Genomic DNA, 266,779 nt, shown 5'->3' on the forward strand with positions numbered 1-266,779 from the left:
AAAGGCGAAAAGTGTAGAAATCCAAATAAGTAAATTCCAAAATAGGATGATGCAAAAGGTATAAGTGTCATATAATGTTGTGGCCTTGGTGGTATCATACAATTGTAGTTCGTAACATGTTGAAATCGGTTTTTGGCAATTATCTTAAAAACCATTGACTTTTGGATATGAAAATGTATTACTGACCCCCCATAATGTGGCCATTGCGCAAATTTTGAGTGGTCGGGCAACCTCCTAGGTCCAACGGTTCTGTAGATACAGTCACGGCAAAAAAGGGGGCGAGGCCCAAAAAGGGGTATGGCCATTTCAGCTATTTCGCCGTCAGTGGCAAATGTGTTACCAACCAAATATTGTTCCTGGACCTTCAATTAGTGGATTCCTGAAGAGTTTAGGTCTGTACAATAAAGTGCATACTCAACCACCATGAGCTACTAGAGTAAAGCAACCTGTATGGAGAGATCAGACAAGTTTGAGCGAAGGCCCCGGATGTTTGAGGTTAAGGAAGACCTTAACCTGTTAAGGAAGTTAAGGAAGAGGAAGGGGGAGCATCGGATACAGAACAGGGAGGGGGGGGGGGGGCGGGAGCGGTAGGGTAAGATGTGGAAGAGGAGGAAGAGGTAGGGAGAGCTGTTGAAGGTGTGTCAGAGATTACAGAATAGCTTGGAGAAAGGGAAGAATGGGGCGGACAAAAGGTTTGATGGTGATTGGGAGAGGCGCAGTGAGGTGTTATTTGACGAGGGGGAAGAGCGAGGCAGAAGGTTGAGGGAGATGAAGGTGAAAGTTGGAAGGGGGAAGAAGTGGGGAGGACGCTTTGAGGAAGAGGGGTGAGAGGGGAATCTAGGAGGGGAGGAGCGAGGGAGAGTCTCGGAGGGGAGGGGTGTGGGGGGAGATTTGAAAGGAATGGGTGATTGGGAAGATTTGGAGAGGAGGGGCAAGGGGGAAGATTTGAAAGAGATGGGTGATGGGGATGATTTGGAGGGGAGGGGCAAGGGGGTAGATTTAGAGGCGAGGGGTGATGGGGAAGTTTTGGAGGGGAGGGGTGATGGGGAAGTTTTGGAGGGAAGGGGTGATGGGGAAGATTTGGATTTGGATGGGGAAGATTTGAATTTGAGGGTTTTCTTCATAAAACTCAATAATGCGGAAACGGACGTTGCTGAAATTTGGAACATATTACCTTGACGTACAAAGTATTTACTTCTGAAATTTGGAACATATTACCTCGACGTACAAAGTATTTACTTCTGAAATTTGGAACATATTACCTCGACGTACAAAGTATTTACTTCTGAAATTTGGAACATATTACCTCGACGTACAAAGTATTTACTTCTGAAATTTGGAACATATTACCTCGACGTACAAAGTATTTACTTCTGAAATTTGGAACATATTACCTCGACGTACAAAGTATTTACTTCTGAAATTTGGAACATATTACCTCGACGTACAAAGTATTTACTTCTGAAATTTGGAACATATTACCTCGACGTACAAAGTATTTACTTCTGAAATTTGGAACATATTACCTCGACGTACAAAGTAGTTACTTCTGAAATTTGGAACATATTACCTCAACGTACAAAGTAGTTACTTCTGAAATTTGTAACATATTACCTCGACGTACAAAGTAGTTACTTCTGAAATTTGTAACATATTACCTCGACGTACAAAGTAGTTACTTCTGAAATTTGGAACATATTACCTCGACATACAAAGTAGTTACTTTTGAAATTTGTAACATATTACCTCGACGTACAAAGAAGTTACATCTGAAATTTGGAACATATTACCTCGACGTACAAAGTATTTACTTCTGAAATTTGCAGCCGATTTCGTCCAGTAAAAGACGAGAAAGGAATTTTCATTCCCTATGTTAAAGTTGCATACAGAGAAACTATCCCATATATTAATGGGAGGGGTGCTTTGCGCCTCCCTTGATTTGCAAATTTCCCTCCAATAAGTTTGGGCTGCATATAGGCCCAAAGATTCTCTATGGGGTTCAAATCGGGACTCTGACCAGGCCAGAACATAAGTTTCAGGGACTTTTTTCTCCAACCACTTTTTGATGGTTTTTGCAGTATGGGCAGGGGCCATTTCGTTGAAAAATGATTTATTTGCTTTTCTCTTCAGGAAATAACTTTTGGAGGCTGGGAAGTAATCCTTTCTCTAATATTTCTGGTATTCCTTGGCAGCAATTGACTGTTCACACCTTATCAGCTCACCAACACAAGGAGATGAAAAAGTAATCCCAGACATGCTTCCACCTCCTCCATGCTTCACAGGTGTTTAAATGCACTCTGGGTTGAATCTTTCACCAGATCTGTGAAGGTAACGTTCTGGAGCGTCACTGCAAATCTGACATCTTGATTTATCACCCCACAGAACTCTCTGAAACCAGTCTGAATCACAATTCCCATATTCAGCCAAAAAATGCAATCTGTCCTGAATGTTTTTCTTAGATAATGAAATCTTCTTAGCACATCTTCTTGAGGCAAATCCAGCATCATTCAACCTTCTTGTGATGGTTCTTCTTGAAACGGTCTTGTTTTCACCAGTTCTGAACTCCTCTGACAGTTTCCGCAGGCTTTTCTTTCTTTTCTGGAGAACTAAGAATTTCAGTCGCCTGTCATCTTTACTAGTAGTGGCTCTAGGCCTGCCAGATCCCTTCTTCCTCGCAGTAGAACCAGTTTTCTGGAACTGTCGACCTATTCTCTTTATGGTAGGCAGAGAAATATGGATGTTCTTCTTCAGGAGCTTGTGGATTTCAGCTTATGTCTTACCCACTTGACGAAGACAAACAATTCGATTTTTAATATCCCCATCAGCATGCAACTTCTCTTTTTTTGCAGGCATTTCTAAATTAAAATACAAAAAACATGACCTACACTAACTGTACAAGTCACAAATTAGAGAAATTTAGGCACTACATGTAATGAAATTGTGTCTAAGTTGAACCCAGGTGTTATGCTGTCTCCAACCACTGAGAGGCTTCTATAAGAACGCGGACGAACATCGCTCCGATACATTCCTGTGACATTTATTCTGTGTGATAGTGTATACTCGAATGGTGCGTATATCTAGATGTTCCAGGCTTGCTTGCACTAATTGCTAATTGATTGCTACTTCCATGATTACGGAATGCTGATACAAAGCTTGATGATTTCTTACAGGTGTTGCCCAGAGATAGAAACTGAATTAAACCTACTATTGAGACAATGTTGTAGATCTTGATTTCTTACAACAATTAATTCAGTTTCCTCTCTTCGTCCCGAACGAGTACGACATGGCTCATAAGCTGATCCAAGTTCCAGTCTTCGGCGCGGACCCCCAGGTGACGGACGCGGCCGCGCAACTGACACATTGGCTGAAGATCTTGGCTAATCAATTCAATTCCCAGGAGGAAATCACCACTGACACGAAGCTCGCAGTGCTGCAATCCAAGGTGCACCATACTGTATATATGTCCATTGAACAGTGCGCGACGTACGATGCTGCTGTGGCCAAGCTGAAACGTATCTACATTAAGAAACGAAGCGTGGTCTACTCCAGACATTTGCTTGCGTCTCGTCGACAACAGCCCACAGAGACCTTAGACCAATTCGCTCAAGACCTCCGACGACTACTGAAGGACAGTACCCCGCGGTACGCACCCATGAACAAGTCTGTGATGACTTTGTCCGCGATGCTTTTGTCTCAGGTATAAGATCGCCGGTCGTCAGACAAAGACTACTTGAAGAACCCGACTTGACCCAAGAAGAAGCCCTTCCGTTATCTCACGTGTACACCGAAGCGCGGGAACAATCCGACGCGTATGAACGCCCATACGTCACTGCGGGGATATCCCGACAGACACGACCGGAGAGAGCTACTGCCGAGCTCGAGGATGCAGCACCTGCACCACCGCCGGAATCGGGGACAACGGACACTCTCAAGGATCCCGATCCGGGTTTGACGGCGGCTGCTGCTGCTGGACCCAAGGGCCTGAAGTAACGCTAAGTGCTATTTCTGCGGGAACCGGAACCATCTCAGGTCAGTTTGTCCAGCTAAGGAAGCGAAGTGTCATTTGTGTGCAAAGACGGGTCACTTTGCAAAAGTTTGTCGAGCGTCGCGAGGCCGGCGAGCTCGCTCGACGCTGTATGTGCTTATCTCCGTGCCCGCGGTAAGAATGGCGCCCGGCGCGCCTCGCCCGACCTTGATTGGGATCGCCCCTCTCCGTGGGCCCTGAGCTGAGAGCTCGACCTTGATGAGACTCGCCGCGCCGACTAAACAATTCGCTCAATCACTTCAGTACGTGGCACGACCGTCCTTGACAGGAATTCTTCTGACGCCGAGCCAACTTCCGGGATCGGCTGCCCGATTGGCGAACGCTGGCTTCGAAATTCCACGCGTGGCACGAGCGCCCTCCGGAGGCGGCACGATCGACCTACGATCTACTTTGACTACACGAAAGCTGGGATCTTCGCGCGTGGCACGAGCACCCTCTGGAGGCGGCACGATTGACCTACGATCTAGTTTGACTACACGAAAGCTGGGATCTTCGCGCGTGGCACGAGCGCCCTCTGGAGGCGGCAGGACTGACCGACAAGCAATTTCAATGGCACGAAAGACATTAGCTGGCGTCGGATCCACACACGAGGCTCGAGTGCCTCAACATCTACAGGGCCACCTGGCCTGTCCCGCGCAATTATCCCACTCATGATTGAAGGAATTTTTGCAAATGCTTTAATTGACACGGGATCCACTGATAGTTATGTTGATTTTCGACTTGTACAGAAACATGGATGGCCGATTCTTGGGACAAGACGCAGAATCTTCATGGCTTCTCAAGGGCTATGGCTTAGCACAAAGGGGGAATGTCGACTGAAGCTTGTAATTAAGGGTCGAATGTTTCCGGATGTGCATTTAATGGTCTTACCAGCATTATGTGCAGAAGTTTTGTTAGGACATGATTTTCTCCAGCGACATGGGCACTTGGAAATGGAATTTGGAGGTACTGATACTCTTGCTGTGTGTGCTCTTGCAGGGATGGAAATTGAGCCACTGTCGCTGTTTCACAATATGACCACAGACTGTACACCTGTTGCGGTTAAATCGCGACGCTACTCATGGGCTGACACGCAATTCACTGCGGAAGAGACTGCGCAGCTACTAAAGGAAGGTATCATAGAACCTAGTCGGTCGCCTTGGCGGGCCCAAGTTCTGGTGGTACGAACCGAATCACATCGCAAACGCATGGTAATCGACTATTCGCAGACAATTAATCGGTTTACCCAATTGGATGCCTACCCACTCCCGGGAATGGACTCCCTGGTTCGACAGGTGGCACAGTACTCGGTCTATAGCACTCTCGATCTACGTAGTGCGTATCATCAGATCCCCATCTCCGCGGCAGATCACATCTATACTGCGTTTGAATCAGGCCAGAGGTTGTACCAGTTCACCCGGCTACCTTTCTGGGTCACGAATGGGGGTGCATGTTTTCAAAGGGATATGGACGACCTCATCGCTAAGGAGAACTTAACCGATGTCTTTGTTTATCTGGATAATCTCACGGTTTGCGGGTATGACCAAGGCACATCATGATGCTAATCTGAAGCGCTTCCTCGAGGTCGCGCACAGGTATCGCTTGACTATGAATGAGGCTAAATGTCGCTACTCTGCTCGCACGATAGATCTCCTGGGGTACACCGTGACCCATGGCTCTGTCGCTCCGGATAAGGAGCATCTGCGACCCTTGCTTGACATGGCCCCGCACTGCGATCGTGCTTCATTGAAGCGTGCTCTCGGGCTGTTTGCTCATTATTCCAAGTGGGTTCAAAATTTTTCCGCGAAGCTCCGACCACTTGTGGATTGCGATGCGTTCCCCATGAGTCTCGCTGCGAAGGCCGCTTTTCATGGCCTTAAGTCCGACATCGCTGGCACTGCTGTGTCGACGATTGACGAAAATAAATCCTTTGTTTTGGAAAGCGATGCGTCGGATCATGCGATAGATGCGACACTCTCTCGGGGGCGGGGGGGGGGGGGCGGGTGGGCGCCCTGTGGCCTTCTTTTCAAGGACTCTCTCCTCCGTCCAACGGAGACATTCGTCTGTCGAAAAGGAGGCGTATGCCATCGTCGAGTCGATGAGGCGTTGGCGTCCCTATTTGCTCGGACGATGTTTCCAAATTATCACAGATCAGCAGAGCGTTGCATTTATGTACAACACGCAGCATGCTCAACGCATTAAGAATGAGAAAATCACTCGCTGGTGGATCGAGCTCGCCGATTTCTGCTACACAATCAAATATCGCCCAGGGCGGGATAACCTTGTTGCCGATGCTTTATCGCGGCTGTCGATGTGTGCGAGCCTCACCTCTTTTGAGGACCTGCGCGTTCTTCATGACACCTTGTGCCATCCCGGCGTGACGTGTTTCGCTCATTACGTGCGCAGTCGTAACTTGCCCTATTCCGTTGAGGATATTCGTCAGCTCTGTCGCACTTGTTCCGTATGCGCTGAACTCAAACCTCGCTTCTACAACCCTCCTATGGGTATGCTGGTCCAGGTCCAAGCCACTAGGCTGTGGGAGAGATTGGCGATGGATTTCAAAGGACCACTGCCGGCGTCATCGAGTAATTCTCGTTATCTACTCACGATCGTTGATGAGTTCTCTAGATTCCCTTTTGCTTTCCCGTGCGGAGATATGTCTGCTGCTACAGTTATCCAGTGCCTGCAGAACTTGTTTTCTATGTTTGGGAATCCGGCCTATGTGCATACTGATCAAGACGCGGTGCTCTTGTCCCAGGATGTGAGGAATTTCTTGCTCCAGCATAATGTAGTTTCTAGCTATACTACTCCGTATAGCTAGAAGCCACAGGCCACAGGCGAATGGACAGGTCGAACGCTTTAATGGCATTATATGGAGGGCCGTTACTCTGAGTCTTAAGTCCCGCGACCGAGGACTAGACAAATGGGCTTGGTCACTATCCGGGGCATTAAACTCGATCAGGACTTTATTGTGTACTGCTACCAATCAAACTCCCCACAAACGGATGTTTCGTTACCCGAAGTGTTCGGGTAGTACCCGACCTTTACCGGGTCGGCTTGCTGAGCCGGGACCGGCTTTTCTCAAACGTGCAGTTCGCATGAGTAAATATGACCCGCTGGTGGATAAGGTGCAAGTTCTCCAAGCTAACCCCGAGCACGCTCGTGTTGTTGCCCAATGGACGCGAGTCGACGGTCTCAGTACACCACCTGGCCCCATGCGGGGAACTTGACGAACCAGCTTACGATTCCATTGATCCGCCCGTTGATACGCCTATGGAGTATCTGCCGGCATCCTCACCGCTAAAGGCACCCGATTCTGCTGGCCCTGTTGGGCCACCGCCGTCACCCGATTTAGGCGGCTACTCTGACGCGGGGGACTCCGGTCTTGGGGATGTAGTACCCGGTAGTTACCGGACCCGTGCCGGGAGAGAGATTCGCCGCCCCGACCGCTCTGGTTGGGACTGACTGACATGGACTGGAAACTGCTGCTCACTGATATTACTCTGCTACTATGTGCTGCTAGCTTGATTTCTGCCTTAGCGGAAGTGTAGTTTTAACGGTGGGGAGAATGTAATGAAATTGTGTCTAAGTTGAACCCAGGTGTTATGCTGTCTCCAACCACTGAGAGGCTTCTATAAGAACGCGGACGAACATCGCTCCGATAAATTCCTGTGACATTTATTCGGTGTGATAGTGTATACTTGAATGGTGCGTATATGTAGATGTTCCAGGCTTACTTGCACTAATTGCTAATTGATTGCTACTTCCATGATTACGGAATGCTGATACAAAGCTTGATGATTTCTTACAGGTGTTGCCAGAGATCGAAACTGAATTAAACCCACTATTGGGACAATGTTGTAGATCTTGATTTCTTACAACACTGCATATGCACTAAACAGTCAAAAAACATGACAACACCCTAAATATGCATTGCAAATGTTTAAAAATATACTAACAGTAAAATGTATTTTTTTTTACGGCGTATTCCATAGGGCAAAGCCGTGAAGAACACTATTTGTCCGTCTGTATGTATGTATGTCCCCTCAAACGTATACAAATCAGAGCTGAGGATCTGGTCACATGACAGGGTGATTTGATTACGTCTGATGTCATTACGGAGTACAACGGCTGACTCCACACTCCGGCATTTTGATTCCAATGTCGTTCAGGCCGAACATATCGTCGAACCTGTTATACTGTATATCACAATCGCCATGCTCTACCTTTACGTTTTTCATTCAGTGTGAAACACAATCAAACCGATTGTTAAAATGATCATCAAATATCGAAAGCATAGTCATTTTCAATATATTAAAGAAGCAGCAGTTTTGTGTCCGCCGTCACGCTACGTCATTACGTCTATGATGTCATTACGACGGCTGACTCCACCAATCGACATTTTAATTTACTAGTACACCCGCTCACTACGGGAGCAACAGGAAGGGTCATTCGTCTTTGGGGTATATAGATTACAGTCGATCTATGCTCGGGTCTCAAGAACATTGGGTGCGTGTTCATTTACCAAGTTTATTGCTGAGATCGCCATTTGGTTGAAGCATTCGAGCAAGCACTCCATTCAAAACCGTTAAGGAACAGCTGGTTTGGCAAGTGCTAGCTGCTTGGTAAATGAGCACACACTGGTCTTCCTCCCTTTTAGTTTTGCGTTAAACAGCAGGAAAAGTGGGTTTCATTGGTGGTTTTCAAAACAAAACCTTAATTGATGGGTTTCAAAAGGCTGCTACGAAAAACGCCACTTTTGTGGCAGGAAGGGTCATGCTATTTACCCAACCCTTGTGGGGTATATAGATTACAGTCAATCTTCGCTCAGTTCTGTAAGTAAAGCTTACCTCAGGGATGTCGGGATTCCTCCAAATTTCTTTGTTCAATGTTATAAACAGCATTAGCGACTGTTTAAAAAGCTAATCATGTGTGTTTGTGGTTTATAATATTCTGCAAGCCCATATACGCCGCTGTTAGACTTCCGGTCTTGTTTATTCATAATCATGATGTCATAGGTCACATGGTACGGACACTATCTTGGAAAACCGTTACACCTCTATATCTCCCAAACCGCTCAATGGAAAAAATTGAAACAAGGCTCATTGTCAATTGCTCCCCTCATTATCCACATGACCCATGACAGTCAAGAATAAGATATGTTGATGATGTCATTTATGCCTTCATTCTGACATCATAATTCGACAAGTACATCGCTTGATCTGATCAGTGCGAAAAAAAATTCTCTGCAACAGTTAGTCCGATAGACACTAAATTTTGACCATGGGAGCACCTCCTCCTGCAGAATTTTTAATGATAATTATGATGTTATAGGTCATGTGGTACAGGCGCCATCTTGGAAAAACCGAAAAACGTTGCATATGTCCGAAACCGCCCCATGAAAAAAAGTGGAACATGGCTCATTGTAAAGAACTCCGCATGGGGAATAAATGTTATTAACGATGACATCATTGGTGCCTTAATTATGATGTCATAATCCGACAGAGACAACACTTAGTCTGATCAGTTTGAAATTCCTTGAGCGTGATCTACGCAACAATTATATTAGAGAATATGAATTTATGATGTCATCGCTCACGTGGTCTGGCAGCCATATTGGATCAAAGAAAAACACCCTTCAAAACACCTAATTGACTGCGCAGGGTAAGTATTCTATGAAAACCATCAAGTTTGTTCAGGTTGCCAGCAATAGCTCGCCTACTCTCTGCGAAGAACACCGTGGGATATTTAATGTCCACCAACAAATGCTGCCTGCACCATTGATATTGTTACGTTTGTGGGGGGTAGGCAATACCTTAGTCCAGGTAGAATTGCATAGGTCGTGAGCTCTGAATGTCATGAAGAAGAAGAAACCCCATATATCATAAGTAAGGATCTAGTAGATCGTATGTCGTGGAAGAGCGTATGGGATATGGCACGAGGGGGATGGGATATGCTAATTATCTGGGGATTAAGGGTAATTAATCCCCTGTATGTAATGGCCTCTGTTATTTTTCCTCTGTTCCTTATGACACACGCAGCATACACACCTAGCCAGGAAATCACGCATTAAGCACCCTAAATAAAAACCAACGGGAAGCAGGACATCTTGGTGAGCTACCGCTGATAACACGGACTTGGTGAGCACACAGGCACAGGCAGGGCCATGAGGCCACGGCCCAAAGAGCTGTGATTGGTCCAGGATTGATTGGCGCAAAGACTGCTAAGATGGGACTATGGGATTGGTGGAGTCGGCACAGATGACGTGAGAGCCTCGAGTACAAAGGAGTGAGAGGGCGAACATTTTGTCTCTCTCCGCTTCTGGATTTGATCACGGGCAGTTGGCATTTTATACTCTCTTGGCTTCCTCTCATTCACTTGATTTCCTCTCTCTTCTTCATCTTCTCGTGGCTGGCTCTGATCTTCTGGCTTTGGCAGTGAACAGTCACGATTTACCTATCTCGCTCTGCTTCGGGAGTTCACGGCAAGTGGTCTGAGTTCATAGCGCTCTTGTGCTGGGAGATGTGTGTGCTAGTGTGGAACAGAAGGCGAGTGGACGAGCGCGGCCTTCTCACTTTGGGCTCAGCGGCTGTAAGAGCGAGCTGCACGCCAAAGTCGTTCCCGTGCACAGTCTTCGCGCCAAGGAGCGCAAGGACGCGGGAACTGGGACGATTCCTGACGAGGTTCAAGAGCCGATTAGAGCTAAGTGCCACACAAACACATTTATTTTCACAGTTATATTTCCCTTTGTCTGTATTCGGGTCTGTATTTTTGTTGTACATTTTACTTTCGTGTCGGTTGAATTAATTTATCCAGGTGCGAAGAAGTCGGGTGGAAGCCATCCAGGTAAGTTCGTCATCCTCCTTTCCCTCGCAACTAAAGAACACAGTCATTTTTGGATTGAACACCTTGGAGTAAAGCTCGTTTTGGTCATCCGGGTCGCCCTGCGGGTGTTCACTACAGGGTAATCACACGATAAATGTGTCTCTAAATACATGTGGTAAATGTGATAAATGTGGATGAAGGAGTGGAGCTATAGCTCGCCTAATCTCTGCGAACACCACCATGGGATCTTTAATGTCCACCAACAAATGCTGCCTGCACCATTGATATTAACACCCTGCCCCATTGATATGAACACTCCCGTCGATATTAACAACCACCCCATTGATATTGACCTCCTGTCAAAATTAACCCCCCACCACAATAATATAAAGACTCCCACCTCCATTGATATTAACACTCCCATCCCCATTGATATTAACAAACACCCATATTGATATTAACACCTCCACTTTATCTTGAAAAGCCACGAATGGTCTGAATGGTCTGTTTGCACTGTTTGTTCGACAGGCTTCGGACACAGTTTTGGTTTGTGCTTCTAAGTCAGCGTTTCCCAACTTTTTTCGCCATGTGGCCCAACAGGCTTTTGACCTGACATGTCATGGCCCAGTGGGGGATCATAGCAATTTTTTGAAACCAAAGAAATGTCAATAAGAACCACAACTTAATTCAATTTAGACTTAAAGTATTTAATGGAACAATATTTCTCATTTGAACAATTTATTTGTGAAATGAATTAATGCGAGTGAAGTAAAGCAAATTTATTTGACAAAGGGTCTTGCGAGAAAATTTTAGAACAGAACATCAAGAAAATCAATTGAAAAGGCAAATGAACACTTCAGACTTCAAGGCTTTTCCATAAAAAACAAATATTTATTTTAAATTAAGAAATGAAGCTCTATTAACACATTGCAATAATAATCAGGAAAATAAAAAATATTTGAAAACTCATCTCTAGGGTGCTTTGCTTGTGGGCTGTAACACAAAACATTGCAGTATCTGCCAATTGAAAAAAAAACTCAAACCAGTTTAACCTAAAGCTACTTTAATGAGATGTTCTCCTGAATTTTCTGCACCAATTTCCAAATCCTAGGTTCTGTTGTAGAAAGCGCACATCTAAGATCTGCCTCACATTCAAGGCGGTTCCGAGCCTTTGGCTTCAGCTGCACCAACGTTGAGAAGCCTGATTCACAAAAATAAGTTGTTGCAAAGGGCAGGAGTTTCCAAAGGCATTCCTTTGCAATGTTGAGGTAGCTTCCCATCATTTTTTGGCCAAAACTCAGAGATAGAGGAAGCTTCAAAGACATCTCGGCATCCAGAATCATTTTGAAATTCAATCAGTTCATCTTGCAGGTCATCCTGGACGTCACTGACTTTAACAAGAAAAGGATTCCTCATAAGCGCCAGTCCTTCTCTCCCAATTTCTGGAAAGTACTGCAGAAATTCTTCTCGGAGACAGCTGAGATGTGTCACAACATCCTTTGCAACGCCAGGATCCAACGGCTCATTAATAGTGACTTCTGAAAGAGATTCGAACATGGAAAAGTTCCCTTCCTCAGCCTTTCGTTTCCAGTTTTCAAGCTTCTGTATAAATGCACTGAGAGTGTCAATGAACTGAATGATAGTTGTTCCCTTTCCTTGCAGCTTTAAATTCTGTCTGTTCAGTTGATCAAAAATATCTACAAGGTATGCGAGGCAAAAGACCCACAGCTTTTCATGGAAGGAAGCTTCAAGTTTGTGCTTTTCTTGCATCTGTAGGAAACTCTGCATCTCTTCTCAGAGTCCAAACACTCGTGCCACAACATTTCCTTTTGATAGCCAACGCATCTTGGTGTAGTAAAGCAGGTTCTTATGCTCTGAATCCATTTCTGTGCACAATTGCTTGAACAGTCGGGAATTCAAAGCACTGCTTTTCATGTAGTTCACAATTTTGATGACTTGTTCAAGGACATCCTGAAGATGAGATGGAAGGATTTTTGAAGCAAGAGCTTGCCGATGAATCAGACAATGAACAGAAATGATGCCTGGAGATAGATTTCGAACAAGCGCTTGGAAGCCACTTTTTGCTCCTAGCATAGCTGGGGCGCCATCGGTGCACACTCCACAGAGATTGCGCCAGTTCAGTTCCTCATGGTTAAAGAACTCTGTTACTTTTTCCATCACATCCACAGCTCTGGTATTTCTTTCGAGAGATGGCAGAATAAGAATTCTTCCTTGATGGAATCACCCTTCACATACCAAACGAAGGCAAGAAGCTCGGAACAGGATGAAACATCTGTGGAATCATCCAACTGAATTGAGAACAATCCAAATGCAACGTCTTTGATTTCAGCAATCACCTGTCTTTTATGTCGCTAGACAAGTCAGCAATCCTCCTTTGAACCGTATTATTTGACAGAGAAATTTTGTTGGAACTTTTTTTCAGCTTCTTCTCCAAGCAGAATCCGAGCCATCTTCAGAGCACATGGCTTGATCAGAGTCTCTCCGACTGTGTGAGGTTTCTTCTGTTGTGCAATGAGGAGGCTGACGGCATAAGAAGCCTCCCGAAGACGCTTGTTTTGCTGAAATAATGTTCCACTTTGATCCAAGCTCTGGCGCTTCACGTTCTCTTCCATTCGCTTGAAGAAGTCCACATCCTTATGTTGATGATGTGGATGAAACTTCTCCAAATGGAGCTTCAACTTTGATGGCCGCAAAGATTGATTTCCGAGAACTTTCTGGCACAGGACGCATTGTCCCTTTAATTCTCCACGATCACGTAAGGATGTGAATCCAAACTTTATGTATTGCTCATCATATCCTCGTTTTGTCATTTCAGAAGGGTTTCTGTGAAAAAAAAAAAAAGAGGGAAATTATAAAAAAACAAGACGAAAAAAATATGCAGGGAATAGTGGGTGGCTACCACTGGCCACCACCAACACACACAGAATTGAACTCTTGTTTTAGGCCTTGGGCATGAAAAGATATTATTTAGGCAAATATTGGGCAGTCTCTGTGGCCCACCTGGAAAACGTGCTGTGGCCCACCAATGGGCCATGGCCCACTGATTGGGAACCCATGTGCTAAGTGAAGTATGATTGAATGGATTATTTTGAGTCTATCTGTTTTTATCATTTTTAGCTCGTCTATGATGAAGTCGATATGATCTGTTAAAGTCATCATCTGTGCATCAACATTTTTTCCCGACTCCTCCCTAATGGTGGCTCAGCAGAGTTTAGAAACTCCAGCAATGATGATTCATGATGTCGATGCACAAAAACTAATGGAGTCATTAAAAAAATTTCCATCCAGGTGGTGAGATAATTAGCCAATTAACTTAAAACATAATCTGTGTTTGTATGTCCATCACATATCACGAGATTTCAGTCATCTCGAGATGTTCCAGCGTTGTTTAATTTAAACCTCTCAATTTAATCTTGATCATAATTTTAGTGGGCCTCTTGATTGAATTTTAACCCTGAAATGTCATTAATACCCTCTTGCTTTTAAGAACAAGTAAGAAAGGGAGAGGGGAGAGTACTTTCAAGTCCTTTTTTCGTTCCTTTAACATCATTTAGACCCCTTAGGGATTGGAAAATACCCTTTGCACCTCGCCCCATTAGACTGCTTAGACCCTTTAAAATCCCCAGACCTTTTAAGACCCTTTATACATTTACATCCTTTGGATCCCTTTTTAAGACTCTAACTGCTTTTGGAATGTACCCATAGACCTTTTGACCCCTTTCTTATATCCCTATAGACCCCTTACATCTGTTGACCCTCACACCTCTTGGACCCTTTAAACCATAACTACTATCGGGACATACCCCCCTTTAAATCCCACAGACCTTTACACCCCAAAAGAGCCTTTAAAACCTTAGACTTTAAACACCCTTTAGTCCCTAACTACTTTTGGAACGTATCCGTTAGAACTTCAGACCCCACAGACCTTTGGATCCCTTACGACTCTTTATACCCTCTAAATTCCCTTTTGACTTTTGCAGTCTTCCTTTTTTAAGTCCTTTTATGACACCTTTAAAGACTTTATACCATAACACTCTTTAGACCTCTAAAACCCCCCTCACACCAGCCTTACTGGGTCGTTAAGACGTTTACGGCGGCGCTGCGGCGAAAAAAATCGTGCACAACCAGGAGCATTCCTTGTGGCACCTGGGACATCCTCAACGCTTCCTGGAGCATTCGTATGGATCCTTAAGTGTCCGGGAGGGGTCGTAACTTCTTACGAGAGTTTTGGTCCAGACCAAAACTCTCATAAGACAATTACAGCAGTGCTACGGAAATCTAGACCACAACGCTTCCTCAACGCCTCCTCAACGCTTCCGCAACTGCCGCAACACCACCATAAGACTCCGTAAGGCCATCTTAACCATCCGCAAGGATTCTCCCTCTCCTTGGACTCTCTGGGCAGCGGGTGCTCCGTCCATGGCTCTCCTGGATAGGTCTTGCCCCCTTGGAAGTCAGCAGCAGAATGAGGGGAGAGCGGGGGTCCCCGTTTTTATATTCTGGGCCGGGAACCGTAAGGAACCGCAAGCAAACGTAGAGGCACCGTATCTCCGCCGTGTATATCCGCAACGAAGCCGCAGCAGTCCGTACTAAATCGTAATAAACCGCTGTGAATCGGTCACGGTCAAGCAAAATCCTCTCCTGGGTGTTCACGATTTTGCTCAAAAAATCGCAACGCTGCCGTAGAAAGAACATCCGTGGACGTCCGTAAAAACCATTTTTTGGTGTGAGGTACCCTTTAGGTAAGGTCTAAAACGTTAAGCATCCATTCACTGGCCAAAAACAAATATAACATCTTTCAATAATTCAGGACCCTTATCCTACATAGTTTCACTGTGTGAATTAAAGTGTTATCGAGCCTTTCAGGCCCCACGGGTCCTAATTTTCCATCAAATCAAAGTGAAAATAACCTTTATCATCTAATACACCCAACTACGACAGCCCTTCACTGGGAGACAAGCGTCTGTCCCACTTGCAACTAATCGTTGTAATCGTCACCGGTACAGAATCCTTTGCTGACAAAGATCAATTGCACAGAGTTAACTGCTGTTCCATTTTGTGGTTCTTACTCTGCCTCAGCGGGACCAATTCTTCTTCTTTGGTTTTTCCTTTTCCCCCTTTCTCCTTCATCTCCTGAAACATAAACTGTTATTGTGCATGTTAACATATTCATATATATGATGTTTAGCCTGGAGTTCGCTCAACAGGTTAAAGTGGCTGGTTTAAGATCGTAGAGTCTTAAGTTTGAGCCCCTGTCATACCATTAAATAACACACCAGGTGGGTTGGCTCAGCCTGTCATCCTTCGGAGTTCGGGAAAATGAGTACCAGCTTAGTGCATCAGTGGCACAGCCACGCTCCCAGCAATGATACAACCAACAGCCACAGGCTTTTGGTTTTATGTGGCTCTCAGCTTTCGTCCTCCACACCAAAACGTTTAGACATCTACCGTGTTCATGTCCCATTACATCTTCATGTAGTATTTGTGTTAAACCTTAATCTCTGACGTGCTTTGTTCCTTCCCTCACCTCCATCTTCGTTTCTGCTTACCTTCATCTCTTCCCCTAAACTAGATTACTCAATATCGTTCAGTGAAGCAAGTACAAGCAACGTGAAGCAGTCACTCAATTTTATTGAAAATAATACCCAACATGCACATGTATCCATTTGTTGAAAGTGCAGTGCATAATGCAGTGAAATGGTTGAGCTAAAGCTTTTTCACTCAAATTCTTTACTATCCTACAACCCTCCCTCACTCATTCATCCCTCCTTTATTACAGTTGCCCCTTTCACGCCACGTACATACACGATTTTACGCACATTTTCATGTACACGTATTATATAAATGATCACCGGTGACCAGTCATTACAGGTATAGGATGGTTCAAAAGTCTTGGCACTATTTAGATTGCGTCTCTATTGAACATTATTCAATGTAATTATTATATTATTTTCAGGTTATGTTCTGGGAAGTTGGGAAATTGTCTCTACAAAATTACATAACTCTGGAATATAATGCGCCTCACAAAGAACGACGACGAAGTAAAATGTTAGAATGGTATCTTGAGATAAAGTCTGTGATGAAGACTCAAGCAGATTTATCGCAAACATTTTAAAGTGAGAGATCTACCCATCAAGAACTGCATTCTTCACAATGTCAATCAGTTCTAGAAAGAAGCCACTCTTCGAATCTCAAGAAATCAGAGAGAATGAAGACCGGGTGTTCGGAAGAGAATATTGAAGCGGTGACACGACCTGTCACTCAAAGTCCAAGGAGATTCTCTCTTCAGCACACACAAGAGCTCACTCTTTCGCACACTCCTGTCTTTGGTATCCCAAGGCAAGACATTAAACTTTCTTAAACACACTCTCACATACACCGACTACTAGACAGAGAAGTTCGGCGACAGGGTCATCTCCTTCAAAACAGAGCAAATCTGGTTACACCATTCCCCAAATCTCACTCAATCCACTGGACTTTTCTGTGGGGCTACACGAAGGACAACGTTTACAAAGACAACTCTCGTAACATCCAGCATCTGAAAACAGTTGTTGTGTAAGAAGTTCACACAGAACTTCGCTGTAGCTTGCCCGGTACGCCATGGTAACATCGGACAGGTCATTCACACCGTTCCATCAATGTCAATCAACGTTCAAAAAAGAATCTCCCAAGCCTCCATCTTTTTTTGGAAACAAAGTCGATGCCCATGTAAAAGTTAACATGTAAAACAAAAACATAAACAGAGACACATAAAACATAATAAAGGGAGCGGGAGACAAGGGGGGTGGGGGAGGGAAGTACACAAGCAACAGTAGAGCAGGGACATCGGTCGATCTGTGGAAAGGGAGGGGGCTGGGGGGGGCAGGGGGGTGATGGGATGGGGGGAAAAGGGGACTACACTATATAAAACAAAGACACTACTAAGACTTTCAGGAAAGAAGTTGAAATTTGAAAAAGGTGGATTTGTGGTATATTAACGGGCATAGAAAAGATCAAGATTTTGGATGGGGGAAGATAAGAGATGGTTGTGAACAGCTGTTGAAGACGGAGGGAGGAGTGCGATTGAATAGAGTGTGGGAGTTTGTTCCAAAGGCGGGAGAAAAGAGGAATGAAAGAGTGAAGGTAAGCAGAGAGTCTTGATTTTGGCAGTTACACCAGACGAGGTTTCCTGGCAGCTCTTGTGGTCCTGAAGGAATATTTTGGGGGCAGAGCACAGACAGAGCAAGGGGAGCTAGGCCGGAGAGGAGTCGGAGGAAGACAGAAAGACCATCAACCTGCCTGCGGTGAGTGAGTGAAAGGCCGTCAGAATCAGCTTCATCGCAGGAGATACCAATGATTCTGAATGCTTTGGTTTCAACCGTGTGAAGCCGAGCTAGGTGTGAGGCGGGAGCACCAGCCCAGAGGGGAGAGCAGTATTCCATTAAGCTGCAGATGAAAGCTTCGTGTGTGGTGAGGAGCTCAGAAGTGCACAGAAAGGACTTCGCAAGACGTTGGATGCCCAGACGGGTCAACCCACCTGTCCATCAAATCCTGTGCTATTATTGCCAACAAATGGTTGTTTGTCTGTGCTCTATAATTTTACATGCTAAGCGTCGAGCAAGAATTTATATACTTTCAAATATTATAAATTTGGCCAGGGTTCAAACCACCGACATCTCAGATTCCATGAAGATGCTCTAACCATTTTGCCACTTTGGTAGCCCTTTATTTCTTCTGCGATTGGATTTTTTTGTGTAGGTTTTCCTTGAAACATTATTTTGTATAGGGAGGATTTTATGATGATTGTTAATTACATTTTATTTTGGGGGATTGTTTATTTTTAATCTCGTATACCTTTAAAAAAAAATAAAGCATCGAAATAGTACCAAGACTTTTGAAACACCCAATAACTTTAACCAATGAAATGTTTCTCTTCCTCATGCATGGACACTCCTGCACTGCACGGATCTGACAAGGTACGTGGCCAAGATGTGAGTAGGTGAGAAAACGTTTTATGCATGTACATTTACAATTCATCGTTTCAGAAGCAGCTCCTCAAAAATGAAGTTTTCTCTCGGTAAAAAAAGGTTATCAAAAGTGATCTTCATATGAAGAAAGTGATCACATTGTTTATCGTAAATGAAAACAGCCAGTTTGAGAGACTGTTGCAAATATTCGCCATTTTACTTCAGAATTAGGTATCAACCAAGCTTGTTCTAAAGAAAATTGATACTTTTCCAACAAAAATGTTGGGACTGTATAACCAAAAATTGTGAGGAATCCCATTCATTCGTTTTAACAACTGTTTATTTTACACTGATCTTGTTCCGGTACATTTCTGATAACTCTTTGCACTGCATTATGATGGTTGATGGAAATCCGCACCCCCCACCACACCTCCAAGTAACAATAATAAATATGAACATCTTACTTTCCTTTTAACACAAAAAAGCACCGCTTTCACAAATCGGTACTTGATGAATGACATCCACAATGGATGGAAAAGGTATTCACCTGCAATTAAGGTGCATTGGTTCAGATCGTCGCATTCACGTAGTCAAGTGGCGGAGACGCTTCGATGCCTCATTCGTATCGGAAAACATAATCGTGCTCAACGTTCCTCGGATACACTATGCCACCATCAATCGAACGGGTACGTATAAACAATCCGAACATCACAATTGGAAAACAAATAATTATTTCACCAATGAGGCCCACAAAATATTGTGACCTATTTAAATGCACAAAATCTTATAGCCTTTCGTTTCACTCTTCTTCTTTTTTTAACCACGGGTCCGAGCAATCGATGGTTCTTTGTAACAGCATTGGATCAGCAGTTCATCAACCAACTCTGAAAACTTGCACACTTTGGTATGAATTCCAATTTTAAGGCCTTCTTGGCAAAAAGAAAAAAATGATAATATCATTTTAAAAAAGACAGCAGAAGAAAAATAAGAAGAGGACACAGAGAGAGGCTCAAAGACAATATTTTTTAAATACGCCTTGAAAACAGGTGTTGGCAAAATAAGTCGATTCTGCAACCGAGTCATGTGATCAGCGCTGGAGGCAGGAGGCACTTTCTTGGCTTCGTAGTTTACAAAACTCCAAATTGCCACAAAAAGGTAGGCAGATTATATTCATTTGTCCCGAATCACTGAGCTGGCAAAGGGATACCACGGGGGTCTGTAACTACCCCTTCCTGCAAGTTTTTCATGAGCTGCGCCAGCCAACGCTTCGTGGTCGTGTCGTCTTTCAAGACCGTCGCAAAAGTGTTGTCCTTCAGCTGGTCTGGTAGACATTGTCTTAATGCCTCACGGGCCCTATGGGAGAAGCCAGGTATGTGAGGCACGTAATACGGCCACAGTTGTGTACGGTGAACCCATTTCCAACAAGCTGAGCCTCAAGTGCTTTACCAAAAAGCCATTTTCATTGGTAGTGAATAATGCTGGCCTCATTAGTACAAAACATGTGGAGGTTTCAGGCAGGTGCAACGAAAGGTTGGATTTTTTGCTTCAGGTAAGATTCTCGTTCCTGAATGACCCCAATTTTATGCGATCGGACACATGAAACCTGAATGCTTTTCAAGGAACATGAACCTCCTCCGCATTTTTTTTTTCAAAATGCCTTTGCTAGATGTGCAAGCTGTGTGTGAATAAATGTCAAAACAGCAGTTAAAACAAGGAAATTCATTGAAAATAACTCACAGCTGCAAATAATAAATCTGTATTCAGTGAATTCAGGTTAGGCCAGGAGGATGACCTTGAGGTACGCACATTCACCATTGCCAATGGTGAATTCTTGCAGGTGATTTTTAGGGTGACATAGTCATTATTTCGGTCTTCGAGGCCGGCCGATAGGCACAGTGTGACCAGAAGGGACGAGGTTCTCCTGACCACGTGGCCCTCGACTTGGTGGGGTTTGTCCGCACAATGTGGGCGCTTTCAGGATAACTTTAGCCGGGGAGCGTTTGGGCGCCCCGGTCTGATACTGCCGCCCACGCGCATAACAACTTGTGAGTGCACGTGGGTCCCGGCGGTCCCACTGGCCTAGCGCTACCATGTTTAGACAGCGAACTCCGTCCCTGGGCACCGGCACCTACTCCCGGAAGTTTGAGAGATCAGCAGTGCCGGGCACGGTAGGACACCCGCGGAGCCCCAGCGGACCAGGGACGCGCGAGCCTACGCGTTAGCGTGCTACGGCGGAATCAACGGCTTCGGCCACGGCCGGGCCGATACTCGGCCCGGTCGCCCGGAAATGAACTGGTTCGACGCCCGCGCTAGAGAGGTCGCGGGCGACTGAGATGTATTAACAAAGAATTAATTAATTTGAGACGTCCGATTTCTAGTGTTTGGAAATTTGGAAGAGCTTGACCCTAGCCTTTCCCTTGCGAGGGCAAGGAGGAACTTAACACTTGACACTTAAGCTTAGTTTGAAGTACACCCTGCCAGCGCTCACGGTGGGACGGCAGGGCAACCAGAAGGGACGAGGTTCTCCTGACCACGTGGCCCTCGATCTGGGAAGCGAGAGGCGTTCCATTAGTGGACGCGCCCCTCACGCCCGACTTTTGGGCGGCCCCGGCAGGCCGTTTGTTTTGACGTTCCGTGACAGGCCCCGCACCCCCACCTCCGGGCCGACCGGGCGACCGGAATGAATCCCGGTGTCCCGATCCGAACCTTCAGAGCGGGCCGGCTGGGGAGTGACTGGCACCCCGTACCTGCAATTGCCAATGGAGCCAATCTGCGTTTGAATCTCTGCCCAGCTATAAACTGTCATCCTGGTGTTTCAGATGACAACGCCGTTGTGAATGATGGTACAATCATCAATGTGTACGCCGTCCCTCAGATCGACGTTACACTGGAGGACCCGTCTACCAGCATCGATTGTTGGTGGACCTTAAAATATCCCAGGGTGCCATTTGTGAAGAGTAAGCGAGTTGTCAGCGGCACACAGAATAAATTACAATTTCCTGCCCAAATCACCTTCAGGCAAATGTCAGACCGAGCCACCTGGTTCATGAAAGACTGCCAGAACACATTCCCGAGCCGACCACACAAAAAGGTGGGAATAATTTGAGCCTTTAAACTAAATAACAGTACAGTCGGCGAATTTTCTTCGCGAAGAGGAAGCGAGTGGCCAAATTCCAGCTTCAGGCCTGTCCAGCCGGTTCGTGAAAGACTTGGACCAAAACCTCCAGCAGCCAACCCCACAACAATGTGGGAATAATTGTGGCCATTAAAGAAAAAGATGCACACTCGTTGAATTAAATGCCAAATATCATGGACAATGCCAAATACAGGGTAGAGATTTTCAATAAAATCTAAAGCAATTTTATTTCCCCACATGCCCAAAATGTTCCCCCTCACCTCCCTCTCACCCGCATGCCAAAAAGGTCTCCCCACAAATCCACAACAAGATCCTGAACGTTATGACGTGGAAGGTTTCTGTATTCTATTCTGAAACAATGTCGGATTAATGAAATTAATGGCGTGTACCAGCATACGCACAAGTTTTTAACGAGCAACTGCAGGTGTATAATTTTTTATTGACATCAGCAGCTTTTGTGGCTTTGAAAGACTTTACACTTTTCTGGTTTGTCCTTATGTCTGGTGCTCTGTCCGAAGGCAGGTTTGATGCTGCAAAAACACTCGTGGTAAGGAATACACTGGGTGGGTTGCTTTTGCCTTCTTAGTAGTAGTCAGAAAAGGCATCTGTAATATAGCTAGGGTGCCCGCAATAACTCACCTACTCTTCATGAAAAACACCGTGTCATCTTCAACGTCAAGCAACAAATGCTAGCAGATGGGACAACGTCTATCCGAGGGGTGGCTGCTTTGCGATGCAATGCCCTGCCTACCAAGCATCGTTCTGACAGTTTATGGTTAGGCCATGAATCAAAGTCTGCACAGTCCTGTCAGATGATTTATCCTGATGCTTATCAGTAGTTACAGATCATAAAAAATACAATTCCCTTTAAAAGAGGTAAACGAGCAAAAGTAATCCACTTATTGCCAGTTTTCCACTTCCGTGCAGAAAATATACAAGACATCATAAGTCATTTAGACTCACCGAGGATTGTCTGAAAGACGCAAATAGCACCTGACCACATGCTTGAGGAGACGAGCTGAAGGTTCTTTCGAAAGTGCCAGTACCATTTTCCCCTAAATGTAAAGAGATCAGCATTTGTTGGTAAAATTACAGTCACACAAATATGTATCCATCTTACTATAATTCACCAAATGTCCGTCCATCTATCTGTCTGTCCGTCCGTCCGTCCGTTCGTTCGAAGGTACCGCAAAAACGGCTGAACCGATTGCAACGATATTTTGGGTGGGTAATCCTGGGAACTCCTGGAGTAAAATAGGGTATATTGTTTTTCCAATTTCAGCTTTGGCCTCCAGCATTTTCAGGTTTGGACGCCCGCATAACGTTATTTTCCCGGGTGGCGCACAAACGGCTGCACCGATCGGACTCGGTGACCTCAGACAAAGACCTTTTATAAGGACATGGGTTGAATCCCTGCTTGAGAGAATGCCAACGCCCTCTCCGCCATCACGGTCGTCTCTTCAACTCACAATCCCACGAGATATGCGGAAAGGACGACCTAAAACCAATTATCTTCTTTTTGATTCGTATATAAACATCATTAAAAGTAAATAATGACCTCAGCCAAAGTTCAAACGACGTGAGTTTAATCTCTACATGAGAGAATTCCACATAGCTATCTGGGCGGTGTATACGCTAACAGATCGCTGTCTCCATCGATCTTGCCAAGGCCGTAACACCTATCGGCTCAAAATCCTTTTAACTGTTGATTTGGTAGTTTTTACAATGAAGGAAACATTAACAATGTTGTTAAAAGTTTATTTTGTGATTAAAGATATGTTGTTTGGAATGAAAAAAAGAGATATCGAGTTCAAGTGAATGACGACATGCCATGATGGTTTCTACCTTCTAAACGTGAACTTCACGGATCGCCATATACAGATTTGCCACGGACCCATGATCGATGTTTCTATGTGTGAACGTACCCGTTTGTTTGCGAACGGGTACGTTTTTCATGGAAGTCCTTCACGAACTTGCTGTCCATGTCTGACGTGCGACTGAGGATGCTACAGGAATGTGGAATTTATTGGTTTCATGCTTTAGCATTCGCCGTATCTGCATTGCCTGTTTGTTTCCCGCCTCCCGCCGGTGCGTAGCATGGGTATCTCACTAGTAAAGAAAATGACAAAGCACCCCCGCTAATTTCGGTCCCCTTGTGTTTTATACCCCTCCCCCCCCCCCCTCCCCCTCCCCCTACCACGCCTCCTCCCCCCAAGCCCTCTTCCTCCCACACTTCTCCCTGCTCTCAAATGTTGTGTTTGTGTGCTTCCCCTTCTATCCCCATCTTGTCTTCCGCTCCCTCTTTTTATATATTTTGTTTGTCTGGTTGATTTGTTTGTGAAATAAATGTTAGCTCTTTCACGAGCCTCGATTCAGTATACAAAAAAAAAAAAAAACTATCCATAAACATACATGGAGGTTTGAAGAGAAGCCAGTAACTATTTGGTATTATACCCATTTGTTAAATTTGTACTACGTAATATTTGCTTGTCGTTTACCCACCCGGTCATCTATTCAAATAATCTATATAATAATACGCTTGGTCGTCTGACCGTAACGCTCCTTTCAACCTATTGGTTGGACAGCTGGCCTGACAACCCACAATTGTAACCTGAAAAAAAAAAAACATCATATGGCCGCCATGTCGGTGCTATGCGAAGCCAAATAAATATTCGGAGTGGTCACATTCACAATCACCATGCCCTCCCTACAAGTTTTCCCTTCAGTGTAAAACGACGGAATTGACTGTTAAAAGGATCATCAAATATCGAAAGGTTGGAGCCAATATGCGTCACGGGCCTTGCAAAGGCCACGGTAAGTATAGGCCTCAGACTGCAGTCATTCGGCTTCAGGCCTCTGGGTAAATGTAATTGGAATCTATCTGAGCTATATAACCATGATGTATTATGTCTGCTCTTCGGCAGTGGGCCTATTTTGGCTTCAACCCTGGGTTATGTTTTATTTTCGGGAGTGATCAAAGCAGCAGTCTGTGGCCTTATAAACTGCCCAAATAACTAGTTATGTGGTATTCCCTCAAGCAAGTGCTTTTACCGCAGAGGTTCCATGGGTCCTTGCTATTATTTTCATCTACTTTCTCTAAAACAACTCAATCAGGGACCATGAAGCCTATGTTATTATAAAGGTCTTTGCCCGAAGAGTTCCGAGAATCTTGTGAAATAAAACATCCGTCATTATTTACTTTTTATGACGTGTATATATGTATCAGGAAGAAGATAATTGGATTAGGCTGTTAGGGTCATTTATTGGCATAATTAGACTGCTCATGCTCACTTCAAAGTTGCAATTCCACAGGGTTTCCGCATATCTCCTGGGATTGTGAGTTAGACAGGCGACTGATGGGTCATGACATGCAAGAGCCGTACTGTTGCTGTTCCAATCGCAGTTTTTGTGAAGTTTGTGATAGCACGATAGGGGATGGGAAAGAGTTAAATATTCCGCTGCTTTGATGAGGTAATACAATCGTGGCCAAAATATTGGCGCCCTTGCACTTTTTTCAAATAACTCACAATTTTCTCCAAAAATAAGTTGAAATTGACAAAAGTATTTGGTCTCCACAATTCTTTATTTCACTGTTAATATTACAGAACCTTTGTTTTTGATGCAGAACTTAATACATCCTTTTATATCAGAAAATACTGAATGGAGAAGGTGGATCAGACTCGGCAACGGTTGCTAGAGTGAGATGTGCATGGAAGAAGTTTTGGGAACTGAGTGGCGTGCTGATGAGGAGGGGAATGTCGTTGAAGCTGAAGGGAAAGGTGTATGCTGCATGTGTGAGAAGTGTTATGATTTATGGGAGCGAGACATGGGTAATGAACGTAGAGCAGCAACGAAAGTTGGAAAGGGTGGAAATGCGAATGGTTCGATGGATGTGCGGAGTATCGTTGAGAGAGAGAGGAAGACAAATGATGAATTGCGAAAAATGATGGGAATAGAGCCTGTGATTGATGCTGTGAAGAGGAACAGGTTGAGATGGTTTGGTCATGTGTTGAGGAAGGATGAAAGTGACTGGTTGAGAAGAGTGATGGAAATGAATGTAGAAGGAAGTAGAAGATGGGGAAGACCGAGAAAGACTTGGCTAAAGATGGTGGAAGAAGAAATGCGGGCAAGGGGGTTAACAAGGAGAGATGCAGAAAATAGGCCAAGATGGAGAAGATTGTCATGGGGTCCGCAAGGCTAACCCCCACTCTAGCAGGGAAAATGGCCTTAAAATGCATGTTGTTGTTGTTGTTGTTGTTGTTGTATATCAGAAAATAAAAAGAAATGGCATTGACAAAATTATTGACACCCCAAACTTGATATTTGGTAGCACGGCCGTTGGACAAAATAACTGAGGTCAAGCACTTCCTACATCCATGAATGAGCTTCCTACACCTCTCTACTTGCAGCTTGGCCAACTCTTCTTGTGCAAACTGCTCCAGTTCTCCCAAATTTGAAGGGCGTCTTCTCCGAACTGCTGTTTTCAGATCTCCCCAGAGGTGTTCAATGGGATTTAGATCTGGACTCATTGCTGGCCACTTCAGAACAGTCCAGCATTTTGTCTTGAACCATTCCTGGGTGCTTTTTGAAGTGTGTTTCGGGTCATTGCCCTGCTGCAAGACCCATGACCTTCAACGGAGACCCAGCTTTCTGACACTGGGTTGAACATTGCGCTCCAAAATGCTTTGGTAATCTCTTGATTTCATGATGCCATGCACACATTCAAGGCAACCAGTGTCAGAGGCAGCACAGCAACCCCAAAACATCGATGAACCTCCTCCATGTTTGACTGTAGGGATGGTGCTCTTTTCTTTGAAGGCTTCATTTTGTTTTCTGTAAACATAGAGATGATGTGCTCTACAAAAAAGCTTTAATTTGGTCTCATCTGTCCACAGGACATCATCACAGAAAGATTTTGGCTTGTTCAGGTGTGTTTTGGCAAACTCCAGTCAGGCTTTCTTATGTCTCTCTCTCTCAGCAGTGGGGTCCGCCTGGGTCTCCCACCATATAACCCCCTTTCATTGAGTTGGTGACGGATGGTGCGAGTTGAAACTGTCGTACCTTGTGTCTGAAGGTGAGCTTGAATCTGTTTGGCAGGTGATCGAGGTGCTTTCTCCACCATTTGAACAATCCTTCACTGCAATCTTCGATCAAGTTTTCTCTTGCGGCCACGTCCAGGGAGGTTGGCTACAGTGCCATGGGCCTTAAACTTCCTGATAACATTGCGTACAGTGGACACAGGAACATCAAGGTCTCTGGAGATGGACTTGTAGCCTTGAGATTGTCCATGCTTGGCTACAATCTTGTGTCTGACTTCCTCAGACAATTCTCTGGTTTTCTTTCTTTTCTCCATGCTCATTGCAGTACACACAGACACAACATAGCAGAATGACTCCTTTTCTCTCTTCAAACTGGTTGAATGAGTAATTTTTATATTGTAGGCACCTGCAACTCACCACAGGTGAGTTCAATTCCAAAGTAAAGGAGAATCAGCTGCTTGAAATCTAATTATTTCTATCAACTTCTAAAAGGTGCCAATAATATTGTCCGTGCCATTTTAGGATTTCTGTGTGGAATAAGCTAAGATTTAGTAATTCTTTCAGCTTTTTTTATTTTGTTCCACTGCAAACCAAAGAAATACACATGGATAAAAAATTCCTTTTTTAAGGCCATTTTCCCTGCTGGAGTGGGGGTTAGCCTTGCGAGCTCCATGACAATCATCATGGTTCCCTTTTTGAGGCAATGTTTTTTTTGTATGGCCAGAAATACGATACAAAAATATTTTTTCATTTCAACAATTTTCTGGAAGAAATGGTGCATTATTTGAAAAAAAGTGCAAGGGTGCCAATATTTTTGGCCACGACAGTCAATCTGTAATGATCGATGTGAGAACGCCCTTTTGCTTTTTTGAGCGTGAGGACTGAGAGTTGGGGTTTGTTGAGGTGTGGGGAGAGGTCGAAACAAAAATGGGACAGAGTCAGGAGTGTGAAGGTTGAGGCTTGGTTGGGGGGAGTGGAAGGAGAGGAATTGAGGACTTTTGATGGGGGTAAGGGAGATCGAGAAGTTGTGCTGGGGGTAGGGAGTTTGAGTCAAAAGTTTGTACAATTAATATAAAGTTCATAAATGATATCCTTTTGTGTTGTGAGGGAATGGGGGACGAGGGGTGGGGGGGAGAGGGCGGGGGGGACGGGGACGGGGGACGACGACGACGCACGGACGAGGGGGTGGAGAATTTCTTTCTCCATTTCATAATGCTAGTATCTTGACCTGTTTAAAATTAGATAGCGGCAGAGATTTCTGTTCAAAATCAATGCAAAGTTAGGGAGTTGTGGGAGAGGTGAAGGTGGATGGTTAGTGTTATCAGATAGTCTGACAAATGTGGCACCATGGTCTGTAGACCTTTCTTAAACTAGACACAATATGCAGCAAGTTTTGAGTGGAGATAAACATGTACTTACAAGAATCATGGCAACGTGTGAAAACCGTTCATATGTCTGGCAAATGTATGCCAAGCCCGTGTCATCCAGCAGAATCTTTTGCAAAATAAAGGTTGCCACCTAAAAAAAAGAAAAAAAAAGAATATGCAACCTATCTGTATCTGCAACATAGAGTGAGTAAAGCACAGGTGATATACCTGATAAAAGCAATATTCGCGGTGTGTGTGTGTGTGTGTGTGTGTGTGTGTGTGTGTGTGTGTGTGTGTGTGTGTGTGTGTGTGTGTGTGTGTGATCTACTGCTCCGAGAGGAATTGACGTCCTTGGAAGCTGAAACTTTCAGGGATTAGTGAGGGCATTCTGAGGTTGTGCATGTGTACGTTTGATACTAAAAATTAGAAAATAAAATACTTCTTACTAAAATATTCATTTTGGTGCCTGTCTTTCTGACGGTTTTTGACCACGATTCATTCGGTCGTTACTTATTTAATCTCAACCAACAGGAGGATTGACAGGAGGACCAAGGGTTACATAATGAAGGTTGTAGCCAATTCATCTGCGCTCTTCCCCAAGGGAGGTTTTCCCCACCAATGGGGTTGCGTGTTGAGGTGTATGTCCGCGTTAAGATAGTTTTATCATGGCGTTATCCAAGACCGCTTCTAACAACAAAAGCATAATATTGATGTTATTACAAAACAAAATGAATACTAATAACATCCCTCCCTCCCCAAGGGGTGTTTCCACCTTGAACAAACGCAGTGTTAACATTTATAAATAGCTTATCGTGCTATTTGGTGGGAGCACCCAGAAGTAAAAACATTATAAAACCACAAACACATATGATTAGCTTTTGAAACAGTTGTTAATGCTGTTTAACACAAAACTGAAATTGAGGAAACTCGGGGTGTGTTCAGTTACCAAGCAGCTAGCTGCCTCAAAGAAACTCGGAGTCCTGTTCAGATGTCGAAGATTCTTCTCGTCTCAACAGTTGCTTCAACTATATGAAGGATTGATTCGTCCTTGTATAGAGCACTGCTCTCACATCTGGGGAGGTTCTAGCTCCACATACTTACTGGACAGAATTGAATTAAAAGTAATTGGACTCATCAACTCTCCCAATCTGACCTCAAAACTTGACCCGCTCAAATTACGTCGCAAAGTTGGCTCTCTTTCCCTTTTCTCCAGATATTACTTCGGTTTCTGCTCCCAAGAACTTGCTGCTTGTATACCTCCGCCATTAGTGAGACCACGGAATACTCGACAAGCCACTACATCTCATGATTATTGTGTGGCCATTGGCAACTCAAGGGTGGGCCGTTATGATGTTTGTTTCTTCCCCTCCACTGCCAAACTCTGGAACTCTTTACTTTCACATGTATTTCCAAACACTTATGATCTTCCCCTTTTCAAAAGGCAGATTTTCTGCTTTCTCAAAAATGATGAGACTATTCTCTCCTTCTTAACTTTTCTATCAATGTAGCTTTTATTTAGGCCTGGCCTCGATGAGGACGACATAGTCTGTGCCCGGAGCCTTCTACATATATAATAAAAAAAAAAAGCACTTGCCAAGCCTGCCGTTCCTTATCAACGGTTTTGAATTGAGTGCTTGCTCGGATCCTTAAGCCACTAGGTGAGGGCTCTACAATAAACTTGGTAAATGAACACCCCCTCCCCCCCCTCTAACCCCCACATCTCCCCAATGTTCTTGAGGTCTGACCGTAGATCTACTGTAATCTATATATCCCAGAAGGAATGACCCTTCCTGTAGGGAACAGGCATATTCCAAATCAGGATTGTTATAACTAGGGCATGCCCGTACTATATATATATCTAAAATTATATCCCCCCCCTCTATTTACATGAAATGGTTTGGTCCAAAGCGAACGGCTTGCGAGTGGTGACAATCCCCCCCTCTATTTACATGAAATGGTTTGGTCCAAAGCGAACGGCTTCCGGAGTTTGGTAAAGCAATCGCCATCGCGTGCACAAACGCGCAGGAAAGCGAATGAATCGCAAATTCGTTTTTATTAGTTTTAAAACTTTATTAAAACATAGTTTAACGCCAACATAGTTTGCAAACGTGAAATAAATGAATACGCTCTCAAATGTGCCATCCGAGGCAGAGTGTGTCCGCCACGTTCGGCACACGCGATCGTTCGCTGCTCTCTGATTGGTTGAATCGTTTTTTGGACATAGCTCGGTAAGTAATTGTCCGATTAATATGAAACCTTGAAAAGGCACATCCTCGGGTCCCCAGCAATATACCTGGCAAGTTAAAAGTATATCGGACCCGTGGTTGTCGAGAAACAGCGGTCACAGACAAACGTACAGACAGACAGAGATTACTGGAATTATAGATAGATGATAGCTGTGTAATGCTATTTACTTTATTCCAATGGAATGAACATGCTTATTTAAACAAATCAATGAATAAGCTATTATAATGGAGCTGAAACAAAGAGACCAAAACAAAGTAAGAACAACAAACATAAAGCAAACACCTCTAGGGAGCTTTACTTCGTACATAACACGTCAAATCACACGCATGTTTTCCCATCATCAAGAGGCATGCACCAACCCACCGTTTTAGAAAGTTCACTGCCAGACTCCATGATGCGCAAGCACAGAGGGATGATCTCTGTAGTGAGGAGGAAGTTGATCACATCCTGCTCATCGGGCTTTACCAGAGCACCTAAACACAGGAATCAAAAGTGTTTGAATGAGAACCAAATATGAATAGTATATATAAATTACCATCATCTCTTACTGACAACATTACAACATTAAATCCACTTTAACAATGTTCATGAATTTAGGAAACTCAATCTCAGTGAAATACTAGAGACACTCGCTCAAAGATCGTTTTAAAGTTAAAATAACAAAACAAAAAGGAAACCTTGTGTTCCAGCGTTTTTCAAAGTGTAAAACAAATAACACAGGTATACCTGGAAGTGAACCTATTCAACACATTTTAGATGTCAACACTTTCACAATGCATAGCATCTTTAAAGTTGTCTTTTTCTACCATGTCGCGTTCTCCCAGGTCTGATAAAAGCCTGATGCAAAATGTAAAGGGGCGTGTGAGCCCGGAAGACAAAGGGGTGCGAGAGCATGGAAGACAAAGGGGCACAAGCAATATTGAATAGGTCACCAGAGTTGAGAGTAAAAAAGTGTCCATGAAACTCACCAATGACTCCTAAGCTTGTCAAACGCAAGTACTCAAAGGGTCTCGTTTTGCTCACTGTGTGAAGGAAAGGATATAGAAACAAGGGGATATGTGCAGAGAGAAATGCAGACCTGAAAAAGAACACACACACAAATTACCTTCCAAATGAAAGCTTTCCCATTCAAAGAAGAGGAAGCTGACTTTCAGGAATGTTTCTATCATAGCAAGCAAAAACATTGAGTTCTTTATGTACATGCGAATTAATGTACATGCTACATGCGAATTGTAGTGAAACGCAATCATTCTCCACTTTATTCATCGGGACTTTCATCGGGACGGGACAGACTTTCCAGCCACTACATGCTGCAAATCACATTAAAAACAATGTTAAATTATGTAAAGGAATAAAACTTGTGCAGACAAAGTATGAGAGTTAACAGCATCGAAAAATGCAAAAAAAAGAAAAAGAAGACGGATACTTCTTTTTTTTTTTTTTGTATACTGAATCGAGGCTCGTGAAAGAGCTAACATTTACTTCACAAACAAATCAACCAGACAAACAAAATATATAAAAAGAGGGAGCGGAAGACAAGAGAAGGGGAAGCACACAAACACTTGAGGGCACACAACATTTAAGAGCAGGGAGATGTGTGGGAGGGAGAGGGCTTGGGGGGAGGAGGCGTGGGAACAGGGGGGGGGGGGGGTGGCAGAAGTATCAAACACAAGGACACCAAGGACTTCCAGGACAGAAGTTGGTATTTCAAAAAAGTGGAATTGGGGTGAAATTAGCAGGGATAGAAAAGATCAATGTTTTGGATGGGGGAAGATAAGAGATGGTGGTGAACAGCTGTTTTAAAGACCTGGAGGGTGGAGTGGGATTGAAGAGAGTGAGGGAGTTTGTTCCAGAGGCGGGAGAAAAGAGGAATGAAGGAGTGAAGGTGAGCAGAGAGTCTTGATTTTGGCAGTTTAACCATAAGAGGGTTGCAGGCAGATCTTGTGCGACCTGTAGGAATATTTGCTGGACAGAGCCCAGAGAGAGCTGGGGGGGCAAGGCCAGAGAGGAGTCGGCAGAAGACGGAAAGACCACCAACCTGCCTGCGGTGAGTGAGTGAGAGGCCCTTGGAGTTAGCTTCATCGCGGGAGATTCCAATGATTCTGAATGCTTTGGTTTCAACAGCGTGAAGACGAGCTAGGTGTGAGGCAGGTGCACCAGCCCAGAGGGGAGAGCAGTATTCCATTGAGCTGCGGATGAAAGCCTTGTATGTGGTGAGGAGCTCAGGTGTGCCAAGGAAGGACTTCGCACGACGATGAGCACAACTTCTGATCACGAGGGAGCATAGGATTGCCTATCCCTCTATGCATACTTCATGGCAAGTCACAATTTATGAATGGGGAATTAGGTCTTCAAGTGGATAAAAGTACAAACATACTTCTTATAAACACTGTTTCGCATTACACTCGACAAAAAAATATTGATTTTAAAAATAAAATACTGTCAGACCCAGACATTCGCTGTTCATACATTGCGACTTGCTTCTACATTTGCAGCCCTGTGCCCTGCATATTCGAGGTTTTTTGTCGGCGCCAGAAACATTTTTGATTGGGAACCGAGAGAGATTATTTAATTATATATCTCTGTTGTATCGTTTTAAGTCCTATGGTTCCTTTTGTACAATTATACATGCTGCTCTGTCGCCGAGCAGACCATTGAAAATCATAACCATTGAAAATGGTTTTAAATACCGTGATACTGTTTAAAATACATTTATTCCGTGTAATATGCTGCTTTATTGGTAAGGCCAAGGCCGGGAGGCGTGCTCTCGCGAGATCACAGTCGATCCCGTCTGAGCAGGAAGTGCATGTAGTCATTCACAAAACACAGAACAAAACCACAAACATGGACCAGGAACAAAGCATTACATTACAGTCCGCACACAGTTAAAGTGTGCTCCCTAAAGCACATCCTGATCCAGGAAATAGTTGCCATTTTAACTGCCGAGTTTAAGCTTGAAGGAAGATACAGTATTCTGTATTATCTTACGAAAGATAGACGTTGAGTTTAAATAAGGAATTTCAAATGTCCTGGCATCACAGTCCTTGTGTGAGAATTTAAAATAAAAGTTTATTTTTGCGTATGCACAGTGCCTTCAGAAAGTATACACACCTTTTCACATTTTGTTGTATTACAGCCTGAATTAAAATGGATCAAATGTAAAAAAAATTGTCAACATCAGGAAAACAATTTAAAACATCGATGGAGCTTGGGAGGACGTCACCAACATCTCCATGAACGTCGTGTAAGGTGTGGCCGGATGTCTGTCAAGTTCAAGCGGTTGGAGGTGTAGGAGTCCATCACCAGGGAGATTGCTCAGTTGGCCAACCAAGCTGAACTGAATGAAGTGGATGTCGATAATGTGGAGGAGCTACTGGCCTCATATGGGAGCTGCTACACCAACGAGGAGTTGCAGGAGCTGGACGAGCACCGCAAGAGGCAAGAGGACACTGCTACAGAGGAGACTAAACCACCGTTTAGAGGCCATTTTTCCCCGCAAAGCGGGGGTTGGCCTTTTCGGGGACCGTGGTAGTTGTTGTTTTCTGGTCCCCTTTTTGAAGCAATGTTTTACGGCCGGATGCCCTTCCTGACGCCAACCCTTTTTGCCGCCTTCAACGACAAACAGGGAATTACCAGTGAACTGGTACTCAATTAGCCGACCTCGGAAGGATGACAGGCTGAGTCAACCCCCCTGGCATTAATTCGGCGATCGACCGAGATTCGAACCCAGGATCCTAGGATCCTAAGCCGGCACCCTAGCCGCTAGCCCAACACCAGGGCTACAGAGGAGACCAGGCACTACAGAGGAGACTGAAACGGAGAAATTCCTGAGCACCAAAAACGTAACTAGTGCTTTCCTGAAGTTGTCTGAAGCGCTCGAGATTATCTCTGACAATGACCTCCGCATGGAGTGCAGCACCGGAGTGAAGCGTTCTATACCGAATGCCATCTTCCTGGTATGACAAGACACTCATGGAGAAGAAAAATCAGGCTAGGCAGTCAACCATTGTCGCCTTCTATAAGAAGAAAGTGGCAGCTCAGCAGGCCTGGCTCTTCTTCCCAGGAGGAGCTTAAATTTATTTCTCCTTTTGTTTTAGTCTTGCGTTTTAAAAAATAATTAAAAATGAGACACATAAATATCTCTTTTCCACAAATATTCAATCCATGTTTTCTTGGTGTATTGGATTTGATGTCCGGCGGCACGTGAAATTTCAGCTTTCTACGTCATCCGGAAGGCACCAAACATCAATGCCAGTCAGTCAGTCAATGAGTGAGTAAGTGGTTAGAATGAGCTTTATATATTAGATACACTGTATACGTATTGCTAACCATGATGTCTGTCTGTACATTCGTCTGTTTCCTGTTTACTGCAGCCGCTTCCTGCACTGCGTTTGTAAAGTTCGCAACACTCACATGAATAATGTTGATGCAAAATTTTATTTTGCAAGAAGGATATTGATCAAGTTAAACTTTTCCCCTCACTGGAGAAGAATTGATTGCTAGGTCTTTTAAAACAAGTAATAACATCTCTGCCTCCAAACATCCTCCTGCCAACCAGCCTTCCCACAATAAATATAGAAACAATAAAAAGTGCAATCAGAGATTGCAAACCCTCGCCAGGATGTATTTTCAGTAGTTTTTAAGGCTTTTGTGTTAAAACAAATATGGCGGCCGAACCACATGACCGATGACGCCATCATTATTTTTTTTTCCAAACTAATTTATTCCTAGATTATGCTCAAGAAATTTCATCTTGATCAGATGAAGTTTTGTACTTGTCGAATTATGACTTCATAATGGAGGCACCTATGACATCATCATTAACATATTTTATTCCCCATGGAGAGTTCTTTACAATGAGCCGTGTCTCAATTTTTTCCATTCAGCGCTTTCTGATATAGAGGTGCCAATGTTTTGATATTTCCAAGATGGCGGCCAAACCACGTGACCTATGAGTATCATTAAATATCATTAAAAGTATCATTAAAGTATCATTGTATCATTAAAAAAGTATCATATAAGTATCATTAAAAATTATACAGGTGGAGTTGCACCTATGGTGAAAATTTCCTGTCAATCGGACCAACGGTTGCAGAGAAAATCATATTTATTCTGTGCGGACAAACAGACAAACAAACTCAAATGCAATACCCTCTCCTCTGGCGAGGGTAAAAAAGGAGAGAGGAGATGCAATCAATCAGACCTAGTCTCTGGATGCGAGGCGACACATTGTAACAATGCCAGGGCATTGCAAACACGGTTAGACTGATGAGCGGTCAGTGTAGGGGGGTTGATCGAAGGGTAGATGTTCACGATCTCCTGCAAAACATATTACCAATGCAATGATTAGCCTCCACTACAGATTTCCTTCATATTCGGCACATGTATGCAATAATAAATATCTGGGCATGAAGCAAGTCAAATGATTTTGGAATCGGAGCCAAAAGTAATGGACCACAAAAGTATTCCCATACAGGCCTTTTTCACCCCATGATGAGAACGGTTATTAGTGCCTTACCCAGAGGGAAAACAGGTTTGCTCTCCATCTGTCGGTCCGTCTGTCCAAAAACAGGTTAGCTCACCTGTGGTTTTCTGCAATTTTTTCCATACCCTTTAATATATTCAACTTGGTACATGGCTTTATTATAAGTTACAAAACAAGTTCGACTTTCAGTGCCTTTCATCAATTTTTAAAATTTGTTTAAAAAAAACAAAAAAGAAAAACAATCATTGGCCGTAAGGGACATGTATTGCAAAGCAATTCTCACTCTCGTTTTATTTCCAACTTCAACTCGTATTAAAAAACGACATCAGACAATGTATACATGAGTAGTGCTGGGCCGATATCAGTATTGGTAATTGGCACAGTCCGGTGTCAGCATCACTATCGCGTATCGCAGTATCGGTAATCGGCAACGGCTTTCCAAAGCACTCCCGATGCATATAAACCAAGAAAGAGCAATCAGAGATTGCAGATCCTCACCAGGATGTGTTTTCAGTGTTTTTTAAAGGCTTTTGTGTTAAAACAAATATGGCGGCCGAACCACGTGACCGATGTCATCATTTTTTTTCCTCCACCAATTTATCCCTAGATTATGCTCAAGAAATTTCATCTTGATCGGATTAAGTTTTGTACTTGTCGAATTATGACGCCATAATGGAGGCACATATGACATCATTAACACATTTTATTCCCCAATGGAGAGTTTTTTTTTACAATGAGCAGTCAATTTTTTTCTATGTGGCACTTTCGGAGATATAGAGGTGCAAAGTTTTTCGGTTTTTCCAAGATGGCGCCCATACCACGTGAGCTATGACGTCATCATTATCATTAAACTCGAGGTTCCAGGGAACCTGAACTCAACTGGTCGGTCATTTTTCGGACATCGTCAAAACCCGTAATATATTTGTTGAGGTTTCTTACATACTGTCTACACACCAAGTTTCAGCCTTCTAGCTACATTAGGAAGTACCAGATTGACAAAAATTGATTTTTCAATATGGCCGCCCTGCCGTGCCCATTTTTGGGCATGCAACGCCCAAATGCAATCCCAAACTAGTTTATGTCTTAAAGATGCTGCATAACAGGTTTCACCAAATTTGATCAATATTTGTGACTTTTAGAGCGTAGACGTCGAATTGTTTACAGACGACAGACAGACGACAGATACTGGGTGTCGACAAAAACTCAGCTGGACATAGTCCAGTTGAGTTAAAAATATTCTACAGGTGGAGTTGCACCTATGGTGGAAATTTCCTGTCAATCGGACCAACGGTTGCCGAAAAAATCGTATTTATTTTGTGCGGACAAACAGACAAGCAAACAGACAGACAAACAAACAAACGGACCCAAATTAAATACCCTCTCCTCCTGCGAGGGTAATTGACATACAAGTTGGGAGTGTGAAAGAGCACTTTTGACTGTCGGTTCAGCTGAAAGAAGTTAAAAGGTAAGAGGGGGCATGGAGGGGTTGGCTGGGTGAGGGAATGGAATGGGGGGAAAGACTTACAGCATAAAAATGAGGGATGTAATAAGACACGCCATACTTGCAGTAAAGCTGCTATAGTGCCAAACGAGTGCCACAGCATGGGTGCGAGGTCAGGAACTGACTCTCGTTTCTTGCTAAGTTCCAACAGAGCATTCTCCCGGGTCTCAGGGCTTGATAACTCGTTGATCCAAGTGTAGATCTTCTCCCGATCTCCTTGGCCCAATGCAGTTACATTCTGCTATAATGGTACAAGGAGAGAAAAAAAGAAGAAAGGTATACAAGTCCTCATCAAGGAAAACCACACCATAAAAATGGGATGTGTGGATATTACTTTTAAATAAACAAATGAACAGGTAAAGGTGGTATGTTGCAGCGATGGGAAAATACTATATATATATAAATAATTAATTTAAGGGGGTATGTAAGTCATGTAGATGGTACACTTGAAATAAACAAGAAAGTTCAAAGAAAACCTTATCCCTCGCTCAGGCCATTAGACGGTGTGAATGCTGAATCTCACAGTTACTCTGCCCTCGGGCCATGAGATGGTGTGAATGCTGAACCTTACAGTTACTCTGCCCTCGGGCCACGAGACGGTGTGAATGCTGAATCTCACAGTTACTCTGCCCTCGGGCCATGAGACGGTGTGAATGCTGAACCTTACTGTTACTCTGCCCTCGGGTCACGAGACGGTGTGAATGCTGAACCTTACAGTTACTCTGCCCTCGGGCCACGAGACGGTGTGAATGCTGAACCTTACAGTTACTCTGCCCTCGGGCCATGAGACGGTGTGAATGCTGAACCTTACAGTTACTCTGCCCTCGGGCCACGAGACGGTGTGAATGCTGAACCTTACAGTTACTCTGCCATAGGGCCATGAGACGGTGTGAATGCTGAATCTTACAGTTACTCTGCCCACGGGCCATGAGACGGTGTGAATGCTGAATCTCACAGTTACTCTACCATAGGGCCATGCGACGGTGTGAATGCTGAATCTTACAGTTATTCTGCCCTCGGGCCATGAGACGGTGTGAATGCTGAATCTCACAGTTACTCTACCATAGGGCCATGAGACGGTGTGAATGCTGAATCTTACAGTTACTCTGCCCAAGTGCCACGAGACGGTGTGAATGCTGAATCTTACAGTTACTCTGCCCTCGGGCCACGAGACGGTGTGAATGCTGAATCTCAGTTACTCTACCATAGGGCCATGAGACGGTGTGAATGCTGAATCTTACAGTTACTCTGCCCACGGGCCATGAGATGGTGTGAATGCTGAATCTCAGTTACTCTACCATAGGGCCATGAGACGGTGTGAATGCTGAATCTCAGTTACTCTGCCCTCGGGCCACGAGACTGTGTGAATGCTGAATCTCAGTTACTCTACCATAGGGCCATGAGACGGTGTGAATGCTGAATCTTACAGTTACTCTGCCCTCGGGCCACGAGACGGTGTGAATGCTGAATCTCACAGTTACTCTACCATAGGGCCATGAGACGGTGTGAATGCTGAATCTTACAGTTACTCTGCCCACGGGCCATGAGACGGTGTGAATGCTGAATCTCACAGTTACTCTACCATAGGGCCATGCGACGGTGTGAATGCTGAATCTTACAGTTATTCTGCCCTCGGGCCATGAGACGGTGTGAATGCTGAATCTCACAGTTACTCTACCATAGGGCCATGAGACGGTGTGAATGCTGAATCTTACAGTTACTCTGCCCAAGTGCCACGAGACGGTGTGAATGCTGAATCTCAGTTACTCTACCATAGGGCCATGAGACGGTGTGAATGCTGAATCTTACAGTTACTCTGCCCACGGGCCATGAGATGGTATGAATGCTGAATCTCACAGTTACTCTACCATAGGGCCATGAGACGGTGTGAATGCTGAATCTCAGTTACTCTGCCCTCGGGCCACGAGACTGTGTGAATGCTGAATCTCACAGTTACTCTGCCCTCGGGCCATGAGACGGTGTGAATGCTGAATCTCACAGTTACTCCACCATAGGGCCATGAGACGGTGTGAATGCTGAATCTCAGTTACTCTGCCCTCAGGCCACGATACGGTGTGAATGCTGAATCTTACAGTTACTCTGCCCTCGGGCCATGAGACGGTGTGAATGCTGAATCTCACAGTTACTCTGCCCTCAGGCCTGGAGACGGTGTGAATGCTGAATCTTACAGTTACTCTGCCCTCGGGCCATGAGACGGGGTGAATGCCGAATCTCACAGTTACTCTGCCCTCGGGCCATGAGACAGTGTGAATGCTGAATCTCACAGTGACTCTGCCCTCAGGCCTGGAGACGGTGTGAATGCTGAATCTTACAGTTACTCTGCCCTCGGGCCACGAGACGGTGTGAATGCTGAATCTCACAGTTACTCTGCCTTCGGGCCATGAGACGGTGTGAATGCTGAATCTCACAGTTACTCTGCCCTCGGGCCACGAGACGGTGTGAATGCTGAATCTCAGTTACTCTGCCCTCGGGCCATGAGACGGTGTGAATGCTGAATCTCACAGTTACTCTACCATAGGGCCATGAGACGGTGTGAATGCTGAATCTCAGTTACTCTGCCCTCGGGCCATGAGACGGTGTGAATGCTGAATCTCATAGTTACTCTGCCCTCGGGCCATGAGACGGTGTGAATGCTGAATCTCAGTTACTCTGCCCTCGGGCCATGAGACAGTGTGAATGCTGAATCTTACAGTTACTCTACCATAGGGCCATGAGACGGTGTGAATGCTGAATCTCAGTTACTCTGCCCTCGGGCCATGAGACGGTGTGAATGCTGAATCTCACAGTTACTCAGCCCTCGGGCCATGAGACGGTGTGAATGCTGAATCTCATAGTTACTCTGCCCTCGGGCCATGAGACGGTGTGAATGCTGAATCTCCGTTACTCTGCCCTCGGGCCACGAGACGGTGTGAATGCTGAATCTCAGTTACTCTGCCCTCGGGCCATGAGACGGTGTGAATGCTGAATCTCACAGTTACTCAGCCCTCGGGCCATGAGACGGTGTGAATGCTGAATCTCATAGTTACTCTGCCCTCGGGCCATGAGACGGTGTGAATGCTGAATCTCCGTTACTCTGCCCACGGGCCATGAGACGGTGTGAATGCTGAATCTCACAGTTACTCTACCATAGGGCCATGCGACGGTGTGAATGCTGAATCTTACAGTTATTCTGCCCTCGGGCCATGAGACGGTGTGAATGCTGAATCTCACAGTTACTCTACCATAGGGCCATGAGACGGTGTGAATGCTGAATCTTACAGTTACTCTGCCCAAGTGCCACGAGACGGTGTGAATGCTGAATCTTACAGTTACTCTGCCCTCGGGCCACGAGACGGTGTGAATGCTGAATCTCAGTTACTCTACCATAGGGCCATGAGACGGTGTGAATGCTGAATCTTACAGTTACTCTGCCCACGGGCCATGAGATGGTGTGAATGCTGAATCTCACAGTTACTCTACCATAGGGCCATGAGACGGTGTGAATGCTGAATCTCAGTTACTCTGCCCTCGGGCCACGAGACTGTGTGAATGCTGAATCTCAGTTACTCTACCATAGGGCCATGAGACGGTGTGAATGCTGAATCTTACAGTTACTCTGCCCTTGGGCCACGAGACGGTGTGAATGCTGAATCTCACAGTTACTCTACCATAGGGCCATGAGACGGTGTGAATGCTGAATCTTACAGTTACTCTGCCCACGGGCCATGAGACGGTGTGAATGCTGAATCTCACAGTTACTCTACCATAGGGCCATGCGACGGTGTGAATGCTGAATCTTACAGTTATTCTGCCCTCGGGCCATGAGACGGTGTGAATGCTGAATCTCACAGTTACTCTACCATAGGGCCATGAGACGGTGTGAATGCTGAATCTTACAGTTACTCTGCCCAAGTGCCACGAGACGGTGTGAATGCTGAATCTCAGTTACTCTACCATAGGGCCATGAGACGGTGTGAATGCTGAATCTTACAGTTACTCTGCCCACGGGCCATGAGATGGTATGAATGCTGAATCTCACAGTTACTCTACCATAGGGCCATGAGACGGTGTGAATGCTGAATCTCAGTTACTCTGCCCTCGGGCCACGAGACTGTGTGAATGCTGAATCTCACAGTTACTCTGCCCTCGGGCCATGAGACGGTGTGAATGCTGAATCTCACAGTTACTCTACCATAGGGCCATGAGACGGTGTGAATGCTGAATCTCACAGTTACTCTGCCCTCAGGCCTGGAGACGGTGTGAATGCTGAATCTTACAGTTACTCTGCCCTCGGGCCATGAGACGGGGTGAATGCCGAATCTCACAGTTACTCTGCCTTCGGGCCACGAGACGGTGTGAATGCTGAATCTCACAGTTACTCTGCCCTCGGGCCATGAGACAGTGTGAATGCTGAATCTCACAGTGACTCTGCCCTCAGGCCTGGAGACGGTGTGAATGCTGAATCTTACAGTTACTCTGCCCTCGGGCCACGAGACGGTGTGAATGCTGAATCTCACAGTTACTCTGCCTTCGGGCCATGAGACGGTGTGAATGCTGAATCTCACAGTTACTCTGCCCTCGGGCCACGAGACGGTGTGAATGCTGAATCTCAGTTACTCTGCCCTCGGGCCATGAGACGGTGTGAATGCTGAATCTCACAGTTACTCTACCATAGGGCCATGAGACGGTGTGAATGCTGAATCTCAGTTACTCTGCCCTCGGGCCATGAGACGGTGTGAATGCTGAATCTCATAGTTACTCTGCCCTCGGGCCATGAGACGGTGTGAATGCTGAATCTCAGTTACTCTGCCCTCGGGCCATGAGACAGTGTGAATGCTGAATCTTACAGTTACTCTACCATAGGGCCATGAGACGGTGTGAATGCTGAATCTCACAGTTACTCAGCCCTCGGGCCATGAGACGGTGTGAATGCTGAATCTCATAGTTACTCTGCCCTCGGGCCATGAGACGGTGTGAATGCTGAATCTCCGTTACTCTGCCCTCGGGCCACGAGACGGTGTGAATGCTGAATCTCAGTTACTCTGCCCTCGGGCCTTGAGAAGGTGTGAATGCTGAATCTTACAGTTACTCTGCCCTCGGGCCATGAGACGGTGTGAATGCTGAATCTTACAGTTACTCTGCCCTCGGGCCACGAGAAGGTGTGAGTGCTGAATCTCACAGTTACTCTACCATAGGACCATGTGTTATGGATTCGGCACTTATGATTATTGTTGTTATTATTATTATTGTGGGTTCTAAGTATTATGGTTATTATTGTTTAAAGGAAATGGTTATTGTGGTGAAAAGGTTAAAAAGCGCTCCTGGTAAAATGTGGCCGGAAATCCGGATCGTGACCCGGAAGACAAAGGGAGCGAGGAAGAAGAGGCGTGGAGAGAAGTAAAAAGACGATCTTGATTGAAGCTCCGTACCGAGCGGTTGAGCGTACAGTGCGAGTGAACTTTGAGTTCTGGAAAGGAAGTTCGTGCGATAGGTGATATCGCCGGAGTGCTGTGGAGCCTGCGTAGTCGGGTATCTGCATTGAGGTTCCGGAATATCCTTGCCTCGAGCCCCGGCTCGAGTGAGAGCCGTCCGCCATTTCGCCACGCGCCCTGCCTTCAGTGAAAAGGTTTTTGTCGCGTCGGCCGGGCATTATTCCCCGGTGGGTTGCCGGGGACAGCTGTGCAAGAAAGTGGCTTTGGAGGATTATAAGGAGACTCGCTGATTGAACCACAAACGTGTACGTCGGAGCGCGTCTTTGGGAGGTTTTCCATTCCACTGCTGTTTTGCTGGGTGTTGGACTACGTGACCTCTGGGTTGCTTCGATCGTCCATGCCTCAATTGATTTTGATCGGACATTGATCCAACGATCGCTGGAGCGAATCGACTTCGCCTTGGAGGGGTACAGAGACATTGGGGGAGTGCCGTGAGTTTGGGTTAAAGGACTAGATAAGGTGGTACCATCTTAAGATAGTGATTATAGGGTGAATTGCTATTATTACCTTCGCAAAAGCGGAAGGTTATGTTTTGATCGCTGTGTATTTATTTGTATGTCTGTGTGTGTGTGTGTATGTTATTCGCATAACTCAAAAAGTATTCAACCGAATTGCATGAAATTTGGTGGGATGATTGGTTATTATACGGGACACATTTGATTAGATTTTGGGAGCAATCGGGTCAAAGGTCAAGGTCAAGGTCACGAAAAGGTCAAAATCGTATTTTTACCAAGTACAGAACAGTAGCTGCGGCGAAGGTATGCGCTCTACCGAGTGCCCGTTCTAGTTATTTGTGTCGTGATTCCGGTGTGATTTATAATATATTATTGTTTGTTCATAACCCTTGGTGTGGTTTCATTATTGATTTGATTGTTTAATTTGATGGTTTCATTGAGGGTTTCATTATTGATCGATTTCAACCAAGGATAACATATCTTTCTGCCGGGGACCCTCTCGGGGTTCGGAGGCTTACCGAGACCAGGGGATAGGGGAGGACCCCGTAACACATAAGACGGTGTGAATTGTGCCTTTTTAGCTGCGACGAGCAGCTCTATGAGAGGACCGCGTTGTTGTTCTCCTTGTTGGGGTGCCTTTTTGAATAGCGCATGCGCATACACTCGGACGTGCGTTGGTATGAGGTAAGAACATCGCGGACTAAAATCGCGATTTGTTTGAAGAAACAAGAATAAATTTAGCTGAAAGACAAAAAGACGTTAGTGCATGCTATAATTTAATGACTGGTCGAATTTGGTAGCACATATTGCAACGGATATCCTCATGATTCTACACGTCGCAGCTGGTGACCATACTGTGGTCATTTTTCTCTTGTTCCAATCCTAAAGTGTTGTTGTTTAACATTTTTCTACACTGGAAACAGCTTCCCAAATGTTCGTTTACATAATACGTCCTTCCTGAAGCAGAATCAATGAAGGATGAAATATGCACTATGTATCCTATCGATTCGTACAAAGTGTTTTGATATTTTGATGGACGCTTGCCACAAACACCTTTTGAATTCCTGGTTTTTTTCAATGTATTCCTTATTTCAAGGTATGGCAGGTATATCCATGCTGTTCACGAAGCATTGTGGGTAATCAAAGCAAGTGGTGAAGGTGAATATCTCCACTGCAGGGTACTCTCGGTTTGGGTAGTTCATTGGTGCACACAATAACCTGCACTTGCACACCACGCAATCGTTAACGTCCACCAACAAATGCTTGGCAGTCGGGACAGCCGGCTTAATGCACCTTCCGAAGGTGAGCGCACTCACTGATGTCATGTCTTGCTTACAAATCAACACCAGAGTAGCAGTTTGTCAGCTCCGAAATCGAACCTACATACACCTCCAAAAGGTAAGTGCACTACCTCTCCGAAAGCGTACACTTGAAATTATTTTTAAAAATAATATAAATCAATATCACCATTAGGCATTATCAATATCAGTGTTGCGTTTGAGGCGAAATAACTTATCTTGGGGGTAAATAATAACATTTTACCGCTTTCCAAAGGATCTAAGACGTCGTAAGGCTTACTTGCGAAACAGCCATTAAGTTGTACAATCTAATATAAAAAATCACAACAATAATACAATATTATACAAATCTAGTCAGAAATACGAGCACTAGGCCCGAGCAGTTGGATGCACAACATCAGCCGATCCCATTGGCCGAATAAAACAAAACGAACGCCGATTGGTCGACACTCAAACTGGAAGATCAGCTCGGCAATTCCCGCCATTACCTTACAGTAAAAATTCGATGACATACTACTTACCGTACCAGAAGCTAAACTGTGCATTATTCTTCACGAGGCGAAATTGAACGGGATTAAAGAAATAAACGTAAAAAGAACCCCAACAATGAGAACCACCCCCGCTCCGCTCCACAAGGCAATCCGAACAGTGCGCTGCACACGCGAAGCCTATCTGTTGTTGTTGTTGTTGTTGTTGTTGTTGTTGTTGTTTTAGGACATTTTTTATTTCCTTTGAAACATCGTATGAAATAACAATACAATAATATAATGTCACTGCTAATATACAATTTATTAACGAATTAATCAACGAATGTTATTGTAATAATTTATAATGTTATTGTAATATAAATAATATTTATAATGGGATTGTATAATGGAGTATACATACACCGGAGGATTGGAGAGTAAAAAATATATTAATAGGAAAGGATATAAAGAAAACTAATTGGGACATTAGATTGTCAGTTATACTTATATTATAGTTTAACTTCAGTTGTGGGGAAGATGATATACAGATGTTAATTAGGAATCATATGCCTGGCGATCTATTGAAATAAAATAAGACTTATTAAAGACACTCGACTTGTATTTATTACAGGGATTCTAGCAAAGGTGGGAGTCAGGTCCGATTTCTGCATTCGAGCGACGGATGTGAGTTAACCAGTGATTGGAGGCCATGGTGGTGTGGTTGGTGGAGGTTGGGGTTCGTGAATATGTGGGAATCTGCGACTTTCTGCGTGGTCGTAGATTCAAGGTGAATGTATGCCGACAGGTGGCAGGATGCTCAATGGGAGCGAGATTCGCGGCGGTTGTCGTCTTGTGGAGAAAGAAATTGGGGCTTTTTCAGACTAAAGATTGAGGATGTGGTTGGAGGTTTTTGCTTTTGGTCGTAGGGGTTGGTTAAACTTGAAGGAAAAGGTCGAAGGTATTTTATACGAATACCAAGACATTGAATAGAAAGATGAAGACCTGGAATCTATAGGGGGAGTCATAAGTCCCTGGACATGGTTTTAACTGCTTATACAAGATTTGTTTATACCATGTGAAGGTCTTCTTAGACTGGTTTTTATATGGTTTCATCTGAAGGTCTTCTTAGACTGGTTTTTATATGGTTTCATCTGAAGGTCTTCTTAGACTGGTTTTTATATGGTTTTATGTGAAGGTATTCTTAGACTGGTTTTTATATGGTTTTATGTGAAGGTCTTCTTAGACTGGTTTTTATATGGTTTCATGTGAAGGTCTTCTTAGACTGGTTTTTATATGGTTTCATCTGAAGGTCTTCTTAGACTGGTTTTTATATGGTTTTATGTGAAGGTATTCTTAGACTGGTTTTTATATGGTTTTATGTGAAGGTCTTCTTAGACTGGTTTTTATATGGTTTCATCTGAAGGTCTTCTTAGACTGGTTTTTATATGGTTTCATCTGAAGGTCTTCTTAGACTGGTTTTTATATGGTTTTATGTGAAGGTATTCTTAGACTGGTTTTTATATGGTTTTATGTGAAGGTCTTCTTAGACTGGTTTTTATATGGTTTCATCTGAAGGTCTTCTTAGACTGGTTTTTATATGGTTTCATCTGAAGGTCTTCTTAGACTGGTTTTTATATGGTTTCATGTGAAGGTCTTCTTAGACTGGTTTTTATATGGTTTCATCTGAAGGTCTTCTTAGACTGGTTTTTATATGGTTTCATCTGAAGGTCTTCTTAGACTGGTTTTTATATGGTTTTATGTGAAGGTCTTCTTAGACTGGTTTTTATATGGTTTTAACTTTTGGCTTTGGTTTATATGGTAGAATGGCTTTTGTATACAGTTTTGAGGCTTTTGTATGCAGTGTTGAGGCTTTTGTATGCAGTGTTGAGGCTTTTGTATGCAGTGTTGAGGCTTTTGTGGTGCGCTTTGTCCGGCCACGATGGCCCGTCCCTGCCCTTATTCTTTCACCTGAAAAACATCGCCCGTCTCCGCTCATCCCTCTCCTCCACGGCTGCAGAAACCCTCATCCACGCCTTCATCACCTCCCGTCTGGACTACTGCAACAGCCTCCTCTATGGTTCACCCTCAATAATCACCAATAAACTCCAATACATTCAGAACTCCGCTGCCCGTCTACTCACCCATTCCTGGACCCGTGACCACATCACCCCCGTCCTTTACAAGCTTCACTGGCTCCCCATCTCCCAGAGAATCCAGTACAAAATCCTCCTCTTGACATACAAAGCCCTCCATAACCTGGCCCCATCCTACCTGGCTGACCTCCTCTCCAGACACACTCCCACCCGCAACCTCCGCTCTGCTGGTACCAACCTCCTGACCCCCCCACCCCATCCGGACCAAATTCAGATCCTGGGGGGACAGGGCCTTCTCCATCGCTGCTCCCACCGTCTGGAACTCACTACCTCACACCATCAGAGACTCCTCCTCACTCACCACATTCAAAACATCACTCAAGACCTACCTGTTCAACACTGCATTCAACATTTAACCCACAGCATTTAACCCCTGACTATCTCTTCTCCTTCTCCTTCCTTTCGCTTTGATTAATTATTTACCTGTTGATTTTTGTCTTTTTGCACTTGTTTTTTGTACTCTGTCAAAGCGTCTTTGGGCTTCTTGAAAAGCGCTATATAAAATAAATGTATTATTATTATTATTATTATTATTATTATGTGAAGGTCTTCTTAGAGACTTAGACTGATTTTTATATGGTTTCATGTGAAGGTCTTCTTGGACTGATTTTTATATGGTTTCATGTGAAGGTCTTCTTGGACTGATTTTTATATGGTTTCATGTGAAGGTCTTCTTGGACTGATTTTTATATGGTTTCATGTGAAGGTCTTCTTGGACTGATTTTTATATGGTTTCATGTGAAGGTCTTCTTGGACTGATTTTTATATGGTTTTATGTGAAGGTCTTCTTAGACTGATTTTTATATGGTTTTATGTGCAGGTCTTCTTAGACTGATTTGTATATGGTTTCATGTGAAGGTCTTCTTAGACTGATTTTTATATGGTTTCATGTGAAGGTCTTCTTGGACTGGTTTTTATATGCTTTCATGTGAAGGTCTTCTTGGACTGATTTTTATATGGTTTCATGTGAAGGTCTTCTGAGACTGATTTTTACATGGTTTCATGTGAAGGTCTTCTTGGACTGGTTTTTATATGGTTTCATGTGAAGGTCTTCTTGGACTGATTTTTATATGGTTTCATGTGAAGGTCTTCTTAGACTGATTTTTATATGGTTTTCATGTGAAGGCCTTCTTAGATTGATTTTTATATGGTTTTCATGTGAAGGTCTTCTTCGACTGATTTTTATATGGTTTCATGTGAAGGTCTTCTTCCACTGATTTTTATATGGTTTCATGTGAAGTATTCTGAGACTGATTTTTACGTGGTTTCATGTGAAGGTCTTCTTGGACTGGTTTTTATATGGTTTCATGTGAAGGTCTTCTTGGACTGATTTTGATATGGTTTCATGTGAAGGTCTTCTTAGACTGATTTTTATATGGTTTCATGTGAAGTCTTCTGAGACTGATTTTTACGTGGTTTCATGTGAAGGTCTTCTTGGACTGGTTTTTATATGGTTTCATGTGAAGGTCTTCTTAGACTGATTTTTATATGGTTTCATGTGAAGGTCTTCTTAGACTGATTTTTATATGGTTTTCATGTGAAGGTCTTCTTAGACTGATTTTTATATGGTTTCATGTGAAGGTCTTCTTACACTGATTTTTATATGGTTTCATGTGAAGGTCTTCTTACACTGATTTTTATATGGTTTCATGTGAAGGTCCTCTGAGACTGATTTTTACATGGTTTCATGTGAAGGTCTTATACTGTTTTTTTATATGGTTTCATGTGAAGGTCTTCTTAGACTGATTTTTATATGGTTTCATGTGAAGGTCTTCTTAGACTTATTTATACTAGCAACGGCACCCACCCTACGGGCGGGGCTTCAATTGGGAGGCCCAAATGAAAAGGTAAAATATCAGAAATTGAAGGCCTTTTGTATTTTAAACGATTCATATTCATATTAGTAAGATATACTTCTAAAAATACTGTTTAAATTTTGATGATTTGCGTGTGATATTTAACGGATGTTCATATAAATCCCGGCTCCAAATTGAAGCCCCGTCCTTAGGGCGGGTACCGTCATATATATAATGGCGATACAACATAACTTCGCATCGCAGTGACGGTGACCACCAATATGGCGGCTGTAAGACCCTGCTATGTATCGTTAGGGTTGGTGGTTGTTAGAATCCAAGGGAATGATTCCTAGTGAGATACCCGTGCTATGCATGGGTGGGAGGCCAGAAGCAAACAGGCAATGCAGATACGGCGAATGCGAAAGCATGAAACCAATAAATTCCACATTCCTTTTGCACCCTCAGTCGCACATCAGACATGAACAGCAAATTCGTGAAGGACTTCCATAAAAAACGTACCCGTTCGCAAACAAACGGGTACGTTCACGTATAGAAACATTGATCGTGGGACCGTGGCGAATCTGCATATGGCGATCCGCAAAATTCACGTTTAGAAAGTAGAAACCATCATGGCATGTCGTCATTCGCTTGAACTTGATGTCTCTTTTTTTTCATTCCAAACAACATATCTCCAATCACAAATTGATCACAAAATAAACTTTTAACAACATTGTTAATGTTTCCTTCATTGTAAAAACTACCAAATAAACAGTTAAAAGGATTTTGAGACGATAGCTGTTACGGCCTTGGCAAGATCGATGGAGACAGCGATCTGTTAGCGTATGCACCGCCCAAATAGCTATGTGGAATTCTCTCATGTAGAGATTCAACCCGTGTCCTTATAAACTATCCGTGGATATCCGTGTCCTAATAAACTACCCGTGGCCTATATAAACTGTTCTACGTTTGAACTTTCACCGAGTTCATTATTTACTTTTAATGATGTTTATATACGAATCGAAAAGAAGATAATTGGTTTTGGGTCCTCCTTTCCACATATCTCGTGGGATTGTGAGTTGGAGAGACGGCCGTTATGGCGGGGAGCGAGGGGGTTGGAATTCTCTCGAGCAGGGATTCAACCCCTGTCCTTATAAAAGGTCTTTGTCCGAGGTCACCGAGTCCGATCGGTGCAGCCGTGCAGCGATCGTTGCAGCCGTTTGTGCGGAACCCGGGAAAACAACATCGTCACAATGAGAACATCGTCACAATGAACGTTATGCGAACGCAAATGTTATGCGGGAGTCCAAACCTGAGAATGCTGGAGACCAAAGCTGAAATTGGGAAAACTAAATAGCCTATTTTTGTCCCCCGTCGCACAGCGGAGCGAAAGGGGGACTATGGTTTTCCCCTCCGTCCGTGTGTCCGTCCGTCCATGCGTGCGGACGTGCGTGTTTGCGTGCGTGCATAAGCGAAGGACCGCATTCGAATTTGGTGTGCGGGTGCAACCCACGTCAAAATCCAAGATGGCCGCCACCATGTATGTCTGATGCCATGTATGTCTGAACCTTGTGAGATGAATATCTTGAAAAATAAGCGAAGTACCAACTTCTAATCTGGTGTGTGGGTGTACCTTGGCATAAGGAAGCGAAGTACCAACTTCTAATCTGGTGTGTGGGTGTACCTTGGCATAAGGAAGTGCTATTGTGTGCTATTGAAAATTGGGTCGCCACGTCAAAATGCAAGATGGCCGCCGCCATGTATGTCTGAACATTGTGAGATGAATATCTTGAAAAATAAGCGAAGTACCAATTTCTAATTTGGTGTGTGGGTGTATCTCGGCATAAGGAAGAAGGCTATTGAAAATTGGGTCGCCACGTCAAAATCCAAGATGGCCGCCACCATATATATGTCTGAAACTTGTGAGCGAAATATCTCAAAAAATAGGCGAAGTACCAACTTCTAATCTGGTATGTGGGTGTATCTAGGCACAAGGAAGAACGCTGTTTAAAATTGGGTCGCCACGTCAAAATCCAAGATGGCCGCCTCCATGTATGTCTGAACCTTGTGAGCGAAATATCATATCATAGCATGTTTTCTGCGTCTTCCACTTTGTCAACTCACATCACTTCACCGACGGGGGACCTAGGCGTAACGCTTGTTTTTATATGGTTTCATGTGAAGGTCTTCTGAGAGACTTGGACTGTTTCATGTGAAGGTCTGGTTTCATGTAAAGGTCTTCTTCGACTGATTTTTATATGGTTTCATGTGAAGGTCTTCTGAGAGACTTAGACTGTTTCATGTGAAGGTATGGTTTCATGTGAAGGTCTTCTTGGACTGTTTTTTTATATGGTTTCATGTGAAGGTCTTCTAATACTGTTTTTATATGGTTTCATGTAAAGGTCTTCTTCGACTGATTTTTATATGGTTTCATGTGAAGGTCTTCTGAGAGACTTAGACTGTTTCATGTGAAGGTATGGTTTCATGTGAATGTCTTCTTGGACTGTTTCATGTGAAGGTATGGTTTCATGTGAAGGTCTTCTTATACTGTTTTTTTATATGGTTTCATGTGAAGGTCTTCTTATACTGTTTTTATATGGTTTCATGTAAAGGTCTTCTTCGACTGATTTTTATATGGTTTCATGTGAAGGTCTTCTGAGAGACTTAGACTGTTTCATGTGAAGGTATGGTTTCATGTGAAGGTCTTCTTGGACTGTTTTTTATATGGTTTCATGTGAAGGTCTTCTTATACTGTTTTTATATGGTTTCATGTAAAGGTCTTCTTCGACTGATTTTTATATGGTTTCATGTGAAGGTCTTCTGAGAGACCTAGACTGTTATTTGTATGGTTTCATGTGAAGGTCTTCTTGGACTGTTTTTTATATATGGTTTCATGTGACGGTCTTCTTATACTGTTTTTTTATATGGTTTCATGTGAAGGTCTTCTTGTACTGTTTATATTTGGTTTCATGTGAAGGTCTTCTTAGACTGTTTTTTCAGGTCATTCAAAGATTCCAGTAAACCAAGATGGCAGACAGCAGTCCATTTACAGTGGAAGAGAGGCTGGCAGCATTGGCGTGGTACCTCAAGAGGGGAAACACAAACAAGACGATAAAACAGGTGCAAGAAGACTTTGAGGAGCGTTTTGGAACATCAGCACCATCAAAATCAAATCTTCATCTTTGGGGGAAAAGGCATTTCAGAATGGAAGTGTACTCGACAGCAAGCGCAGCAAATTTGTGATTTGGGAATTCAAAACATTAAAACATCCGTTCTCAAATCTCCGAAAAAATAATTACACAAACGTTCTGCAGAATTGGATGTTTCCTATTCATCGATACGTCGCACAATGAAAGAAAACCTTCACAAGAAACCAAATAAACCAACTGTCATTTGTGAATTATCAGATGCAGATAATGAAAACAGGTTGACAGTTTGTGACAGATTGCTGCGGCACTTTGATACAATTCCAAGAAAGTCAAAGGTTATGTTTAGTGATGAATGTGCTGTTTACCTCAGTTCATCTCCACGCAATGTTTAATTTTGGAGTGATGTTAATTCACATTATGTTGAAGTGCAAGACCATCCACCACATGTTATGGTTTGGGCGGCGTTGTCTGCCCACCACCTCATTGGTCCTTACTTTATTGATGCCTCAGTCAACCAGCAGTCATATCTGCATATCTTGGAGAATTACCGAACACCTGAACTTGAACAACGTGGACTAGACCATGAGATTTCTTTACAGTAGGATGGGGCTCCTGCACATCATGCACGTGTGTTACGAAATTACCTCAATTACATTTTTTCCCAACCGTTGGATTGGTAGGTCTTCGCCAACACTTCTGTGGCCACCGTGCAGTCCTGACCGGACCACTTGTGACAAAGCTCTGTGGGGGTACGTCAAAGCTAAGGTTGCAGAACATCGCATGACATCGTCTACCGACTTCTACCGACATCTTTCCGGTTGTGTGCTTCCCCTTCTCTCCCCATCTTGTCTTCCGCTCCCTCTTTTTGTACATTTTGTTTGTCTGGTTGATTTGTTTGTGAAATAAATGTTAGCTCTTTCACGAGCCTCGATTCAGTACACAAAAAAAAATTAAAAAAAATCGCATGACATCTGTTGATCAACTGAAACGATGGATTCAGGAAGCATTTGGCACCATAACACATGGTATTTTGCATTGGTTTTCAAACCGCCCATGGAGAAAAATTATCAAATTATCTTGTGCCATGACAACAGCGGACGTCATATGGATGCATTCAATCTCTAAGGAGGTTTTGTAATTGTATTACTGTAATATGTTATTATTACTCCTGTTATTATGTATTACTGTTATTACTGGAATGTTTTATTATAGTGGGGCGGATTTCAGTATAATTGTGCAAATTGGGGTGAAAGCATCAAACTTGGTACACATATACAGTAGTATTCCCCAAACTGATCATTTTATAATAGGGAGCCACAGCACCAGTATCCTCTAGTAGCCAGCAGTGCTACCTATTGGGATTTATTGGTAGTCGGTGAAGGCAACCTGATACTCATATATGATATTTTGACACAATGTTTTTATGGCTCCGCCCCCGAAAGTGGCCGGAGGCATTCTGTTTTCGGTTTGTCCATCCATCCGTCCGTCCGCTTTTTTGATTTCTTGATTAATCATTTAATCGATTAATTATTTATTGATTAATCAATTAATTTTTTATTTTTTTTATTAATGACATATAATTAAATTCCTAAAAAATACATCTTCAGATGAAGCACGAGTGGTTTAGTTATGCTATTAGCCAATTGATTAAGAAAATATTTTGTGATAATCTTTTATTGATTTTAATTATACAATTAATCAATCAATTATTGCACACCTCTCCCTCCCAATGCAGCCTCTATGAGCTGCACTGCGGTATTGCCGGACGCCTGAGGCGACCCGGCAATGCCCCGCTGTATACAGTAATACCCCGGCCTACGTCATTAATTGGTTCCATAAGCCGTGACGTAACTCGGCTTTTGACGTAAACCGGGCGTAATGCCTTTTAGCTCTTTCACGAGCCTCGATCTTGTATACAAAAAAAAAAAAAAAACGTCGTTTTTCTTAGCAACCATATGTCCGAAACTTTCAGGGTAGGAGCGACACCCACGCAGAATGTTTTTTTTATATAATTATGACGTCATAGTTCACGTGTTATGGCAGCCATCTTGGATTAAACGCAAATAATTAAATATATATTTCTCAGAAACCGCTGAATGGAAAAATTGGAAAGTTGGCACATTGTCAAGTACTCCCAATGGGGAACAAAAGCATGATAATGATGATCTCATTGGTAAAGTGGTATACCTGCCATAAATGTTTTAATCGAATGCCTTGTCCTAAAAACCTGAAATTGCATGCATATGATCTATAACCCATTTGTATTGAAATATTAAATTTATGACATCATAGGTCACATGATTTGGCAGCCATATTGGATTTAACCTAAAACCTTAAAAAAACATATTCTCCCAAACCACCAAATTGATCGACTCGAAACTTCACGTGTCATTGACTAAGCATGGCAATTCAAAATTGATCACGAAAACGTCATTGGTCACATGGTGTGGCAGCCATATTGAATTGAAAAAAAATATTAAATAATTATATCTCTGAATCCAGTTACCCTATCGATGCGAAATTTTACAAATTGTTGCATATAGTTTGAAAATGATGACGTCGTAGGTCACGTGATTTGGCAGCCATCTTGGATAGAAAAATGAACCTTATCCAATCAACACGAAACTTCACAAACGTGATCCCCTACTGACACATATGCAGAGTGTACATTTTTCATGTCATACGTCACGTGGTTTGGCAGCCATATTAGCTTTAAAGCCAATATTTTAAAAAATCCCTTCTCCGAAACAGCTTCACCGATCGATGTGAAACCTGTCCTGTCTGGTAAAAATGGGATACTTGAAAACAGCTGAAAGGCTTTAAATCAAACTTGTTTATTTTTAGGACAGTGAACGAGAGCATCTACCCTTTGTCACGTGTAGGGACTATGCGAAGGCATATTGGCAACAGTCATATTGCTCCAATTTATTTGGATTTCACAGCTGTGATGCTGAGACATTCTTTAATATAACTGCAAGGTGATATAGTGATTTAAATTCTGTCAAATATACGTGAAAATCACTTTTTTCATAAAATAAAAAAGCTAAATAAAAAAAATTCTAGTGTCCGCAAAAAAAACATTTTTATGTACATTATCATATATTTAGTACATATACCCTAGCTATTGTTTTAAAAATACAGGCTGCTATGAAATAATGGCACAATGACAATGTGATATGACAGTGGCACACTGAAACTATGGTGATGTCAACACAATAAACAGCAATGTTTTAACATTGTACTCATGGCATGATTGAAATTTTAGTCCCTTGTACATACACCACCACATGTGCAGAGATCGGTACACCTGAGTGCTGTCTTGACGACACGTTTTCCATTATTTTGGCAACCCTTATTACATCCACACTACAAAAGTTCCTGGCATGACCTTCCAGCCTCAGGTTGGGTTGTCCACAAGGGCTTCCAGTTGTCCTTGGTTGAAACCCATCCCCACTCACCAGGGCTTGGTAGTGTCAGGGAATCAACTAATGCCTGACCCCAACAGTGTCTGGCTTGTTAGGCTGCCCTCTTTGTATCTTGGACAAGGGCAGCCAGTGTGGGGGGTATAGCATTGATTAGTCCTGACTTCTTGGTGAACAGCTCCTTCTGTGCCATGTTGACTTGTTCCTCTGGGCTTGTATGAGCATGACATAGTGCTCAATTCGGGCCATCATCTTATCATCAACACTCTCCGTGTATTTGACAGGTAAAGGAATACTGGGGTGACGTCTTGGTAGTTAGAACATATCTCCCAAGCAGTGTACTTTCCCTTGCCATGAAATGCAGAGGTTGTGTTACATCCAGTGAAGCTATGGAACATTAGAAGGGCCCCACTTCTTCTGTCACCCAGATGTAATGAAATGATGTGGGCTGGAATATACCGAAGTTGTTGTCGGTACGGAAGGCAACCCACAATTCTGTGGCAGACAGTTCCGAGCAGAAGCTGACAGCAAGCACCGATACATCTCCGTCTACAGTGTGCAGCATGATTTTGGCATGACCTTGCCAAGCAGTATCTGCAGCATGAAGTAAAAGGTGCATGTCAGCCTCCTCATGGTTTCAGGGGGCAAGGGATGATACATTTTCATGCGGTCAATTGCGCACTGTCTCCAACTGTTACCACAACCTCTTTTTCTTCTTCTGTAAAGGCTTCTACAATAAGCTCAGCAAAGAAATTGAACAGTTCTTGTCTTTTGTTTCACACAAAGAAATTTCTGCCAGTTAGTTGGCAGTGCACCTGTCGGACAGAGCCTCCTCCTGATTCCCTTTCCTCATATACAGTCACGTGAAAAAGTAAGTACACCCCATGTAAAGTTTTGACTTTTTCAACATACAGCAATTTTTTTATATTTTTTTTTTGTATACAGAGTCGAGGCTCGTGAAAGAGCTAACATTTATCAAGCAAACAAATCAAACAAACAAGCAAACGAAGTATATAAAAAGGGGAGCGGTCGACAAGATGGGGAGAGAAGGGGAGGAAGCACACAAACACAACATTTGAGAGAAGGGACATCGGGAGATGTGTGGGAGGGAGAGGGACTGGGGGGAGGCAGGATAGATATAAAATGCAAGGACACCAATGATTCCAGGAAAAAAGTCAAAAGTCACCTCATAAAAGTGGATTTGGGGTGAAATTAGCGGGGGTGGAAAAGATCAAGGTTTTGGATTGGGGAAGATAAGAGATGGTGGTGAACAGCCGTTTTAAAGACCTGGAGGGAGGAGTGGGATTGAAGAGAGTGAGGGAGTTTGTTCCAGAGGCGGGAGAAAAGAGGAATAAAGGAGTGAAAGTGAGCAGAGAGTCTTGATTTTGGCAGTTTAACCATAAGAGGGTTGCAGGCAGATCTTGTGCGACCTGTAGGAATATTTGGGGGACAGAGCCCAGAGAGAGAGCTGGGGGAGCAAGGCCGGAGAGGAGTCGGTAGAAGACGGAAAGACCACCAACCTGCCTGCGGTGAGTAAGTGAAAGGCCCTCGGAGATAGCGTCATCGCGGGAGATTCCAATGATTCTGAACGCTTTGGTTTCAACAGCGTGAAGACGAGCTAGGTGTAAGGCAGGAGCACCAGCCCAGAGGGGAGAGCAGTACTCCATTGAGCTGCGGATGAAAGCCTTGTATGTGGTGAGGAGCTCAGGTGTGCCAAGGAAGGACTTCATACGACGGAGGATGCCCAGTCGGCGAGTGGCTTTGGAGGCCAGCTTGGAAATGTGGTTTTCCCAGGACAGATAGTGAGACCCAAAAGCTTGAGTGACAGAACTTCTTGGAGAGGATTATTCAGAAAGTAGATGGGAGGGTTCTCCAGTCAGTCTTTTCGGAGAGACATCGTAAGAGTGTGAGATTTGTCAGGATTGAAAGACATGTTCCACTTGTTTGCCCAGTCTGTGATTTTGTCCAGGTCTGCAGAGAGTGAGGAGGCTGTAGACTGCCGATCTGAAGGATGAGGAATGGATGGAGCGGCAGAGAGTGGAGTCATCAGCAAAGAGATAGAGAGGATTTTCAAGAGAGTCAGAGAGATCATTGATGAAGACCAGACAAAGCACAGGGCCCAGAACACTGCCTTGGGGAACTCCAGCCTGAACAGGAAGAGGAGATGAGAGAAACCCATTCAGGGCCACACGTTGACTACGACTAGAGAAAGTCCGCCAGCCATGCGTGGAGATTTCCATGGATACCAAAGGAGGAGAGTTTGGTGAGCAGAGCGGGGTGCCAGACCGTATCGAAAGCACGTGATATGTCGAGGGAGACAGCTCTAATTTCCTGTTTGGCATTGAGGACCTCCATCCATTGTTGAGACAGCAGAAGCAGCATGTCCAGAGTCGAGTGACCTTGTCTGAAACCAAATTGATGATCAGAGATCAAGCCATTGGAGAAGAGGAAAGATTTCATATCCGAAGCAATGATGGATTCCATGACTTTGCTGATAATTGGAAGAAGGCTGATTGGTCTGTAGTTGCTAGGATCTGTTTTTGCACCTTTTTTGTGCAAAGCGGTGATGTTGGCTGATTTCCAAGCAGATGGCAGTTGACCTTGAGCAAAAGGGAGGGTGAAGAGAACAGAGAGAGGGAGTGAAAGAACTTTTTGATCTTCATTTCAACAATATTGATAGATAAAGGTGATATGATATAACAAATATCATGAAACATTTACATTTTGTAGTCCATTGTATAATTTAAATAAACATAAATGCAAATTTCGCATGTGGAAAAAGTAAGTACACACCTACATTTATCAATGCTTGAAATACCTAAAATTAGAATCAGGTGCACCAGCTCAGGTGCAAATGATTAGAACATGGTTAGAGAGGATCTTGGAGGAACCTGTCTTATTTAAACCTCAGACATTTAGTTTGGTTTGCTCTTTGTTGTTGAAGTGTGCGGCGTCACCATGCCTAGATCAAAAGAGCTCTCTGAGACCTTCAGAAAGAAAGTTATAGATGCCTACATGTCTGGGAAGGGATTTAAAAAGATCTCCAAACAATTTGAAATCAATCATTCGACTGTCTGGAAGATCATCTAAGTTCTAATCTAAGAAGATTCCATCTCCATCTATGAAGTGGAGAAGATTCCAAACAACTGCCAACTTGTTCAGGCCAGGCCGCCCCAGCAAGTTCAGCCCGAGAGCAGACCGCAAGATGCTGAAAGAAGTCTCTAAGAACCCCAGAATGTCATCACGGGACCTACAGGTAGCTCTTGCCACTGTTGATTGTCAAAATGCATGAGTCTACCATTAGAAAGAGGCTGCACAAATTTGGTCTACATGGGAGGTGTGCCAGGAGGAAACCTTTGCTGTCCAGAAAGAACATCAGGGCAAGACTAAAGTTTGCCAATGAACACCTGGGCAAAGACCAGCATTTCTGGAACAATGTGCTCTGGACAGATGAGTCAAAGGTAGGGTTATTTGGCCACCGTACAAGAAGACATGTTTGGCGAAAACCAAAGACAGCATTTGACCATAAGAACCTGATACCAACTGTAAAGCATGGTGGTGGAAATATGGTTTGGGGCAGCTTTGCTGCATCAGGGCCTGGGCAGCTCACCATCATAGAATCCACTCTGAATTCTTCATTGTACCAGAGGGTGCTTGAGGATAATGTGAGGCCATCTGTCGGAAAGTTGAAGCTCAACCGAAGGTGGACCTTGCAACATGACAATCACCCTAAACATACCAGTAAATCCACCAAGGAATGGCTGAAAAGAAAGAAATGGAGGGTTCTGGAATGGCCAAGTCAAAGCCCGGATCTAAATCCCATCGAGATGTTGTGGGGGGATTGAAACGAGCTGTGCATGCAAGAAACCCCTCAAACATCGCACAGCTGAAAGAATTCTGCATGGAGGAGTGGGCAAAAATTTCTCCCAGTCGATGTCAGAGACTCGTAGACAGTTATAAGAAACGCCTACTTGAGGTTGTTTCTGCCAAAGGGGGCAATGCCACCTATTAGAGCCAAGGATGTACTGTACTTACTTTTTCCACATGTGAAATTTGCATTTATGTTTATTTAAATTATACAATGGGCTACAAAATGTAAATGTTTCATGATATTTGTTGTATTATATCACCTTTATCTCTCAATATTGTTGAAATGAAGATCAAATAGCTGTATGTTGAAACATGTTGAAAAAGTCAAAACTTTACACGGGGTGTACTTATTTTTTCACGTGACTGTAGCTCTGGTTCTATCCTTTAATCTCTTTTCAAAATACCGGTCAACGAAAGGGTCAATCCTTGCAACATTCTGAAGGTGGCGTGCAACAAATGGTTGGAATATAGTCACAGCATTCTCTCCAAATGTTTTTGCATGCCTGGGGCTCAGAATATTCACGATGGCAGCACCGCAATTATTATAGCAGAGGTGTCTGGCATTGGTGCAGCAAGGCTGTCGTAGCATGCATCATGCATTGGAATGGTATGCATTGGTTAGCTTGCTTGATCGATGGGAATGGTTGTTGTAGAAGAAAAGTTCTGCGATAGATAATGCTGGTTGGCCGGGTTTTACATTCTCAGACTGATCGATAATACTTCGGCCATCCAATATCATTTGCACTAGTGCTAAGAGTGGCTGTGACATAGTCTTGCTGGAATCGGTCTGTGAATGATCAGCTAAATGTGAACTTTGATTTTAACATCTCACTTTGCACTATATTTGCAGCTTTTATCAAATGGATCCCGTCATCAGCGTTTTCTTCCATAACCTTCTTAAGCATCGCCATAATGTTGTTATTGAAGGCTAGGGATACCTCATGGCCCTGATTGTGAGTCTGTAGGTCGGGAAAATGATCTAAAATACCTTCCTTTAGTCTTGTATTGTAGACACGGCTCATTGTAGTGATTTGGTGTTGCTCAAGACTTCTGGTCTAGAGTTTGGAAAATTCAGACAGTTTCATGATGGGAATTGTGTCGCTGTTTTGTCTCAGTCCTTCGATCTCAGACCCAAAAGACCCGAACACCGCAAAGACCCCAAAGACTGAAAAGTTGTTCATCCTGAAGTTTGTGACCATACAGATTGACACGCACATCCAGATTAAAGCTAGGTGTTCACAGACGAGTGTATCTTCTCCTTAATTAGCTCAATGTCACTGAGAGTGTCTACAGAGTGTCCTTTTTTACCCGTTGCAACTTGGTGTTATTGCACTTCAAATGACAGGACTTGTGGATAACAGCTGTTTTCCGCCAGTTTCTTTGATACCGGTTACACCATTAAGTCGCTTAATGTCGAAGGGTAGTGCATCTGTTTCATTAATTAAATTGATATATGTGGGAAAATTACATGCCCAGACCAGGAATCGAACCCAGCTCCTCTGGAAAACCGTACCAGTGCTCTGCCATCTGAGCTATCTGGGCGACCCTGACTGAGCAGTGAGCATGCAATTTTCCCACATAGAATTGCCACTCTCTTTCCGTCAATGCTTCTGGGGCACTCGCTGCCAACCATAGGAGCACCAACGGCCTGAACACGAGAGGGTCTTCCTTCAATGGGGGGGGGGACTTCAATGGGGGGGGGGGGGGGGAGACAAATATATGTCCTCTATTATAAGCACCACTGGGGGCGTAGTGGAGGATTTAGATTAATGAACAGGATTATATATTGTTACGGTTCTCTATGCCGGCCTTCTTCCCCTTACCAAGGGGGGATTAATCCCCTTGTCTTTGCTGTGCCTGGCGGAACCGAGACTTGAGACGTCCCTCCCGGACACACGTGGCGTCGGGTTTCGGGACTACTTTTCGCTCGTACCTAATTCTCCCCACGCTGCCCTGGGAGCGAGGAAACAAGCCTCGCACGAACCACGTGTGGTTTGAGTACGCCGAGCGGATTGCGTACACGTGGTCCGCGCAGTCTTACTTTGTGGAACCCGATTGGGGCGATCTTATTCGTGCCACGCTGAGTCAAATGGAGAAACCACAGAAACAATCGAACCAGGAAGAAAGGAAGAACAAATGGGTTTAATTATTCCCACACGTATATACAGTTCAAGGACGAAGAGACACAGAGCAATCCTTAAGCAGTCTTAACTTATCCCTTTGACAACGGGCCCATCACACACTCACACAGTCACACAGGGAATTGCAGATGAGCAGGTGTTCCCCAATGCGTCCAGAGATGGTCCCCGTCCGGCTCTCCACGGTCCCCGGCATGTCCCGCGAAGATGGTGGCAGGCGAAGGCAGGGACTCGTAGCGCGTCTCTCGAAGAAACAGATGATGGGGCGGAACGGTAGAGGGCGGACTTTAGCGCAGCTGGCGGTTACTCAGCCTTGCTCACTCGCGCGTCTGAAATGCGCTGTATTCGTTCTAAGCGCGTCTGGCTGCACCCGTGTATATGTAGCGGCCAACTCCTCTTCTTCTATACACTCCGAGCTGGTTAGCGTGCGCGTTCTCGTGCAAGTTCGTCAAGTTCATCAGCTTTCACCGCTTATCAAGTTCTTTCGCCAATCCTTTTGCTGCAAGTCCTTCGCTGTAAGCCCTCTTACCGCAAGTTCTCTCATACAAGTCCTCTCAGGCAGCAGTCCTTTTGAGGGCTTTCGCGCAGCTGTTTTATAGCTACGCCCCCCCCCGATCCTTCTGGAACTCACCCGAACCTTCTCACCACGTACTCTGACGCCACGCCACCGTCACCACCCTCGAGCTATGATTGGCAGCTCGTACTTACCGTCATTGCTTCTGCCGCTCCACCCTCGACTCCGCCCCGACCTTCCTAGGCCTGCCTCGTGTTAACTCGCCCAATGATCAACCAATGCTTAACAAACTGGATCGAGGCTAGGGTGGCTGGAAAATCGGTGGCAAGTAGGGCCTATTCTCCTGGCTCCTACGCAACGCAGAATTAACACTGGAAAGGAACTAAGCTCACAAATACTAAGACATAACTATACTATCGCGAGGATACATGTTGCTTGTGTGACTAACTATGGGGGACAGACTTTAACCTTTATTAAACTCACTTGACAGACTCAAAACCGCAACAATATAATTAAATTGATATATGTGGGAAAATTATGTGCCCAGACCAATAAATCGAACCCATGTCCTCTAGAATTGCATGAATGCTCAGTCAGGGTCACTCAGATAGCTCAGATGGCAGAACACTGTTAAGTTTTCCAGAGGACCTGGGTTCGATTCCTGGTCTGGGCACAAAATCTTTCCCCTAAATGTAAACAGATCAGCATTTGTTGGTAAAATTACACAGTCACACAAATATGTATCCATCGTACTATAATTCACCAAATGGCCGTCTGTCTGTCTGTCCGCCTGTCTGTTCCCAGGTACCGCAAAAACGACAGAACCGATCGCAACGAAATTTTGGGTGGGTAATCCTGGGACCCCCTGGAGTAAAATAGGCTATATTGTTTTTCCAATTTCAGCTTTGTTCTCCAGCATTTTCAGGTTTGGACTCCCGCCTAACGTTATTGTCCCGGGTACCGCAAAAACGGCTGCACCGATGGCAACGATACACCTCCATGCCCGTGGGATTCCCATGGGTGACCCCACGAGTTAATCTAATTGCCATTTCATTAAATTGAAACAAACGTTCAGCGAGTGACTTGTATCCATATCCAGAGTTGGCTTTATAATTCCCTGGGCACTGAAGAGCTTCTGATGTTTCCTCTTGACACAATAAACATTGACTCCCGTCTGTAAAGTCGGCATTGTTTTTTGTGTCTGTAGTACTTGGTAGTACACTTCTCTCTGGTTCTGACATTTTGGCTACGGTACAGTTATATTAAGTATTTTTTCCCATCGGGAAGATAAAAAAAAATGCCCATTAGTACCCAAACAAAGTAAAATTGAACAGCTTTTCAAGGACTGCTAAAAAGAAATTATACTAACTTAATATAGTTTATTCACATAAATAATGGTGTAGTTGTATTTAGGAATGTCTAAGCATATCATAGCAGTGCAATCCAAATGGAAAAATAGTGTCTAGTCGTGAAGGTAGAAACATTTTTAAGAATATAATTTGTGAGAATCAGGTTGCCTTGGCCCGCTGCCAAAAGGTGGCGCTGCTGGCCACCAGAGGGTGGTGGTGCATTGGTTCCCTATCTTAAAAAATGATCAGTTTGGGGAGTCCTATAAGTGTACCAAGTTTGAGCGTTTACCCCAATTTGCACAACGCATCAAATATCTTACCGAAATCTGCCCCACTATTGCTCCTGGGGCTTATGGCTCACCCTGGTGGATGGTATAAACAAATCTTGCATAAGCAGCTAAATCGTGTCCTGGGACTTATGACTCACCCTGTAGGTTAGTTTGTGAACGGTATGACATGGTTGTTGTATTAAAGGTGTGACGTGGTTTAGTGAGCAACCCAACTGGAGGACGGGAATTGAAATCAAATTTTTTGAGTATACAGCAATAATAACAAATTTCACTTCACTGTTCCAATACTGATGGAGGACACTGTATATAAAACACAATGGCGATAATAAGACAACTGTTGGGCGATTCATGCCACACATTATGCAAATCATGACGGTCTTATTCTCAAATTATAGACACACCTCCTCCCCCCAAGCCCCCTCCCTCCCACAGATCTCCCGATGTCCCTGCTCTCCATCTTGTTCTCCCGCTCCCTTTATCATATGTTTTATGTTTTATGTGTCAGTTTGTCTTTTTGTGATCAATGATGATCAATTGATGATGATCAAAAATTGATGATGATCAATTTTTGTGATCAATGATCATGCTCTTACATGAGCCTCGATCTTGTATAAAAAATAAATAAATAAAAAATTCCGAAACTAAGGATGACATCCAAGAGGACATTGATTGAGGTATGCTAACCGGCTTGTGAAGCAACGAGAAGGTGCCATTTCGGGCGTTAACCCCCATCAGAGCAGAGTATCATAAGGTCTTATGCAGATGAACTGCCATAACACATAGAAACTTCATTAAACAGAGTGGCTGCAAAATTAGCATGTGGGTCATATGATGAAGGACAACTACAAATCCAGGTGAAAATCTCCTTAGGATCGAATAAGCACGTTGAACATTGGATCAACACACATAAAGGTTACATTCGGGCATGACCTTTCCTTGACGGCAACGCTTGTGTTTCGCAAGTTACCAAAGTACGTATTACTAAACTTCCACTCGTGAGAGCAAATGATTTACGTGAACCGAGTTATTCATATTGGAAGACTTCATTACCTGTACAAACCTTATAGGTGAACTCGCTTTGAAAACCTAACGATGCAACTTCCCATTCCAAGAATATGGGAAATACTCCGTTCTTTCGAAACTTTCTTTATGGTGTTCACATTATTTGTTTACCAAACGAATACTTGTGCTGCTGGTATGTAAGATGATCCATATTCTTTTTATTGAGATGTCGAGGCTCATCAAAGAGCAGCTAGAATAGCAGAGGGCCGGAGGAGGGGCAACGAGCTGATGTTGGGTAAAGGGGTAACAATTGTGCACAATAATATACAGATTCATCACAACAGGAGCAGGGCAGTGGAAGATCAGTAAAAAATGGGTTTAACGGTAAAGATATTGAAACTAACCCTACATATGACCTCTGAAATTGTATACTGACTTCAGAATAATAACATTTGTACAATAATGATCGTTTTGCCAACCCTTATTGTCATGTATCATCCGCTGTGCTTTTCGGTACAACATTGACCCTGTTTGCCAGTAGATTGAGATGGGAGTTCAGTCCGTTCGACGTTGCATGTTTAATTTAGGTTAATCATTGATGTTGCACACGCATATAGGACTAGATGAAAACAGAGCCAAAGTTTCACTCTTTAGAGTGCTAGTTTCACTCTTTTGAAACGTGTATTCGATATCTTGCACATTATTTATCTACCTATAATGGTGTATTTAGTATGTGTATATGGCTATATATTGTTGTGGTTTTAGAACCCACACTTTCTTGTAAATATCCCATCATTAAAAGGTTAAAGGTTGCACCCCATAGGTAGGCCACAAGCAACACGTAGGCCACCATAGGACTTCAGTTATTTCATTAGTATGTGTATAGGTAAGGCCGTGTTTCCAATAGTTGAATCTGTGTTGTGTCAATCAAATAAGAAGTAGGCCCATTCCGTTCATTTTGAAAGCCTCCCTCTCCAAGCGACGCCATTACGCGCCCTCCAGTCTGCCCATGGCCCTCCCAATTTGTTACGTGCCTTTGTTAGCAGCGTTTGCTGCCTCGAGCTGGAGCTCGCTCAAACGCCGCCATAAGCCACGAGGTTAGGCCCGAGAAAGGGGGCGGAACGCCAGGAAGAAGGTGTGGCCACGTCATCCAGCCGTCAAAGGCGGAGCCGGTAAGCCCTAACTAGCCAACCAGGGCTGAAGTGACATCACCGACAGGCGTGGCTTTGGGGCCCGCGGAGTGATCACTTGTTGAGTTATAAAAGTGAACGCAAAGCCCTTTTACAGGACTGCGCAGAGGACTCGCCAGCGAGCACATTGACCGACAGGACTTACTTACCAGAGCGCGCGTTGCATTGAAAGAACTTACTGATCAGGAGAGCGCACCTTTGTAAAGACTTACTGCGTGAGAGAGCTCGCCTTCACTGACTTACTGGGAGAATGCGCGTTGCATTGACGGGACTGATGCAGTGGCGCTTATGAAAGGAGGACCTTATCAAAGGAGTACATTGGAGAGGGGGTGTTTGGCGCCTTTGTATAGTGCAAATATTACGTACGCAGCGTACCAGCTTCTCCCCGTTATATAAATTGTCTGGTAGCGTTCCAACTACGCGCGGAGCTGCCTGCCGGGTTTCGCCCGCTGGACAGGAGCCTGGACTGGAGCCAACCGGAGCCTGGACCCTATCGCCGGACCTTCCATCCACCATCTACAATCCTCATGTGAGTGTGTATGTTTGTCCTGGGTGTTAAGAATAAGACTGTAAGACTGCCCTGTGTTCTGCTTCTTCCTCTTCCTATCCTGTACATTCTCTCGTTTCCTCTTCTTTCTGTACATGTGTAATAAATTACTTGTTCTTCCTGGTTTTCCTTTTATCCGATCGCATTAGTCTTTTCTTCCATTGGGTAAACGTGGCACGATAGGAACCGCTTATAATCGGGTTTAGTCATTTGTTAATAGCTCGGATCGCAGATTGCTATCCGCTCGGCATTTTCCATCATATCCGTGGTTCGAGCGGGAGTTATTCCCTCGTTTCCGGCCGGCGTTAGTAATTAGGTAGTAGTGAACCCCTAGGCCTAACAAAAACCCTACCTAACGCCGTGCCAGGAAGGACGTTATAACTTCCAGGACTCGGGTCGGCCAGACAAAAAGACAAGGGGATTAACCCCCCCCCCCCCCCCCCCCCGATAAGGGGAGAGCCGACGTCCGAGATCCGTAACAATAGATTATATAGTAACCAGGAATTAAATTCCTGTGTGGGATTAGTGCAAACAAATTCTGACTCAAACCCAAAGACCTCATTGCCAACCCACTGCCCACTAAACTATTGGGTCTTCGGGATAACCTCAATAATTTCTCACACGAGCACCGAGCTTTCTAATGGCTGACCTCTGCAAGGCAGACCCAAGTGTGTTTTGGAGATGTCTCATTCATAAATATAACAAGAAAGAGCAATCAGAGATTACAAACCCTCGCCAGGATGTATTTTCAGTGGGTTTTTAAGGCCTTTGTGTTAAAACAAATATGGCGACCGAACCTCGTGACCGATGACGTCATCATTGTTTTTTTCTCCAGTTTATGCCGACATGGCGCTCAACAAATTTCATCGTGATAGGATGAAGTTTTGTACTTGTCGAATGATGACGTCATAAGGAGACACCTATGACATCATCATTAACATATTTTATTCCCCATGGAGAGTTCTTTACAATGAGCCATGTCTCAATTTTTTCTATTCAGCGCTTTAGGAGTAATAGAGGCGCAAAATTTTTCGGTTTTTCCAAGATGGCGGCCGAACCACGTGACATATGACGCCATAATTATCAATAAAAATTATACAGGTGGAGTTGCACCTATGGTGAAAATTTCCTGTCAATTGGACCAACGGTTGCAGATAAAATCATATTTATTCTGTGCGGACAAAGAAACAGACAAACAAACAGACAGAGACAGACAGACTCAAATGCAATACCCTCTCCTCAGGCGAGGGTAATAAACAGGAATAAATTCCTATGTAGGGTAGTAGGGTAGTATGGGTAGTACGTGTGTGTAGTGTGGGGTCAGTAGGAAAAGATTGACTCATCCTGGGACTCAAACCCAAGGACCTCATCACCAACCCAGCGATAGCTCACTGAGCTATTGAGTCTTCAGGATAACCTGAGGAATGTGTCACACTAAGACTGCAAGTTTTATATAAATACTTGTGTAAAGGTCGTCAAGAAATGACGGGACCAACAGCACCCCACCCCCATTCCATCACTAAAATCACACCACAGTTGTGAAAAAGCGGGGTTAATTGATCGCCTGCATACGTACATACCTACATATGTCGTACATATGTGCGTGTCTGCATTTTTTAAATTCAATTTCTCGGCAACCGTTGGTCCGATTGACACAAAATTTTACCATAGGAGCACCTCCGCCTGCAGAATTTTTTTTTATCCATAATGATGACGTCATAGGTCATGTGATATGGATGCCATCTTGGAAAAACGTTACACCTCTATATCTGAAGCCACTCAATGGAAAAAAAATTGAAACGTGGCTCATTGTCAGGTACTCCCCATGTGGAATAAGATGCATTAATGATGATAACATCGGTGCCTTCATTATGATGTCATAATTCGACAAGTACAATGCTTGATCCAAACAGTATGAATTTTTTTTCTCCTGCAACTGTTTTTTTTTTGTTTTTTTTGTTTTTTTTGTATACAAGATCGAGGCTCGTGAAAGAGCGAACATTAATCACACAGAAAGACAAACCGACACATAAAACATATAACATCGGGAGCGGTAGACAAGATGGGGAGAGAGGGGGAAGGACACAAACACAACATTTGAGAGCAGGGACCGAGAGACATGGAGACATCGAGAGATCTGTGGGAGGGAGAGGGCTTTGGGGGGGGGGGCATGGGAAGGGGGGGGGTGGGAGAGGTATAAAACATATGGACACTGCCAGGACTACCAGGAAAGAAGTTGGAATTTCAAACAAGGTGGATCTGGGGTGAATTAGCGGGGGGTAGAAAAGATCAAGGTTTTGCATGGGGGAAGATAAGAGATGGTGGTGAACAGCCGTTTTAAAGACCTGGAGGGAGGAGTGGGATTGAAGGGAGTGTGGGAGTTTGTTCCAGAGGCGGGAGAAAAGAGGAATGAAAGAGTGAAGGTGAGCAGAGAGCCGAGATTTCGGCAGTTTAACCATCAGAGGGTTGCTGGCAGATCTTGTGCGACCTGTAGGAATATTTGGGGGACAGAGCACAGAGAGAGCTGGGGGAGCAAGGCCGGAGAGGAGTCGGTAGAAGACAGAAAGACCACCTACCTGCCTGCGGTGAGCGAGTGAAAGGCCCTCAGAGATAGCTTCATCGCGGGAGATTCCAATGATTCTGAAAGCTTTGGTTTCAACAGCGTGAAGCCGAGCCAGGTGTGAGGCAGGAGCACCAGCCCATAGGGGAGAGCAGTATTCCATTGAGCTGCGGATGAAAGCCTTGTATGTGGTGAGGAGCTCAGGTGTGCCTAGGAAGGACTTCGCACGACGGAGGATGCCCAGTCGGCGAATGGCTTTGGAGGCCAGCTTGGAAATGTGGTTTTCCCAAGAAAGATCATGGCAGATAGTGAGACCCAAATCATCGTTTTCAGGTTAGTATTAAACAAGTGAATGGTTCGATGGACACGAAATTTTCACCATATGAGTACCTCCCTCTATATAATTTTTTAATGATAATTATGACATCATAGGTCACGTAGTGCAGGCATCATCTTGGAAAAACCATAAAACTTTACAACACTATATCTCTGAAACCGCTCAATGGAAAAAATTGAAATATGGCTCACTGTCAAGTACTTCCCTTCGGAATAACATATGTTAATGATGGTGTCATCGGTGCTTTCATTATGACATCATAATTCGATAAGTGCAACAATTGATCCGATCAGTATGAAAAATTTTGAGGGTCACCTAGGGAGAATTTGGTATACAGAATTAAATTGATGACATCATAGGTCACGTTGATCGACAGCCATGTTGGATTGAACATTTAAAAAAAACTTTTAAAATCATCTTCTCCAGAACGGCTGACCAGATTGATGTGAAACTTCATGCACATGATCTACTAGCTTTGGGGAATATAAGGTGGCCATTAATAAATCACAGGTCACATGTTCTCGCAGCCATATTGGATTTAACCTCAAAGCTTAAAAAATCTTCTTCTGAGGAATGGGTGGATAGATCATGGTGTTCACACATAAATAATAGATCACATGGTCTGGAAGCCATGTTGGATCAAAGGGGGAAAAATATATATATTTCTTTGAAACAGCTGAATCTATCGAAGTGAAACTTTCCAAATACCATCTAACACCATTGATGCACATCGTGTGAAAATAATGATGTCATAGGTCATGTGGTTTGGCAGCCATCTTGGATAGAAAAATGAACCTTGTCCATTCAACAAAAAAACTTCACACACATTATCCCCTATCCAATTGGAGCCAGTGCAAATTTATGATGTCATAGTTCACGTTGTTGGGCAGCCATATTGGATCTAAGCGAAAATGTTTGAAAATCCCCTCTGGAACCGTTTAACCGATCAATGTGAAACTTTGACTCATTGATCAACTACCCATGGGAAATATTGTTTGATAAAAGTGACATAATCGGTCACTGGTCTGACAGCCATATTGGATCAAATAAAAAAAAAACATTTGAAAAACAAAAGAGATACCCCACACCAAGTCCTTATCAAGACTGTGCATGGTAAGAATCCCATGAATACCATCTCGTTTTAGAAATGTATTTATTTTCAAAGTAATAACGGAATTTCAAATGACCGAGTATAATTACTCACCCGTAAATTTTTTACTGCAAATAAAAATTAGTCATCTCACCTATAGTGTTGTAGTTGTGAAAACAACCTGAATGGTCATGCAATCAACCCAAATTCAGATGCGTGCAGTAAAAGTTTTGGACGGCATAAATTCACCTTTCCTGAGTGCAAACAAAATGGTGAATGTGCCTCCCTTTCAGTAACGAAGACGGCATCACTTCCGTGAACATGAAGTCACTTCCAGTGTGACAGAGAAATAAATACACATGGCTTTTATGCAGTTCGATATGTCGGAAATAGTGCCACCTTTGGTGGTAGCCAGTATTACAAATCATCTTCCTTTATCTTCATCATATAATGAAACCTTCTCAAAATTATGATATGGAATATGAAAAGTTGTGGTGAATAAAATTTGTTTTAAAATGTCAGATTTCTAAAGTGCATTATCCAGAATGTGCCACAGAACATTGCCCAACGACGCTGGGCCGAGAAGGGTACTCCCAGCTCCCACACAAAGGGCAGGAGTACCCGCCAGTATAAAGGACACACTTATTCTGTTTGTTTGTTTCTCTGTTTGTCTATCATTCAATTTTCTCTTAAACTGCTGGACAAGGGATCATGAAACCCATTTCATTGTCAAAAGCTCTTTGTCGAAGGAGTTCCAGTTGTATATTAATTTTTCCATTATGAATGACTTTTGATGTTTTCATTTTCATTTAGCTTATGTTACCCCCATTTTTACTAAAGAAATGCAAAACGTCCATCATCTCGCGAGATTGTGAATTAAAGGTGTGTGTTTTTATTCACTTTTCACATTGTTATTAATGAACGGGAACAGGAACAATGTCCGTCGGAACAACGCAGGCATGTTTTAATCGTTCGGTATTGACCTTTCTGAATTTTTGCTACCTCGGAGACATGCTGAATGGAGAAGGTGGATCAGACTCGGCAACGGTTGCTCGAGTGAGATGTGCATGGAAGAAGTTTCGGGAACTGAGTGGCGTGCTGATGAGGAGGAGAGTGTCGCTGAAGCTGAAGGGAAAGGTGTATGCTGCATGTGTGAGAAGTGTTATGATTTATGGGAGCGAGACATGGGTAATGAACGTAGAGCAGCAACGAAGGCTGGAAAGGGTGGAAATGTGAATGGTTCGATGGATGTGCGGAGTATCGTTGAGAGAGAGGAAGACAAATGATGAATTGCGAAAGATGATGGGAATATTGCCTGTGATTGATGCTGTGAAGAGGAACAGGTTGAGATGGTTTGGTCATGTGTTGAGGAAGGATGAAAGTGACTGGTTGAGAAGAGTGATGGAAATTAATGTAGAAGGAAGTAGAGGACGGGGAAGACCGAGAAAGACTTGGCTAAAGATGGTGGAAGAAGAAATGTGGGCAAGGGGGTTAAAAAGGGGAGATGCAGAAAATAGGGCAAAATGGAGAAGATTGTCATGGGGACCGCAAGGCTAACCCCCGCTCTAGCAGGGAAAATGGCCTTAACATGCACGTTGTTGTTGTTGTTGTTGTTGGTATTGACCTTTCTGCTCTTACCATTTTAGACTATAATTTGTGCCGAATTCAATTCACTTGTTTAATACTAACCTGAAAACGATGATTTGGGTCTCACTATCTGCCATGATCTTTCTTGGGAAAACCACATTTCCAAGTTGGCCTCCAAAGCCATTCGCCGACTGGGCATCCTCCGTCGTGCGAAGTCCTTCCTAGGCACACCTGAGCTCCTCACCACATACAAGGCTTTCATCCACAGCTCAATGGAATACTGTTCTCCCCTATAGACTGCCAGGTGTTCCAATTTTTCATTTCATTTCGTGACCTGAAAATCGGGTGGGCATCAAATTGGCATGATAATATAGAAAAAATTAAGAAATAATGTTCATGACTTTTCACAAGTCAGATTCTGGTACGTTAGTCTGTAATATAATGTTGAAATGTATAATTTTATTTCCAAAATCTCCGTTTAGCCTCGAACGCATTTCGATGTATTGACCAATGAGGATCGCGCTTATTCGCGCTACGAACGATGTCTGGGCTTCCGGCTGCGAGTAAACAAAATGGCGGCCTCCAGTAGCAGCGACGGTGACGAGGGTGGGAGCGAGAAACGCTGTTATATGTGCATTTCTCCGGCCAAAAGATCAAGTTTAATACCTTTTAGTGATATAACATGGCCGCGATATTTGCAATTTGTTCTTACGTGGCAGAATTTAGAAGGTGATCAAGCTGAAATTGCGAGAAATTTCGTGAAGAACCACGCTGACGAATTCGGCGAACGTGGCAACAGTATGGTAACAATACCTGCTATAGCTATACCGCATGATGCAGCGTTTCATCAAGTGTGTTATTCACGATTTACCGATAAACAACGAGTGAGCCGGGTGCAAAGCAGCATGAAAAAGAGAGAAGAAAATGCAGCCTATACTGGTAGGTTGAATAACTTGAATAATAAATCATGACAATGCTTCAAAACTTAGTTTGATTTTTTTTTTGTGAGGGAAATGTAAAATGATTTTGTGTGTAGTCGAACGATTTTGAATTGAAGGAACTGTCCAATATTTATGCAAGGAGGTAGGGCCGAGGTGAAACAAATAAATTTTTAAGAGGAAGGGGGGGGGGGGGGGAGGGAATCTAGTCGGGCTAACCATGACTTGAGGTCTAGACATTTTAAACTCACATAATTTTAATTGTTTTCTTTTATGTGTATTTATTGCAGCTTCAACGTGCAACGACATCAACGTCAACATTGACAAGATGCATAAAGGCCCACAACCAGTCAGGAAACGTGCTCTACGCTCCAGCTTAGGCAAGCCCAAATGTTCAGCCAGATCCCAATATGTGTTGCCTAATATATGCATCCTTTGTCAGAAAGAGAGAACAATCAATACAGGCAAAAGGGGCCGAAGAAAAGAGCCTCTAACAAGGTGCTCAACAATTGAGGCACCAAGACTGCAGCAAGCTGCTAAAGACAACAACAATACAAACCTGCTGCTTCAAATTCAAGACCGCGATTGTGTTGCGATAGAGGTAAAATACCACGGTCGCTGCTACAAGGAGTATACCCGGTATTTAGGCAAGCTAGCAACAACACCTAATGCAGAGCAACAAGGAGACTCCAACTACTCAGAAGCATACACATTATTTTGTGCAACAGTCAAGGATCATATAATAGACAACAAGGAAATCTACAGACTGAAACGACTTAATGACATGTTCATGAAACAAATCAAAGCAACACACGGAATAGAATCAAACTACAAAAGTGGCTTTCTCAAGACAAGACTGATGAAAACATTTCCACAACTATGCTTTCTAACCCCGTATATGCGCTGCCAAGGACACCTTGTGTATGTTAATGACATCTCCACTGAAGTGCTGGTTGAAGAAAAGAAAGTGTTGCAAGAAACCATGCATGGTTCAGGTGATGACACAACAGAGACAGAACAAACATCCGACTCTGAACCAACCCCACCAAAGCAACCTGGGTATACTGAGAATAACCTTAGAGAACACTACTTCACTGCGCTACAATTGAGAAATGCAATAGATGAGATCAAGCCAAATATGCCATGGCCCCCAACCTCTGAGCACCTGACAACAAATGCCGCAGAAGCAATTGTACCTGCCTGTCTCTATAACTTTATTGCATGGATGGTGGGAGTGTCAGACGAACCTGATTCTGATGAGTTTGTAAAGATAGAATCTACAATACATAGAAGAATTCTCACAATTGCACAGGACATCATATACCTCCAATCAAAGGGAAGGAAACAGATGCCCAAACATTTGTCACTTGCAATGACAGTACGTCATCTCTCAGGTTCAGCCCAATTAATCAGCCTACTGAACGGGTTTGGTTACTGCGTCTCAAACTCTGTCGTCTTAAATCATGACACTGCACGGGCTAACCAAGAACTACATCCTGGAGAGGATGCTCTTCCATCAATCATTCAGGCGGGCAAGCATGTCACACTCGTATGGGACAATAATGACTTCGGGGAGGAGACATTGTCTGGGCGTGGAACAACGCACAATACCAATGGGATTATAATACAGCGACCAAGTCAATCCCATGAAGTAGTACAACCAGCACCAGTCACTACAGTTAAGAGGACGCGGGAGAGATCGATACAGCCACCTGCAGTGAACCTTGCCACATATTATGGAGGGAAAAACGAAGGACCCGCTCCATTCGCAACCAGCGTTCCATTGGATCGAGCAACGTACTTCCCATTACTCCAGCACCCTAAGACGATAGACCTAGCATACCACATCACCAAGTACAACATTGACGGGACTCTGCCATCTTGGACAGGATTCAACCAACTACTGTCTTGTGTTGAAGTTCCACCAAAGAGCGTGATAGGGTATCTCCCTGTCATTGATGCCACTCCGACTGAAATGAATACGGTACTAACAATACTGCAGAGAAGTGTTCAGATCGCCGACAAGTTACAGTTGGAAGCAGTCGTCATTGTCGTTGACCAAGCCATCTATTGCAAGGCACAGCTCATTAGATGGAAGAATGCACAGTTCATGAAGAGACTGGTAATTCGACTTGGGGCATTCCACACTGCAATGTCCTTTCTTGGCTGTATTGGAAAGAGATTTCGAGAAGGTGGTCTCCAAGACATCCTGGTTGAGTCAGAGATTGTTGCAGTGGGGTCTGTGAATGGAGTGTTCAGTGGCAAACATTACAACAGGGCAGTTCGAGCCCATAAGCTGATGTCAGACGCGATGCAGCAGATGCTCCTGGATGCATATTTTGAATCTATTCCAGAACATTAAGCGGGTTGAGTGAAGGAACTTTTGTCAAACTTAGCTGAAGCTTTCCCACATCCAAACTACCATGTCATTCTCAACAGTGACAAGTTCAAAGACTTCAAAACCTCCTTTGACAAATTCTTAGAAGCAAGTGACACCAAACCAACATTTCGCTTCTGGAGTTCATACATTGAGACGGTGGAGCTTCTCTAGCCCATCTCGAGTTTATCATGACGTCAATGCGCACTGGTTCGCTTGTACGCCGCGTAATTGTCTTTGATGGGTTAAAATATCACCCCTTACACACTTATTGGACCTATTAACAGTTTCAAAATAGCATTGGTAAACCACCATGGATCGTAGTAGCAACACCAATCACAAATATTGTACAAAAATTTAAAATTATGCAGGTTTTAAGGTCCAAAAACATGACTTTCTGATAAATGCATCAACAGCATGTTATTTTACCAAGTCGTTAAAACAACATTTTTACTACTTTTGGGGGTCTGAATTAATAAATATTGCCGCCAAGACCAATGTGAACATGACATCATATAGTTTGTGTTGTTTTTTTACTGTGTAAATGGGTATTTCAAATGTAACATACAATTGGTGTATACTGGTGTTTTGGGGCAGTGGTTCTCGGTAACGTACCACGATATCGCTTGTGAAAAAAAACAAGATGTTTTGGAGGTCATAAGGCTTCATCCCACACCCTTCTTGCCAAATCCCTAGGTTCAGGTCATGAAATAAAAAAAAAAATAGATATCCACCCTATGGCCCTGTGTCTACTATGGGCTGGTGCTCCTGCCTCACACCTAGCTCGTCTTCACGCTGTTGAAACCAAAGCTTTCAGAATCATTGGAATCTCCCGCGATGAAGCTATCTCTGAGGGCCTTTCACTCACTCACCGCAGGCAGGTTGGTGGTCTTTCTGTCTTCTACCGACTCCTCTCCGGCCTTGCTCCCCCAGCTCTCTCTGTGCTCTGTCCCCCAAATATTCCTACAGGTCGCACAAGATCTGTCAGCAACCCTCTGATGGTTAAACTGCCGAAATCTCGGCTCTCTGCTCACCTTCACTCTTTCATTCCTCTTTTCTCCCGCCTCTGGAACAAACTCCCACACTCCCTTCAATCCCACTCCTCCCTCCAGGTCTTTAAAACGGCTGTTCACCACCATCTCTTATCTTCTCCCATGCAAAACCTTGATCTTTTCTACCCCCGCTAATTCACCCCAGATCCACCTTGTTTGAAATTCCAACTTCTTTCCTGGAAGTCCTGGCAGTGTCCATATGTTTTATACCTCTCCCACCCCCCCACCCCCCCTTCCCATGCCCCCTCCCCATAGCCCTCTCCCTCCCACAGATCTCTCGATGTCTCTCGGTCCCTGCTCTCAAATGTTGTGTTTGTGTCCTTCCCCCTCTCTCCCCATCTTGTCTACCGCTCCCGATGTTATATGTTTTATGTGTCGGTTTGTCTTTCTGTGTGATTAATGTTCGCTCTTTCACGAGCCTCGATCTTGTATACAAAGAAAGAAAAAAAATGTACCCTTCCTGAATTGAATTGCCAGTGGATGAAAATTTTCCATGTTTCACGTGGACAATAAAAATAATGGAATTAAATGAAATGATGGGCCGAATGGGCTCCTCCTGTGCCAAATATACCTGTGCATCCTTGTGAAATGTGTTAAGAATGGGAAGAAAGGGAGAGGGAAGGACAGAGTGTTGGGGGAGGGGGCAGGGAGTAATGAGAGGGAGATTGAGGTGCTACAAGGTGAGGGGCATGGGGGGTTGAGGACTTGGGGTTTGGAGGGGGGTTGTGAACTTAAGGTTTGGGATGGGGGAGGGAGGAAGGTTGAGGACTTGAAGAAGAAATAGGTGGGGAGGACATAAAGTTAGGGCAGGGGCAGAGAGTTGGGAGAGTGGGTTTGAGGCATTTTTTTTTTGTGTGTACAAGATCGAGGCTCATGTCAGAGCTAACATTTATCACAAGCAGACAAACTGACACAAAACATAGAATAAGGGGAGTGGTAGACAAGATGGGGAGAGAGGGGGAAGCACACAAACACAACATTTGAGCGCAGGGACATCGGGAGATCTGTGGGAGGGAGAGGGCTTGGGGGGAGGAGGCGTGGCAAGGGGGGGGGGGGAGGAGGAAAAGGGGGTTGGTGGGGGTTCACCTCCAGGCAAGACCTCCAGGCAGTTTTCTTTTCTTTTCCATGGAAACGAGAATTGTCATATCAGATCATCCAGTGAATTAATGGGGAAAGGTCAGAGTTCTGGATTGTGGTTTCACGAAGTTGTGAGATTCTGTTGATGGTAAAGGATATTGAAGATTTTATTGTTTGTCTCGCTACTGAAGGTAGACACTGGACAGAGGTTATGTTTTCACCCCTGTCTGTCTGTGAGCACGACATCTCCAAAAGACATGGACGGATTCTGACGAAACCTGGTGGACACGTTGTGTGTGTAACAAGGACGAATTGATTTGATTTTGGTGAAGATCCGAATCCAGATCCAGGTACAATAATTTTTCTGAATTTCGTAAGGATTTTTCACCATTGAGAGATTTGGCCAAAACAGATATATCGCATATGATATTTCAAAAAGTTATGGATGGATTATGACAAAACTTTGTGGATGAGTTTGTTATGTAACAAGAACCAGCGATTCGATTTTGGTTCAGGTCTGAATCCAGATCTGGCCTGGTGGAGGTGTGCGCTCTACCGAGTACCGTTCGAGATTTTGATGTTTTCAAACCAAACGTGAATTAATTATTTTCTCTTTCAGATCTTTCCCACACATAAGTGCACATGTTCATGTTGTTACGCTCCTCCCACACCCGGATGATCCCTCCTGCCCACTCTCCCCTCGCACTCTTTCCCAGGCCAAGTCCTGTTTCACTTTCAGAGCCATGGCGCATCTGTGGCTTCGGGCTGCTTCCCGTCTAGCGGTTCGGCCGTTACCTGGGAACGTCGGCCGCACTTTGTGCTCGGATCCCAGCTCGTTGTCCATGAGGAGGGAGGTGGAGCAGCCTCGGCAACCATCCCTGGGACAGCTGCGCTTGGAGGATTTACCCGGACCGAGCGCCTCGCGAATGCTCCACTGGATTCTGCTCGGAGGTTACCGGAACCGAACTTGTGATCTCCAGGTATGGTGTTTTGCTCAACCTGGACGTTGACGTGGCTTTTTGTCCTCTATTTTAAGTTTTTTTCATGGGATGGCAGGACTCCAGGAGAGCTGAGGGGGTATGCTCACTCACCTTTGAGTTTCTAGCCTGGGTTCGATTCCGACCCAGCTATAAACTGCCGCCCTGGTGTTTCACATGTTGGGCCAGGCATCAATGTGAACCTAGAAGATACACAAGGAACGTTGTCGCAGGAGGAGGCCATCCATGCCTGCACTAACCAACCCCAGTATCATTACCCATCCACACAAACCAATATCCTCATACCCCTCTATCTCCAAGTCCCATGTAGATACCTTCTGTTATGATTGCTATCACTGGATGCGCCTGCGGTCTACAATTGTTTTTTTTCGTCTACAAGACGGAGACTCGTGTAAGAGCTAACATTAATCAAAAAAAGACACACTGACACATAAAACATAAGATAAAGGGAGCGGGAGACAAGATGGGGAGAGAGAGGGAAGCACACAAGTACAACATTTGAGAGCAGGGACATTGGGAGATCTGTGGGAGGGAGAGGGCTTGGGGGGAGGAGGCGTGGGAAGGCATGGGTGGGGGGAGGGTGAGAGGTATAAAACACATGGACACTGCTAGGACTTCCAGGAAAGATGTAGGAATTTCAAAAAAAGTGGGTCTGTGGGTGAGTTAACGGGGGTAGAAAAGATCAAGGTTTTGGATGGGGGAAGACAAGAGATGGTGTTGAACAGCTGTTTTAAAGACCTGGAGGGGGGAGTGGGATTGAGGAGAGTGGGGGAGTTTGTTCCAGAGGCGGGAAAAAAGAGGAATGAAAAAGTGAAGGTGAGCAGAGAGTCTTTATTTTGGGAGTTTAACCATAAGAGGGTTGCTGGCAGAACTTGTGCGACCTGTAGGAATATTTGGGGGACAGAGCACAGACAGAGCTGGGGGAGCAAGGCCGGAGAGGAGTCGGCAGAAGACAGAAAGATCACCAACCTGCCTGCGGTGAGTGAGTGAAAGGCCCTCGGAGTTAGCTTCATCGCGGGAGATTCCAATGATTCTGAAAGCTTTGGTTTCAACAGCGTGAAGCCGAGCTAGGTGTGAGGCAGGAGCACCGGCCCAGAGGGGGGGAACAGTATTCCATTGAGCTGCGGATGAAAGCCTTGTTGTGGTGAGGAGCTCAGGTGTGCCAAGGAAGGACTTCACACGACGGATGATATCCAGTCAGCGACTGGCTTTGGAGGCCAGCTTGGAAATATGGTTTTCCCAGAAAAGATCATGGCAGATAGTGAGACCCAAAAGCTTGAGTGACAGAAATTATTGGAGAGGATTGTTCAGAAAGTAGATGGGAGGGTTGTCCAGTCGGTCTTTTCGGAGAGACATCGTAAGAGTGTGAGATTTGTCAGGATTGAAAGACATATTCCACTTGTTTGACCAGTCTGTTATTTCGTCCAGGTCTGCAGAGAGTGAGGAGGCTGCAGACTACCGATCTGAGGGATGAAGAATGGAGCGGCAGAGAGTGGAGTCATCAGCAAAGAGATGGAGAGGATTTTCCAGAGAGTCAGAGAGATCATTAATGAAGACCAGAAAAAGCACAGGGCCCAGAACACTGCCTTGGGGAACTCCAGCCTGAACAGGAAGGGGAGAGGAGAGAAACCTATTCAGGGCCACATGTTGACTACGACCAGAGAGGAAGTCCGCAAGCCAAGAGTGGAGATTTCCATGGATATACCATAGGAAGAGAGTTTGGAGAGCAGAGCTGGGTGCCGGACCGTATCGAAGGCACGTGATATGTCAAGGGAGACAGCTCTGATTTCCTGTTTGGCATTGAGGACCTCCATCCATTGTTGAGACAGCAGAAGCAGCATGTCCAGAATAGAGTGACCTGGTCTGAAACCAAATTGATGATCAGAGATCAAGGCTTTGGAGAAGAGGAAAGATTTCATCTCCGAAGCAATGATGGATTCCATGACTTTGCTGATAATTGGGAGCAGGCTGATTGGTCTGTAGTTGCAATGATCTGTTTTTGCACATTTTTTGTGTAAAGCGGTAATGTTTGCTGATTTCCAAGATGCCGGCAGATGACCTTGAGCAAAAGAGAGGGTGAAAAGAACAGAGAGAGGGTGAGATAGAGCGGAAGAGCAGGATTTGCACCTTTATGTATGTATGTATGTGTACTTTCCTCTCTTGCACCTTTATGTATGTATGTATGTATGTATGTAATAAATGTTTCTATACTCGGATATTGGAAATATACTATTGGAAAACTCGAATCATACATACATACATACATACATACATACATACATACATACATACATAAAGGTGCGAGAGGAAAGTACAGTGAGCTGGAGGCAGACTGTCGGAAGGAGGGTTGGCGAGTTTCTTGTCAGCCATTTGAGGTGGGGTGTAGAGGGTATATTGGCAATTCCTTTTTTGCATTTCTTGCTCGGCTTGGAGTGTGTGGTACAGAAAGAAGGAGGATGTGTGACAAAGTTGCCCAGGTTGCCTTGAAAGGCACACTTTGGATATGGAGGAAGTTTATGGAGGCACATCGAACGGTGTAGGTTGAGGTTGTGGGTGGTGGTTCATTTCAGTCTAAAGGTGTAGTGACTGAGCGCGGAAGAGAAATGGAGGTGTGTGTGTGTGTTGCAGGAGTGTGTGTGTGTTGCAGGAGTGGGTGTTGTATCCAGTAATCATACGAAACGTACTGCTTGCGAACGTCAACGGTTTAATCACCAATCACCCAGCCTTCGGCTTCAGGCCTCATGCCAAACCGCGTGCCTCTCTCAGCTCCTCCCACACTTTCTAACCAAACCGCCATTTCCGTTTCCGATGACGTCACTCCCATATTCCAAACATATCAATCATAAACATGTGAATTCCAAATAATAGGTGTGTGTTGCAGGAGTAGGCCGGCAGCCCAGAGCATTTTGGTCAAACGAACAAGGTACCAATATCCGAGTATAGAAACATTTATTGTGTAACCTAACATATTCAGATATGGATGTCTGCCGGGGACCCCCTGCTGCGTGGGGCCCCTGGGGCCCAAAGAGGGGGGCCAAATAATGGGCTGGATCAAACATTGGGGGTACCACATGAAACCAAGTGGAAATCAACAGGTATATCTCACAGAGCACAGAGTGACCACCGCCAGACAAATTTGCCTCTGCATAGGCCCCCCCCAGACCCCCCTTAAAGGGTCCCAAAATTTGGGCTGGATTAAACATAGGAGGTACCACATGAAACCAAGTTAAAATGAACAATTACACTCTACTAAGTATAAAAAACCCATCACCAGACAGATTGTCTGCTGCATAAGGCCCACCAGACACACCCCAAAAGTTGACCCTGGGGGCACTGTGGTAGAATTGGCCTAGAACATATATCAAAAGTACCACATGAAACCAAATGGAAATCAACAGGTACATCTCACAGAGCACAGAATGACCACTGCAAGGGACCCCCTAAAAAGGGTCCACAAATTTGGGATGGATTAAACATTGGAGCTACCACATAATATACAACCAAGTTAAAATGATCAATTACAATCTACTATTAAGTACAATATATCTATCGATTGCCTGCCACATAAGGCCCGCCAGATCCCCCCCCCCCCTGCCCAAAAAGGGTCCCAAAATTTGGGCTAGATTAAACATACCACGTGAAATCTATTTTACATGACATCCAACAGAATTTACAATATATATGCTTAATGCATCCAATGAGTAGATCACTATCAGAAAATCCTTATGATTCTTGAGAGGGTTAGATCTCTGTTTCACTTTCCGAGTCATCACTCCAAGCATTTTCGGAATTTGAATCATCGTCAGACACATTAGCAATATCTTGTTGGTCACTCTTGAGATCCTCTATACTGTCCTCCTCCTGTTCCCCTTCCTGGAAAAGATAATCTGGCAGGGCAGGTCCCAAGAACCAGTCTGGGGTATAGCACCCGTTCTTTTCCTTCCATCCGTAGTTCACAGGATCCAAACCATGTCCTGGATGTGCCGAGTCAGCATTTCCCCAAAGGATGCTAATGAAGTGTGCCCGTTGCAATTTGTTGTGTACAGTCTTTGCACAAGGTGGAAGAAGTGCGCAGTCAACCTCCTTCACATTTGACATCGGGTTTTCCTGAAACAAGATACGTATGGATTCAAATTTAGTTATCCACAATCAATTTCAATTCATGCTGAACTATTTGTATTCAAGATGCCCTTTCGTTTTTCAAAGTCAGTGTTTCCTCAAGTCACCACTTGGATAACACTTAGCTATTTTCTGAAAATTTCAGAAAATTTCTGAAACGTCTTCATTCTTTGGAACAGCCCCCTCAACCTCTTTGAAAAATTCCCGACGGCATGACTTGTGATATTGGGCTTCTTTGGCGATCAGGTCAACTGCACTATGGACTAAAGCTTTGACCCGCTCGTTGCTACTTCTTGGAGCTGCTGCAAATATGCTCTCACAACCGTCTTTTGTAAGACAATCTGACAACGGCTCCACCTTACGGTTGATGGTTTTACGCAGTACAGGACAAAAGATGCAGGAGCCCTTCAAGAAACCTTTCGCATCCGATGGTGGCATCGAACTTCTGCGCCGAGTCTTTGGTTGATTTGAGGGAGAGTCGCTTTGTGAATTTGTTGATGGCCTTTTCACAGCAGTGTAATTTCTGTAGCATTTAGAGTGGTACTTTGCATTACCTGCTTGTTGCTGCATGTTGACTTCTGTAGTTGTATCTATATAGCGATCCGACTTTAGTGCAAGTCTAAACTCTGCCGCCCTCTTCAATGCACCCCACGTTCTGTCCACGAATATCTTCAGTGATTCATCTTGACTCGCTTTACAAATGATGCACACCAGATCGGCTTCACGATTATCAATGTCGGTTGAGCTGCCCTCATCCATCGTGGGTGTGTCTGCAGCCTAGAATAGAACAAAGTATTAGGTTATGGGTTTGTAGCAGGCCCTAAATTTATGTGTTGGCGAATTTTAATTAAAATGAATAAACAGAGTTTGCTTTGTGGAAGAACATTGATGGCTAAATAATTAGGTGCTTCGTGATTATCATGGTCAATGGTCATGGTACACCTCCACTTCAACAAGGATGCATACCTGATTAGATTGTTCACCATCAGCAATGTTGTTAGGGCTGTCATCATCCATCGTGGGTGTGTCTGTTGCCTTAAAGTGAACAAAGCACACATTATATAGTTTATGGTTATTACAAAGCTATTATATCAATTTTGTCATTGAATTTTAGTTGAATGGAATGAACCAAGCCCACCTGAACGATGCATACCTGATTAGTTGTTTAACGATCAGCAATGTCGGTACCACTGTCAAAAATCGTTGTGGGTGTATCTATTGCCTAAACTAGTGGCTATTGCCTGGGTTGGGACAGACTGGTTTGAGATGGAGCACTTTTCAACATATTCTCCCTTATCTGATCATGAGTGAACGAGGTGTGAACAGGCAATTTATGCCACTGCCTGCAAGTTGACCAACAAAATTATGTACACAATTCTAAAATATTGGGAAGAGTATTGTTCCACCCAGAAAAAATGGGACACTTAAAAAAAAAAAAAAGAAAAAAAAGTAGACTTAAACTTAAATACTTAAAACCTAACACTTAAATAGACCAAATAAAACTAAATGCTGGGGGAACTCGCTCAAGACTCAAGATCTGAGGATCGAATTATGCGAGGAAGAAATAAGAGGGACAATGGTATATAAGTAACCTCAAAAAAAACAAAAAAATTGCCAGAAAAGAACGATTTGAGAACTTTAAACAAAGAAACCCACGAATGGAATCAGCACAGCTAAACCAAACCACGAAATATTATGTCAAATGCACTAACAAAAATAAAACTCTATCAATTTAAACTAAGTGTGACTAAACCATGACTAAACACAGTACCAAAGATAGTTACAAATTAAAATCAAAACAGCATTAAAACCAAGTCCAAAACAGTAAAACTCACTTGAAACAATAGTTGAAGCTGAACAAATGTCTGTGGTAAAGCATAATAAATGATCCTTCCTTTGCATTGCCAAGCTGCTGTCTAAATGTATCTACACACACCGTGGAGGTGACTGATCACACTGCCTTGGCCAAGGTTACACAAGAGGCTCCATTGTTTATTGACATTCCCAATGTGTGTAGATGCGATCAGTAATTGATTCAGGGCATTAAGCAAGCTCATGGTAACTGGCATTCACAAAGTGAAGGTGGCAGGGTGCAGTGTTTTTCTTATTTAACACTAGCAGAAGTACCCGGCATTGCCGGGCGGGGGAGGGGAGGGGGAGGGGGAAGGGGAGGGGAGGGGAACGGGGGGAGAGCAAGCCCCTTGGTAAAGCGAGCGATTTTTTTTTTCATAGCATCATAGCATCATAGCGTCATAGCGTTCATAGCGTCATAGCGTTCATAGCGTTATAGCGATTTTTTTTTTCATAGCGTCATAGCGTCATAGCGTTCATAGCGTTCATAATAATAATAATAATTCATTTATTTTGTATAGCGCTTTTCCAGAAGCCCAAAGGCGCTTTGACAGAGTGGCAAACATAATGCATAACAATACATGAAAACATAATGCATGCATGATGCATAATGCAAACATAATGCATAACAATACATGAAAACAACAATTGCAAAAAGACAAGAATCAATAGGGAAATATTTAAAGCAAAAGGAGGGAGAAGGAGAAGAGATAGTCAGGGGTTAAATGCTGTGGGTTGAATGTTGAATGCAGTGTTGAACAGGTGGGTCTTTAGTGATGTTTTGAATGTGGTGAGTGAGGAGGAGTCTCTGATGGTGTGAGGTAGTGAGTTCCAGAGGGTGGGAGCAGCGATGGAGATGGCCCTGTCCCCCCAGGATCTGAATTTGGTCCAGATGGAGGGGGTCAGGAGGTTGGTACCAGCAGAGCGGAGGTTGCGGGTGGGAGTGTGTCTGGAGAGGAGGTCAGCCAGGTAGGATGGGGCCAGGTTATGGAGGGCTTTGTATGTCAAGAGGAGGATTTTGTACTGGATTCTCTGGGAGATGGGGAGCCAGTGAAGCTTGTAAAGGACGGGGGTGATGTGGTCACGGGTCCGGGAATAGGTGAGTAGACGGGCAGCGGAGTTCTGAATGTATTGGAGTTTATTGGTGATTTTTGAGGGTGAACCATAGAGGAGGCTATTGCAGTAGTCCAGACGGGAGGTGATGAAGGCGTGGATGAGGGTTTCTGCAGCCGTGGAGGAGAGGGATGAGCGGAGACGGGCGATGTTTTTCAGGTGAAAGAAGGCTGACTTTGTGATCTGTTTAGTGTATTTGTCGAAGGAAAGGGTTTGGTCAAAGATGACGCCAAGATTCCGGATGTGAGGGGAGGTGGATACTGGGATACCGTCGATGTTGAGGGCAAAGTTATGGGTGGATTTTGTGAGCGTTTTTGGGCCAATGATGATTATTTCAGATTTATCACAGTTAAGCTTGAGGAAGTTGATTTGAAGCCAGGATTTTATTTCAGTGATGCAGTTTGTCAGGATAGAGTGGGTGTCGGTGGAGACGGACTTGGTGGAGATGAAAAGCTGGATGTCATCGGCGAAGCAGTGGAATTGGAGACCATGACGGCGGATTAAGTGACCGAGCGGGGACAGGTAAAGGATGAAGAGGAGGGGGCCAAGAACTGAACCTTGGGGGACACCTTGGGGGAGGGGAGCAGTGGGGGATTTGCAGTTATTGATGGAGATGAACTGGCATCTGTCAGAGAGGTATGATTTAATCCAAGAGAGGGCAGTGCCGGTAACGTTAAAGGTGGATTCAAGTCGGGTGAGGAGGATAGTGTGATCGATGGTGTCAAAGGCAGCGCTGAGGTCGAGGAGGACGAGAATGTTGAGGTTGCCAGCGTCAGAGGAGAGGAGAAGGTCATTGGTGATTTTGAGGAGAGCAGTTTCAGTACTGTGGTTGGACCGGAATCCGGATTGGAATGTTTCATACAGGTTATTGGCAGAGAGATGATGTTTGAGTTGAGTGGCTACAGCGCATTCCAAAACTTTTGACAGAAAGGGTAGGTTGGAGATGGGTCTGAAGTTGTTTAGGGTGTCAGGGTTTAGACCAGGTTTTTTTAGAATGGGGGTAACAGCAGCAATTTTGAGGGAAGGTGGGACGATGCCTGTAGACAGGGAGGAGTTTATTGTTGCAATGATAAGTGGAGAGAGAGCAGGGAGGGAGGCTTTGACAAAGCTGGAGGGGATGGGGTCAAGAGTGCAGGTGGCAGTTTTCATTCCTATGAGGAGTTCAGAGAGGTCAGTAGGGGAGATTGGGGAGAACCGAGACAGGGGATGGCAGGACAAGGGGGGGCAGGTGGTTGGAGGGGGAGCGGGTGCGGCGGTGGTCAAGCTGTTGTAGATGTTGTCAATTTTGCGTTGGAAGAAAGAGAGGAAGGAGATGCAGTTGTCTACTGTGAATGACTGGGTGGTGGTGTTCAGGGGGCGGAGGAGTTTGTTTATTGTCGAGAAGAGTGCTTTTGGGTTTCCGGAGCCAGAGTGGATAATTTGAGAGTAGTAGGCAGAGCGGGCGCGGGAGAGGGCATCTTTGTAGTGTTGTAGGTGGTCCTTGTAGGCTTGGGAGTGAACTGTGAGACCCGTTTTATTGCGGAGTCTTTCAAGTTGGCGAGCACGAGTTTTCATCAGGTGGAGTTCAGGGGTAAACCAGGGAGCAGAATGGGTGAAAGAAACTGTTTTGGTTTTTACAGGTGCAAGCTGGTCAAGGCAGGAGGAGAGAGTGTGGTTGTAGTAGTCAGTGAGGTCGGAAGGGGTGTGGAGGTCAATGAAGGGAGAAGTGGACATTTTTTCAGAGAGGGTGGATGAGAATGAGGTAGGTGAAAGAGCGTTTAGCTTACGGAAGTTGATTGTGCGATAATGCCTTGGTGTTGGGGCGGGGATGTTGATGGTCAGAGTGATGGCTAAGTGGTCAGAGAGGGTGAGGTCGGAGCCATAGAGATGGTGCAAATTTAATCCAGTGGAGCAGACAAGGTCCAAAATGTGACCACGGATATGGGTAGGAAAGTCGACATGTTGAGTGAGGTTAAAGCAGGTGAGTAAATCAGTGAAGTCAGTGGTTATTGTGGAGTCAGTGGAGTCCATGTGGATATTGAAATCACCAAGGAGGAGGATTGAGGGGGAGAGGGAACATAGCTGGGTCAGAAAGTAGGAGTAGTCAGACAGGAATGATGGGTGTGGTTTGGGAGGGCGGTAGACGACAGCCATGACTGACTGCGTGCGACCATAGAGTTTTAAAGCCAGGTGTTCAAATGATGGAGCAGATGAGATGGAGATGAGGTTGGTCTTGATGTCTTGACGGTGGATAACGGCAATTCCACCACCTCGGCCCTCCGAGCGTGGTTTATTGACGTAGGAATATCCATTGGGTGTGGTGAGGTTAAGTGTGTAGTAGTCCAGAGGTTGTTGCCAGGTTTCGGTGAGACAGAGAAAGTCCAGTTTGTTATCCAGGATGTATTCGTTCAGGATGAGGCATTTGTTGTTGAGGGACCGGGTGTTGAACAGGGTGAGCTTGATGTTGTTTTGAACAGCAGGGATCAATTCAGGTGATTTAGCCAGGGTTCGTAGGCAGGAGGTGCGATCGTGTGCGTTGCTGTGACCAGGTGCGCTGGGACGAAGAGTGAGAGTGCGCTGAGCCGACCAGAGGATGGGGATGGAGTGACCTGATTGCAAATAAACAAACTTACGACCGGAGCCACGGTGAATGTACCTGGGTCGTCGGAGGAGTCCATTTGATTTAATGGCAGAGATGCATGATGGGGTGGAGCGGGTACCGAGCAGAAGAAGCCCTGCGGCTGAGTACCTCAGAGCCATGCCAGGCAGGAGCGAAGGGACGAGTACGAGGCCAAGGTCGAGGAGGCAAAGCGGCAAACGCAGCGGCAAACGACTGCAGCCGCTAATGAAGACCACAGCGGCAAACAGCCACCGCCGCAAACAACGGGAGCGGGCCTGAGGAAATAGTGGAGGAGCCGGGCAGGCGAAGCCAGGAGCAGAGCCGGGACCGAGCAGAGGGCAGACCCAACGGTCAAAAATCCGCCACGACCACCAGAAAAGCAAACTATGTACAATGGCCCAGTCGGAGAAGCGGCGAACAAGTAACGCCAGCGTCCTCTCCAGACCGGACCGGAAGCGGAAGTCATAGCGTTTCATAGCGTCATAGCGATTTTTTTTTTTTCATAGCGTCATAGCGTTCATCGCGTTTATATCGTTCATAGCGTTTCATAGCGTCATAGCGATTTTTTTTTTCATAGCGTCATAGCGTCATATCGTTCATAGCGTCATAGCATTCATAGCGTTTCATAGCGTCATAACGTCATAGCGTTCATAGCGTCATAGCGATTTTTTTTTTTCATAGCGTCATAGCGTCATCACGTGATCGCTCTGAGCGAATCAGCGCCCACCTGCTCTGATTCCGTTGATTCCGTGCGCTGAAATGCGCTGAGGTAAATATGAATAAAAAATCTGGATCGTCAAATATTTTGAGTTCGGCCATGTTCGTCCCAGGCTCAATGGCCATGTCTATGCCAAATATCAAGCACGTAAGCCTCTCCGTTTAGGAGTCTATCGGTAACATTACACACACACACACAAACTGTGTTTTATATTGTTGCGGATATGGGATTTGGCCTCCATCCATATCCGCTTGTAAATATTCCCCTATTTCCCCAATACTCCCCAACTATCCCCAATCCCCCATTCCCTAGTCCCATTGTCTGTAAACAACACTCTGTAGCCCCGACCTTCCCCTTTTTCCCCCATTAAATGTCGTGCCCAGGTTCACCGCATCTCACGTAGACAACTATAGGACATCTTGCTAGTTATTCTTCGTCTATGTCAGTTAAGGACTCGTTTCCATTAATTCTGACTCTTCGTTGCACCAGAATGTGATTGTATGGCACCGTTAGTAAGTTTAGGACCTCCCAATACCTCCCCGCATCTCTTCCTCATGGAACAACAACACCAACAACAACAACAGCGGGGGCGGCGCGGCGGCGGCGCGGGGAGTGTGCGTCCTCACTCCGGCTTGGTTAGCCGCCATTGACCATGTGCTCCGACGGGGTTACCACTCAGGGGCTCACTGTCAGCTCCTCGTCAAGGGCGGAGCCCGGTAACCCCCCGCACCCAATAAGAAGCGGCGGACCGATTCCATCTGGGGCGGAGCTAACGAGCCGAGGGCGTGTCACTCCCCGCTGGACATGCGCAGGAAGACGGAGGTGACGTCAGATGCGCCTCAGCTACGAAGAAGAAAGGACGCCACCTCCTAGCGCTGAGAGATACCTCCCGCATCTCTGGACCGGACCGAGTCGATTCTGCCCCTGAGCCAAGGTGCACCTTGAGCCATCGACTACCTGCCCTTCCTTGCCATCAATCCCTGTGTGAGTCAGTCTTGTCCCGTTTGTCTGTGGTCTGTTGGGGCTAAGATAAGACCGTGTCTAAGTGCCCACCTTTCTGTGCTGTACCTCTTGTGTCGTGTAATCTAAACGTCCTGCATACCCAATATTATATCCTCCTCCGGAGGTCTTGAGAACTGTACCCCTGGTGTCGTGTCATTTAACCCAGCCGTTGTGTCCTTTCCTTCATTGATTTGGCATAGCGCGATTCGGCCAACGTTCGAGTGTAATCGGGTAACTTGTGTGAACACGGCGGCCATTCCGCTCGGTCAAGCAACATCTAAGTCGTGTCCGTAACAATATATATAGATTGTACTTTACTGATAACAGCTGATAGGAGTCAGAATGATTAGGCTATGAGCCAGACCCTCAAATTTTCGACATTATGCTCAATCAGAGGGAGGATGGCTAACAGTTATTTTTGGCAAGGCCAGGGACCCTAGTGCTGAAAAAAATGTGATAGCAGTGTGAAACTCTTAGCCGTATCTGTGTTATCATCACATTTGTCAGACCACCCCAATAACGCTTTCGGTAATTTTCCGCCTAAGATTTAGGGGGTAGGGTTCGTTTTGGGGCTTTCAAATAATATCTCCTATATGTATCAGTTAGTGTTGTATACCAGGTGAAAGGTAATTGAATTATCTTTCACATGATGTATAGAAAGTGCCTGTGTGATATATAGTAACCTCTTTATGATCATTAAAACATAATTATTTCCGCCAACCCTCAAAAATTTATCACAAAATCCCCAATGAAAACAAAATTAGGCAAAAATTCAGTTTGGCGGATATTAAATGAATTTTTGAATTTGAGAAACACACAGTATGATTAAAGTCAAATTTGGGCCTTAAATCTCATACACCTTGATAAAGATGAGAAAATCCAATATACAGTAGTTGCTGTAACCATGACCTAAAATCCATAAATGTATATTTTTCCGCTCTTATGATATATTGATTTACATTTTACGATTTTTGACCGACAAGCATGTATATAGTTTGTATACCATTATTGGTCTAAAAATAGTATATATAATATTGGGATGTAAGCCATATATAGGCCAAAAAGTACTGAAATTGGTGTCAGAAATGTCTAATTCTAAAAATATGAAGGCATTATGACCAAACTGTATGTGGTGTTCTTGAATATACCACAGACGTATGATGCATGTGATGATTAACCTACTCCATGTATATGTATGTATCCTGATGTACCCTAACTTGGCGAGATAATTTACATCATATTCATGCAAACGTTTTTAGTCTTGTAGTGTTGTATGGTTCTCTTATATTACCAGCTATACATAAAGTAAACCAAAGGAAAACAATGTACTTTCTATTTAAGCAACATATATTTATAGACATCATACCATAAAGTACACGAGTTATCAATTCAGCGTACACCATATTTGTTACACATATGTACATGATCTTTCTCCATACAGTTCTACAATTCAGAAGTTATCCTCGTCATCGTCGTCGTCTTCTTCATCGTCTTCTGCCGAACTGTCATCACTCTCACCATACACTCTCTGGTTGTCACATGTGGTGAGTTTGCACATGTCTGTGCACTTCAAACCACTGGCCATGCAGACACACATGGGTAGTGTGCATCTTTTCGAACAGGTGCATGCCAGTAAATCCAGAACCGCCTGTGGTGCGGGCTGTCCTTGCATCCAGTCGACTGCCAGCTGCACGCGACCATCCTGGGTATCCCAGTGCCATCCTTTCCCGATTGGACTCGGTACTGCTGGATCCATCTTGAGACTCCTCTTCCAAATAGCGGCTTGATAGTTGGCTCGCTGCGCATGTTTGGTTAAGCAGTCTTTGCACGGAGGTAGCTGGTGACTGTCGATCTCTCCCCTCTTGGCACAGAACAGGTGATATCTCAAGTCATTCACCTTCACTGTCCCCGACTTCGGTGCGTACATGAGACAAGTGAAGTTCTCCAATTTATCCATCAGTTCCTCACTGACGTCCCAGTCCTCTCCCAGCTGTGTACATGCATCCTGCACATCTTTGTTGGTTCTGATGAGTTTTAGTGCAGTCAGTTTTCCTCGTCCAGCGAACGTGCTGACTGTGTCGCATCCGGTATAGGCATGCATTCCAATTAGGGCCTGACATACATTTGTGCCGACTGACTTTCCTATTTTCCCTATGTCTAGGATTTTAGCCCTTGCTTTGGTGCCACATTTCTGAAACAACTTGGCATGAATCTTGGTATGAAATGCCAAGCCAATGACAAGTACGTCGGTGTCATCTGAGCTAATAAGCACAGACTGGTATCCATGTGCGGCAGCATGGGCAGCATGCAAGAACAGACGACCATCTGCTTCCTCGTGTGTGCTTTCCAGGGCCACTACTTCTTGGCTAGCATCAGATGTGATCTGATAACACTTGTCATCAATTGTTACAAAGAGAACCTTTCCCTGTAGGCGTCTGATGTACTCTGGTTTCTTCCACTCTTCGACCAGGAACATGATAAGACTTGACTTGTTCCCAACATAGCTGAGAAACTTGCGCCATTGCCTTACAATTTGAGATGCCGTGATGTTTTTCAGCTCAAGTCCAAGTTCTTCCCCCCTGGTTAACCGTTTGCTGTTTTTGATGGAAGTCTCCTTGTAGGTGTCAAAGACGACATCGATCCTCTGGCTACTGCATCCATCCTTCAGGGCCATGGATAGGACAATCATGGCCACTTCGGCAAATGTAGTTTGATCACCTGCCACCTTCTGTATAAGGAGCATCCCGTCAATAATTGTTGCCGAATTGTCGGGTATCCTTTCAGCCGGGGTCACAGTCCTTTGCAAGGCCGTGGCTAGGGCAGCTTTGTTGGTTTTCCGTAGAAGGCCTTCGGGTGTCGCCAGGGCCCATGGCAAGGGACCTAGAGGATGAGATAGCACCTCTGCCATGTGAAGATCTCGGCCCTGTGCCATCACGATAATTCTACCAAATAGAGCTCTGTCTGCTTGAAGAATTACTGCCCTGCCATTGCTTCTGCATTCCTTCTTCTTAGTGAGGTTGCTGAAAGTCTTCAACTTGTTCAGTTGCAAAGGGTCGTGGAATTTCTTGATTGGTGGGTTGCTCTCAAGTCGCTCAATCTTGAAGTTTGTGTAGCACTTGTGTCCGACTTCCCATGCTTTCTCCAGATCCTTGGCAATATTTGGAGGGGCTGCGCGTGCGGTGGAAATACTGATGAGAGAGCTGGCCATAGTGAATGGGTTCACCCAACTCTGGATCAGAGTTATCAGTGATGATACAGCGTCCTCATCTTTCTTGAGCCGTGTTTGCTGCAGATCCGCGTGTTGTACGTGTGTGTTGCTCACATTCACCATTTCCCTCATCTGGCGGAGAAACGCACTCCTGTGTTCGGATGTGACATAGTAGCGCTTCACTGCTCCAGATTTCAAGTTGAACCTGGTAGTGCCACCTGGTGTCTGTGTGTCTTTGTTGACAGTGACCTCAGTAGTTTGGTCAACTGGAATGCGTCCAAACGGATTGCTTTTTGACATTTGAACTGAGAAGTACCCATCCGAGAACGCTTGGAAGATGCCAGGGTGCTGCGTTGGAAGGTTTGTCATTTGTGCGTAGTATGCTGATAAATACCGTGCATAGTTGATTTTGTCGTATGCGAAGCACCAAGGAATCATGGCTTGGATAGCAGATAGATGTAATGGCCAATTACCTTCTTGGGAAGCGTGCAGTAGAGCAAGCAAGACCGTTTCAACGATATCCACGTACGACATCCAGAATGACGACAATTCACCATTATCATGACGAAGGTGATGCAGGAATTGCTTCCAAACAGCCTGAACTTCTTCACACGATTGATCTTCCAACAGGTTGTTCCACTGGCTCTCATCTTGTCCCAATTCAGCAACTTCTGCTAACAACGTAGTGACCGTCTGTGTTGCCTCTGGTCGCATCTTTTCCAACCAAGGGAGAAATTCAATCCACGCAAGCCTCATGAATGCTTCGTAGATGCTCTTATGTACACGGACTGCTCGGTTGTACATCTTCCCCTCCATAACCCGATTGAGTGAGCCTTCTGCGACGATTCCTGTTTCGATGCAAAAGTCTCTAAGACCAGCATCTTGGAAACGAGCACCAAGAATCGACATCACATTGCAGATTGTGTGGAACGTGCCGAGGCGAAGTACGATGTTAGCATATGTGTCTGTGTGTTTCCAGACGATCTCGGCAGCCTTAGCATACAGGGCCTGATCCATGACGACGACGATGTCCTGCAAGTGTAGGATCTGTCGGACGCTTTCAGACTGCTTCAAGATTTCTGCGACTGTGGACATCTCTGTAGCTGGTGCATTTATTGTAGGCATATATCTAACAATATCCTGAGAGACGCTGATAGATGCCCTGACGGTGATGTTGAATCCTGTCCAACTTGGTGTTTTTTGTGTTACTGGGTCCACCTGACGGGCAATGACCCAAAGAAGATTCTTGATTTGAGCAACTTCCATAGCCATCTTGTTTTCCGCTGCAGCTGTTGATAATGTTTGTAGTGGATGAGGCCCAACACGTTCACCTGCAATGTAGACAGGCAGTGTTTCTTCTGTTATGCAGACTGTTCTTTGCTTGAGCTTCTCGATCTTCGGAAGTGGCTCCTTTGGAAGGTGTGGTCCATACATTTTGGCCTGCACTGCACTGCAATGCCATTGACTCGATGTGTTGTTCCTTTCCCGGTCAGCGTCTCTTCCAGTCTATCAATGTTATCCCATGCCAAGTTTGTGAATACATACGGCTGGATGCTGCTTGGTAGGACTGTTTGCTCATTTAAGTTTGCTGCAAGTTTTTGAAGACATAGTGCAGTGTCATTTTCCTCCAGTTGAGTGTAGGATATTGCATGTCCAAGATGGTTCAATGTGCGAATTAGTTCTACGTTCCCTGTGAGAGTCTTAACTGCATATGGGAGCAACATGTGTTTCGGAGGCTTTTGTTGTCCACAGCTCACTGCATAGATAATGTCCTGGCTGAAAGATTGCATCAGCATGATGACCCTGTTTGATGGAAGCTCGTTTTCCGGATCTCCAGTCAAGAGGCCAAGCATAAAGCGCTGGAGATAGACGGGAACGACGAAAGAGTCATTGTCGACGTCGGCTGGATGATAGGGCCATGGAGTTGGTTTGTTATCCTTCCTTATCATCGATCTGATGTGTGTCGATGTCTGATCAATGACTTTGGACATGTTTGATGATTTCCCTTTCCAAATGCTCAGTTGTTGTTTAAGTGTTTGTATTTCTTTGACAGCATCTTGTCGTGTTACATTATCAGGTACGACAATCAGTTTTCCACTGTTGTCTTGAAAGATGTGAACGCTATTTCCAAGATCAGTTTCCGGTTTCCGTGCGAGGTTTTTTCTTGTAGCAGTTCTTATCCCATGCAACCCTCTTGATGTCATTATCGATTGTAGGTGCTCTACCAGCGTTGTCATCCTAACAATTTCCTTATTCGGGATTATATGGTTCCGGATGTATACTAGCAACTCATTGTATGCTTCTTCTTCAGTGTAGTCAGATTCGTTTGTGGCGGCCGTGTTTCTGTCATGTGCATCTTTAGTGCTTGGTCTCGTGTAACTTCTGTAGCAAGAGAAATGGTATCGTGCTTCAGCTGCCACAATGTCTCTACTTGTGGCAGCCATGATTTTCGTGTCACATTTACGCACGGCGCTGTTTCGCAGTGTTTCATCTGCTCTCAGATCAACAGCCTTGCTCAACTTTTCATGGGATGACGTTCCCTTGCACCACTTGGTCTTTCCACAGAATATACAATCCGGTTCATAGATGCGTGATTCCGAAGATGCCCTTCTGGCTTGTCTCTTGCTCGCTGAACATGTTGCAGCAGCATCGTCGGTTAAATTGGATTCAGCTTTTCGTTTCAGTGCTTCCAAATCTCGCTTCATGGTGAACACGCTCCTGCACTGCCTGTGGTAGAATACTCGGGGAATCTCCTTCTCTGGCAGCGACTGAGCAAGGTCGAGAATGGGTGCATGGTTCCGTATTTTGGCCGCATCCAGCAATGTAGTCCACGAATCGAATGTTTGAGGGCTTATGAGCGGATCTTCTGGTTTGACATCTAACGATAGCTTATGAATGATACAAACGTCCTTGGGAACTTTCTGAGTGATCGCAATCTCCATTGCAAGTATTTGTTCAATTGTCTATCTGCGGTACACTCTGTTTCACCACCACCAATATCACCACCACCGTCTCACCTGGAAAGACACATAATATCGAATGAGACCACCACCACCACCACTACTACAAATTAGCATCAGTTGCTATAGTTGCTTAAAAATGTATTCTGCACCAACAAATCTACAAAGAGAAATACATTAGATGTCGTGCACCGCTGTCATGGTTGCAAATCACCTAAAATATAATGAAAATATTGACATTGATGACAACATTCGTATTAGCATGTCTACACATATTGCATTGAATTTCATTGAGTTTCAGTCACAAGCAGAATAAAAGAGTGTTGTGTTCCTGGAATATTTTGTCCAAGACTGGTTAAACAACCTATGTCGATCAGGTAGCCTAATTGTGCAAAGGTGCACATGCCTAGCTGAGCATAGCCTAGCCTAGGCCTATATTATATAGTAGACCTGCTTTCATTATCTGATCAGATACATTTAGTCACAAGAAACAGTTCCATGCCATTTCCATGACTTTTTAACAGTAGGCCTAATCTATTGTGCCATTATTCTATTTTGCATGTAAGCTCATAAGCCTCAATTTACTTACATTCATCTCGAAGAAGATCCTTCTATCTTTAACAACAAGACATGACCTTGACCATTGTTGACTCTCAAAGCAGACGTTAAAAGCTCTGCTGCCACCTATGTTTCATTACACATGCTGTGGCGCCCTCTTTGGAAGTGCAGACTCAGATTGTCTGGTACTCTCTATGCAGAGGAAAATTTGTCTGGTAGTGGTCATTCTGTACTCTGTGAGATGTACCTGTTTATTTAAACTTACTTGCAATTATACCATACCATAGTGTCCACGGGGTCAACTTTTGGGGGTGTCTGGCGGGCCTTATGCAGCAGACAATCTGTCTGGCAATGGTTTTTTATACTTAGTACAGTGTAATTGTTCATTTTAACTTGGTTTCATGTGGTACTTTTGATATATGTTCTAGGCCAATTCTACCACAGTGCCCCCAGGGTCAACTTTTGGGGTGTGTCTGGCGGGCCTTATGCAGCAGACAATCTGTCTGGCGATGGGTTTTTTATACTTAGTAGAGTGTAATTGGTCATTTTAACTTGGTTTCATGTGGTACCTCCTATGTTTAATCCAGCCCAAATTTTGGGACCCTTTCAGGGGGGTCTGGGGGGGGCCTATGCAGAGGCAAATTTGTCTGGCGGTGGTCACTCTGTGCTCGGTGAGATGTACCTGTTGATTTCCACTTGGTTTCATGTGGTACCCCCAATGTTTGATCAAGCCCATTATTTGGCCCCCCTCTTTGGGCCCCAGGGGCCCCACGCAGCAGGGGGTCTCCAGAAGACATCCATATCTGAATATGTTAGGTTACACAATAAATGTTTCTGTACTCGGATATTGGTACCTTGTTCGTTTGACCAAAATGCTCTGGGCTGCCGGCATAGAGTGGGTGTGGTTTTGCATGAATGTGTTTTTGTTTGAGTGGTGCATGTTGTAAGGGTAGGTGGTCGGTTGTTTTTATGTTTTTTTTGGTGTGTGAGTGAGTGGATGAGGGGCTATGGATTCTGGGAGTGGAGGTTGTTTTGTTTTTGTAGTCTGTGTTCTCACTGGCTGGGGGTGGGGGTATGTACGCATCCGGGTGTAGCTGCTGCATGTGGAGGCGTATGTGCCCCTGCTGGCCCACCTTAGCTGACCGTATCGAGGTTGAAGGGCCGAAACGGGATGATGCTGAGGACCCGGTCAGTGAGGCACACTTGTGACCAGGTGTGTTTTGAAATTATGTGTATATATATATATATATATATATATATATATATATATATATATATATATATATATCAATCAAGTAATGAACAGCGGTTGGGAATTATATTTTTCCGTTCTCCAACCTATAGCTTTGTCTTTAAAAAAAACTCAACGTTTCGGCCGGCAACCCAGCGTGCACTGGGCCTCCACTAGCCTTCATCAAGAGAAGTATATATATATATATATATATATATATATATATATATATATATTGTTGCGGATATGGGACTTGGCCTTAATATCCGCTTGTAAATACTCCCCTATTTCCCCAATACTCCCCAACTATCCCCAATCCCCCATTCCCTAGTCCCATTGCCTGTAAATAACACTCTGTAGAACCGACCTTCCCCTTTTTCCCCCATTAAATGTCGTGCCCAGGTCCACCGCATCTCACGTAGACAACTTTCGGACATCTTGCTAGTTATTCTTAGTCTATGTCAGTTAAGGACTCGTTTCCATTAATTCTGACTCTTCGTTGCACCAGAATGTGATTATATGGCACCAGTAGTGAGTTTAGGACCTTCCCATACCTTCTCCCATCTTCTTCCCCAAACAACAACTACAACTACAACAACAATTACAACAACAACTACAACAACAGAGGGGCGCGGCGCGGCGTGCGGGGAGTGTGCGTCCTCACTCCGGCTCGGTTAGCCGCCATTACCCATGTGCGCCGATGGGGTTACCAAGAAGGGGCTGCCTGTCGGCCCCTCGTCAAGGGCGGAGCCGGTAACCCCCCCGCACGCACCCAATGAGAAGCAACGGGCCGATTCCATCTGGGGCGGAGCTAACGAGCCGAGGGCGTGTCACTCCCCGCCGGATATACGCAGCGACTTACCGGACGTGACGGGAGATGCGCCCCCAGCTTGAGAAGACAATCACGACATCCGAGCGCTGCGACCTCCCCGCATCTCTAGACCGGACCGGGTCGATCCTGCCCTGAGCCCAGGTGCACCTGGAGCCATCGATTCTGCCTTTCCTTGCCATCAATCCCCGTGTGAGTCAGTTTTGTCCTGTTTATCTGTCGTCTGTCAGGGAATAAGATAAGTGTGTCTAAGTGCCTGTCTTTCTATGCTGTCCCTCTCATTCCTGTAATCTAACCTTCCGCCCTAATATAACCTCCTCCGGAGGTCTTGAGAACTGAACCCTTGGTGTCGTGTCATTTTAGTCCCAGCCGTTGTGTCCTTTTCCTTCATTGATTCAGCGTAGCGCGACTCGGCAACGTTCGAGTATAATCGGGTAAACGTGCAGGCGCGGTCATACCAAACCGCTCGGTGAAACAACATCCACCACCGCGTCTGTAACAATATATATATATTTGTGCAGCGTCTGTCCTGTCCTGTGTTGTCTTGTGTTGTCTCGTCACTGAACTACTTTCTCAAACTTTTGTGAAATCGTACCAAACTTCTGGTATGCACATATCTCTCCCGTCGGTATGTCCTAAGGGTATTTTTTGTAAAAAAATAATTCCAATTTTTTTTTTTCCCGGGAATTTTTTGGGGATTTTTTTTTTCCAACTTCTATTGTTTATAAAATGTGATATCACGTATATTACAAATACATTTGTGCAAAATAATTGTTTGAAATATGATTGGTTTAAACCATGACAAAACGGCAACTCGGGTACAGTCATTTATCTATATATCTACACATCTGGGCAGTGTCTGTGTTCTCACTTAACGACTCCCTCAAACTTTTGTTTCCGTGGTTGTGAAGTGTTTTTAATAACGTTGTGGTGGTTTTGAATCACGTGGTGGTGAGGTATTTTGAATTATGTGGTGGTGAGGTGTTTTTAAATGACGTGGTGGTGAGGTGTTTTAATATCACATGGTCGTGAGGTGTTTTTAAATCACATGGTGGTGAGGTGTTTTGAATTACGTGGTGGTGAGGTATTTATAATTACATGGTGGTGAGGTGTTTTTAATTAGGTGGTGGTGAGGTGTTTTGAATTAGTTGGTGATGACGTGTTTTGAATTATGTGGTGGTGAGATGTTTTGAATTACTTGGTGGTGAGGTGTTTTTAAATGACGTGGTGGTGAGGTGTTTTTAATTTCGTGGCTGTGAGGTGTTTTTATTACGTGTTTTATGGCTGTGAGGTGTTTTGAATTACTTGGTGGTGATGTGTTTTGAATTACTTGGTGGTGAGGTGTTTTGAATTACGTGGTGGTGAGGTGTAATCGTCCCAAACTTCCAGTCTGCACCTACCCCTCCCCTATGTGTGTGCTGAGGGGTTCTTTCTTGAAAAAAAAAACATTCAACCTAAATTGCCGATACAAATGTAATATCACAAACAACAAATACATTTGTGCAAAGTAATTGTTTGTATTATGATTGGTGAAAATCATGACAACACAGCAACTCAGGTACAGTCATTAGCCTCAGCTAAAATAAGCCCGTTCTTTAGTATCCGAGCCGAGCCAAGCTAGTATATATATATATGGTGGGACTATATATATAGATATATATATATAGTATACCAGGTCGAGGCTCGTGTAAGAGCTAACACCTAGAACATATAATAAAGGGAGTGGGAGACAAGAATGCGAGGGAGAGAGAGAGGGGGGGGGGGGGGCACAACAGCAGTAGAGAACAGGGACATCGGGATATCTGTGGAAGGGAGACGGATGGGGTGGGGTGAAATGAATGAATGAAATGAATGATCGTTTTCAGGCCATTTTCCCCACTAGAGCGGGCGTCAGGAAGGGGTACATGGTATAAAACAAATGGATACTACTAGGACTTCCAGGAAAGAAAACGAACCAAGCATGTGATCAGATGAACCGATTAGAGCAGAAGAAGAACAGCAGACATTTGCAGGGAAGTTAATCATAACCAAGTCAAGAAGATATGACTTACTGTTGACTGAGATCCGGGTCGGGAAATTGTCAGATTGTGTCAGTCCCAATGAGTCACAGAAGTCTTTCACCAAAATGGAATAATTTCTTCCGTGTCACACACCCAACCTGTCCACCAAGTTTCATCCGAATCGTCCATAACTTTCTGAGATATCGTGCGATATATCGTCTTTGCATCTGCCTCTTAAATAGTGAAGAATCACATAAAATTCTAGTATTCAGATCCATATCCAGATCCTCACCAAAATCTAATCATTTCATTCTTGTCGCACACAAACCTGTCCACCAAATTTCATCCAAATCTGTCCATAACTTTTTGAGATATCGTCCTATATATTGTCTTTGCATTTACCTCTTAAATAGTGAAGAATCACCTAAAATTCTAGTATTCAGATCCATATCCAGATCCTCACCGAAATCTAATCATCTCATTCTTGTCGCACACCCAATCTGCCCACCGAATTTCATCTGTCTCCGTCCAGAATTTTTTGAGATATCGTGCTATATATCGTCTTTGGACCCATCTCTTAAATAGTGAAGAATCACCAAAAATTCTAGTATTCAGATCCATATCCAGATCCTCACCAAAATCTAATCATTTCATTGTTGTCGCACACACAACCTGCCCACCGAACTTCATCTGAATTAGTCCACAACTCTTTGAGATACCCTGCACACAAACAGATAGACAGACAGGGGTGAAAACATAACCTCTGTGCATCTCAGATGGCAGATGTAACAAGTTTATTGTTATTGATAAGACTGAAATATTGATGTTGTTTGATGAAAACCATGGTATGAATGCTGTGACTTATGTTTGGAAATAAGAAATAAATAATGGAGACAATGTGAAACGTTATGTTAACAAAGTTATACTCACCAACATTTCTTCTTCCCTTGCCTACCAACGTTCTCCTTACCTTTTATGTGGCAGATTAAGATGAAGGAGTTGTATGGACCCCTCTGCATGTACAAGTTTGGCAAAATGACAGTTGTGAACGTGGCTCGAGCAGATTTAATCGAAGAGGTTATCCGGCAGGATGGAATTTATCCACAGCGATCAGATATGTCCCACTGGCAAGAGTTTCGTGATATGCGTGGTTACTCCTACGGGCCTCTGACTGCGTAAGTAATTCCCCGCTCCTTGATTTCTATCCGCAAAGATGTGTTCAAAGAAACCATTGTTTCCTCAGGCTGAAATATTGTGCAATCAATTTGAGTCTGTTTGAGTGATATGGTAAAGTTTGTTGAAGGTTCGGTTGCTGGTTAGCATTGAGTGCAGTTGATAAAAAAAAAAAATCAGCAATTGTTATAATTGAAGCAAGAGTATGTCTCCTTAAAAAAAAAAGAATTGTACTTTTTCTTATTTTTTCCTGAATTTAGAAGTTCCACAAAAGTACGTATTTAGGCCTCAATTAATCGCAACTTCTAGTGGGGTCAGCTGAGGGGGAAGTTATGGTCCATGTCTTTCACGAATTGTCTGGCCAGGCCTGACGTTCAACTGAGGGTGACAGGAATTAGACTTTGTTCATGTTTTCAATGATCACCCTCCGACCCTTCATCAATTATATTGTGGGGTCGTTGAAATCCATCATCAAATGCCACCAGATTGGTCCCCAGCTTAACGGGCTCGGTTCCACTTTCTGAAACCCGCATATGGAGATGACGACCAACGACACACATGCGTGTGCACGCACACACGCACACACACACACACACACACACACACACACACACACACACACACACACACACACAGAGCGACGTGTGTAGGTCTAGCTGAGTATGTAAAATGCTCAACAGACTATCGGATGCAATTTGTAAACAAACATGAACACAATAAACCTGAAAAAGTATCCCTAACTCACCTTGCAAAGAATTTCCAAAAACAGGTGCAAATGGAAGATGCCGCACAGGTGGGTGAAACGGCAACAAATACAGCCCCAGCAATTGTAAAAAAGACAAAATAAATGTATAAAAATAAATATCAAGAAACATACCCCAACAACTGGGAGAATGACAAAAGAGCAGGAAAATCCAAAAAATATTTGGACACAGTGGAGATAGACAAAGAAGGCTCATTGGAATGGCGAAGAAGAGGTCAGCTCAACCGTGACAGCGAACGAATCATAATAAATGCCCAAGATCAAGGACACTACACCAATGGATTTAAAAACATGGTGGGACTGAGGCAGACGGACAAGTGTAGATTCTGCAAGACAGAAACAGAAAGTACTAGTCACCTGCTCTCAGGATGCAAAAAACTATTGTCAGAACAACTTTGCACACAACGGCACAACAAAGTATGCAAAGTGATTCATTGGCATATCTGCAAAAAACTAAACATCCTAGTACCAGAAAACTCATGGAAACACGAACCAACGGCAATCATTGAAAATGAGGACGTCATGCTCACGTATGACCTGATGATTCCATCGAGCGTGAACACAGAAAACAAAGCATTGTGTTCAGACATTGTACTCAGGAACAAAAAGGAAAAGACAGCATTGCTGATTGAGATATCAATACCCAGCGATTTTGGCCTAAACAACGCAGAAATCATGAAAATGACCAAATACCAGGACCTTCAAAACGAAGTCAAGAGATCTTGGAAGCTGAAGAGCATGAAAATTGTACCAGTGATAATTGGAACATCAATTGGAATTGATAATATACTTATTGATAGTGATAATTGGAATTGTACCATCAGGAATGATGAAGAAGAACCTCACTAAGATTTAAAAAACCATCCCCGGGAATATTACCACAAATGAACTACAACTGGAGGCAATCAGGGGTTCGGTGACGATCCTGAAAAGAGCCCTTGGAACAAAACTCTAAAAAAGTTGAACAGCTTGATCCATGAACCTTGATCCATTACCAAAGAGGAGGTGGATACTTTGGTAGTTTGGGTCCTGGGAGGACTCCATTCCACCTCCTGAAACCCGTAAATGGAGATAACACACACACACACACACACACACACACACACACACACACACACACACACACACACACGCGTATACACACACACACGTATACACACACACGCATATGCACACACACACGTATACACACACACACACGTATATACACACACACACACGTATATACACACACACACGTATATACACACACACGTATATATATACACACACACGTATATACATACACACACACACACACACACACACACACACACACACACACACACACACACACACACACACACACACACACACACACGTGGATACATCGAGGCCTGGGAGGGCTCCGTTCTGATTTTGTTTTGTAATCCGACCAAAGATGGCCAACTGGCAGCCTTTAACTCCGTGTAGCAAAATTGCTGAAACCACGTTGGCCATGACATTTTGTCTTTTTCTCCTTGTTTTTATCATTTTTGGGATAGATTTCGGCAGTAGTCTGTGGCCTATACACCACCCCAAAAAATAGATGAGCAATTTGTGTAATAAATGAAGGTTTTTGTACGTAATTTCTGTTCTACCCCAGGTTTTCATGGCTGAATAGTGTGAACATACAGAAGGTTTGCCTGTCATTTTGAAGGGCTTTTCTGCTAGTAAAATAATATATGCTACCGTTGGAACCGCTACATTAAGCTCCAATTCCCGCTTCTTCTTCCTCTACCAATCGTAGGAAGTCGGGGGGGGGGGGGGGAGTGTAATAAGATGAATCCAAGTCTTAACTTAGGAGATGACCAGTTTAATGAACAGCACAGCAAGCTACGTCACTCGGCCTCGTATCTCTCATCCGGACTCCCAGCACCCGCACTCCTTCGCATAGGCCACGCCCCCCGCGCACATATTCATATGACATCCCCCTTTCTCCCCAAAAAACAAAACAAAAAAGAAAATCACAGTATTACCGGGTGAATTGCAATGCAGTTCAGGATAGCTATCCACCCACATATTTACCTTAGCTAGACCACTAGGAATCAAATATCCAGCCTGGCAGGCCGTCTGACCGTGCGACCAGATCGAGTTTGGGATTCTGGTGGTGTGGTAGGTGCTTGGGTATGTGGAGATGATGGTGGCTCCTCGTCAGCACCCAGTTGTCCCTTGGCAATGGCACGGTCAACATCGGTATCGTCGAGGGAATTCTGGAACATCTCGGGCTCCGGTCGCCTTGGCTGGGTCTGTTGAGCGTGTCAGATGTGGCGGCGATTCCGCCTCAGGATGTTTCCTGTTTCCGTGACGACTTCCTACGACCTTGGCTCCGAGCGGGTGGTGGACACAATTGCTGGTTCCCAAGTGTGGGACCGCCCAGCCTCCTCGAGAACCCGAACTCGTTGGCCCGGTTGAAGTGGCCCAAGATCGGGGCCAGCCCGGCAGTCAAAATATTCATTTGGGTTGCTTGCCGACGTTCAAGTGCCTCTCGGGTTGCGTCCCGATTCGGTGCTACGTTTGGCACCTTGGTAGGCAGGTTGGATTTCATTTTCCTCTGATTCAGTAGCTCAGCAGGTGATGCGAGGTGGCTGTCGATGGGTGTGGTCCTCAAAATGAGGAGGGCCATGTGTGGGTCAGCACCAGAGAGCTTTGTTTTGTGAAGTGTGTTCTTTATGGCTTGCACTTGGCGTTCTATGAAGCCGTTTGATTGCGGGTAGTGTGGGCTTGAAGTACGTAGGTTGAAGCTCCAGTCCTCAGCAATTTAAAAAAAAATGTGGCTGCTAAAATGGCCTCCATTGTCGCTCATGAGAGTCTCTGGAATGCCCTGTTCTGAAAATACCAGCCGCAGAATACCAATTACGTCGTTACTCGTTGCCCCTGTTGGAAGTTTTTGAACAATGGGAAACCTGGAGTACACATCTGTGAGCAGGAGGTAGTCATGTCCTTCCAGGTGGAATAAGTCTGCAGCCAGTGTTTGCCATGGCCTGGTCGGGATCTCGTGTGGGATCATTGGTTCCTGGGACTGCTGACGCTGATGGGTCTGGCAAATGTGGCAGGAGCCAATCCAGTTTTCAATGTCCTCGTTCACCTTGGGCCAGAACACGCAATTGCATGCCCTGAGCTGGGTTTTGAGGATACCGAGGTGGCCCTCATGTAGCTTCCTGAGGGTTTCATGTTGTAAACTGGCAGGGATAAGGAGCCGGCCCCCCTTCCACATGACACCATCTTCAACACTCAGCTCATCGCGATAATTCCAGTATGGCCTCAGTTCACTGGGCAGATCCTGGCGCCTTTCCAGCCACCCAGTCATGATGACTCTCCTGAGTGTGGTTAGGAGGGCATCCGCATCTGTGGCTTGCTGCACTTGTTGCGTCTTCTGGTGGCTGAATTGGAGGTGCTCCACTTTCACGTCAAGCTGGATAGTTGGCACTTGCGTTGGTGCCAGCAAGCGAGACAGTCCATCGGCTAGGAGCATGTCTTTGCCAACTTTGTACTTGATGCGTGTGTCATACCCCTGAAGCCGCAGTAGCATCCGTTGCAGTCGGGGTGGGGCAGCAGTGAGGTTTTTTCAAGCTGATCGTTCCCAGGGGCTTGTGGTCACTCTCGACAACGAAGGGCCGACCGTATAGGTAAGTGTGGAAGCGTTCGCACCCGAACACGACGGCTAGCATCTCACGCTCAATGTTGGCATACCAATGCTCCACCTCGGAAAGGCTCTTTGACGCGAAGGCGATGGGCTTGTTATCTTGCATTAGGCAAGCCCCAAGGCCTTTTGTGGAGGCATCGACCTGTAGTATTGTGGATTTGTGTGGGTCAAAGTAGGTTAGGCAGGTCTCCTGGCAGATGGCGTCCTTGACCTTTTGGAAAGCCTGGCTGTGACTGGCTGTCCATTCTAGTTGCTCTGATTTCACCAGTTCCCGAAGGGGGGCTGTTAGGTCAGACAGCTTTGGTATAAAGGGGCCCATGTACGTAATGATACCAAGTGCCTTGCGAAGTTCACAGAGGTTTTTCGGGTCCGGTAAGCTCTGGATTGCGTCCACTTTTCCTGGGTCTGGGTGGGCACCTTGTTGGTCAAAGATGAGACCAAAAAAAATGAATCTGTGGCTTTTTGATGCTGCACTTGTCGCTGTTGAACTGCAGGCCGAATGAATGAATGAATGAATGATCGTTTTAAGGCCATTTTCCCTGCTAGAGCGGGGGTTAGCCTTGCGGGCCCCATGACAATCATGGTTCCCTGTTTGAGGCAATGTTTTTTTTATGGCCGGATGCCCTTCCTGACGCCAACCCTTGGTCGCCTCTTACGATGCGCAGGGATACGGTGTACCTATTCTAAACCGGGGTACACACCGTGATCATTCATCCCAGCAAGCTGGTACTCAATTTGCCGACCTCGGAAGGATGACAGGCTGAGTCAACCCCCCTGGTGTTAATTCAGCGATCGATCGGGATTCGAACCCAGGATCCTAGGATCCCAAGCCGGCACCCTAACCGCTAAGCCAACACCAGGCCGAATCTGGCAGCTATTTTCAAGAGGTGGGGAAGGTTTCGGTCATGTTCTTACTCCGTTTTTGCCGTAACCGGCAACATCATCAGCAATGCCGATGACACCTGGGCATTGCTCAAGAAGTTGGTCCATCTTGGCTTGGAACACGTCCTGGGACATCACCAGTCCAAACGGCATTCACCGGAAGCAGTAACGGCCATATGGCGAGTTGAAGGTCGTGAGTAACTGGGAGGTAGGATCGAGCTTGATTGACCAGTATCCATTTTTGGCATCCAGCTTGGAGAAAACCATTGAGCCTGCAAACTTGTGCATAAGCTCTTCAAGCGTGGGAGTACGGTGGTGGCACCTCTTGATGGCACGGTTCAAGTCCTTTGAGTCCAGGCAGAGCATAAGTTTGCCGTTTGCTTTCTGCATGTAGGTGAGGCTACTGACCCAGTCTGTAGGCTCGTCGACCTTCCGTATGATGCCCTGTCTCAGCATTATGTCCAGTTCTGACCTTACTTCGTCTATCATCTGGATGGGGCATCGACGTGGTGCGTGTATTACAGGGGGCACATTGGGGTCCACCACGATGCGATACTGGCCTGGGAAGTTTCCAATGTTGTCAAATTGGTCTGGATACGTGCTCAGCAGGTCGTCCAACGTGTTAACTGGCTTGTCACCCGTGCAGTTCTCCTTCACCGAGCAGTGCAGGGTGAGGAGTTCAAGGTCCCTACAGGTGGGCAGGCCGAGGATTGCGGGGCCAGCGGCCTTGACTACGAAGAACTCTGCATCGACCCACTGGGTATTCCTTTTCTTGCAGGGGACGACAAGGGTGCCAAATTGCTGAATTTGCGAGCCATTGTAGGCCATTAGTATTGTCTGGGGTTTCTCCTGAATACGACCAGGTAGCAGCAGCCCAGAGGAGTCGACATTTTGGGGATACATTTGTCTGTATATCCGAAGGGGCAAGGTATTGCCCTCTGCCCCAGTATCGACCTTGACTCTCAGGGAGTGAACGCCAGCTCGGTCAGGTAGTGAAATGGCCAAGTCCGTGAAAATCTCTCGCCGGGAATCCATGGTCTGGCTGTGGGTTTTGATGGTGGTGAAACTCAACGTGTTGCAGTCCCCATCGGGGTCTTCATCTCTCCCCAGGGTGTGGATGGGCTTTTGGGTGAAGGATTTGTGCCCTCTGGTGTCTGGGCGGGTTGTCTGCCGGCCTTGTTCTTGCCTCACTCTTGAGAGACAGACGGCCTTCCAGTGGTTTTGCTTTCCGCATGGCTCACAGGTTGAGCCCCATGCTGGGCATCGGTGTCGGGGCTGGGGTGGATGCTGTCTTCCACAGAAACGGCACTCTTTTGGGTGGTACCCAATGGTGTGGACAAAATTGGTTGCCTGTTGGGTCTGTGTAAATTGCTGCATGTGAGTGACAGAGGCCTCATGTGCCCGATTTATTTCCAGGGCTTGGTCCAGCGTGAGCGATTTATCCTTCGCGAGGAGCTCTTTCTGTAGCTCCTGATACTGTGTCCCTGCAATGAGCTGTTCTATTATGCGCTTGTCCGCCTCGGGGGTCTTGAACTTGCATTTGCTCGCTTGCTGGTGACATCTGGAGATGAAATTGTCCATAGTTTCATCGTCGCCCTGCTTAAATCGCTGTAAGCAGAAACGAGCCACACGGTAATTTGCCTGGGGTTTCAGCTCAGCTTCAAAACGCTGCCAAACAATCGCTGGCGCCACAGTGTTAGGCCTTGTGCCATCGGCGTTCTCAAGGCCCCACGAACTGTAGCGTCGCAGGCCTTCCTCATCTGATAGCAGGAGAATGTGGTCGACTTGTTTGTCACCTGCTACATCCTTCACAGAAAAATACAGCTGGTTACGCTTTCTGAATAGCTCGAAGGCTTCACTGAGGTTGGCGCTGGTCCAATCCATGCGTGACATCATGGGTGCGTCCGCCATTGTGAGCTTGGCTACGAATCCCTAGATGGGGTTCCAATCGGGTTCGTAGGTTCGCCTTTCGCTGCCACCATGTAATAAGATGAATCCAAGTCTCAACTTAGGAGATGACCAGTTTAATGAACAGCACAGCAAGCTACGTCACTCGGCCTCGTGTCTCTCATCCGGACTCCCAGCCCCCGCGCTCCTTCGCATAGGCCACGCCCTCCGCTCACATATTCATATGACGGGGGGGGGGGGTGCATGAGACAAAAGCGCTGGGGTGGGGGGGGGGTAAGGGGGGTCTGGGGATGCTCCCCCAGGAATTTTTTTTAATTGATCGTGAGAAACGGCATTTCGTGCGTTCTTGGAAGTTTAAGCAGTTCCTTGCATTCTTCGCTGGTCCAACAGTTCAACAGATTCGCGATGACTAATGGTCAGATAGAGGAACTTGTGAAACGACTTGCCCAGCTGTTCCTTCTGCTATAAATTGATGATGTGTGTGTGTGTGTGTGTGTGTGTGTGTGTGTGTGTGTGTGTGTGTGTGTGTGTGTGTGTGTGTGTGTGTGTGTGTGTGTGTGTGTGTGTGTGTGTGTGTGTGTGTGTGTGTGTGTGTGTGTGTGTGTGTGTGTGTGTGGTGTGCATACGTGCGGCATGTTTTTAACTCAACTGGACTACCGTCCAGTTGGGTTCATCACATATTGAACCCTCCGGCGTCCGTCGTCGTCGTCTGTCGTCTGTCATCCGTTAACTTTGACGTTAACACTCCAGCGTCTACAAATATCAACCGATTCTGATCAAACTTGACATGCAGTATCCTTACCCGAAGGAACAGGTTGGTATTACATTTCAGCCCGATCCGTTGAAAAATGGCGGACTTAGGCGACCATTTTTTTTGGTCATGAAAACGACGTTAACACCCTAGCGTCCACAAATATTAACAGATTTTGATCAAACTTAGAATGTTTAACCCTTACCACACAAGGTAAGTTGCTGTTGCATTCCAACCCTATCCGTCACAAAATGGCCGCCATAGGCCGCCATATTGTTTTCAGCTCTGAAACGACGTTAAGACTTTAATGTCCACAAATATTTATGGATTTTGATCAAACTTGGTGTGTGAGACTCTTACCACACAAGGGAGGTTGCTATCGCATGTCAACCCGATCTGTCACAAAATGGCCGCCATAGGCCGGCATATTTTTTTCAGCTCTTAAGAAAAGCACAAGAATTTAGGATGCTGAAACTGAGAAAGAAGTGAACACAACATTTACGGAAGTGAAATGTATCTATCTATAATTCCAGTAATCTCTGTACGTTTGTACGTTTGTCTGTGACCGCTGTTTCTCGACAACCACGGGTCCGATATACTTTTAACTTGCCAGGTATATTGCTGGGGACCCGAGGATGTGCCTTTTCAAGGTTTCATATTAATCGGACAATTACTTACCGAGCTATGTCCAAAAAACGATTCAACCAATCAGAGAGCAGCGAACTATCGCGTGTGCCGAACGTGGCAGACACACTCTGCCTCGGATGGCACATTTGAGAGCGTATTCATTTATTTCACGTTTGCAAACTATGTTGGCGTTAAACTATGTTTTAAAACTAATAAAAACGAATTTGCGATTCATTCGCTTTCCTGCGCGTTTGTGCACGCGATGGCGATTTCTTTACCAAACTCCGGAAGCCGTTCGCTTTGGACCAAACCATTTCATGTAAATAGAGGGGGGGGATTGTCACCACTCGCAAGCCGTTCGCTTTGGACCAAACCATTTCATGTAAATAGAGGGGGGGGGATATAATTTTAGATATAGATATAGTACGGGCATGCCCTAGTCTATCTATAATTCCAGTAATCTCTGTTTGTACGTTTGTACGTTTGTTTGTCTGTGACCGCTGTTTCTCGACAACCACGGGTCCGATATACTTTAAACTTGCCAGGTATATTGCTGGGGACCCGAGGATGTGCCTTTTCAAGGTTTCATATTAATCGGACAATTACTTACCGAGCTATGTCCAAAAAACGATTCAACCAATCAGAGAGCAGCGAGCTATCGCGTGTGCCGAACGTGGCGGACACACTCTGCCTCGGATGGCACATTTGAGAGCGTATTCATTTATTTCACGTTTGCAAACTATGTTGGCGCTATGTTGGCGTTAAACTATGTTTTAAAACTAATAAAAACCCCGGGGGGATTGTCACTGTACTCGCAAGCCGTTCGCCGTTCGCTTTGGCGTTGCGAATGGACCAAAACATTTCATGCACCAAACCATTTCATGTAAAGCGTTCGCCGTTCGCTTTGGCGTTGCGAATGGACCAAAACATTTCATGGACCAAACCATTTCATGTAAATAGAGGGGGGGATATAATTTTAGATATAGATATAGTACGGGCATGCCCTAGTATATAGAAATTGACAAAAATCTTTCATGACAAGGATTCCACGCAATTTCTTCTGACGTCACTTAAATATGCACTTGCGACGTTTTGTGGGCATGTTCACTGGGACAAGATGTGGGGGTGGGTGACTTTGAAAGCGAATTACACCCGTTTCCTTTTATCTACACAACTATATTTCTGCAACATTGTTGCAAAGTGTAACATTGTATCAATTGTACAACAAGGACAAGTATAAGGATACAAGGACCTTAAAATTATTACACAAGGTTGCTGGCTTTTCATTTAAGTCAAATCTAGTACAGACAACTGACCTACTTTAAAGTTGTCCAGTCAGTTCAGTTGAGTTCTGCTTCCCTGGAAGCTCTAGTTTTGGGTAGTTCTACTGGAGCTTTCTGATATGGAATTTCTGATTTGTGTAGTTCCAGCGAAATGATTGTTATGATCTCCTGAGTTAATTAGGCTAATTGACTACAACGAATCCAGAAGAATTCCCATGTTTCTAAATGCACGCCATATTAAGGTGTGTAGAGTAGTTTAATAGGTGCTGGGCAAAGCCTGGCACCGCCATGCGCCTCGGCTGTGAAGCTCAAGGCAGGGGGTTCTCCCCACAAAAAGATCAGATAGGACAGCGGAATGTGAATTATTTTATTAATGGTAGATTTTGCTATTTTGGAATAGACGGCGCTTGTGTTTCTGAATGAAAATGTCACACATCATGTGGGGATATGGTGACGCCATGGTGTATGTTCATGAGGGTCAGAGATGCCATCCGACTTTCTCCCATGGAATTTCTTAGGTAGGTCTTCAGACGACGCAGGCAAGAAAATGAGCGTTCAGCCTCACAGGAGCCTACAGGGAGGGTGCATCCAATATGGAGTAGGACTTTGGTGGATGGAAATTCGTCTCCATCGACTGCCCAGAAACAATCCATGAATGTGCTTGGAAGGGTGTTGTTGGGCTTCCTTCTCCAAAACATCTGCCGGTCTCTAAGCTCATTTATCAGTCCTGCGGGATGTTCCATGTCGTTTTATCAACGCAACGGCTTCTGATGTAGGGCTGGAATGTTGCAGGTATCGGCGATTATTGCAGATGGTATCAGCAGAAACAGATCACCACCTTCCCGATTTTCAGCACAGAATCGGGGGTCCATTTCCTGGCTGAGGTGGTCGAGAAATGGAATGCACATGTTTCTGAGGTAGAAGAGCAAGGGAGTATTGGCGGCGGTTTTTGGACGATGGATTTGTCGTTTTACAACTGTCGGCATTGTGACGTCACCTCCTACAGATTCTATCATGGCCTCAGCGTGATCGAACCACAGATAGAATTCAGTTTCAGCATTTGACCGTAGTTGAGTGAGCGCGTCCTTCTTGTCGTCAATCATGGAGTATGCCTCCAGCACATCCATGCCGTTGCATTAAAGAGGGGTGTGGGGGGGGGTGCGCACCCCCTGCACCCTCCTCCCTGATTGAAGGGGGGGTGCGCACCCCCTGCACTCCTCCCCCCCCCCCCCCCGGATCCGCCACTGCTTTAGAATGAAGAATGACACACGGACAGATGGACGCTTCTCCTTTTAGCAATAGATGGATGTATTTTAAGTGATCCATTGTTTGAAGAACACATGTGTGATTATGGTGTGTGTGTGGTTCAGTGCGGCTGTGTGACTTTCAGTGCAAACCACTGTGTCGATTTTAGTGGATGTGATGCTGCACAGAACTTTGACCACACATGCGTTTCAATAGCACTGCATGTTTTGTTTTTTTTAATGGTAAAGAGCAATGAATGGTGTATATATTTATAAGGGAATTGTGTACATACAGTATATATATTTATGTGTTGTTCCACCAAAAGAACACCAATTCAGCTCAATTCAGAGTGGCTTTTATTGTTTGAGCAGCAACCACAACGCCGCTTCCTGGGCCCGCCAACCTGGAAGTCCTGTGCACATCCGTATCCGCTTGATATATGTTGTTGACGGTGAGGTCGAGATGTTGCATACATCACAAAGCTACTCAGGGCTATATTACATGAGCATGATATTATAGAATTCGTTCATTCATAATTTCATGCCTCATAAACATCAGAAGTTATTCTACAAAGTGTGTCACATCAAAACAGGACATTTCGTTTTTGTCCCCCGTCGCACCGCGGAGCGAAAGGGGGACTATGGTTTTCCCCTCCGTCCGTGTGTGCGTGCGTGCGTGCGTGCGTAAGCGAAGGACCGAATTCTAATTTGGTGTGTGGGTGCAACCCACGTCAAAATCCAAGATGGCCGCCGCCATGTATGTCTGACGCCATGTATGTCTGAACCTTGTGAGCGGAATATCTTGAAAAATAAGCGAAGTACCAACTTCTAATCTGGTGTGTGGATGTATAGAGGCATAAGGAAGAACGCTATTGAAAATTGGGTCGCCACGTCAAAATCCAAGATGGCCGCCGCCATGTATGTCTGAACCTTGTGAGCGGAATATCTTGAAAAATAAGCGAAGTACCAACTTCTAATCTGGTGTTGGGTGTATCTGGGCATAAGGAAGAATGCTATTGAAAATTGGGTCGCCACGTCAAATTCCAAGATGGCCGCCTTGCGTCTTCCACTTTGTCAACTCACATCACTTCACCGACGGGGGACCTAGGCGTAACGCTTTTTATGATGCATCCACAATCCGTAACGCATCCACAATTTTATGATGTCAGCTTTTTTTGTTCAATTAGCCTTGGCAAGTTCTTTTTTTAACAAGGAATTGGACTCAATTTGGAAATATAGTATGCCATAGTTATCAAATGGAGGTTAAATCTCCAAAGTGTGTTAACGATTTTATTCAAAAAGTGAATTTGAACCTTATTCTCTGCTTGTAATGCCCCTACAGTGAGGGTTCTTCCTGGCACCGCTTTCGCACAGTGCTCAACAAAAGGATGCTACGGCCGAATGATGTCGTGTCATATGCCAAGCCACTCAATGCCATTGTCACTGACTTCCTAGCAAGATTGCAACGTTTGCGTGCTGCCAGTAGTGATGGTGATACCGTGACTGACCTTGCAAATGAGCTCTACAAGTTTGCTTTTGAAGGTGCTTTAAAATATAGAGCCTTTCCTTTAAATCTGAAAAAAGTCTTATTGTGTGCTGAATCCATCATCAACACTTTTGCTGCACTTTTCCTCTTTATCTAACTCATTACAATCATATATACACAGATTTCTGTACTTAAACCCCAGCAGTTGTTTTGTACACTGATCAAGTACTGACTGTATTGTGAAATGTAACACTGCCTGACGATACAATCCTGACACCTACCTTGTTGATTAAACTTATCAGACATTCAAATACACAAGACTGAAAACGACAGAGAGGTATGGGAAAAGAATGAAGGCGGGAATGAATGTATGACAGTTTGTCCTGATTAAGGCACTCGCTGGGCGGTTCGTCTGCGTAACGTTCCGAGAGCTTGTGTGGCTGTGGGGTGTGCTGGGATCTCCTGTCTAGATCAGAATCATTCTCTGCACCTGTTCAGGATAATATTTTACTTGGAAGGTAAAGAATCCTCTCCCTCTTTGGAAGGAAATAGGACAACTGGTCTCAGATCAAAAACTCCACTGAACTCTATCAGCCGCTGAGTTCAGCGAAGCAAGGAAATAAAGAAACCCCACAAGATTTTCTCAATTGGGTCCATGATCTGAGACAACCTGTCCTATTTGCTTCCATAGAGGCAGGTTCCCAAATGAAATATGATCCCGAACGAGTGCAGATGATGATGCTACATGCTCTTCAAAAGTGATTTGATGAGGACGGAGTTGAAAACTGAACTGAAAGATGACGTGTTTCAGATTGGGAGCTTATTGAGAAATTAAACTATGCAGCACGACAAGAGGAAGAGAGGAATTCCAAACTTGGAAGCAGACAGAAATCCAAAGGAAGTGCTGCATGTGCTATTATTGAAAAGGAGCTTCTTGATAATCCTGATGTTTCTCAGCTCAATCAAACCCCCAAAGCCAATCCTCAACAGAAAACCAACACTGTGAATGATGGCATCGCTCAAATCAAGAAAGACTTGGGGACTGTGAAGCAGTTGGTAGCAGATATAGTATTAAGGAGTGACTTGTACTAAATCGCCAATCTAAAGGTATAGGAAGGGTCCTTCCAAGGTTTCGAGCCCGTGGTTGCCCCCGGTGCCAAATAAGTGGCAGTGGAGAGTCTTTCCACCATTATTGGCATTGTGGGGCATCTACCCACCATCGAAGACACTGTCCCTACTATGAATACGAGGACCCAAGTAAGCTTGGCAAACTGGCTGCAGGATAACTTGCCAAACACCATTGTTAGACCTGTCGAATAAATCTTACAAGATGGATTATAATTGAGGGCTGCAAATGGAAGCCTCATTCAATTTGGAAGATTGATTGAAGCAAAGTTTAAGTTTAAAATAGTGGGAATGAAGAGTCAATAGTCCTTGTTTTGGTCAGTAAGGAACGAATGACAGACCCGAGAATTGGCTTCAATGTATTCTCAAAGTTGATGGCTCAGAATGAGGCCAAATCTGACAATGTTATAGCACCATCAGTCATTTATCTATTCTTTCCTGGAGCTGAGTCGATCACAAATATATTTGGTCTACTACCCTGCTCAGATTCCAGAGGAGGGACCAGTTTCCATTCGTACAGTGCGTCGGCATACAACAGCAGGAAAATTGACTCTACCTTGAAAGCACATCCAACCGAAGACAATCTCAGTTCATTCCAAAAACCCCGCAATGAGTGTGTCTACTCTCAGGAGAGCTAGGATACAACACCTGTCCAACCTCAAGATTCAACTTTCAAACTTGTCTCCCTCCTCTAAAACCTGGAAGCATCTTGTCATGTCTGTCTCTGGTGTATGCTCCCCTTCCATCTCTTCCCTCACTTCAAATGGCACCACAGCTGACTCTGCTCATGAGAGGGTTGAATACCTCAATTCTGTGCTCGCTTCCAAATATTGTGGATCCAAACCCACGCCTTGTGTACACATCCTTTCCAGTCATACCGAACTGCTCTTGGAATCTGTGGGTCTTTACCTCTGCAACCGAAGGTATTCGCTCTACGGAGGTGTTCAGATGGTAAGGTTTCGTAAACTGTCAACAGCATTCAAAATATCAAACGTAGTTCTGAAAGTTACGTCTTCCATGGGGGTGGTGGGGTTGGAGTACAGACTCTTACTTATAAACCTAGTTAGAGAACTATCTATCTTGGAATTAAGACACAGGGCTTCATTTATTGCAATATATGTTCTGAAAAGCTGTTTAACCCGTTTTTGTTTGTCAACTTCATTCAGTTGACATTTTTTGCTTTGTTTCCAGCAAAAATTAATTAATGTTAAATTTACTTCTCATATGAATGAATGAATGATCGTTTTAAGGCCATTTTCCCCGCTAGAGCGGGGGTTAGCCATGCGGGCCCCATGACAATCATGGTTCCCTGTTTGAGGCAATGTTTTTATGGCCAGATGCCCTTCCTGACGCCAACCCTTAGTCGCCTCTTATGATGCGCAGGGAGTCTCATATCTAGTCTCATATCACTTGAACATATTATGTCGGTGGGCTAGCAATATGTAGAGCCAGATAGATCTGTGTAAGTAGGTATTCGTCTGTTGCGGTAAGGAATCTGACCTGTAATAAATTTCATGTGTAGGCGTTTTGTCGGTTAAAGAGTATATCTGTGAGCATACCAGGATGTTCGAGTGATAAGTAGCATAGGGGTTAAAGAGTAGCGCCCCTGTGTGTCTCACCTGGTAGTCAAACCATTGTCCCTTTTGGCACTGCACCCATTTAGACACTTAGTTAGGATCTTTATTACAACACTAAATAAATCCCTTCCCTGACATGACTGTGAAAGACGAACAGGCAAGGAAACCAGGCCGGGGCACCGCCGATGATGGCCGCCGCCAATTACACCTCCGACAGGCCTAGCCACATCGAGTGCCACGCGCTAAGACCACAGAACAGGGAACGAGTGAGGGGGCAGCGCAGTAGGCACAGACCTCCAGCCGGCGAGTCGGTGGAGGGCACTGATTGGGTGGTGCGCCAGGGCTGACGTCAGCACCGCGGGAAGGTTATTTAAGGGGGCGCCGAACGCCATTTTTCTCTCTTGCAGCTCTTGTTCTCTTAGACTTGCAGCTCTGGCGTCTCTTGCCCTCATGCAGCTCTTGCGGTTCGTGCTCTTGAGTCTCTGGCAGTCTTGCGGGTCGTGCTCTGGCGTCTCTTGCTCTCTTGCATCTGGCAGCTCCCTCTTGCGGCTCTCGCGGCTTGTGCTCTTGTTTGCGCAGCTGGCCCTTTTTGGACATCCGGCGCTTCGTCTTGCGCAGCCCGAGTTGAGTTGAGTCATAGCCCGAGTGGAGTTCGCTTGCTTCTTGCACGTTTGCTTCAGGAGAGCTGACTGGGACGTGGCAGGCCGATCATGTGTGAAGATCGACCTCGCTTGGAGCCGCTAGCCTGCGTTGGACGCGTGGTGCTTTTCCTGCTGTGGGACCTCGTGGTGCTTGGAGCGGTGCTTGTGCTTGGAGCGGTGCACGGTGCTGTGGTGCTGGAGCGAGGGACCTCGTGGGTGCATCGGGGCCGAACGGAGCCGTGTTGGACGGCGGACAAGATAAGACGAGGGACAGATGAGGCCGCACGCACCATTTTACAGACCAGGATGAGACAATTCTTTTCGTAATTCATCCTCCTTTGTTCGTTTCTGAGTCCGGTGTGTGGGATCCCAATTTAGTTACATTATTTGATTAATCGTCGCGTTTCTCTGTACCGATTCTTATTTCAATAAACCCTTGTATTATTTTCCATTCCTTTAAAATCTTGTTTGCCGTTTGAGTTCGTTCGCCTTCCACAGGTACGCGCTTTTGCCGCAGCCTTCCATTTTCCTTCTTCCTCCCGCGTTTTATAGCCGAATCCGTGTTTAGTTGTCGCCTCCAATAAAACCGTTTAGGCCTATCCGCGGTCTCTGGTGTTAACCGGAGTCGCACGACAATATGTACATGAGACTAGTCAGTAACCTCAGCTTATGTTTGAATTATTTACACGGAGAACCAAAAAAATTCAATGTGGATCAGGAAAGGAGATTTTAATAATTTACTTGTATATTTATTATGTACGTTAAAACGAAACGTATAATCAGGAAGGAAGGTGGCGAATCAGGAAGGAGGAGGGATGTTGTGTAAGCAGAAAAAGCACGGGACACTGGAGAAAATGAAACCGATAACTTGTTAACCTAAATTGTTGCCGTGATGGAATTCACAGTGATTGACGAAGGTTATATAATCCAAGTGAAATTGCTTTTAAATCATCGCAAAATCATTTTATTGGGTCTAGATGTGCACAGGGTCATGTTTTCCTGATATGACACGAATGTTGATGACATGGTATGAATAAAGTTGTGTTTCCTATGTTGGTAAGACACTTGCCACTTGGACATAGTGTGCTCTGTGCTTTCTCGAGAGTGGACACTCCCTTTAAAAGTGGATACTCACAGTCCCCGAGAGTGGACAGCCGCCAACTGAAAATAATATATCATTTATTTTAAACCCCGTTTTAATTCAATATTTATTTAAGAAATATTTTCTGAACATTGTGAACAAGTCATTATAAACTCAAGTCACATGTAAGTTACAAGTCTCCAGACACCGAGTCCCAAGTCTAAAGTCAATTTTGTCAAGTCTGAGTCGAGTAGCAAAATTTTGTGACTCAAATCCGGGTCACTGACTCGAGTCCCCAACTCTGGAAGGTACTGGAAAGGATTCTGGATGGGAGGATAAGTAAGGAGGGGGAGATAGGCGAAGAACAACAAGGGTTTATAAATGGTAGGGGGACGATGGATGGGATGTTCACACGCAAATAGATAGTGGAGAAGAGGTTGGTGCTGCAAGATGAAATGGTACTGGGTTTTGTGGATCTTGAGAAGGCCTATGACACTGTCACAAGAGATAGTGATGGCAACATAGAGACAGATTGGAGTACCAAAGCTGAAGTTAGATTGGTGGAAGCCATGAGGGAATGAACAAAAGAGTTATGGTTGGTCCGAGGATGTCACTGGAGTTCAGAGTGAGCATCGCTTTGAGGCAGGGAAGTGCTCTCAGCCTACTCCTGTTTATCATGGTGATGGAGCTGGTAAGCAGTAGGGTAAATCTGAAAGGTATTCTGGGGATGATGTTGCATGCGGATGATCTGGCTGTTGTAGAGGAGAGTAAGCGGGAGATGCAGGAAGTACTGGGGGAGTGGAAGGATGCATTCTGGAAACTTGGATTAAAGATGAGCATGGAGAAGATGGAGGTGATGTGGGTTGGGCCACAGAGAAAGGAAATTAACAAGTATAGATACATTCAAAGTACACTGCCCACATGCCAAATAAATAAATAAATATCCTCCAACACGGTGATGCCGCCGTGCAGCACGTAGAGACGGTATTGGGAGGGAGAGGTATACAATTATTGATTGATTAATTGCATAATTAAAATCAATAAAAAATAATTTCTCAGTCAATTGGCTGATGGCATACCTCAACCACCATTGTTTCATCCGAAGCTGTCTTTTTTGAAAATTGTCATTAATCAAAAAAAAATTAATTGATTAATTGACTAATCAATAAATAAAAAATACCCTTTATAGTCACATCAAAGGGAACATATAGTTACATATAGTTTATAAAAACATTTCCTCAAAAAGGGAACCATGATTGTCATGGGGCCCGCAAGGCTAACCCCCACTCTAGTGGGGAAAATGGCCTTAAAACGATCATTCATTCATTCATTCATAGTCGCATCACTTGGTCACCGTCATGTCCAAATATCAGCTTCCTAACTCAAAAGGTGCCTGAGACATTGCCCAGATGAGTAAGGAAATAAATAAGTACTTAATCGATAATAATTAAGTAATTAATGAATTAATTGATTAATCAAAAAACAAAAAATACCGTTTATGTCAAAGTACTTGCTCACTATTGTGCCTAAATTTTAGCTTCCTGGTTCAAAAGATGACGCCCGGACAAACAAGAAAGAAAACAAACAAACAAGAAAGAAAACAAACAAGAAAGAAAGAAAGCAAGAAACCCCAGTAAAAACTGAGTACTCCCTTTCAGCGCGCATCATCGCTGGGCCCCCTTCGGTGCCCGGCAATGACATCATGCAGCGCCTGGAGATGGAATAGGAAAGGAGTGGTGTACAATATCAGGTTAAAGGGGAAGGAGATCAGGAAAGGAAATAGGTTTGAGTATCTGGGAGGAATAGTTACCGGGGATGGTAGTTTGGAGGTAGAGGTGCAGAGGAAGATACAGGTGGGTGTGAATGCGTGGAGGAAGGTCAAGGGATTGTTTATCAGGAGAAAAATATCAAGGAAATTGAATAGGAAGGTTCTGACATATTGTGGAACGGCAGCCTACATTTTCAGTCTGGAAACGGTGGCATTGACAAAAAAACAACAACAGAGGTTGCAGCTTTGTGAAAACTGGGTCAGTCGGATTGCGGGAGTGAAGAGGGTGGATAGAAGGAGGATAGTTAAACTGAGTGAAGAGATTGGTGTGCTTGACAAGGATTTTGGTGAGAAGTGTGCTAAAGTAGGCTGGACACTTGGTGTGGATGGAGGAAGAGAGAATTGCAAATAAAGTGGATAGGTTGATGGAGTGAGGTGGGAGGAAAAAAGGTAGACCGTGGCTGAGAGGTGTGTGTAGATGGATATCAGTAAGGTGGGGTGGTTGGAGAGTGGAGAGAGTTGGCTGAGGACAGCAAAGTGCTGCAGTATCATGTTCAAGGCAGGGCATAATCTTGGTACCATTTGCCCTCACCCCCTATAAAAGGAAGAGAGGAAGAAGAAGAAGACCCTTCGTTATCATAAACCTCTCAATCAGATCCCATCGTAATTGCTCATTTATAATGTCTAAAGTGCTGTCTCCTTCAGCCGCTCCTTATCTCATCTCCTTTCTTTCTCCATTCATTCCCTTAGTTGTTACACTCCACCCGCCCCACTGTCCCACTGTCAGTACATTCCCCATCTTACCTTATTGCTTCTCATGTGATCATGTTACTTGATGTTTTACCAAGCATGTTGAAGTTTTGCATTCAGAAGTTAGGTATGCCTACCTCCTATTATTTCCTGACATTTTTTGTAAAAAAAAACCTGCTCTGCATTTGTCATGTTTAACAGTTTGTGTTGATTACCCCCGCCACCGAGGGTGGATGGAGGTTATGTTTTCACCCCTGACTTAGTCTGTCTGTCTGTCTGTCTGTTTTTCTGTGAACAAAATATCTCAAAAAGTTGTGGAAGGATTCGGACGAAATTTGATGGAGAGGTTGGGTATGTGACGGGGGTGAAATGATTAGATTTTGGAGATGATCCAAATCCGAAACCGGGGCAGAGAATTTTAAAAAGTGATTCTTCACCGTCGAGAGATGGGGCAAAACGATATATAGCACAATATCTCAAAAAGTTGTCGATGGATTCGGACGAAATGTGGTGGACAGGTTGGGTATGTGACAAGAAGGAATTGATTCAATTCTAACGAAGATTCGAATCCGGATCCGGATGAGAGAATTATTTAAGTGATTCTTCACCGTTGAGTGATAGGGCTAAAATAGCACGATATCTCAAAAAGTTATGAACGGATTTGGACGAAACTTGATGGACATGTTGTGTGTGTGTGACAAGGACAAATTGATTCGATTTTGGTGAAGATCCGAACACTGATCCGGATACGAGGATTATTATTATTTTTTAAAAAGTGATTCTTCACCATTGAGTGATAGGGCCAAAGATGATATTTAGCATGATATGCTCTCTACCAAGTGTCGTTTTAGTTAATGTAACACATTAACAAATGTCGTCGATTACCTTCAGGCATATGTTTTGTACTCTGTTTTTGTGTCCTTTTCCTGGCCATATATTCTTGTTGGCCTTATTCAGTTCTGTTACTGTTTTATACCCTCTTTTCCTGTTCTTTAATTTTGCCTGCTTGTTGCTCCACTGGCCCACAGTCAGTGCACTACTATTTCTACTCTGTCACCTCGATCTTCCATGAGCCTCGATTTTGTACAAGATGAAAATGAAAAAAGAGATTAAAACAAACTAATTTGGAACATTGTATATGGGATTTAACAGGATTCTGTATGCATTGACAATGCTAAGCGATGATTACTAAGAGGCTAGAATCACTATTTATCAGGATATCTTGACAACTGAGCTTTTTCCTCTCCCCATTCAGGAATTTCCACTGTCTTGTTTGAAACACGTTTGGGATCATTAGAAGAACACGTCCCTACCAGAACGGAGGAATTCATCGACGCTATAGGGTGCATGCTGCACATTTCTGACATTATGCCAGTTATCCCTCCAAGTATTAGGCCCTACTTGCCAGTGTACAAGCGCTACATTGCTGCCTGGGACACACTGTATGATACTGGTGAGTGCTTTGCTTGGTTTGTGAAATAGGCCGAGGCTTTGTGAAAACAGTCGTAATGTCTTTATTCTGAAAAATAAATTAAACATTTAAAATAGGGATACGTAAAGGGTGGTAGGTATTGTAGTAATAACCGAAAGCTTCCATACTGCACAATGTAGCACAATCTTACTATAATTCACCAAATGTCCGCCTGTCTGTCCGTTCGAAGGTACCGCAAAAACGGCTGAACCGATCGCAACGATATTTTGGGTGGGTAATCCTGGGACCCCCTGGAGTAAAATAGGCTATATTGTTTTTCCAATTTTTCCAAGTTTTCCAATTTTCCAAAACACGATGGAATAATATTTACCGATATGAACAGTGATGTGGCTTTTGTTGAAATTCTACGTACCAGGAGAGAGTAGATCGACTCCTGACGAACTCTTCCTATATAAACGTGCAGCTCCGAAGTAACACGGCAGCGTGTGCAAAGCGACTGAGTAACACGTGTAGCGGCCGCTTCCGTGTTGCAGATTCGGCGCGCACTCTTCACACATAAACATGTGACTGAGAACGACGTGTAGCGGCCGCTTCCGTTTTGTAGAATTCAATCTTTTTTCAAAATGGGCGCCATGTACTATTTAGATTTTGATGATTTGCGTGTGATATGATTCAACGGATGTTTATATGAATCGTTTAAAATAAAAAAAGCCTTCAATTTCTGATATTTTGCCTTTTCATTTGGGCCTCCCAATTGAAGCCCCGCAACGGTACCCGTCGGGCAGGTACCGTTGCTAGTAATAATAATATGCTCTTATGAAAGAAAGTTAAATTGAGACAAAACTCTGATTTAAAAAAACTGAGAAATATTAAAGTTGATAATAGTCACATTTTTCACTTTACGTCATTTTTTGAAGGAATGTCCAAATCTGGAATAGAGATTTACCTGTGCAAATGCTACATCGGTGAATATCGTAGTAATTTCTGTGGTGTTATTTGGGTCTTAAGTTTTTAGTAGAAAATTTCTCATGAAAACGTTTGCGACCAGAACTGGAGCTAAATCAATGGTGCACCATCGCAAATCCCCACACACCCCAAAAGCAAAATTTAAAGATGTCAAACAGTTCCACCAGGTTTTTAAAATCTGGTGAAAATAATTTAGAGTAAAAAATAAATAAATCTGTTTTAACCCCTGTGACCCTCAGTCCCCACCCCCTGGGGCATGAACTGGGGGTCCAACCCAAAAATTTGCTACATATTTCATACGTCCCTAAATGTTGACTGCATATATAAGGTTTCATTTCGAAAAAATGTTTTTATCCCAAGCCGCCCACCCTAATCATTAGGCCAAAGCCAGGTATACCGGTGGTGGAGGTAAAAATAGAATTCAATGTGCATTGATTAAGAAGTGAAAATGGTAAATAAAATAGTTCCACAATTATCAGTTTATGATTTGTGATCATCTAAATATTGCATTGCATGCATGCCAGCAATTGTGACTTGGTGTCAGTTATCCATATTTTTAAGTACAATGGTTAAAAATCTCTCTTTTTTTCCTTTTGGTTATGTACAGAAATTGGGTTTGTTCTAATGTTAAATATTTGCTGTAGGCTATCTACGTTTATGCTTTTCTCCCAGCTGCGGAGCTGATCAATGAAAAGATGGAGACAATCAATGAAAGGTTGCAGAAAGGAGAGGCTGTTGAGGGAGAATATCTCACGTTCCTGCTGTCAAGTGGCAAAATGAGCCTTCAGGAAGTGTATGGAAATGTAACAGAGATGCTACTAGCAGGCGTAGACACAGTAAGTCACTCTTTATCTTGCAAGACAATATTAAACCAAACATTTTCCTTACATGATTTAATTTGATAGTTATTTTAGAAATAATTTGTCATTTGGAAATGACTTATCCAATCATATATTCTGTGATTCAATTGCAATTTTGAATCACACTCGGTGATTTGTCCTCCAATAAACCCTTGTGAAGTGATTCTTGCCAAAGCCTTTGAAATATGCTTATGGCATATTTAAGATGATTAATAATAAAATAGATTGACAACAATTGCTATCACAAACTAAATATTCATCAGATATTAGAATGTGTGTGTGTGTGTGTGTGTGTGTGTGTGTGTGTGTGTGTGTGTGTGTGTGTGTGTGTGTGTGTGTTATATATATATATATATGTACAGACTTGGCATTTAATATGGAATATATATTTTTTCTTGACTTGGGTTTATTTCTTAACTCAGTATATCAATCTGGTGAGTTTCTTTTACACTTTGGTGATTTATTTGTTAAAAGAACTATGTCACTGATTGTCGGTCGCAGCAAGAAGTCAACAACAGGATTATATCACAGGTGGCGTGGCAAAATGTACGGACAGGTGCATTTGATGATTGGCTTCACAGTCGGGTATACAAGAGTTTTTGCGTTCTGTATTCGTGGAAAACAACTGCTGCACGTCTCCAAAGGTTATTGCCGCTTCCTCTGGAGATGGTCCGTCAACTCGACAATGCTGTTTGTCATGGAGTGGTGGCTTTACGAAATTACAGCATGAAACAGCGTGCTATTGCTCGGCAGTATGGCATCACTCAAGGTCAGGTGTCAAAGATCCTGAAACGAAATGCTCAGAGGGGTGTCCCTTCTCCAATACCGAGGCCAGGACGTCCCCGCAGAACCACAAGGAGGGATGATCGCCAGCTGCACCGGTTAGTCCGCAATGGCCGTAACAAGTCAGCTAATCGGCTTAGGGCTGAGTGGCAGCAACTGACAAATGTGCCTGTATCCAGAAGGCTATTCAACCAACGACTGGTTCAAGCAGGCTATCGTGCCAGGCGTCCCCTGAGAAAGCCACGCCTGACCAGACAACACCGCCAGCGCCGATTGCAGTGGGCCAGAGAGCACCGTCAATGGCAGCCAGGACACTGGAATTACGTGATCTTCAGTGACGAGACTAGATTTCTGGTCTATCGTCAAGATGGCCGCGTCCGAGTGCGCAGACAAGTGCATGAAGCCTACAACAAAGATTGTATAGTGCCAAGAGTCCAAGCTGGAGGTGATGGGGTGACCGTTTGGGCTGCTTTTCATGCAGGGGGCAAAACTTACCTGGTTGTTCTGAATGGAAACCTGAACCAGTTCAAGTACAGGGCCATTCTGGAAGAAACATTGCTTCCATTTGCTCGTGCAGCCTTTCGAGGAAACTTTGTCTTCCAAGATGATAATGCACGGCCTCATCATGCTCGCATTATCCAACACTTTCTTGCTGACCGTGGTGTAGAGCATATGGTGTGGCCTGCCATGTCCCCGGATATGAATCCGATAGAGAACTTGTGGGCAGAATTAACGCGTCAAATCGACCACTTGGACCAGCAGCCGACCTCTGTGCGTGAATTGCAGCAGGTTATTGTCACTGCATGGCAAGCGATTCCTGTCCAAACCTTGGCAAATCTCGTGAACAGCATGCCTCAACGTGTACGTGCTCTCCTGAATGCTCGTGGGGGTTACACGAAGTACTGAACTGTAATTTTACTGTCCGTAATCCCAGTCGTAATTTAACTTTTTTTTTGTTAAAAAAAAATTTGGCTAATGTGCAAAATAAAGAGATACTTCTGGAAAACGTACAGAAGTTTAACACAGTACTGTCCATGAATTGAGTTCGATATCAGTTTACATCACTTTCAAGGATCAATTTATTTGTTTCGAAATGTCAAATGTGGTTTTTGTTTCTTTTAAAGGTCACATTAACAAAATCTAGAATAATTTCAACATAATTCCAATGAACTTTTGGTTCTAAGACATCTTGAAAAGTAAGTTCACCCTCACAAAAAAAATATTCCATATTAAATGCCAAGTCTGTATGTATATATATATATATATATATATATATATATATATATATATATATATATATATATATATATATATATATATATATATTAGGGTGGTGCTCAAAATAATTTAAAAAAAATATTTACTGGGACATGGCTTTATGTTGTTCCTTTTGTTCCAAAATCAAAACACACCAAATATGAAAGCAATCTGATTTTATTTAGGGGTGCCACATCAGCCTTCAAACTAAAGGTGTCTACAAAACTTTTCTATATATGGATCGAAAGCAAAACCAGAAGTTTGTTTTATGAAAATCCACCCTCCACTCACTTTCTTTGTATTCTAGCAAACACAAGTTACAATAGCTGCACAAATAGCACTATATTGCTATGAAAACTCAAATTCAATGATAACAATCCAAATGTTCAGTTCATAAAATGAAGAGACACCATATCACATAATATTAAAAAACCCAAATATAATGAGAAATGTAACTCCTATTTCTGGGCCTGTTTCACCACTGTTGCCTTCTTGGCATCGGGGTACATCTTCCTGTGAGCAGCAACAACTTGGAGCAGAGCTTGCTTTTGCTCTTCATCCTTTGTAAGGAGCTTATTGTAGTCTTGTATCAATGCGACACCCCTTTCTGCCCTGTCGTTCACCACGACTAAGCCACTGGCGGCTTTCTTTGCTTCCTGAAAGCTGGTTTCTTGCTCCCATGAACCAGGATCCTTATCCATCCAATCAGTTGGGGTCCCTAGGATGCTGAAGAAATGCTTGGTGTGTTTTGTTATGAGGCCAGCGATTGACAGGGCGGTTCCTCGTTTGATAGCTGGTCTCTTTGGAGAGGGGTTTTCACCGTCATTTTTCAATGCTTCAATCATATTGATCTTGCTATCTTTGTCAATTCTGGTGTCAAAGAATGCAAATGCCACTAGTACTGGGCTCATGTACCACGTGTGGCGGCCAAGTGCCTTCAAGGCTGCCTGAGCCATCTTCTGATTGATTTGTTCAAACTTTTCCAACTTCTTGAAGAGGTTAATGTCATTCAGGGGAGCCTCAATAGCTTGTGGAGCCCGAAACCAAGCCTGTACATACACAAGGCAGACAAAAATGTTGAAGGCTCGGAGTTCTCTCGCCTCTCGAAGTGTCAAGTGGAACTCTGACCGAAACATGAACACCTGTAGTGAATATAGTGCTTTTGCCATCCATCTGGCTCTGTGCATTGCTCCTGGAGCCATGATCCGGATTCCACGAGGTGGGATTCCTCCCATGTAGATGACAGTCAGTTCTAGGAGTTCACAATAATCATCTCGTGGCTGCTGATCTTTCAAACACACAAGAACGTTTTTGCTTCCAACACAGTGTCTACAGATCCCATTGAAGCCTTCCTCTCTGAGAATTGATCGTGAAGAAACTTCCTGTCCTCGGGGTTGGTGATTATGGCCTCCGAATCTGCATGCCTAAGATCAAACGTCTTTTCCAAGGAGGCCTTGAAGGATGCTTCCTTTTTCTCTTGGGTCGCACCACCCCGCTTTGCACCTTTTTGGAGGCTCCTCCATTCTTCATATAGCCTCTCCAAACGATGGATGCAGTGCTGCTTCGTCGTTGTCGGTAGGTGAGCTTTTTCCCAGAACTTCACAACCTCTTCAATGGTGAGGGTTGCACTCTCCCGGGCAGTGCGATTCTCCTTCTTCAGGTGATGGAAAAACAGGACAAGAGATTGATGCACAGTCGGGAGCTTGGCACCTTTGATGGCATCTCCAGAAGTGGACCCAATGAGATACACATTATCCTGAGCCCGAGTTTTCAATGAAACACTGGTACTAGCACATGCCATATCTGCAAAATAAGCAAGAATGTGGGTAAAATCCTGTTAATTCTTACTCCACAGGGTCACTCTCTACAAAAGAGCCACAAGCAATAAGTTAGGCCTACATATTACACACTAACAAAGCGTACCCCTAACCCCGGGAACCTGTACAAAACATGCATGAAAATTGCCCAGATAGTGATCATAGGAAGTCTCAAAACTGTATGTATAATATATTGTATATATATAATGTATTGTTGCGAATATGGAATTTGGCCTCCATATCCGCTTGTAAATATTCCCCTATTTTCTCCAATACTCCCCAACTTTCCCCAGTCCCCCATTCCCTAGTCCCATTGCATGTAAATAACAATCAGTAGAGCCGACCTTCCCCTTATTCCCCCATTAAATGTCGTGCCCAGGTCCACCGCACCACACGTAGACAACTTTCGGACATCTTCCTAGTTATTCTTAATCTATGTCAGTTAAGGCCTCGTTTCCATTAATTATGACTCTTCGTTGCACCAGAATGTGATTATATGGCACCAGTAGTGAGTTTAGGACCTTCCCATACCTCCTCCCATCTTCTTCCCCAAACAACAACAACAACAACAACTACAGCTACAACAACAACAACAACAACTACAGCTACAACAACAACAACAACTACAGCAACAACAACAACAACTACAGCTACAACAACAACAACTACAGCTACAACAACAACTACAACAACGGCGCGCGCGGGGAGTGTGCGTCCTCCCTCCGGCTCGGTTAGCCGCCATTATCCATGCGCCCCACGGGGTTACCACGAAGGGGCTGGCTGTCAGCTCCTCGTCAAGGGCGGAGCCTGGTAAACCCCCCCCGCACCCAATAAGAAGGGCGGACCGATTCCATCTGGGCGGAGCTAACGAGCCGAGGGCGTGTCACTCCCCGCCGGATATACGCAGCCGCTTGCCGGACGTGACGTCAGATGCGCCTCAGCTTGGAGAAAGAACGTCGCCTTCCGAGCGCTGTGACCTCCCTGCATCTCTGGACCGGACCGAGTCGATTCTGCTTTGAGCCAAGAGTGCACCTTGTGCTGGCCATCGAATACCCGCTTTCCTTGCCATCAATCCCCGTGTGAGTCAGTTTTTGTCCTGTTTCTCTGTGGTCTGTCGGGAATAATATAAGGTTGTGTCTAAGTGCCTGCCTTCCTATGATGTACCTCTTGTAGTTGTAATCTAACCTTCCGCCTTAATATAACCTCCTCCGGAGGTCTTGAGAACTGAACCCCTGGTGTCGTATTGTGTCATTATAACCCAGCCGGGTGTCTTCTCTTTCCTATTGAGCCAGCGTAGCGCGGCTTCGTCGACGTTCGAGTACAATCGGGTAATTTGTGCGGACACGACGGCCATTCCGCTCGGCCCACCTTAACATCAAAGTCGTGTCTGTAACAATTGGTTGTCAGGAGTTGGATTCGAACCTGGGACTAAATTAGTTAGGCCCAAATTTTGGGAGGGAAAATCGATTCGGAGCGCGTACTGCGCTCGACGAAATTATAACGAAAAAAAAAATTGGATTTGTTTTACGAAACTCGAATTTTGCAAGTCGCGCTATGGCGGATCAAGACGGCTGGGGTCCGGTAGGGGAGAGTGAAGCAGGGTCGGTCCAGGACCAAATTGAGGGACGTGAGGAGAGCGAAGCAGTGAGGGCGGCAGGTTCGCAAAATAGCGCCGTCACGCACGAAGTAGCGGGCGCGCAAAATGGCGCGCTCGCTCACGTGGTTGAAGGGTCCCAAAATAGCGGCGCCGCGGAGGGCGAGCCTGCGGTGGCGGCTGGGGACGCTGGGCAAACCGGGTTTGACCTCAGATTATTCTTGACCCAACTGAATGCAAAAATGGATAGGATGGAGGGCCAAATGAGGGTTGATAGTGGGCGATTGGAGGGCCAAATGGGGGTAATGAGGGACGAAGCGAGGGCTCGGAGTGAGCAATTGGGGGTAATGAGGGACGAAGCGAGGGCTCGGAGTGAGCAATTGGGGGTAATGAGGGACGAAGCGAGGGCTCAGAGTGAGCAAATGGGGGTAATGAGGGACGAAGCGAGGGGTACCAGTGAGGGGTTAGACAATAATTTTGAGGAGTTAGACAAGAAATTTGGGAAGATAGACAATAATTTTGAGGGGTTAGACAACGGGATAAAAGAAGTGAAAAATGGGTTAATGGGGGTAGAAAATAGAATGGCTGCCCAGGAGAATCAGATAGAGGGAGTGAAAAATGGGTTAGAGGGGTTAGAAAACAGTATGGAAGGCAAATTGAGGGACATGAGGGACCAAGCGGAAAGGGAAGTTAAACAAATGGAGCAGCAGATAGAGGGGGTCAGAATGGGGGTAGAAACCAAACTGGATGCTCACAGGGAGGAAATGGAGCAGATGAGGGTGGCATCTGGGCAGGAGATGCAAGTGATGGGAGAGGAGATCAGAAGAGGAGTGAGTGAGGAGGTCGGAGGAGTGCGCGAGGAGGTGAGGCACTGTGAGGAGCACATGGAAAAGGAGGTGAGAAAGGGGACTGTAAAGTTACAAGGGGGCATAGAGGACCTGACGCAGGAGGTGGAGCAGCTGACGGTGGGACAGACGGAGTTAGTGGAGCAGGTTCAAAGGAACACTGCGGTATTAGGAGGTTTAAAGGCGACACAGAAAGAACTAAAAGATGACTTGATAGCGACAAAGAGGGAATGTCAGATGGTACGTGAGGGACTGACAACGAGGTTGGACGAGGTGATAGAGGTAATGGAGACGAAGGACCGGCAGGTGAGGACGCACATGGAAACGGTCAAGGTAGCCTTGGAGGACGAGCTTGAGGAGACGTACCGGGGAATAAAAGAGGTGAAGCACAAATTAGAAGAAGTGGAAGAAGGGATGAGCGAAATTAAGAAGCGACGGAGAGGGGATAAGAAAGAGATAAAAGAGGAGATAAAAGAATTGGTCCAAAGTCTGTGTTTGGATCGTGATGATGTGCTCATTAACCGGATGAGGGATTCGCAGGTGATGGAGGAGAAGCGAAGAGAAGGAGGACCCGGTGTAAGTGGTGACCAATATGGTCGTGCGTATGATGCGCCAGGGGATTTAATGAGCTTGGGGGTCGAGATGGACCCGGGTGTTCGTGAGAGGCCACTGGTGAAGTGTGCGAAAGGTCTGGTGTGCGAAAAAGGGGGTGTGCAAGAAAGTCCGACTCTGGGGTGTGTGAGGAAAAAGTGTGTACCAAGGAGTGAGTGTGCTGGCGAGAGTGGGTCGGTCGTAGCGCGTGTGCGAGGGAGCACATGGAAGCGTGGTGTGGTGAGTGTTACGGAGGGTGTGACGGGAGAGTGTGCGCAGGAGTGTGCGCGAGAAAGGTGTGTGACGGACAGGTGCATGAGGAAAGAGTGCGCTGTCAGAAGTAAGGAAGAGTGTCCACCTGTGGTGAGTGTTACAGAGGGTGTGACGGGAGAGTGTGCGCAGGAGTGTGCGCGAGAAAGGTGTGTGACAGACAGGTGCATGAGGAAAGAGTGCGCTGTCAGAAGTAAGGAAGAGTGTCCACCTGTGGTGAGTGTTACAGAGGGTGTAACGGGAGAGTGTGCGCGAGAAAGGTGTGTGACGGACAGGTGCACGAGGAAAGAGTGCGCTGTCAAGAGTAAGGGTGAGTGCGCTGTCAGGAATGGAGGTGAAAGTAGTGAGAGTGACATGGAGCGTGAGTTAGTTGTGACAGGTGAGCGAGGATGTACACCTGGGATGGAAGGATGCACACCTGGAATGGTAGAGCGTGAGTGGGAATGCACGCTGGAATTGGTGGTGAGGCACATGGTTGGGTGTGCGAATGAGGGCACACCTGTGATTGTCACAGAGGAGGTGACCGAGGAGGGGGCGCGAAGCGGTGTATTGGTGAGGTGTGCGAGCAACGAATGTGTGCCAAAGTGTTCGGTGGTCAGGTGTGTGACCAAGGCTGTGAGTGGAATGGGTGTACCTGGGTGTGTAAGGAAAGGTACGAGGAGCATGGGCACAGCTGGATGTGTGAGCAAGGAACGGGCTGCGGGGTGTAAGCATGCAGGTGAAGCATCGACGTTACACGGGTTAGAGGTTAGGTCGACTTTTAGCCGAATCGGGCCCTCGGTGCGTGCCGGGCCTCGCTTTGAACGGCCGCGTCCGTGCTCCACGAGGCGGAGCGGGCGGCTGGATAGGAAGGGTCGTCATGGCGACCACGTTTTGTTGAGACGTGCCGGCAGGTCGAGATCGGGACATTGGATGGCTCCACGCCGAGGTGATGCGTGGGATCTCGGCCCGGGTAAGCCCCCGTCCCTGCACCGAGTGCAGGATGCAGCCAGCCGCTGGCACAAAACAACCAGCATCCATTGCTTGGCTTTACGAAGCCGGGCTTTGGACAGGAATTGGCGCACCGAGAGGCAGTAGTGAGTAGACTGGGTGATGAGGTTAGTGTTTTGGACCCAAAATTAGAGAAAAACAAAATTTGATGATTGGCAAGGGATTGGCAGTAGTGATTGGCAGATGATGGGCAGTGATTGGCCAAATTTTTGATTTGTTGAAATTTGATGTGCAAAATTGGTAGTGAGAGACCCCCGATGTGGTGGGATGGCAAATCCACCATCCCTCACAGGGTGGGGGGCAAAGGAGCAATAGTTTATGGGGTGTATGGCAGTGAAAACTAGCCCGGGTGGGTTAGGATATTGTGTGTAGGGATCTAGAGAAGATGACCTTAGGTAACGTTAAGGTTAGTTAGTGACTGATACCTGTAGTGGGGACGCAGGTAGATTAGTGTGGATGATAATGACGTGGGAGCGCAATAGTTTAAAGGGACGACTGGGAAGCGCAAGTTTCAGAAGGGAGTAGTTAGCTGAGATGATGCCGTGTGTGTGAGGATGGAACAGGTGTGATTGCACAGGTGTGCAATTGGACAGGTGTGTGGAGCAGTGTATGAGTAGTGAGTATGTGGATCAGCGCGAATGCACTTGGGGAGAGAAGGGTGCAGGTGGCACCAAGTGTGAGAGCACAGGTGTGCAAGTACAGGTGTGTGGAGAGAGTTGGAGTAAGTGGTACGGAGTGGTGTGCATGGTGCGAAGGTGTGGATGGGGGAAGAGTGGACCCCTTTCACGAATACCCGGGGCGGGTAGTGTAAGTGTTAGGTAAAGGGTACAGGTAAATTGTGGTTGGATATTGGCATCTGTGGTGCGGGTGACAGAATGATGTTTGGATGGGTGCATTAGTGTTGTGGAAATGGCTGGGCGTGTAGCCTGTTAGTGTGTGTAGTTGGTTGGGCACTCCACCACTGTAAGGATGTCGGCCAGGTGAGGCCGCAGGTGGGCTCTGGGAGCCGGTAGTTGTGAGTGGGTGCCTGAGGATCCCGGGTGTGGATCGGGCAGCCCCGTGCCAGAGAGGGCACCGAGTGGGGAGAGTGCCAGAGGGCCTTCCCCAGGTAGTTAGGTTAGGGTGAGGAGCAGGTAAGCTCGGAGGCAACCGCAGTGGTGGAGGTGTGCAGGTGGGTAGACCCACTGGGAGAGGTACACGCCACAGCCCAGAAATTGTGCGAGGGCACCGGGAGATGAATCGGGGGAGTGAGACCCCAAATTGAAGAGCACCACAGTTTGGCCAATGGGAATTGGTTTTTAGAACCCATAGTGTAAGAGGGCCAATGGTTTGGCCGGAGAAAGACCCCGGGTAGTGTAAAGTTGTTAAAGTCATTTAGGAAATAGTTAGGATTGATGAACCTGTCGCACCATACGCAGCCACTTGCCTGTGGTGATGATGATGACTCCACACCTGTGTTTTCTTTGTTTTGTTGCAGGAAATGAGATTGTGAGGATTTGTGAGACGCATCACGACGTGGATGAGACATTGGGGTGATTCCATCTCTCCCTCCCTAGGAGGGACTGATGATGAATTGGTAATGGCAAATTTTGATGTGCAGTTGGAGATGGCAAATTTTGATGAGAGTTGAAAATGGCAAATTTGATTGGTTAGGAGGGAGAGAAGACGAATTTGGTTTATGGGAGGAACGGGGAAGACAGTAGGGATGTTTGTTGATTTGTAAAGTAGATGTTTATGGGTAGTGTTGTGTTTTGTGGATACAGTAAGGGGTAAGGGAGGGGCCATGTAGGTTACCTGGTGGGGGGGGGGCGTACGATAGGAACGTACCTGTCTCACCTGGTTCCCATGTGCCCCCAGTGTGCATCACCTTACATTGCGTGCACTTTTGCGCCCTTACCACCTTACTCACTTGTTTCTTCTTTTGTCTCCCACCTCCGAGGATCTGGCTTTGGGGTAGAGAGAGAGGAGAGAGAGGTGCTGGCTACGCAGTTGTGGGCCTGCACTTTCGCTGTTGGCTGCCTGGATCGATACACCATATGGACCGCAATGTTTGTGGCCACCCACAATGGACCGCAGCTCTTTTGCGGCCAAGCACCACCCGTGGAAGGACCTATGGGTCAACGTGGCACCTATGCCATAAAGGTGAACCACTGTTAATTAACACCAAGTGCACCACAAGAAGAGCAAGAGACACCTGCAGGGTTAGGGGTTGTCGAATTTATTTTTATTCCAATGAACAATGGTGACTGCACCGATTGGTGGTGGGGTGGTGCTTTTGATGCTCGGGAAGGGTGCTCTGCACGTTATTAAAGGCCGTCGGCCACAGAGCACTCGTGGGTTGGTGTATCGATGCTGGCAAGCGCGCTCTCTCTATGCATAACATCTGCATGTGTTCCTCCAAAAACAGGTCCTGGATCGTAGTGTAAATAGCAGCATAGTCTTGTAAATAATGCTCCCTACCGGCTGTATGTTTAGTTTGAGAATTCTTTCCGGATTCGGTTATCCTGTGGGTGTGTTTCTGTGAGGAGAAGGGTGCAACGTCGCAGGGGGACATATTTACTCATTTGTGAATATCTGTAAAACTGTCGCACTCAGGGTAGAGTTAATAGTAGAGGGAACTACATTGCGTGCCACACTAAAGTAGGTAAAAATTTATCGGGTCGGGACGCCCCGAGGGTAGAGAAGGGTGCAATGTTGCGAATATGGAATTTGGCCTCCATATCCGCTTGTAAATATTCCCCTATTTTCTCCAATACTCCCCAACTTTCCCCAGTCCCCCATTCCCTAGTCCCATTGCATGTAAATAACAATCAGTAGAGCCGACCTTCCCCTTATTCCCCCATTAAATGTCGTGCCCAGGTCCACCGCACCACACGTAGACAACTTTCGGACATCTTCCTAGTTATTCTTAATCTATGTCAGTTAAGGCCTCGTTTCCATTAATTATGACTCTTCGTTGCACCAGAATGTGATTATATGGCACCAGTAGTGAGTTTAGGACCTTCCCATACCTCCTCCCATCTTCTTCCCCAAACAACAACAACAACAACAACTACAGCTACAACAACAACAACAACAACTACAGCTACAACAACAACAACAACAACTACAGCAACAACAACAACAACTACAGCTACAACAACAACAACTACAGCTACAACAACAACTACAACAACGGCGCGCGCGGGGAGTGTGCGTCCTCCCTCCGGCTCGGTTAGCCGCCATTATCCATGCGCCCCACGGGGTTACCACGAAGGGGCTGGCTGTCAGCTCCTCGTCAAGGGCGGAGCCTGGTAAACCCCCCCCGCACCCAATAAGAAGGGCGGACCGATTCCATCTGGGCGGAGCTAACGAGCCGAGGGCGTGTCACTCCCCGCCGGATATACGCAGCCGCTTGCCGGACGTGACGTCAGATGCGCCTCAGCTTGGAGAAAGAACGTCGCCTTCCGAGCGCTGTGACCTCCCTGCATCTCTGGACCGGACCGAGTCGATTCTGCTTTGAGCCAAGAGTGCACCTTGTGCTGGCCATCGAATACCCGCTTTCCTTGCCATCAATCCCCGTGTGAGTCAGTTTTTGTCCTGTTTCTCTGTGGTCTGTCGGGAATAATATAAGGTTGTGTCTAAGTGCCTGCCTTCCTATGATGTACCTCTTGTAGTTGTAATCTAACCTTCCGCCTTAATATAACCTCCTCCGGAGGTCTTGAGAACTGAACCCCTGGTGTCGTATTGTGTCATTATAACCCAGCCGGGTGTCTTCTCTTTCCTATTGAGCCAGCGTAGCGCGGCTTCGTCGACGTTCGAGTACAATCGGGTAATTTGTGCGGACACGACGGCCATTCCGCTCGGCCCACCTTAACATCAAAGTCGTGTCTGTAACAGTATAATGTGTATTTATGTATATTTATTATTTAATGTATATTTACTATATATTTATTTTTAATATTATATTTAATGTATATATATAATTATGTATTTATTTTGTGTATATACAGCTACCCTGGTGTTGCAGCTACCCTGGTGGGGGCAGCGAACCCTGGTGTTGGGCTAGCGGCTAGGGTGCCGGCTTAGGATCCTAGGATCCTGGGTTCGAATCCCGGTCGATCGCTGAATTAACGCCAGGGGGGTTGACTCAGCCTGCTCATCCTTCCGAGGTCGGCTAATTGAGTACCAGTTCACTGGTAATTCCCTGTTTGTCGTTAAAGGCGGCAAAAATGGTTGGTGTCAGGAAGGGCATCCGGCCGTAAAACATCGCTTCAAAAAGGGGACCAAAAAAACAACAACAACCACGGTTCCCGAAAAAGGCCAACCCCCGCTTTGCGGGGAAAAATGGCCTCTAAAGGTGGTTATATACAGCCCAAAAAATGGGAATTCCTATTTTTGCATGGGGGAAAATTCATCACTGATGTGGCACCCCTAAATATTATTGGATTCCATTCAAATTTGGTGTGGTTTCCTTTGACACCAAAAGGAACAAAAATCGACCATGTCCCGGAGAAAATCTGCATTTTGATTTTTTGAAGCCCACCCTAATATATATATATATATATATATATATATATATAATATATATATATATATATATATATATATATATATATATATATATATATATATATATATATATATACATACATACATATATTTTGTATACAAGATCGAGGCTCATGAAAGAGCTAACATTTACTTCACAAACAAATCAACCAGACAAACAAAATATCTAAAAAGAGGGAGCGGAAGACAAGATGGGGACAGAAGGGGAAGCACACAAACACAACATTTGAGAGCAGGGAGATGTGTGGAAGGGAGAGGGCTTGGGGGAGGAGGCGTGGGAAGGGAGGGGGGGGGGAGGGAGAAGTATAAAACACAAGGACACCAAAGACTTCCAGGACAGAAGTTGGTATTTCAAAAAAGTGGAATTGGGGTGAAATTAGCGGGGGTAGAAAAGATCAAGGTTTTGGATGGGGGAAGATAAGAGATAGTGGTGAACAGCTGTTTTAAAGACCTGGAGGGTGGAGTAGGATTGAAGAGAGTGAGGGAGTTTGTTCCAGAGGCGGGAGAAAAGAGGAATGAAGGAGTGAAGGTGAGCAGAGAGTCTTGATTTTGGCAGTTTAACCATAAGAGGGTTGCAGGCAGATCTTGTGCGACCTGTAGGAATATTTGCGGGACAGAGCCCAGAGAGAGCTGGGGGGGGCAAGGCCAGAGAGGAGTCGGTAAAAGACGGAAAGACCACCAACCTGCCTGCGGTGAGTGAGTGAGAGGCCCTTGGAGTTAGGTTCATCGCGGGAGATTCCAATGCTTCTGAATGCTTTGGTTTCAACAGCGTGAAGACGAGCTCGGTGTGAGGCAGGAGCACCAGCCCAGAGGGGAGAGCAGTATTCCATTGAGCTGCGGATGAAAGCCTTGTATGTGGTGAGGAGCTCAGATGTGCCAAGGAAGGACTTCGCACGACGGAGGATGCCCAGTCGGCGACTGGCTTTGGAGGCCAGATTTGAAATGTGGTTTTCCCAGGAAAGATCATGGCAGATTGTGAGACCCAAAAGCTTGAGTGACAGAACTTCTTGGAGAGGATTATTCAGAAAGTGGATGGGAGGGTTGTCCAGTCGGTCTTTTCGGAGAGACATCGTAAGAGTGTGAGATTTGTCAGGATTGAAAGACATGTTCCACTTGTTTGCCCAGTCTGTGATTTTGTCCAGGTCTGCAGAGAGTGAGGAGGCTGCAGACTGCCGATCTGAGGGATGAAGAATGGAGCGACAGAGAGTAGTCATCAGCAAAGAGATAGAGAGGATTTTCAAGAGAGTCAGAGAGATCATTGATGAAGACCAGAAAAAGCACAGGGCCCAGAACACTGCCTTGGGGAACTCCAGCCTGAACAGGAGGAGGAGATGAGAGAAACCCATTCAGGGCCACACGTTGACTACGACTAGAGAGGAAGTCCGCCAGCCATGCGTGGAGATTTCCATGGATACCAAAAGAGGAGAGTTTGGTGAGCAGAGCGGGGTGCCAGACCGTATCGAAGGCACGTGATATGTCAAGGGAGACTGCTCTAATTTCCTGTTTGGCATTGAGGACCTCCATCCATTGTTGAGAAAGCAGAAGCAGCATGTCCAGAGTAGAGCGACCAGGTCTGAAACCAAATTGATGATCAGAGATCAAGCCATTGGAGAAGAGGAAAGATTTCATGTCTGAAGCAATGATGGATTCCATGACTTTGCTGATAATTGGGAGAAGGCTGATTGGTCTGTAGTTGCTGGGATCTGTTTTTGCACCTTTTGTGTGCAAAGCGGTGATGTTGGCAGATTTCCAAGCAGATGGAAGATGACCTTGATCAAAAGAGAGGGTGAAGAGAACAGAGAGAGGGAGTGAAAGAGCGGAAGAACAGGATTTTAGGACCATTGGGCTGATGCCGTCAGGTCCAGTTGCAGAATCAGAGTCGAGGGTTGACAGAAACTTTTCCACCTTGACAGGAGGAAAGGACACAGAGTCCAGGAGCAGCTGCGTACGACTGGGTATGGTGGGTACAGAGAGGGATGGGTTTGGGACACAAGATTTAGAGGCAAACACAGAGTTGAGGCATTCAGCTTTTTCATGTGCGGAGTCAGCCGTGTGGCCATTTGAGGTGAGGGAGGGGATGGAGGGGGAACAAACACCAGAAACAGATTTGACCAGATGCCACCAGGATTTGGAAGAGGGAGACAGATAAGAGAGTTCGGTCCTGAGAACGGAGAGATATTGTTTCCTGGCTCTGCTGAGGGTGGACACACACTTGTTTCGGGCTTTGTGAAAGGAAATGAGATTTCCTTCTGTTGGATTTGCTTTCCAAGAGACGAAAGCAAGTTGTTTCTGGGCAATAGCGTCACCACAAGATTCCGTGTACCATGGACGGGAGGAAGGGTATGACAACTGAAGACGAGATGGGATAAATCTTTGCATGAGAGAGAGAGCAATTTACTTTGGAAGAATTCCCAGGATGAGTTGATGTCAGAGGCGGTAGAGATGGGAGACCAGTCCAGATGATTGATCGCTGCTTGAAGACCGTGCCAAGATGGGATAAATCTTTGCACGAGAGAGAGCAATTTACTTTGGAAGAATTCCCAGGATGAGTTGATGTCAGAGGCGGTAGAGATGGGAGACCAGTCCAGATGATTGATCGCTGCTTGAAGACCGTGCCAGTTGGCCTGCGTGAAATGCCAGACTCGTCGACGCTGAGGAGGCTCTCTGAGAATGGTCAGAGAGATGTCCACTTTAACAAGCACATGATCAGAAGAGCCGATTGGAGCAGAAGAGCAGCAGCAGACATTTTCAGGCAGACATATTGTTGCAGATCCCGAGTTTGTCGACGTACTTAGGGGAGTTGATGACCCCACTCCCCCTCAAACTCTGGGTCCACAGGCCACCGGCTGCGACTAAACCCGTGGTCGACGGGTTGCTAAGCAACTTCAACCACCAATCTCCCAGCCACGCACCGAATAATTTGCTGGTCAAGGAATCCCAAATACCTTCGAGACATGCGGCCGAAGAAATCGGGGTTAAACCCTCACTTTCCACACCTTATTGCGTGGGAAAGCGGTTTGCACGGTGTGGAAAGCGGCGTTACCTGACGTGATTTATGGGCCAAATTCAACCCAAATTCGGTCTCGGGTGATGCTTGGCCAATGGAGAAAAGACGATCCGGCCAGGTTTGAAAGAAACAACCAAATATTCATCCTTTTATAACAAGGCAATAGAAAGAGACGAAGGTGCAGCCTTATCAATTTCTTACCTATATAAACACAACTGGCGCCCACACACACACACACACACACACACACACACACACACACACACACACACACACACACACACACACACACACACACACAGGATGACACATGGGTTGATTCCTGTACCGGGAAGCGTGTCGATGCCACCTTGGCTCCGTCAACTCCCACGAAACCCACGACCGTCAGGGACGCGCAACTTGCAGGTTCAGAGCCCGAACGACGAACTTCAGTGCAGGTAGGATGAACTTAAGCGCAGGTTGGACGAACTTCAGCGCAGGTAGGACGAATTTCAGCACAGGTTGGGCAGCCAGCTCCAAGATGAGTCGCGGGAGGGGTCAACGCTTGCAGGTCACCCGGATCAGAGAGAGAGGCTGAAAGGCGATGAGAGAGAGAGAGATCGGCGAAGGCGGCCGCATCAGAGAGAGTTGAACACTTGCAGGTCGGCGAAGAGAGGGGCGTCGGCGAAGAGAGAGTTCAACACTTGCAGGTCGGCCAGATCAGAGCGGCAAAGAGAGAGAGGGGTCGGCGAAGAGAGGTCGGCAAAGAGAGATGGGGGGAAAATGCAATGGGTGGGGGTTTTATATCAGACCCACAACGCTTTCCCGAATGTTCCACAGCATCCCATTGGCTGAGTTTGGTCACGTGTGGGCATTCAGTCCTTCCTTCCCCTCGGAAGGTTTGATTCCTCCTTCCCTCTTTCATTCTGGGAGGTTTTACGACCCACCATTGGTCACCTGCCGGTGAAGTGTCCACGACCCCTCATTGGTCACTTGATGGTGATGTGAGCTTCGACCTGATTGGTAGCCTGCTGGTGACGTGGGCTTCGACCTGATTGGTTGCCTGCTGGTGACGTGCTCTTGACCTGATTGGTCGCCTGCTGGTTACATGTCATTGGTCGCTTGCTGGTGACATGCGCGGCTTCTTTAGTACCTGCACATCGTTTGAATTCCTGCCGAGCATCAACGCATATTGGTCTGGATTATTACACAATTGGAAGGGAGCTAATCTTTACATGTAGTAAGAAATAACTAACTACTGCGGGCTACATGTTGTTATGCAATTAACTATAGGGGGTTTGCCTTTATGGCAAAACCGCAACAACATATATATATATATATATATATATATATATATATATATATATATATATATATATATATATATATATATATATATATATTGTTACGGTTTTTAGAACCTTCACTTTGTAAATTTTAGTAAATGTTTCCCTTATAAATGATCCCCTGTAAATATCCGCATCAATTGGCTTTGTTAAAGATCGCACCCTAGTTAGTCCATGTACAACACGTAGCGAACCATAGGACCTCTCTGTAGTTATTTCATTATAATGTGTTTCAGTTAAGGATCTGTTCCCAATAGTTGAATCTGCGTTGCATTAATCAAATAAGATAGGCCCCTTTCAATTTCCCCAATCGTCTCACCGCTCTTCAAAGTAACAGTAGGATGGCGTTCGCTGCCGTTTGCATTGGGCTGTTTTTTTTTTTGTTTTTTTGTTTTTTGTATGCAAGATCGAGGCTCATTAAAGAGCGAACATTAATCACACAGAAAGACAAACAGACACATAAAACAAATAACATCGGGAGCGGTAGACAAGATGGGGAGAGAGGGGGAAGGACACAAACACAACATTTGAGAGCAGGGACCGAGAGACATGGAGACATCGAGAGAACTGTGGGAGGGAGAGGGCTTTGGGGGGGAGGCATGGGAAGGGGGGGGGTGGGGGTGGGAGAGGTATAAAACATATGGACACTGCCAGGACTTCCAGGAAAGAAGTTGGAATTTCAAACAAGGTGGATCTGGGGTGAATTAGTGGGGGTAGAAAAGATCAAGGTTTTGGATGGGGGAAGATAAGAGATGGTGGTGAACAGCTGTTTTAAAGACCTGGAGGGAGGAGTGTGATTGAAGTGAGTGTGGGAGTTTGTTCCAGAGGCGGGAGAAAAGAGGAATGAAAGAGTGAAGGTGAGCAGAGAGCCGAGATTTTGGCAGTTTAACCATCAGAGGGTGGCTGGCAGATCTTGTGCGACCTGTAGGAATATTTGGGGGACAGAGCACAGAGAGAGCTGGGGGAGCAAGGCCAGAGAGGAGTCGGTAGAAGACAGAAAGACCACCTACCTGCCTGCGGTGAGTGAGTGAAAGGCCCTCAGAGATAGCTTCATCGCGGGAGATTCCAATGATTCTGGAATTCCAATTTTGATTCTGGAATGATTCTGGAATTCCAATTTTGCTGGCACCACACCGCCATAAGCCATGCGGTCTGAAGCCGAGGAAGAAGGGGGCGGGGCCACATGAACAAGATGTGGCACGTCGACTCGTCAGCAAAGGTGGAATCAGCGAGCCCTTTGCCGGCCAAGCAGCGCCGCGGTGAGCCAACCGGTAGGCGTGTCATCAGAGCCGGCGGCTTGATTCCTACACGGACAATAAAAGCGGCGGCGAGGGACTGCTTCAGGAAATGAGGTACAAGGGACGAGTGAGAAGGTGTTTGAAGTGTGAAGACGTGATCCGGCAGATGAGTGAGGTACCCGACGAGGATACGGAGCATTGTAAGGAGGAGAGTGGGTCCGTTTGATGGCGACAATCCCGCGCTTTATTCGTATTGTCCGACCGTGTGAGATACGAGACCAGACGCTGCCGCTGGCTGTTCACTTCCAGCCCGGAGCGTGGACCTGGAGCGGACCTCAATGCTGTGCCTCTGCCCGGACCTTCCAGCCCTGCTGTCCCACCTGGACCTTCTCCCTCTTCCAGTCATTTCTGCCTGCTATTCCCCTTTCGTGTAAGTCTGTGTGTTTGTCCTGGGGTATAATATAAGACTGTTTAAGGCTGCCCTGTGTCCTGCTTCTTCTTCTTCGATCTGTATATTACTTTCGTTAACTCTTCCTTTGGTTTTGGTGTACATAATTAATAAATGTCTGTTATTTCTTACCTTTGGTTTCTTCTTTCCCCCGATCACTTTTGTCCTGTCTCCAATTGAGTACCTGTGGTGCGATTTGGCCAACTGCTTTAAATCGGGTTAGTCAATTGCTAACGGCTCGAATCGCGGATTGCTAAACCGCTCTGCAAATACCATCTTGTCCGTGGTTTGAGCAGTACTTGTCTCCCTGCTTTGCAGAGGGATTGGTAAAGGTATTCCGGAGAACACCTTGACCAATAACCCTGACCAATTTCACCCCGCAAAGGAGCGTTATAAGTACCAGGACTAGAGACGGCCAGCTTAACAGGCCAAGGGGGATTAACCCCCCCTTGCTAAGGGGAGTGCCGTCTGAGATCCATAACAATATATATATATATATATACGAGTGGGGTCACCCGTGGGAATCCCACGGGTATGGACGTGTGTGACATTTGGACATCTTGATTTACATGCTGCACATTACATTTTACAAAATGGTTAAAATGGTGTAATGAACACAATTTTTTTTTTTTTTTTTTTTTTTTTTTTTTTTTTGTATACAAGATCGAGGCTCGTGAAAGAGCGAACATTAATCACACAGAAAGACAAACCGACACATAAAACATATAACATCGGGAGCGGTAGACAAGATGGGGAGAGAGGGGGAAGGACACAAACACAACATTTGAGAGCAGGGACCGAGAGACATGGAGACATCGAGAGATCTGAGAGAGGGCGAGGGCTTTGGGGGGGGGGGGGGGCATGGGAAGGGGGCGGTGGGAGAGGTATAAAACATATGGACACTGCCAGGACTTCCAGGAAAGAAGTTGGAATTTCAAACAAGGTGGATCTGGGGTGAATTAGCGGGGGTAGAAAAGATCAAGGTTTTGGATGGGGGAAGATAAGAGATGGTGGTGAACAGCTGTTTTAAAGACCTGGAGGGAGGAGTGGGATTGAAGGGAGTGAGGGAGTTTGTTCCAGAGGCGGGAGAAAAGAGGAATGAAAGAGTGAAGGTGAGCAGAGAGCCGAGATTTCGGCAGTTTAACCATCAGAGGGTTGCTGGCAGATCTTGTGCGACCTGTACGAATATTTGGGGGACAGAGCACAGAGAGAGCTGGGGGTGCAAGGCCGGAGAGGAGTCGGTAGAAGACAGAAAGACCACCTACCTGCCTGCGGTGAGTGAGTGAAAGGCCCTCAGAGATAGCTTCATCGCGGGAGATTCCAATAATTCTGAAAGCTTTGGTTTCAACAGCGTGAAGCCGAGCTAGGTGTGAGGCAGGAGCACCGGCCCATAGGGGAGAACAGTATTCCATTGAGCTGCGGATGAAAGCCTTGTATGTGGTGAGGAGCTCAGGTGTGCCGAGGAAGGACTTCGCACGACGGAGGATGCCCAGTCGGCGACTGGCTTTGGAGGCCAGCTTGGAAATGTGGTTTTCCCAAGAAAGATCATGGCAGATAGTGAGACCCAAAATCTTGAGTGACAGAACTTCTTGGAGAGGATTGTTGAGAAAGTAGATGGGAGGGTTGTCCAGTCGATCTTTTCGGAAAGACATAGTAAGAGTGTGAGATTTGTCAGGATTGAAAGACATGTTCCACTTGTTTGACCAGTCTGTGATTTTGTCCAGGTCTTCAGAGAGTGAGGAGGCAGCAGACTGCCGATCTGAGGGAAGAGGAATGGAGCGGCAGAGAGTGGAGTCATCAGCAAAGAGATAGAGAGGATTTTCGAGAGAGTCAGAGAGATCATTGATGAAGACCAGAAAAAGCACGGGGCCCAGAACACTGCCTTGGGGAACTCCAGCCTGAACAGGAAGAGGAGATGAGAGAAACCCATTCAGGGCCACACGTTGACGACGACTAGAGAGGAAGTCCGCCAGCCATGTGTGGAGATTTCCATGGATACCAAAGGAGGAGAGTTTGGTGAGCAGAGCGGGGTGCCAGACCGTGTCGAAGGCACGTGATATGTCGAGGGAGACAGCTCTAATTTCCTGTTTGGCATTGAGGACCTCCATCCATTGTTGAGACAGCAGAAGCAGCATGTCCAGAGTAGAGTGACCTGGTCTGAAACCAAATTGATGATCAGAGATCAAGCCATTGGAGAAGAGGAAAGATTTCATATCCGAAGCAATGATGGATTCCATGACTTTGCTGATAATTGGGAGAAGGCTGATTGGTCTGTAGTTGCTAGGATCTGTTTTTGCACCTTTATTGTGCAAAGCGGTGATGTTGGCTGATTTCCAAGCAGATGGCAGTTGACCTTGAGCAAAAGAGAGGGTGAAGAGAACAGAGAGAGGGTGAGATAGAGCAGCAGAGCAGGATTTTAGGACCCGTGGGCTGATGCCGTCGGGTCCAGTTGCAGAATCAGAGTCGAGGGTTGACAGAAACTTTTCCACCTTGTCAGGAGGAAAGGACACGGAGTCCAGGAGCAGCAGGGTACGACTGGGTATGGTGGGTACAGAGAGGGATGGGTTTGGGACACAAGATTTAGAGGCAAACACAGAGTTGAGGCATTCAGCTTTTTCACGTGCGGAGTCAGCTGTGTAGCCGTTTGAGGTAAGGGAGGGGATGGAGGGGGAACAAACACCAGAAACGGATTTGACCAAACGCCACCAGGATTTGGAAGAGGGAGACAGATAAGAGAGTTCGGTCTTGAGAACGGAGAGATATTGTTTCCTGGCTCTCCTGAGGGTGGACACACACTTGTTTCGGGCTTTGTGAAAGGAAATGAGATTTGCTTCCGTTGGATTTGCTTTCCAGGAGACGAAGGCAAGTTGTTTCTGGGCAACAGCCTCACCACAAGATTCCGTGTACCATGGACGGGAGGAAGGGTATGACAACTGAAGACGAGATGGGATAAATCTGTGCATGAGAGAGAGCAATTTACTTTGGAAGAATTCCCAGGATGAGTTGATGTCAGAGGTGGTAGAGATGGGAGACCAGTCCAGATGATTGATGGCTGCTTGAAGACCGTGCCAGTTGGCCTGAGTGAAATGCCAGACTCGTCGACGCTGAGCAGGCTCCCTGAGGATGGTCAGAGAGATGTCCACTTTAACAAGGACATGATCAGATGATCCGATCGGAGCAGAAGAAGAGCAGACGACATTTTCAGGGAAGTTAGTCATAACCAAGTCCAGAAGAGAAGATGTTCCGTTGACTGAGATCCGGGTCGGGAAATTGACAGATTGTGTCAGTCCCAGTGAGTCGCAGAAGTCCTTTGCTGAGGAGCCATGGCTGGTGAGAGAGGTACCCACACCCAGCCAACTGGCATGATGACAGTTGAAATCACCACATATGAGGAAGAGAGAGTTGGGATGAGTAGATAGAAGTTGGTCCATATCATCAGACAGCGAGATGTAGATGGAGTCATCACTGTTTGGTGGACGGTACAACACACATATGAACAAGAGGTGGGAGCGAAGGGGAAGCCGTAGCCAGAGGTATTCCTGGGGGTGAGGTGGAGAGAGTGCAGTGCAGGGCGAGTGAGGAAGAGAGTTTTTGATAAAGATAGCAACCCCGCCTCCAGGACGAGGCTCAGGTCTATCATACCGGAGGAGGGAGTAGCCCGGGAGAGATACTATGGAATCAGAGACATCATAAAGGAGGAAAGTTTCTGTTAAGCAGATCACGTCTGGTTTGACAGAAGCAACCTGTATGGAGAGATCAGTTAAGTTTGAACGAAGGCCCCGGATGTTTGAGGTCCATACCGTTAATGAAGAGGAAGGGGGAGCATCAGATACAGAACAGGGGGGAGGAGGGGTAGGGTAAGATGTGGAAGAGGTGGAAGAGGTAGGGAGAGCTGTTGAAGGTGTGTCAGAGATTTCAGAATAGCTCGGAGAAAGGGAAGGATGGGGCGGACAAAAGGTTTGATGGTGATTGGGTGAGCCACAATGAGGTGTTATTTGAGGAGGGGGAAGAGCCAGAAGGTTGGGGGAGATGGAGGTGAGAGTTTGAAGGGGGAAGAAGCGGGGAGGACGCTTTGAGGAGGGGGAGTGAGAGGGGGGAAATTGAGAAGCAATGAGGGTGGGAAACTTTCTTGGGATTCTCTTCCCGTTTTTTTTCAACCGAGTCTAACACTATGTTAGCGACTGTTAAAAATGAAATTATATATCGAATTAGAATTGAAATAAACCTGTGTGAGAGAGAAAGACAGCATGGGCCTAACTAAACAGGCCTCAAAGCCATTCGAGGTAATAAAATGGTGGATATTTGTTTGCATGAAGCCTCTCCAAGAATGGGTGGAGCTACTCTGCAAACGGACTAAGCCACACCTCCGGGCAGACGGACAGAATCACCTTCGCCTATTATAATATATATATACTAATGTGCTTATATATAATATTGAAGGAGTCCGGGCTCCAGCAGAATACGGACAAAAGGATGGCAAGGCACAAACTCGTCCGAGAAGATATTTATTCGTAAAACCAACTCGGGAACACTGAAAAGCCCGTTTATCGGGCTGCATTATAAAGCACAACCAGAAACCGAAACCGAAACCGAAAGCCACGCCTCTCAAGCGAGGCGTGCTTCGGTGGTCACGTGATCAACAGGTGTAGCTGATTATACCCGCACGCGCGGCACGCTTTGGTGGTCACGTGACCAGCCACTCTGGCGCCGTGGTTCCCCGCCGGTGACGTCACCGGCTGGAGCAAGGAGATTCTGATGCTGGTCTTGCTTGGGGGACCCATGGGTCGCTACACACGCCCCCCCAGAATGGACTTGGTCCAGAGAGGTCAACCTGAGGGGGTCCGGATGACCCGACCGAAACGACCCTGGCCGGTCGCGGGGTGGGGGGGGGGGGGTCTGGTGTGGTGGTGGGTGGTCGGACGGGGGGTGTAGTGGACGGGGGGCGGCCGCGCCGCGGTGGTAGAGCCAGCCGTGGCGGCTGGCCGACATCCATGTGGGCCGGTTTGAGGCGGTCCAGCGAGATCCGGTCCGCCCGGCCGCCGATGCTGACGATGAAGGACTTGTTGTCCCGGCGTAGGACCCTGAAGGGTCCGTCGTAAGGTGGCCGGAGCGGCCCCCGGTGCGCGTCGTGGCGCACAAAGACGTACTCCCCCGTGCGGAGTGCTGGGGGGACGTAGGAGTGGGGGTCGCCGTGGCGGGACGTTGGCACCAGGGCGAAACGTTGGGCGGCCTCCTGGAAGTCCGTGCGCTGGCGCGCGGCGGACCAGGTACTGGTGGCGTCGGGCACGAACTCTCCCGGGACGCGGAGAGTCTGGCCGTACACCAGCTCAGCGGTGGACGCCTGGAGGTCCTCCTTGGGGGCCGTGCGGAGGCCCAAAAGGACCCACGGGAGCCGGTCGGCCCACCCGTCGTCCTGGAGGCCGGCCATGAGTGGGGCCTTCATGGAGCGGTGAAACCGCTCACACAACCCGTTGGCTTGGGGGTGGTAGGCCGTGGTGCAGTGCAGAGTGACTCCCAACGAGCGGGCGACCGCGCCCCAAAGTTCGGACGTGAACTATGGGCCGCGGTCGGACGAGATGTCCGCCGGTGCGCCGAAGCACGCGACCCAGGTGGCGATGAACGCCTGCGCCACGTCGGCGGTGGCGGTGGAGGTGAGGGGCACGGCCTCCGGCCACCTGGTGGTCCTGTCCACCATGGTGAGCAGGTGGGTGAACCCCCGCGATGGGGGCAGGGGACCCACCAGGTCCACGTGGACGTGGTCGAAACGCCGCTCGGGCACGGTGAAAGGAGCCAACGGAGCCAACGGAGCCAGGGTGTGACAGTGGACCTTGGCCCGCTGGCAGGCTGTGCAGGCGTTGGCCCAGTCGCAGACGTCCCGTCGCAACCCGTGCCAGACGAAGCGTGCCGACACCAGCTTCTGGGATGCCTTCCGGCCTGGGTGCGAGAGGTCGTGGAGGGAAGCGAAAATGCGGCGCCGCCAGGAGACCGGCACGACGGGGCGCGGTCGGCCTTGGTAGACGTCGCAAAGCAGGACCGTGCCTGCGAAGGGGACGTCAGCCCAGCGGAGGCCCATGTCTGCCACCCTGAGCGCCTGCACCGTGCCGTCGGTGGCCTGGTCCGTCGCCATCAGGGCGAAATCCACGCCGAGGTGGACGGCGTTGGCGCTGGCCCGAGAAAGGCAGTCGGCCATGGTGTTGTCTTTCCCGGCGACGTGCCGGATGTCCGTGGTGTATTCCGACACGGCGGAGAGGTGGCGCTGCTGGCGGGCCGACCACGGCTCCGTGACCTTGGCCATTGCGAAAATCAATGGCTTGTGGTCGACAAAGGCCGTGAATGGGCGGCCCTCCAGGAGGTGGCGAAAATGGCGGATGGCCAGGTACAGCCCGAGGAGCTCGCGGTCGAACGTGCTGTACTTCAGCTCGTTGGGCAGGAGTTGCCGGCTGGAGAACGCGAGCGGCTGCCAGGCCCCGTTCACCCATTGTTCATGGACCGCGCTCACGGCGTAGTCAGAGGCGTCCGTGGTGAGGGCGATGGGGGCATGGGGCACCGGGTGGGCCAGCAGCGTGGCATTGGCGAGGGCCCGTTTCGCGCCGGCAAAAGCCGCGTCCATGTCCGTGGACCAGACGACGTTGTGCTTCGCCGGCTGGCCGCGGAGGGCGGCGTACAAGGGCCGCATGAGTTGCGCCGCTCAGGGCACGAAGCGGTGGTAGAAGTTCACCATCCCGAGGAACTCCTGCAGCGCCTTGACAGAGCGGGGGCGCGGGAAAGCTGCGATGGCCTCGACTTTGGCCGGCAGCGGCACAGCGCCGTTCCGGGTGATGCGGTGGCCCAAAAAGTCGATCGTCGCCGCACCAAAGTGACATTTGGCCAGGTTGACAATCAAGCCGTGCTCGCTGAGGCGGCCGAAGAGCGTCCGGAGGTGGAGGAGGTGCTCGGCTCTGGACGTGCTGGCGACGAGGATGTCGTCCAGGTAGGTGAAGAGGAACGGCAGGTCGCGCAGCACGCCATCCATCAGGCGCTGGAACACCTGCGCCGCGTTTTTGAGGCCGAAGGGCATCCGGAGGAACTCGAAGAGGCCGAAAGGTGTGATCACGGCCATCTTCGGGATGTCGGCCGGGCGGACGGGCACCTGGTGGTACCCCCGAATCAGGTCCACTTTAGAAAAAATGGTCCGCCCCGCCTGGATGTGCGGGACGGGGTACCTGTCGGGGGTAGTGGCGTCGTTGAGGCGGCGGTAGTCGCCGCATGGCCGCCATCCGTCCCCCGGCTTCGGGACGATGTGCAACGGCGAGGCCCAGGCGCTGCCGGAGCGCCGTACGATGCCGAGGCGCTCCAGTGCCGTGAACTCGGCCTTGACGACGGCGAGTTTGGCGGGGCCGAGACGGCGAGCCCGGGCGTACACCGGCGGGCCCGTAGTGGGGATGTGATGCTCGATGCCGTGCCTCACAGCGAAGGCCAAAAACGTCGGCCGCGTGAGGGCCGGGAACTCCGCGAGGAGACGTGCGAAGTCATCCGCCAATGGGAGGGCGCAGGAAAACTCGGTGGGTGCGGCCCGGCTCAAGGCGCACGCCAGGGAGCTGAAAGTCTCGGCGTTGACGAGACGCCGGCGTTTCACGTCTACCAGCAGCCCGTGGGCGCACAAGAAATCGGCCCCGAGCAAAGCCATGGGGATGTCTGCCGTCACGAACTCCCAGTGAAAGAGCTGGCTGCCGAAGCGGAGGGCGACGGTGCGTGGGCCGAAAGTGCGGATGGCGGAGCCGTTGGCCGCGACCAATGGGGGGCCGCAGACGGCGGCCCGCCTGTCCTCCACCGAAGCGGGAATGACGCTCAGCTGGGCGCCGGTGTCGCAGAGGAAGTGCCGCCCCGACGCTCGGTCCGCGATGAACAGCAGGTTTCCGGAACGGCCGGCGTTCATTGCTGGGAGGGAACGCCGGCTCGCCCGTTTCCTGACTTGCCGAACGTGCACGGGGGTCGGCATGATCGGGCCTGCCGCCCGAACCTGGCGTGGAAATAGCACCAGGCCGGGTCCGGCGGGGGCTCCGGTCGACGCGTCGGGACCAGGCGACGCAGCGTCGCCGCTGCCAGTCGTGCCGGCCCGGCGGTCTCCGGGAAGGAGACTGCGTTGCGGGCATCGGGCGGGTAGGCGGGAAGGCTCCCGGCCGCCACCCCGACGAGCTGGCTTACCGAAGCGATCTTGTCGGCCTCCTTGGCAAGGTCGCGGGGGTTTACGATGGTCGTACCTGCCAGGGCGACCCGTACCGGGGCCGGGAGCTGGCGAAGAAAGAGCTCCTGAAACAGGAAATCCGAGGGGTGCTCGCCGAGCAACGCGAGCATGTAGTCCATGCGCTCGGACGGGCGCGTATCGCCGAGCTCAGGTAGGTCGAGAAGGCGTCGTGCGCGCTCAGCCGGGGAAAGGGCGAACGCGCCCAGCAGAAGTGCCTTGATGGCGTCGTACTTGCCGTCAGCGGGCGGGTTCTGGAGGAAGCTCAGGCCGCGGGCGGCGGTCGCGGAGCCGAGCGCGGCGACCACGTAATGGTAGCGGGTGGCGTCCTCCGTGATGCCACGCAGGGCGAACTGGGAGTCCGCCTGCGTGAACCAGACGGCGGCATGTGCTTCCCAGAAGGTGGGCAGCTTGAGGGACACTGCGGTGTCCATTGCGTGTTGCAAATTTGGGGTCACCAGTGAAGGAGTCCGGGCTCCAGCAGAATACGGACAAAAGGATGGCAAGGCACAAACTCGTCCGAGAAGATATTTATTCGTAAAACCAACTCGGGAACACTGAAAAGCCCGTTTATCGGGCTGCATTATAAAGCACAACCAGAAACCGAAACCGAAACCGAAAGCCACGCCTCTCAAGCGAGGCGTGCTTCTGTGGTCACGTGATCAACAGGTGTAGCTGATTATACCCGCACGCGCGGCACGCTTTGGTGGTCACGTGACCAGCCACTCTGGCGCTGTGGTTCCCCGCCGGTGACGTCACCGGCTGGAGCAAGGAGATTCTGATGCTGGTCTTGCTTGGGGGACCCATGGGTCGCTACAATATAATATAAGTTATATATATATATAATATAAGATACGTATATATATATATATATATATATACATATATATATATATATATATATATATATATATATATATATATATATATATATATATATATATATATATATATATATATATTGCGGATATGAGGATTGTGTTTTTTTTATTGTGTTGTATTGTATAGTAAATTGTTGTAAATATCACCCTCTGTAAAATGTAATGATCCTTGTAAATACCTCCGTAGAGTAAAGATAAAAAGGGCGTCTCGGTAGTTATTCCATAAACACCACATTGCAGGACCCGATAAAACCCTTGTTCAGTAGCTTATATCTTATTATGTGTCTTAGGGTAAGGCTGTGTCTCCCATTAATTTAAATACTCCATTGCACCAAGTGAAATAAGAGTAGATCCCCTTTCATTTCATTTCAATGGCCAACTGCATTTTGGGCGGTTTTCTTCAACCACCATTGGTCACGAGGCAGGGTTGGGGAAGAAAGGCGTGTCTCCACCTCGTCATAGAGGGGAGGAGTGAGCCAGCCCCGAACAACCAACCGAGCACGAGGGGTTTGGTTTGAGAGGGCGGAGGAAGAGCGTTTGTGGGAGGTTCGCAAAGGTTGAGGGGCGGGGCCTATATAACCCGCCGGGGGGGGCGTTCCACAAGCAGATGCGCTTTTACTGAGACAAGGACATGAGTCTGAAAAGAGAGGTCCATGACAAGAGCTGAGTTGGTCGTCAGGGGTGGTCAGTGGTTGCGTTGAGTGGTTGCGTTGGTTGCGTTGAGTTGTCGGTGGAGAAAGAGTGGTTGGACCAAGAAAGAGAGAGGAGAGAACCCGTCACGCCAGACCCCCCACCAGCGCGTCGGCTCCGACCGTGATCCGACCCATGATCCGACCCGTGATCCGACCCGTGATCCCGCGCATACGACAGGATCGGTGGCATCAGCGGCCATCGAGGTCCAGCCCGACGTCCCGTGCGGGATCAAGCTCCAGCCAGCTCCGTGCCGGCCTCCCCCTCCAGCCACACACCTCCTTCCAGCCAATCCACTCTGCAATTCCCCGCGTGAGTCTGTGTCTTCGTTTGTTCTGTGCTGGGTATCTGTCCTGGGTTCTGTCCTTCGACAATTAGAGGAAGTGGAAAAGCCTGTTAGATAAGTTAATAATTTGCACTGTGTCACCTGCGTCTCGTGTCCCTGTACATAATCGTGACTGCTCCTTTTTGCTTACGTGTACATAATAAACCCCGTTACTCTTCTGTACGTCTTCTTCTTCCTCTTTGCATTCGGTCGCTTTAGAGTTTTCCAGATTGAGTAGCTGTGGCGCGATACGGCCAACGTTGGGTGAATCGGGTTTAGTGGGGAACAACTGTTCGGCCGTGGTTATACCTCCGCTCGGTAAAATAACATCTAATCCGCGGACCGTAACAAATTGGTGTCAGGAGTTGGGATTCGAACCTGGGACTAAATTTATTTAGCCCAAATTTTGGACACCAATTGTGTTATTACCGTAACAAATTGGTGTCGGGGAGTGAGATACGAGGCCCGAAGCGCGCTTAACGCGCTCAAAATTACAAGCAGCTGGAAATTTGTTTTGTTTTTAAAGGAAAACCCGAATTTTGAAATCGCGCCATGGCTGGTCAAGGCGACGGGATGCCGGTGGGTGAGCTAGAAGAGGGGTTAGGAGTAACCCAGGATCAAATGGAGGGGAGCAATGAGGAGGTGGTTGAGGAGGTTTCAGGCGTGCAAAATGGCGCCCTCGCGCACGAGGTTGAGGAGGCACAAAATGGCGGCGCTGCGGCAGTCGAGACCGCAGCGCTGGGGAAATTGGACCTCTTTGTGGCGCAGATGATGGGGTATATGAAAAAAATGGCTGAAAAATCCAGCAGGGACATGGACAATAAATTTGGGAAGTTAGACGACAAATTTGAGGGGTTAGACAACGGGATAAAAGAGGTAAAGAATGGGTTAACGGGGGTGGAAAATAGAATGGCTGCCCAGGAGAATCAGATGGAGGGGGTGAAAAATGGGTTAATGGGGTTAGAAAATAGGATGGAAGGCAAATTGCGGGAGATAGGGGAGCAATCCACCCGAGAAATTAAACAAATGGGAGAGCAGATAGAGGAGGTGAAAATCGGGGTAGAAACCAAACTGGATGCTCAGAGGGATGAATTGGGACAGATGAGGGCAGCATCTACAAAGGAGAGGGAGGAGATGAAAGAGGAGATACGACGAGGTGTAAGTGAGGAGGTCTCGGGGGTACGCGAGGAGGTAAAGCGAGGTGAAAAGCGTATGGAGAAAGAAGTGAGGAATAATACGGCGAGGTTACAAGGGGGAATAGAGGGTCTGATGAGGGGAGTAGAACAGCTGACAGTGGGACAAAAGGAACTAGTGGACCAAGTGGAAAAGAACACCGCAATAATCGGGGGGTTAAAAGCGACACAAAAAGACATTAAGAACGAATTAATAGCGACACAGAAGGAATGTCAGATGGTACATGAGGGGTTGACAAAGAAGTTGGAAGAGGTGACAGAAGTAATGGAGACGAAGGACCGAGAGGTGAGGACGCACATATAAACGGTTAAAGTGGCGTTAGAGGAAGAGATAGAGGAGACGCACCGGGAAATAAAAGAGGTGAAGCAAAAATTAGAGGAAGTGGCAGACGAGGTGAGTGAAATTAAGAAGAGACGGACAGAAACTAAGAGAGAAATACAGGAGGAGGTGATGGAATATGTACAAGGTCGGTGCTCAACTCATAATGATGTGCTCGCTAACCAAATAAAGAGTTTGCAGGTGGCGAAGGAGGTGCGGAGACGAGGTGCCAAGGTGAGTGGCGATATACGAGGAAATGTACATGATGTGAGGAAAGCTTCAGTCGGCTTGGGGGTTGATTTGGATCCGGGTGTTCGTGAGAGGCCGTTGGTGAAGTGTGTGACAGGTCTGGTGTGCAAAAGAGGAGGTGTGCGAGAATGTCCGACTCTGGGGTGTGTGAGGAAAAAGTGCGCGCCGAGGGGTGAGTGTGCTGTCGAGAGTGAGTTGGTCGTAGCGCGTGTGCGAGGGAGCACATGGAAGCGCGGTGTGGTGAGTGTTACGGAGGAAGTAACGAGAGAGTGTGTGCAAGAGGATGTGCGAGAAAGGTGTGTAACGGACGGGTGCATGAGGAAAGAGTGCGCTGTCAAAAGTAAGGGAGAATGCACACCTGTGGTGAGTGTTACAGAGGATGTAACGAGAAAGTGTACACCTGTGGTGAGTGTTACAGAGGATGGAATGAGAAAGTGTACGCCTGTGGTGAGTGTTACGGCTGAAGTAACGGGAGAGTGTGCGCAAGAGGATGCGCGAGAAAGGTGTGTAACGGACAGGTGCATGAGGAAAGAGTGCGCTGTCGAGAGTAAGGGTGAGTGCGCGACCGAGAGTGGAGGTGAGAGTAGTAAGAGTGACACGAAGCGTGAGTTGGTTGTGACAGGTGAGAGAGGATGTACACCTGGAATGGTAGAGCGTGTGTGGGAATGCACACTGGAATTGGTCGTGAGGCACGAGGTTGGGTGTGCCAGTGAGAACACACCTATGATTGTCACAGAGGAGGTGACAGAGAAGGGGGCGCGAAGAGGTGTGTTGGTGAGGTGTGGGAACGACGAGTGTGTGCAAAGGTGTGAGGTGGTCAGGTGTGTGACCAAGTCTGTGAGTGGAATGAGTGTACCTGGGTGTGTAAGAGAAGGTGCAATGACCAAGAGCAGGGAGACGGCTGGATGTATGAGCAAGAAAGGGGTAGCGTATGCGTGTAAGCATGCAGGTGAGGCATCGACGGTAACCGGGTTAGCGGTTAGAGTGACTTATAGCCGAATCGGGCCCTCGGTGCGCGTCGGGCAGCTTCGCGTGCCGCGAGGACCAGCGGGGATCCGAACCACGGCGGGTTCGAAAGGACCGCCGTACGTGATCCACGCTGGGCCGCGTTTAGAATGGCCGCGTCCGTGCTCCGCTAGGCGGAACGGGCAGCCCGATAGGAAGGGTCGTCATGGCGACCCCTTTTTGTTGAGACGTTCCGGCAGGTCGAGATCGGGCAATTGGATGGCTCCGTGCCGAGGTGGTGCGTGGGATCTCGGCCCGGGTAAGCGTCCTTCCCTGCACCGAGTGTCGGACGCATCCAGCCGCTGGCACCAAAGAACCCGCATTCATTGCTCGGCTGTACGAAGCCGAGCTTTAGAAGTGAATTGGCGCACCGAGAGGCATTAGTAAGTAGACTGTGATGACGAGGATAGTGTTTTGGCCCCGAAATTAGAAAAAACAAAATTTGATGATTGGCAAAGGATTGGCAGAGTGATGATTGGTAATGGTACAGTGATTGGCAGATGATTGGCAAATTTTTGATTTGTTGGAATTTGGTAAGCAAAATTTATAGTAAGAGATGCCCCATGTGATGGGATGGCCAATCCACCATCCCTCACAGCGGGGGGCAAAGGAGCACTAGTTTTATGGGGTTGATGGCAGTGAAAACTAGCCCGGGTGGGTTAGGATATATCGTGTGTAGGGATCTAGAGAGATGACCTTAGGTGACGTTAAGGTTAGGTAGTGACAATGACACCTGTAGTGGGGACGCAGGTAGATTATTGTGGATGATAATGACGTGGTATGTGCTTAGTTTAAAGGGAAGACGGGGAGCACTAAGTTAGCAGGGCAACAGGTAGTTCAGATGATGCCGTGTGAGTGTTGGAGGTGTATTCAAGTGTATTGAGCAGTGTGAGGATTGAACAGGTGTGCAACTGAACAGGTGTATGGAGCAGTGTTTGAGTGATGGTGATGGTGATGTGTGTTGTGTTGACCAACTGGTCCAGGAAGAGGAGGAGGGTGCAGGTGGCACCAGGTATGATTGCACAGGTGTGCAACAACAGGTATGAAGAACAGGTGTGTGGAGCAGTGTATGAGTGAGTGAAGGTGATGGGTGTTGTGTTGACCAAATGGTCCAGGAAGGAAGGAGGGTGCAGGTGGCACCAGGTGTGAGTGCACAGGTGTGCACCAACAGGTGTGTGGAATACATGGAGTGTGGAGTATATGGAGTATTGGAATGGATGGTCGTGGAGTGAGTATGGTGGAAACTATGGAGTGGAGTGGATGGTGCGGAGGTGTGAATGGGAGAAGAGTGGACCCCCATCACGAATACCTGGGGCGGGTAGTGTAAGTGTTAGGTAGAGGGTACAGGTAAATTGTGGTTGGATATTGGCATCTGTGGTGCGGGTGAGAGAATGGTATTTGGATGGGTGCATTAGTGTTGTGGAAATGGCTGGGCGTGTAGCCTGTTAGTGTGTGTAGTTGGTTTGGGCACTCCACCACTGTGAGGATGTCGGCCAGGTGAGGCCGCAGGTGGGCTCTGGGAGCCGGTAGTAGTTGTTGTGGATGGGGCCCGAGGATCCGGAGGACGGACCTGGGTAGCCCAGTGCCAGAGGGCACCGAGTGGGGTGACAGAGCCAGGAGGGGCCTTCCCCAATTAGATAGGTTAGGGTGAGGAGCTAGGTAAGCTCGGGTGGCAACTGCAGTGGTGGAGGTGTGCAGGTGGGTAGACCTGCTGGGAGAGCTACACGTCACAGCCCAGAAATTGTGCAAGGGCACCGGGAGATGAATCGGGGGAGTGAGACCCCAAATTGAGAAGCACCACAGCTTGGTCAATGGGAATTGGTTTTTAGAACCCATAGTGTAAGTTGGCCAATGGATTGGCAGGGAAAGACCCCGGGTAGTGTAAAGTGTGTTAAAGTCATTTAGAGGATAGATAGGATGAAGGATCTCCTTGCACCATCTGCATCCACTCACCTGAGATGACGTACCTCCACACCATGCCAGGTTGTTTTGATTATTTTTTATGTGCAAATGTTTTGGATTGTGAGACGCATCATGACGTGGGTGTGACATTGTGCTTGATGTTCCATCTCTTCCTCCTTATGAGGATTGATGATGAATTGGGTGATGGCAAATTTTGAAGTAGAGGGATTGTGGAGACGAATTTGGTATAAGGGAAATATGGGAAGACGTGACGGTAGTGACGAATTTGTAAATGTGTACATTTTGTAAATATGGGGTAAGGGCAAGGGTAGTGTAGGTGACAGGGGGGATGACGTACGGTAGGGACGAGCTTTCTCATTTCGCTCTCCGTATGCATTTCGCCTTGCATTGCCTTATTGATGTGTACCCTTGTGACCTTACCCTTCGCTCATTTGTCTTGTCCCCCTTTTGTCTCCCACATGACCTGTGCGCCATTGGGCACCGAGGGGAGCGTGCATGAGTCGGCCATTGTGCGCCCGGAACTCTCAGAACCAGCTGTCTGCATCGATGCACCACATGATGGACCACATGTCTGTGGCCGAGCACCACTTATGGACCCCATGGGTTGGGGCATGGCCCCTCTGCTGGAACCGGCCATGAGGGCCCGAAATCTTGCTGGCGGACCTTGGCCACAGGGCACCGATGCCCCACAGGTGAACCACACGTAGTCGGCCCTGTGGGCCATAAATAAAATAAATAAAAATGGACACGTTGGGTGCATTTCGTTTTAATACAAATAGGCCACCAGCAAAGGAAAAAGACAACATCTGGAAGAAAGTAAATAGCCAGCAGAGGGAGCCGAAGAGCAAGAGACCACCTGCAGGGTTAGGGGTTGTTGATTTTATTTTTATTGAACATTGTTGAACTGTGGTGACTGCACCGATTGGTGCTTGAGGGTGTGTTGGTGCGTTATGGGTGCTTTCATGGTGCATTGATGCAGAGCAGACTGTCTCCCCCCCAGAAAGAACAATCACAGGTCCTGGGTTAGTCTTGTAAATAAAAGTAGTGTCAATTGTAAATAATGCTCCCCACCGTCAGTGTGTAGTTTGAAGACCATTCCGCAATTCGGTTAACTGTGGGCGTGAGTCTGTTAGGCAGGGTGCAATGGAGCAGCGGGACACATTTATTTATGTTTTAAAACTGTCGCACTCAGGGTCAGGTTAAAAGTAGAGGGAACTACACCTACGTGTCACACTAAATTAAAGTTGTAGGCCCGGGCCGTGCCTAAGAGGAGGATGGTGCAGTGTTGCGGATATGAGGATTGTGTTTTTTTTATTGTGTTGTATTGTATAGTAAATTGTTGTAAATATCACCCTCTGTAAAATGTAATGATCCTTGTAAATATCTCCGTAGAGTAAAGATAAAAAGGGCGTCTCGGTAGTTATTCCATAAACACCACATTGCAGGACCCGATAAAACCCTTGTTCAGTAGCTTATATCTTATTTTGTGTCTTAGGGTAAGGCTGTGTCTCCCATTAATTTAAATACTCCATTGCACCAAGTGAAATAAGAGTAGATCCCCTTTCATTTCATTTCAATGGCCAACTGCATTTTGGGTGGTTTTCTTCAACCACCATTGGCCATGAGGCAGGGTTGGGGAAGAAAGGCGTGTCTCCACCTCGTCATAGAGGGGAGGAGTGAGCCAGCCCCGAACAACCAACCGAGCACGAGGGGTTTGGTTTGAGAGGGCGGAGGAAGAGCGTTTGGGGGAGGTTCACAAAGGTTGAGGGGCGGGGCCTATATAACCCGCCGGGGGGGGGGGGCGTTCCCCAAGCAGATGCGCTTTTACTGAGACAAGGAGATGAGTCTGAAAAGAGAGGTCCATGACAAGAGCTGAGTTGGTCGTCAGTGGTTGCGTTGAGTGGTTGCGTTGGTTGCGTTGAGTTGTCGGTGGAGAAAGAGTGGTTGGACCAAGAAAGAGAGAGGAGAGAACCCGTCACGCCAGACCGCCCACCAGCGCGTCGGCTCCGACCGTGATCCGACCCGTGATCCGACCCGTGATCCGACCCGTGATCCCGCGCACACGACAGGATCGGTGGCATCAGCGGCCGTCGAGGTCCAGCCTGACGTCCTGTGCGGGATCAAGCTCCAGCCAGCTCCGTGCCGTCCTCCCCATCCAGCCACACACCTCCTTCCAGCCAATCCACTCTGCAATTCTCCGCGTGAGTCTGTGTCTTCGTTTGTTCTGTCCTGGGTAGTAATTAAGCCTGTTAGATAAGTTAATAATTTGCACTGTGTCACCTGCGTCTCATGTCCCTGTACATAATCGTGACTGCTCCTTTTTGCTTACGTGTACATAATAAACCCCGTTACTCTTCTGTACGTCTTCTTCTTCCTCTTTGCATTCGGTCGCTTTAGAGTTTTCCAGATTGAGTAGCTGTGGCGCGATACGGCCAACGTTGGGTGAATCGGGTTTAGTGGGGAACAACTGTTCGGCCGTGGTTATACCTCCGCTCGGTAAAATAACATCTAATCCGCGGACCGTAACAATATATACATATACATATACATATATATATATATATATATCTATCTATATATATATATATATATATATATATATATATATATATATATATATATATATATATATATATATGTATATATATATATATATATATATATATATATATATATATATGTATATATATATATATATATATATATATATATATATATATATATATATATGTATGTATATATATATATATATATATATATATATATATATATATGTATATATATATATATGTATATATATATATATATGTATATATATATATATGTATATATATATATATATGTATATATATATATATATATATATATATGTATATATATATGTATATATGTCTATATATATATATATATGTATATATGTATATATATATATATATATATATATATATATATATGTATATATATATGTATATATATATGTATATATATATATATATATATATGTATATATATATATATATATATATATATATATATTTATATGTATATATATATATATATATATATATATATATATATATATATATATATATATATATATATATATATATATACATACACACACAGGGTGGTCCAGAAACCCTGGGCACATTTTGAAGAATGATACCTGCAACAAACTAAGTTTATTATTGTTCTTTGGTGTAAAACAAAACATGATTACTCGTAAATGGATGTGACCGCTTCAACACACACAGGCATCAGGTGATACGCAACAGGGTGATGTGCATCACGTCATATGGATCGCGGTGAGCTTCGCTTACTGTGCTGCACGCGTTTGTCTTTGCATTAGTTCAGTTCATTGTGAATTAGACACCCTAATATGACGGAGGATATCGTGAGACAGAAAATTTGCGCTGTACGCTTGTATTCGGTATCTGGAAATTTGGCTGAAGTTCACCGACAACTTGTCAAAGAATGTGGCACCGACGCAATTGACAGAAGAACCATCAGAATAAACAAGCAGATTGATGAAACCGGCAGCATTCTTCAAAAACAATCACCAGGTAGGCCTCGCACTGTTGGAACTGAGGAAAGCAGAGCGGTCATTCAACAACAACTCGACAGTAACACACCATTATCAACTCGTCGTTTATCAAACGTCACCAACATAAGCCGATCATCGATTGGAAGAATACTAAAAGACCTTAATGCGAAACTATACATACCCAGATTAATTCACCAACTATCGGAGAATGATTTTGACAGGCGTGTTGAGGCATGTGAGACATTGCTTGGGTTAATGGATGTGGACAATGATTTGCCGAACAGGATCTTGTGGTCAGATGAATCCAAGTTTACTTTATCTGGATCTGTGAATCGTCATAACAGCGTGATATGGGCAGTAGACAACCCACGATTTACTGTTGAGCACAATGTCCAGTATCGAGCTAGTGTGTACGTCTGGGCAGGCATTTCTTCTGGATATATACAGTCACATGAAAAAGTAAGTACACCCCATGTAAAGTTTTGACTTTTTCAACATATTTCAACATACAGCTATTTGATCTTCATTTCAACAATATTGATAGATAAAGGTGATATAATATAACAAATATCATGAAACATTTACATTTTGTAGTCCATTGTATAATTTAAATAAACATAAATGCAAATTTCGCATGTGGAAAAAGTAAGTACACCCCTACATTTATCACTTCTTCAAATACCTAAAATTAGAATCAGGTGCAGCAGCTCAGGTGCAAATGATTAGAACATCATTCGAGAGAATCTTGGAGGAACCTGTCTTATTTAAACCTCAGACAATTAGTTTGGTTTGCTCTTTGTTGTTGAAGTGTGTGGCGTCACCATGCCTAGATCAAAAGAGCTCTCTGAGGCCTTCAGAAAGAAGGTTATGGATGCCTACGAGTCTGGGAAGGGATTTAAAAAGATCTCCAAACAATTTGAAATCAATCATTCGACTGTCCGGAAGATCATCTACAAGTGGAGAAGATTCCAAACAACTGCCAACTTGTTCAGGCCAGGCCGCCCCAGCAAGTTCAGCCCGAGAGCAGACCGCAAGACGCTGAAATAAGTATCTAAGAACCCCAGAATGTCATCACGGGACCTACAGGTAGCTCTTGCCACTGTTGGCATCAAAGTGCACGAGTCTACCATTACAAAGAGGCCTCACAAATGTGATCTACATGGGAGGTGTGCCAGGAGGAAACCGTTGCTGTCCAGAAAGAACATCAGGGCAAGACTAAAGCTTGCCAATGAACACATGGGCAAAGACCAGCACTTCTGGAACAATGTGCTCTGGACAGATGAGTCAAAGGTAGAGCTATTTGGCCACAGTACCAGAAGACATGTTTGGTGAAAACCAAAGACAGCATTTGACCACAAGAACCTGATACCAACTGTAAAGCATGGTGGTGCAAATATTATGGTTTGGGGCAGCTTTGCTGCATCAGGGCCTGGGCAGCTCACAATCCTAGAATCCACTATGAATTCTTCATTGTACCAGAGGATGCTTGAGGATAATGTGAGGCCATCTGTCGGGAAGTTGAACCTCAACCGAAGGTGGACCTTGCAACATGACAATGACCCTAAACATACCAGTAAATCCACCAAGGAATGGCTGAAAAGAAAGAAATTGAGGGTTCTGGAATGGCCAAGTCCAAGCCCGGATCTAAATCCCATCGAGATGTTGTGGGGGGATTTGAAACGAGCTGTGCATGCAAGAAACCCCTCAAACATCGCACAGCTGAAATAATTCTGCATGGAGGAGTGGGCAAAAATTTCTCCCAGTCGATGTCAGAGACTGGTAGACAGTTATAAGAAACGTCTACTTGAGGTTGTTTCTGCCAAAGGGGGCAATACCACCTATTAGAGCCAAGGGTGTACCTACTTTTTCCACATGCGAAATTTGCATTTATGTTTATTTAAATTATACAATGGACTACAAAATGTAAATGTTTCATGATATTTGTTATATTATATCACCTTTATCTGTCAATATTGTTGAAATGAAGATCAAATAGCTGTATGTTGAAATATGTTGAAAAAGTCAAAACTTTACATGGGGTGTTCTTACTTTTTCACGTGACTGTATATATATATATTGTTGCGGTTCTGAGAAAGTGTACATACTTGATTAATAATGGTTAAAGGTTTGCCCCCATAGTTAGTCCACATGCAACATGTAGGTCACCTTAGAACGTTAGTTATTTCTTAGTATATGTAAGATAAGGCCATTTCCAATAGTGATACCTGCGTTGTGTAAAGAAATAAATAAGAGTAGGCCCCGTTCATTTTGCCTCCACCCTCCAAATCTACCTCGTTGGGCAGCATCCATCCCGCGCCCCGTTTCGGCTAATGCACCTTGCTTGCCAGCAGCGATCGCTGCTCTTGGGTTTTCTCTCAAACCAGCCCAGATGCCACGAGGTAAGGCCTGGAAAAGAGGCAGAGCGTGAGGTTGGGGGTGTGGCCACATCAAGCAGATGTCAAGGGCGGAGCCGGTAAGACCCCAACAACCAACCAGGGCTCGAGTGGGCATGGCTAAGGGGCGTGGTGAGTGCGCGTCTACCAGATTTGAGAGGGTTCGCTGGGCGGCGCTATATAATCGCGCACGCAAAGCCCTTCCACAGTACTTACCAGAGGACTCGCGTGATAAGGACTGACCGAGCTCGCATGCAGAGGACTGAAGAGCGGGGGGCTTTGTAAGAGGATTTATGCGGTTTATGAGCACTTGAGGATATTCACGCATTACAAAGGACTGGGGAGTATATGCGCTTTACAAAGGACTTGCACGATTGCGCTTTGATCAAGAGGACTGTCACGTTTGGCATTGATTGCAAGAACTCGTTGAGGGTTTGGCTTTGGGCTTGCTGGGGGCGCATATAAAGCGCTGGGATTTCTATTACGTACGTGGCCATGAGCCGCACAGTAACCGCCAGTCTAGCTTACCGATCCCCCCATATAATTGTCCGAACCGCGCCAACGACATGCGGAGAGCTTGCCTGCCGTCTACCATCTTCTTCGTGGTATGAGTCGGGGACCGGAGCGAGCTGTGGACGCCATCTTTGGACCCTCAACCCGACCATCTACAACCCCCGTATGAGTCTGTGTCTGAGTGCGAACGGGCCCGTGTCTGGGTATAAGTATAAGACTGTGTAAGGCTGCCCTGTGTATTCTGTACTTCTCCTTCTTCCTGTGTAAATAATTAATAAACCAATCTGTTCTTCCTGTTTCCTCTTAATTCGACCGTTTTAGTGATTTCTCAATTGGGTAAGCGTGGCACGATCACAACCGCTCAAATCGGGTTTAGTACCTGTTAACGGCCCGAATCGCGGCTTGCTATCGCTCGGCGTGTCCACTAAAACCGTGGTTCGGGCGGGGTTATTTCCTTGCTTCCTGGGAGGCGCTGGTAATTAGGTAATAGGACTAATTCGACCTACCACCCTATTCAGCACTGACCGGAAGGAACGTGATAGCCCCGGATCACGTCGGCTAGATAAAAGACAAGGGGATTCATCCCCCCTTGGTAAGGGGAAGGCCGACGTTTGGATATCCGCAACAATATTTATACATACACACACACATACAGTCAGACCCCGCCATTCGCTGGTGCCGCATATTCGTGGTTGATAAATTGTAACCTGCTTCTATATCCGTGGCCCTATGCCCAGTGTGTGATGAAAATGTATCCAAGTTGCGACCCAGGCGCCATTACCGCTTCTCTCCACTGTGTGGCTATTATAAGAACTTAGCCCCGAGTTGCAAAGCGCAGTCCTGAGACATTTATCATGCTTTATCCACGTGTATGCTTAGAATGGTAAGGGAACCACTTTTCATGTAGCTTGCTTGCGTGCTTGACTATGATACTCTTATTGTCTATATGCTTGACATATATTGATCCTATGATTGCTGATTCTCTTTCAGATATTGCTGGTGTTCGATTCAGATTAAACTCACCTTCTGAGACCTGTTGTAGATCTGATTATTTTACAACACTTAATCTGAATCGAGCTATTGCCATCATCCAAGATCAACATGACCCACAAGCTTTTACAGTTGCCCACGTTTGGAGCGGACCCACAAACTGCGGATGCTCCGAGCCAGCTCAAGCACTGGCTCAGTCTGCTGATCAGCTACCTGCAAGGGCATCCCGACATCACCGACGAAGTGAAGAGCGCAGTGCTGAACTCCCATGTGCGACATTCGACGATGCCATGACTGAACTGCGTGCCATCTATATCATCCGCAGAATGTTATTCACACGCAGTACCAGATCGCCTCCAGGAAGCAGGACGCTTTGGAGTCCCTCACTCATTTTGCCCAAGAATTGCGGCGTCTTGGCAAAGAATGTGCTCATGAGACCCGAACCCACGAGCAAATGTATGATGATTTAATGCGCGACGCTTTCATTTCTAGCCTTTACTTGACGAGCATCCGGCGACGTCTGCTGGAAGAACCTAACCTGACGCTGAAACAGGCCCTCGATCAAGCTATTGTGCTTTTCGAAGCTCAGGCACAATCTGAGGTGTATGGACGGCCTTACATTACAGCGGGGCTCACTGAAGAGTGGCGCTCGGAGACCGAAGCTGCTATGGAGTTCGCTGCTCCCGACACACAGCCCGAGGCGGCTGAGGCACTCGGAGCCGAAGGTACGAGCCTCGCCGTGACTACCTTAGCCGGGAGCAATGCTAAGTGCTTCTCCGCGTGAAGTTTCTTGTCATTCTTGAAGCCGGAAGGGTCACTTTGCCAAAGTATGCCGATCGCGGTCGCGCGGCGCTCCCGACCAACATTGGCTGGCATCAACTCGACGCGCATGGCACGCACATCGCCCCAGGCCATTCCGGTGCAGCCCGGACCTTAGGGGCTGACCAGAGCCATCGTTCTAGTCCTGATCGAGGGGACCACAGCTGGAGCTTTGGTCGACACGGGATCGACCGAGAGCTATGTCGATATGGGACTCGTCCGCCATCACGGGTGGCCTATCCTCGGAGGATCGCGCAGAATCTACATGGCATCGCAAGCTTTATGGATGCGGACAAGGGGCGAATATCGTGTTAAGTTAGTTATTAATGGTAAAATGTACCCTGATGTTCGCCTAATGGTACTGCCCACCTTATGTGCCGAAGTTCTATTAGGGCACGATTTTCTCGAGTGCCACGGTCGCTTAGAAATGACATTTGGGGGAGATGACACGCTCTCTGTATGCGCTCTGGCAGGAATGACTATTGAACCGATGACTTTGTTTCCGGACCTAAATTCGGATTGCGCCCCAATTGCGATCAAATCCCGGCGCTACTCCCGAGCTGATACTCAATTCATTTCTGAGGAGATGAGCAAACTCCTCCGCGAAGGCATTATTGAGCCCAGCCGTTCTCCTTGGCGTGCGCAAGTTTTGGTTGTGCGATCCGAAAATCATCGCAAGCGCATGGTAATCGATTATTCACAAACCATTAACAGATTTACGCTTCTGGATGCCTATCCGCTACCAGGATTGGATTCTCTGGTTCGACAGGTCGCCCAATATGGCGTGTACAGCACTCTCGATCCCCGGAGTGCGTATCATTAAATCCCTATAGCGGCAGATGACAAAATCTATACAGCTTTTGAATCTGGACAGAGGTTGTATCAGTTTACACGGCTTCCTTTCGGAATAACGAATGGGGTCGTGTGTTTCCAGAGAACTATGGACGTGATCGTTGCAAAAGAACAATTAACAGACGTTTTTGTGTATTTGGATAACCTAACGGTCTGCGGCTACGACCAGGCTCACCATGACACCAATTTGAAACGCTTCCTCCAGGTGGCACGAAAGTATAGTCTGACGTTTAATGAGGACAAATGTCGCTACTCCTCTAGGACGATTGATCTCCTGGGGTACTCTGTGACCCAGGGAACCATAACACCTGACAAGGAACGTCTCCGCCCTTTGCTCGACATGGCGCCACCACATGATCGTGCTTCTTTGAAGCGTGCCCTCGGGCTGTTTGCACATTATTCAAAGTGGGTCGAAAGTTACAGCGAGAAGCTTCGTCCCCTCATTGATTGTAACACGTTCCCCCTACCTCCCGCTGCCAAGGTCGCATTCCAGGCTCTGAAGTCGGACATAGCGGGCGCTGCTGTGTCTTCTATCGATGATAACGTTCCCTTTGTCCTCGAGAGTGATGCGGCGGATCACGCCATTGCTGCTACTCTCTCTCAAGGGGGGAAGCCTGTGGCGTTCTTCGCAAGGACGTTATCCTCCGCTGAGAAACATCATTCTTCTGTGGAAAAGGAAGCATATGCGATAATTGAGTTGATACGTCATTGGAGACCCTATTTGCTGGGTAAACGCTTCGATGTCATTACCGATCAGCAAAGTGTAGCTTTCATGTATGACACAAGACATGCCCAGCGCATTAAAAATGAGAAAATCACTCGCTGGCACATTGAGCTTGCCGATTATAGCTTTGGTATCAAGTATCGCCCTGGGCGGGAGAATCACACAGCAGATGCTTTATCCAGACCAGGTGTTTGTGCGAGTTTAAACTCCTCCGATGATTTACACATTCTCCATGATACCTTGTGTCACCCTGGAGTGACTCGTCTGGTTCATTTTGTGTGAAGCCGCAACTTGCCCTACTCTGTCGAGGACGTTCGTCATTTATGTCGCTCTTGTCCTGTTACTCAAACCCCGCTTCTATAAACCCGACATGGGGACGCTGATTCATGCTACTAAGCCCTGGGATCGATTGGCGATGGACTTCAAAGGGCCGCTACCTGCCTCCGGGGCATCTCATTACCTCCTCACCATTGTGGACGAATACTCTAGATTCCCTTTTGCCTTCCCATGCAGCGATATGTCCGCGGCTACGGTTATCCGATGTCTGCAATACCTGTTTTCGATGTTTGGGAATCTGGGGTATGTGCATACCGACCGAGGAGCGGTGTTCTTGTCACAAGATGTGCGGGCCTTTCTGTTGCAGCGTAACATTGCAGCTAGCTACACCACACCGTACAGCCCCCACGCTAATGGTTGGGTGGAGCGCTTTAATGGCACTATATGGAGGGCCATCTCTTTGGGCCTCAAGTCTCATGGCCTGCGACCGGACAAATGGACTGGTATGGTGCATGGAGCCCTTCATTCAATCCGCTCGCTCCTATGCACGGATACAAATGAAATTCCACACGATCGTTTATTTTGTTACCAGTGCCACACGGGATCTGTCCGCCCTCTGCCTGGGTGGCTCGCTCAGCCCGGTCCGGCCTTTCTCAAACGAGCGGTGCGCGTGAGCAAATATGACCCACTTGTTGACAAGGTTCAGATCCTTCAAATTAATCCTGATCATGCTCGAGTCCAACTGGCCGATGGACGCGAGTCCACTGTGTCGGTCCGTCAACTCACACCCTGTGGGGATCCCGTTGGGACCGAGCTCTGCTCGGGGAACCCGGTGTTGGGGAATTCGCCCTCGCGTCTACCCCTTTCCTCGCCTGAGCCGCCAGAGATAATTGCACCACCCCCGTCACCGATGACTGAGAGCACTCCTGATGGAGTTGATCAAGATGCTGTTACCGAGGGCCCCGACGTGTACCACACGCGCACGGAACGAGAGATTCGCCGCCCTGATCGGTTTCGCTGGTCGTGATGTAACTCTCATGTACTCAGCTGCTAACTGTAGCTATACGCTTGATGCTCACCATCTTGCGAGCGAAGGTTTAAACCCGGGGAGAAATGTGATGAAAATGTATCCAAGTTGCGACCCAGGCACCATTACCGCTTCTCTCCACTACGTGGCTATTATAAGAACTTAGCCCCGAGCCGCGAAGCGCAGTCCTGAGACATTTATCATGCTTTATCCACGTGTATGCTTAGAATGGTAAGGGAACCACTTTTCAAGTAGCTTGCTTGTGTGCTTGACTATGATACTCTTATTGCCTATATGCTTGACATATATTGATCCTATGATTGCTAATTCTCTTTCAGATATTGCTGGTGTTCGATTCAGATTAAACTCACCTTCTGAGACCTGCTGTAGATCTGATTATTTTACAACACAGTGTATTCACGGTTTTTCACCGGTGCAAAAAAAAAAAATTCACAAGCCGTGAACATGGCACAGTTATAAAACACATCTTTCACCAGCCACGCACAAAGCAGCCCAACATACGCAAAAAAAACCATGTTCTCCAAACCACGATCATGACCTGCCTCTACATTCACGGCACTGTGCTTGGCGTTTTCACGACTCTTGCGGCCAAGGGAGCTTCGTGGGATATCCTGCCATTCACACGGTGAATAGCTTCATGTGATATCCCGCCATTCACACGGTAAACATTGCTTCACGTGATATCCCGCCGTTCACAGGGTGAATAGCTTCACGTGATATCCCGCTGTTCACATGGTAAACATTTCTTCGCAGGATGCTTCAAGTGATATCCTGCTTTTCACATGGTAAATAGTTTCACGTAATATCCCGCTGTTCACACGGTACACATTGCTTCGCAGGATCATTTGCAGGATATCTTGCCATTCACACTGTGAATATCTTCATGTGATATCCCGCCATTCACAGGGTGAATAGCTTCACATGATATCCCGCTGTTCTAATGGTACACATTGCTTCGCAGGATGATTTGCAGGATATCTTGCCATTCACATGGTGAATAGCTTCAAGTGATATCCCTCTGTTCACATGGTAAACATTGCTTTGCGGAATATCCCACTATTCACACGGTAAACATTGCTTCACACGATATCCCACCATTCACACTGTGAATAGCTTTGTGGGATATTCCGCCAGCTGCATAACACGTCATCCCCGCGAGTTACTGGATAGAATGAAAACTCTCCACAGCATATATTAGTGCAATTAGCTGTCTCCCTTTTCCCCATTGAAACAATGGCACGGCATGCATTCACTGATTTTCATCGACATTTGTGGGATTTTCATCAACAATCGCTTTCGCAATTCGTGGAACTTTCCGCCATTCGCGGTTTCGCAATTTGTGGCACTTTCGAGGAACGTATCCCCCGTGAATAGCGGGGTCCGATAGTATATATATATACATAGACACACACACACACATATTGTTACGGGTGCTGGTGTGAGTACAGACGGTTATTGAGGTGGTTCACTCCGACCTGCTGCTCGACCACTGAAGAAATATAAACCTCAGGAAATAACAAAATATTATCAACTGAGAAGATTGATGTGTTCAGATTGGGTGACGGTCATGTGGAAATAGTGGAAAGTTAAATCTTCGTGGGTTCTAAGATTGAAGTGAGTGGAGAATTTCATAGATGATGAGGCATTGAAAACAACAATGTTAGGATTGACAATGATGTGACAATGCAAACAAAGTGGAGGCTGGTGGATGCTCTCTCTGGTATTTCCAGTGACATTGTATGGCATAGAGTCGTGGACAGTGAAGAAGAAGGAAAGGAAGAAGATTGACAGTTTTAAAATGTTTTGGAAATGAATGTTAAAATTCAACGGACTGCAAGAAGAACAAGCAAATTGGTGCTTGAAGAAATTATACGACAATGTACGAGTACATTAGAAGCGTTGATGCTAAAACAGAAACTGTCATACTTTGGACACATGTTTGGAGAAATCTGATTATGAATGTCACCAGAAGTCTCTGTTCTCCCTTCTCTCTGTCCTCTGGAACTAGATAAGTAGATGCTTGACGACTTGATGGGACTAGATAACTAGATGCAGACACTCATTAAGATTTAACTTACTGAATAATAAACACCTCATTCACCCCCAAGTCATTTTTTGAAACGGAAACACACACTTCACTCCTGGGAGAACGATCGGCCCTCCCCGTGCTGCGGGTTTGTTTGAGAGAACGGTCTGGGGCTGCACAACAACAAATCTACAACTAACTCTGACATATCCATCATCATACAATTTTTACTATTGCCACCTATAACAAAAATGTCAAAAGATGTCGTGATGGCAATCCGTAATAGGATTGTGGTGTTGTATTGTAGTGTAATTTATTCCTACCTTGCTTGGTTGTTTTGTGGGATTTCCTCTATATATGTTTTTTCTAATGTGTATATTATGTCCTTGTGAAGTGAGAGAAGTAAACATTGAATAAGATGTGTTATCGGTAAAAATATCATGCAACAGCATATTAAGAATCCTTGCTATTGAAGGTTGTGATTGAGTACGTACAGTTTATGTCCAAACTAAGCAATGCTTTTATTTGAAATGTAAATTGTATCTGCATTTCATCTCCATCTCCTCCCTCCTCCATGAGTATACTGCAGAAAATCATCCACAGGAAGTGTTTGCATTTTCATTTTTTAGACGTCCAACACAATATCGTGGGCACTCTACCAACTGGCACGTGAACCACACTACCAAGAACGCCTGTACCAGGAGATCAGGAGTATTATACCAGGAGATACGACACCAGATGCAGAGAGTGTGAGCCGCATGGTATACCTGAAGGCCGTCATCAAGGAGACATTACGGTAGGTCTGATGTTAACTCGTTTGCTTTTCTTTCAAATCACACGTTTTATTTGTTTCCCTTCAGAAAAATACAATTTAAATGTCTTTCCTCTTTCCAGAAACACATAGATTTTCCTCTTTTCAAACAGTCTTACCTCTGCCCAACGGTTTGGATTCTGGGCTAGTCACTCAACTCTGGACACGCTGATGCGAATCCTTTGGCAATGGTTGAAGGCCTTAAATCTGTCAGAACAGGACTGTCTCCCTGGACATATCTCAGACATTCGACACAACCTGGAATCCTGCTCCGCTTCCAAAGCTCACTGCCTGTGACATAAAAGGCCATTTTCATACGCGGCTTTCTGACTTCCTCCAGTCACACAGTCAATTCCATACCTCATTCCTATGCCGTGTTAACACTACCTCTTTTGATTTACATTGACCTCCCTACGAACAAACTGAAACCCTGTAAGCTTTACCTATAGCTGTATGGCAGTGAGCTGTCTGCTTACCCCCCCGTATCTATTACCACCCCACATCTTTCTTCCATGTGACATGTTCCAAGATTACCCCTTGTATTATATGATCCCTATTTTCATTATTTCTACCAATCCCCAATACCTTACCTTCATTTTTGTTAAACTGCATCTGCCAATAACTTGCAAATCTATTAAAATATCTAGATTTTGATGAATCTGGTCAACCCCTCCCTCTCTGCCATCTACCTTACCTCCAATATTTGTGTCATCTGAAAATTTTGGATACCGACTCTCAACCCCACTATCCAAATCATTGTTGTAAAATACATGGGGAGTGAAACCTGTGGGGAGTGAAATACAGTCGTGGCAAAAAATATTGGCACCCTTGCACTTTTTTCAAATAACTCACCATTTCTTCCAGAAAATTGTTAAAAAGAAAAAATATATTTTGGTATCCACATTTGTATTTCTTTTGTTTGCAGTAGAAAAAAAAGCTGAATACATCACCAAATCTTAGCTTATTCCACACAGAAATCCTAAAGATAAAGGGCCCCGTCAATATTATTGGCATCTTGTAGAAGTTGTTCGAAATAATTAGATTTCAAGCAGGTGATTCTCCTTTACTTTGGGATTGAAATCACCCTGTGGTGAGTTGCAGGTGCCTGCAACATAAAAATCACTCATTCAACCAGTTTGAATAGAGAAAAGGAGTCATTCTGCTGTTTTGTGTCACTTTGTGTACCGCTATGAGCATGGAGAAAAGAAAGAAAACCAGAGAATTGTATGAGGAGGTCAGACACAAGATTGTAGCCAAGCATGGACAATCTCAAGGCTACATGTCCATCTTCAGAGACCTTGGTGTTCCTGTGTCCACTGTATGCAATGCTATCAGGAAGTGTAAGGCCCGTGGCACTGTAGCCAACCTCCCTGGACGTGGCCACAAGAGAAAACTGGATCGAAGATTGCAGCGAAGGATTGTTTGAATGGTGGAGAAAGCACCTCAATCAACTGCCAAACTGATTCAAGCTGACCTTCAGACACAAGGGACGACAGGTTAAACTCGCACTATCTGTTGCCAACTCGATGAAGGGGGATTCTATGGTAGGACACCCAGGAGGACCCCACTGCTGAGAGAGAGGCATAAGAAAGCCCAAATGGAGTTTTCCAAAACACACCTGAGCAAGCCAAAATTCTTCTGGGAGAATATCCTGTGGACGGATGAGACCAAATTAGAGCTTTTTGGTAAAGCACATCATCTCTATGTTTACAGAAAACAAAATGAAGCCTTCAAAGAAAATAACACCTTACCTACAGTCAAACATGGAGGAGGTTCAGTGATGTTTTGCGGTTGCTGTGCTGCCTCTGGCACTGGGTGCCTTGAATGTGTGCACGGCATCATGAAATCAGGAGATTACCAAGGTATTTTGTAATGCAATGTTCAACCTAGTGTCAGAAAGCTGGGTCTCCATCAGAGGTCATGGGTCTTGCATCAGGACAATGACCCCAAACACACTTCAAAGAGCACCCAGAAATGGTTCAAGCCAAAACGCTTGACTGTTCTGAAGTGGCCAGCGCAGAGTCCAGATCTAAATCCCATTGAACACCTGTGGGGAGATCTGAAAACAGCAGTTGGGAGAAGGAACCTTCAAATCTGGGAGAACTGGAGCAGTTTGCACAAGAAGAGTGGGACAAACTGCCAGTAGAGAGGAGTAGGAAGCTCATTCATGGCTATAGGAAGCGCTTGACTGCAGTTATTTTGTCCAAAGGCCGTGCTACCAAATATCAAGTCTAGGGTGTCAATAATTTTGTCAATTCCATTTCTCTTTACCTTCTGATTTAAAAGGATATATTAAGTTCTGAAGCAAAAACAAAGGTTCTGTAATATTAACAGTGAAATAAAGAATTGTGGAGACCAAATACTTTCGTCAATTTCAACTTATTTTTAGAGAAAATTGTGAGTTATTTGGAAAAAGTGCAAGGGTGCCAATATTTTTGGCCACGACTGTACATACTCCTAGATATTGGAAGTCTCCCTGACTATTCCTTTGTAAATGTAGAATTTTTTATAAATAATCTTGCCATTTCACCCTCATTATCTATCACTTCTCTTGGGATATTTCTCAATGGGCCCACACTCTTCTTAACCCTTTCCTTAACAGTAATACAAGTAAACTTAAATAATGTCTTACTTTATGGTTAACATTCTTGACTGTCTTTGTTTCCCTTTTTCCCCTTTTGTTCCCTTTTGTTCCTTTTTGTTCCAAAAGGGAATTTTTGACAAAATTCCCTTTTGGCCTGCCGAGTTATTTTCTTAACTAGTTCCTCTTTTCTGCGATATAAATGAGTCGGACTCTGGTGCTGTTGTTTTGTACTTAATCTAACACTGCATCTCTAACCCCAACCTGTCTCCTCCACTTCCCCCTCCCCCAATGGGCTTCTCTGCCAACCTGGTTAAGAAGAAATCTTGGACAAGAGATAGAAAATCTATATCTGCTCTATATCTGGCATACCCCTCTTCCTGGACCCAATCAATCCCTTGCAAGTTAAAACCCCCGATAATCAATACTCTTCCCCTTGTCATACACGCTTCTAAATTTGTCATGTATCCATCTTCCAGGCTCTTCCGTCACACCAAGATCCCTATAAAACCATCCTACAAGTATCTTACTATCCCTACAATCTCTATCCACACAAAATCCTCCCCATCAATTCTGTCCTTAATGTCATGCCTTTCTCTCGATACAATACTGTCTTTCACACAGTTTGCCAAACCTCCTACCTTTTTATCTTTCCTATCACACCTATCACACCTGTAGCCTTGAATTCATATGATCAAGTTGGATTGCTCACTAAACCACGTCTCACTTACAGCAATGATGTCGTACCCCTCACAAACCAACCATCTTTCTAATCAAGCTCTGCATCTTATTATAATAGAGCAAACGTATATGGTTATGTATGTTTATATGTGACCAAAACGTCTTCTTCTTCTTCAAACAAAACTAACCCCAAAAACACAGTCCGTGAACTCTTAATTACGTTTAGACTGCTGAGACCCCTCAGACCTTTGACGACCCTTTAAGTCCCCCAAGACCCTTAAGACCACCAAGACCCCTGAAGACCCAAATGGCCCCGAAGACCCAAAACACCCCGAAGACCTAAAAGACCCCGAAGACCCAAAAGATGCCAAAGACCCAAAAGACGCCGAAGACCCAAAAGATGCCGAAGACCCAAAAGACACCGAAGACCCAAAACGCCCCAAAGACCCAAAACACCCCGAAGACCCAAAACACCCCGAAGACCCAAAATATTCTTAGACTCAGTGGAACCAAAAGACCCTTAATACCCAAAAGACCCAAAATACCGTTAAAGCCCAGAGGATCCAAATGGCCCCGAAGACCCAAAATATCCCGAAGACCCAAAACACCCCAAAGACGCAAAACACCCCGAAGACCCAAAAGAGCCCGAAGACCAAAAAAGACCTGAAGACCCTTAAATGCCCAGAGGATCCAAAAGACCCTGAAGACCCAAATGGCCCTGAAGACCCAAAACACCATGAAGACCCAAAACACCATGAAGACCCAAAATACCATGAAGACCCAAAACACCATGAAGACCCAAAACACCATGAAGACCCAAAACACCATGAAGACCCAAAATTCCTCAAAGACCCAAAAGACACCGAAATGGTCAAAGATGCCTATACCTCTGAAACAACGTATGGTGAGGCGTGCTGAGTGCGCCGAGTCATGCTAGTTCATATAAAACACGTTCAACCTTTCCCTTTCTTCAACCATTCCTGTTGCCCCAACCTTCAAACTTCATCCTAAAGTCCAATAAAAGTCCCAATTTCTCTAGAACTGCCATTAATCTCTCCTCAGACCTCCTACTGAGCACTCTGCCACCTGTCGGCATACACTCACCTTGACTATGCAGGGATCTCCACATATTCACAAACCCAAACTCCTCTCCCCACATCATCTCTCTTCTTTTTAAATCCAATCCTTTTGTTATTGTTTTTGTTAATGTATTATTATTTTTAATTTTTTAAAATAAAATCTTACCATTTACAGCTATTTTTGTGAACATTTACTCTCAAGTTATCCAGCACTTCAAAGTTATGTTCCTAAATGTAAAGCGCTCTATAAGAAACCAATTTTGTTTGAGTTTTAAACACATTTTTCTGTTTTTGTTATCTTTACCTTTCTTTTGTCCCCACCCTCTCAATACCCCTCACCCCCTTACCCTTCCTCAATCTCCTACCAAAGAAAATACCCAGTTATTCCTGGCAATGCACGGGTGGCAGCCAACGGTGATGTTTTTGTTGGCGGTTATCGCTTTCCAAAGAAGGTTTGTTTCTTGCTTTACTGTAAGGAAAAAAAATATTTACTGGGATATTAAATGGTTCCTTGGGATAGAGGGTGCTCCCATCCAAAAAAGATATTGCTATGTTTTTTGTTGTTTTTTTTGTATACACGATCGAGGCTCGTGTAAGAGCTAACATCAATCACAAAAAAAAAAACGGACACACAAAACATACAATAAAGGGAGTGTGAGACAGGATGGGGAGAGAGAGGGAAGCACACAATTACAACAGCAGAGAACAGGGACATCGGGAGATCTGTGGGAGGGAGGGGGCTTTGGGGGAGGAGGCATGGGAAGGCGAGGGGGGGGGGGGGGAGGAATCCTTAAATGGTTCCTTGGGATAGAGGGTGCCCCCATCCAAAAAAGATATTGCTATGTCATTACCATGTCTGAGATGTGTCCATAGACTTCCTTCCCCCCCCCCCCCCCCCCCAAATCTGTTTAGTGCCACCGGGATTTATTTTATTTTTTTGAAATAATGTGCACCCTTTCATTACCTTTCGTAGGAGGCATCACCTGGTGGTGTTGTTATGGAGTAATGTTCGTAAATCCTAAGATGGGTTAAAACCTGTATAAAAGTAAAAGGCTTAATTTCAATCCGAGGGACGATGCACACGCCAATGCCTCACCCTGCCTGCGAAACACCAGGGTGACAATTTATAGCTTGGTCTAGGTTCAGATCCAGGCAAGACAGCTCAGAGGAGAGTGTGCATACCCCGAGGGCTAGGCCATCCAGCCATCCCTAGGACCCCAGTTCTCTCTCTATAAATATATTTATGGTGTAGCGCCGCTCCGGTGGGAGCATGTACTAGAAGTCACACTAAAATACGTGAGTTATAGGGGAACTTTCCCATCTGTAAGTCCAGGTTCTTCACTATGAATGAATGAATGAATGATCGTTTTAAGGCCATTTTTCTCCCTGGAGCGGGGGTTAGCCTTGTGGGCCCCATGACAATCATGATTCCCTGTTTGAGGCAATGTTTTATGGCCGGATGCCCTTCCTGACGCCAACCCTTAGTCGCCTCTTACGATGCGCAGGGATACAGTGTAAATATTCTAAATCGGGGTACACACCGTGTTCATTCATCCCAGCAAGCTGGTGCTCAATTTGCCGACCTCGGAAGGATGACAGGCTGAGTCAACCCCCCTGAGTAGTGTAATAATGTTGCTTCTGGGACACCTCCGTTTAACATGGGAAATCCCTATCTAATGTCATTTACCCCCTTGTCTTTTTCAAAAATCATAAACACCTCTATTTCTCCCACCCTCATCTTTATGAACCTTTTGTCTGTAGTACCTATCCTTAATGTTGTTCATTAGACCACGCATAAACAAATATTTGTTTTCTCTTATAGACCTATCATCCTTCTTCTACATATCATCTGGCAGATTAATCTTTGACCCACTCAAACATTGACCCATTCACTTCCATATTAATTCTTTCCCTCCCTCATTGCCCCTAAACACCTATATTTCTCTCACCCTGTTCTTTACGAACCTTCTAACCTTTTGACATGTTATCCTTATTCATTAGACCACTTAAACACCTGTGATCCTTCTGACCTCATGGACCTTTTAACCTTTTACTCTTAATATCATCTGGTGAATATAACCCACTCAAACAACGACCCTACAAATATTTGTTTATGCGTGGGAAATAATTTAATTCTCCTACAACTCTCTTCACCATCTAATACATTAACAAAAAATATGTTTGAGTTTGGTTCTTTATTAAGATATTTTAACTGAGCTAAGATAAAATGGTAAACCTCCCTCAATGTTCTTGCTTGAGCGCCTCCAGTGCCACATACCATTTTTAAATTAAAGTATATATTTTCCTGACAACCATCAAAGTTTTCCGTCCACTCAAAAATATTTCCATCTTTTTTACCCAATTCACCGGTATTTAAATTAATTCTCTTATTTGTTTTGTGAACTTTTTTACCAGTTGCCTTTTCAATTATACCTATTTGATATTTTTCACATTCATTATGTTTTCCATTTATATACCAAGGTTGATTACACCTCCACTCTTTAGTCTGGTTGATACTTGGTTCTATCATTTATATAATAGTAAAAAAGGCGGCGGTATCCCGTTAAAATCCCCAACCCCCCCCCTTTTTAACTTATCACTTATATATATCTTATCACTTATATATATCTTATCACTTATGTATATCTTATCACTTATATATATCTTATCACTTATATATATATCTTATCACTTATATACTTATATAACCATAAGGGAGACTATCAATTCCATTTTCTAAAATAAACCTCTTATCATCAAAAGCCCCCAATGCTTTCTTATTTATCTCTTCTGAATATAATTGATGTTTATAACTTCTTATTCCATTAATCTTTCTAAACTCTTCTTTCTTTGTTGTTAAACAGTTATAATAATCCTTAAAGTTTATTGTTTCTTTAATAACATTTTTCTTTACACCTTTTAACTTCTTATCAGTCTTTTCAACGTTATTCACAATGTATTTATAAGCATAAGCCTTTGACCTCAATCCCACAAATTCACTCATAACATTTCCTCCTAATTCATCCTTGAACTTTCCAATCACCTTTTTATTTTTAGAAGAGAACAACTCACTCTCTGGACTGTAATTACTCGTGTCATAGATATTAATGTCTCTTTTCATGTCTGAATAAACATCGTTGGTATTAATTTTCAAAATAAAACTATCTGTATCCATATAAAGTAGATTAACATCATTTTGATATTTCTTCCTCAAGTTATTATAAAAGTAATCATACATTAATGACTTTGATAAATCAAGAATTGTTGTTCCAATATAAATAGGTTTGTTCATTTCAATACTCTCTTTAATCAAATGGATCGCACAAAAGTTCTCAGTAAAGACCTCAGCTCGAGTAAAACTCGGTCTATTAATTAATTTTGATGCTTGTTCCCAAGATGTTGATAGTCTGATATTTTGTCTTTTCCTCACATTCTCCATAGTCTTACCAAAGACCGCATTATTCATCAATTTATAAAAGTCTTTCTCAAAATCTGTTTTTGACTCTGTTCTTCTTTGTGTATTAAAATCAATGTACCCCTTTAACCAATGACTTTGATTGAACTTTAGAACCCTATGGATCTTCTCTACTCTTAGACCTTTTGATAAATATTGTCGCAAATTTCTTTGGTGTAGAACATAATTTTTCTTGTTATATAATGTAGTAAGTAATTTTTCTGTTGATTCACCTATATCAAACGATCGTTGATAATCACTCAACCATTCTTTCTTTGGACTTGCTTTCTCACAAGCAAATGGGAGATCTTTGTGTAGGTTATGGAGTTCCTCTGGATATTTTAAATCAATTTCAAAATAATAACCAACTTTTTCTTCATCCAATTCTTTTTGTGTAGAGATACATACATCTTGTAAAACGTTTTTGTAGTCTTTTTCCTTTACCCATCTAAGTTTTCCATAAGGAAGAGCCTGAGACATTGCCCAGCCATACAGGTTGTTCGCGTCATAGTACATCAAGTAAGAACTCTCTTTCGTTGGATCATAATTTGGAAGATATTTGTTATTTGCTTTTGCGTATCTACTCGAGCAGACTTGTGAAATTCCACCTCTTTTTGCCTTTTCAATCATCAAAAGCATATCAACATCGGTTATCAAATCCAAATCTTGTTTTGTCATTTTCAACATCGCACTCCAGGCCAATCCAGGTGCTGTGTAGTAGTGAGCAGGATCCAATCCATATCCAGTGCGACAAACAGATCTAAAGGCTTCAAATACATCGGCCAATAAAAGCACATCAGTTTTGAGATACAAATCGTGATACTCGCCAAGATTCTTGATGTTATATTTTTCCCAAACATTTTGTGCGTGTACATAATCTTTATCAGATATATGACTATTATTTAATTTGTTATAGAAATTTTCTTTTGAAGGAAGTTGTGTTTCATTGAATCTCTCAAATGAGTCCATATAGTCATAGGGGTAAATTCCCTTTTGTGTTAGAAAATCTTTATCTAAAAAATACTCTGAAAGACATGGAAACTCTTTTAGATTTTGAACCAAGTTAACCAATGGACTTGCCATGAATTTAAATGTATCAAGAAATCTGATATGAGTAATAGGAGATGTGTGAATTGTTTTTGTGAATGAAATGTATTTCTGATCCGTGTTTGGAATTGCTGAGATACTTCCAGAAGTCTTTGAGAGTTCCTTGATAAATAGATGTGTATCATAATGAGCGTTGTTATGAAGAAAGACAGGAATGAAAGAGGGGAGTTGATAATTAATATTACAACTTTGATGAGCCGGACCTCTATATTTACCAGTGAGATGACAATGGTCTCTAACCTTTAGACCTTTACCAATTTTCTCCTCACAAATATGACAGACATTGTTTTTTATAAATTCCCTTTTTTCTTTACTTGTTAAGGACATTGGTTTATTGGTTTCTCTCATTATCTTGGTTAATCGAACACAGTCTTTTTCTAGTCGTTTCACAAACTCCTCTGGGGTATTTGAGCCTCTATACATCTCTAACTTGTTATATTTATCACCAACGGATGATTTGATATAATAACAAAAACCACAAGGAGTATGTTTTTGATATTTATTTGTGTATGATTCTTTTGGATCTGGAGAAGCAGTATCAATTTTTTCTAAAATACTTTCAAAATCAGCATATATAACAAATGGATGTTTGATCTTTTTATTTTCATCTTTGAATGTGATCTTTGAGCCTTCTTTAGGCATATTGATTACCGTTGATTTATGTTCGCCACAATAATTTGAATGTTTATCTAATCTTTCTTGTGAATTGAAGAAGTTAAGACAACGCAAACAAATATATATTTTATTTGTTCTCTTACAGACTTGTGGTTTTATTAATTTAGCAATATCTTTGATGTATGTATAATGTGAATTTTCGTCTGAATTAAAATATAGAAGATTAATATGAGTTTGTTTACAATTGTCAGAAAGCTTTAAAACCTGAATGTTGTTTGTTTCTGTTAGACCATAAACATTAACTGATAAATTATTCATCTTTTCAAATTTAGGAATATCATTTAAAGTCATCGGAAACTTTAGATCTTTCGTATTTAATGTATTCTCATATTTTTTATAATGAGATACTCTTTCATCATGAAAATGTGGAGGATGTAAGTGTGCTAAAATAGACCAGAGAAAACATTTATTGTCTTTATTTTTGATATTGATAACTGCTTTTCTATTTTTGATAACACTGGGTAAATCAATGTAAGAAGAAGCTTTAAGAGGATCTGATTTAAGAATATGAATGTCTATGTAAATAATTTTTCCTATATTGAATCCACTTCCTACGATTGAATTATCCACATCTTGCTCTTGTTTAATAAGTTCATCATAGACTCCTGATGTTTTAAAATCTTGATATGAAGATATAAAGTGTGGCTCAGTTCTCATGTATGGTGCATCTATAACTCCTTCATCCTTTGTCATTTCTAATTTTACTCCCATATAAAATTTAAGTGGTTTCATTTCCTTTAGTGTTTTTTCAATCAACGTTTGAACAGCAGGTTTAACTATTTCTACAGCATCAACTATAGACTCTGGTTCAGGAGGTTTGAAGTTAAAGACTCTTATTTTAATATGTCCTTTGAATGCTCCATCAGAGTTTTTAGTTGTGATAAAATTTGATAAATGTAGATTTGTTTTAAGATGTATTTTGAAGCCTTTCTTGAGGATATTTTTATTACATGTAGAACAGTGTTTTGTTTCAGGTGGAAGAGGGGAAAGTTTGTTAAAAATGTTGTATGTATGTTTTGCGGTGAGAATATGTTGTTTATAATATTTTACTTCCTTCTCGCAAGTATCACAATAAACCATATTTATAGCGTGAGAAAACGTGGTGTTTTATATATATCACTGTGCTTAAAATAAAACACTTTTGAGCTTTACAGCTCCGTTTTATATATATCGCTGTGCTTAAACTAAAACACTTTTTCACTCAGAATCATCTAAGTCATAACTATCACATGAATACTCAGAATCATACTCAGAGTCATCAATAAAGCTACTCTCATAACTATCATTTGAGCACAAACTATTAGTATCATAACTATCATCTGTGTTCAATGAAATACTATCATCACCATCGTCCGAGTTCAATGAAATACTATCATCACTATCGTCCGAGTTCAATGAAATAGTAAAATCTTCACTGCTGTATTGACTCATATTTATTTAGCAGAAAAAACCTTTCCATCTATACCAATATACTTTCTTTCATTAACGGATTCAATCTCTACATTTTTAATATCAAAAGTTATCTTTAAATAATCTCTAACTATCATAGAACGAAATGACATTTCACCAGAAATATTAACATCATTCATTTTACTTAGATCTACACCCTTTGGATTATTAAAGAAAATACAAATGTCTCCTCTAGAATTATTAATGGTCTTATCATTCTTTTTCAAAGTATCGTGGTCAATCACTTTTTCAAGCTTTGAATAAATTGCCAGGAGTAGAGGAGAAACTTTTGTTAGATTTACTTTAATGGATGTCTTTCCAGGTATAGTTAGAGCTCTTCCTTTAAATGAAATAGAGGGGCTCATGTTATTTTCCATAACTGGTTTTACCCAAAAATTTCCATATTTATCTTTGTTCAATTTAACATCTTTGACATATTTTTCTATATCTTCCACCGAAGTAGAGATTGATTGAAATTTGTCTTTTGTGCTTTGAAACATTGTATTTATTAATGAATAAACTTGCGTTTAGTTTAAGTAAAAATTTACTATATAAATATGATAAGTTCTGAAGGATATTTAGAATTTCCAGACTCTCCATATGATAAATTAGAGAATTGTCCGGCTTGTGATAGAATAGGGCTTAATAATGAGGGTTCATATAAACAATGTTTATTCTGTGATTATATTCTAATTAATGATAATAAGAAATATAAAAAAACATATAACTCTTTTAAATTAGAACCAAAAATGAATTACTTTACAAGATTAATAAGAGAGATGAATGTTAAGCATTATGGTGATAATACACCATTTCTTACAAGGAAAGAGACTCTTTGTATTGAGGAAATGTATGAGGGTTTAATGATATTTATTATTCAAAATAATTTTAATGGAAATGTTAATACAAGATACTATATAAATAAAATAATGAATTATTTTGAAATTAAACCCGAACTCAGGATAAAATATAGAGTTTCTAAAATAGCTCAAAAAAAGTTAGATGACTTGTTTTCCAAATATATAAATGAATGATTTTTTACCCGTTTGGGAAAATAAGATAAAGTTTAATAACCATAAAAACATTCCAAATTCATTGAGATGTCTAATAGTTGGTTCAAGCGGATGTGGGAAAACCTGTTTACTTTTAAAGATGCTCCTTGGTCCTAATTTTTTAGATTATGATAATTTAATAATTTTTACAAAGTCAAGTTTTCAACCCGAGTATCAACTACTCTCACAGGGTTTTAATGCAGGTCTTAAAAAGGAAGACATTATCGGTTTATTTAAACTTCAAAACAAACTAAATGATTATAACATTGAAGATATAATACAACTATTTTGTGATACACAGAAATCAAAATCGAAACCCATAACTTGTATTCTCAGTGATAATACGGATGATATACCTTCACCTCAAGATTTAGATAAATCAAAAAAGAACCTCGTCATCTTTGATGATTGTGTTAATGAGAGAAACCAAACAGTAATGGATAGCTACTATACAAGAGGGAGACATTCTTCTTGTAATTGTATATATCTTAGTCAATCATATTTTCAACTCCCTCGACGCTCAATAAGAAACAATGCCAATACTTTTATTTTATTTAAGTTAAATTCAATAGATGTAAATAATTTTTGGAGAGATAATTGCTCTACGTTATGTAGTAAAAAAGAATTTGAAAATTATATGAAACACACGATTGGAAAATATAAATATATTGTTGTGAAACAAGATGAGATACTAAATGATATTTTTCAATAAATAAATACAGAAAATGAATACCGAAGAAAGAGAAAGAAAGTTTAAGGAACATCAACAATTAGTTTCAAAAGTTGTTAAACAACAGGAAGAGATAAAGAAGAAACGGAGACAGAAACTAACTGGTGAAGAAGCCTTTGAAAGAAAACAAGAGAAATTCTTTAAACCACTTTTGAAAACTCAACACTCACCTACAGTTCCCACGGTAGAATTTACTCCGAAAAAACTTCAAATGCTCAAAGATTTTAGTCAGATAACAAAACAAGAACTTGGTGAATTAGAATATGATGACGAGGGATTATTTCGGAAACTTGAGGAGGTAAATCAACCCCCTAATTATGTTGTGGAAGCTCTTCAAAACAATGAATATTCGGCGGGTTCAAAAACCAGAGCAGGTCTCATTCCAACAGAAGAACCAGCAGTGTTTCATCTTGTGGAAGAAAAGGTATTGATATTTAATGATGAATTGATGTTCTTGAGTTCTACTCAACCAAATGTTAAATTAACTCCAAGATTAATGTTTCTTCTAACAAACCCCGGATTCAGCGGTTCAAAATATTTTGAGGAACCACTTGATATGGAAAGAGAGGAAGATAGGGTATATATTGAGTTGCTAAATGCACTTGATTATGGAGTTTCTGTTGCTGGTAAAAGTAAGAAGAATGAGAAGGAGAAACATATTATTGATGCTTTAAGTAAGCTTGGTTCGGGTGTTAGTTTTCTTCCAAATGACCCATCACAATTAGTTAATAGGCTATTATTGTTGTTAGGTAGTAAGAAGGCTGGAAACAACAATTGTTTTAATGAATCCTCAGCCATTTTAGATCAGTTGATGAACATGAAAATAATTAATAAATGTCAATACAAAGATATTTTATTAGATATTAAATAAGATGAGAAGCACAATTCTTAGTTTTAATTTCACAACGAGCGATTACACAGCTTCATTCCCTTACCCACTACAACTTGACCCCCTTACCTCATATGAGGCATCTTTGTTGTCAATGGAAACTTACAATACCCTTTTTAATATCACAGAGAAAAACAACAAGTTTAGTTATAATCCAGGAAGTGGATATAAAACTATAACCGTTTCACCTGGAGCTTACGAGATTTCTCAAATATCTTCAGAAGTCTCTCGCCTTATGAAAGAAAAAGGTGATGAACCAAAAAATATTGTAATAGATATTCAAACACACACTTCAAAATCAACTATTAAACTTAAAAATAATTATAAAGTTGATTTCACGATTGAAAATTCGTTTAGAGAGCTATTGGGTTTCTCTTCAAAAAAGATTGAAACTAACGGGACGTTTTACAGTGATAATGTTATCCAAATATCCTCCGGTATAAATTCAGTATTAATTCATTGTGATTTGATTGATGGTGCTTATAACGATGGAATAAGAACAAATACAATATTTTCATTCAGTGCATACTCAACCCCGATTGGTTATAAATTTAATATGGAACCAAAAAATCTTGTCTATTTACCTGTGTCAGGAAAAACCATATACAGAGTAAGTTTTAGGATAACCGACCAAGATAATCGTATGATATCCTTTAATGATGAAATTATATCCATCAGAATTCACCTACGTGAAGTTTTTCAATAAATAAATAATGGTTATTGTGAGAAAACACGAGTTGGGAAAATATAAAATAATTACAGGGGAGGGCATGTTCCTTTCACCAGACTATACAAGGTATGTGGGTAGAGGATACTATAAACCTAAGAGACAACGAGGTGTAGGTCATCAATTTCGAAATAAAGGAGATGGGATAATTGATACTCTAATGGGTATTGGTTCAACCATCCTTAAACATAAAGACCTAATTGATTCAACTGCTTCTGCCGTGGGCTCCGTTGCGGGTGCTATAAAGAGTATAAAAGATGCTCAAAAGGAGTCTCATAAATTACAAGCAATCAAAGAAATAAAAAAAGGTAAAACTCAACTATCTTCACAAGAACGACAAAAAATCATTAAAATACTTGGGTCAGGGTTTCAACAATTTTAATGCTATATAAATACAAGTATGGAAGCGATTGATAGTATCTATGATTTGGATGATACGATTATCATTTCAAACTCCACTAAAAAGGAAGACTATTTTAAGGTAAATGCTATAACAGGAACAGACTGGAATTCAAACGGAACAAAAAGTTTTGAAATAAATAATCAACAAACTTACTTGAATCTAGCTGATAGTTTCTTGCTGTGTAAATTTAAATTCACTAAGGCTGCGAATAATACTAATGCTACACTCGTAAATGATTTCTTCTGGAAAATGTTTGACAGTGTCCGCCTGTATATTGGAACACAAGAGGTTGAAGCGGTTGATTATGTCTCTGCTACATCTGAAATGATGAAATTTACACTATATTCGTTTAGTGATAGAATGGGTAAGGGAGCTGTTGAAGGTTTTATTCCTGATATGTCAACGGGTACAAACGCAGACCCTGGTTATAGTCAAAGGAAGTCAATGTATAATGATGACGCAAAAGCTGAGAATAGTTTTACCGTAGCAGTACCTCTGAAAGGTATATTTGGATTTTGTGATTATGATAAAGTTTTGTATGGGCTTAAAATTAGATTTCAACTACAAAGGAATGATAATGTAAATAGATTGCTTTTTGGGGTTGAAAATGCTTTTGGAGAAAATAATAAATTTGTTATTAATGATTTGTGTTGGTATATCAGTGAATATACTCCTAATCTTAAAACGGAAGAGATGTTAAATAGAAGACTTAACTCAAAGAAACCGCTAAATGTATCATACCTTAAAAGAAGATGTCAACACGTTAAACTGGAACACACTACCTACACTTGGAATTTGGGTGTTCTTCAAGGAAAGCCACGATACCTCTGGCTCATTTTTAAAAAACCAGATGGAGAGGACGGTACTAATAAGAATAATGCGCTGAGTGATAATGCTAAGGTGAAACAACTTCGGGTTTCTCTTGATGGCACATTTTATCCGCGAGATAGATTGGAAATTGATTGGGAAAAAAATGATTATGCGGAAGCCTACAAGTCCTACCAAAAGGTGTGTGAAAGTAATGGTAATAATGATCCTATTTTGGATATGGTTGCGTTTCAAAAACTTTATACAATCTACACAATTGACCTGAGTTCTCAAAAGGAAACTATAAAGTCTAATCGAGTGGATACTTCTCTATACATTGAAAGAGGGGAGAGTGAAGAGGTTAATGCATATTGTTTGCTTTTGGAGGAAACAGAATTACAGATTAATACAGATAATGGTGTTATGATTAATATCACATAGGTTTTTTCTCATAAATAAATGGTTGGGGTATATGTTAATCAAATCAATCTTAATAAATTAACATCTTGTATTCAAAATCAAAAGCCTTGTATTATTAATGTTAATACAATTCAAAGAAAAGGAGCTGTAAGAATTGATGTTTTACTCACACACACACAAGTAAAAACACTAAATGATGTTGGATCACTTAAAATTAAAATGACGAAACCTATGTTAAAGAAATATTCAATAGACGAGTCAAGAGGAGGATTTCTCCCGTTTCTAATTCCTTTATTTGCTGGTTTAAGTGCGGCGGGAGCATTGACTGGTGGTATTTCAGCAGCGGTAAAAACTGCTAACGAAAGGAAGGCACAACTAAAAGCTCAAAAAGAATTGGAAAGACATAACAAGGAGTTGGAGAAACAAATTAGTGGAAGTGGTGTAATTGTAGATTTTGCTCAAAAACTTGAAAGTCTACCTGATAAAGCTAGATTGTTGGTTGGAGATATGCTTTCCTCTATCGCTCAAGCGGGTGTTAAACTAACTAAACGGGGTAATGGATTGTATCTTTCTCATAAATAAATGGATAAATGGTTTAAACAATTTGGAAAGAATACAACGTCAAATATAGAACTAGCTAAGTATTGTAAAACACTAAAAATTGATAATGTGGTTATTTGTATGAGAGATGAATTAATACATATAAATAAGAATACAAAGAATATTATTATGAATTTAGACACACAGAATGGTTCTCATTGGGTTTGTATTCATAATAGTCAGGATAAATATTATTTTGATAGTTATGGTATGCCACCACCTGTTGAAGTAATACAATTCTTACAGAATGGTGTTTATCAAACATTTCAAGTTCAAGAAATTAATTCTAAATGTTGTGGTCAATTATGTTTATATGTATTATTTCAACTCAACAATAATGAAAATTTTTATGATATCATTTTTAATCTAATATAAATGACTTATGTTGGAAAAGATGGTTCTATCTTTGGAAAATCCTCTCAGGATATTGATTTATCAAATTATTATACAAAGGCACAGGCTGAACGACAAAAATATAGTGTAAGTAAAAATATTAATATGAAGAATACTTATAAATTAATCAATTATCCAAACCCTACAGATGCGAATGACTTAATTAGATTAAGTGATTTATCACAATATATATTTTTAAAGAAAACAGCACGTTTTGTGAAAGAAGTAAAATTTACAACCACAACACCTGGTTATACTGACCATACACCTTTCCTCATTGAATTTAACTACCTGCTTACAATTGAATTTTATAAAGAAGGACATTTAGTTAATATGCGAATTAATAAATGGGGGTATGATATGCCTGATTTAGGGTATAATTGGTCTTTTTCAATAAACATAGAAGACCTACATGATTTAAATCAGTCTCGTAAAGAAGAATATTATCCACTTGGTGAGGATAAGGATTTATGTGGAAGTACAATTAGTAAACAACAAATACGTGATTTTAAGAAAAGAAAAATATATGATAGTATAGCGATGGTTCGCATGACAAAGAAGGAAGGTAATGAGATAAGGATAGAAAGCCGAGGAATACAAACCGATTTGGTAGTGGGAAGATGGGGTGGTATTACCTGTCATAATATTAATCTCACATATATTTCTGATACATAAATGGCAGGAAGAAGACTACAAGAGAATTATAATTTTTGTATTCAAGGATACCTACAAGAAAAGGGTGCTCGGTATTACATACCTTATGATTTGGAGCATATACATGGGAATTTTGTCATTAAAAACTGGCCTTATACTGATATTGTTAAACCCACAAATAGAGACTTGTTTAAAATATTAAATAAAAATGAACTTCTCAAAGTTATGAAATATAAAACTCTTTTAGAAATCGTCAACAAATCTTATTGGTATCCTATTATGAGAAAAATAATTATAGATACAAGAATATCTCAAAATCCAGATGAGTATATGTATAATATTCTTTGGGGTTCAAACTCAAGGGTAGCAAGGGATGAGGAAGGAGTTGAAGAAGAGAAGGAGGAAAGAGAGAAAAAGGAGAAGGAGGAAAGGGAGAGGGAGGAGAAGGAGGAGAGGGAGAAAAAGGAGGAGAAGGAGGAGAGGGAGAAAAAGGAGAAAGAGGAAAGGGAGAAAAGGGAGAAGGAGGAAAGGGAGAAAAGGGAGAAAAGGGAGAAGGAGGAGAGGGAGAAAATGGAGGAGGAGGAGAGGGAGCAAAGAGAGAGGGAGGAAAAATATAAAAAGATGGAAATCATTGAGATTCATAAAAGATTGAGTGTATTAAAGCAAATAAATCAATCTCAACGCACCGAAGAGGAAATTAAAGAATTAACAACTCTTATGAAGATAATAGTTTCAAAAATAAGAACGTCAATGTCTTCAATTTCAGGGAGGAGATTTAAACGAGAAAGTGGTGAAGAAGAAGAAGAAGAAGAAGGAAAAGATTATGTGATTGATGATGTTGGTGTCATTGACTTTAGTTAGTTTTTATTTGTAAATAAATGGAGGAGAGAGTGAAGGCATTCCTTAGGATTCTTTATGTTTTAAAAATAAAGATTGAAATGTATATGTTGAAAACCAAAAAGGTTTTGATACTCTGTCGGAATTTTTCTGATAAATAAATATGAGTTATTGTCTCAAATGTAAAAAGAAAACTAAATCTAAAAATATCTCTTATGTTAAAGCTAAAAATAATAGAGTTTATCAAAAAGGAATATGTCAAGTATGTGGCTCTAAAAAGTGCCAATTCATCTCTCCTAAAAGAGGAGGAGACATACAAAAGTTTCTGTCAGGAAGTAAATTTACAACAACTGGAATTCCAGGGGAATTACACCTTCCAGGGTATTCTTTCTGTGGTCCAGGAACAAACTTGGATAAAAGATTAGATGAGGCTGACAATCCTAAACCTTGGTCTAAACCTACAAATAGGGTTGACGAAGTGTGTATGAAGCATGATATTGCTTATGGGAAAACCACTACGTTGACTGAAAAACATAAAGCCGACAGCGAAATGTTGTATAATTTGTCTTTGATACAAAATCCAACGTTGAGAGAGAAAGTTGATAGGTTTATTGTGAGAAATTTGATAAATGCTAAATTGAAACTTGGTCTTGGTTATTCCTCAAAAAACTATTAGGCTCTAATGATGTCATCAAGACTGAGGAGCTTTTGGCTGAAGAATTACACAAACCTATAATCACAAAGTTTAAAAGAAGGAAGGTTTATTCTAAATACACCGACCACATATGGTCCGCTGATTTAATTGAATTGAATAATGACAGGGGATACAGGTATGCTTTAACCGTTATTGATTTGAGGAGTAGATTTGCCTGGGTTGTCCCTTTAAAAAATAAAAGGGGTGATACTTTAATGTTAGCCTTTAAGCTAATATTTGATCGGGATAAAAGGAAACCAAAGAAGTTATGGACTGATGAGGGAACAGAGTTCTATAACAAAATATTCATGAAATTTCTTAAGGGGAAGGGTATTAAATTATACAGCACCTTTAATGAAGGAAAGGCAGTTGTTATTGAGCGTTTTAATCGTACTTTGAAAGAGAAATTATATAAAAAATTCACAGAACTCGGTTCTCAAAAATGGGTGTATTTAATTCAGGATATTGTAGATGATTACAACAATACAGTTCATTCATCAACAAAATCAAAACCATCGGAAACATTTACAAAATTAGAATATGAAAAGGAGATTAATTTGAGAAAGCCCAAGTTTAAAGTTGGTGATATTGTAAGGATATACAAATGGAAAAGTCATTTTGAGAAAGGTTATACACAAAAATGGACTCGTGAATTATTTAAAATCATTGATGTAATGGATACAGCTCCTTGGACCTACAAATTATATGATTTAAATGGAGAAGAAATCTTGGGTTCATTTTACTCGCAAGAATTACAAAAAACACAAGTAAGCAGATAATACCCTTGAAAATAATAAATAAATAAATAAAATGTAATGGGGATACGTTTTTAAATCTGTGAACCCCAAACACAGAATCCCTCAACTTTTCAGTTGGGGCTTAACTTTTGTGTGTGTATAATGGGGATACGTTTTTAAACCTGTGAACCCCAAACACAGAATCCCTCAACTTTTTAGTTGGGGCTTAACTTTTGTGTGTGTATAATGGGGATACGTTTTTAAATCTGTGAACCCCAAACACAGAATCCCTCAACTTTTCAGTTGGGGCTTAACTTTTGTGTGTGTGTATGTGTGAGTGAGTCATAATAATATACAAACCCTAACCCAACCCCATCCCTAACCCAACCCCATCCCTAACCCAAACCCATCCCTAACCCAACCCATCCCTAACCCAACCCCATCCCTAACCCAACCCCATCCCCAACCCAACCCCATCCCTAACCCAACCCCATCCCTAACCCAACCCCATCCCTAACCCAACCCCATCCCCAACCCAACCCCATCCCTAACCCAACCCCATCCCTAACCCAACCCCATCCCTAACCCAACCCCATCCTTAACCCAACCCCATCCCTAACCCAACCCCATCCCTAACCCAACCCCATCCCTAACCCAACCCCATCCCTAACCCAACTCCATCCCTAACCCAACCTAATCCCTAACCCTCACATTCAAAATCCCACCCTAACCCTAACATAATCTTTTTTTTCTTCTTTTTTAAAAATACGTATTTCTTTTTTTTTCTTCTTTTTTTAAATACGTATTTCATTTTTATTTTTTTTCCTCTTCCTCCAATTCTGTCTTTCAAGGCTTTCAAGTTTGAAGAAGTAGAAATGGGAAGAAAGAATTTTCCAGCATTTTCTTCCTCGAACTTTCTTGATATTGCTTAAATCAAGCGTCATTAAACAAAGAACATTGTTCATTGCTTTAGAATGCAAAGAGTCTCCAAGATGTACCCCACAGGTAGAGTCTCCAAAATAAAACCAACTTTCCAAGTTCCCAAGGTATAACCACAATCCTGTTGAGTCTCCAAGATAGGTATCACATTCCGAGTTATCAAAACAAAACCCCCATTCAGAGTCTCCAAAACGAAACCAGTTTTCAAAGTTTCCAAGGTAAAACTCTTTTCCTAATTTTATGAAATTTAGTGAGTCTCCAAGGTAGGCTCCACAGTTAGAACCATCTAGGCAGACCTCATAATTTGTTTTTCCCAAATTTAGTGAGTCTCCAAGGTAGGCTCCACAGTTAGAACCATCTAGGCAGACCTCATAATTAGTTTTTCCCAAATTTAGTGAGTCTCCAAGGTAGGCTCCACAGTTAGAACCATCTAGGCAGACCTCATAATTTGTTTTTCCCAAATTTAGTGAGTCTCCAAGGTAGGCTCCACAGTTAGAACCATCTAGGCAAACCTCATAATTTGTTTTTCCCAAATTTAGTGAGTCTCCAAGGTAGGCTCCACAGTTAGAACCATCTAGGCAGACCTCATAATTTGTTTTTCCCAAATTTAGTGAGTCTCCAAGGTAGGCTCCACAGTTAGAACCATCTAGGCAGACCTCATAATTAGTTTTTCCCAAATTTAGTGAGTCTCCAAGGTAGGCTCCACAGTTAGAACCATCTAGGCAGACCTCATAATTAGTTTTTCCCAAATTTAGTGAGTCTCCAAGGTAGGCTCCACAGTTAGAACCATCTAGGCAAACCTCATAATTTGTTTTTCCCAAATTTAGTGAGTCTCCAAGGTATAACTCTTTGGCTGGGTCATCAAGGTAGAACTCGTTCAGTGGGTTTTGTTTTGATAACTCACAATAAGTATCATCATGGTAGAACTCTTTTTCAGGATTTTGTGGATCTCCAAGGTATAACTCTTTGGCTGGGTCATCAAGGTAGAACTCGTTCTGTGGGTCTTGGTTGTTCAAAAGATCTTCAAACAAAAAAATAACTTTATCCCAAGTTGTGTTAAAAGTAGAATTTTCATTTCGTAGCTCAGATACAATTTCCTCCATCGACAAGAGGTTCGAGTCCAGTTCATCAATCTGAAGGTTGAGCGCTACACAGGTAGTAGGACTCCAAGGAATAGCAAAGTTATCCCATTCCATTTCGGCATAGGAGTCCATTCTCAAGTGAAGCAGAAAGCGTGTTTGAAAAAGCCTGTGTGGTCGGTGCCTTTTATAAGAAGGGCTGGGTGTGTGTCATTTCCTGTGGAAATTCCCTGGGCGTGTCTTAACTGGAAATGATGTGATGGAAATTCCCTGAAAATGATGTTATGTATTACCTGGAAATGATACAATGCTGAAGAGTTTATAAAGTGGGTGGGACTTAGCAAAAGTGGGCGGAGCTTAGCAAAAGTGGGCGGGGCGTAGCAAAAAGTGGGCGTGGCTTAACAAAAAGTGGGCGGGGCTTGGTAAAAGATGGGCGTGGCTTACCAAAAAGTGGGCGGGGTTTTTCCAAAAAGTGGACGGAGCTTAACAAAAGGTGGGCAGAGCCTACCAAAAAGTGTGTGGCACTGGAGGCGCTCAAATAAGAACATTGAGGGAGGTTTACCATTTTATCTTAGCTCAGTTAAAATATCTTAATAAAGAACCAAACTCAAACATATTTTTTGTTAATGTATTAGATGGTGAAGAGAGTTGTAGGAGAATTAAATTATTTCCCACGCATAAACAAATATTTGTAGGGTCGTTGTTTGAGTGGGTTATATTCACCAGATGATATTAAGAGTAAAAGGTTAAAAGGTCCATGAGGTCAGAAGGATCACAGGTGTTTAAGTGGTCTAATGAATAAGGATAACATGTCAAAAGGTTAGAAGGTTCGTAAAGAACAGGGTGAGAGAAATATAGGTGTTTAGGGGCAATGAGGGAGGGAAAGAATTAATATGGAAGTGAATGGGTCAATGTTTGAGTGGGTCAAAGATTAATCTGCCAGATGATATGTAGAAGAAGGATGATAGGTCTATAAGAGAAAACAAATATTTGTTTATGCGTGGTCTAATGAACAACATTAAGGATAGGTACTACAGACAAAAGGTTCATAAAGATGAGGGTGGGAGAAATAGAGGTGTTTATGATTTTTGAAAAAGACAAGGGGGTAAATGACATTAGATAGGGATTTCCCATGTTAAACGGAGGTGTCCCAGAAGCAACATTATTACACTACTCCCCTGGCGTTAATTCAGCGATCGACCGGGATTCGAACCCAGGATCCTAGGATCCCAAGCCGGCACCCTGACCGCTAAGCCAACACCAGGAATCTTCACTAATGTTTTTAATTTGTCATAGCTTCGCACATCTTGTCTTTAGATTTTGTGCTTTTGACTAATGCTTCAAATACTCTTTCGGGGACATTTCCTTTATTTTTGTGGCCTGTTGTGTTGGACCATCATAAAATAACAATTTTATTTGTGGGAAAGATTATATCACACAATAGTGTTTGCAGTGTTGTACATCATCACTTAAATACAGGTGTGTGTGTTGTGAAGAGCATTTTGCCAGAATTTACACAAATCACTTCTGCTTTATAGCACCCCATTCACATTTGTTCTGCCTTAGTTTTTGGAGGCCCTAAGAAGATGGAACTAATAACTTTTCAAAGTGAAGTTGCATGATAGTCTGTTTTTGAAGTAATCCTCAACTTTTCTTGTCTTTGGTTTCAGACCATTTTTCACTTTTGCCACTACGCGGTTTCCCATGATCCAGAGAACTTCCCAGAGCCAAAATTATTTCGACCAGAGCGCTGGCTCCGAGTCGCTGGACGTCTGCCTCACCACCCATTCAGCTCCATACCCTTCGGCTTTGGCATCCGTGCATGTTTGGGCCGGCGTATAGCTGAGCTAGAAATGCTCCTTGCCCTTTCCCAGGTACAGTAACTTCAAATATGGATAATGGATACTGTATCCAAAAAATACTACATATTCTGTGTGCATGCTCCTTGTTTGTCTTTGTGCGTTACACTCCACTTCTGCAATCGATTTTTCTTTGAAGTGGTGTAAAATGAATCTTTCAAGTACCATATGTACATAAAGGCTCACAAAATGATGCTCCTCACAGAAGCATTTGCTAATGAAAAGTTTTAACTTGTACTAGTGGGGTATGCTTACATATTGTGTAAGCAATAACAAATGTGCTTCGTACGTATATGTACATAATAAATAGAAGCTTTATGATTATAGGCTAGCATCACATACATCCTCCTATATATAAATTTAGGTTTTTATTTGTTTCTTTTTACAGATGCATTTACTGTTTTTAAGTAAATTTTCATTGAGATTTTTATTTCACAGTTTACAGTTATATAAATTACAAATTTCAAATGCTAGATATCGATTGAGGTTTTTATTTATTTCTTTATTTTTACATATGCATTTATGGTCTTCCATTTAAATTTTCATTTACGGACACTTTGCGATGGTTCTGGGATTTTTCCCAGTGTATCGGCTTCGAAACGCCAAATTTCAGCTTTCTACGACATCCCGAAGGTACCGAACATTAATATCAGTCAGTCAGTGGTTAGAAAGACCTTCTCATATGTGTATATGTATATATACATATATATATATATATATATATATATATATATATATATATATATATATATATATATATATATATATATATATATATTGTTACAGACGTGGCTTGGATGTTATTTACCGAGCGGTTTTATGGTATGACCACGTCTGCACAAGTTACCCGATTGTGCCCGAACGTTGACTAGTCGCGCGATGCTGGCTCAATAAGAAAAAGAAGACACCCGGCTGGATTACAATAACACAATACGACACCAATGTTTCAATTCTCAAGACCTCCGGAGGAGATTATATTCGTACGGAAAGGTCAGATTACAGGGGCTAGAGGTATATTACAGGAAGACAGGCACTTAGACACACTCTTACATTAACCCCGGACAGACGACAGGTAAACGGGACAAGGCTGACTCACACGGGGGTTGATGGCAAGGAAAGGCAGATAGCGATGGCTCAAGGTGCACTCTTGGCTCAAAGCAGGGTACAGTACGGTCCGGTCCGGTCCAAAGATGCGGGGAGGTATCGTCGCGCTGGGGGTGGCGGTGGCTTCTCTCTCCAAGCTGAGGCGCATCTGACGTCACATCCGGCGCGGGGCCGCGTATATCCGGCGGGGAGTGACACGCCCTCGGCTCGTTAGCTCCGCCCCAGATGGAATCGGCACGTTGCTTCTCATTGGGTGCGTGGGGGGGTTACTGGCTCCGCCCCTGACGAGGAGCTGACAGCCAGCCCCTTCGGGGTAACGCCGTGGAGCGCATGGTCATGGCGGGTAACCGAGCCGGTGTGAGGACGCACACTCCCCGCCCCTCTGTTGTTGTAGTCGTAGTTGTAGTTGTAATTGTTGTTGTAGTTGTTGTTATTGTTGTTGTTTGGGGAAGAAGATGGGAGGAGGTATGGGAAAGGTCCTAAACTCACTACTGATGCCATATAATCACATTCTGGTGCAACGAAGAGTCATAATTAATGGAAACGAGGCCTTAACTGACATAGATTAAGAATAACTAGGAAGATGTCCGAAAGTTGTCTACGTGTGGTGCGGTGGACCTGGGCACGACATTTAATGGGGGAATAAGGGGAAGGTCGGCTCTACTGATTGTTGTTTACATGCAATGGGACTAGGGAATGGGGGATTGGGGAAAGTTGGGGAGTATTGGAGAAAATAGGGGAATATTTACAAGCGGATATGGAGGCCAAATTCCATATTCGCAACATTGCACCCTTCTCTACCCTCGGGGCGTCCCGACCCGATAAATTTTTACCTACTTTAGTGTGGCACGCAATGTAGTTCCCTCTACTATTAACTCTACCCTGAGTGCGACAGTTTTACAGATATTCACAAATGAGTAAATATGTCCCCCTGCGACGTTGCACCCTTCTCCTCACAGAAACACACCCACAGGATAACCGAATCCGGAAAGAATCCTCAAACTAAACATACAGCCGGTAGGGAGCATTATTTACAAGATTACGCTGATATCTACACTACGATCCAGGACCTGTCTTTGGAGGAACACATGCAGATGTTATGCATAGAGAGAGAGCGCGCTTGCCAACATCGATACACCAACCCACGAGTGCTCTGTGGCCGACGGCCTTTAATAACGTGCAGAGCACCCTTCCCGAGCATCAACAGCACCACCCCACCACCAATCGGTGCAGTCACCATTGTTCATTGGAATAAAAATAAATTCGACAACCCCTAACCCTGCAGGTGTCTCTTGCTCTTCTTGTGGTGCACTTGGTGGTGTTAACTATTAGTGGTTCACCTGTATGGCATAGGTGCCACGTTGATCCATAGGTCCATCCCCGGGTGGTGCTTGGCCGCAAACGAACTGCGGTCCATTGTGGGTGGCCACAAACATTGCGGTCCATATGGTGTATCGATCCCGGCAGCAAACAGCGAAAGTGCAGGCCCACAACTGCGCAGCCAGCACCTCTCTCTCCTCTCTCTCTACCCCAAAGCCAGATCCTCGGAGGTGGGAGACAAAAGAAGAAACAAGTGAGTAAGGTGGTAAGGGCGCAAAAGTGCACGCAATGTAAGGTGATGCACACTGGGGGCACATGGGAACCAGGTGAGACAGGTACGTTCCTATCGTACGCCCCCCCCCCCACCAGGTAACCTACATGGCCCCTCCTTTACCCCTTACTGTATCCACACAACACAACACTACCCATAAACATCTACTTTACAAATCAACAAACATCCCTACTGTCTTCCCCGTTCCTCCCATATACCAAATTCGTCTTCTCTCCCTCCTAACCAATCAAATTTGCCATTTTCAACTCTCATCAAAATTTGCCATCTCCAACTCAACATCAAAATTTGCCATCACCAATTCATCATCAGTCCCTCCTAGGGAGGGAGAGATGGAATCACCCCAATGTCTCATCCACGTCGTGATGCGTCTCACAAATCCAACAGCAATTCTCATTTCTGCAACACAAACAAAGAAAACACAGGTGTGGAGTCATCATCATCACCACAGGTAAGTGGCTGCGTATGGTGCGACAGGTTCATCAATCCTAACTATTTCCTAAATGACTTTAACAACTTTACACTACCCGGGGTCTTTCTCCGGCCAAACCATTGGCCCTCTTACACTATGGGTTCTAAAAACCAATTCCCATTGGCCAGACTGTGGTGCTCTTCAATTTGGGGTCTCACTCCCCCGATTCATCTCCCGGTGCCCTCGCACAATTTCTGGGCTGCGGCGTGTACCTCTCCCAGTGGGTCTACCCACCTGCACACCTCCACCACTGCAGTTGCCTCCGAGCTTACCTGCTCCTTACCCTAACCTAACTACCTGGGGAAGGCCCTCTGGCACTCTCCCCACTCGGTGCCCTCTCTGGCACTGGGCTACCCGATCCACACCCGGGATCCTCAGGCACCCATCCACAACTCTACCGGCTCCCAGAGCCCACCTGCGGCCTCACCTGGCCGACATCCTCACAGTGGTGGAGTGCCCAACCAACTACACACACTAACAGGCTACACGCCCAGCCATTTCCACAACACTAATGCACCCATCCACAACACCATTCTGCAACCGCACCACAAATGCCAATATCCAACCACAATTTACCTGTACCCTCTACCTAACACTTACACTACCCGCCCCGGGTACTCGTGAAAGGGGTCCACTCTTCCCCCATCCACACCTTCGCACCATGCACACCACTCCGTACCACTTACTCCAACTCTCTCCACACACCTGTACTTGCACACCTGTGCTCTCACACCTGGTGCCACCTGCACCCTTCTCTCCCCAAGCGCATTCGCGCTGATCCACAACACTCACTACTCATACACTGCTCCACACACCTGTCCAGTTGCACACCTGTGCAATCACACCTGTTCAATTCTCACACACACCGCATCATCTCAGCTAACTACTCCCTTCTGAAACTTGCGCTTCCCAGTCGTCCCTTTAAACTATTGCGCTCCCACGTCATTATCATCCATACTAATCTACCTGCTTCCCCACTACAGGTATCAGTCACTAACTAAACTTATCGTCACCTAATGTCATCTTCGCTAGATCCCTACACACAATATCCTAACCCACCCGGGCTAGTTTTCACTGCCATCAACCCCATAAGCTATTGCTCCTTTGCCCCCCCGTCTGTGAGGGATGGTGGATTTGCCATCCCACCACATCGGGGGTCTCTCACTATCAATTTTGTACACCTAAATTCCAACCAATCAAAAATTTGCCAATCACTGCCCATCCCTTGCCAATCATCAAATTTTGTTTTTCTCTAATTTTGGGTCCAAAACACTAACCTCATCACCCAGTCGACTCACTAATACCTCTCGGTGCGCCAATCCCTGTCCAAAGCCCGGCTTCGTAAAGCCAAGCAATGGATGCTGGTTGTTTTGTGCCAGCGGCTGGATGCGTCCGGCACTCGGTGCAGGGACGGGGGCTTACCCGGGCCGAGATCCCACGCATCTTCTCGGCACGGAGCCATCCCATGGCTCGATCTCGGCCTGCCGGAATGCCTCACCAAAAAGTGGTCGCCATGACGACCCTTTCTATCCAGCTGCCCGCTCCGCCTAGTGGAGCACGGACGCGGCCGTTCAAAGCGAGGCCCAGCACGCACCGAGGGCCCGCTTCGGCTAAAAGTCGACCTAACCTCTAACCTGTGTAACGTCGATGCTTCACCTGGACGCTTACACCCCGCAGCCCGTTCCTTGCTCACACATCCAGCTGTGCCCATGCTCCTCGTACCCTTCCTTACACACCCAGGTACACCCATTCCACTCACAGCCTTGGTCACACACCTGACCACCGAACACTTTGGCACACATTCGTCGCTCGCACACCTCACCAATACACCTCTTCGCGCCCCCTCCTCGGTCACCTCCTCTGTGACAATCACAGGTGTGCTCTCATTCGCACACCCAACCACGTGCCTCACCACCAACTCCAGCGTGCATTCCCACTCACGCTCTACCATTCCAGGTGTGCATCCTTCCATCCCAGGTGTACATCCTCGCTCACCTGTCACAACTAACTCACGCTCCATGTCACTCTCACTACTTTCACCTCCATTCCTGACAGCGCACTCACCCTTACTCTTGACAGCGCACTCTTTCCTCATGCACCTGTCCGTCACACACCTTTCTCGCGCACACTCTCCCGTTACACCCTCTGTAACACTCACCACAGGTGTGCATTCTTCCTTGCCTTTGACAGCGCACTCTTTCCCCATGCACCTGTCCGTCACACACCTTTCTCGCGCACACTCTCCCATCACACCCTCTGTAACACTTACCACACCGCGCTTCCATGTGCTTCCTCGCACCCGCGCTACGACCGACTCACTCTCGCCAGCACCCTCACTCCTTGGCACGCACTTTTTCCTCACACACCCCAGAGTCGGACTTTCTCGCACACCTCCTTTTTCGCACACCAGACCTGTCGCACACTTCACCAACGGCCTCTCACGAACACCCGGGTCCATCTCGACCCCCAAGCTTCTTAAATCACCTGGCGCATCATACGCACGACCATATTGGTCACCACTTACACCGGGTCCTCTTCCTCTTCGCTTCTCCTCCATCACCTGCGAATCCCTCATCCGGTTAATGAGCACATCATCACGATTTGAACACAGGCTTTGGACCAATTCTTTTACTTCCTCCTTTATCTCTTTCTTATCCCCTCTCCGTCGCTTCTTAATTTCGCTCATCCCTTCTTCCACTTCTTCTAGTTTCTGCTTCACCTCTTTTATTCCCCGGTACGTCTCCTCAAGCTCATCCTCTAAGGCTACCTTGACCGTTTCCATGTGCGTCCTCGCCTGCCGGTCCTTCGTCTCCATTACCTCTATCACCTCGTCCAACCTCGTTGTCAGTCCCTCACGTACCATCTGACATTCCCTCTTTGTCGCTATCAAGTCGTTTTTTATGTCGTTTTGTGTCGCTTTCAACCCTCCTAATACCGCAGTGTTCCTTTGAACCTGCTCCGTTAGTCCTTTTTGTCCCTCCGTCAGCTGTTCCACCTCCTGCGTCAGGACCTCTATGCCCCCTTGTAACTTTACAGTCCCCTTTCTCACCTCTTTCTCCATGTGCTCCTTACAGTGCCTCACCTCCTCGCGCACTCCTCCGACCTCCTCACTCACTCCTCTTCTGATCTCTTCTCCCATCACTTGCATCTCCTGCCCAGATGCCACCCTCATCTGCTCCATTTCCTCCCTGTGAGCATCCAGTTTGGTTTCTACCCCCATTCTGACCCCCTCTATCTGCTGCCCCATTTGGTTAACTTCCCTTTCCGCTTGGTCCCTCATGTCCCTCAATTTGCCTTCCATCCTGTTTTCTAACCCCTCTAACCCATTTCTCACCTCTTTTATCCCGTTGTCTAACCCCTCAAAATTATTGTCTAACTTCCCAATTTTCTTGTCTAACTCCTCAAAATTATTGTCTAACTTCCCAATTTTCTTGTCTAACTCCTCAAAATTATTGTCTAACTTCCCAATTTTCTTGTCTAACTCCTCAAAATTATTGTCTAACTTCCCAATTTTCTTGTCTAACTCCTCAAAATTATTGTCTAACTTCTCACCGGTACCCCTCGCTTCGTCCCTCATTACCCCCATTTGGTTTTCCAATCGCTCACTATTCTTTTCCATAAGGGCCGTCATTTGTATAAAAAAAAGTTCCAATCTTCCCAGCGGCGCTACTTCGGTCGCGGGCACGGTGACCAGCGAGGCGCCTTTTTGCGCGCCTGAAGCATCGTGCGCGAGAGCGCCATTTTGTGCACCTGCTACCCCCGCTGTTTCGCTCTCCTCATGTCCCTCATGTCCCTCAATTTGGTCCTGGACCGACCCTGCCTCACTCTCCCCTACCGGACCCCAGCCGTGTTGATCCGCCATAGCGCGACTTGCAAAATTCGAGTTTCGTAAAACAAATACAAATTTCGCCGTTATAATTTCGCGCGGGAAACGCGCTCCGAATCGATTCTACTTGTTACCAATTTGGGCCTAATAAATTTAGTCCCGGGTTCGAATCCCACTCCTGACACCAATTGTTACAGACGTGGCTTGGATGTTATTTACCGAGCGGTTTTATGGTATGACCACGTCTGCACAAGTTACCCGATTGTGCCCGAACGTTGACTAGTCGCGCGATGCTGGCTCAATAAGAAAAAGAAGACACCCGGCTGGATTACAATAACACAATACGACACCAATGTTTCAATTCTCAAGACCTCCGGAGGAGATTATATTCGTACGGAAAGGTCAGATTACAGGGGCTAGAGGTATATTACAGGAAGACAGGCACTTAGACACACTCTTACATTAACCCCGGACAGACGACAGGTAAACGGGACAAGGCTGACTCACACGGGGGTTGATGGCAAGGAAAGGCAGATAGCGATGGCTCAAGGTGCACTCTTGGCTCAAAGCAGGGTACAGTACGGTCCGGTCCGGTCCAAAGATGCGGGGAGGTATCGTCGCGCTGGGGGTGGCGGTGGCTTCTCTCTCCAAGCTGAGGCGCATCTGACGTCACATCCGGCGCGGGGCCGCGTATATCCGGCGGGGAGTGACACGCCCTCGGCTCGTTAGCTCCGCCCCAGATGGAATCGGCACGTTGTTTCTCATTGGGTGCGTGGGGGGGTTACTGGCTCCGCCCCTGACGAGGAGCTGACAGCCAGCCCCTTCGGGGTAACGCCGTGGAGCGCATGGTCATGGCGGGTAACCGAGCCGGTGTGAGGACGCACACTCCCCGCCCCTCTGTTGTTGTAGTCGTAGTTGTAGTTGTAATTGTTGTTGTAGTTGTTGTTATTGTTGTTGTTTGGGGAAGAAGATGGGAGGAGGTATGGGAAAGGTCCTAAACTCACTACTGATGCCATATAATCACATTCTGGTGCAACGAAGAGTCATAATTAATGGAAACGAGGCCTTAACTGACATAGATTAAGAATAACTAGGAAGATGTCCGAAAGTTGTCTACGTGTGGTGCGGTGGACCTGGGCACGACATTTAATGGGGGAATAAGGGGAAGGTCGGCTCTACTGATTGTTGTTTACATGCAATGGGACTAGGGAATGGGGGATTGGGGAAAGTTGGGGAGTATTGGAGAAAATAGGGGAATATTTACAAGCGGATATGGAGGCCAAATTCCATATTCGCAACAATATATATATATATATATATATATATATATATATATATAAGTTCAAAACACACGTGGTCACAAGTGTGCCGCACTGACCGGGTCCTCAGTTGAGGTCCTCAGCATCATCCCTCAGCATCATATATATATATATATATATATATATATATATATATATATATATATATATATCTCTCTCAAGGCTACACGTCCATCTCCAGAGAACTTGATGTTCCAGTGTCCACCGTACGCAATGTTATCAGGAAGTTTAAGGCCAATGGCACTGTAGCCAACCTCCCTGAGCATGGCCGCAAGAGAAAACTTGATCAAAGATTGCAGCAAAGGATTGTTCGATTGATGGAGAAAGCACCTCAAGCAACTGCCAAACAGATTCAAGCTGAGCTTTCAGACACAAGGTACGACAGTTTCAACTCACACCATCCCGTCGCGAACTCAACAAAAGGGGTTTCTACGGTAGGAGACCTAGGAGAACTCCACTGCTAAGAAAGCCCAACTGGAATTTTCCAAAACACACCTGAACAAGCCAAAATTCTTCTGGGAGAATGTCCTGTGGACAGATGAGACCAAATTAGATGTTTTTGGTAAAGCACATCTCTCTATGTTTACAGAAAACAAAACGAAGGCTTCAAAGAAAAGAGCACCTTCCCTACAGTAAAACGTGGAGGAGGTTCAGTGATGTTTTGGGGTTGCTGCGCTGCCTATGGCACTGGGTGCCTTGAATGTGTTCATACAACAACAACAACAACAACAACAACAACAACAGGCATTTTAAGGCCATTTTCCCTGCAAGAGCGGGGGTTAGCCTTGCGGTCCCCATGACAATGTTCTCCATTTTGCCCTATTTTCTGCATCTCCCCTTGTTCACCCCCTTGCCCGCATTTCTTCTTCGACCATCTTTAGCCAAGTCTTTCTCGGTCTTCCCCGTCCTCTACTTCCTTCTACATTCATTTCCAACACTCTTTTCAACCAGTCACTTTCATCCTTCCTCAACACATGACCAAACCATCTCAACCTGTTTCTCTTCACAGCATCCATCACAGGCTCTATTCCCATCATCTTTCGCAATTCATCATTTGTCTTCCTCTCTCTCAACGATACTCCACACATCCACCGAACCATTCGCATTTTCACCCTTTACAGCCTTCGTTGCTGCTCTACGTTCATTACCCATGTCTCACTCCCATAAATCATAACACTTCTCACACATGCAGCATACACCTTTCCCTTCAGCTTCAATGACACTCCCCTCCTCGTCAGCACGCCACTCAGTTCCGAAACCTCTTCCATGCACATCTCACTCGAGCAACCGTTGCCGAGTCTGATCCACCTTCTCCATTCAGCATGTCTCCAAGGTAACAAAATGTTTTCACACCTTCCAGCTTCACGCCATCTCCAAGATCCAACTCAACATTTCCTCCATCTGCAGCTCCCTCTGTGCACACCTTATACTTGAATTTGAATGTAGCTGCCACACTGGTTAATGACCCTCTCAAACCACTACATTTTTGATGAACCCACTCAGCGCACATTGTACATTGAATGGAATTCCCTCCGACACCCTTCCTGCACACAGCACACGGCCACTTCCCAGTTCTTTCCACCTCACCACATGCTTTACCACTTGCCATCACCTTCGTTTTTCTGATATTCACCTTCAGACCTTTTGTCTCCAGACATTCCTTCCACTTGTTCATCTTCTCCTTCAGTCCATCCATACTTTCTGCAATGAACACCAGATCATCTGCATACAACAACTCCCACGGTAAACCCTCCTTTACGTTCTGAGCCAGCACCTCCATCACAGCTACAAATAGTAGTGGACTTAGTACCGACCCCTGATGCACTCCCACCTTCACCTCAAACTCACCAATGTTCCCGTCCTTCATCCTTACAGCTGTGCGCGCTCTTTTGTACATTGCCATCACTACTCTGATCAACCATTCCTCCACTCCTAACTTCCTCAGTGCCCATGTCACTACTTCACGTGGAACCCTATCGAATGCTTTCTCCAGATCAACAAACCCAAGAAACAACTTCTTCCTCTTCTCCATATACTTCTCCTGCAACTGCCTCACAATAAAAAGCGCGTCTGTCGTTCCTCTTCCTGGCATAAATCCAAACTGCATTTCGTCAATCTTCACTTTCTTCCTTATCCTCCTCTCCAACACCCTTTCCAATACCTTCATTCCATGCTCAAATAACTTTATCGCTCGATACGAGCCACAGTCCAGGGGGTCACCTTTCCCCTTGTATAGAGGGACGAGGGTACTCAGTTCCCAATCCACTGGAATGTGGCCTTCTTTCACCACCAGATTGCACATCTCTGTCATTCTCTTCACACCCCATCTTCCTGCTGCCTTAAACAGATCTCCCACAACTCCCGTCGGCCCTCCCGCTTTTCTACTCTTCATTGCTTTTATCGCTTCCTCAACTTCCTTCTCGGTTATCTTCTCTGCCGGTCCGAAAACTGGGTTACTCTCTATGTTGCCATCCCATTTATTTTCTGCATTCAACAGTATTTCCATATATCTCTTCCATCTTCCTTTAATTCCATCTGGGTCCACAACGATTTGTCCCACTTCCTCCTTCAAGCAACTCACCCCCATCACATCACATCTCTCTTTCGCTATCTGCTTTGCAATCCTGAATACCGCTCTCTGACCCTCTTCCGAATCCAAGCGTTCTCCGAACATTTTCCTACATGCCTCCTGTGCCTTTGCTACCTCTTTCTTTGCAGCCTTCTTGGCTGCCTTATAACTTTCATGCTCTGCCTTTTCTGCCCCCATACCCTTGGCCTTCTGCCACTCCTTGAACTTCTTCCTCTTCTCGTCAATCTTCTTTCCAACTTCATCATCCCACCATCATGTTTCCGAGTGCCTCGGTGGTCCTTTTGTCCATCCACATACCTCACCAACGGCTCCCAACAGACTATCTTTCATTGACATCCAACCACTTTCAAGCTCAACCACATCATCCTCCACCATACTCAGCCTCTCTTTTAATGCCTCCCTCACTGTCACCTCTTTCAACCTCCACACCTTCATTCTCGGTTGGTACTTCACCCACCGAGCTCTCCTCGCACCTTTCACCCTTATGTCGCAGACAACCAAGTGGTGCTGTGAAACAGCCTCCTCCCCCGGGATCACCTTTGTGTCCTGGAGGTGCCCCCTATCTCGCCTACGCACCAGCAGGTAGTCAATGGTTGTCGTCGACCCACCTGACGTGTATGTAACAAGCTTATTATCCTCTTTCTGGAACTGAGTATTACAAATCAACAAATCAGCTCCATCAGCAAACTCCAACATCCTTTCACCTTCTCCATTTCTCACACAATATCCGTAACCCCCATGAACTCCCTCAAAACCGTCCATACTCCTTCCCACATGTCCATTTAGATCTCCTCCTACCACAACAACTTCCTCATCTTTCACGTTTTCCATCAGCTTCTCTATAGCACACCAGAACTTGTCCTTCTCTTCATCGCTCCGACCAACCTGCGGAGCATATCCCGAGATGATGTTCCCCAAGAGCTTTCCAATCATCATTTTCACCATTATCAACCTTTCACTCACTCTAGTCACACTGACCACACTGTCTACAAACTCCTCAGAAAACAGGACACCAACACCATTCACGCCCTCCGGGCACCCTTGCCACACAAACTTGTATTTCTGTCCCTGCCTACCCTTCACCATTCTCACACCACTTCCCTTCCATCTCGTCTCCTGCACACAACATATGTCCACTCTTCTTCTGACCAATACTTCCACCACTTCTCCTGATCTCCCTGTCATTGTACCTACATTCCATGTCCCAAATCTCAGAAACCGATCTCCACGTCGGGCATCAGACGTTTTGGCTGAACAAGCCAAAATTCTTCTGTGAGAATGTCCTGTGGACAGATGAGACCAAATTAGATGTTTTTGATAAAGCACATCATCTCTATGTTTACAGAAAATCAAATGAAGCCTTCAAAGAAAAGAGCACCTTCCCTACAGTAAAACATGGAGGAGGTTCAGTGATGTTTTGGGGTTGCTGCGCTGCCTATGGCACTGGGTGCCTTGAATGTGTTCATGGCATCATGAAATCAGGAGATTACCAAGGCATTTTGGAGAGCAATGTTCAACCCAGTGTCAGAAAGCTGGGTCTCCGTCGAAGGTCATGGTTCTTGCAGCAGGGCAATGACCCCAAACACAGTTCAAAAAGCACCCAGGAATGGTTCAAGACAAAACGCTGGACTGTTCTGAAGTGGCAGCAAGGAGTCCAGCTCTAAATCCCATTGAACACCTGTGGGGAGATCTCAAAACAGCAGTTGGGAGAAGGCACCCTTCAAATCTGGGAGAACTGGAGCAGTCTGCACAAGAAGAGTGGGCCAAACTGCCAGCAGAGAGGTGTAGGAGGTTCATTCATGGCTATAGGAAGCGCTTGACTTGAGTTATTTTGTCCAAAAGCTGTGCTACCAAATATCAAGTCTTGGGTGTCAATAATTTTGTCAATGCCATTTATTTTTATTTTCTGATTTAAAAGGATCTTGCTACGGTTTTGAGATTGGCACATATTGATCATTAAAGGTTAAAGGGTTGCCCCCCATAGTTAGTCCACGAGCAACATGTAGGCCACCTTAGAGTATTAGTTATGTCATAGTATGTGTAAGTATAGGCCATTTCCACTCGTCATATCTGCGTTGTGTAAAGACATGAATTTTGGTCCTTTCATTTTTGCGCCACCCTCCAATCCCACCTCTATGGGCATAATTGATCCTGTGCCCCATTTGGCTGATCCCTCAGTTTGTTACGCTTTGGCTACCCGCAGCATTTGTTACGCTTTGGCTGCCAGCAGCATTCGCTGCCCTTTGTTCGCTCAACTAGTCGAGGAACACAAGGTAGGCCTAAGAGGGAGGAGCGCGGGGTCAGGGTGGGGCGGCATCAAGGCAGCGCGTCAGAGGCGATGACGGTAAGGGCCACCAGCCAACCAGGGCTCTAAGGGCATGGCGTGATAGGGCATGGTAAGGCGCGTCTGGCAAGTGCTAGAAGGTTCGCGGGGCGTGCCTATAAAAGCCTTGGCACAAAGCCCTTGAACAGGACTGACCAGCAGGATTTGCACGAGAGAACTTCGAGGAGTGGTGAACAGGACTCGACTGAAGCAGCGCTTGCTTATGGGACATTGCACTATATCTCCTTATTACGTACGCGCCGAAGGAAGGCAGCCAGATGCGCCGGTGGCGAATATCGCTTATTCAGCCACGCGAGTGAACGCGGTAATAGCGCGAGTGATAACCGTCAACCGCCAGAGCCCAGACCATACCGTTCGCCCCGTATTACCCCGTGTGCGCCAACGACATGCGGAGAGCTCCTGCCCCTCGACTTACCATCTGCCCGGGACGAGCCGCAGGCCGGAGGGAGCTGCACGAGAGCCATCCCTGGACGTGGGGAACATCATCCCGCAGCTGCAAACCCCGTGTGAGTGTGTCTGTGTGTGAGACGGGCCCGTTTGTCCTGGGAGTAAGTTAAGACTGTTTTTAAGGCTGCACTGTGTCTCTGCTTCTTCTCATCATTGTAAATAGTGTGAATAAATTCTGTTCTTCCTTTCTTCCCAATTCGATCACCTCTGTGATTTCTCCATTGGCTAAGCGTGGTACGAACGAGATCGTTAGAACCGAGGTCACCATATAAACGGCACAGATCGTGTGTACGCACCGCTCGGCGTCTCAGCACGCGTGATTCGTGCGGGGCTTATTTCCTCGTTTCTGGGCAGCGCGAGTAATTAGGTAATAGCGATTCTAGTCCTATGACCCTATTTCGCGCTGTCTGGGAAGGACGTCATAGGTCCCGGGTCCTGTCGGCCAGTCAAAGCCAAGGGGACTAATCCCCCCCTGGTAAGGGGAGAAGGCCAGCGCTGAGATCCGCAGCAATATATTACGTTCTGAAACAAAACCAAAGGTTCTGTTTTTTAACAGTGAAATCAAAAATTGTGGAGATCAACGACTTTCATTAATTTCAACTTATTTTTCGAGAAAATTGTGAGCTATTTGAAAAAAGTGCAAGGGTGCGAATATTTTTGCCCACGACTGTACATATACACAGTTTTTTGTTTTGTTTTTGTTTTGTTTTTTTTGTAGACAGAATCGAGGCTTGTAAAAGAGCTAACATTTATCAAACAAACAAATCAAACAAACAAGCAAACAAAGTATATAAAAAGGGGAGCGGTAGACAAGATGGGGAGAGAAGGGGAAGCACACAAACACAACATTTGAGAGCAGGGACATCGGGAGATGTGGGGAGGGAGAGGGCTTTGGGGGAGGCAGGATAGGTATAAAACGCAAGGACACCAAGGACTTCCAGGAAAGAAGTTGGTATTTCAAAAAAGTGTATTTGGGGTGAAATTAGCGGGGGTAGAAAAGATCAAGGTTTTGGATGGGGGAAGATAAGAGATGGTGGTGAACAGCTGTTCTAAAGACCTGGAGGGAGGAGTGGGATTGAAGAGAGTGAGGGAGTTTGTTCCAGAGGCGGGAGAAAAGAGGAATGAAGGAGTGAAGGTGAGCAGAGAGTCTTGATTTTGGCAGTTTAACCATAAGAGGGTTGCAGGCAGATCTTGTGCAACCTGTAGGAATATTTGGGGTACAGAGCCCAGAGATAGCTGGGGGAGCAAGGCCGGAGAGGCATCGGTCGAAGATGGAAAGACCACCAACCTGCCTGCGGTGAGTAAGTGAAAGGCCCTCGGAGATAGCGTCATCGCGGGAGATTCCAATGATTCTGAACACTTTGGTTTCACCAGCGTGAAGACGAGCTAGGTGTGAGGCAGGAGCACCAGCCCAGAGGGGAGAGCAGTACTCCATTGAGCTTCGGATGAAAGCCTTGTATGTGGTGAGGAGCTCAGGTGTGCCAAGGAAGGGCTTCGCACGATGGAGGATGCCCAGTCGGCGTCTGGCTTTGGAGTCCAGCCTGGAAATGTGGTTTTCCCAGGAAAGATCATGGCAGATAGTGAGACCCAAAAGCTTGAGTGACAGAACTTCTTGGAGAGGATTATTCAGAAAGTAGATGGGAGGGTTGTCCAGTCGGTCTTTTCGGAGAGACATCGTAAGAGTGTGAGATTTGTCAGGATTGAAAGACATGTTCCACTTGTTTGCCAGTCTGTGATTTTGTCCAGGTCTGCAGAGAGTGAGGAGGCTGCAGACTGCCGATCTGAGGGATGAAGAATGGAGCGACAGAGAGTAGAGTCATCAGCAAAGAGATAGAGAGGATTTTCAAGAGAGTCAGAGAGATCATTGATGAAGACCAGAAAAAGCACAGGGCCCAGAACACTGCCTTGGGGAACTCCAGCCTGAACAGGAAGAGGAGATGAGAGAAACCCATTCAGGGCCACACGTTGACTACGACTAGAGAGGAAGTCCACCAGCCATGCGTGGAGATTTCCATGGATACCAAAGGAGGAGAGTTTGGTGAGCAGAGTGGGGTGCCAGATCGTATCGAAGGCACGTGATATGTCAAGGGAGACAGCTCTAATTTCCTGTTTGGCATTGAGGACCTCCATCCATTGTTGAGACAGCAGAAGCAGCATGTCCAGAGTAGAGTGACCTGGTCTGAAACCAAATTGATGATCAGAGATCAAGCCATTGGAGAAGAGGAAAGATTTCATATCCGAAGCAATGATGGATTCCATGACTTTGCTGATAATTGGCAGAAGGCTGATTGGTCTGTCGTTGCTAGGATCTGTTTTTGCACCTTTTTTGTGTAAAGCGGTGATGTTGGCTGATTTCCAAGCAGATGGCAGTTGACCTTGAGCAAAAGAGAGGGTGAAGAGAACAGAGAGAGGGAGTAAAAGAGCGGAAGAACAGGATTTTAGGACCTGTGGTCTGATGCCGTCAGGTCCAGTTGCAGAATCAGAGTCGAGGTTCCTATCAGAGTCAGAATCAGAATCAGAGTCCCTCTCATCTTTAATTTGGACTCGGGACTGCCAACCAAAACAAAAATAATCAATGCTGGTTACAATTCCATTGTCAAGTTAACTAGGGCACAGAAAATATGTTATCACCTCTTTTTATGACTTTGTGCCACTCAATTTGGTTCAGGCTATGTCCTTCATTGTGTGGCCTACATTTTTGACCTGTGTGAAAAGAAATAAATAAATTTATCACAACATGTGATACATTTATTTATTAGTTTTTGCCCCCTTGTTTCCCTGCTGCTCTGCTTTTGGTCCCTTTGTCACTGTGTTCTTCTATGAGGCTCAATTTAAAAGAGAAAAAGCCTTCAAATCGAATTAACAAATAAATAAATGCTGGTGTTATTGGTTTCACCTTAACTTAGTAGTATGTAAAAATGCAATGAATCTTAATTGATTTGCATCGTTAAGTACAGCAAGCCATTAAATATTTTGGGTTTGAATATCGTGGGTTTAACCAATCGTGGGCAAACACTTTGGGTACCTATTTCGTTGTCGCGGATTTAATTTTGACCAATTACATTTTTTGAGCTGAGTTGTGACGCTTGTCGTGCAACCACGAGCCTTTTGTTGTTTCTGGCACACCATTAATAGTTAATAATGGTGCTGAAGCATAAAACGATGGATAAAAGTGTTTATTTTATTTATTCCCTGGTTTAGGAGCTGCAGAACGCTTTATAAAAGAAGCGTCAACATATTACAAAGGGAAACAATTTAAGACATTATGGTAATAGGGGAGGTATGGTGGAGGCTTTAAGGTTGGCAGGATTGCCCAGATGTACGCACATCAGAGGTACAATTGCAGGGTTTTGCAATCACTTGTGTGTGTGTGTGTGTGTGTGTGTGTGTGTGTGTGTGTGTGTGTGTGTGTGTGTGTGTGTGTGTGTGTGTGTGTGTGTGTGTGTGTGTGTGTGTGTGTGTGAGAGAGAGAGAGAGAGAGAGAGAGTGTGTGTGTGTGTGTGTGTGTGTGTGTGTGTGTGTGTGTGTGTGTGTGTGTGTGTGTGTGAGAGTGTGTGTGAGATAGAATTGTAAGGAACAGAAATGAAAAAACGAGATGTGTGTCCAGGCTGTAACTTTTTTTTACCATTGGAGCTTTGCCATCAAATTTTCAACAAAACTTTATGATGAGAATATGGAAAGACAAATTCATAATTTGGGCAAAAGGTCAAATGTCAACTTTACATAAAATTGGCAATTTTCATCCAATTAACCTGAAATTCTAAGAATTTGCATATTGGTCACTGAATTGGTTCACCAATCAAAAGCTTGAAGCCGATTGTTTTTTAGATGAAAAGGTCAAATGTCAGAGTTGCATAAAATAGAAATATGTCATCCATATCAATATGTCAGTGACCCAATATGACCCAATTCAGAGTGTAACCTGTGTTTGGTCACAAAGGTCAAAGGTCAAGGTCACAAAATAAACACTTTCCTGATTGACCTGAAATTTGAGCAGGTTTTGCACATTGGGTTACTGTGACCAATTGCTTTTGTGGACAAAAGGTCAAGTTCACCTAAATGGTCAACCTTTTTGTATTTTTACCTCCGCCACCTAAGGTGGGATGAGGTTATATTTTCACCTCTGTCTGTTTGTTTGTGAACAGGATATCTCAAAAGAATGTGGATGGATTCGAAGAAATTTGGTGGAGGGGGTTGGGTGTGAGACAAGGACGAAATGATTAGATTTTTGTGAAGATCCGAATCCAGATACTACAATTTTATTAAGTGATTCTTCACCATTGAGAAATAGGACCAACAACGATACGTATATAGCACAATATCTCAAAAGGTTGTGGACAGATTTGGATGAAACTTAGTGGACAGGTAGTGTGTGATTAAATATAAAGAAGAGGATTCAAATGGATAGCCTTGAGAAGGAAATATAACGGGTTGTAGGGGAAAGGTGGAGTTTTGGTTTCGTATCTGTCTTTTGTGAGCGGACGCTCGAGAAAGGTATTACAGGGAATGAATAATTTGCTTGCTTATGGACAATGAAATGCTAGTATAATCTTTGCTGTAGTTCTGATATTATTCTTTGTTCTGTGCATATAGGGTATGTGGAGATAGATTTCAATAAAGCCTCTTATCTGGAAAAGGAGGTCTCGACTTGATTTCATTACAATTTATTGAAATCCATCTCACCACTCGAGTGCCATGGACAAGTTTCTCAAAGCGGAGAGGTTCGACGGCGATCCCAATGCCAGCAATGCTGGATGACACTGGACCCACTGGCTCAAGTCCCTAGAGCTCTACATGCGAGCCTTGCCCGAAGCCGCGGACCAACAGAAGATGGAGGTTCTCACCTGCAACGTGTCCAGCGATGTCTATGACTATTTCTCTCACTGTGAAACCTACGCCGATTCTGTGGCGGGCCCGCGAGCTCTCTACGTAAAACCACGAAACACTATTTACGCTCGACATTTGCTTGCTACACGCAGGCAAGAGGCTACTGAGACTTTGGAGCAGTATACGAAGGAGTTATGACAACTCGGCAAGGACTGTTGAGTGCTGGATCAGACATCAGCAGCATCAGCGGTCCTATGGCAAAACTCCAAAGGATTCTGTGTGGTGAACTTGGTAGCTAACGAGATACTGTACTTGGATGTAAAGATGATTGTATTGCTGAATCTGTGCTCTGACGTTCTCCTGGGACATGATTTTTTGAATAGGCATGGGCATTTAGAGATGCGCTTCAATAGTGCACAACCCTCAAAAGTCTTCTCGGTATGTAGCTTGACGGAGATGTCTATTGAACCACCCACGCTGTTCCCATGCCTAACCCCTAATTGTCGCCCTATAACTGTAAAGTCGAGGCGATATTCATGCCCAGATGCACAGGTTATCGCCGATGAGACCAAGCGGCTTCTAAAGGAGGGTATAATCGAGCCTAGTAGCTCACCCTGGAGGGCTCAAGTGCTTGTTGTCAATAACTCTAATCACCGGGAGCATATGGTCATTGACTATTCTCAGACGATCAATCGCTTTACCCAACTTCATGCTTACCCACTGCCCAAGATGGATGACATGGTCAGAGAGGTATCTACCTAGCGGGTATTCAGCAGCTTGGACCTCTGAAGTGCGTACCACCAGATACCTATCAGGCAGAATGATCGACCTTACACCGCTTTCAAATCTGGTCAAAGGCTGTATCAGTTTCGTACAATTCCTTTCAGAGTCACAAACAGGGTTGTGTGTTTCCAACGGGTGATTGATGACATTTTAACCAGGGAACAATTGAAAGATGTTTTCGTGTATGTCGATAATGTCACAGTATGTTGCCGCAATAAGGTAGAACATGACTCAAATTTACGGCAGTTCTTGGATGTCGCGAAGAAATACAGACTGACCTTCAACGAAGAGAAGTGTAATTATTCCGTCCAAACAGTGGATCTTTTGGGGTACACCGTGACTGGAGGGGAGATACGACGTGATGCTGCTCGGCTACAACCTTTGCTCGAAATGTCCCCTCCCACCGACCGTGTGGCCTTGCGCCGAGTACAGGGATTGTTCGCGCATTATTCCAAGTGGATACCAGGCTTTTCAGAGAAAATAAGACCTTTGGGTGGAATATAAAATATTTCCACTGAATGTGGCCATGAAGGCCGCCTTTCAGCTATTGAAAACAGACATAGCTAATGCTGTTGTGACCTCGATCGGTGAGGCAATTCCTTTTATGATCGAGACAGATGCCTCAAACTGTGCTATCGTGGCTATCCTCAATCAAGCTGGGAGGCCGGTCGCCTTTTTCTCTCGCACACTGTCTGATAGTGAAAAACGACATCCGCTATCGAGAAGGAAGCTTACGCGATCGAGGAAGACGTCAGACGGTGGCGCCATTTCCTTCTAGGGAAACATTTCCAGTTAATCACGGACCAACAGTCCGTTGCGTTCATGTATGCTGGACGCCATATGCAGAAGATTAAAAATGATAAAATCGCTCGTTGGCGCATAGAATTAGCTGGCTTTAGTTTCGACATCTTTTACAGGCCGGGACGAGATAATCTGGCTGCCGATGCTCTGTCTCGGCCTGTCTGCTCGGGAATGACCACCGGTGATTTACGGGATATTCATGATTCGCTCTATCACCAGGGGTGACTCGATTGGCTCATTTCGTGTGAAGCAGGAATTTGCCTTTTTATATAGATGACGTCTACAAGGGGAAAGGTGACCCTCTGGATTGTGGCTCGTATCGAGCGATAAAGTTATTGGAGCATGGAATTAAGGTATTGGAAAGGGTGTTGGAGAGGAGGATAAAGAAGAAAGTGAAGATTGACAAAATGCAGTTTGGATTTATGCCAGGAAGAGGAACGACAGACGCGCTTTTTATTGTGAGGCAGTTGCAGGAGAAGTACATGGAGAAGAGGAAGAAGTTGTTTCTTGGGTTTGTTGGTCTGGAGAAAGCATTCGATAGGGTTCCACGTGAAGTAGTGACATGGGCATTGAGGAAGTTAGGAGTGGAGGAATGGTTGATCAGAGTAGTGATGGCAATGTACAAAAGAGCGCGCACAGCTGTACGGACGAAGGACGGGGACAGTGGTGAGTTTGAGGTGAAGGTGGGAGTGCATCAGGGGTCGGTACTAAGTCCACTACTATTTGTAGCTGTGATGGAGGTGCTGGCTCAGAACGTAAAGGAGGGTTTACCGTGGGAGTTGTTGTATGCAGATGATCTGGTGTTCATTGCAGAAAGTATGGATGGACTGAAGGAGAAGATGAACAAGTGGAAGGAATGTATGGAGACAAAAGATCTGAAGGTGAATATCGGAAAAACGAAGGTGATGGCAGGTGGTAAAGCATGTGGTGAGGTGGAAAGAACTGGGAAGTGGCCGTGTGCTGTGTGCATGAAGGGTGTCGGAGTGAATTCCATTCAATGTACAATGTTCGCTGAGTGGGTTCATCAAAAATGTAGTGGTTTGAGAGGGTCATAACCAGTGTGGCAGCTGCATTCAAGTGTAAGGTGTGCACAGAGGGAGCTGCAGATGGAGGAAATGTTGAGTTGGATCTTGGAGACGGCATGAAGCTGGAAGGTGTGAAAACATTTTGTTACCTAGGAGACATGCTGAATGGAGAAGGTGGATCAGACTCGGCAACGGTTGCTCGAGTGAGATGTGCATGGAAGAAGTTTCGGGAACTGAGTGGCGTGCTAACGAGGAGGGGAGTGTTGTTGAAGCTGAAGGGAAAGGTGTATGCTGCATGTGTGAGAAGTGTTATGATTTATGGGAGTGAGACATGGGTAATGAACGTAGAGCAGCAACAAAGGCTGGAAAGGGTGGAAATGCGAATGGTTCGGTGGATGTGTGGAGTATCGTTGAGAGAGAGAGGAAGACAAATGATGAATTGCGAAAGATGATGAGAATAGAGCCTGTGATGGATGCTGTGAAGAGAAACAGGTTGAGATGGTTTGGTCATCTGTTGAGGAAGGATGAAAGTGACTGGTTGAGAAGAGTGATGGAAATGAATGTAGAAGGAAGTAGAGGATGGGGGAAGACCGAGACAGACTGGGCTAAAGATGGTCAAAGAAGAAATGCGGGCAAGTGGGTTAACAAGGGGAGATGCAGAAAATATGGCAAAATGGAGAAGATTGTCATGGGGACCGCAAGGCTAACCCCCGCTCTTGCAGGGAAAATGGCCTTAAAATGCCTGTTGTATATAGATGACGTCCGGCGTCTTTGCAAGACATGCTCGAAGTAAAACCGAGTGTGCGCCGAAGTAAAACCGAGTTTTTACAAACCGTCTATGGGGATGCTGATTCATCCCTGACAGCCGTGGGAGCGTTTGAACGTTGATTTCAAGGGTCCGTTGCCAGCAGCATGGGGGGCGCCGATTCATTCTTACTGTTGTTGATGAGTACTCCCGATTTCCGTTTGCTTTTCCGTGCGCTGACATGTCTTCTGCAACAGTGATTGAATGTTTGCGGCAATTGTTCTTAATGTTCAGATATCCTGTGTTCATTCAATCTGACAGAGGTACGGCTTTTCTGTCTCGAGAGATGAAAAACTTTCTCCAGGATTGAGGTGTCGCCACGAGCCATACCATGGCGTACAATCCTCAAGGCAATGGCTTGGTGGAACGTTATAACGGGATTATCTGGAGAGTCGTGTCAATGAGCTTGAAGTCGCGCGGTTTACCTTCGCAGCAGTGGGAACGTGTACTGCCTGACGCACTGCACGCAATCCGGTGTTTACTGTGTACCGCTACGAATGAAACTCCACACAAAAGAATGTTTCACTTTCAGCGACATAGTGCTGGTGGGCGAGCGTTGCCCTCTTGGTTGGCTGGACCCAATCTGGCTCTTCTGAAACGAGCGGTCAGACAAAGTAAATACGAGCCGTTGGCGGATCGCGTAGAGATTCTAGAGGCAAATCCAGAGAATGCTCATGTGAGGCTTCCGGACGGACGTGAGACTACTGTATCTGTTCGCCATCTCGCGCCTTGCGGCGAGGGAAACGAGTACGTTGCTGACGACAAGGGAAACGGAATCTCGGGTTTACCCGTCAAAGCGGGGTCGCAGCAAGGATCGACCGGGGATAAAGTAATGCTTGATAATGTCAAGGTAACGGAGATCCCTTTGAAGTCAGGGAGATCTCAAAAGGGGCAGACTGATGAGGAAGATTCTCTTTGTGAATCCGGGGACCCTGGAACTGAGGGGATTTGTCGAACTCGTGCTGGAAGATTGTGCCAACCGCCAACTCGTTTTGGTTGGTGGAGCTTTGTTTTGTTACTGTTGCGTTGCTTACGTGTTTGTTCGCTAACTTGTATTTTAACGGAGGGTGAATGTGATGAAATATGAAGAAGAGGATTCGAATGGAATAGCCTTTAGAAGGGAATATAACGGGTTGTATGGGAAAGGAGGAGTTTTGGTTTTGTATCTGTCTTTTGTGAGCAGACGCTCAAGAAAGGTATGACAGGGAATTAATTATTTGCTTGCTTATAGACAATGAAATGCTCGTAGAATCTTTGCTGTAGTTCTGATATCATTCTTTGTTCTGTGTGTATAAGGTATGTGGAGATAGTTTTCAATAAAGCCTCATATCTGGAAAACGAGGTCTCGACTTCATTTCATGACATAGTGCGTGTAACAATACCGAATCGATTTGATTTTGTTGAACATCTGAATCCGACAATTTTTAAAATGTTTAAGTGATTCTACACCATTGGAAGATGGGGCCAAAAACGATATATATATCATGATATTAAAAAAAGTTGTGGATGAGTTCTGACCAAACTTGGTGGATGAGTTGGTTAGGTGACAAGAACAAGCCGATTAGATTTTGGTACAGGTCTGAATCCAGATTCGGCCTATCAGTGGGATACAAAATGTAAACTGTTCAGCCTGGCGGAGGTATACGCTCTACTGAGTGCTGTTCTAGTTTTTAGCTGTTTTTGTCATGTTTAGCATATGGAAGAAGAAAACGTCTCAATACAAAGCGGATGTGGACGGGCTTGGCATTTTCAGATGCTTTCTAGTGGCAATTGTGATGTTTATTTTTGGCTGCTGCCCACCTGACTATATTTTCTGGAAGGCCAGAAACCTAACTCCCTTATCCCCATAGGAAATTGGTTTTAACTATCGTGGTTTTAAGTATTTTAAGTATACCGGTGTGTACCCCGGTTTAGAATAGGTACACCGTATCCCTGCGTGTCGTAAGAGGCGACTCAAAGGGTTGGCGTCAGGAAGGGCATCCGGCCATAAAAACATTGCCTCAAAAATAGAACCATGACAATTTGGAGAAGATTGTCATGGGGACCGCAAGGCTAACCCCCGCTCTTGCAGGGAAAATATATTATATAAGGCCAGGGAAAATGGCCTTAAAATGCCTGTTGTGTTGTTGTTGTTGTATCGTGGTTTTAAGTATCACGGTATTTTCCATGAACACGATATTTCAGGGTTTACTGGTTTTATCTGAAGGAGAGTCGACTCCCAATATTTTTCTAATTTCTTTTTCAGTAAAACCTTCACCTCACAGTACAAACAGCAGCTTGCATTTCCAGAATAATTTGCTTTATTTTGGCAAAAAAATGGAAAGGCGAAATGGCTTCATGACTTTATCCTGACAGAAACATTGGTAGTAAGAACACTTTTTACAAATAGAATGACTGAAGTTGGTGGAAACGTTTTTTTGCTGCTTTTTACTGGAATAAATCTTGGCTTCATGTGATTCGTCCATTTACCTCCTCGTTTAGATGTTTTGAAGTTATGAGACTAAAAAGTTATTTTGACAAAATTACTTGTGCAACATTAACTTGAATCTGTTTGAATTTCTGTTCTATTTTATGATTGCTTTATTGTACTTAAAATTTTGTGAAGCATTGAGTATTTTTACTTTGCTCTCAAATTTGTGTTGACTTTTTAACTTTTTGCCATTGCAGGATACAGCACACAGTGTCCTTCTTTTTTTTAAAGATATTTCATTTATAACACCTATAACCTAAATGTACAAAGGAGCAAATGTATTAATTAATTTTACATTTATTTATTTTAAATGTAAATTTATTTTAAATTTATTTTACAAATGTATTAATTTATTAACAAATGTATTAATTTTACAAATGTTAGAAATACCACGGGATATTCTAAAAGCATAACGACTCAAACGTGACAAGCTGCACTTTTTACATTCTGGACTCGGTATTTCTCACTACATTAAACCCAAAAAAACAATGTTTCAAGGATTTACCAAATTATTTTAAATATTTAATGTCTCTGTATTGATTTTTTCTTTTGTTTATTTATATATTTTCCCCAACAGATACTGCGAGCATATGAAGTGCATCCCGACCCTGAGGAAAAAGAGGAGGTGACCCCAGTCACCCGCACACTGTTAATTCCAGGGGCGAAAATTAACCTGAAATTCATCGAGAGAAAATAGAGCAGGCCCCTTCTCATACACCCCTTTAAAATGTTTACACCCTCTTCATAAGCAAATGGCAGTATAGAGATTATTTGCAATGTAACGGCTTGGAACAGACAGGGAATCAAGCAACTGTTATTAAATAAATACAATTGAGCGACCTCATTATACATGCACTTCAGATTATTGTCCCACTTCGTTTTATTCATAAAATGCAATGTTTCTGTTTTTAATATGTAAATTTGCTTGCAAATGTCCTAAAGTGAATCAATTTTAAAGAAAGCTGTCATCATGAACCTGTTTTGCATTTAGATTTCCTTCTAACAGCTGGATGGTTTCCCATATATCATTCACTTTAAGTGTAATTGCCAGTAACTTGGATGTTCTTATTAAAAGTCATTTTACGTTGGTCACAGCGTCTCATTTTGTTTGGTATTGTCGCGTTCCTGGCGATTAAAATCCTTCCAAGGAACGCATAGCCGAATAAGCTGTTACTCCAAGGCGTTCATCAAATCTGGCAGAGTTAATACACGTGGGGGGGGGGGGGGGGAGGGGGAGGATGAGGATTCTGAAGTGCGCTTACCTGAACAGATCCCACTGTCAGTCCTCAAACCTGTGGAAAATAACTCGAACCGAGGTGAGATTAAAATGTACAAAAATGCCGGCTTTATTAAAAGAAATGCCGGTAATACAAAACAAAACGCTCGATAATAAATAATGTCCTAAATTGGGACGTCCCCACAACAGACTTGAAACACGGACACAGGGAAAGGTAAAATAACTGGGAAATAATTGTGTGTGGGTGCACTTAACTCTGATCACTGGTGGGGTCTCGTCAGGGGTCGTCAAGGTCATTGGTGAGAACCGCCCGCTCCCATGTTGCTAGGCCTCTGCACACCCTTGCTCACTAGGCTGTGCCCACCGGCACGCAACAGGCCTTCTGCGCGAATCGAATGGGTCACGTGCAACTCGCTCCTCCAGCCGGGCCTGTCCCCGTCGTCCCCGGTGGGAAGCTGCAGCCCTCGGTCCGCGGCCCTGCCCTTTGTATCTGCACGTCCACCAGTGGTGTCTCCGAACACGGCCGGTCCGATCGCTTCATTGAGCCCATGGTCCAAGCACAATCGTTCGCTTTATTGTCCAGAACGAGAGAGACAAATGCCGACTGCTGCGATCCAGACCAGGCGCAGAAAGCAGAGTGAAGCGAAGAGCAGAGAGCAGCGAAGAGAAGAGAAGACGCAAGCGCAAAGAAGAAGTGAGAGAGAATGAGCAAATTGTCCGTTAGCGCGTCCTTTTATCACCCATGATTCTCACGTCATCGACCGTGCTTCACCATTCAGCGAGTCCCTTCTTACCAGTCCTCCTGTCAATCAAGAACCCTGACCAACCACAGCTCCTCAGGGCGTGGCCTCGGCCTGCCCATTCTGTGTGTGCCTCCCAAGTTGTGGTTCTCAGCTGTAGGGCTCAACGCATGACTTCCGGTATGTTTTTATTAATGAGTGTGTAAATGTGGGATTCTAGTCCTACGTGTCTATAGTGCGGTGCCAAAAGAGACAAAGGAATAGATACAGAGGTAACGACATACAAGGGATAATTTTACCCATAATCCGCGAGATAATTAGCACAAGAGCTACCCTTTGTATGGCTACATGTAACACTTAATCCGAACACGCGACCTACCGGATCCCTACTTATTACATGGTGGTTCTTCTTCTTCACGACAATCGAGCATACTAATTTATGCAAATCTACCTGAACTAAAGTAATCACAGCCTACCCCCTACAAACATAACAGTATGAATATCACTTTAATTTGTGTTCAACTGCTCGTATTTCTTTTCCCCCTGGTTTATAAAGACCTTTTGTAAATGCACCCATTTGAGCAATTGTTCGATGCTGAACCTAGTAGTTTCATGATGATGGCGAATCTCCTTGGGCAATGATGGCATTGCCTTTCTATGGCTGGTACACACGGGTAAGTGTGTGGTGTAGATGGGGGGTCGCCACTCCTCTCCATCTCTCTGCTGGTCGTTGGGGAATTCACCCTCTTCCGCCCGTGCTGTTGGAGTCAACTGGACTCTCATCCACGAAATGTGCAGAGCCGTCTGCCATTTAAACCGCATGGCTGCGGACCGTTACCCTGGTAAGGGGGGCTTACAGGTACTGCACCTTGCCCACAGGTGACCTGGGGTTATGCAAGGCAGGGGCATCCATCTCCCTCAGGTATCAGAAGACACCCACATACCCAAATAAATTAGTAGTAGTTTATAAATTAGATTATACTATATCTGTGAAAAAAATGTATCATATTACTTTTGAGAGTTGCCCATAAACTGGCTTTCAATTGGAGTTATTATAATAAATTGTCGTGTGCCCCGGGGGGATCAAGATCCCCAAGGTGATGGGTGGCCTATCGAGCTTTACACTCTGAGGCGTTCAATCAAACAATGGCGGATCTTGCTTATACGCGCGAGGGTATAGAGGAGGGTAGCAAAGCTTACCTGGACGGATTCCCCTGGGGCGTCCTCGAACCCACGAACGATTAAACAAGACAGGCACGGAATTAAAATGCAATAAATAAAGGGTTTAATAAAAGAAATGCAGGCAACAAGAAAGGCACGGTAAAAAACGAATTCGGAAATTGGGGTGCCCCCACACTGACTCACAAAACAGCACAAGGGGTTAAATAAATGAAAAGTAAATGTGTTTGTGTGGTGTGTACTCAGCTTTCAGCGGCCCTCAAACCCCGTCGGCCCTCAAACGGGTCCCCGAGTCCGTGCGTGGGAAAACACATGCCTTGGCGCGAAGTCTGTTCACCGCCAGCTGCCGAGCGCGAAGCGAGCAGGACCTCGCTCCTTCCACGCCATCCGCTCCACAAAGCACCGAGGTGAGACAAGAGAAGGATGCATCTGCCAAGAGAGAGGCGTGTGACTGCACGCTATGCCACCCAGAGTCCAGAGAGTACGAACTGCGACCACTCGTATTGAATGTCCCGACCAGGAGAGCGTGCACAAACTGCAACGGCCTGCCACGGACGTCGAAAACAAGAGAGGAAGAAAAATGCGATTGTTCGCTTCAGACTCGGGATTCAAAGACAGCAAATGTGTGACTGCACACTACGAAGGCCAGCCAGGAGAGAGAAAACTGTGACTGCTCGTCGTCAAACCCTGGGCCAAGAGGAGGAAAATGGCGGTTCTCAGCCTTTTTGTTCGCCGGTCTTGAACGTCATCTGATGACGTCCGCACATGCTCTAATCAAAGAGTCCATCAAAGAGTCCATCATAGCAGTCCATCGCCCTGACCAATCATCACCTCTCGGGCGGAGCCCCACGGTCCTTCCTGCTTGGTGTTGCGATGACTCGGCTGGCGGCGCCAGTGGCAGCGTTCAAATGTCTGAATTCTGGTGGCTTGTTATGGGGTTTATTTTAGGTGTGGAGTGCATGGCTGGTGTGGTGTGTGTCATCTATCTATAATTCCATTAATCTCTGTGTGTATGTGTGTATGTGTGTATGTGTGTTTGTATGTTTGTCTGTGACCGCTGTTTCTCGACAACTCCCGGTCCGATATACTTGAAACTTGCCAGGTATATTGCTGGGGACCCGAGGATGTGCCTTTTCAAGGTTTGAAATTAATCGGACAAGTAGTTACCGAGCTATGGCGATTTCTTTACCAAACACCGCAAGCCGTTCGCTTTGGACCAAACCATTTCATGTAAATAGAGGGGGGGGGGGTTCTGTGGTCGTTGCGAATGGACCAAACCATTCATGTAAATAGAGGGGGGGGTTCTGTGGTCGTTACTGCCACGTGGTTTCAAAGTTTTTTTTTGTTGTTGTTGTTTGCACGCATGTTTTTTTGCACCCACGTACGGGCACGCCCTAGGATGTTTACACACACACACCCCTACACAAATTTTTTTTTTTTTTTTTTTTTGGCAAGGAACGGGCACCCACGTACGGGCACGTCCTAGCTTATATATAGTACGGGCATGCCCTAGTAAGGAAAAACCACAGAGGCGATTTACATACAGGGAATTATTCTTATACCTTAACTAATTAGCATAGCCCCACCCGTCTCATGGAGACAATTATACAACCTTACCGGACACCGAGCTGACTTAAGTTACAGGTTTCTTCTTCTTCTTCTTCTTCTTCTTCATGACAGTCGGAGCACACTACCCTATACAATCCTACCTGGCTCTAAGGTATTTCATTACTACCCTCCACAAACGTAACAATATTGTTCTATCGTAAGCCCAGAATTAGTAAAATTATTACAATTATAGTCACTGCAGAGACAGCTGGGATTGAAAAGAATAAAAACTCTCACTGTGAGAAAAACTCACAATTTTTGCTTTCTCCTGAAGACTTGTCATAAAATCAGAAAATGGGTTTCTCCTGAAACAGAAAGAAAAAACGAAAGAGCAGAGTTTGCAGACCCTCGCCAGGGCATGTTTGTGTGGTGTTTTTGTGTTGTTTTGGATAAGGTTCGTTGTTTGATCTAAGATGGCTGCCAAACCACATTATCTATGAGGTCAACATTTTCACACTATATGGAGCAATCTGTGAGATGATATTTGTAAAACGTCACATCGATAGGGTAAGGGCTTTCAGAGAAACAATTTTTTTAATATTTTCCTTTCATCCAATATGGCTGCCAAATCATGAGACCAATGACTTTTTTTCCGCATTATATCACCATGGGTAGACGAACATATGGTGAAAATTTCGCATCGATCCATTTAGTGCTTTCAGAAAAGAACAATAATTTCATTTAGGCAGTTGTAGCATAAAATACAATATGGCTGCCAGACCATGTGACCTATAACTTCATCATTTTGAAACGTTATTCCACAAGACTAGTCCATCATGTGTGTGGAGTTTTGCATCGATCTAGTAAGCCATTCTGGAAAATATTTTTGAAGGTTTTCATTTTCATTCCAATGTGGCTGACGAACCACATGAGCAATGATGTCATCATTTTAATTCTCACAAACAATTTTTGTATAGATCACGCTCAAGAAATTTAAAACTGATCGGATCAAGCTTTCTAATTATGACATCATAATGATGGCATGGGTGACATAATCATTACCTCCACCACCAAAGGTGGATGGAGGTTATGTTTTCACCCCTGTCTGTCCATTTGTCCGTTTGTTTGTTTGTGAACAAGATATCAGACGTGGACGGATTCGGACGAAATTTGGCAGAGAGGTAGCACGTGTGACATGGACGAAACGATTAGATTTTGGTGAAGATCCGGATTCGGATCCGGCTAGTATAATTTTTAAGTGATTCTTCATCATTGGGAGATTGGGCCAAAAACGATACATAGCAGGATATCTCAAAAAGGAATGGATGGATTTGGACGAAACTTGGTAGACATGTGTGTGTGACAAGGAAGAATCGATTCGATTTTGATGGAAGATCTGAATATGGATTTGGATATGAGAGTTATTTAATTTTTTAATTGATTCTTCACCATTGGGAGATCGGGCCAAAAACGATAAATAGCGGGATATCTCAAAAAGTTATGGACGGATTTGGACGAAACTTAGTGGACATGTGTGTGTGACAAGGAAGAATCGATTCGATTTTGGTGGAAGATCTGAATATGGATTTGGATATGACAATTATATAATTTTTAAAGCGATTCGTCACCATTGGGAGATCGGGCCAAAAACGATAAATAGCGGGATATCTCAAAAAGTTATGGACGGATTTTGACGGAACTTGTTGGACCGGTTGTGTGTGTGACAAGGAAGAATCGATTCAATTTTGGTGTAGATTCGTATCCGGATCCAGCTAGTAGAATTTTTAAAGTGATTCTTCAGCATTGAGTGATATGGCCAACCAGGTGGAGGAAGGTATGCTCTCTACTGAGTGCCATTCTAGTTAATACGTGGCTATGACATCAAAATTATCGTAAAAAATTCTGCAGGAGGAGGAGCTCCTATGGTGAACATTTCATGTCAATCGGACACAGAGAAAAGCATACTCACATCCTGTGCAGACAAATAGACAAACAAACACCAAAATACAAAACGCTCTCCCCTGGCGGGGGTAATACGAATCAATATTCACACCAATGTATAACGTACAAGTGTAATGCAAGTATTGATATCAAATTTACATCAGTGTCTCGAATAACAATAAAACTATTCAACGTTCCACAGGAAGTCCACAAAGTCACGCATCATAGGAAATTATTTAATTGATTATTTATCATAGGGAATTAAATTATTTAATTGATTATTTATCATAGGGAATTAAAAGTATTCAATTGATTTATTTATCATAGTGAATTAAATTATTTAATTGATTATTTATCATAGGGAACTAAATTATTTAATTGATTTATATATCATAGGGAATTAAATTATTTAATTGATTATTTATAATAGGGAATTAAATTCTTTAATTGATTTATTTATCATAGGGAATAAAATTATTTAATTGATTATTTATCATAGGGAATTAAATTATTTAATTGATTATTTATCATAGGGAATTAAATTATTTAATTAATTATTTATCATAGGGAATTAAAATGTTTAATTGATTTATTTATCATAGGGAATTAAATTATTTAATTGATTATTTATCATAGGGAATTAAATTATTTAATTGATTATTTATCATAGGGAATTAAATTGTTTAATTGATTATTTATCATAGGGAATTAAATTATTTAATTGATTATTTATCATAGGGAATTAAATTATTTAATTGATTTTATTTATCATTGGGAATTAAATTGTTTAATTGATTATTTATCATAGGGAATTAAATTGTTTAATTGATTATTTATCATAGGGTATTAAATTGTTTAATTGATTATTTATCATAGGAAATTAAATTATTTAATTGATTATTTATCATAGGGAATTAAATTATTTAAATGATTATTTATCATTGGGAATTAAATTGTTTAATTGATTATTTATCATAGGGAATTAAATTATTTAATTGATTATTTATCATTGGGAATTAAATTGTTTAATTGATGATTTATCATAGGGAATTAAATTGTTTAATTGATTATTTATCATAGGAAATTAAATTATGTGATTATTTATCATAGGAAATTAAATTATTTGATTGATTATTTATCATAGGGAATTAAATTATTTAATTGATTATTTATCATAGGGAATTAAATTATTTAATTGATTATTTATCATAGGGAATTAAATTATGTAATTGATTATTTATCATAGGAAATTAAATTATTTGATTGATTAATATGTATTGTGGCGGACACAAAAGCCCACTGGCGTGGTGACATCATTCCACGCACCAAGTGGGCGGTGGCCACGTCCGAGGGGTAGGCGTGGCCTCATGATATACACCGGGCGCCCAGCCCGGAGCGGTACAGTGTTACAGTGTAGTCTTACAATAAAGACGTTTATATGTTACCGCTTGTCCGCTTCCTCCTTGCTCACAAGCAGCGCGCGTAACGCCGCGCTTTACTGGTGACCCTCGACGTTGGATCTGCCGTAGCGATCCTTCCGAACACGACGCCATTGCAATGGCCAACGACAAGTCAATGGCGATTAAACTTCCCGAATTTTGGGAGGCCCAGGCCGAGGTCTGGTTCGTTCAAGCCGAAGCCCAATTTCAGCTTCGGCGCCTCACCAACGACGACCTGCGCTACTGCCATGTCGTCGCCTCCCTCGGGCCCGGCACGGCCGCTCGAGTTGTGTCCGTCCTTCACCACCCACCGGACGGCCACAAGTACGAGGCACTCAAGCGGCTACTCCTAGCCACGTTCAGCCTCACGGACGACGCACGGGCCGACCGCCTCCTGGATCTCCCCGAGCTCGGTGAGACGTGCCCGTCGGTCCGAATGGACCATATGCTGTCACTGTTGGGCGACGAAGCCCCCGGTTCGCTATTCCGGGCGCTTTTCCGTCGCCAACTTCCAGCGCAGGTTCGCCTCGCGTTGGCCGGGACCAGGCTAATGGAACCCCGAGCATTGGCGGCCGAGGCGGACAAGTACTTCGCCGCTTCGGACACGCGGGCGAGCGTTGGCGTGGCCGTCACGGCCTTCGACGCTGCTGTTCCACAGCATCATCTTCTACAGCACGCTGAGTTTCAGCAGCATGCTGATACGCACCTCGTGAACGCCGCCACGCCCCGCCCACCGCCGCGGCGAAAACCGCCACCGCGGGGAAACCCGTCGACTCCACCGGCCTGGCGGAGCCAGCCGCGCTCCTCCAGCTCCACCACCTGGTGCTGGTTCCACGCCAAGTTCGGCCACGAAGCTCGGCGGTGTCATCCGCCGTGCTCCTTCAACGGGTCGGGAAACGCCCGGGCCGGCGCTCAATTGTGGCGATGAGCGCCGGCCGTTCGAGCAGCCTGCTGTTCATAACGGACACCTTCTCCGGGCGCTGCTTGCCGCGAACGGGACGCCCATCCGTACATACGGAAAACGCTGCCTCTCTCTGCGGTTTGGAGGGCAGGTTTTCCGATGGACGTTCGTCACCGCCGACGTGCCCATGGCACTGCTTGGCGCGGACTTCCTGTGCGCTAATGGGCTCCTGGTCGACGTCAAGCGCAGACGGCTTGTCCAGGCCGAGACGTTCAGCTCGCTCGCATGTGCGTTGCCCAGCTCAACGAGCGGCTTGCCAAGCGGCTTGCCGAACGATTCGGTTCCGGCCACGTTGGTCTGTACGCTTCCGGCAGCGGACGCATTCACCCGCCTCCTCGCCGGCTTCCCGGCCCTCACGCGGCCCACCTTCTCGGCGGGGGCCGTCAAGCACGGGGTGGCCCATCACATCCCCACCGTCGGGCCACCGGTCTACGCCCGGGCACGCCGCCTCGAACCGACGAAGCTGGCGGTGGCAAAAGCGGCGTTCGCTACCCTGGAGCGACTCGGCATCGTTCGGCGCTCAGAGAGCGCTTGGGCGTCGCCGCTGCACATCGTGCCGAAGCCCGGCGGGGGATGGCGACCGTGCGGGGACTATCGCCGTCTCAATGACGCCACGACTCCCGACCGCTACCCCGTCCCCCACATTCAGGACTTTTCCGCCCGTTTGGCGGGCAGGTCCTTCTTCTCGAAGGTGGACCTCATACGCGGCTACCATCAGGTCCCCGTCAGGCCGGAGGACGTCCCGAAGACGGCGGTCATCACGCCATTCGGACTCTTCGAGTTCCTGCGCATGCCCTTCGGTCTGAAGAATGCGGCTCAGGCGTTCCAGCGACTGATGGACAGCGTCCTGCGCGACTTGGATTTTGTCTACGTCTACCTGGACGATATCCTCGTCGCCAGCGCGTCCCGCGAAGAGCACCTACGCCACCTCCGCACGCTCTTCGAACGCCTGGGCCAGCATGGCCTGATTGTGAACCCCGCAAAGTGCCGGTTCGGCGCCGCCACAATCGATTTTCTGGGGCACCGTGTCACTAGGCACGGAGCCGTCCCCCTGCCGGCCAAGGTGGAGGCGGTGAAGGGGTTTCCGCGCCCCCGCACGATCAGAGGGCTGCAGGAGTTCCTGGGCATGGTGAACTTTTACCATCGGTTCCTGCCCCGTATCGCCCAGCTCCTGCGCCCCCTGCACGAAGCTCTCCGAGGTAAGCCGGGCAAAGGCGACGTTACCTGGACCGAGCAGATGGACACGGCGTTCACGGGCGCGAAGCTCGCCTTGGCTAACGCCACCATGCTCGCGCACCCGGCGCCCGATGCACCGATCGCCCTCACCACCGATGCCTCGGACTACGCGGTGGGCGCGGTGCACGAGCAATGGGTGCGTGGAGCTTGGCAACCGCTGGCGTTCTTTAGCCGGCAGCTTCGCCTGCCCGAACGCCGTTAGAGTACCTTCGACCGCGAGTTGCTCGGACTTCACTTGGCGGTCAGGCACTTCCGCCATCTGCTCGAGGGCCGGGCGTTCACTGCCTTCGTCGACCACAAGCCGCTGATCTTCGCGATGGGCAAGGTCACCGAGCCGTGGTCGGCCCGGCAGCAGCGTCACCTCTCGGCCGTGTCCGAGTACACGACGGACATCCAGCACGTCGCGGGGAAGGACAACCTGGTGGCGGATTGCCTTTCCCGGGCCGTCGCCCACGCAGTCCACCTCGGCATCGACTATGCCCGGATGGCAGCGGACCAGGCCGCTGACCCCGACGTCCAGGCCTTGCGGACCGCCGTCACGGGCCTCCGCGTCACCGAGGTGCCGTTCGACGGCGCGGGCGCGGCCCTCTTGTGCGACGTCTCCCTCGGGCGTCCTCGCCCCATTGTGCCCGCGGGCTGGCAGCGCCAGGTGTTTGACGCCATCCACGGCCTGTCCCACCCGGGCGCGAGGGCCTCCCAAAGGCTGATCGCCGACAAGTTCGTCTGGCATGGCCTCCGGAAGGCCGTCCGCGGCTGGGCCAGGACATGCCTCGCGTGCCAGCGCGCCAAGGTGCACCGGCACACCCAGGCCCCGTTGGCCCCGTTCACGGTGCCGGAACGCCGGTTTGACCACGTCCACGTGGACCTGGTGGGACCTCTGCCCCCCTCGCGGGGTTTCACCCACGTCCTCACCATGGTGGACCGCACCACCCGGTGGCCGGAGGCCGTGCCCTTGGCGTCGACAACGGCGGCCGATGTCGCGCAGGCTTTCATCGCCACCTGGGTCGCCCGGTTCGGCGCCCCCTCAGACATCTCATCCGACCGCGGCCCCCAGTTCACCTCGGAGCTCTGGGGGGCGGTTGCGCAGGGGCTCGGGGTCCGGCTGCACCGAACCACGGCCTACCACCCCCAGGCTAACGGCCTGTGTGAGCGATTTCACGGCTCATTGAAGGCCGCGCTCCGGGCCACCCTCCGCGACGGCGGCTGGGTCGACAGGCTCCCCTGGGTCCTGCTGGGCCTCCGGACGGCGCCCAAGGAGGACCTGCGCGCATCCGCGGCGGAGTTGGTCTTCGGGCAACCGCTGCGGGTGCCGGGCGAGTTCCTCCCCGACTCCACGGCACCATGGTCCGCGGCACAGCAGCGCTCCGCTCTGCAAGAGACCGCCCAGAGGTTCGCCCCGGTGCCAACGGCATGCCACGGGCACCCACCGACGCACGTCGCCCCGGAGCTTCGCACGGCGGAGTACGTCTTCGTCTGCCACGATGCCCATCGGACACCACTGCGGCCCCCGTACGATGGGCCTTTCCGCGTGCTGGAGACCGGGGCGAAGCACTTCACCCTGGACATCGGCGGTACTCCTGACCGCGTTTCGGTAGACCGCCTCAAGCTGGCCCACCTCGATGTGGACCATCCACCGCCAGTGGCCCGACCCCCACGTCGGGGCCGCCCTCCTGCGGGCGGACCCCCGGCACCGCCCAGCCCCGCCGCCACGCCGCCCCCCGGTCCTGCACCCATCCCAGGAGCAGCCAGGGGCATCCCACCTGGCATCCCTGCACCCCAGACGCCGCCGATCGCCAGGGGGCGCTTCGGCCGGGTCATTCGTCTGCCCCGCAAACTGGCCCTCCAGGTGCGCGGGAATTCTGGGGGGGCGCGTGTGGCGGACACAAAAGCCCACTGGCGTGGTGACATCATTCCACGCACCAAGTGGGCGGTGGCCACGTCCGAGGGGTAGGCGTGGCCTCATGATATACACCGGGCGCCCAGCCCGGAGCGGTACAGTGTTACAGTGTAGTCTTACAATAAAGACGTTTATATGTTACCGCTTGTCCGCTTCCTCCTTGCTCACAAGCAGCGCGCGTAACGCCGCGCTTTAGTATCATAGGGAATTAAATTATTTAATTGATTATTTATCAAAGGGAATTAAATTATTTAATTGATTATTTATCATATGAAATTAAATTATTTAATTCAACAATTGGCCCAGATATGTTGAAGAACATTCAGAGAAACCTGCTTTTCCATTTACAAACATGTTTTGAGATTGCTGGGACACATTTCGAACAAATGATGTAGCCAACCTTACAAATAAATGTTTTGCCTCTGATGCGCTACTTTGTGGACACTGTATTTGGTATATTCATTTTCGGACACCTTGGACAGTATAAGAGTTGTTTAAGGTTCATTTGAAATTTGGGTAATACATTCCTTTCACTTCTTTGGAAGTAATTTGAAAATATCTGTGTGCCTCACACAACTCAGCCATATTGTTTCTTCGCAGGTAATTTTGTCTATTTTCTGAGTAGGTTGTGTCTGAAGAGACAGCATGTTGGATCTGTGAAAAACGGATTAATACCTGACATTATAAAGGTAATCTCGTGATAATGATCATGGATTCGTGTGAATCATCCTTTCATGACCACAACAATGACTGTTTCTAATGTTCAAGAAATTTGTGGTGTGTGTGTGTCAGGGTGTGTGTGTGTGTGTGTGTGTGTGTGTGTGTGTGTGTTTGTATGTGTGTGTGTGTAAATGGGTGTGTGTGTGCGTGTGTGTAAGTGTGTGTGTGTGTTTGTATGTGTGTGTGTAAATGTATAAGTGTGTGTGTGTGTGTGTGTTTGTATGTGTGTGTGTGTAAATGGGTGTGTGTGTGTGCGTGTGTGTAAGTGTGTGTGTGTTTGTATGTGTGTGTGTAAATGTATAAGTGTGTGTGTGTTTGTGTGTGTTTGTATGTGTGTGTGTAAATGTATAAGTGTGTGTGCGTTTGTATGTGTGTGTAAATGTATAAGTGTGTGTGTTTGTGTGTGTGTAAATGTGTGTTCGTGTGTGTGTGTGTGTGTGTGTGTGTGTGAGTGTTTGTGTGTTTGTAAATGTGCAAGTGTGTGTGTGTCAGGGTGTGTGTGTGTGTGTGTGTGTGTGTGTTTGTATGTGTGTGTGTAAATGGGTGTATGTGCGTGTGTGTAAGTGTGTGTGTGTTTGTATGTGTGTGTGTGTAAATGTATAAGTGTGTGTGTGTGTGTTTGTATGTGTGTGTGTTTGTATGTGTGTGTAAATGTGCAAGTGTGTGTGTGTAAGTGTGTGTAAGTGTGTGTTTGTGTGTGTGTGTGTGTTTGTATATGTGTTTGTATGTGTGTGTGTAAATGTGTGTTAGTGTGTGTGTGTGTGTGTGTGTGTGTGTGTGTGTGTGTTCGTGTGTGTGTTTGTGTGTGTGTGAGTGTTTGTGTGTTTGTAAATGTGCAAGTGTGAGTGTAAATGTGTGTTCGGGTGTGTGTGTGTGTTCGGGTGTGTGTGTTCGTGTGTGTGTGTGTGTGTGTGTGTGTTTGTGTGCGTGTGTGAGTGTTTGTGTGTTTGTAAATGTGCAAGTGTGTGTGTGAGAGTGTTTGTATGTGTTTGTAAATGTGCAAGTGTGTGTGTGTGTGTGTGTGTGTGTGTGTGTGTGTGTGTGTGTGTGTGTGTTCGTGTGTGTAAGTGCATGCGTGTCTATCCATCATACTTTATTCTAAACCTAAAGGATTATTGCTTTAACAGAATATTAAAAATTGTCCTGTTGGAAGACCAATAATGGATTTATTTGGAACAAAAACTTTAAAGTTGTGAAACATTGTGCCCATTTAATCATAGATAGTGTAGCAGCATAGCAAACCTGTTGTGCATTTTGTGATACAAGCACCAAATTTGGCACAAATGTACATTAATATGTTGCGAACATTGTGTGGTCAGCAATGAAGACGAGAGTCTGAATTACATGTATGCAAAAGACCTTGTGAACCAGTGAAGCAAATACACGGGTAAGCATGAATTAAATCTAGGGCATGATATAATTTCCATGATGTTTACCTGTACACTCAATGGTGGAAGGAGGTAATGTTTTGATCCCAGCTTGTCTGTATGTCTGTTTGTCTGTTAGTCCACAAAATTCCAGACAAAGCTTGTAGTAGTGGTAGTTGTAGTGGTAGTGGTGATAACAGAAATTGTTATATAGAACTGAACTTATATTATTATTATATGCAGAAAATAACTTCATTTCTATATGCCCTGCAGTGGACAGGTTAATTGGTTTATGCACTGAAGGGGTCACCCTGGTGTGCACTGCTGTGTTCTGCCTCACTGAGTTGTTCAGGTATGATGTACTCAGCACAAGCTTCCGGTCGGCCCGGAGGTGGGGGTGCGGGGCCTGTCACGGAACGTCAAAACAAACGGCCCGCCGGGGCCGCCCAAAAGTCGGGCGTGAGGGGCGCGTCCACTAATGGAACGCCTCTCGCTTCCCAGATCGAGGGCCACGTGGTCAGGAGAACGTCGTCCCTTCCGGTCACACTTTGCCTATCGGCCGGCCTCGAAGACCGAAATTGTGACGGTGTCACCCGAATATTTTGAAATTACGAAATTTGAAGAAAATTGAAAAAAAAAATTACGGAATTTCAAGTGGCCCAATATCTGAAAATGTTCGCAACATATTAATGTACATTTGTGCCAAATTTGGTGCTTGTATCACAAAATGCACAATTCTTTTGAATATTTGGGCTAAGCCGCCCCACTAAGAGGGAAGTCGATGGGGTACCATCGCAAATCCCCACGCGTCCCACCTAAAGCAAAGTTGAAAGATGGCAAAAGCTTCCACCAGGAATGATCCAATATCAAATTTTGAGGTTTTCCCCCCATTTTGACCACTGTGACTCTTAAGTTCGCACCACCTGGGGCATGAACCCGGGGTTAAATCCCCCCAAAAAAGTTATATATTTCATGCGTCCCTCAAAGTTGATTACACATATAAAGTTTGATTTAAAAATGTTTTAACATGTGCTTGTAATTGCAGTTTTTGTTATTTCACCTTTAGACCCCACCCCACAGGACTGGGCCAAAATGCCATTGCTCTTACACCTTCATGCCATTGGGTGATCATAACTACCAAGTTTGGTGAATCTCTGCCCAACCGTTTAAGAGGAGAGAGCGTGACGGACGAACAGACAGAAAAACGGAACCGAATACAATATCCCCTCGTTTTTCAAAAAGTGTGGGGATAAAATACCTTTGAGCAGGACTTGGAGCTTAATGCAGCAGTTCCGACGGTCCCATTTTTAGCTCACCTGGAACAAAGCTCAGGGCGATGGCGCGTCTGTCCGTCCGTCCGTAAACACTTGCAACTTCTTCTCCGAAACCGCTGAAGGGATTGTGACCAAATTTGGCACAAATTTTATTTGTTGTTTTGTGACTAAAGTTTGTTCATGGCATTAAAAGAACTTTGGGTCTAAGGGGGTTTACCGGGGTCAAAGTTGATCCAGGTTCGACCCCCCAAAATAGAAATTTGCTTTTTCCACTGAAACTACACACAACATTCCGATGAAACTTCACCACAACCTTCATCATCCGTGATGTACCAAAGTTTGTTCACGCCATTAAAAAAAATCTGCCCCTTTGGGAGTCTACGGGGGTTGCCCACCAAAATAGGTATTTGCCTTCTTCTCAGAAACTACACACACAATTTTTATGAAACGTCACCCACAGGATATAGAGCGCAAAAGATGATCGTTCCATATGCCCGCTTCTCGCTACATCTGCACCATTACCTGTCAGCCTAGCAATGTAGTGATAATGAAAGTTAGTTATAAAAAGCTGTCGATGTTAGATTATGTTAGTGGTATTCACAGGGTTAGTAATATTGGACAAATAAATTAGATTAATAAGTGGTGGAGAACTGAGAAGTTGGGCGGTGTATAACAGGCGCGCTACCTTTTTATGCAGTTTTTTTCCTCTTGCGTTTGTTTTTGTCTTTCTAAGTGCTAATCTGAAAATTATACCGGAAGGTAGGAAAAGTGATCCCATTTTAATAGAAATTACATGCGCAATAAGACATTTTCCAAGGTTGTCGGATATTTGTGTATGACGTCACGCGCACGTTGACTTCTGGTTGCATGAAAAACAGGTTTGTGACTTTTCCAATGAATTTTTTTTACTTGACACTTTATCAACCTCAGTACTAAACAGTTTATTTTTTGTAGGTCTTCAGGTACGTTCCATAGTACTCCAGTGAGCTAACTACTTTATTTGTAGTCCTGCATTTGAACTACTCTACTGACTATTTTGTTTCAGTTTGGTGTTCAATAGGAATTAAGATACAAAGTAGATATCGTAAAACAATCTCATCACGTGATTGTCACTGGAGCAGGACGATAGCTTAGTTGGGTCCATACTGATGTTTGGTGCTGCTCTAGATTCCCGGTGGGAGCGAAATGGGTAAAAGCTGCTGTTCTGGTGAGTTGTCATCACCTGGCCGGTATGCAGTCAGGTGTACTGAGGATCCCAAAGCGTCTCTCAACGGCGGGATATTTAGGTTGGTATCCTGGCGAAATTTGGTGGTATTTATTTGGCCAGATTTATATTCATGATATGGTCTCCTCTATGATATTGTCTCCTCCATGATATGGTCTCCTCTATGATATTGTCTCCTCCATGATATGGTCTCCTCTATGAATATGATATTGTCTCCTCTATGATATGGTCTCCTCTATGATATGGTCTCCTCTATGAATATGATATTGTCTCCTCTATGATATTGTCTCCTCCATGATATGGTCTCCTCTATGAATATGATATTGTCTCCTCTATGATATGGTCTCCTCCATGATATGGTCTCCTCTATGAATATGATATTGTCTCTATGAATATGATATTGTCGTCTCTTATGATATGGTCTCCTCCATGATATGGTCTCCTCTATGAATATGATATTGTCTCCTCTATGATATTGTCTCCTCCATGATATGGTCTCCTCTATGAATATGATATTGTCTCCTCTATGATATTGTCTCCTCTATGATATGGTCTCCTCTATGATATTGTCTCCTCCATGATATGGTCTCCTTTCTGATATGGCCTCGTCTATGATGTGGTATCCTCTATGATGTGGTCTCCTCTATGATGTGGTCTCCTCTATGATGTGGTCTCCTCTATGATATGGTCTCGTCTATGATATGGTCTCAACTCTATGATATGGTCTTAAAAAAAAAAAAAAAAAAAAAAAAATCCCTGGTGTTGGGCTAGCGGCTAGGGTGCCGGCTTAGGATCCTAGGATCCTGGGTTCGAATCTCGGTCGATCGCCGAATTAATGCCAGGGGGGTTGACCCAGCCTGTCATCCTTCCGAGGTCGGCTAATTGAGTACCAGATCACTGGTAATTCCCTGTTTGTCGTTGAAGGCGGCAAAAAGGGTTGGCGTCAGGAAGGGCATCCGGCCGTAAAACATTGCTTCAAAAAGGGGACCAATATGATATGGTCTCCTCTATGATATGGTCTCCTCTATGATATGGTCTCCTCTATGATATGGTCTCTATGATGTGGTCTCCTCTATGATATGGTGGTCTCTATGATGTGGTCTTCTCTATGATATGGTCTGCTCTCTGATATGGTCTCTATGATATGGTCTTCTCTATTATGTGGTCTCCTCTATGATATGGTCTCCTCTATGATGTGGTCTCCTCTATGATGTGGTCTTCTCTATGATATGGTCTGCTCTCTGATATGGTCTCCTCTATGATATGGTCTCCTCTATGATGTGGTCTCCTCTATGATGTGGTCTCCTCTATGATGTGGTCTCCTCTATGATGTGGTCTCCTCTATGATGTGGTCTCCTCTATGATGTGGTCTCCTCTATGATGTGGTCTCCTCTATGATGTGGTCTCCTCTATGATGTGGTCTCCTCTATGATGTGGTCTCCTCTATGATGTGGTCTCCTCTATGATGTGGTCTCCTCTATGATGTGGTCTCTATGATATGGTCTCCTCTATGATATGGTCTCCTCTATGATGTGGTCTCCTCTATGATGTGGTCTCCTCTATGATATGGTCTCCTCTATGATATGGTCTCCTCTATGATGTGGTCTCCTCTATGATGTGGTCTTCTCTATGTCTATGATATTGTCTCCTCTATGTCTATGATATGGTCTCCTCTATGTCTATGATATGGTCTCTTCTATATATTTTTAAAAGTTGCCCATAAATTCGTACATAATTTTGAGACCCAGAATGGATTACATCTTGTCATTTCTGACCAGGTTTCTATATATTAATATCACGGCAAAAACATTATTTATGGAGAAAATATGAAAAGAAATTACCTCCTTCCGAAGATAAAGAGCCAATCATAGAGCAGCGATACATCATGTGATCATATCGGCCAATGAGCGGCCTTCCTGGTTCGGGTTAGGGTTAGATTTAGGTTAGGGTCACATGAGATTCATTCAAATTTGATATTTATTTCGGTCAAAATAACTCATTTTTGATGATGGGGAGGAGGGTCCTATCTCAAAAAGGAGTCATTTGCTGCCGAAATGAATATCAAATTCGAATGAATTTCATCCCAAAACATCGGAAAAACCTAGGTTTGATGTGAAAAATGATTATGGGCAACTTGTAAAAATTTACCGTTTCCTCTATGTCTGATATGGTCTCCTCTATGTTTATGATGTGGTCTCCTCTATGTCTATGATATGGTCTCCTCTATGTCTATGATGTGGTCTCCTCTATGTCTATGATGTGGTCTCCTCTATGTCTATGATGTGGTCTCCTCTATGTCTATGATGTGGTCTCCTCTATGTCTATGATATGGTCTCCTCTATGTCTATGATGTGGTCAAGGTGAAATCGAAATGAAACGTATCCACTTGGTTTTATTTTGAAGGTCTCGATGCCTCATTCTCATCAGATTGTAACTGTTGCTGATTGTTTGAAACTATCTGACGTGCTGTGTGCGCTCATGTGTTTTATCAAATGAACATGCGACTGCAGGCCTATCAGTTAAAGGCTTCATCTTTTGATTGTGAATCTCTTCCCCGTGAGTCCCACCCATGGTTGACAGATCTGAAAAGTGGAAATATTACATTGGAACCTCAAAATTATCGTATTTTCAGAAAAATATTATTGTACGTTCCAAAAAAAGCTGTGCTTTACGTACTGTCCATCGTTCTTTACAGCCCCATTGCAAGCATGAAGATGACAAGCTGCGAAGTTCAGTCAATACTGTTTTACTAATAGTGAAAGGTCAAGAACATCGGAAATGTGTGAAACACCTATTAAGTCCCAGTGAGAAAATTTAATACCCAATTTTTTTTTCCAGGCGTTCAATCATGTCAAACAGTTGTTGGTGTTGCTTCTGTCAAACAGAGCATGCAAAGTGAAAAGTGGGGTTAAGAATTTGGTTTGTGTCTGTCCATCAGGAACAGCTTTTTAAAATTGAATTGTGTTTTGAAAACGAATCTGAACATTAATATGAGGGCAAGTCTTTAGTTTGACCGTATATTGGTTCTGAATTTGTCCCGACCACGCAAGCGCATATGGACGTGGTGATGTAATCAACGCTGGAGAAATTGGCGGTAGAACTCGTATTTTATTTATATACTAGCAGAAGTACCCGGCATTGCCGGGCGGGGGAGGGGAGGGGGAGGGGGAAGGGGAGGGGAACGGGGGGAGAGCGAGCCCCTTGGTAAAGCGAGCGATTTTTTTTTTCATAGCGTCATAGCGTCATAGCGTTCATAGCGTTTCATAGCGTCATAGCGTCATAGCGATTTTTTTTTTCCATAGCGTTCATAGCGTCATCGCGTTCATATCGTTCATAGCGTTTCATAGCATCATAGCGTTTCATAGCGTCATAGCGATTGTTTTTTTCATAGCGTCATAGCGTCATAGCGATTTTTTTTTTCATAGCGTCATAGCGTTCATAGCGTCATAGCGTTCATAGCGTTCATAGCGTCATCATGTGATCGCTCTGAGCGAATCAGCGCCCACCTGCTCTGATTCCGTTGATTCCGTGCGCTGAAATGCGCTGAGGTAAATATGAATAAAAAATATGGATCGTCAAATATTTTGAGTTCGGCCATGTTCGTCCCAGGCTCAATGGCCATGTCTATGCCAAATATCAAGCACGTAAGCCTCTCCGTTTAGGAGTCTATCGGTAACATTACACACACACACACACACACAAACTGTGTTTTATATATATAGATGTTTTAACCTTTATTTAAGTAGAATTATACATTTGAACACTGTAGAACACAAATTGCCTTCATAATACTTACAAAACCATGCTATATAACAATATATAGTCTTAGAGGGCGTGGCATGTGAGATAGTACAGTATCACGGGTGAAGAAGAAGCTGCCTTATGGACATGTACATCGATGTTGATCAAAAAGCCTCCATATCCTAAACTGCGACTCATCGGTTTATTGCAGTGTAGAAGGCGATGTATGGGTCTGCTTCAGGAGCGCGAAGCTTCCAGATTTTTTTTTTTTAACAATACTTAACACGTTGATTACCAACTCTGATATTGTACACGACTCCCATTTACAAGCCAAGTATGCATGTACTTTATTTTCAAATTTTAACTTTTTATGAGCAAACACAAGTTCATTTCTTATCCATTGCTGGGGAAACCCCACGTTATGAGAAAACTTGTAGCTGGCAGTGGGACATTTTTTTTTCAATTCCATATCTCGGGTACGAGCTATCTGGTTGGACTATTTTTTGCACTGAATCGACGTTGGTATTACATCGCTGAGTACCACTTTTTTTTTAAATCATTTTTTCATGGGTCATATCATTTTTAAAATATTTTTTGCTACTTGTCATTACCTTTCAAAATGGAACGTATGAATGCAGTTGAAGTGGCAAAATCTCTCATGCAGACTGATAATGATGATCATGATTATTACGTGGATTGATGTTCTCGGAACTGCCAGCAGATCGTTTGTTGCGTTGTCTGTCGGGGTAGCATATTCCGTTTACAATACAACAACGTAATCTTTTATATGAAAATACTCGTAGTGGCAGAATCTGGTACACCCGACACTACCAGTATACTCTTAATCTGCAGTCTACGTATTAAAATCATTATTTTATTAAAATTGAAGTATAGACTTGAACACTGCTCGGGGTATCGTGTTCTATGAACTCTCTCGTTGTTGTTGTCGTTGTTGTTATTGTTGTTGTAAGGCTGGTGTCTGTGCTTTTCAGTGGTATGCTTATTCTTTCGTATGCAGCACAAGGTTGCAGGGTAGCATCATTGGCTGAGGGTGTGGTTATGCTGCTGCTGCTGCAATGCCCTCTGCTGGTTAGAGCAGGAATGTTTAATTTGTCCATGGTGCCAGTGGTAGCTCGCCTACCCTTTGCAAAGGCCACCATGGATTCTTTGATGACCATCAACGAATGCTGACAGATGGGATGCCCGTTTAACGTCCATCCGAGGGACAGCGCATACATGGATGATTCACCCTGCCTATGAAACACCAGTATGACAGTTTAGGGTCGGGATTCAAACCCAGGCTGGACAGCTCAGAGGCGAGTGTGCGTACTTCTAGGCCATAGTGGTATACTGGATGGAGGCCATTTCAATGTTTTTGTCCCAATATCAAATGTTTTCATGGGTGAGACTGAATAGCAATCAATAGGAAAGATACCCATGAAATATATGAACGTGTTGGAAGGAAACTATTGTCATTTGAACAGTAAAAGAATAAAGGGAAAGGTATTTATTGAAAGATATGACAGAAGTATTTTAATACGAGTATAAAGCCCGTCAAAAATGACGGGTTGGAACAGTTTATTTGACGGTGAAGTTTGGAACAGTGGTATTTGGGGTATTTAAGGGTCTTTGGGTTATTTTGGGTCTTTGTAGTCTTTTGGGTCTTTGTAGTCTTTTGGGTCTTTGTAGTCTTTTGGGTCTTTGTAGTCTTTTGGGTCTTTGTAGTCTTGGGTCTTTGTAGTCTTGGGTCTTTGTAGTCTTTTGGGTCTTTGTAGTCTTGGGTCTTTGTAGTCTTTTGGGTCTTTGTAGTCTTTTGGGTCTTTGTAGTCTTTTGGGTCTTTGTAGTCTTTTGGGTCTTTGTAGTCTTTTGGGTCTTTGTAGTCTTTTGGGTCTTTAAGGGTCTTGGGTTATTTTCAGTCTTTTGAGTCTTTGGGGACTTTTGGATCTTTGGGTCTTTTCGGTCTTCTGGGTCTTTACGATCTTTTTGGTCTTCTGGGTTTTTTTGGTCTTCTGGGTTTTTTGGGTCTTCAGAGTCTTTGGGGTCTTTTCTCTTTCTTTGGAATCTTTTGGAGTCTTTTGACTCAGAAAGGTTTTGACTCTGGGTCTCAGAGTCTTTTGGGTCTTTTAACAGGTGGACACATAGTGGTATTTAAAGATTGCCCATTAAACCCTCCACTCAAATCCCTCCTAAAGCGTTACTCAAAGCCTTTAAAACCTAGGCTTATGAAGGGGGACAAAACAAAACAAACAAACACACACACACACACACACACACACACCCCCCCCCCCCCCCCACCCACACATTGTATTTTATATGGTAGATTTTAAGTCTTTCCTACAAGAACTCCAACCAACTTTATTCTCCGTTGAACTCCACTTCGGAATCGCTGTCCTCTGCTGCTTGTCTTGGTCCTCTAGATGTCGACTGTGGGAATCCTTTTTTCCCCATTATTTGGTTGAAGAAGTCATGGAGCGCAGCACATTATCAGTCTGTTTGAATTGAATGCATTCACCAGAATGATGAACACACTTGGAAGTGAGCAGCAGACCATTGATGGTGCCAATGACGAGTCTGTTGTAATCGGATTGACTTGTTAGAACATCCGTCCGTTTGTAAGAAGCATTTGAGTGAGAGATAACGAGGATGTCAAGGGCAAATGCTGCCAGTTCCTTCAGTGTCCCCCTTCCTCCGAGAACCGACAATATTAGTACGTGTACCAAAAATGGTCCACATCATTTTCTTTAACCTTCTCTGATAGTTTCATCATGAGCTTTTGCCTCCACTGGTCGTTGAGCTGGAATAAGTCAGTGTTTGTAGGTCCACGATTCATGGTACTTGTATTCGTGGCAACAAGGAGGGATACTGCGATTGTGGTGGACACATTGGGTGTGTGTGACGAGGATTAATTGATTCGATTTTGGCGAAGAACTGGATCTGGATATGATTTAAAAAAATTCTTATTTTTTTCAAGTGTGTCTTTACCATGGAGAGATGTGGCCAAAAACGATATATCACACTATATCTCAAAACTTTGTACATGGATTCGGATGTAACTTCATGGACATGTTGAGTGTGTGACAAGGATGAGTTGATTAGACTAGCAACGGTACCTGCCCTACAGGACTCCAATTGGGAGGCCCAAATGAAAAGGCAAAATATCAGAAATTGAACTCTTTTTAATTTTAAACGATTTATATAAACATCCGTTAAATCATATCACACTCAAATCATCAAAATCTAAACAGTATTTGTAGAATTCAAATAAAAGCCACATCACTGTTCATATCGGGGAAATTGGAAATTGGTAAATTGGGAAAACAATTTCGCCTATTTTCCTCCAGGGTGTCCCAGGATTACCCACACAAAATTTCGTTGCGATCGGTTCAGCCGTTTTTGCGGTACCTGGGAACAGACGGATGGACGGACAGACATTTGGTGAATTAAATAGTAAGATTTAGGTGAAGATCCGGACATACGGAAATGAGAATTTTTTAAAGTGATTGTCACGATTGAGGGATAGGGCGCAAACTATAAATACCAAGATGTCTCAAAATGTTGTGGATGGATTATGACAAAACTAGGGAGGATGAGGTGGGTGGATGACAAGAACAAGCCGATTCGATTTTGGACAAGGCCCGGATCCAGATCCGGCCTATCAGTGGGATAGAAAACGTAAAATATCCAGCCTGGTAGAAGTATGCTCTCTACCAAGTACCTTTCCAGATTGACCAATGCAAATTTCACATTTCAAATGTATTATTTCTGACATACAAATGCATGATTGCAAATAATAAGAACAAGATGACAATTAAGAGTGCGAACATTGCACGTTAATTAATCATTCTTTGTTATTTTTGAAGCGGTTCCAATTAACAGCTCCAAGCAAATAACGTCTAATCGGGTTTTATGCTTCAAGAGGTTTATTTGTGTGCAGGAAATGCAAATATGCAGTGCTCATTCAACTGCCTGATGTGGCAGGTGGTTTCAGAGCTGTTGCAAAAGGCAAACTAATGTAATTTGTTTTTATTCACAGCTACATGAAACGTTTTGACGAATCCATGCAGCAAACAAACACAATGCGAGGGAAGGTAAAACCTTTTGTATTAGCAGTTGATATTTCCCTGGGTTTGACTTGACATTTTGATGATGCTGTGCTGGTCGTTTCATCCATCCAAACTGGGAAAGCTTCAAGAATGACTGCACTGTGGTCACAACCTGCGACACAATATATATATATATATATATATATATATATATTTTCCTCCACTCAACTCCCTCATCCTTGCTGTTGAAGATATTACACGATTCCTCTCCGAGGGTCTTCAAGGTTTGGTTCAATATCAATTACAAGTCTGACCGACAGCTGTCTGGTTTCAGGCAACTCGTGCACCCACTCTGAACAGGAATGGCAGGAAGGTTCATCTTATTATCCTCTGTGGAGTATATAGATTGCAGTAGATCTAGGCTCTTGACTCAAGAACGTCAGAGTATATTTGGTTTGCAAGTTTCCATCCTCCTGTACTCAAGTTATAAAACTTTTGTTCATAAAAAAACCTGTAGGCCCTACATGGTTATTGGTGGTGGGGGACTTTGTCATTAAGTGTAACGGCATTGGCTTAAAAGATCCAGCAACGGGCCGATTGGGAAACGCGCATATGGCGCCGTTCAAAAATTACGTAACTGAAGGAGCTATGCTCCAACACGAGTCGGAAGGATTGACGCGACCAAAGACAGAAATTCGTCCGAGTTGCTTTATTGCACGTATCAAACTCGGGTACTCTGAAAAGCCCGTTTATCGGGCAGCAATATATATACACATTATGCCGGAGCGTTTGCCCGGGAAAAGCGAGACCGGGCATGCCCGGGCGTCAAGGGCGTGTCCTGGAAAGGCGAGTCTGGACCTGCCCGGGCATCCTGGGCGAGCCCTGGAAAGGCGAGGGCGGGCATGCCCGGGCGTCCTGGGTGAGCCCTGGAAAGGCGAGAGCGGGCATGCCCGGGCGTCCTGGGCGAGCCCTGGAAAGGCGAGAGCGGGCATGCCCGGGCGTCCTGGGCGAGCCCTGGAAAGGCGAGAGCGGGCATGCCCGGGTGTCCTGGGCGAGCCCTGGAAAGACGAGTCTGGGCATGCCCGGGAAAGACGAGACCGGGCGTGCCCGGGAGGCTCGGGCGAGCCCGGGAACAGCGAGTCCGGGCATGCCCGGGAGAGGCGCGTCTGGGCCTGACCGGGCGGCCTGGACGAGCCCGGCATGGTGATTGCTCCCTGGCCGCGTCCTTGGTAGGTGTAAGGCGATTGTGTACACCCAGCGGTAACCGCTACATAACTCTATTTTTTTAGGCTATTTTTTTAGGGAGGCGTGTACAAGCTTGATTAAACCTTACTAATAATATTACACTCGACCCAAACAAAGCCAATGGAAATCTGTTGCAACAAAGCCGGACAGTGTATAAGGCCAGCAGAGGCCTAATGTGCTAGGCCCACCAGGCAACAGGATGGTAGCCATATAATTTTTTCTCGGCACTATGGTGGGTGAAGCCAAGCAATAGATGTGGGTGTGGTCCTCCCACAGGTGTCCGACCAATGGGTGCACACTGCACTGCACATTTCAAAAATTGACCCACAAGAACCCAACAATAACAACAACACAAAGCCCTTGTAGACCTGTGACGTGTCACAGGCAAAAAATAAGCAAGGATACAAGTCCTTATTTGAACCCTGGGTACTGCACATTGATTTTCTTCGTGCCGTGAACAAACTTCGGTACATCATGGGTGATGAAAGTTGTGGTCAAGTTTCATCAAAATCGTGTGTGTAGTTTCAGAGGGAAAAGCAAATTCCAATGTTGGGGGGTCAAACCTGGATCCACTTTGACCCCGGTAAACCCCCTTAGACTCCGATTTTTAAAAAAATTTTTTAATGCCGTGAACAAACTTTAGTCACAAAACAAGAAATAAAATTTGTGCCAAATTTGGTCGCAATCCCATCAGCTGTTTCAGAGAAGAAGTTTCAAGTGTTTACGGATGGATGGACTGATGGACGGAGGACACGTGCCATCGCATAAGCTCCCCTGAACTCCGTTCCAGGTGAGCTAATAAAGCATGACACACACACAGACAGACACACAGACAGACACACACAGACACAGGCACAGACACAGGCACAGACACACACAGACTGACACAGACTGACACAGACTGACACAGACAGAAAAAGACACAGACAGACACAGACACACACAGACACACACCTACAGACAGACACACACACACAGAGACACACACACACACACACACAGACAGACAGACAGACAGACAGACAGACAGACAGACAGACACACAGACACACAGACAGACAGACACACAGACAGACAGACACACAGACAGACAGACACACAGACAGACAGACACACACACAGACAGACACACACACAGACAGACACACACACAGACAGACACACACACAGACAGACACACACACAGACAGACACACACACAGACAGACACACACAGACAGACAGACAGACACACAGACAGACAGACAGACACACACACAGGCAGACAGACACACACACACACAGACACACACACAGACAGACACAGACAAACACAGACACACATACACACACATACACACACAGACACACACATACACACACAGACACACACATACACACACAGACAGACACACACACACACAGACAGACACACACACAGACAGACACACACACACACAGACACACACACACACAGACACACACACACACAGACACACACACAGACAGACACACAGACAGACAGACAGACACAGACAGACAGACAGACAGACACACACAGACACACACACACATACACATACACACACACGAAGGTGGATACATGGAGACCTTGGAAGGCTCGGTTCCACCTTTTGAAATTCGCATTTGGAGACCCCAACCAACGACACACACACACACGTGATTCTCCTTAAATTAGTAATTGATGCTCAAGTAAGCTCGCTGCTGGGTTTGCTAATGAGTTTGCAAAAGGCTCGTCTGAGATTGGAGTAAGAGAATCAAAAGGCCTTTAGGAGGCTGTTGGTTTGTGCCTCCATGATTGCCGAATAAATTGCTTGTCTTGCTCCATTAATGATGGTTGTTTGCAAATAAATCGATGCAAGTTCCCGTGCGAAACACAAGGTGCTCATTGTGACTCGATCCTAATTGGAAAATAAAGGGCACCTACGAGCGCAATATTCCACATTTCATGTTGTAAACGTGTAAGCCTTGCCCAATGGCTCTACCATGAACAGCTCAGGGTTGAAAACCAAAACGATTTCATGTGGGATTTAGGGAGCATATAGTAATTGATGCACGAGTTTGCAGACTGTGCACCAATGAAGTAAATAAGCAGTGCTGGAGTCGAGGCTCATGAAAGAGCGAGAAGTTTGGTGTTGGCATAACGGTTAAGGAGGCTGGCATGAGATCTTAGGGTCCTGAGTTTGAGCCCCTGGCATCCGTTGAGTTGGCACCAAGTGGGTTGACTCAGCCTGTCATCCTTCTGAGATCGGCAAAATGAGTACCAGCTGACTGGTGATGGAGGGCACTGCGTCAGTGGCAGCCGGGCCCTCAGAAAATGATGCAGCCCAGCAAGGTGGACTGGGGTGAGGCGGGAACTGCTCACCTTCACTCTTTCATTCCCCTTTTCTCCCACCTCTGGAACAAACTCCCTCACTCTCTTCAATCCCACTCATCCTTCTAGGTCTTTAAAACAGCTGTTCACCACCATCTCTTATCTGGCCCCATCCAAAACCTTGATCTTTTCTACACCCGCTAATTTCACCCCAGATCCACTTTTCTGAAATACCAACTTCTTTCCTGGAAGTCCTTGCAGTGTCCTTGTGTTTTATACTTCTCCCACTTCCCCCCCTTCCCACGCCTTCTCCCCCCAAGCCCTCTCCCTCCCAAAGATCTCCTGATGTCCCTGCTCCCAAATGTTGTTTGTGTCCTTCCCCTTCTCTCCCCATCTTGTCTACCGCTCCCCTTATTATATGTTTTATGTGTGTGTTTGATTTTTTTTGTGTGATTAATGTTAGCTCTTACATGAGCCGCGATCCTGTATACAAAAAAACAAACAAACAAACAAACAAAAAACATATGATGCGTAGGAACCACCACCACCACCAAAGAGCTATAACTGAGTGGATCAAGACTCGTCAGAGCAAAAGGAATAGTTGAGAGAGGGAGAAAACACGAACAGCAGGGTTGAAGGAAAAAAAAAAATAGGGGGAGACTTGGACAAACAATGGGTGTTGGGAGGAATGAGGGATAGGGGCGGACACATGGGGTGGACAAGATGTGTACATTTATAGGGAAACTCTCAGGAAGTAAAAACTGGGAATTTGGAATGAGGTGGACTGGGGTGAGGCAGGATTAACGAGGGTAGAAAATATCTTGGTTCTGGATGGGGAATATCTGAGATGGTGAATGAACAGCTGCCTTGAATACTTGGAGGGAAGGATGATGTTGAAGAGAATGTGAAAGTTGGGTCCACAGCTTGGAAAAAAGAGGAACAAATGAGCTGAGCAGTAATTCTGTATTTTGGGAGTTTCACCAGAAGCTGCCACTTTAATCTGCAGCTGTCACTTCTACCTCATCAAAGCGAAGTTTTCTAAACGGGAACTGTCGTGTTTTTTTGTTATATCTTCGTGTTGCTGTTTGTGTTTCCGTCCAATATTCCGTGTTAAATCGTTCCTCGTGTTCTATTTGTCAAATTCATTTTCGTGTTGTACAAGGCCTACTTTAGCCGCTCCTCGGATAGCTGAGGTGAAAAATCTGTTGCTTTTGTCTCCATATTGCTCTTTTTGCTTCTTTCTTCACAAATATTTTACTTCTACCTTCTCAACATTATGCTACTTCCCCTCCTCACTTCAAAAAAACAAACAAAAAAAGAAATAATACTTTTTTATTGTTATTATTATTTTTCTTCACTCCACAACGATATAATTACCTCTGCCACCGAAGGTGGATGGGGGTTATGTTTTCACCCCTGTCTGTTTGTCTGTGAACAAGAGATCTCAAAATGTTGTGGACGTATTTGGACGAAATTTGGTGGAGAGGTGTGTGTGACTCAGACAAAATGATTAGATTTTGGTGACTATCCGGATCTGGATCCGAGAATTTTTTAAAGTGATTCTTCACCATTGAGAGGGTAACAAAAAATGATATACAGGGTGTTTCAAAAAGATGGACCCAATTTCAAAGCAGTATATTTCACGATGGCAAGATGTTACAATTACACAAAAAGTTACAAACGGTTTAATGAGTTATAAAGTTTTACTAACCATTTTATAAATGCTCTTTGTGCCCTCCACCTGCTGCAAGGACAACATCAAGACGATAGTTGAATTCGTCCCAAACGTCTCTCAGTGTCTTCTTTCACTGAAGTCACCGCTGTCGTGATTCTGTTTTTGAGGTCATCCAGATTAGTCGCTAATGGTGGCACAAAAACACTGTCTTTGACGTATCCCCACAAGAAAAAGTCGCAGGGTGTAATGTCTGGGGATCTTGGGGGCCAAGAGTCTAGCGCCAAGTCTTGGGGTCCCGTGCGACTTATCCAACGTTGAGGCAGTGTGTCATTTAGAAAACGTCAAACCTGCAGGTGCCAATGTGGCGGTGCTCCGTCTTGCTGAAAAATGAAGTCATCGGAATCTTCATTAAGTTGTGGAAAGAGCCAGTTCTGCAGCATTTCGAGATAGGTTTGCCCCGTAACTGTTTTTCCCTCGAAAAAGAAAGGGCCATAAACCTTTATTTGAGAAACGGCACAAAACACGTTCACTTTCGGGAAATCACGCTCATGCTCTCCAGTTTCGTGTGGATTATCTAGTCCCCATATGCGCACATTGTTACGGTTAACTTTACCGCTTAGATGAAACGTTGCTTCATCACTAAAAATCAAACGCGGTAAGAAGCTGTCGTCTTCCATGTTCTGTAACATCGCATCACTAAATTCTACACGCTTTCCTTTGTCACCTGTACGAAGAGCCTGTACCAGTTGCAACCGGTATGGCCTCAGGATTAAACGTCGCCTTAACACACGCCAGACAGTCGTATGAGGGATTGCAAGTTCTCGGCTGGCACGACGAGTGGTCTTGCGCAGGCTACGCAGAAAACTCTCTTTAATTCTTCTCACGTTTTCCTCTGAAGTGTGTGGTCGCCCTGGGCTCTTCCCCTTATATAAACAGCCTGTTTCCTCAAATTGTCGGTACCAACGACGAATGCTCTTCGGCATTGGCGGATCAATGCCAAAACGCTGTTGAAACGCACGCTGCACTGCAATTACGGATTCAGTCTTGCTGAAATGCAGAACGCAAAACGCCTTGTGTTGCGGGTCGCCATCTTGCGAACGACTGAGGCTAGAGGCCGTTGGTGCGCTGGGAGAGCCATCTAGCGGTGGTCATTTGAAACTCTATGCCCTGCCCTTTCAAGTGGTAAGAGGTTCTATTATGGGCGGTTCGTGGTTGCAGAGATGTAGCGATTTCAAATCGGGTCCATCTTTTTGAAACACCCTGTATAGCATGGGGAAGCATTGAGAGGTTGGAGTGAGGGTGAAGCATTGAGAGGTTGTGGTGTGGGGTGTAGATGGATTCAGGGAGGGGGGACATGAAGCTTTAAGGGGTTGGGGTCAAGGGGTATGCGGAACCTGGGGACATGTAGTGAAGGGATGCTGATTCGAAATTCCCAAATTGGACAAGCGCAGATAAAGATCATGGGATGGTTGCGAATTTTTTTTGTTGAGAGCAGCTGTAGGTGTGAGTTGGGTGCTGTAGGCGCAGGAGGAGGTTTAATGGACCAAGTGCTTAGCAGACAGTTTTGGAAAATAATCTTTGTGAAAAAGAAGAGAAATAGATCATGTTGAATAAGAACATGTGGGGTACTCCTGCTGGAGGAATAAAGGGTGAAGCATTTTTTCAATGTTTGAAAATGTTTTTAAAGGAAGAGGGAAGAAATGTTTATATTCAATGAAGATTCAGTTTGGAGAAATAGAAGAATATAGTAGAGGAAGTAAGTTCCTGGCAGAAGGAATTCAAGTAGCATGAGATTGGTGTGCAGTGAAAATTTTTTTTTTTTGAAGCTCGTCAGGTAAATAGTATATAACATTGAGGAGTTAGAAGAAGCAAATCCAGGGAATCAGAATTTTCCCAGTGGCTATCCGAGGAGTAGGCATTGAACAGCATTAGAACAAATTTGACAAATATAGCACAACAAGGTGCAATAAAAAAATGAAAATTGGACGGAAACAGCAACACGGACGAAGATCGGAAGAAGATGGAACAGAAAAACACAACAAATCCGGTTCGGAAAACTTGGCTTCAATAAGGTGGAAGTGGAAGTGGCAGATTAGACCATCACGTGGAGAAAATCCCCGAACTGGCAGCTAAGAATTTATTGATGGTTGTTAAGTGAAATATCAATGCCACAAAAATTTGAGCATTGCCAAGAATCCTTTGCAAAATGAGTTTCCATATCCAACTTCGCTCGAATGCATTCACTGTGTGTGTTTGGACAGGTGTCAGAAACTGCTTTTTGTCAACTGCCTTCGATGTGAGCAGCATGCGGTACTCAGCCATCTGGCTTCTCCGCCATGCTTGTTGTTGTGCGACGGGAGTAAGCAAGTCTGTGGCTTCGTGCTTGGGTGCACAGATGAGGGTCCCAAGCACGTTGCGTATGCTGAGCACAACCGCACACGTGCAGGCTGGCCATAACAAGTGGTCAAAGGTGAGGCACATAAAAGGCCCGAAGGACCAAGAGAAGAGCATGATCTTCAATAAACTCTCATTCATGATTCGTCAGGTGGTCAGAGGTATGTTTGCAGACAGGTGTGGAGATTGAGGGGGGGGAAAGGAAGTTTTTAAATATGAGAATGTGTCGATGAAAGATTGTACATGAATGCCATTTCTTTAAAGTACAATTACAATTTTTAGAACATTAATTATTTTCTCTGATGTTTTTCCTCCAACATGACTATTCCTGAGGGATCATGTACATATGTGCTGATGGAGGGAAGGGTGGAGCTACACTACATGACCAAAAGTATGCGGACACCCCTTATAATTAGTGGATTCGCCTGTTTCAGCCACACCTATTGCTGACAGGTATACATTTGTGGCCAAAAATATTGGCACCCTTGCACTTTTTTCAAATAATGCACCATTACTTCAAGAAAATTGCTGAAATAAAAAAATATTTTGGTATCCACATGTGTATTTCTTTGGTTTGCAGTGGAGCAAAACAAAAAAAAGCTGAAAAAGTAACTAAATCTTAGCTTATTTCACACAGAAATCCTAAAATGGCCCGGACAATATTATTGGCACCTTTTAGAAGTTGTGAGAAATAATTGTATTTCAAGCAGATGATTCTCCTTTACTTTGAAACCTGTGGTGAGTTGCAGGTGCCTGCAATATAAAAAAAAACACCCATTCAACCAGTTTGAATAGAGAAAATGAGCATGTAGAAAAGAACGAAAACCAGAGAATTGTTTGAGGAGGTCAGACACAAGATTGTAGCCAAGCATCAAGGCTACAAGTCCATCTCCAGATACCTTGAAGTTCCTGTGTCCACTGTACGCAATGTTATCAGGATGCGTAAGGCCCATGGCACTGTAGCCAACCTCCCTGGACATGGGCACAGGAGAAAACTTGATCAAATATTGCAGTGAAGGATTATTCGAATGGTGGAGAAAGCACCTCGATCAACTGCCAAACACATTCAAGCTGACCTTCAGACACAAGGTACGACACCATCCGTCGGCAACTCGATGAAGGGGGATTCTATTGCAGGATACCCAGGAGTATCCCACGGCTGAGAGAGAGACATAAGAAAGCCCGACTGGAGTTTGCCTAAACACACCTGAACAAGCCAAAATTCTTCTGGGAGAATGTCCTGTGGACAGATGAGACCAAATTAGAGCTTTTTTGTAAAGCACATCATCTCTATGTTTGCAGAATACAAAATGAAGCCTTCAAAGAAAAGAACACTTTACCTACAGTCAAATATGGAGGAGGTTCAGTGATGTTTTGGGGTTGCTGTGCTGTCTCTGGCACTGGGTGCCTTCAATGTGTGCATGGCATCATGAAATCATGAGATTACCAAGGCATTTTGGAGCGCAATGTTCAACCAGGTGTCAGAAAGCTGGGTCTCAGTCGAAGGTCATGGGTCTTGCATCAGGACAATGACCCCAAACACACTTCAAAAAGCACCCAGGAATGGTTCAAGACAAAACGCTGGACTGTTCTGAAGTGGCCAGCAATGAGTCCAGATCTAAATCCCATTGAACACCTGTGGGGAGATCTGAAAACAGCAGTTGGGAGAAGGCACCCTTCAAATCTGGGAGAACTGGAGCAGTTTGCACAGGAAGAGTGGGCCAAACTCCCAGTAGAGAGGTGTAGGAAGCTCATTCATGGCTACAGGAAGCGCTTGACTGCAGTTATTTTGTCCAAAAGCTGTGCTACCAAATATCAAGTCGAGGTTGTCAATAATGTTGTCAATGCCGTTTCTTTTTATTTTCTGATTTAAAAGGATATATTATGTTCTCAATCAAAAACAGGTTCTGTAATATTAACAGTGAAATAAAGAATTGTGGAGATCAAATACTTTCGTCAATTTCAACTTATTTTTAGGGAAAATTGTGGGTTATTTGAAAACAGTGCAAGGGTGCCAATATTTTTGACCATGACTGTATAATCAAGCACACAGCCATGCAATCTCCAAAGACAAACATTGGCAGTAGAATGGGCCGTACTGAAGAGCTCGGTGACTTTCAACGTGGCACCATCGTCGGATGCCACCTTTCCAACAAGTCAGTTCGTCAAATTTCTGCCCTGCTAGAGCTGCCCGGTCAACTGTAAGTGCTGTTATTGTAAAGTGGAAACGTCTAGGAGCAACAACAGCTCAGCCGCGAAGTGGTCGGCCACACAAGCTCACAGAACTAGACCTCCGAGTGCTGAAGCGCGTAGCTCGTAAAAATCGTCTGTCCTCGGTTGCAACACTCACTACCGAGTTCCAATCTGCCTCTGAAAGCAACGTCAGCACAACAACTGTTCGTCGGGAGCTTCATGAAATCGGTTTTCAAAGCCAAGCAGCCGCACACAAGCCGAAGATCACCATTAGTCAGGTTCACTACATGTCAATAAATTATATTTCGTTCAAAATCATGGTAGATTAGCAAACCTATACATTTTTGGAAAGGTTATAGCATAAGGAAACTAAAAATCAATGTTTACATTTGGATAGATACCTGTATGGCGGCCATTTTGGATTTTCAAAATGGCCACTGTAAAATACATATTTTGTTCTATTTCTGCCTCTAATTACCCTAAAAACTTTTTAAAATATACTAAACCTATATTTTCAGGGACAAGGAATCCAATGAAAGTATCAAATTAGTGCTATGGGGAATGGTAAGACACGAATCAAAGGTTTTGAATTGCAAAATACTGTCTTTATATTCGCGATAAGTTGCATAATCAAATACATGTTATCATTTTGTACAGGCAGTTAATAACATCAAAATGTGTCACAATAATTCATATCACCAAACATACACAGGCAGTCAGCAAAATCATCTATCTATAATTCCAGTAATCTCTGTTTGTACGTTTGTACGTTTGTCTGTGACCGCTGTTTCTCGACAACCACGGGTCCGATATACTTTTAACTTGCCAGGTATATTGCTGAGGACCCGAGGATGTGCCTTTTCAAGGTTTCATATTAATCGGACAATTACTTACCGAGCTATGTCCAAAAAACGATTCAACCAATCAGAGAGCAGCGAACTATCGCGTGTGCCGAACGTGGCGGACACACTCTGCCTCGGATGGCACATTTGAGAGCGTATTCATTTATTTCACGTTTGCAAACTATGTTGGCGCTATGTTGGCGTTAAACTATGTTTTAAAACTAATAAAAACGAATTTGCGATTCATTCGCTTTCCTGCGCGTTTGTGCACGCGATGGCGATTTCTTTACCAAACTCCGGAAGCCGTTCGCTTTGGACCAAACCATTTCATGTAAATAGAGGGGGGGGGATATAATTTTAGATATAGATATAGTACGGGCAATGCCCTAGTAGATACAAATGCAGTCAGTATAACTTCACATCTACACAGGCAGTCAATGACAAAATATACACAGGCAGTCAATGGCATCAAACATACACGATTACAGAATATGCCATTTAGAGTTCGTCATCACTGTCCTGTGTGTCGTATCCGACAAAATAGTCCGCATCGTTTTCACAGTCCGTTCCACACAAGCAAAGGTCGGTCAAATTGATTGGCAAATCGAATTGGTCGAATGGTCGATCGAATCGAATTCGATGAATCGAATCGAATCGAATCGATCGAATTGGTCGAATGGTCGATTGGTCGAATTGGTCGAATGGAATTGGTCGGAATTGGCAAATGTAAACATTGATTTTCAGATTTTCCATGTAATAACGTTTCCAAAAATGTATAGGTTTGCTAATCTACCATGATTTTGAACGAAAAAACATAGTGAACCTGACTACATGTGCAATGCCAGGCATCGGCTGGAGTTGTGTAAAGCTCGCTGTCATTGGACTCTGGACCAGTGGAAACACGTTCCCTGGAGTGATGAATCACGCTTCACCATCTGGCAGTCCGACGAACGAATCTGGGTTTGGTAGATGCCAGGCGAACGCTACCTGCCCGAATGCATAGTGCCAATTGTAAAGTTTGGTGGAGGAGGAATAATGTTCTGGGGCTGTTTTTTATGGTTCAGGCTAGGCCCCTTCGTTCCAGTTAAGGGAAATCTTAACACTACAGCATACAATGACATTCCAGACGATTGTGTGCTTCCTAGTTTGTGGCAACAGTTTGGGGAAGGCCCTTTCCTGTTGACAATGGCCCCGTGCACAAAGCGAGGTCCATACAGAAATGGGTTGTTGAGATTGGTGTGGAAGAACTTGACTGGCCTGCACAGAGCCCTGACCTCAACACCATCAAACACCTTTGGGATGAATTGGAACGCCGACTGCGAGCCAGGCCTAATCACCCAACATCAGTGCCTGGCCTTACGAATGCTGTTGTGGCTGAATGGAAGCAAATCCCTGCAGCAATGTTCCAACATCTAGTGGAAAGCCTTCCCAGAAGAGTGGAGGCTGTTATAGCAGCAAAGGGGGGACCAACTCAATATTGATGCCCATGATTTTGGAATGAGATGTTCGATGTTTGGGTGTCCACATACTTTTGGTCGTGTGTGTGTGTGTGTGTGTATGTGTATGTGTATGCTAATGGAACGCCTCTCGCTTCCCAAATCGAGGGCCATGTGGTCAGGAGAACCTCGTCCCTTCTGGTTGCCTTGACGGTACACTGTGAGCGTTCCTCGGGATAAAACAAAACTAAAGTTTTAGGTTTTAAGTTCAGTTCCTCCTTGCCCTCGCATGGGTAAGGCGAGAGTCAAGCTTGTTTCAAATTCCCGAGCAATAGTGATTGGGCGTCTTAAATTAATTAATTAAATAATTAATTCAGCTCAGTCGCCCGCGATGAATTCAGCGCGGGCGACGAGCCAGTCAGTTTCCGGTGCGACCGGGCCTGTTGGCCTGGTCGTGGCCGAAGCCGTTAATACCGCCGTAGCACGCTAACGTGTAGGCTCGCGCGTCCCCGGTCCTCTGGGGCTCCGCGGGTGTCCTGCCGTGCCCAGGCGTCGCCCAAGGCTATTGGAGAAATGAGAGTTAGACGCTGGTGGTAGCGCGAGGAATGGCGGTAGCTGGTCTAAAATGGGAGCGCGAGGACTGGGGGATCGTCGTGCGCGTGCGCTCACAGAGGTGTCCTGCGCGCGTGCGGCGGTTTCAGACCGGGGCGCCTAACACGCCCCGGCTAAAGTTTATCCTGGAAACGCCCACATTGTGCGGACAAACCTACAATATTCTTGAGTTGGGAATTGGTGTCACTAATTTCATCAACTTTGTATAATATTGGTCTGGATAACTAATATAACGGGATTGTGCAAAATATGTTCTGTATCTGTTTAGTACTCACGGTTTTGATGTATATAGATCCTGACAACTCTAAACTAGAATGGGCACTCGGTAGCGCTCATACCTCTGCCAGGCTGAACAGTTTATGTTTTGTATCCCATTGATAGGCCGGATCTGGATTTGGACCTGAACCAAATCCGAATCGGCTTGTTTTTGTCTCCAAACCAACTCGTCCACCAAGTTTAGTAATAACTTGTCCACAACATTTTTGAAATATCGTGCTGCACATTGTTTTGGCCCGATCACTCAATGGTGAAGAATCACTTTAAAAATTCTAGTAGCTGGATCCGGATCTGGATCTTCACCAAAATCTAATCATTTAGTCCTTCTCACATACTGAACCTCTCCACCAAATTTCGTACAGTGCATTCACCACCACATCCGCCAAACCAACACATCCGCCAAACCAACACATCCGCCAAACCAACACATCCGCCAAACCAACACATCCGCCAAACCAACACATCCGCCAAACCAACACATCCGCCAAACCAACACATCCGCCAACCCAACACATCCGCCAACCCAACACATCCGCCAACCCAACACATCCGCCAACCCAACACATCCGCCAACCCAACACATCCGCCAACCCAACACATCCGCCAACCCAACACATCCGCCAACCCAACACATCCGCCAACCCAACACATCCGCCAACCCAACACATCCGCCAACCCAACACATCCGCCAACCCAACACATCCGCCAACCCAACACATCCGCCAACCCAACACATCCGCCAACCCAACACATCCGCCAACGCAACACATCCGCCAACGCAACACATCCGCCAACGCAACACATCCGCCAACGCAACACATCCGCCAATGCAACACATCCGCCAACGCAACACATCCGCCAACCCAACACATCCGCCAACCCAACACATCCGCCAACGCAACACATCCGCCAACGCAACACATCCGCCAACGCAACACATCCGCCAAACCAACACATCCGCCAAACCAACACATCCGCCAAACCAACACATCCGCCAAACCAACACATCCGCCAAACCAACACATCCGCCAAACCAACACATCCGCCAAACCAACACATCCGCCAAACCAACACATCCGCCAACGCAACACATCCGCCAACGCAACACATCCGCCAACGCAACACATCCGCCAACGCAACACATCCGCCAACGCAACACATCCGCCAACGCAACACATCCGCCAACGCAACACATCCGCCAACGCAACACATCCGCCAACGCAACACATCCGCCAACGCAACACATCCGCCAACGCAACACATCCGCCAACCCAACACATCCGCCAACCCAACACATCCGCCAACCCAACACATCCGCCAAACCAACACATCCGCCAAACCAACACATCCGCCAAACCAACACATCCGCCAAACCAACACATCCGCCAAACCAACACATCCGCCAAACCAACACATCCGCCAAACCAACACATCCGCCAAACCAACACATCCGCCAAACCAACACATCCGCCAAACCAACACATCCGCCAAACCAACACATCCGCCAAACCAACACATCCGCCAAACCAACACATCCGCCAAACCAACACATCCGCCAAACCAACACATCCGCCAAACCAACACATCCGCCAAACCAACACATCCGCCAAACCAACACATCCGCCAAACCAACACATCCGCCAAACCAACACATCCGCCAAACCAACACATCCGCCAAACCAACACATCCGCCAAACCAACACATCCGCCAAACCAACACATCCGCCAAACCAACACATCCGCCAAACCAACACATCCGCCAAACCAACACATCCGCCAAACCAACACATCCGCCAAACCAACACATCCGCCAAACCAACACATCCGCCAAACCAACACATCCGCCAAACCAACACATCCGCCAAACCAACACATCCGCCAAACCAACACATCCGCCAAACCAACACATCCGCCAAACCAACACATCCGCCAAACCAACACATCCGCCAAACCAACACATCCGCCAAACCAACACATCCGCCAAACCAACACATCCGCCAAACCAACACATCCGCCAAACCAACACATCCGCCAAACCAACACATCCGCCAAACCAACACATCCGCCAAACCAACACATCCGCCAAACCAACACATCCGCCAAACCAACACATCCGCCAAACCAACACATCCGCCAAACCAACACATCCGCCAAACCAACACATCCGCCAAACCAACACATCCGCCAAACCAACACATCCGCCAAACCAACACATCCGCCAAACCAACACATCCGCCAAACCAACACATCCGCCAAACCAACACATCCGCCAAACCAACACATCCGCCAAACCAACACATCCGCCAAACCAACACATCCGCCAAACCAACACATCCGCCAAACCAACACATCCGCCAAACCAACACATCCGCCAAACCAACACATCCGCCAAAGCAACACATCCGCCAAACCAACACATCCGCCAAACCAACACATCCGCCAAACCAACACATCCGCCAAACCAACACATCCGCCAAACCAACACATCCGCCAAACCAACACATCCGCCAAACCAACACATCCGCCAAACCAACACATCCGCCAAACCAACACATCCGCCAAACCAACACATCCGCCAAACAAACACATCTGCCAAATAATGTTCTCACTGAAGGGTTACGACCATTGTGTCCTTTAATTTCGTCTTTCACACTTCCAGAGTCTCTAAACGTTTCAACAATACATTTGATGGTTTTTGCCGTGTGGAATTCTTCATTTGGGTACATCCCACACAACTGCCTTTGCGTGATTTAGGTACCTGTGACTTTGTCGTTGAAGGCATTTCTAAAATGTGCGTTCGCTTGTGTACAGAGAAATTGTTCGACATGGTTGAAACTTCTTGTGGAAGATACTTTAAACCTTGTTCTTTAGGCGACCTGAAAATAAAAAAGGGTCGCATTGGTAAAATTCTGACAGCAGTTTGAAAAGTTGCACATCATTTTGGACCACCCTGTATATATGATGGGGATTCATTTGTTCTCCAACCTGGGTGAACACCAAGATGTTACCATTCTGATGACACTCTGACTGCGGTCCTAGAAAGGCTACTCGCAGCTTGGATAGATTTTAAAGTCAAATACTGCCACCAAGTCGATGAAAAGCAAAGTTTTACCAATTAGTTTCACCTTCATTAGGGCAACACGTCACTACTTCATCTACTTCTGACTTTGAAGCCATTCGGCTTTATAAGCATGTGATGACGCCTCTGTGATAGCTAAGTCCACCAAATAGTCCCATCACAGCTATTTCCGCACAATCTGAGAACAAGTGCCGTCTGCCACATCGACACATTGTCTTCCGCTCTACCGATCACTGTTTGTGGTCGGGATTTATTATATTAAAGGGATTCATTCATTCTCTGACCTGGGCGAATGCCGTGACGTTACCGTCCCAACTGTGCCATGACTGCAGCCCTTGAAGAGCTGCTCGCAGTGCGAATCGTTTTTAAAGTCAAATGCTGCCACCAAGTAGATGAAAATTTAAGAAAATGTAGAAGTAGTTGAAAAACCAAGTAGATGAAAATTTAAGAAAATGTAGAAGTAGTTGAAAAACCAAGTCGATAATAATAATAATAATGCATTTATTTTATATAGCGCTTTTCAGGGAGCCCAAAGACGCTTTGACAGAGTGTAAAACATAATGCATAGCAAAACATAAAAACAATTGCAAAAAACAAGAATCAATAGGGAAATATTCAAAGCAAAAAGGAGGGAGAAGGAGAAGAGATAGTCAGGGGTTAAATGCTGTGGGTTAAATGTTGAATGCAGTGTTGAACAGGTGGGTCTTGAGTGATGTTTTGAATGTGGTGAGTGAGGAGGAGTCTCTGATGGTGTGAGGTAGTGAGTTCCAGAGGGTGGGAGCAGCGATGGAGAAGGCCCTGTCCCCCCAGGATCTGAATTTGGTCTGGATGGGGGGGGGGGGGGTCAGGAGGTTGGTACCAGCAGAGTGGAGGTTGCGGTTGGGAGTGTCTGGAGAGGAGGTCAGCCAGGTAGGATGGGGCCAGGTTATGGAGGGCTTTGTAGGTCAAGAGGAGGATTTTGTACTGGATTCTCTGGGAGATGGGGAGCCAGTGAAGCTTGTAAAGGACGGGGGTGATGTGGTCACGGGTCCGGGAATGGGTGAGTAGATGGGCAGCGGAGTTCTGAATGTATTGGAGTTTATTGGTGATTGTTGAGGGTGAACCATAGAGGTGGCTATTGCAGTAGATGAATTTTTTTTATCAAAGGAGGTGCAAAGCACCCCTCCCTTTATATGGGATCGTTTCTCTGTTTGCCACTTTAACATAGGGACTGAAAATTTGTTTCTCGGCTTCTACTGGATGAAATTGGCTGCAAATTTCAGAAGTAAATGCTTTGTACGTTAAGGTGATATGTTCGAAATTTCAGCAACGTCCGTTTCCGCATTCTCGAGTTTTCTTAAGAAAATCCTCGAATTCACGTTGGTGTCTGTCAATCCGTCTGTCCGTCCGTCCGCCCAAAATGTGTTGGTGCTCATATCTCAAAGGCTATACATTGAAACTAGCTGAAACTTGGAATATACATCGGCCTATGCATCTAATTAATGGCTTTCAAAACAAAATCCCACCTATTTGTCATCGTTTTTGCTTTAAAATGATATATATATATATATATATATATATATATATATATATATATATATATATATATATATATATATATATATATATATACATACAGACTTGGCATTTAATATGGAATATTTTTTTAGTGGGGGTGAACTTACTTTTCAAGATGACTTAGAACCAAAAGTTCATTGGAATTATGTTGAAATTATTCTAGATTTTGTTATATGTGACTTTTAAAAGAAACAAAAACCACATTTGACATTTCGAAGCAAATAAATTGATCCTTGAAAGTGATGGAAACTCATATCGAACTCAATTCATGGACAGTACTCTGTTAAACTTCTGTGCGTTTTCCAGAAGTATCTCTTCATTTTGCACATTAGCCAAAAAATTTTTTAACAAAATTTAAATTACGACTGGGATTACGGACAGTAAAATTACAGTTCAGTACTTCGTGTAACCCCCGCGAGCATTCAGGAGAGCACGTACACGTTGAGGCATGCTGTTCACGAGATTTGCCAAAGTTTGGACAGGAATCGCTTGCCATGCAGTTACAATAGCCTGCTGCAATTCACTCACAGACGCACGCTGCTGGTCCATGTTGTCGATTTGATGCGTTAATTCTGCCCACAAATTCTCTATCGGATTCATATCCGGGGACATGGCAGGCCACTCCATATACTCTACACCACGCACGGTCAGCAAGAAAGTGTTGGATTATGCGAGCACGATGAGGCCGTGCATTGTCATCTTGGAAGACAAAGTTTCCTCCAAAGGCTGTACGAACAAATGGAAGCACTGTTTCTTCCAGAATGGCCCTGTGCTTGAACTGGTTCAGGTTTCCATTCAGAACAACCAGGTCAGTTTTGCCCCCTGCATGAAAAGCAGCCCAAACGGTCACCCCACCACCTCCAGCTTGGACTCTTGGCACTATACAATCTTTGTTGTAGGCTTCATGCACTTGTCTGCGCACTCGGACGCGGCCATCTTGACGATAGACCAGAAATCTAGACTCGTCACTGAAGATCCCGTGGTTCCAGTGTCCTGGCTGCCATTGACGGTGCTCTCTGGCCCACTGCAATCGGCGCTGGCGGTGTTGTCTGGTCAGACGTGGCTTTCTCAGGGGACGCCTGGCACGATAGCCTGCTTGAACCAGTCGTTGGTTGACTAGCCTTCTGGATACAGGCACATTTGTCAGTTGCTGCCACTCAGCCCTAAGCCGATTAGCTGACTTGGTACGGCCATTGCGGACTAACCAGTGCAGCTGGCGATCATCCCTCCTTGTGGTTCTGTGGGGATGTCCTGGCCTCGGTATTGGAGTAGGGACACCCCTCTGAGCATTTCATTTCAGGATCTTTGACACCTGACCTTGAGTGATGCCATACTGCCAAGCAATAGCACGCTGTTTCATGCCGGAATTTCGTAAAGCCACCACTAAATGACAAACAGCATTGTCGAGTTGACGGACCATCTCCATGGGAAGCGGCAATAACTTTTGTAGACGTGCAGCAGTTGTTTTCCACTAATGCGGAACGCAACACCCTTATATACCCGATTGTGAAGCCAATCGTCAAATGTACCTGTCCGAACATTTTGTCACGCCACCTGTGATATAATCCTGTTATTGACTTCTTGCTGCGACAGACAATCAGTGACATGGTTCTTTTAACAAAGAAATCACCGAAGCGTAAAAGAAACTCACCAGATTGATATACCGAGTTCAGAAAGTAAACCCGTCAAGAAAAAAAAAAAATTCCATATTAAATGAAAAGTCTGTGTATATGTATATGTATGTATGTATATATATATATATATATATATATATATATATATATACCAGCAATTAAATAAATTATTTTTAAAAGTTCATATAAAGGGGCACCCTACATTTGGCAAATAAAATACATTTACCTCTTCGTGCAGCTGTATGAATCAAATTGGTGCCCCTTTATATGAACTTTTCTCGGGCATTACTTCGTTCCTCCTAAGAACACAAGGGTAGTCAAGCATGCACATGACATTTTTTGAATGCTCCTTCTTTTCTATTGTTTGCCATTTTCTACAAGCTATGGAATGTCCCTTCTTTTCTATAGTTTGCCACATGGCACACACCATATAAAGGGGCCTTTCCTATGGCTCTGGCGTTTTCCTCAATAATTTCCTTTAACATCGATCTAATCCTCTCGAAGGCTTGTGTATTTCGTGAAGACAGCTGTTCACCACCATCTCAGGATCGTCCCCAATTCTAACCCATGATCTTTTCTACACTCGTTAACCCCACACAAGTCCCTCCTTCCAGTTTTCCTTCCTTGAAGTTCCCTTGTGGGTCCATTTTGTCGTCCCCCCCCGTGTGTTTGTCGTCCCCAAAACACAATACGTGTTTTGCGTCCTGTTTTTGTTGTCTGTTACTTCCTGATCTGTCCACTCTTCTAGCTCTTCCACGAACCTTGACCACGCATCGGAGGAAAAATTTGACTCGGTCACTTTTCCAGGCTTCAGGGAGGAGTCGCGACCCCCCCCTCTCCCCCCACGTTTATACCACACACTTACCCGTGTGTACCAGCCATAGAAAGGCAATGCCATCATTGCCCGAGGAGACTCGATCATCATCAGGGGTACACCAATTGTGTTTCGTAAACTCAGCTCGGTCCTCGTAATGTAAATTAAGATGTGGTTGCACTGACGAGATGTCTTACTGTATCCTGTTTTGTTAATGGAGTTAAATTCTTCATTGCTCAATTGTTTTGTGCAACAATACTGTGTGATTTAATTACTCTGCGGTTCTCTTTTCTTTCTCCAGTGTAAAGTTAAAACTGATAGCGGTTATAACTGCATTGCTTGTCTGTGTGCTCAACCTTTGCTAGAGGGAGGACCCGATCCAAAACTGAATACACAGCTGGCGAACCTCATCAACCAATGCCGTGCCAAGAACATGCCCAACTCTACCTGGCAGACCGCAATAAAAGGAGCTGTGAGTACGAGGATGCTGGCGAGCACTGTGCTTGAGGGGGGAGGCTTTGTTTGTGTGTAATAAAAGTATAGGGTAGAAGGTTTAATTGTGTGCCCATGCTAAAGAGGATGTCCAAATTTGGATGTGAACGCCCTTCTCAAAGTGACTAAAAGCAGGTACCATTTTGGCTGCGGGATGTCTTCTGCTACCTTCGGAATCCTCTTGCCAAGCATCATTACAAAATGAGAGGCAGCCTGGTGCTTCCGGCCCTCGGATGCAATTAAAGATTGCCTAAACGGTTAAGTGTTTGGAGGCTTCCAGACGCTTGCATTCCAACTTGGATCTCAGCAATGGCGCGTTTAATGATATTAGTGTTGCCAGGAGATGTCTCCAAAATTCACGTAGCTCTCCAAAATGGCCGATTATGAATCATCTAAGACTTCCGAGATTGGCTTAATGCTAAATCCGATCAGCCATCTGAGCTTGCATTTTTTAAAAAGTTTAGCTCTTGGGGTTTTACAAACTGCTGCCTGGAAGTGTGTGACTATTAACCTGCGAATGCTGCAGAAGGCCATTGCTCACACTAGAGGCATTGGCAGGGCCTCCAGATAAGTCTCCAACCCCATTAAAAACCTTGAAAACTACAACACAATTTACTCTACATAAAACTCAGATTGTAACATGTTCTCACATTCTTTGTTCTGCTATTTCAAGGTTTACTCTAACCATCTATATATAAAAAACACAGTTTGTGTGTGTGCGTGTGTGTGTGTGCATGTGTGTGTGTGTGTGTGTGCGTGTGTGTGTGTGTGTGTGTGTGTGTGTGTGTGTGTGTGTGTGTGTGTGTGTGTGTGTGTGTGTGTGTGTGTGTGTGTGTGAGTGTAATGTTACCGATAGACTCCTAAACGGAGAGGCTCACGTACTTGATATTTGGCACAGACATGGCCATTGGGCCTGGGAAGAACATGGCGGACCTAAAAAAAATTATTTCATAATATTTTTTTACCATATTTTTAC

General features: G+C 45.0%; 3 protein-coding genes across 8 annotated transcripts in view; 2 read left to right on the forward strand and 1 right to left on the reverse strand.

Moving 5' to 3' along the window:
• Window positions 1-16,484: 16,484 nt before the first annotated feature.
• CNOT9 (CCR4-NOT transcription complex subunit 9) lies at window positions 16,485-45,537 on the reverse strand. Of its 3 annotated transcripts, none has more exons than XM_068123556.2 (8): window positions 45,358-45,537; window positions 37,653-37,832; window positions 35,809-35,924; window positions 31,574-31,683; window positions 30,969-31,078; window positions 28,411-28,509; window positions 22,916-23,007; window positions 16,485-20,169 (listed from the first exon to the last, which is right to left on the reverse strand). In XM_068123556.2, exons 1-8 carry the CDS (start codon window positions 45,379-45,381, stop codon window positions 20,001-20,003), a joined length of 900 nt encoding a protein of 299 aa, XP_067979657.1. In that variant the 5' UTR covers window positions 45,382-45,537; the 3' UTR covers window positions 16,485-20,000. The 3 variants fall into 3 exon arrangements, with proteins under 3 accessions (XP_067979657.1, XP_067979660.1, XP_067979658.1); XM_068123559.2 differs by having other exon boundaries at window positions 16,485-20,491; XM_068123557.2 differs by having other exon boundaries at window positions 37,653-37,829; window positions 45,358-45,525.
• Window positions 45,538-78,406: 32,869 nt separating this feature from the next.
• CYP27A1 (cytochrome P450 family 27 subfamily A member 1) lies at window positions 78,407-221,783 on the forward strand. The gene is made up of 9 exons (XM_068123560.2): window positions 78,407-78,718; window positions 101,909-102,099; window positions 114,562-114,761; window positions 122,903-123,100; window positions 124,718-124,881; window positions 172,242-172,408; window positions 177,135-177,216; window positions 196,081-196,284; window positions 221,269-221,783. Exons 1-9 carry the CDS (start codon window positions 78,482-78,484, stop codon window positions 221,386-221,388), a joined length of 1,563 nt encoding a protein of 520 aa, XP_067979661.1. The 5' UTR covers window positions 78,407-78,481; the 3' UTR covers window positions 221,389-221,783.
• Window positions 221,784-237,066: 15,283 nt separating this feature from the next.
• The window catches only part of TACO1 (translational activator of cytochrome c oxidase I), a 52,574-nt gene continuing 22,861 nt past the window's right edge, over window positions 237,067-266,779 (forward strand). The window contains exons 1-3 of one of the 4 annotated variants that reach the window (XM_078782548.1): window positions 237,067-237,108; window positions 252,736-253,029; window positions 265,677-265,783. In XM_078782548.1, coding sequence (XP_078638674.1) covers window positions 252,780-253,029; window positions 265,677-265,783 — 357 coding nt within the window. In that variant the 5' untranslated portion in view covers window positions 237,067-237,108; window positions 252,736-252,779. The other 3 variants (XM_078782546.1, XM_078782547.1, XM_078782549.1) reach the window with 3 other exon arrangements.

This window comes from Myxine glutinosa, chromosome 7 (assembly GCF_964187855.1).
Source record: "Myxine glutinosa chromosome 7, kmMyxGlut1.1, whole genome shotgun sequence".
Classification (NCBI taxonomy): domain Eukaryota; kingdom Metazoa; phylum Chordata; class Myxini; order Myxiniformes; family Myxinidae; genus Myxine; species Myxine glutinosa.

Bases quoted from the DNA above. Each gene is read 5' to 3' on its own strand.
- CNOT9 (XM_068123556.2), bottom strand. From the start codon at position 45,381: ATGCACAGTTTAGCTTCTGGTACG. The intron at 28,510-30,968 runs GTGGGTTGGTGC...TCTTTTTTTTAG, and splicing joins GCAGTGAACTTTCTAAAACG to GTGGCAACCTTTATTTTGCA. The intron at 23,008-28,410 runs GTAAGTACATGT...CTTTACATTTAG, and splicing joins CACACGTTGCCATGATTCTT to GGGAAAATGGTACTGGCACT.
- CYP27A1 (XM_068123560.2), top strand. From the start codon at position 78,482: ATGGCGCATCTGTGGCTTCGGGCTGCTTCCCGTCTAGCGGTTCGGCCG. The intron at 78,719-101,908 runs GTATGGTGTTTT...TTTATGTGGCAG, and splicing joins ACCGAACTTGTGATCTCCAG to ATTAAGATGAAGGAGTTGTA. The intron at 196,285-221,268 runs GTACAGTAACTT...TTTCCCCAACAG, and splicing joins TGCTCCTTGCCCTTTCCCAG to ATACTGCGAGCATATGAAGT.